Source organism: Carassius gibelio, chromosome B20 (assembly GCF_023724105.1).
Source record: "Carassius gibelio isolate Cgi1373 ecotype wild population from Czech Republic chromosome B20, carGib1.2-hapl.c, whole genome shotgun sequence".
In the NCBI taxonomy this organism is placed as follows: Eukaryota; Metazoa; Chordata; class Actinopteri; order Cypriniformes; family Cyprinidae; genus Carassius; species Carassius gibelio.
Window position 1 is genome coordinate 8,664,372 of NC_068415.1, and position 259,170 is coordinate 8,923,541.

At 36.5% G+C, this 259,170-nt stretch overlaps 11 protein-coding genes across 31 annotated transcripts; 5 read left to right on the forward strand and 6 right to left on the reverse strand.

Annotated features, from left to right (window-relative positions):
• Positions 1-21,354: 21,354 nt before the first annotated feature.
• LOC127984121 (CYFIP-related Rac1 interactor A) lies at positions 21,355-43,589 on the reverse strand. 6 transcript variants are annotated; one of them, XM_052586622.1, is made up of 13 exons: positions 43,411-43,589; positions 29,140-29,193; positions 25,844-25,924; positions 25,313-25,392; positions 24,017-24,138; positions 23,790-23,895; positions 23,544-23,680; positions 23,347-23,424; positions 23,126-23,242; positions 22,837-22,916; positions 22,263-22,389; positions 22,091-22,161; positions 21,355-21,995 (listed from the first exon to the last, which is right to left on the reverse strand). In XM_052586622.1, exons 4-13 carry the CDS (start codon positions 25,383-25,385, stop codon positions 21,932-21,934), a joined length of 975 nt encoding a protein of 324 aa, XP_052442582.1. In that variant the 5' UTR covers positions 25,386-25,392; positions 25,844-25,924; positions 29,140-29,193; positions 43,411-43,589; the 3' UTR covers positions 21,355-21,931. The 6 variants fall into 6 exon arrangements, with proteins under 6 accessions (XP_052442582.1, XP_052442581.1, XP_052442584.1 ...); XM_052586621.1 differs by lacking the exon at positions 25,844-25,924; XM_052586624.1 differs by lacking the exon at positions 25,313-25,392 and having other exon boundaries at positions 43,411-43,587.
• A 4,007-nt stretch (positions 43,590-47,596) lies between these two features.
• On the forward strand, positions 47,597-65,030 carry LOC127983366 (frizzled-3). Of its 2 annotated transcripts, none has more exons than XM_052585546.1 (7): positions 47,597-47,967; positions 48,972-49,389; positions 57,439-57,635; positions 57,719-58,736; positions 59,442-59,590; positions 61,035-61,283; positions 62,458-65,030. In XM_052585546.1, the coding sequence occupies exons 2-7, from the start codon at positions 49,195-49,197 to the stop codon at positions 62,708-62,710; spliced, it is 2,061 nt and encodes a 686-aa protein (XP_052441506.1). In that variant the 5' UTR covers positions 47,597-47,967; positions 48,972-49,194; the 3' UTR covers positions 62,711-65,030. The 2 variants fall into 2 exon arrangements, with proteins under 2 accessions (XP_052441506.1, XP_052441507.1); XM_052585547.1 differs by having other exon boundaries at positions 61,038-61,283.
• Positions 65,031-65,151: 121 nt separating this feature from the next.
• On the reverse strand, positions 65,152-119,048 carry LOC127984200 (serine/threonine-protein kinase MRCK alpha). 8 transcript variants are annotated; one of them, XM_052586725.1, is made up of 41 exons: positions 117,860-119,048; positions 97,234-97,325; positions 94,645-94,728; positions 94,144-94,239; positions 93,591-93,739; positions 87,310-87,403; positions 87,023-87,223; positions 86,200-86,448; positions 86,037-86,116; positions 85,378-85,538; positions 85,183-85,305; positions 83,770-83,903; positions 82,527-82,769; positions 82,260-82,370; positions 81,440-81,687; positions 80,949-81,054; positions 79,638-79,762; positions 79,350-79,455; positions 79,111-79,259; positions 78,763-78,854; positions 78,320-78,396; positions 78,051-78,098; positions 77,411-77,449; positions 76,301-76,417; positions 75,907-75,987; positions 75,717-75,822; positions 74,880-75,016; positions 74,667-74,806; positions 74,495-74,576; positions 73,538-73,757; positions 73,389-73,451; positions 72,136-72,428; positions 71,707-72,001; positions 71,502-71,599; positions 71,218-71,302; positions 70,939-71,062; positions 70,649-70,766; positions 69,926-70,043; positions 69,685-69,842; positions 69,026-69,100; positions 65,152-67,213 (listed from the first exon to the last, which is right to left on the reverse strand). In XM_052586725.1, the coding sequence occupies exons 1-41, from the start codon at positions 118,035-118,037 to the stop codon at positions 67,082-67,084; spliced, it is 5,427 nt and encodes a 1,808-aa protein (XP_052442685.1). In that variant the 5' UTR covers positions 118,038-119,048; the 3' UTR covers positions 65,152-67,081. The 8 variants fall into 8 exon arrangements, with proteins under 8 accessions (XP_052442685.1, XP_052442684.1, XP_052442687.1 ...); XM_052586724.1 differs by having other exon boundaries at positions 81,440-81,690; XM_052586727.1 differs by lacking the exon at positions 78,051-78,098.
• A 3,928-nt stretch (positions 119,049-122,976) lies between these two features.
• Positions 122,977-125,603, forward strand: LOC127984202 (left-right determination factor 2-like). The gene is made up of 4 exons (XM_052586732.1): positions 122,977-123,322; positions 123,603-123,846; positions 123,959-124,198; positions 124,889-125,603. The coding sequence occupies exons 1-4, from the start codon at positions 123,055-123,057 to the stop codon at positions 125,211-125,213; spliced, it is 1,077 nt and encodes a 358-aa protein (XP_052442692.1). The 5' UTR covers positions 122,977-123,054; the 3' UTR covers positions 125,214-125,603.
• A 1,683-nt stretch (positions 125,604-127,286) lies between these two features.
• On the reverse strand, positions 127,287-135,014 carry LOC127983900 (heterogeneous nuclear ribonucleoprotein U). 2 transcript variants are annotated; one of them, XM_052586288.1, is made up of 13 exons: positions 134,381-135,014; positions 133,233-133,347; positions 131,677-131,750; positions 131,424-131,563; positions 131,245-131,344; positions 131,028-131,140; positions 130,672-130,935; positions 129,917-130,036; positions 129,537-129,834; positions 129,142-129,411; positions 128,822-129,069; positions 128,131-128,229; positions 127,287-127,941 (listed from the first exon to the last, which is right to left on the reverse strand). In XM_052586288.1, exons 1-13 carry the CDS (start codon positions 134,826-134,828, stop codon positions 127,891-127,893), a joined length of 2,340 nt encoding a protein of 779 aa, XP_052442248.1. In that variant the 5' UTR covers positions 134,829-135,014; the 3' UTR covers positions 127,287-127,890. The 2 variants fall into 2 exon arrangements, with proteins under 2 accessions (XP_052442248.1, XP_052442249.1); XM_052586289.1 differs by having other exon boundaries at positions 134,408-135,013.
• A 600-nt stretch (positions 135,015-135,614) lies between these two features.
• LOC127983488 (kinesin-like protein KIF26B) lies at positions 135,615-154,098 on the forward strand. Its single transcript, XM_052585696.1, has 15 exons — positions 135,615-136,141; positions 136,275-136,625; positions 137,559-137,933; positions 140,525-140,682; positions 140,766-140,937; positions 142,912-143,109; positions 143,442-143,535; positions 144,758-145,020; positions 145,793-145,973; positions 146,241-146,385; positions 148,183-148,342; positions 148,534-151,225; positions 151,303-151,472; positions 152,561-152,711; positions 152,844-154,098. The coding sequence occupies exons 1-15, from the start codon at positions 136,091-136,093 to the stop codon at positions 153,038-153,040; spliced, it is 5,358 nt and encodes a 1,785-aa protein (XP_052441656.1). The 5' UTR covers positions 135,615-136,090; the 3' UTR covers positions 153,041-154,098.
• A 980-nt stretch (positions 154,099-155,078) lies between these two features.
• On the forward strand, positions 155,079-164,059 carry LOC127984451 (consortin-like). Of its 4 annotated transcripts, none has more exons than XM_052587095.1 (10): positions 155,079-155,253; positions 157,145-157,378; positions 157,824-157,933; positions 159,283-159,313; positions 159,961-160,047; positions 160,526-160,649; positions 160,796-160,817; positions 160,899-161,186; positions 162,367-162,490; positions 162,593-164,059. In XM_052587095.1, exons 2-10 carry the CDS (start codon positions 157,147-157,149, stop codon positions 162,802-162,804), a joined length of 1,230 nt encoding a protein of 409 aa, XP_052443055.1. In that variant the 5' UTR covers positions 155,079-155,253; positions 157,145-157,146; the 3' UTR covers positions 162,805-164,059. The 4 variants fall into 4 exon arrangements, with proteins under 4 accessions (XP_052443055.1, XP_052443052.1, XP_052443054.1 ...); XM_052587092.1 differs by having other exon boundaries at positions 155,082-155,253; positions 160,899-161,195; XM_052587094.1 differs by lacking the exon at positions 155,079-155,253 and adding an exon at positions 155,260-156,847 and having other exon boundaries at positions 160,899-161,195.
• Positions 164,060-164,192: 133 nt separating this feature from the next.
• sccpdhb (saccharopine dehydrogenase b) lies at positions 164,193-173,703 on the forward strand. Its single transcript, XM_052587091.1, has 12 exons — positions 164,193-165,028; positions 166,199-166,308; positions 166,513-166,593; positions 167,060-167,189; positions 167,642-167,691; positions 167,932-168,062; positions 168,233-168,350; positions 169,814-169,933; positions 170,073-170,129; positions 170,246-170,357; positions 170,441-170,522; positions 171,165-173,703. Exons 1-12 carry the CDS (start codon positions 164,830-164,832, stop codon positions 171,262-171,264), a joined length of 1,290 nt encoding a protein of 429 aa, XP_052443051.1. The 5' UTR covers positions 164,193-164,829; the 3' UTR covers positions 171,265-173,703.
• Positions 173,704-179,947: 6,244 nt separating this feature from the next.
• On the reverse strand, positions 179,948-204,292 carry LOC127984457 (synaptosomal-associated protein 25-A). The gene is made up of 8 exons (XM_052587101.1): positions 204,129-204,292; positions 194,054-194,197; positions 192,422-192,463; positions 189,968-190,016; positions 187,444-187,561; positions 182,674-182,793; positions 182,314-182,458; positions 179,948-181,433 (listed from the first exon to the last, which is right to left on the reverse strand). The coding sequence occupies exons 2-8, from the start codon at positions 194,123-194,125 to the stop codon at positions 181,365-181,367; spliced, it is 615 nt and encodes a 204-aa protein (XP_052443061.1). The 5' UTR covers positions 194,126-194,197; positions 204,129-204,292; the 3' UTR covers positions 179,948-181,364.
• A 4,092-nt stretch (positions 204,293-208,384) lies between these two features.
• LOC127983621 (ankyrin repeat and EF-hand domain-containing protein 1-like) lies at positions 208,385-226,718 on the reverse strand. Of its 4 annotated transcripts, none has more exons than XM_052585820.1 (11): positions 226,214-226,673; positions 225,368-225,734; positions 224,755-224,954; positions 224,424-224,573; positions 224,162-224,285; positions 222,705-223,533; positions 222,052-222,278; positions 221,607-221,776; positions 220,614-220,754; positions 218,556-218,711; positions 208,385-209,629 (listed from the first exon to the last, which is right to left on the reverse strand). In XM_052585820.1, the coding sequence occupies exons 2-10, from the start codon at positions 225,720-225,722 to the stop codon at positions 218,559-218,561; spliced, it is 2,349 nt and encodes a 782-aa protein (XP_052441780.1). In that variant the 5' UTR covers positions 225,723-225,734; positions 226,214-226,673; the 3' UTR covers positions 208,385-209,629; positions 218,556-218,558. The 4 variants fall into 4 exon arrangements, with proteins under 4 accessions (XP_052441780.1, XP_052441782.1, XP_052441779.1 ...); XM_052585822.1 differs by lacking the exon at positions 208,385-209,629 and adding an exon at positions 215,864-217,079 and having other exon boundaries at positions 226,214-226,718; XM_052585819.1 differs by lacking the exon at positions 208,385-209,629 and adding an exon at positions 215,864-217,079 and having other exon boundaries at positions 225,368-225,726.
• A 190-nt stretch (positions 226,719-226,908) lies between these two features.
• LOC127984499 (EMILIN-1) lies at positions 226,909-239,251 on the reverse strand. Its single transcript, XM_052587157.1, has 8 exons — positions 238,773-239,251; positions 233,471-233,590; positions 232,494-232,624; positions 230,177-232,213; positions 229,923-230,039; positions 229,241-229,258; positions 228,978-229,112; positions 226,909-228,893 (listed from the first exon to the last, which is right to left on the reverse strand). The coding sequence occupies exons 1-8, from the start codon at positions 238,931-238,933 to the stop codon at positions 228,565-228,567; spliced, it is 3,048 nt and encodes a 1,015-aa protein (XP_052443117.1). The 5' UTR covers positions 238,934-239,251; the 3' UTR covers positions 226,909-228,564.
• Between the last annotated feature and the right edge of the window lie 19,919 nt (positions 239,252-259,170).

A 259,170-nucleotide genomic window follows, 5' to 3' on the forward strand; every position in this document is an offset into this window, starting at 1 on the left:
CTTGGGGGCACGACTTTCAGGAGAGCCTCTAAATACAAAAATCCTATTGTGTACTCTTGGAATCATTTTAATGTTTTAATTAGTCTCTTATACTCACCAAGACAGCATTTATTTGAACAAAACTGCAGTAAAAACACTAATACTTATTACAATTTAAAAATACCCTTACAATGTATTCCTGTGATGGCAAAGCTGAATATTCTGCATCCATTACTCCAGTCTTTAGTCTCACATGATCCTTCAGAAATCATAATTTGCTGGTTTGGAGCTTAAGAAACTTTCTTATTATCATTGTTAAAACAGTTGTGCTGCTGAGTTGATCAATATAAAGTTCAAAAGAAAATCATTTATTCGCAACAAAAATTCAGCTTTGCCATTACAGGAATAAATTAATTTGTGAAATACATTCAAATAGAAAACAGTTATTTTAATTGTAATAATATAAAAAAAAATATTTTTAAACAACTGAATTCAGTCTTCATGAGCAGAAGAGACTTAAAAAGCATTACCAGATCATACAGATTCCTTAATTTAATAATAAAAGTAAAATAAGACTTTCTTTTGAGACTACTGGGGGAAATTGTGACAGCTTTTAGTGCTTTTGCAGTAACTTATGGGCTCCATTTTATAAGCTCTTCAGAGAGCTGACCTTTTCGACAGGGTGTCTAAATTTTTCCCAGAGTATATCAACCTCAAATGGTGCCTCAAGTCTCTTTTCATTTTTACAGTGTAGGACCAAATGTACCCTGTCAGTGTTGAGCCAGTGTGCCATTTTTATCGCATTGCAAGTTTTTTGTGGACCTTCAAATCAAAATAAGAGCTCTTCATTTCAACCTATTTCAAAGACCTAGCTACAAAGCGAACAAACTATTATTAATCAGTCCAGAATTCATGAGAAATTCATAACACAAAAGATCTGAGACGACAAGTGCAATAAAAATCTCAAAAAAACTCATTTAAAAGTGGCTGATTCAGTCATACACGCAGCGTAAAGGCTTTCGATCTGCTCCATCTCCATCTCTTATGGTTTGTCAAAACCCTTGTTTCATTATTAAACATGCAGATCCCTTCTCTACAGTCAGAGTCAGCGAAATCAAGAGTGTTCCACACTTTCTTCAGAGCCCTTTAAAGAACATCACATATATCTGCCCACTCTTAAAGGAGCTGAATAGCACTCTGGTCTGGGGAAATTTTTCAGATGTAAACTACATTACAAAACATTCATGGTTTCCATTCTCTGCTGAAAACATTAATAATTCGCATTTCTCTCGCCCCTATTAATGCTACCAGCAGATGGCTGTTCTGATGGCATGAAAATCTGTCCACTCTTTGCCCATTCTGTGGCATTTCATCAAGCAATCCCAATTGCAGTGAACCAACAGCCTTGCTCTAAACATGACGTATGTGGAGTCTTCCACAAGGACAAACCAGGGGCAATCCCTTATATGCTCCACTGTAGCCGTGGCAACAAAACACTTGCAGATATGTATGGTAATTTCAAATATCAGGAGAGGCTGTCAAATGGCATTCACACCAGCGACTATGCGGGATGATTAGAAATATGTTTGGATGGCACCCACAACACAACGCTATACTCTCTGAGGATATTCTGTGAGGCTGGTGTCAATAGGAAGGTTAATGCATTCATTAAACAACAATATGAAGTTCACAGACTGAAGTTCACACATTATACCTCAATAAGGTCATATCACATAAATGCATCCTTAAAATATACCTACTACTTCATTTTAGGGTAGGGTTCAGGGTAGGGGTAGGTATTTGGACACATGAATAAGATGCTGGTAGCACAATCTGATAGATAGCATTTTCCACTATTGATTTGTGCTATCTATCTTTTAAATGAGTGGTAGCACAATCTGAGCAGGTAGCACAAATCGTCAGAACACCGGTCTGTGTTCTGACATGAGAGCTCAACTGTATGGTTTGAGATTGTGGTTGCTTGTTCTTTTAATAGAGAAATAGACTATTGCAATTTGGAACTAGTGGGATTAGAAATGTTAGTTTTTGTTTTCATAATGTAGACTTATAGATTGCATACAATATGTATTTTGTATTAATTTATATAATAAAAAGCCTATAATAAATCAGTACACTTGATGAGGTAAAATACACCATATGAGTCCACATTCTGGTGATTTGTGTTTACTGGAGAAAGTGCAATATCTGAAATGTTCTCAAATGACAACAATCATTAGGATTGTAATTTCGAGCAAAAACTATTTTTGTCAGTTTAACCATTATACAGCATGACGGAAATGATGCTACGATTTCATTGACTAAAACCTGACCAAAATGCTCATACATTTCATTGACTTAAACTTCACTAGGCAAAAACAGGGCTTGGTTGACTAAATATGATGATTAAAATGAGTAAGACTATATTAAAAATGGCTGACAAAATGAATACTGCTGTATGGTTAATAAATAATAATCTTATTGCTAAAATGTCAAGTTTTCTTCGACTAAAAGAAGACTAAAATACTTAAGATTTTCTTTGACTAAAACTGTTGGGACTTTTAGTCGACTAAACCTTGAATAAAACTAATGAGGTTGACTAAATATGATAAAAAACTAACAAGGATATTTATCATGGGGCTAAGACAAAGACTAAAACTGAAAATAGCTGACGAAATGAACTCTAATTTCAACTTCAAATGCAGAGGGTTCCTAAAAACTAAACCGATAAACACAGAGTCTAGTCTCCAACTCATTGGATTCTTAAACAGAGTGATGTTTTGATATTGTAACAATGCTTCCCGTATATTAATTGTAATACATTGTTGGAATGCAGCATTTCATTGTAATTATGTTATTTACATGAAGTCTCAGCAATTACAGGAATAACTCTGGAAGCTGCAGGCATACTCAATATTTCACTAAGGATCTGAGCTTTAAAGTGTATGTTTTGCACTTTAATAAAGTAATGCACTCTGTTACCCTGTTGAAAGTACTTAACCAGCACAAATCAATCACTTGGAACAACAGAAATATGACCTTCTCTTCGGAATAAAGTACTGCAACTTGATTCTGGCTCAAGTGGAATAAAGTACTCCTCAACATTTATCTCCAACAAAATCACAACACAAATAGACACAGAAATGCACTTCATGTTCCATCCTTGGATCTAAGAACATCACAGAACATAACATTTACAGCTAAAAAGCATTGATTAAAACTAATTCATAAATTAGTATTTAAATTAAACTAAATACATTAAAAATAAATTATCAAAGACTATAACCATTTGTGTCTCTTTATTAAAAAACAGCATAAAATATATTTATTGTGTGAAAGTCGACTGGGTTCAATTCACTTGGCATGCTATTTCTGAGTCACAGCCAAATGGTATTGGGGAAGAGCTCTATTAATATCTATGCAAAGCGCACTCTATTGAATTCCACAGCTGTGCGGCCATGGGCCTGGTCATTATTATGGGATGACAATACCCTCTGAGCGTCATTGCAGGTCCTACAATAAGTCAGATTTTACATTTGGCTAGCTGCAATTTGTCTTTTTCTTGCTCTTTGTCCTAATGTTCTCTCTTTGTCTAACAGCTTTCACTGAAGAGGATGTGCAAATGAAAGTGCGCGCATTCTCTTTGAATCTTGAGCAGTCACATATCTGCGAATAATCTTCGGTATGGGAAAGCCCACTGAAATGAAACAGCTATGTGTTAGATTGAATGTCAATTAAAGAAATAGTTCACCTTAAAATTTATACTGTATTCATCATTAGGCCATCCAACTGCACATTGATATATATTTCCATGATATACAATTTTTTTTGAGATGCACCTGTACAGAGGAAAATGTGCAAAAATTGTAATACAAACCATTATGGTTCTAATATGCACTTTGGGGAAAGAGTGTCCAAAGGTGCATCTCACAGAGCACTGCCCCAGTGACAAGATAGAGGTACAAATTTTGCTATTTGTTTCTAACAGTGAGCCATTAAACAACTTGTATAAAAATTAATAAATATAAATGAACAGATATATAGAGCACAAAGTGTTACAATTTCTCTTGTTCATATCTCTACAAGTGGGCCGTCTGATCCTATTTATAATGCCTCTGATATCAACTTCAGTCCTACAGTTACTGCCTTTTGAGAACTCTACATACCAACAAAACTAACTGAAGTTTCTTTCATAATCTTTAGATTTAAATGTTTTCCCTTCTGAAAGATTGGGGTCAACAAGAGCAAAAAGCTGATCAAAGAAAGATATGCAGGAACTTTTAATGAGACTGGATTTTATATAATTTAACAAGATAGAGTACAAATAATGAGCTCCAAAAGATCAATTCTCTACTCACACACACAAACATCCAATGCATTTTGTAAAGAAATGGCCTCACATTTTTTGTAGCTCTAACATATTTTATGCTATCAACATGTAGTAGTTCCTGTGGTGGCTCAGTGGTAGAGCATTGTGTTAGCAGTAAAAAAGGTTGTGGGTTTGATTCAGTGGGAACACACATACTGTATAGCCTGAATGCACTGTAAAATGCTTCAGATAAAAGTGTCTACTAAATGTAAAGGGGACATTGGATACCCATTTTCCACAGGCTGGTATGATTCTTTAGGGTCTAGGTCCCCAAGGGGTAAGTACTTGATAATGGAGGGCCGCATACAACTGACTAAGAGCGGAAATATTCTAATATGTGGCAGTCGGTCAGCAGTCATGGGCGGGGCCTGAGCAGTATGAGGTCACACTGCTCAGAAAATCACAATAGCTTGATAATTCAGTCTGTTTAGGTTTTTTGGAGATTTAAAAAAAAAAAGGAGTGAATGGATTTTTATGATTGTAGGTGGTTGTGTCCACACACTGCTAAGACACATTTATATGCAAAAGTGAATTTTGCATCCAATGTCCCCTTTAAGGAAATCAAGCTTCTCATTGGTCTAGGTCCATAAAGTAGTCTACATTGAACTGGAACAGTGGGGGGTGGAGCGGGGCTTTCATTGGATGAGTCTGCCATTGAATATATATCAATGTGCAGTTCAGCTGCCCACAGATCAGTTACCAGGCAAAGCTAAACCAGTGAGCATGTAACATCTTCTGATAATCTTTATGTGGGTTTAACTGGTGAATTGATAACTGAACTCTGTCAACTTATAGGACTGAAATAGTAATGGCTATTCTCATCATTCTGAAATATGTATTGAATTTTATAACAAGATCAGGGTTATTCTTATTTGTCTGCAGTGAATTTTGCTACCCATAATTAAATGTGTGAGGGTGTTGTTGTGTGGCTGTGTATTACCATAAAGGAAAACTTTCCGGTCATAGCATATAGTTTATTGTATGGTGATCTGTCGGCAAGCAAGGCTGTTTTCAACAACCACACCCTATATTGACTATAAATAGTTTTATTGGAAAAGTATGCCTTGAATACAAGGCGTGTGGGTTTCATCCTGTTTAAATGACAGGAATTGTTACTAAAATAAACATGGAATTCACAAAAAAGCTGGCCACTTTTGTGTCATACTGACCACCCACATCTTCAGGAGCAAGATCAGAAACTGTGCCATCCAAAATGTGTTCAGTAAAACATTTTCTGACCATATTTATACCTTTAACTTAAAAAAAAAAAAAAAAAAAAATTAGTGTGAACAATTAAGCTGCACTATCAGCAAAAACAATTCATGCATTCTTTCTATGGTTCACGCAAAGAGTCTAAGCAAAATATTTGTTCTTTCATTTTTGATAATTTATTTTTTGGCTCAGAAAACATCTCAGGCTAATCTTTTGCTCTACTGGTTGGGTACATCATGGTCTTGGCTTCACAAGGTGTTTGTAATTGCAGTTTAATTTCATCATCAAAATTCCTGATAGAGATTGTTAAGCTCCACCATGACAAAGAAAGTCTACAAAATAGTTTAAAATAAACATAAAATAAACCCAATGGCTTTTTCAAAGTATTTTCACTTCCAATTCACAATAGGATTAAATTCATTAAAATTAGTAAATGCTTTACCATTAACTACCAATTAATAATGCATAATAATAATGTATGACTGTTTTGACATATACTAGTATATTTTATTGACCTACCAATGACAAAGTTTTTTATTCCTTTTATATAAAAAATGCTATAAAAAGAAAAACTGTTGTTCATTGTTAGTTTGCATAATGCATACTGAAAAAAGTCACCCTTATTATAAAGTTTCAATGCATTTTCAAAAACAGTGCATCTGTAAACACTATAGCAACAGAGCAATATTAATTTTTTTTCCCCTTAGGTACTACTGTTTTGTTTCAAATAAACATAAGTATAACAAGGAACAATATAGGCTATTGCAATAAAGCACACGGGAGTAGTCCTGTTTCTAGGTAGCTTTAAATTCCAACAGCAAAAGTCAATACACACAGGACAGCTCTGCATCGTCCCCACAAACAATAATTTGATAATCTCAGTGTACTTCACTATACATAGCGTTTGCGGGAAACCCATCGAGATAGTATTATTTTCAGGCTGTTCACTAGAAGCCACTAAAAGCACAGACTATACGGCTCATTAATTAAGATTATATTTGGCCGCTGAATGACTGAAATAGTAACGGCCACAATGGCAGGGCAGTTTTTCCAGATCCTGCACTTGGAGATATTTTGGGATCATGATGAGATATTGATTACTGGCAGGGTGAAAGCAGATTGGTTGACGGGATGGACACTCATTGATCTATCTTGTTTGGGTGCTTGAGTTATAATCTTCGGAAGGTCCTGATGCTCTGGGGTTTTTTTCACAGATGGAGAACTCCTCTGACTACATGCTCCATAAATTTTTTAATCATTCTTTTTTTTTTTATATAGAGTAATTGAATAAAGATAATGAAAATGGAAAAATGGTTGATTGAACAAAATTACATTTAGATAAAATGTGGGGACAAATTCAAAGTACATAAAGTACAGCATTGCATTTCTACGTAAAACAGCAACAAAGCAAAAGCAAATGAAAGAACAAAGCAGTTTCCTGGTATTTTAAGCAATGGATGAGTCCTCTAAAAATCTTTAGCATTAACAGTGCAGACTCACTCCAAGTCTGAATGTTGGATAAAAAGGCCTAGATGGCCAAGCACTTGCTCTGTGGAGGCCAGGGGCCAATCATCCAGCATTTGTCAGGGTCAAAGAAACAGACTGTGCCCATGACAGCAGCCAGGGTCAGCATCTCCCCCTCTCCTCCCTTATTGCTCTCTGACATTCTCTGAATTATTTGGGTAGGACATTGGGTAGGTTTGGGTCTGCAGACACAAACAATCAGCAAACAGTCATTTGAGGGTCATCTCAGGATACTTTTCTATTCATAGAACTTGCTCCATTTCCTAGAGCCATATTCCTGATTTTTATATGTCCATCATGTTGATATGATTCCAATACCATGTTTAGACTTGTAAACCAGATGTTTTTTCTTCTTTAAATTATGTAACCTGTTTGTCTATAACATCTTAGAACCTTACTGATGAATACTTTGCTCAGATATGATTTTTTTTAGGACAAAATCATTGAGAAATTAATTTGCAATGTATTTATGTTCTAGAAGCATCATTTATGGACAGCAGAGACAATCTAATAGCATTGCAAACCATTTGAATTTACTTGTATATGAAGTTAAATATAAAAATAATATGTAGTTCTCTTGGAAAAAAATAAATGAATAAACCTGGAAACTTTACCTATAAATAATGGAGCTATAAAATCAACAATGTCAGAGCTTACATAGATCACACTGCAAGATTTAAAATGTGAGATCGTGCCATTTTATTGATTACAGCGAGGAAATGCATCTTTTATTCTACTTGAGTAAAAATTATAATCCTAGGAAAAGATAGCATAAGTAAGTAAGCATAAATAATCCTGTTTCTGGCATCAATATAACAAGCCTAATTTAGGATTGATTTTAAAATCCTTTTTTTTTGTTTAGTGCCTTAGGACATGTCAGGGTGTCACAGTAATTGCATTCCTACAGTAGATGCACCTTTAGATTTTAAAATGAAAGACTAGAAAATGTACAAAATGAAAGCTTTCATGTTTTATAGAAACATTTCTGGAAAAAATCTGTCCGTTGTGTTTGGAGTTCATTTGGCTTTTAATATTATTTATTAAGGGATCTTTGTTATTGTTTTGTTATTACTGATAATTGATGTGAAGTTCATAACTGCTGCTTTATTCAAATTCATTTCAATTAAACATTTGGGGTTGCTTGCAATGTATTAAATGTGCTTTTAAAATCAAGTTTATTGCCCTAATCAATCTTCTCAGAGCTTTTCTTGCTCTGTAAGATACGTGAGAAGTGCTCATTACATAAAACCAAGCTTTTCAATTAAACATACTAGGGGAAAAACACTACTTTCTTTTGGAGATGATTATAACAACAAACCAGTAGTATTAACTGGTATTTTGCTTCTCCTGTGTATTTATCCATAATGATTTATTCAAGTTCTTCTTTTTCTACTAAAACCTCTAAATACACTTTGAGAAATAAAAATTGACTTTTTAAAACTAATACTGCACCGGGACACCGACCATAAACTCCATCTGCCCACAAGGTAAGATCCGAACGCAGACAGTATCTCAAAAAAAGTAAAGGGTTACAGTATAATTATGACCTTCGACCGCTATTACAGAAACCAAACACACACGTAAAATGTGGTTTGAAAGCTCAAGTGTTTTCCTCACAGATTCCTCACAGGTGGGAAAACTACACAAGAAGAAAAACTTCACGTCTGACCTTGCCCTTGTTCAATAATGCACGGAAACACAACATCAGTAGAGCAGTAATCCGTTCACTGAGACCTCAAGGTCCTGCTCCTTTCTGAGAGGATTTGTAAGTTGGAGCCTCCACTCTGCTCAGAGAGTTGCTCAGGGAGACGATTAGAATTCCCAAAGAGAAAGAGAAGCACAATGATAATTACAGCACAAAGAGAAACAGCTTTAAAAATATTGAGCACAATCTATCCGGTATAATTTAACTGTCCTGTTTGACTGTTTGAATGGTTTAAAGCAGATGCCTTACAGTTTAACTGTAAAACTATCCAAGATTTTTTTTTACAGTTAGGTAGAATATTATATTCTGTGATATTACAGTAGAATATTGTATTTGAATATTGTCAAAGCATGGTAGGTCATGTTCTGCAAAAACAACCATGCCACAAAAGATTACAGCGTAAATCGTTTTTCAGTTGAAGTCACCGTTCCTGTGATTAGTGTTCACTTTGTCTGGGAACTTGGACCTTATTTACTTTTAATTCAATTACTTTGCTCCCAGCCACTGTAATGCTGTTACAGAACACAACTGATTGCACTGTGTTACATGGAAAAAATAATCTAATCGTAGTGATTGATTCTAGTCTGATTATAACCTGCATTCTAAACACTATTTCTGTTACAGAAGGAAAATAATGTTATCTTGTTGTCAACCATAGATATCAATACTCTGCAATGGCGATTCAAATGTTAACCATTTCAAAGCAGAACTGAAAGTGACAAAAACAACAACAGTATAAAAATTTAACTACAGCACAATGCTGCTACATCAGTTTCTCCTTTCTATGTAAAATATAGTACAGGAACAACTGAAACTACTAGCCTATATAAATTACTGTAAAAGTAAAGCAACTAGCTGGAAATTGTATCCAACAGGATCCTTTATAAATTGGTTATTGGTTCAGACAAATGAGTATCCAGACTTCTAAAATATAGTGCACTTGTATTGAATAACTTAAAAAATTCAGATAATATTTATGAATTAAAAGGCCACTCAAGTGTACTTAAGAGTACACATTCATGACAATGTTCTTAGCATGTATCTGAACAAATTTAAGCAAATGTTTTAAAATGCCTATAATAAAATCAAATTAAAAGTATTACTTTTTCAAGTCCATTTAAAAAAATCATTTGCCATGCTTTAAAGAAGTACACATGTTGATGTGTTTTTGAGTAATAAATGAAAGCACTATAAAAGTAGTTCATTCACTTTTAAAGTTTATATATTTTTAAATAATATTAAGTAATATATTTCATTGTGTAATAAATCAAAATTACATTGCAGTATGTTTTAGCTTACCACACAATTACATAAAAAAGATGAAATTCTTAACATCTTATTTCTTTTTTGTTGGTTTGCTCATTTGTAAGTCACTTTGGATAAAAGCATCTGCTAAATGACTAAATGCAAATGTAAACTTAAGTCTACTTAAGTGGATCAAAAAAAAAAATATTAAAAAAACACTCCATAACTGCATTTAATACATATTTAAGCTACGATAAAATTTTTATTTAATTGCAATTAACACGTAACTTTTCCACAAGGGTTTCTGACTTTCTATCTGTGAGCATTTTTGTGGATAGCTCAACAGTTCAACCTAATTTAAATAAAGTTTAGCTGACAAAACTAACAAATAAAGGACAAAATATGATCAACAGTCGCTGGAGGACAGAGCAGTGGAATTGATGCTTGTCCATGACTATGGAACATTAGTCAGAATTAAGCTCTTTCAAATGCTCTGTGGGAAAGCTCAGCTGGGCCTGGTTCATGCTTGTCCATTAATGAGATAGCCTACTACTTCAAACAGAATTAATGTAGAATTCTCTGGCAAGGGAAACGCATGGACTACTCAGATGATATTTATGTGACATCCTTTATGTGCACAGCCTTACCAAATCAAATCAAATTGGCAAGCCAAGGTGCTTTCACTTAATGTTAGTCAGGAATCTGGATTGGAATATGGTTGCATGCCAGTATTAAAAGGTGCAGTAATTCCAGAGAAGTCTAATTTCTCTTAATATAATGGTTTGAATAATTCCATAAAAATTTCAGAAAATTAGTCATTTAGACCAAAACTGGATGAAAAAAACTTCTATCTACATACATACATGTACTGAATAACGTCTTTCTTTCTCCTGAGAAAACACACACACATAAAGATATTGGATAATGTCTTACAGTACTTTGTTTATATACTGAAGGCCAATATGGTCACTCCATATATGGTGTTATTTAGACCCCAAAAGTTTTCAAAAAAGTAAAACTATTACTTTACCTCTCATAAAAAAAAATGACTTGAAACATGACTGGAACTTTACATCAAAGCATCATAAACAGCTCATTTCATTCCATTTTACATTCTGCCATTTAATTTTGTGATTAATCAGCAGTATGAGCCCTCATGGGTCTGTTACAAACAACAATCTTAATTTCCATATGTCAGGTTCGAAGATACAACATGTTGTCATTAAAAATCACCTGCTTTTGAACATTTAGCGCTCAGTCTGTCTGACTCAACAGGATCCGTGCGATAACATCTATTATCAGTGTTGCTGAGAAAGCAGCGAAAATGCTCCGGGCTGGGCCTGCCCTTGTCCGTTCTGCTGCTCAGTTCATTAATACCCTGACAACCTGGCAGTTCCCACTCTCCCAACAGGTATCAGCGAACCAAGCCAGGCCCATGCTGAGAACAGCAAAACACAACACCAACGCATGCCCGCTTGTACACACACAACCGTACGAGGTAGCACCCATGCCATCTGTTTAGAAAAGAATTAGAGCCTCCATAGCTCATAACCACACTCAAGAGCTTTTAATACATATTCATGATGCCGGCTACATGGAATAAAATTGCGGTGGCAGAAAGGTGTAGAAGTTCATGTAACACGCTGTTCAGTTTTAGGACCATTAAAAGTCCCAAAGCAGTAAATAAATAAACATACACCTACATGCACACATAACACTAAGACTATGTTCACATTAAAATGGAAAAAAATTATATTTTTCTCTATGTTTCAGCATTTGGTCCACACTGAGAATGCATTTCGCTTTTGAAAATAATGACGCTGGTTGTACCCACATATATCTGGTTTGCCGGCATTGATGTGCCTGCTATTCACTTTAATAAGCTTTTGATATCATTTAAATGATAGTGATCGAAAGAGCTTTTTGAAGCAAAAATTTAATTTTCACAAATATACAGATTCATGTTATATAACATATCAATACAGAAAAGCACCACAGTATTTTTTCAAGAACATTGGATGGTAAATGCCATGGTACATGAACATGTAATCTGATATTATCATTATACCACTTTGGTAATTTTGTAATGGAAAAATAAAATCACAGAGCAAAAACAAAGTAACCATAACTATCTCCAAAATAAATCATAGTGGTTTCCTTGCTTGGACATTAGAGGTCAATGTCAAGAAGCTTTCTATCGATGCCAGCAGACATTGCTCCAGTCAGCTTAAAGTAGACTGATGCCAGAAGAAGCTATTCCTGTATTAGTGTCAACAATATAAAGAGACTTCAGGCATAGTAGGCTACTCCACTTTTTATTTCCAAGTGCACATGGGAACCTGAATTCCCACTGTTGCACAATTCATCTAACAGCTTGCTTGCTGTGTCGTGCCCACAGGTTTGATATTAATGTTTAAAAAAATATAAAAAAAAATGTTTGCAAAGGGTTATGTAAGGTACTGTTGATCTCAGTTAATTAATAAGAGGTAAATATTATAATGGCATTGCATGATGATCGTACTAGTGAATCAAAGTTGATATTAATTCTAATAATACCTATGTATCAAACACTACTCATCACTGCCCCAAATAAAGATCACCTGTAAAGACATTTTCTCAGATGACCACCAGGAGAAAAGCACAGGAACCAGTTGAGTCCTCTGCACAATGTGACTTTGCTGCAGCCTGGAATTGAACTGCTGGTTTCGTCTGGTCAGAGGAGAACTGGCCCACCTGAGTCTGGTTTCTCCCAAGGTTTTATTCTCCATTCTGTCACCGATGGAGTTTCGGTTCCTTGCCGCTGACGCCTCTGGCTTGCTTAGTTGGGATCACTTCATCTACAGCAATATCATTGACTTGATTGAAAATGATTGCAAAGATACTATTTAAACTGAACTGAGCTGAATGATGACATCACTGAATTCAATAATGAACTGCCTTTAACTGTAATTTTGCATCATTGACACTGTTTTCCTAATTACTGTTGTTCAGTTGCTTTGACACAATCTGTTTTGTTTAAAGCGGTTTATAAATAAAGGTGACTTGACTGTCTCGGCATATATCAATTATCCACTGTTGGTGTGTAAGGGAAAAGGCATATATTGGACATTATATCTATATAACTTGAAAGGTTTCTATATTCTCATTTAAAAAAGTTTCTCTCTGTTGGGTTTTATGGTTCTGCTGAGGTCGACCTGGCGAAAGGATCATGGTTAATGCCGCTTGATGTTCCTGGGTTCCTTATGCCCACGGGTGCAGGAGCTACACAGTCAAGTAAAATGAGAAGAGACAGCATAGAGGGAGGGAAAGAGGAGCGGGGAGGGAGAGAGCTACTGTCAGGAGAGTAAAGAGGGGAGTTGTGAGGGAGAAGCTAAAGATAGTGAGAGGTTGAAGGGAGGGAGGGGAGAGCGAATGAAGAAAAGATAGCAGGATGCTGCGAGAGAGAGGATGTAAAGCTATGAAAGGGGAGGAGGAATAGCTATCAACAGGAGAGAGTAAATGGGGGAAGGCACAATAGAAAGACACTCAGAATGCACAGAACACTCACCAGAGTGAACAAATAACCAAAAAACAAAAAACAAAAAAACAGAGCAGAGAGGGGGGGATGCCCTGTAGGTCTGCTGGGGAAATTGCAGTGGTGAGGATTTATTGCCTCAAGATTAATTGCGTTCAACCCGAGCTCAGAGAAAATCCATCAAAGTCAGCAGTGTGAGGCTACTGAAGCCATTCAGTGTGCATTGTGCAGGCATGAGGGACAAATACCAGCTCTTAGACAACAAGAAAGTCAATTCATGCTAATTTTTAAAATGACTGAAACAATGGCTCATTTTTAATAGTTTGATACTATTAAGAATAGCATTTTCCTATTCTTAATAGTATCACACTGTTAAGAATGAGCCATTGTTAAAAATAAGTCCTAAAATAAGATTGGCCAAGCAACATTCTAAGAATGCTAATATGTAGACCAACAGTTATGGCTCTTTTAACAGTTTATACTGTATAGATCCTTTTTTTTTTACTGTGTTCACAACATTTCAGACCTGAGCTGCTGGCAGACCATTTCCACCACATAAGAAAAATCATGCGTTTGGTAAATTATGTCATAAAAAAGCATAGAAAGTCATTAAAAATGTCAAAACTATGAGAAAAATAAATAAATAATAATAATAATAAATTAATATTTTTCTTTATATCAGTTTTTTTTACACTTTTGTTGACACTTTGTCATAACTAGCTTTTTTATGTCATAATTATGATTATGACATAGTATGTCAATTTTGACTTATAATTTACTTTTTTGTCATAATAATGGCTCTTTCATGTTTTTACTATGTCAAACGTATTAATTTATGTCAAAATTATTATTTAGCATAATTTTTCTAAATATATGAATTAACCTAACAAATTGTGTCTCTAACACATTTGATTCTATATTGACTTTATTTGTTGCAACCTTTTCAAAATTTTGGATGTAAAAATGTAAATTCATATAAAGGTATTAGTTGAAAAGACAGCGGTATGACATAATTTATTTGTGTTTTTATATAGATAACGATTTTGGCATATACTTCAGGAGACAAACAAGACCAGCCCTCATTCAAATATACACTGGCCTTTCAATGCATCTCTCTGAGCAAAATGATTTTCAAAGTGTACTCTCATGGTAAGACTGACAGATGACTTTTATCATTTCAGACAGGGATTCCTGGCACAGAGCTTTGTGTGTGTGCGCGCATTTTTCATGGTATTCCCCGCACCCGCTACACACACACACACGCACGCACACACACACACACACACACACACACACACACACACACTTCTCCTTCCGCCCTATTGCAGTGCTTCTCCCTGACACGCACCAGCATTCAGAAACTCACACTGCAGAACACAAACATCTGGTGCTGCATACCAATCACAGAGAACTCTGGGATACGGCTGGGAGGCCAATCCCTTCCCACTGCAGTCAGCTGCAAGGTGCAGGCCTGACCAGGATCACGCTGCAGGAACTTACACACCCAGCAGAGACCACAGTTTACTGACAAATTCATTGCGTCTGATTGTACTGCTAAGATATGGATAACAACAAATAATTGATCACACCCTGTTATGGTATAATGGTCGTAATAGAGCTATTATGCTGCAAAATGAATCAATTCAACATGACAAATATGACAAATTCCCTATGCATTTGAAAAATGATGCGTCATTCCCCGCCGGAAACAGACATGATGGGACTGAAGCCGTTGCGAGAGAAAAAATGAATCTGGTTTGTGTCTTAGAAGTGGCTGACAATTGCAGCTAGAAACGGACCTTGAATCAGATGGCGATCATGGAGGCGGTTGACGTTATACATCAATAAATTGCTCCCACACATTTTCACAGGTCCCTACTGTTATAATCCATCCTTTTGCACAGTTCACTGACAGAGCTGACATGTAAATGCGTATGTCTTGATTACTCATTCATGATTAATACATACAGCGTTGCATGTGGAATATAAATGCTTTCTTGCAGTGCTTTTCACACCTTTCCAAATGAGAAAGGTTTAAGTGGATTATGTATTTAAAAGCGAAACTGAACAGATGGACATGAAATGTAAATTTGAGTTTAAATTATTTTATAATCACATAAACCTGCGTTTGTATGAAAAACCATTGCAATTGCTGTGTGATACAAGAGAAGTAAAAATTAATCCAGTTTAGGGAGTGTTTACATGACACGATTTTTTAATTAAAATAAAAAAAATTTTTTTGCTGTTCATTCACAGCTATTCAGCCATGAAAAAAGTCAATTTGAGCAAATGGTGATGTAACTTTCATACATATTACATGTTCATTCTAAGAAATGCATGCAGGCCTGTAGTGTAGTATGCATGCTATCGCCAACTACTGGCCTGGCATGCATAATTCATGATTTTTAGCCTTTTTTTGCAGATCCGTGTGAATATTTTGACATTTTTGTATGTAAATTAAACTGTAAAAATATTCAAAGGATAAACTTTTCTGTTTGTAGTACTGTGTCGTGTAAACCTACTCTCAGATATAAGTGAAAAAAAAGATGCAGAACAAAAATTTTACTTAGAAATTGCTAGTAAATATCACAATTATTCTAATAATAAAAAAAACATCAAGTAACAAATTTAATTAAAAGTGAAATTTTGAAGTAGAAAGACAAACTGATGGCTGAAGGTACGTTCACATGGAAAAAAGGTAAAACAAAAAAGTATTTCCCTTAACATTTAAAAAAAGTTTCGTATAAAGATTGCAACATTGTCAAAACGATCCCTGTCCATAAAAATGAACAAAAATGCTGTATTATACATGTCAGGCCAGTAATTCCTGAAATATTACATGCATGTGCACATACCTATAGACTGAACATATAATACATATGCGCTAGACATCACCGTTTTCAAAAATTAAGTTTTTTTTTTTTTAGTTAAATAATATTATTTTCAAGACTTTTTAAAATTTCGCATTTTCAGCCTTCGAAAATGCAGTTGTTGTGTAAATGAATGGCTAAAATGTATACAGTTTTTATTCTCTGTTGTAGTAAATGCTGTCGTGTAAACGCCCCCTAAAAATCAAAGAGTGTGTTCCAAATCGCATACTTGTGCATTATTCCATTGTTTTGTAGCATGAATAGTGTGAGTAGTGGGTCACACTGAAAATTCCAAAAAAGACACTTGACTTTAAATACCCGGATGATGCATTAAATAACCAAGAAAAAAAAAACCTGAAAATGTTGGACACTTCATGCACTCAACTATAACAGCTTTAATTACATAGTGATAGGGGAGGGGCCATCAGACTCTGATTATGAATAACAGAATAAACCTTACATAACTCACTACATCATTGAGTACATAGTGCATAAGTGCATAAGTGTGTCATTTGGGACGCAGCTATGATCTGTGGTCAGCATTACCTGATAAGCCACGTTGCCACAACAGTGATTATTAGGAAATACCAGACTGCTGAATGCTTTAATTGACCAATCAGAATCTATCATTCCAGAACGCAGTGTAATGAGTGTCACATCATCAAGCTTGATGAATTTGCCACACAAATGTTATTCTCTTTTGAGCTGTTGAACTGTAATTGGCTACAGACACACACCAAGCATTCACATGACCTGTTTAAGCACATTTGACTAATTCCAGAAAACATTATTAAACCTGATACAATTTATACACACCTAAAGCAAAACACAATTTCTATGCAATTAAAAAAAGCCATTCTGCTCTGTGTTGCATCTGCTAATTTAGACAGATGCAACACGGTCCTTTCTCTCAAATAGCATTTTCACACAAACACCATGCACCATCTAATTGAGTGATTACATGGCTGTTATTTCTTTAGAAAACAAAGACAAATCAGCACGGCCTTACTTTGCCAACCACGCAGGGAGCAAGAACACCAATTATCCGGCATTATGTGACAGTTGGCAGCTGTGGTATGAAAAAAAAAAAAAAACGTTGGAATGTGTGGTAGCAGAATAAAAAAAGCTGTTTGTTTTAATCAAAGGAAAAGGAGGAGGCCCCAAGGTCTCCATATGCATCTTGCCAGTTATGCAACATAATTCAAGATGGAATTGGGTATGTATCATTCATCAAGCCACGGCTTACGTAATACACCACACTTCAAATAGAGCGCACAATGAACGCTTTCATGTATATTTCAGAAAAAGGAATCTATTATTCAGGAGAAGGAGAGAGTTTGTGAGCAAGTCCTCCCAAGTTTGACTGAACCTGATGGATCTTGAGGTTTCACGGCACAAAGAGCTTTAACTTTAGCTTTAAGCTCGTCTATAAACTCTTCAAAAACAAACAAACCGCTAGTGAAGGAATAAAACAGAATGAGACACTGACTACAACTCCAAGAGAAGCCTTCTGAAATACAGCATGCAGTTCTGATCTTACTGCATAATATATATAGAATTCAACTATAAAAGCACAGATTTAAATGATAGACTACATAAAGAACACAATAGGAGCTACTTTGCATGAACTGGATTATAGGAGTTTATTTGTGGGCAGGAATGGATGGATTGAAACTGCGGCTTATGCCCAAAGACCAAAGCTCTCATCAATGTGCTCTTCCATCCATGGAGAAAACATTTGATCAGCTATTCAAGTTGTTCAAGTAATCCATATCCCCAGTGGCCGAACATGCGCTATGAATACTTAAATATTGTATTAAAAACACTCAAATACCATTTCTTTTCCAATTTCTGCACTGTCACGCCCAACTGCTCTCGCATCGGTTAACTCCCTACAGGCAAAACACTGCATTTGATTTCCTCTCAAACACACACAGAGAAGCGCTGTCTTGTTTCATGTGAATAACAGTCCGGCATTATATACTTGTAGAAGAGGTTCCAAAAAGGAGTTTCTGCAATGATGCCATAAAATAATCATTTTAAAATAATCAAAAGAATCATTTCTGTGAACAGTTCAATCTTTTTTTTCTTAGTGTGAAGGACATTTTAATTAACTAAAGAACATTGTCCATTGTAAAGATGCTTTGTGCAATGGAAATGTTCATGAATCAGATTATTTCTGTCTTTGTTCTAATTGCTCAACTGGAAAGCATTATAAAAAAGCAAAGGATATTTTATGGTCTTGACATTAAAAATCTGACATTTAAATGTTCATAATGAGTTAAGAATGATTCACTTTGAGTGCACTGAAAGCTACTTCCATTAGGATATAATTAATAGATCATTCCATTACAGAGCCACAAAATATCAGATGATTTTATAATAAATTGGACACTTTGATCTAAAGCATTCTTCTTTAATAAGCAATGATTAAACAGAGGAAAGCAGAACTCAGATTTCTTCAGTGGTGCAGCATTGCTTGCACACAGAGTCTCACGGGTTTAGATCCTGTCGGTGACGCCAAGTTTCTGTTCAGAGGCCGCATGACTTCACAGCGCCGCCATCAGGCTCTGGCACCCGAAAGGATTTTCCTCCTCCATACTGAGACACCTCTCCTGATTGCATAACAATATGGAGCCAGTGGCCACTCCATCAAGAGTGCTGGGCCATAAACAATAACAGCATGGTGCATAAACTCCTGCCAATCTCAGCTAATGCCACACAGTTAACCGTGTGCTTGCCTGTACAATTCATTTGGTGACAAAAATGAGCGGAACATGTATTTCAGCAAACCTAACGATTGCCATTTATCAAGTTACATACTTAAAATTTCTAGAAATTGAATATTTTCATGCAATGTGGTTATTGTATTTTTGTATGCAGTTTTGGGGATTTTGGAGCACCCTACAGTTTGGTGAGTGGAAATCACTACCGTAAATATATCATGTCACTTTGTGCATGCCCATTTTCTACAGAATTTCATACGTTCACCATTACATATTTCCAGAATGTTTGAAGGGGATTGTGGGAAAGAAACAGAAACCACTCGCCTTATTATTAGCCAATGTGCGATCACATGATTTTGAAACAAACTTAAAATATAGTTGCTTTAATTTCTGCAAACAAAGGAAATGGTGTACACTTTTATTATTCAGCAACTTAAAAGGATAGTATCCCCAAAATGAAAATTCTGTTATATTTTACTACCCTCATGTCATTCAAAACCTGTATGAATTTATTTTGTAGAACACAAAAGATATTTTAAAGAGGTAATCACACTCTTCTTTCGTGCTTCACATAATAAAATCTAAGTTTTGGAGCAACATTACTGAATCCGTTTCTGCCACAGAAAAAAAAAAGAAAAGAAAAAAAAAAGAATAGGTCATTTCAGTAACTTTTTTCCTCCCGATTGCAAAATGTAAAGACAAAAAAAAAAAAAAGGGTATAACTTGCAATTTTGTATCTCACAATTCTAAAAAAAAAAGTCATAATTATGAGATATAAACCACAAAGAAAAAAAGCCATATGAGTGCAAGTAAATTACAACATTTACTCATTTTTTGGGGGTGTACTATCCCTTTAAGAAACAATGTGGTCTCAAGGTCTGCATTACAGTCATCTCTGCTAGAGCACAGTGCCAATAATTACATTCTGCCCTCATGATTGGAACACAAAGGGAAATCATATTGCCATCAGTTACTCTGAAATACTATAAGCTTGTGCCGTAAGCTTTGCTTGCTTTTCTCCAAGGCACTGATATGTACCACTGACATTTGGCAAGGCACATTTCATTTGAATTTTATTCATATCTCAAGGCTCGTAATCAGGGAAAGATTGTACAACTCATAATAAATATTTAATAAACACATACCACTGGACACACATTACACACCCTCATGACAGGATTGTTAACACCTCCACCACAGACTGATCTGAGAGTATCCGAACGACTATTATAAACGGATTACTTTAACAGCAGATGGAAGGAAGGTTTTCAGATGGGATCTAAAGACCAGAGTGGGAGCCCACTGAGAAAAATGGGATTTTCTAATCCCGTTTGCTGTAGATCTGCATAGAGGAGGGCCTGTTTTCATGGCTCTCAGTTCACCCTCTAGTGGCTCTGAGCTGTTAGAAAAACACACTAGCACTTTAACTGGATGGTCATCCAAATCATGAACATGCATTCAGAGCCTGCATTTATGAGTTTCATAACAAGAATGAATCATGCAGATATCATGTAGGCTGAATCGTGTGTACTGGGATACGTCACGACTTAATAAAGAAAAATCGAATAAAACACTACATTTCTGCTAGGAGAGTCTGGCCTTCTGTAATTAATATTATTTTTGCTATTATAAAAGTGAATATGATTTTTTTTATGCTTTCTTAATTATGCTTAAAAGTGAGAGCAGTGAAACACTGCCATCCGGTGTTGTAATTTTATGAATGTGAATTGCACAATTAAATCAGGAACTCCTATTTTAAATCGAGCCCTCATAGACTTTTGGTTCTCTACCATTCAGAAAGCTGCAAGATTGGGAAGATTTTGAAATGTTTCTTAGAAGACAACTCTTTTGCTCACCAAACCTGCATTTGTCTGAAGGAAAATAGTTAAAACAGCAATACTGCAAAATATAACAATTTGAAAGAACTGTTCTCTATTTGAATATATTTGAAATGAGCTGAATTTTCAGCAGCCATTACTTCTGCAATGTCACACGATCCTTCAGGAAACATTCTAACATGCTGATTTGCTGCTCAAATATATAGATAAATTTAGTGCATCAAAAGTTCTAATTCCTTAAAAAAGAAAGAAAAGAAAAACAAACTCTTTAATGGATATTAAAAGTGTAAAACCCCACACATTTCTAACCTTACCTGAAATATTACTGCAATATTAGTGACAAAAACCTTGGAGAAGATCAATCACAAATATAAATCAAATTTATAATCAAAAGGTCAATTTTATTTCAGATGAGGATTGAATGTGTTAGAAACAAAGAGGCGCAAAGACACAAAGAACACGTCACATAAAATAAAATAAAATAAAAGCTGATATCGCCACCATCAGCCAAACCACAGATTTGGGGAAAAAAATGGTTACATTATGGTAATTTCATAAACGGTCTTTTCTCATCATTACAAAATACAAAAGCACAACCATCCCATTCTTTACTCATTCTATATTGACTACACTTTAGCCAATAGGATTTCATTGTAACTCACAACCAATGCATAAGCCCCTTTGGTTACCATGATCATGGTTATTCATGTGAAAGCAAAACTGCTTTTTTTTTTTCATGAATTTTCATAAGGCTGCTTGGTTTTTATTAATTTGTGCTTCTGTCAACAGTATAGGCAATTTGTTTAGAATAAAGGTTTGCTTTGTTTCCTTTGCAGTAACTTGGAGGGAATGATTATGTAAATGCACCCAAGTATTAACATCAAGTCCTTAAATAAATGTAAACATATACATCTTCTGAGGTCAGAACATTGACCCGTTTCACTTAAAACCATTACTGTAGCATTGTTCTGATATTTTTTGGAGTGGACTCATCATTCAGGTGTTTTGTGGTGAACCTTTGGAGAAAAAAAAAAAAAAAGATTCTATGATTTATGACACTCATCAACTAGCGGTTGCATCTTTTTTTTTAAGAACAGAAAAGAAATCTTACTTGAGGGCATTAAGGAGACCTTCAACATTATCTGCAGGCTGATCTTTTAAGACTTTAATGCATCCTTTCATCTAGAGAAAGTGTGTATATTACATTATGGAAATAAAAGCGATTTTAAACTTGTTCAAAAAAGATTTGGTTGATTGAGAAAATATGAGAAATGTAGCCTTACATCGATTTTTGAGGATTTGTTGAAGGCACCGTTTGGATGCACATGATCGTAGAGGATAATAACCCCCACCATCACCCTCATACAAAACAGAAGTGTGTCTTCACTGTTGAATCGACTTGTGTACTCCCTGTAAGCAGAGGTAGAAGATTGAGCATAATGACACAACGATACACTTCAATACAAACACTTCACAGTCATGAATAAATAGTCAATAAAAAAAAGCATACTTGACTATTAAACAATTAGTGTACAAACGTTGCCAGAAAGTCAAAACCATTCTGAAATTTCGGTTAGTTTAGCTCTCATGAGGAAGTCCCATAGGAAACCATTATTATGCAAAGACTCACACCATTGGTTTCCTTCAGCGGACAGACTGATGTTATCAACAAGTTATTTTTGTACACAAGAATGCCCAAATTGCAATGTCAAGCCATTAAAATATTTGAGCATTTGAAAAATCAAACTACAACATTTCAGAATAGATTTACCATGATTCTTTAAAAGGCATATGTTAAGACATATATGAAGTGATATATTGATTAAAGCAGTGATAGGAAACGGCGCGAGTACTTACGGTGTCTCTAGCATGACCTTGCATACACTTGCCATAGTGCTCAGGCAGTCTGTGGTGTTCTCAAGAGGTAATGTCTTATTCTACAGAGAAAGAATTAAAGGAATAAATCACTCGAAAATGACAATGCATGTAGCCTATTGATTATCATACACTAGCATTCAAAAGTTTGGGACTTCTGATCATTAACGAAAAAAAATAAATAAATAAAAAATATTGGCAAATTTTTGGCCAGTAGTACTTCTGAGGGGAATTAAAGTGCTAAAATTACGACTGTAGAAACAAGCAGTACCTCGGTCACAAAGTTTGTCGTTGCTGTACTCAGGGTCTTCAGCATAGGGGTGGCTTCAGCATAGAACAGAGACATTCTATTTGCCATTTCATTATTGACCTCATTTTCAATATCAAGCTTGAGAGAGAAACACACACACACACACACACACATGTATATAAATGTTGAAAAGAACACCGCAGTGTGTACAATATTCTTTTATCTCAGGTTCCTGCACTTACATTCATGTTGTTTAATCGGTTTCGACTGATTGTTCTTCTGTAGTAGCTGAAGTCATTCTGGATAGCTGGAATCCTCATCTAAATAAATGTTTAAAAAATATTTAAAACACAGTGATAATCAATACATTCCTCATATTTTTTTTAATTCCCCTAAAATGAAAATTGGTGCGTGACAAAAGTAATGAAGCAGCTGGCACCTTCAGCTCATCAAAGCGGAGCGTGAAATGCAGGATTTCAGCAAACTGTTTAGCGAGGGCCTGCTCTCTCTCCAGGTGCTGAGTGGGAGTGTATGGAGGACACGTCAGAGACTCCAAAAGACTCTGCAGTGCTTCCTCTACAAGGAAGAGAGGAAGAAAGCAGATCAGATGCAGAGCTTACATTACATTTCTTTCTGATTAAAAATAAAATATGTGGATATAGGTAATTCTATATGAATAGTGTACCAAGTTTCAATGAAAAAGCATAGAACTTCTTTAGGCGGATGACAAGGGGACACACAGAGTTCCACGCCCTCTCCTGAAGGAGCATGTCATTAGGATTCTGTATTGCCTAAAATGTCAAACAAGTCACATGATTTATTAATCTAGCATGAGAAATATACTCCACAAATTGTCATTATATACAACTGATTGACCCACAAAGCCAAAGCAGAACTATTAATCAGACGTACATCTCGTATTTCCTGGCCCGCCCCCTTGTAGGCTTGCAGGCCGGACAGGATGCTCTCGGACTCCTGGAGAACAGCATTCACCTGGTTCCACACCTCTCTCTCACAGTCTGTCGGTTGTGCATCTGACACAAATAAACTACATTAAACACAGCCAAGCACTAGTTATTACATGCAATGCATTTCACAGCATTAGACATAATATCAAACCAAGTCTCAACTGTAAACCAGAGAACAGAGCTCAGACCTTCACTTCCATTTTTCCAAATTACAGCCTTTTTTCCGACAACACAATTTTTCGTAGTGAAGTAAAGTCCATGAATGAAGTCATTATTCATTTAGTGATTCTCATTCACCACCCAATCAGAAAGTGGCCAAACACGTCAACTTTGATCAGCACATCAACAGCTTTTGAGTTTAAAACCACATTTACTTCTTCTGTAATTTTTCTTCAAAATAAATGCCACTTGATTTGATATTTTGTTATCTAATGTAATGTAATATGATGACATTCATACATTAAATTGATGCTTAAGCACCCAAATATTTTTTAGAGAAATGTATAAATCAAAACAAATAAAGTAGGTGATATTTTCATATAAAAAAAATATTTTTTTTTTTCTTTAAAAGGAGGTTCCCCAATATTTCAACATTTCATAGAGATGCTAATTTCAAAAGTAAAGTTGAATGCAATCAAAAAAGAAACAAATACTCAGGAAATGTTGAACATTTTGGGTAAAGCTCTCTTTAAAGTTTCTACACCAAAAACAAAATCCAATATTTAGTGTAATATAACAGGTTTTGAGTATAAGGTCACACGGGATTTCAAAGTTTACAGAATAAGCATACAGAGGTATACAGAGGATTGAAAGAGCTGAGATTTCAGAATGAGACAAACAGAGTTAGAAAAATATCACAGAACAAGCAGAAGCAGCAAAGAGTAAGGAGATCATTTTCAGAGAAAGTATCATGCTACAGTACATAGACATACATAGCCATATTGGATGTATGGTTAGTCACAAATCCTGATCGGCAAGTCATGCACATTTGCCAACAACAAATCAGATTTTTTAATTTTTTTAAGAAAATATTTTAAATAACTTTGTATTTGCAATCCACTACTTGTGGATCAAACTGATTTGCACAAATCATTTGCATATGCAAAAGCATTGTGAAACTCTGTTTTGCTGTTGCGTTGTGACGGGTAGATTTGCAAGGACAATTCTGACAATGGTACTTGCAAAATGTTAGTAAGCGGAAAAAGTGACAGACACCAGGCCAGGCAAAAGCTCTGCTCACTTTCAAAGTCAAGGAAAAAGTTTGGCCCCTGATCAAGCTCTGTGCAAGTGAGCACTTTTAACAGATTCCCCATGTGGTTTCTGAAACAGAAAAGCAGGAAGAGAAAGAGAGGAAAAGGGTAGAAAGACAAAGAGAAAAGAGAAAGGTGTTGAACGTCAAAGACAATAAAATCACAGGATGTCACACGGAGCGTTAAAAAGTGATTCTGCAAAGTCTCATGCTCCTACAAAACAGAATTCCCTCAGCTTTTCATGGTGAACACGGAAATCATTCCAAACTGGATATGAACGGTTTTTGATTTTCCCTTTTACTTTAAATCAGAACTTTTTTTCTAGTTAACTCCCAGGACACACTTAAGTCAAGGCGTCAGCTCTGGACAGCAGAAACTTTCACCACGAGGAAGCAACGAGGGAAAACTGTCATATAAGAGCTTTGAGACGGTCAGTCCAGCTCCTCCTGCCACTGCTGGGGAATAAACAGCTGCTTACAGAGTCTCGCCAACCCCAGACTCCACCTCTTCTCAAAACTTACTTTCAAAGTCCAGGAAAAAATGTGGATAGTTCTCTATTTCCCTTGTAAGGACTTTTAGAAGATTACCCATTCCAGCGAAACCTAATCAAGATATAATGATAAAAAAAAAAACAATTGCATGAAATAAAACTAAGAAAACCAAAAGCAGCAATAAACAGTGACTTCATCATGATTAACAAAAATGATGAGAGCTGCAATTAGAAATGTAATGTACTACTTGTTAAACACTGATGTTCTAGACAATCTAAGCAATCTAAATAAGCACATAACAAGTAGATGAAAAGAAAATGCCGGTAGTGAACTACTCTGATAACAGGTAAACACGTAGCCAATAAGAGATAATAAGAGCCAATAAGCCCTTCTCATATGTATTCACAGCGAGAGAATACATTTAAAATAGCTGAAATGTTCTGATACGTTGATACGATACTTCAAATATGCTTATAACAGCTGTTTTAAAACACTTTAATGATTAGAGTTACTGATATGTTTATTTTTACCAACCGGCTATGCCAAATAATCATTAAAGTTATGACTGCCCACTATCATAGTAATGTATCAGAAACAGATTGAATTGTTGGATTAGAGTGCATTTAAATGCACATTCTTAAATTGATTAAACCTATTATTATTTTTAATATGCCGACAATGCCTTTTCTGGTGTAAATTCATAAACAGCTTAAGCATAAACTGATCAACAGCTAGATTTTTGTCCATTACCCCCCGATTTTGTCTAGCATGTAAACGTGTGTAATATATGAGAAGAAGTCTAATCACAGCAAATGTTTTGGGGAGGAGGAAATATATTGCAAGCTCCCACTCATTCTTGACCCAAGAAATTGAATTAAAAAAAATATATATATGTTCTCATCTCATGCAACTGGGCTACTGATTTGCATGTAAACTGGTAAAACAGGTTGTTAATAAACACATTTTTGGTAGTTAGTGTATATAAATGTGTGCATGTAAATATGCCCACTGCTGTTGGTTAATTGATGCAACCTTGTGTGGCAGATAGGCTAAAGAGGAGTGATTATTTTATTTTGTTAAAAAATAATCATGTGCATCCATATATAATTAATAATAAACTGCATATTCTACACAAAAATTTTCACATTTTGATTTCATAGTGACTTTAAAGCTGCAGCCGTAACTTTTGATGCTCTAGTGGTTAATAAACAGAACTGCTTGTCTCCTGCGGAAGAAAATCGTAGCCGGAACTACTTCTCTCTGTTTATGTCTATGAAGAATCACAAAGATACTGGGTTACTCCGCCGCGGTACCCCCGAAGCAATCTAAAATAGTCCGAATATAAACACTTATTATAGGTGCACCCTAGTGATTCAGGACAAGCTAAAAACACGGTTTGGAAAATGGATTCATGGTGTACTCGCTTATTATATACATTTTTCTACATTTTGAACACAAACAAAGTTACGGACCGCAGCTCTGCGATGTATTTTCTGCAAATGGCAATAGGACCACTGGGAGGAGCCAGAGGAGCTTGATTTTTTCAGATTATCTGTCTCATATTCTACTGTCAGGACATAATGACAGGTTTAAAAAATATGTAAAAAAATATATTTTTACAAAAGGTACCTACTGCAGCTTTAAAATGCAAGCAGTGCATGTGACTCTTCACTGCTCCAGCAGAGGGAGCAAGTGCACACTATAATAATAGCATTATCATCATCGGGCATTAGCCTTTAACAGCAGAAGTGGATTCAGGCACATTCATGACATTCAGCTAAAATATATTCGCTTAACTGGTGGTTGAGTGTGTAGCACATTTAATAAGTCATCTATAAAAAAAAAAGAAATTCAAATAGAATAAAAACAGCGACCTCAAGGTAACATCCACAAGTCAGTTTTATTCCTCCAGATGCTCTTATGTGCAAGAGGATGTGAAGACAATACCGTTTCTGCTGTATGTGGTAAACCGCCACAAATGAGTGCAGGCGATTCAAACGAGTTTCCTGTCAAACATAAAGTGTTCCAACCCTCGGAACAACTGCACTTGCAAAAGCATGAGAAACTGTCACTCTGGTGGCTGTGAAACAAAGCGGGCACAGAACATTCGACAGCCCATTTCTAAGCTGTGTCTGTGTGAGCTGTGTGTCTGTGTCTCTATTCATTATACAGAGTGAATCATCACAGCACGACAAGCACAAATCCAGCACACTGCCCACATACTACATATAAAAACCCCATTACAAATGCATCTCAAAACACGTGCGCACACAGGCCTTGACCTGTATTGGTAATGGGGTGACTTTATGGTTAAAAATGCTGGAGAGGCCTTGGCAGTGTGTTGAAAACCTTGCTTCTTGACAAACCCTTCACAAGTGCTCTTACATGCTTTATAGAGCTAGTATTAAAAAAAAGGTGTAGTGTGATAAGGGGCGCGAGTGGATGTTTTAAACCTGAGTAACCAAGAGAGTTAGTGAGGGAGTGTCACACAAAACAACTTCCTGTTTAAAGAAACCAGAGTAGGACCAGACAGACTCATTTTAATAATTATATTAGTACTAGCTGCATGTTTTATGGTGGAGCCCATTGATATCCATTGTATGGACATCATTTTTCAAAAAGTTATATTCGGCAAAACAAAGGAATGTATATAAGTCTGGAATAAATATTGACCAAATTTTTATTTTTGGTTGAACTATCCCTTTAAGTTCAGCCCTGAACTGGACGAACTGTACATACATTACCATTAAGACCCCCATGGCTACTGGAATTGGATAAAATCAAAAGCTTCTGTGCTCCGCAATTAAACCATGTACGCTGCAATTAGAGGCCATGCGAGCCAAACAATAATCCACTTTATCCCTGGCTGAAAAGAGCTCTGTTAGCCTCTGCCTGCTGAGCAGCTCATAAACAGAGCAGTAAATGAACTTTTGCATCTCGGCTGGGCTAAAACCGAGATTGTTCTTGCTCAGGTCTTGCATACAGCCGCAATATTTACAACTTCACACAAATTACTGGTTTATTCACTTCCTAATGGGGTCCCCACAGTGACCGTGTTTGTGTTTATCGAATCCTCATGTTACGGGAGGCACCGGCCTACACTACAACACTTCCTGCTTTGTGGAGGCTGAACACCACAGCTCTCATTCAGAGTTTACAGCAGCTGTGTTTATTGTAATAGCGTCTGGCTGTTTCTAAGCTCATTTGCTTACACAAGAAGGAAATGCTACATACTGTGGCGAGAGGAGCAGAGTAATTGAACCTATGCTGACACTGCAAACAAGCCTAATTGAAATGAGTGACGTATCTTTAAATCGACAGGTTACCTTTTCTGGAGGAGAACGTATGCTTCCTTTTAGATCATCCACTTGTCCTTGATTCTGAAAAATAGAAAACAGAGCAGCAAATCAGTCAAGAAAAATCAAACCAATCAATTGGCATAAAATGCAAACAGTAATTAAAAATGCTAACGGTTTGTTTCACTGCAAATGAGCTGCGCCAAAGATTATTCTCATTATAAAGGTGTTTATACTGGTATTGCTGCACCACTTCTTTTGCAACGTTATGTAGCACATCAGAAATAAATACTACAGTTATGCTCTCAAAACTACTCTATAAACATACTCTAAATACATACAGGGCATAACACATGCATATATTATCTCCATATTGTGATTGGTTAATGTTTTTTTTTTATAATTCTGATAACATTAAACACTGAAATATATATATATAAAATTTCATACGGTTTAATATGTGAACAGAATAACACAAAACAAAAATGTTTGCATTGCATGTTTGCATTAAATAAATATATATTTTTTTATATTATTTTTGTTTTCTTAATGTGCACTTTACAAGTATAATTATAAAAGTAGATCATAAAATAAGAAAAAAATATTTAAATGTTTACCTTTTATACATAAGATTATATTTATATATATTATATCTTGCTTACATTATTTATCCCAGTCATTTTTTAATACAAATACATATGACGACAACAACTGGCTATACTTAACTACCTTTTTAAGTAACCAATTTTGTGAATAATTGGTTAAAAAAAAAAATAAAATAAAAAAAACGAATAACAATGTAACGAGTAAGACTGTATCAGTTTTTGTTGTGGAAACATGTCAGTCACTTCAACAAAAACTGCAATGTGAGCTATTTAGGTTTTGAATAATATTTTGTTTGTCTTTATGTTACTATTTTACCCCATATATACACAGTAATTACTAATGATTATACACATATAAACAATGACATAGTAATCATTCTATTTACTGCATTTCATCATGGATGCCTCACTATCAGATTTAAAATGCACTTCACAGCTGTTTCATGTTAACTGGGGTATTAAATATCTAGAGACATTCCAGCTAAATGCAACTAATGGCAACCCAAAAACACTCTAGAGGGCAGAAAGCAGCAGAGACACTTTCTCTAAAGAAGCTCACATGCACATGACAGCAACACATAGCTATGGTTTCTACAGCACTTTCCTACATAGTATAGCCTTCGTCAGTTAATTAAAATAAGTCTTTTAACACATCATAGAACAGTGCTTACGTCTTCAACCATACGGAAAAGGAAAAACATTCAAACAACAAACATTAGGCATACATGCAAAGAATGATCATGACGAAAGCAAAAAACTTGTCACACAAGTTGTGAAACACCCTTAAACTGACAAATTAACAATCCATTTGTCAAGGAAAAAGGAAGCTGTCTTCATGATAAAAGTCTTCCACAAAGCAGCTCTCTATTGAGCTGCGCTGACAAAAGATGAGCTGATATCAACATGTGTTGACCTTTTTTTTTTTTTTTTCCTAGAGAGCTTTACCCCTTTTTCAGCACACAGTGATACTCACGCTCACCCTTTCTCCAGACGCTGTTTCCTTCTAGATTTCCTTCTGAAGATTAAGATCAGCGATCCCAATTAATACATCGGCCTCTTCTGCCCTCACGCAGCGCAACAGTGTTAATAAAGACAGACCTTCTCACAGAGAGAGAGAGAGAAAAAAAAACTGCCTCCCTCTGGCTCGAATCCCATCTGTCAGTGTGCATAGTGCTCAAACCCCCCTTCCCCCCCTCAAACCTGAGGAAAGGGCATGAACAGACCCCACAGGGACTCTGCCATGGAGTCACAAGCCCTTATATGGGCATACGGCTGCTCGACGCATGAGCCGGATGAGTGGTCTTCCCTTCCCTCTTCCGTCTCGGCACCTTTCCCTCACTAAAGAAGTCATCACTGTATGGCGGTCTTCTCCACGCTGTGCAAAACCAGTGGAATTTCTGAATGAAAAACAGCATGCTAGATCAATTCTTCAGCGCTTTCGAATCAGCTGAAGTATCTTGCTAGGATCTTCTTTAGCGTGTGATGACCTGGGCCAAAATAGCATGAGGATATTTTATCTGCGGTATTTCCCTCTCAGCAGGTCCAGGTATTGGAATCAGGAAAAGAGAATTCCCAGAGAATAAACATGTTTTTCAGAAATCGCAGTGGAATTTTCCAGTGACCCCAATAACACAAGCTGCTCTATGCTGAATAGCAGTTATCATTCGAGATTAAACTGAAAGGATGAAGCAGGCAGAGTGTCAGATTATCTGTGTTTAAATGGAATATTTCCGCTCCGTTATTGAAATATAAGAATCTCTGCAACATGCAAAAATCCAAAGATTGTGGTAACTGAAGTAAGAAACCGAGATAATCATTTTTCAAAAAGCTGGGCTGTATAATACCTCCATGCATGCATGCATCTGCCAGGATGACAACAATCTGCATGACGACTCGAGGGTTATTGCACAGTGAAGCACATTTGAGTAACAGCTTTCCTCTGAGGCAACGGCAGAATGGATGATGAACACTATGTCCTGACCTAGAATCAAGGAGGGAGCGAAGTCTGCAGAGAAGTCACGTCATTTTTGGCTGAACCTAGCATGAAAGGTTTTAAGATGATCAAAACTAGATCACATTTTTGGATAGGTACATCATAAAATTACATCACATGCTTGGCATCAGTTTTTAAAAGGCAAAAGTTTCCTCATGTACACAGGCAAAGGAGTTTAAAGACCAGGCTTTACGAAATCAAAGCTACAGTTTTGGTTTTTCATTTACGTCTATTATCTTTAAGGATTTCTATGTAGTACAATAATCTCATTCAGCAGATATAGGCTGTGCAGATATCTAAAATCTTCAGGAAAGTAGGTCAAAATTAGTGATGACTCACTCAACACCAGACAATAATATCAAGCATCAAACTATGTTTACCCCAGTGTTACGGTTTCAAAGCTTCAAAATATGAACAAATGCTTATAAATGATGCTAAGTAACACTGGTTCATCTTTTCAAATGCAGTACAGACACTAGAGATGTATAAGGAAAGCACACAGTTTCAAAATACCTTTAAAAAATATGACAGTTCAGTTTTAATCATATTTTGTCTTAAACAAACTCCTAATGACTCAAAATCAAGTAGTCTGAGGAGGAGCTGAGCCCATTTAGTAAAAGCATTAGACTCTGACCAGCTGCTAACCTCCAGGACAAAACTGTCTGACTGCGAGAGGCAGATGGGCTCTTCAAACGACCCAGGCCAAATGACCGACAGCATGAAATATTCAAGCGAACAACTCCCGGTTCCCATTCTCACTTGGGTGGCACACATAGCAGTCAAACTACAAGTATACAAGTGTGATTAGTTTAATGGTGTCACAGCAATCATACCAGTGCAAGAACATAACAGGAGGACTATTGACAAATTGTGGCTGCTTCCACTTCAGTTTAGCAGCACAGTCAGAAGCAATTGTGGTGAAACAGATGGTGATCCTTCCCAAAAACAATGTCAACATCATGAAATTGTAGCACCTCCAGGCAGTGACATGCCTTTTAGATGATGACATCACCATCGGCCTTAAAAGATCTGCTTGTAATCATGAGGCAAGTTTAATTTACTTCTATATATTTGGGGATATGGTTCACTTGATTTTAGATAAATGGAAAAATGCAAAGCTGCTCAGAATTATCATCATGCACGACTATATTAAAAGCAGGAAAATGTGTCTTTTGGGTATCAATTTCAGATATCTATTCTGCACATCATTAGAGCCATGGCAAAGTGTGTTTTAACCCAGACATAAAGGCAACACATCAGCCATTCAAGAAGCTCTTAAAAGCCACTCCCCACAGTTCATCCAGAGGTTAAGATGCATGAAGAGTCAACGAAGTGGAAAACTTCAACACCACCATGGAAGACAAATGGAGATGGGAAAATACAATGTCTTCAGTTAGGGGGCTGCATGATTAATCAAATGTGATTGTCATGCACATCTTTTCAGTAAAGCCTGTTCTGTAATCAGTAAATACAAACTTTTAGATGGAGCAGAATTTACTACACAGAGACATAAAAATATATATAATAATTTGCAGACGATATAATCATACAACTATGAAATCGAAGAAATCATTCAAGATAATGACAGCTGTTTGTGTAGCTTCTGTGTAGGAAATGCTGCTCCATTTGAAAATATGTGAAAATACCACATTTCATATGTTTTTACTCCAAACTCACTTCATAACATCCAGCGAGTGTTTGAAATAAATCCTTCTGTGAGATGATGTAGCTTCTTGCACAGAATAAGGCATGCAATATTTCATAGTACTCTAAGCAGTGATAAAGGCTAGTTAATTAGCATTGCATTATAGATAAATTAACGTTTAAAATTTTTTAGTTAAAACAGACACTTTTATACAAAATGATTTGTGCTGTGATATTTTTGTCATGCTCACCCCTAATTAACATTATAATGCTAATCTTTTCAACAAACCAAAATGCTGATGCAAGGTTTAGTGGTTTGGTGTTACATGTATACACGCCAACATTCGTTAGATAGACCATAAATCACATTTTACATTTGTACCATTTTTTGTGGAAATTAAAACAAGTTGCTCTTCTTTGTTTTATTTTATTAGTAGAAACAGATACCAAACAGCAACACGATGCTGATTTATGATAGAGTTGGTGCATTAAGACATAAAACTGATCCTGAGTCGAAATAATGTGTTACTTACTGTAAGCAATGTGTCAGTTTCACACACACACACACACACACACACACCTGTGTAGTGAGAAAAAGAGTGAGAAAGAGTTTGCTCTGTGATAATATCCACAGAGAGAAGAAGAAATGTGACCTCACTGTACATTGTGTGGGAGTTCATGAGCTTTGATGCTGAATGCAGTCTTTGACAAACACCGAAGCAGTGCAGAAAACACAGTGACAGAACACCACACAGAAAGTCTAGCCCAACCAATAACAGCCTAGTAAAAACAGCCATTTCCTGCCTGTCTCCACAACAAGTCCATTTGCTGTAAGTAACTCATTACTAGTGGTTTCAATCCATTCTGCTGTTGCTGAGATAGCATTGATAATGGAGAAAAAAAAAAATCACAGTGCTTACAATAGGGCATCTAAACATAGCCAAAGAAAAATATCAGATACTGTAACAGTTACACAGTGAATCAGCAAAATACTCCCCATCTCAATGTATTACTTGCTTGCACAATTTCTGGATTAAAACGCATTATGCTTACAAGTAAATAATTCTTTAAATTAAAAGTAGGGCTGTACACTTAACATTGAAAAATAACTCCTTGTTAAAAGTTATTAAAACTTTACTCAAGGAATATTTCACAATTTTTCTTCCATATTTTAACAAATGTACAACATTTGTGTGACAAAAAAATAAAAGGAATCATTACATTTTCATTTGATTAGATTTTAAAGGGTGCATTAAAATTGTTAATATTTTATGCCTTCATTTGGTTACCAATTCCGCCATTTTGATAATAAATTAGTTGTAAACTTACAGTGCCCCAATGTAATGTAGAAATTCTAAAAGAATTACTAAATTGTTCAAGTTTTGACTTGCTTTTTGATTATTACAATTTAATTAAACCATTAACCCCCCAAAAAATAAAATGTAAAAGAATTTTGGGGGGAAAAATGAATAGATTTTATAGGGCTTTATGTTACTCGCTCTCATGGATGCTGTGTCTTCAACTTTGCCAGCCATGTCTATTTTAGATAATTACACTACACCCTCATATTTTTTTGTCAGGACACCTACACGTCCTCGTCTCCTAAATTAAACAGTATATAATTACACATAATGTAACTTAAACTGTATCACATTTTTAAATGCTGCTTTTCAACAAATCCTCTCCATAACTGTTGTAGAATTTGTGTTTGTAGACACAACTTGATTCTAAAGCCAACTACACCGGGGTGGTCTAAAGCACAATAAAATATTTAGTACCAGCCTAGTGCAGAAAGGTCAGCGAGCAGCACTCAAACCTGCTTCTTTAATGAACACACAGCATCAGATGTGATATTCGGCATCAACAGACTAAAGGGCCGGTCATAATAAAAGGCTTTGATTTCTTCAACCAAGAGACTTGTAAAGAGCATAAAAGGTTAAAAGGCACAAGGGCTGCTCCACCCTATATAACATAACAGAGACACCACAGGGCGAGACCTCATGGCTTCATCCATTTTAAAGACCTCTCTGTTTTGATTGTGGAGGACAGCAAACCTAAAATTGGGTTAAAAGAACTTTGCCTCCCTCGGGCTGCAGGAAATGTGACTGAGGCTTGAAGGAGGCTGGTTGATTTTTGCCCCTACATTTGTGGGCGGGCAATGTGGCAAGAGGCAGGACGACATAAACACTGCCACAATAGCTGCCTTGCTTCCTCTGCCGTAACACTGTGCTCAATAGGGTCATGAGGGGTGGAGCAACACTTCCAAAACAACGCATCCCATTCAAACACCACAGATGAACCTCTGGTCCTACTCCTAACAGTATGAATGTTTATAGTGTCTGAAGAAATTTAGATCATACAGATAATGACTTCTCTTCACTTAAGTAGGAAAAACTTCATCTAGCCAACGTTCTTGGCATTTTGGATTTTTCGGCAAAGGAAAGAGAGTGTGAAAAACACAAAAAAAGTCTCAGTGAGTAAACCGATGGGGGTTTGGTATTCAGAGACCGTCTCCGTAGCTCCGTAGTCATAAAGTGTGTAGGCCTCAGAGGCGTACAATTCTTCTTACAGCCGGCTTATGGTCTGAATAGCACTTCTGTTCAATGATCTCAGCATCTCAAAGGATCTAAAATACAAAGATCCATGTCGCAGAGTACATGGGGAGAGAGGGTCTTCACTGCCCTTCGAGCGTAAATTACAAATTGTAGTCTTACAAACAGGAATGCATGATAAAAAAAAAATTAAAAAAATTTGCAAAGTACGATTATCAAATTGCGAGGATATGATTTAATTAAAGAAATATAAGAATATCGTATTTCAGATTTAAGTGTGGCACTATGTTCTTTTACACTCAAGCAGCTCATGATGCTGTGTTTTTGGTCTTAGAGCTTCTTAGTTCACAGTAAAATGCCACACAAAATCAACACTGTTTGGATTTTGATAATTTGGGTATAATTAATGAAAAGCACTCAAACACCAGCTGTTGTCAACCAAAATAAAATGGTTTAACGTTTCAAAATGAACATTAAGACTTATTTATTTATAAAAATTTTCTTAAACATTTGATTTTTTTTTACTTTACAGTAAAATATAACAATAGTAATACTTTTACTTAGTAATAAGAACAAACATTTTTAAAATCAGTTGTTATTTTTTAGTTATATTGTTGTAATCAAAAACTTCACAAAACAAAGCCCTAAAATCCCATTTAAATCAACATTTTAATAAGGAAAAAAGCAGTTTGACTTTAATCCCAAATCGTGCAGCCCATATTGCAAAGAAAGGCTGTAGGTTTGTGACACACTCACAAAGCTTTTGAGCACATTATGGGCTCATATGTGATTGTCATGATTCTATGGTATGTACAATAAGAAAACACTAAATTATTCACTCTAGTTCACTAGCATTTGTTGCAAAAAATAAAAAGGGTTAAACCTGCTATTAGTTTTGTATCTATTTTGGATTCCTGTGACTATCAGAAAAAAATAATATCTGGGTCATAGAGTCTTCTTGAACAAATTCATTGTTTCTTGGTGTCACAGAAAAAAAGCATTTGGTATTTGGCTAAACTTCCTGTCCAGATAAATGGATAGCAACAAACTAACTGAATCAAGGACCAGCTTACATACATTTCAACAAGTGATTAGGGCTGCACGGTAAATCGAAATTAAATTGAAATCGATTAGACAGAAGAAAATGATTGGGGTGATTTTGTAAGTCAGTAAATCAGAATAGAAAATAAACTAATAGCAAGCATAGATAAATATAATAGACCAAAGATACAAATGAAAAGAACAGTGCTTTACATTTTTATCGGTCAATATATCGGGGTATTGGGGGGGGGGGGGGGGGGTCACAATGGCATTGTCTACTGGCCCAACCCTAAGGTGGCATGTCTTATTCTGTGTAAGAAGCCACATCATCTCACAGAAGGATTGATTCAAACACTCGGTTGACATTATGAAGAGAGTCTGGAGTAATAAGTGCTATTAAATGTGATATTGTCATGTGCTTTCAGTATTTAAAACACTGAGCCATAGTTCACTGAGAACCTACGCAAAAAGCTGTCATTATTATGAACATTTCTTTCAATTTCATAATCGTACGATTATAACACCTGTGATTTTTTTTTTTTTTTTTTGCGTAGCTTGTCAGAGAATTGCTGCTCTGTGTAGTAAATGCTGCTCCATCTGAAAGCAGGTGATGGAGAACACAGAACTGGCTTTACAAGATGAGCATGACAATCGCATTCGATTAATCATGCAGCCCTACAAGCGAGTCCAAATTAAAGACAGAAAAAGCTAGGGAGAGAAAGAATTTCACTCACAGTACTTTCACAGACTGTTACCATAGACAAAAACACCATAAATCTAAATTCCAGAAGCTTCTCAATTGAATGAAAAAGTAGCATCACTGAGAAAAGCCAGACAACTCAGACGGCCAAGGTTACAGTCAAGTTCAAATGCCAGCTAAGGAGTCAGGTCTGGCAACACTCCAACTCACAGTATGCAGCTCGACAATGAGTTATCACTACGTGATCGCCTGCCGCTAGCAAAACCACACTTGTGTTCTCAGGCACAACAGTACAGCTACAAGCTTTTAAAAAACATCCTACTCAGTATATTAAGTAAAAATATTACTAGTGGTTTCTGCAATCATTGCATTTCAAATAAGCTACTTCCCCTGTGATTAACCTCAGCACAGACAACTCTCAGACACAGGGAGGAAATAAAAGTGTAAAACTAGCAGAACGCTTGTCGAAAGTGAACAACAGAAAACATCACACCGGTGTTGCACAATATAGTACATTTAAAGACGTCAAAGTTCAGACCAAGGCTACCAATTTACTTCTACTTCTTGTCAATATCAATGCCTCATGCATACCGAATAATAAACATTAGGGGTGTTACAATTAGTGGTCACACGAGATATCGGCCGATATTTGACATTTTTTAAATATTGGCATTGGCTGATAAGTTTTTCTCTTTGGCCGATGCATTCAACGCAGACTTTTATTTTGATGGCGCAGAGAACATCCACGCCTGCACACATAGTGTAAAAATTCTCCCTGTTCACTGTCGTCGATAACAGTTCTGTCTAATGCGGACAGAAATCGGTCTAATAATTAGATAGAACTGTTAAACAAAAGAATTACATTTTTTAAACAAAAAATTATTATAACGACTGCTTTTATATTATTAGTAATAGAAAAGCAAACATTATAATACTTTCTCGTTTTCCGTTAGCATTTAGCAAATTAAATTTAAATTAAATTTATGCATTTAGCAGGCGCTTTTATCCAAAGCGACTTACAGTGCATTCTGGCTATCAATTTTTACCAATCATGTGTTCCCGGGGAATCGAATCCCCAACCTTGCGCTTGATGCTCTACCAACTGAGCTACATAAACAAATCTTTGAATGACTAATGAACATTTAATTTCAAATATCATGCAAACTTAGTCAAATCCAGCTGTGAGATCTTGTGAAGTGTTCATTTGTATCCTGCATGATTGCGTGCTCTCTGCATGACGGTCGATCTGTGTGAATTAAATGTGGATAGGAGGAGAGTTCAGCTTCATTGGAGAGCCGCGATCAACTTACTTTAAAGGGCACCTATCATGGAATTTTGAAATTTACCTTTCATGTAGTGTGTAACATAGATCTAAGTGAACAAAAACATCCTGCAAAGTTTGAAATATGACAGTTCACCGTATATAAAGTTATTGTCTTTCAAAAGGAAGAGTCGAATCTGAGTAATTTTTATGAATCGTTAGAAGACCGAAGCTTTTTCTCTGACTAAATGACGTCAACTTGACAAGTTATTTGAATACAATACGCCCATTTATTGTGCTCCAAGATGCCAGTGAAAACTAGAAAACATCATGGCGACGAGACGCTGTGTTCTGAAGTGCGACTCAAAAGCAAACTTTTTTCATCTGCCCAAGGATGAGCATTTGAAGACTAAGTGGCTACAATTCATATATACAACTGTACCACAGAAGTATAGTCCGAGCCTTGTGCTTTGTTCACGCCATTTTGAAGACAATTGCTTAACCAACTTAAATGCAATCAAACTTGGATTCGCGAGCCGGCTGATATTGAAGGAAGGTTCAGTTCCAAGTGTATTTGCATCAGCTTCCTCCTCCGTATCACAACCTGTAAGTGTAATTGTTTGGTTTGTTGTGTAAGCACCATTTAGCTTCTATGTCTTCAATGACAATTGTATTGAGATATGTGAATTGTTTGTCGTTGTTTTCGGAGTTTTCTTTAAGAATAGAGTCATACCTCGTAGTAACGTTACTGCATTTTTTGGGGGGGTAAAAACGTTATGTTTATGAATCGAGTTAATGCAAACAAAGACTGATTGTGCTTTTGCAATATGAACTCTGGGCTACACTCGCTAACGTCACGTAAAGGCGAGGTTTTGAAAAGTGAATCACTAAACGAATCATTTGAGAATCGCTGTCAAAACAGGTAAAAAAATAAATGCATATTATAAGAAAACTAAAGTCTTTTTTGTCATTGCATACATGCAAAACTGTTGTTGGGGACTTCTAAAACAATATTTGGAACATTTTAAATGCCATAATAGGTGTTCTTTAAACTTATGATTTCAAATTATGCTGCGCTTCATGCTTTTGCCCAATATCATATAGATGTCATTTTCACTATGTGCTGTATATAAAATAAGTGTTACCTTGGCTTTATTTGAAAAAAAAAATATATGATTCCCAAAACTCAAAGTACACAAACTTCCCAGATTACAGAGCGTCCTGTTGGTTACAGTGTTTACTTTTTAATATTTTATAAAAAATATTTATTAATTTGAGGGGAAAATACTTTGTCATTTAAAGTATAAGTACGTTTATTTTACACATTTATTTTTTAATCAATTTTCAAATTATAAAAATTTTCTTAAATATTAATTAAAATAATTATATAAAAATAATCTTGCTTTCAAGATATCGGCTGTCAAAAAACCAACACTATTAACGATACACAGATTCGTAATGAAGCGTTTGGTAAGAGGCTTTCGGTTTGGTACGCATTAGAAACCGAAAGGTTCGTTGGACTAATCCGATTACATTTGGAAAATAAAAGAGCTTACAGTTTGTGAAATATAATGTTCTCATTGTCACGGTGCTCAACAAGGCAGCCCAAAAGATGTAACAGGCAACGTGATGTTTTGCCTCTTCCATTCCCCCCCAAAAAAACCACACTACTCCAGTAGGATTGTGTCAGTGAGGCAGTTCATCAGAGCTTTCTCTATTTTCCTAGCTTTTGTTAGCTTTTAAATAGCTTAATGCCTGTGTTGCATTTTACTTTCATTTTATTTTACTTTGAATTTGATGCAATTCAGCGTCAACAGGCTGAATTGACAAAACAGTACCATCACTGTATCGTATTGAACCGAACCGTGACACCCCTAATAACCATGCAAATACATTTTCTTTTTTCTTTTTTTTTTATTAGATAAATCTCTCAGCTGCAATTTGCTGATGAACACACATAAATATGTGAGGGGTTATTAAAGCTCAGTTAGTAAGCATATTATGAGTCTTAGACGTCATCTGTTTCAAACCAACAAATCCACACTTGAACAAACAGATACACTTGAACAAAAACAATAAGTCAGATTATACAAAAGTATATATCAGGTGGTCTCATGCAAAAATGCAACAAGACTATATCTCTTATAACTCGACCACACAGTCATTCAGCCAACTTTTAAATACAAACTAAATAAATCCAGTGGAGAACTGGAAATAACATTAATTCAAATAAATGATCACTATATAAAATATAGATTTTTAAAATGATTATATTTAAATGTTATTTAATTATTAGTGATTTTAAAGATTTAAGTGAAGTTTTTCAGTGAGCAGTAAATGTAATCTAACTGTAAAAATAGACAAAATGAGCTATTAGGAAATTATCAACCAATACATTAAATTACAAAATCTCTTCCTATAACCAATACGATGCAGTGCATCCTGAATTTTTTCATGTTGTAATCATAAGAGTATACTGCTGAATAATGTAATCAGCTTTGAAAGCTTGACAAATCATGAGTAGACAAATCCAATTAAATGTAGAAAACCTTGGACAGCAAAAACAACTAAAAGTGCATCCTGTTTTGCTGCTACACATGCACTATATTGAACAGACAAATGAACTCTGTGGATTAACAAGTGATTTTACACATGCCGTGGTGCCAGCTGGATGAAGCAGCGGAGGTCTTTTGGACGACACACAATGTATTTACACACTGCCAAAATGCTGCACATTCACTACAACCATTTGCGCTCCCTTTCGCGATCTTTCGCATGCTCTGCCACCATACTTGGCATGACATTAGATGCCTATCAAAGCCTTAAAAAGCAAATGACTCAGACCAATCAATTAGCTACTCAGCACGGATGAGCTTGAGAACGAATGCAGCACATGTGCAATGAAATGCAGATTAAATTAGGCCTTAAATATTGTTCTGTTCAGATGCAGAGCACACTGATCAATCCAAGGACAAAAAGGCTTAGGCCAAAAGTTTATAATCAGAGAAAAACTTAAAGGAATTTCATGCAGTCTTGCAAGCGTAATATTCCTGTAAAAGGAAGTACTTGCCCACAAAAACTATGCCATTAGCAATCTCCAGGTGCCTCTGTGCTTTTCTAACCACAATGAAAATGGTCAGGATAGAAGACTCGGCAAACTACCCTGAAATAAGATCCTTGTCATTTCAAAAGATATCATGCAAATAATACCCAGAGGCTCAACCAGCATGCAGAGCACCGCAGCTGTCGCCATCCGTCTGGCAGCAGGCAGCATTTCACAACTGATCTGGGAAAACAATCATAAATCTAGAAACCCTCCGGCTGTCCAGAGAAGCACAAAAACTGAAGCACTGAGGAAACTGGAAGAGAAGTATCTCGACAATTTAGAGAAACGCTTTAAACCATGGGGGTGTCCTCCTAACCGGCACTCCATCCGTCCCTGTACAGCATCTAATGAGTGGGATTTAAGTTTCCCAGTCTCCTGAGCATCAGTAAAGGCACAGCTGTTGTGGCCTGAGGTTGACAATAACAACCTGGAGTTTCTCTTTGCCAGTTTAGCACTTTGAAAGTACATTTATCCTGAGAAATGCAATTGTATAGACCTAACCTTACATCTAGTGGATGACTGGAATGCTAGCATTTTAGACATTTAAATGTAGAAAATGGAAACTATGCAAAAACATCCGTTCAAAACAGTCACCTTAAGTGAAATAATCATCCATTTAGCAGACTCACATAGTTCAAAGTGACCCAAAGCAACGTTAATTACTTTCTTGTAGGATGATATTATTAGTTACTGATCATTTAAATCAACTGCACTTGGATTAAACTGTGTTAGAAGTCTATATCCTTGACAAGAACACACATGAATTAGAGATCATAATTTCCACTTGAAAGCCTTTGAGATGTAAAATCAGATGCAAACGTGCTTGTGAATAAACAGAGCAGATAAACCGTTGGCAGTTAACTTTAAAGCCCGCTGCTCTCACGAGACTGCCAACGACCCACCAGCGGGTGGGCTTCACTGTAAAATACCAGCAAGCTCATAAACCAAGCAGATTGAAAAGTACACAAACTTAGTATAGATACACAATAAACCTATGACGTTTATAACGTTCTTTAAATCATTTTCATACTATCCGTTTTGGCAGAAACAGACACCCAATAAATCACTGAGGACTAACGTTAATGTATTTTTCTTCGATAATTTTTTCCTATGGTTTAAATTATACATATTCTTGTTTTAGTAAAATCGAAACAAAACAAAGTTTTACTGAAACAAGGCTTAAGACTCACTTTCTCTACAGTGAACTGAAGTGAAGTCACACTTCCTGCGGCTCTGGGAACATCGAGACGTTTGACAGAGAGCCTGAACGCGAGCGAAACGCACTCTTTTGGCTTGTGCTCTTATTTTGAACAGAGACTACAAGCTCGTGAACGAATTAAAGCTTTCCCCAGTATTTTAGATAATCTAGACACTGTTTATATAGTCAGGTTATGCTTACCAATGATTTCGGCAAATAGCTTTTTCCAGGGATTTCACTTCTCTGTCAACCCTACCGACTCTACCCCCGGAGAGCTCCACCTTCACTTTCCTACTTCAGCTGAAGTAAGTCAACGGAGTGTACTGGATATTACAGCCACAGAGAGCCGCGTGACAACAGCAACAGGCGCTCCGATTCAAAATGGCCAACTCGGAGGCTCGTCTTCATAATAAAAGTCATGTTTCAATAGCGATCATGCACATGCAGGATTTTTATACTTTAAAAAAAAGATATTTTTACCACAACAGAGAATGGTTAATCAGACAAAACATTTTTTACACAATAGTAGAAAATAAATAAATAATGGTCCTTTTTGTCTGGCCAGTTAATGAACGAGAGTTTAATTATGTATGCACACATTTCTGTGGAAGGCTTTATCTAAAAGTGTTGGCCGATACGAGTTTAAAAGAAAGTTTATACACAAATAACCATGAAGCAATTTTATGCAAATTAAGCCATATGAGTAGAGTTTTATCAGTTTCATATATTTTAATATGAGTTAATTATTCTATAATTATTTAACATTTTTGTTCTGCTTTATTTTCCTTGGTAGAGGCATCAATCAGTTTAAAACTCATACACAGGTTATATATGAGAATACAGAGAAAGCAAGAAGGTAATAATAATAATAAAAAAAATAAAAAAAATAAAAACATTTCAACCATTTGATCACTCACACATTCTGAGCAGACAGGGACATCTAGTGGACAATAACACTGACCCTTCTCCATTTGAAGTACTCGAACAAGAAAAAAAGAATCATATAAAAACATGTATGTATTGTGCTTTGTCTTTCAAAATAAAGTTTTGACAATTTTAATTTAAAGACATGATAATAAATTAACTCTGTATGAATTACTTCATGTCGTCCATGTAGCTATCACAACATTATCCAGTAGATGGCCTTATGTGCCAAGTTTCTTTAGGTTCTTCCATAGGGTTCTTCATATGTTCTCCTTCGAAAAGAGACGCGGCTAAAACAGAAAATGTTTATTACACCAATTTGTGTTACACTGTAATAATAATGTGTTAATAATATTGAATTATGATAAAATGTTTTATGGCACATATTAACAGAGAGCATTTTACATTCTTGGTCAGGTTAGTTTAATATAAAAGCACAAAATCCTATTTAATATTGATATTGAATGTACATGGGTTTACTTGGTGTGCTTGTATGGGATGCAAGGAGCCCCTCCTTACTCAGTCTGGGCACTGGATGCCTTACAGGACCAGGACGTATCCCTGCATTCCATTGGGAGGTCTGGGAATGTCTCTTTATGGAGTCCTTGTTAGCCGGAAGTGCTTCAAAGCTCTGTGCTGCCCATTGTGGCCTGTTTTGGTTTTGCTTTCCAGCTGCACTAAGGGAAAATTTCTCTTATATTACTAACAATTGTTTTTTAAATAAATATGTCTGTTTTCTTCCCCCAGCAACACAGTGCCCTCTTTTTCCTCTGTGCTGCACATTTCCATGATATCCCACATGTAGTCTGATCAGTATGCATGATGTCTCTTGGTTTTGTCGTCTCTGGAGAATTCTTTGCATGCTGCTGTTGCTGATTTGTATAAGAATCAACAGCACAGTCACATGACAATTATATTAGCTTACCAAAGATTTGGCCTTGCGCAGCTTGAATGTTGAGCATGATGGTGCGTTCATAGTGTTTTCTTGTCTTATTGTAGCACTTTTTCTCTTTATCAGTCTGCATAGATAAAGACAGCTTAACATTTTCTGCTGTAGTTTTGCTACTAACACTTTCAATATGCACATAAAAAGCACTAAAATAGTGCAGCAAATTAGTGGGCCACATAAGATTTTGTGATATTTTCTAATAACTCAGAACTCAAATATAATACTGTGGACATAAGTTTAAATATTTGATTATATTTAGTTTGTTTTTGAACATTATGTCATGTCTTTTATGCTCACCAGGGCTGTTATTTCAAAACAGTATACAATGTTATTTTAATTTAAAATAACTATTTTCTATTTGAATATATATTTAAATGTAATTTATTCCTGCAATGCAAGGCTGAATTTTTAAGTAGCCATTACTCCAGTTGTCACATGATCCTTCAGAATCACTTTATTATGCTGATTAGGTGCTTAAGGAGAATTGCTTAGTGTTATTATTGTAGAAACTATTGTAGTTCACTTATGCTTATCTTGCATGCTCAACTGGGTCAAGGTTATCCAAGTAGTTAAAGTGTATTGTGTCAGTGGGATGCCTGTCTGAATCTCTCCACAGTGGAAGACCTTTGGCTGATTTCACCCAGCAATTCCCATCTTTTCTCTTCCCATGGAGACCGGAGAGGACAGACTTCAACTCCCTGTGACCAGTCACAGGAAGTGACCCCACTATCCCAACTGACAATTACTTTAATCTCAGGGATAATAAACTATTCTTTCACAGGCACCTGGAAAATATGCACCACAAAAAGATTATATTTATTCCAATACCTTGGGCCTGCTAATGTTCAGCTCCTGCACAGTCTCTATGTAATGCCTCTTCTATACACCTTTTATTCAGCACAGATGCACTAAACTGATCAAAAGTGACAGTAAAGACATATATAATGTTGTCAGTGTTCGTGTATGTGCACACAGAATACATTTAAGTGTGCATGTAAAAATGTTTTTTTATTCATGGCATCAAAATATTCATACAGTACAATGTCAAAAATGTTTATTAATTTATTTGGAAAATTTTACAAATGGCACATATCTGAGCACATCGATAGAGGCTTCAGGGGTCAATGATTGAAAATATATAGAGTGATGTGACCCTGGGAAGGACCCTAGTGAAGTCGAGGGACTCAGCTGCTCAGAGTCTGTCTGAGATGTTTTAGCTGGTTAGCAGAGCATCTGGAGAACTAGTTTTCTAGCACCTGTTTCCGCTGGCTATCTGTCCACTTTTCAAACTGGGGCAGAGAGGAAGAAGGGATAACATTTTTTTTAAGTAAGTGCATTTCTTACCCACTTTTCAAGCAAATTTCTTCTCTATTCAAAAAAAAAAAAAAGTGTTCACATTTGACATGAAATATTCGACACTTATAGCAATGTTACAGTAGCTTCTCATGTTGAACAAAGCAGAAGATCATATACTAAATTAGACTGTTGGTGCCTGTACATGAGCATTGGATAGCTGATGATTTAGAGGTGTCCAGGTACACAGTTTGCTCTGCATTTTTGTGCCATCTTTCACTGAAATTCAGATGTTTCAGATTCAGGCACCACAATATTAAGAGCACTTATCAAAAATACATACCCATGTTAAGGCAAACAAATGTGCTGTGATTTTCATACTAGCAACAACAAAACGGCCTAGTTGCAGAGTGCAATACAGTACAAAAGAGAACAAATCAAATCTACCATGTGTAGTAATGTTAGCTATCATAACGAAACTATTAAATGTTTACTGATACTATATTGATGGTTTTGCTACTCCTGCTCAGTACAGTTTACCAGTCTCCATAGCAATCTCTCACTCTGTCCCGCCTCTTTCCAAACGCTGGGTATGTTGGGTATGTTCGATTCGCAAATGGTTCGTTCTTTTGAATCGGATCTTTTAAATGAATCGGTTGGAAATGAAATGGTTCACAAAACCGATGCTCTAGGATTTGACTGATGGGACTAAAGTTAATTAATTTATTAACCGAATAGCGGAAATGTTATAAACAATTATTTTGTCATTTGTATTTTTACTTTCACTTGGTTGTTTTAAAGCTTTATCGGCATGAATTTATTAAACAGATTTGTATTAATACATTTACATTTAGTCGTTTAGCAGATGCTTTTATTCAAAGCGACTTACAAATGAGGACAATGGAAACAATCAAAAACAACAAAAAGAGCAATGATATATAAGTGCTATAACAAGTCTCAGTTAGCTTAAACACAGTACATGTAGCAAGGGCTTTTAAATAATATATATATTTGAGAGATGTTAATTAATTTTAGTATTGTTCCGTGTAAACAAACTAGTTTGGGAACGTAATATAAACATCCTTAAAGAAGATTTTTTTTTTATCAAACGACCACATGATTACATAATTAAGTCGTCATCTAAAAGAATCAATGACTCGTTTCGAACCGATTCTTCTAAATAAAATGCCCAAAAGAACCGAATCGCAAAAATCAGTAGGACTTACCACGACTAAACACACCGCCCCTCATTCGAGGCAACCACAAATCAACTTCATCTCATTTTAGTGCCGAGATGCTCCTTTGCCCCCAGTTGTCCCTGTCCATTGCAGCGATAATATCCGTGGATTAACCGAAGCCGTTATTATATTTGCATACTAATGTGTTTTTTTTTATCACGGTCAATCCAGTGACATCAGTTCTACTATGCTTTTATACTGAGAGAGAGAGCAATGTTCGTCGGCGCGTCGTCGTCAAATGCGCGCGCCCGTACAAATCCTCCTAACCTGCAGAGAGACCATAGACTGGACTCGTATTGTTAGAGAAACGGAGTGGAGTAACGTTACCCCAAGCGAAATATCCCTGCTGGAGAGGTAAGAAGGACTTTTTATCATTACTAAAATTAATTTAGTATATAAACATGTTTTATTAAAAACAAAAACAATACTCCTAAAAGAAAAGCAGACACTTATTTTGAAGGTAACTTAGTTTCTTTACAGCGAAGCTGCTAACGTTACGCGCCTCGATAGACAGCGGCTCATGTGGTAATAAAGGAAAGGGTTTTCTGTTGTTCGCCTTTACTTTGATAAAAAGGCGACAGTTTTTACATTTAACATAATTTTTTAATTGCGTTTTGCTAAAATCAATAAAAAGGATAAAATAAAAATCATATTTTAGCGCAGGGCATTTGTGATGGGAAAATCCTCGTTCTGCATGGTTGGAAGGGGGAAAGTGTTTTTAACTGGTTTTGCAAGTTAAATGTAAAAATGTCAAGCATATAAACCAAAACAATAACACAATTGAAATAATTTTGCCATTTTTCATTTTTGTGTGTACTGCGTCTCTCCCTGTGAACATCACTTTTAATGTTTTATGTTGACAATCTTGAAATAATGGGCACGGGCACTACAAAATATATCTTTTAAAACTAAAACTACATCAATAATGGATTAACTGTTTAAAAGTTATTAAATTCTAGTTATTAAACTATCAATATTACATTTTTTTCATAAATTATATTTTTTATATTGTTGTTTATTGTTGAATTTAGACTGAAAGCATGGAACATAATTAAGTTCTGAACAAGTTAATAATGTGTTGCAGAAATTATAATATTCTGTATTCTTTTGTAATGAATACATAGTTACATTGAAGCTCCCCCAGGGTAATACTCTTATAAAGCATCTTTTATTTACTACCAGTATAAAGTGGCAGTGCTTCACCCAGTGATTTCCATTGTTCAATTTGAAAACATTTCCCACGCCAAGAGATCTCCAGGAAGATATTTCACGTTTGAATAAACTGTCACCCCATTCATAAATAATTCATGTTAGCCTGTTCATATCAAATGTGACATTTGGTGCTTTTTCTTCCACAGATGTACATCTTATAAATGCATGGCAACCACAGTCATACCTATACTGGATAGTGGACATGCACTGAAAAGACCTGGATGTAGGACAGCAAAATGGAGAGGCACACCCTATCTTAGCAAATTTAAGTCTGGTGTCAATCAACAGATAATTAATGACGGAATGACGGAGCTCAGATTCTCTTGATACAACCCATTATCTCCAAGTCACAGCACAGACGGACGCGCCATGGATCTCCTTTGGGTTCTGTACTCCATGCTGACTGTATGTGTGGCCATCAATATGGACTCTACCGGTAGCCATAGCATGTTTACCTGTGAGCCAATCACATTAAGGATGTGCCAGGGCCTCGCCTACAATACCACCTTCATGCCCAACCTTCTGAATCACTATGATCAACAGACCGCTGCTCTCGCCATGGAGGTAAACCACATTACACAGGCTGACTGCTCAAATGATGTGATCAAATTGCAATACATTATCCTAGGACTAGTTTAATTATCATACTCTATTAACTGCATGACCTCAGCATCAGTCATATGTATATATATATATATATATATATATATATATATATATATATATATATGTGTGTGTGTGTGTGTGTGTGTGTGTGAGTGTGTGAGAGAGAGAGAGAGAGAGAGAGAGAGAGTGTGTGTGTGTTCTTTCCCATTTTCATTATTTATAATTTTTCAATACAACACAAAAATCAAAACTATGGAGTCCCGCACATGACATGCAGGAAAAAATAGTAGGCTAAATCGTGTGCACGATTTACTAATTCTTTCCCTCACTGTACTAAAACGTGCGCACGATTACTATTGCGTTCCCTCGATTTAATATTTCGTTCAATCAATTTGCTAAATCGTGCGCACAATTTAGTAAATCGACGGAACGCAATAGTAATCATGTGCATAATTTATTTTGTCTTGCATGTCATGTCCGGCGGGGCTTCGTACAAAACAAACATAAACTAATATTAAACGGTAATTGAACAGCAAGAGGAAAAAACACTTTAAACCAAAGAATAAAAACAACAACAACAATCACAACAGTAATAGTAATAATAATATATATAAAAAATAATAATATATTAATTATACAGATCTCCAGAGGAAGAATTTATAAATATTTTTTTAAATATACGCATTAACAGATCTGGTTTATGTGATTTCATTACATTTTAATTTCAGTAAAATAATAGCATATATATGATCAGTGTAATAACAGTGGATAATAATTTATATAGACTTGTCAAAGATTGTGTTTTTCCAGGTCTCTAAGAAGACTTTGATTTTATTTTAGAGGCTTTGTGTTAATTATTCCATGTGAATTGAGAAATCTATAAAACATATGAAATCAGATCAGTCTGTATAATTCTTTCCTAAATAGAGAGAGCAGAGAAATTTTATATAGAATAAAAAAAAAAAATAATTACCATGGAGCTCTTTAATATGCAGTCTTTCTGTATTTTCCCTGCAAGTAGTTATAAATGCAAACCATAAATGTTTAAATGCATTAGTTTAAAACCTATGTACTAACAGCATCATTTTCGATTTGACCCAGTTCTTTCTTGTGCCCTGCAGATAATTCAGATCACATTACAGAAATGTTTAAAGGGAAATTAATCTTTAATCTGTCCTACGGGGATGTTGGCTTTATTTTTATTTCTGAAGTATCTTGCCGTTTTAACCCATTTTTTGGTCCTCTTTTGCATGTGGCCTTGATGAAATAAGCATCTTATAACTATTTATGTAATAAGGTTACATAAATAACCATTAAATATCTGATTGATGAATATCTTTTAATATTTTTCACAAACAACTGACATCAAGAGGTGGACTAGAAGGTGACAGTTTAAGCAGCAATTTAATCTACTCAGGAACACCAGACTAAATCTTTCATGTCATCAGTTCTAAACCATTTCTTTCTTTCTGGCAGTCATGAGGGACACATGAAACGTCCTTGCTTTCAGATTCAAAATCACTGTCGGACAGTGGCAGCATCTTGCTCTGAACTCTGGGTAACCTCATTTGTGAAGAGGGACAGTTGCCTACAGGGATGGTTTCTGGGATTGTTGTGGTTGGGTGCAGTAATGGGAAGGTTCAGGGAGCATTTGAACTGAGCTTGCAAAGAGAATGCTGGGTAAATCGAACAATATAAAGCATTTCAGGTGCACTGATTGATACAGCTTGACATCTAGTTAATTTCAACTTCCTCCTCTATTTGTCAAACATGCGAAGATACATGACCTTGTCCTCATGTTATTTCTACCATGGCGTGGTGATCATTAAGGCCACCCTGCAGTTGTAATGCAGTATGACAACTCAAATTATATCAGCTATGCTTTGTTCGGGAATCATCATTTTTTCTTAGATATCTATGAGAGGTGCAATGACTTTTGTAAGTGACCTGACCTAAATAAAATAAAAAATAGGTGAACAAAATTCATAGATATTGTTTTGCATATACAAAAGGGTTAAACAGGATTATCAATACTATCATTGATGATATATATGTTAGCATAGATCATTTATGCACATTTATTAATGGATTAACCTTTAGGACGGTGTTTTTTGGAATGGCAGGGTTGCCCATTATTTCCCATCCATATCTTCTTCTTTGTCCCTTCCTCTTCTGTCTGTTTCTCTTCTCCGCTCCCTCCTCTCTCTTCATCCCTCCCCCCACACAAGGTACTGCGGTTGCTGGGGAAATGGAAACAAAAGAGCAGGCTTTCTCTCTCAGGAGGTGGTCGTCACTCGCACTCTGACCTCTCTCCCTCAGACCGGCCCGTTTATGCATCGCTGGTCTCCATGGCAGTGCAGCTGAATTCTGTTAAGTGAATACTGCCTTAAGTTAAATAGTGACCAGTGGGAAAGGGAAAACTAACCAGAAAGGCATATTAAAAGAAAGGCGTAAAATTAAAATTAATAGTTGTCAGTATGCTTTGAGGACTTGATCTAAACTTCGTTATTAATGAGCAAGTGGGGGTTCACTGAGAAAGGCAGATGTACTTTGGATTTATTGGAGGAGGGGGGAACCTTTGAATGGACACATTTAAAGCTCAGGCTAGGTGACTTAGAATTTCTTCTGTTTGCCTTGTTGTTCTTCCCTTTTTGTTTTGCAACTCGGAGAGATCTAAGAATAAATCAGTGAAATGCTCACAACATTGTACAGTATTTTTATTTTTTTTATTATTTTTTTGGATAGTGGTCATTGGATATTTAACTGTATGTGCTCATTTATACTTATTTTTACATTTAGATTTTCTTTACAGTCATCGCTGATGCTTTATTTATAGTTATTGCAGTGCCTTAATTACCATTTAGGATAGTTGATTTATTGTTAAGCTTGTTTTATTTATTCAGTTCTATTTATTTGTTTATGTTTTACAAAATAGTACAGCATTTGGATATTTGCCATTTATCAGCCATAAGATAAAAATGATAAAGTTAATAATTGTAGCACTGTTGAAAGTGTATTAGATCATCTCATTGGATTGATATTTGGTACAGAATTGATTGTTTAGAAAGATAATGAATGTTATCGCTGCATGTGATTTGTAACAAATTGCATTTCTAATAGCCAAACATATTTATATATAATAGTTATGTAAGTTATGTAGCATTTTAACAACCAAACACTAGACGTTATATTTTTTAGATTATAATTATCTACATTATTATAGCATTTTTAATTGCCAAACACTAGGAGCAGTGTTATTATATTTGTTTATAATAATTACATAAATTATTAGTTTTTATTAACAACTTAATTATTTTTAACATCCAAGTAACAAGATTTATTTAAATATTATAATTAAAAATATTAAATAAACATTTAGCATCCCTAGTTGCTACACAAGAATTTAGGGCTTAAAAGGTCTCTTTCAGAAATAGAGAAAGCTATTTGAATTGAATTGACTTTATAAATGAAGTTAATTTAAATTTAATTGAGGGTATAAATGAGTCCTTGGCCTCAACAGTGACAAACTGACACACAGCAGCTCCAAACATTGAAAAGTGAATTTGTTGATCTGTGTTTTCAATTATATTTACAACATTCCATATATATATATATATATTTCTTTTTTTTTTCGGGTTGTATGAAGTGCTTCCACATCTCCCCATAGGTATATGTATAGCATGCCAGCTTCATGAAGCATTGACTCATAAATAATGCTTTGAAGCACATGCTCTCTGCCCAAACAAGAAGCAACAGTCAGTGCCTCTTCTGCCTTCAGCATATTCTGTATCTCTGTATGTTTTGAATATCCCTAAATAACTTTCTCCAATGCCCTTAAGAAACACAAAGGCACTGGAACGGACATTGATGAGTTGGAAGTGTATGTTTGCCCTTAGGACAGCAATGGACGAGATGCACACATTTAAGTTCATCAGATCACACCATTGCATGTAATGTGGACTGACAGCATTGACGAGATAATGTTTTTCACCAGATCAGCAAATAATGGCACTAGTTTTATTTTTATCTTGCCTGAAAGCCAGAGTGTGTCCACTCAATTGAGCTCAGAATGGTATAAGACATGTCATAAGACCTTCTGTACCAACTACAGCCGCAAATGCCAGTAATGATGCATCAACAACTGTGAAGTTGCAACAATAAAAGTCAGTCACAATCAAGTTTTATGTCATTGTCTATAGCTTTACTTATAGTCCACAAAATATTTTAAAGAACAAACGTTCATTTGGACAGCATTAGAAGCAATGTGACGAAAACAAGCATTTTTTCCACATGATTTTATGGTCTGATGGTTAATGCCGGTGCTCTTTGGGGTGTCATGTTAGCGGCACATCTCAATGGTATATGCTGCGTTAAATATGGATTAGGTACTTGGAAACGATTGCTGGATTTAGATGCTTTGTGTCAAAATGGGCAAGCATAATATCCATCCTAATCCCTTTTTACAGACATTTTGGGTGGTAACCTAGTGTGCTGGCAGTAGATGAACGCTCTCATTATGGATATGCATAATACATCCCGTATATATAATATAAATGTGTTGGACTCTTGCAGTTAGTTAAATGCTGGATGGTTTTATTTTGCAATAATAAATAACACTGTTTTAAGCGTATTAGATAATCTCATTGGATTTAGCCTAAACGCTCAGGTAATTTTCTACATATTAAGTGAAGAATTGGTTGTTTAGTAACGTTTTGAAAGTCATCATTGTATGTCATTTGTAACATATGCCAAACATATTTGTATATAATAATTATATGTAATTTTAGCATTTTTAACAACCAAACACTAGGAGGGATTGTAAAATCCTTTAATTGCGTAAATGATTCTAGCATTTTAATAGCCAACCAACCACTAGGAGCAATGGTATTATTTATATAGTAATTTAGCATTTTAAAACCACGGAAAATGTATATTTCTTTCTACTTTAATTACATAAATTATTATATCATTTTTATTAGGAACCCCTAGGAGGGAAATTATTTATGTATTTATTTACTTATTTACAGATATTGACATTTTCTGACACTTTTCTTCTCACCATTTGTAACTGCATAAAAAGCTTAAAAATAAAATCCTTTTTTTTTTCACACACATATCCTTTTACTTTTTTCCAGTGTGTTCATGTAGGCTCTGAATGATTGTAAGTTTTGGTCCTTTTTTTTTTTTTCAACACAAGCGGTGTCAGAACCCTCCCCCGACCATCACAAAGGCCCTTACTCTGCAGGGGTGGAGGCGTTATTGTCTATCTGTTTGGTCCTGGGTGGAGTCTTTTTCATTTTCCCCCATGGGATTTGCATATTTATGTCCGGCCCCAAAGCTGGTACTACTCCCAGAATGCCTCATGGTGTAAGTGGGCCTCAGCAATAAACAGCATGTCTCCCGTCCCAAACAAAGGCCTCCTCTAAGAGGTTGAATTACACATCCAATTTTTTTTCTCATTGTACATAAGGGTGATCGAGTGACTGATAAAAAATAAGGAAGAGTCAGAGACGTGGCCTGGTGGGTTTTGTTCTTGCTTCATTGAGCACTAAAGATGCTCCTTCTAATGTTCTCAAGATGTCTGGAAATGGTTTTTGATTTCCAGAAAGTCATCAGTGATTAGTTTTTATACGTTGCTAGATTTGAATTTCTTTGTCAGGTGGTAGGCAAAAAACAGCAGCATGTTTTTCTTCAGTGTTTATTTTTAGCTTTAAAACTCCAGTTAAGGCCATCGTTAAAAATATTCTTGTTTGACGTAACCCGACCGACCCTGTCAATTTAGGACCGACTATATATATATATATATATATCTCAAGTCGAGTCAAGTCACCTTTAATTTATATAGTGCTTTAAACAAAATACATTGCGTCAAAGCAACTTAACAACATTCATAAGGAGTACAGTGTGTCAATAATGCAAAATGATAATTACAGGAAGTTCATCATTAAATTCAGTGATGTCATCTCTGTTCAGTTTAAATAATGTTTGTGCATTTATTTGCAATCAAGTCAACGATATCGCTGTAGATGAAGTGACCCCTATTGCACGAATTGATTGGACCAACCAACACAAGTTTCGAAAACAAAAATAGGAAATTGATTTTTTTTTAACACGCATCACACAGCAACTGCAGCTTCGGACACGCCCATAACATTAAATAATACTTCTGCACAATGTTTCTCTTTTTACAACAGAAATGTGAATTCTGCCGGTATTCAGACAGTCTCATGCATACAGATACGGGCTAGAATCGCCTACGTATGCGATTTTTTGTTGTTGTTGACATTTCTAATCGTAAACACGGCCATGCTGAAGCCAGCAGTAAATGTTTTGCATTATGGCAGTCCACTCTGCTTATTGTTTTTCAAGAATGTTTGTCATTGTGCACGTAACTTCACACCAATAAATCATCAGAAATATTGGTCTTTAACAATATATTGAATCTTTACATTCGTCCTGCCTGCTGTCCGTGGATTTACCTATATTTGGTGTTATTTACCTATATCGATTTTATTCAATCGATTTAATGAACACTTGTCACTCAAATCAAACATGATTTTTTTTTCACAAAAGTGACAACCCAAGAAAGCAAAGTAAACGGTCTCTCATTTGTAGGTTGCATTGACACCTAGCGGTGTATGCAAGTAAAATAGTATTACCTCATTTTTTTCTTCTCACCTGAAATTCATGCAATAAACATGTTTTTTAAAAAGATTCCAATTTGTTTGTGGTCTACATAGCCTGCATCAAAATGAGGTTTGCAATGATACGCCTGAAGGCATGGGTTGAACACCCAGTCAGTGATGTCACAATATGCTACTTTTTTTAATTCATACCTACATAATCACCATTACCAAAATGTTACTTTTTTTTTTTACATTGAAACTTGAAAAAAAAAAAAAACTATAGACCTACCTACCGACCCTTAATTTTTTTTTTTTTTTTTTTTTTACTGTTACTGCAAACCAAAATATTTTTAAGGATGGCCTAATTATAAGGACAAGCGGTATTGTCAGGACATGGCTTTTATTTGGGATTTTACTGGGACATCTGGTCATCATATATAACACACTGGAAAAAGGTCACACTGGATAGAAAACAGTATTAATAATTATACCCTTGAGACAAAAATGTGAGTTTTGTACTGCATCTATGTGCCTAGTGTACTATACTCCTAAAAAAAAATGAAAAGCATTCACTCTTAAAATGTTCTGTCTTTCTTTGTAGAGAAAATAGGAAAATATTGATAACTCATGTTACACTGAATAGTTTCCACTTGATGGCCACAATGTTGAAATCACATTTGCAGTTCAACCAAGTTATTAAACACAAATAAAATTAACTTATTTTAAACTTCAGCCATTTTGAGAAACATCACCATACTGTGTTTCAGCTGTCAATCTGCAGTAATGCCACATTTATAGGTTCTTACATCTGGAGTGGGCAGATAACACAAATGAAGGCAGCAAAACATAAAATATGAAAATGTGAATTTAATGTATGCAAACAAAGTACATATACATTTAGTCATCTAGCGGACACTTTTATCCAATGTGACATAAAATTTGTGTTTTTTGTTGTTGTTGTAAAATAATAAACATTCATACTGTTAGGAAGAAACATTATTTATTTGGATTTTTTTTAACATTTAAAAAAAAAAAAAAATGTAAATAAAAATAGATTTTTTTTTTCATGAAAGTTGATTCTTATTATTAAAAACAACACTCTTTTCTATATTTTTCTGGTCAGCCCTTTCATCCTAATCTTAGAGTGCTGATTTACTTATTGCACATTTACAGTATGTGGACAAAGTAAAATATCAAACAAAGCTAAACTGTTGTTAAAATATATCTACAGTTTTGTATATCTGTATTTCTTTAAACATAAAAAATATCAAATGTAAACATAAAATATATGAAGTATTTATAAAAAAAATAAAAAATATTATTATTATTAATATATTATTGTATTATTTATTATAAGCACAGTTTTTTTCTTGTCTGACAGCCCTTTCATCCCATGGTGAACTTGGAGTGCTCTACTGAAATTCGCCCATTCCTGTGTGCCCTTTACGCACCCGTGTGCACCGAGTACGGCCACGTGACCCTGCCATGTCGGCGCCTGTGCCAGCGTGCCAAGAGTGATTGCTACAAGCTGATGGACATGTTTGGGGTCAGTTGGCCCGATGAGATGGAGTGTAGCAGGTACAGGATCACTTTCATTAAGTTCTGCTGCACTTTATCATATCGTATCGTATCATATTCTGAAATAATACTCTGTCTCCTAGGTTTCCAGATTGTGATGAGTCTTACCCCCGAGCGATAGACCTGCTCCCGAGCAGTGACGGGACAGAGGAATCTCCCTCATCGGTTCAGCGGGACTATGGCTTCTGGTGCCCACGAGAGCTGAAGATCGAGCCTGACTTGGGTTACTCGTTCATGGGTGTGCGCGACTGCTCGCCTCCCTGCCCAAACATGTACTTCCGTAAAGACGAGCTCATCTTCGCCCGCTATTTCATTGGTGTTGTCTCCATAGTCTGCCTGTCGGCGACGCTCTTCACCTTCCTGACCTTCCTCATCGATGTTGGCCGTTTTCGCTATCCGGAGCGGCCCATCATCTTCTACGCGGTCTGCTACATGATGGTGTCCCTGGTCTTCTTCCTGGGTTTCCTGCTGGAGGATCGCGTGTCATGCAACGCGGCTAGCCCGGGGCGTTTCCGTGCCTCCACCGTCACCCAGGGCTCCCACAACAAGGCCTGCACGCTGCTCTTCATGACGCTCTACTTCTTCACCATGGCAGGAAGCGTTTGGTGGGTCATCCTCACCATCACCTGGTTCCTGGCGGCCGTTCCCAAATGGGGAAGTGAAGCTATCGAGAAGAAGGCTTTGCTGTTCCATGCGGTGGCTTGGGGCGTCCCAGGAGCCCTTACCATCACCCTCATGGCTATGAACAAAATCGAGGGTGACAGCATGAGTGGCGTTTGTTTCGTGGGGCTCTATGATCTCATGGCTTTGCGCTGGTTCCTCTTGGTGCCTCTCGCATTGGATGTGGTCGTAGGTGTGGTGCTTCTGTTAGCGGGTATTGCGGCGCTAAATAGGGTCCGGATGGAGATTCCCCTCGAGAAGGAGAACCAGGACAAACTGGTGAAGTTCATGATCCGGATCGGCGTGTTCTCCGTCCTGTATCTGGTGCCTCTGTTGACTGTTATTGGATGCTGTCTGTATGAACAGAGCCACAGAGCAGTTTGGGAGACCACCTGGGTGCAGGAACGCTGTAGAGAGTATCACATCCCCTGCCCGTTCAAGGTAAGAAGATATGGAATACTTACACTACTGTTTGGGGGGGTTCGATTATAGAAAAGTGATTTGCTATAGGCGCTCTGTGAATATATCTCACGTCTAACATGATGCAGACAAACTGAAGCATAACTAAAAACTAAAGACTGCCATGGAAGGTTCCAGCTTCAGCTCAGTAGAAATCTCAGTAATGATGTTTATATGTGTGTGTACATGCCTGAGGCAGCTTGGGATTGGTTTTAATGAGGCCTTGTTTACTGCCGCAGCTTCTGTTCTTTGTGATGGAGCATGTCATACAGATTTGGGCACCCTAAATAACTATTGTAAAATATTGCATTATATATACAAATATTAGCAGGACAGGCTGACCGCATTCAGAGCGGAAGGAATGCTCCATCTAAAGCACTAAAAGAGAGAGTTTGTATTAGATAAAGAAGAGGACAGACACTTGTGTTGACTGCAGCTATGTTTATGCCGTTGGCAATTGTGCAGTGAGCTGAGATAAAGCACTTCCCATCCACACAATCGCACGCACACACAACCCAAGGCTAAACTGACATACACAAATACGCTCTCGCACACACTGCATGAGGTCAGGAGCAAACGGCGAGATCCGCAAGGGAAGAATGTTCCTGCATGTTCTGATTACAAATCCGGTTTCACCTGTTCTTATGTTGCATACTAAGCAAAAGTGTACTGCTGTTGTCTTCACAGGTCGAACAAACGAGCAGGCCAGATATCGCCTTGTTCCTCATCAAGTACCTGATGATGCTGGTGGTGGGAGTCCCCTCAGTGTTTTGGGTCGGCAGTAAAAAGACCTGCTTCGAGTGGGCCAGTTTCTTTAATGGACAGCGCAGGAAAGAGTGAGTTTCGTTTAATGCTTGGAGAATTTATCCCATTATTGTTTAGGGATACAGTGCAATGTTGTGTTATCCAAAAAGCTTTTTCAAGAAACACAATCTGATAAAGGCCTTGAAAGTCATTTCAAGTAGAGATGTAACAAAATTAAAATTCAAACTGATTTTATTTATTTATACACTTCCGTTCAAAGGTTTGGGGCCAGTATGTTTTTTTCATTAGAAATTAATACTTTTATTCAGCACGCATTTTTACCTTGATTATAAATGTTTCTTGAGCACTAAATTAACATATTAGAATGATAAAGGATCATGTGACATAAAACTGGAGTAATGACTGCAGAAAATTCAGCTTTGCCATCACGGGAATAAATTGTATTTTAAAATAAACGCTTAAATGATTCATTGTGATTAATCACATCCAAAGTAAATGTTTTTGTTTACATAATATATATGTGTGTGTGCTTTGTTTATGCATGATGTATATATAAATACAAATAAATATGAATATTAATGAATATATACATGTAAATATTTTCAAGATATATGCTGAATGTGTGTGTCTTTATTTATACAGAATAAATATACACAGTACATACAGTATGTATATTATGTAAACAAAACATTTATTGGATGAGATTAATCACGATTAATGGTTTGACGGTACTAATTAAATTACATTGAAATAGAACACATTTCTTTTAAATTGTAATAGTATTTAAATTGTACTGCTTTTACTGTACTATTTTAAGAAATAAATGCAGCTTTGGTGAGCATGATGAATTCTATATAAAACTTTGTAAAAATCTTACTAACCCTACATTTTTGAATGGTAGTGTAGTTAGTCAATTAATTATTTAAATATATGAACTCACATTTAAAATCATTTAAATACTACATGTAAATGTAGGCATCAGAGCATCATAAATTACAGTATGAATAATTTATATTCATTTTGTGATATTTTTTTTTTTGTTTTTAAAGATTAATTTTCACATTATAATTTAAAAAAGTAATTTAAATTAAATAAATCGAGAAAATTAGCATAAACAATTAAATATCAACATTTTTGTCTAGTATAATCCATTAACAAAAATGGTTCAGATATATATAGTGTATCTCCCACATGCATTTTGATAAAATTCCTACTATTTGGTGCATAGACCTGCAGTGCAATGAAGACACTTAAAGCAGGACATAAAGTAGCCACAGGAAATAGTTAAATAAGTGTGTGCTGTCTCATAGAGGTTAGTGTAAAGGCTTCCTCTCCACAAACCCCAGTCCCTTATATCAGGGCATTAACCTCCTCTCCCTCCCCTTCTCCCACCCCCTCCTCTTTTCTTCATTTCGACTACTTTATGCCCTCTGCCTTCCCCCTCTCTCTTCCTTTGCTCCTCTGTCACTCCCTTCCCACTTTGCCACGTTTCTCCCCCATCTCTTCCACACTCAGCAGCATGGTGCACGAGAGCAGGCAGGTGTTGCAGGAGCCCGACTTCACCCAGCTCCTCCTCAGGGACCCCAACATCCCAGTGGTGAGGAAGTCTCGAGGCACCTCAACACAGGGCACCTCCACCCATGCCTCTTCCACACACCTTGCCATGTTGGACGAGCCCCCCAGCGCCAGCACCAGCCGCGCGGGGAGCATGCGCAGCAAATCAAGCAGCTTCCACGGCAGTCTGCATCGCTCCAGAGACGAGAGGTGAGGCATCGCAGTTATAATTCAATCTCACGAGTAGTAATTCGGAGGACGTTTTTAGCGTATTTGGAACAGATTTTTGGGGATCTTTCATTTTCAAAAGTTAGTTAGTGTATTTATTAAGACATGCAAGAAACGGGAAATACATAGAACTATGTAAATTAATAAAGTGCGCTGTTGACATGGATTATGTGCTTTGAACCTAAAACCTCCAAATACTAGACTAGAAACTCAATATTAGAGTTATCATGAAATGCAAGTAACAACAGATTTTGTTTTAATGCAACGCACATTTGAATTAAATCAATAATCAGAAAAGAAAAAAAAAATGAGGGCAGGGACTTTTGCATGTTGCAGTGATTTTTGGGGATCTGTAAAATGCCAGTCAGACTGTTTAATAAACATGCAAAAACAAGTGATGCATAATTTGTGAATGAAACTTGTTTTAAGAAAACCTATACAAATAATGTGCAAAGTGGTCATGCATTGTGGGCTTTGAACCTACAACCTTTCAATTAATAGCCTGAATATCCAATATTAAACTTAATGAAACTGAAGCAGCGAAAACTTTTTTTTCATTATTGCTAATTACATCTAAAGGAAACCGGTCATAGAAAAAGACATAAAATATGAGGGTGGGGATGTGGTTCTATCCATATGTTGTTGATTGGATTTAAAGATCTGTCCTTTACACTCAAAATTATTATTATTATTATTTTTTTTTGCATAATTTTGTTACGATTTCTGGAGATCTGCAAAATCCCAGTTAGACTGTTTAATAAACAGTAAATTCATGCAAAAACATATATTGCATAATAATAAAGTTATAAGAAATCCTATACAAATCTTGTGCATAATGGTCATGCATTGTGGGCTTTGAACCTACAATCTTTCAATTACTAGCCTATATATCCAAAATTAATTAATAACTTGGTTCTAAATATATTTAATTTTGGTCAGAGTTTGAGATACAAATATCAATGTTGATAGCGCAATGGCAGTTTAATAATTGTAAAAGTCTGGCCAACATACATCACCAGATCAAGTGACATTTTGATTAAACATTACAGGGTTGAAAAAAAATGTATAAATAAAAACCCACATGTGAAACCCACATCTGCCTCTCTGATCAAAGATCTGAACATCACTGAATCTCTTTCATTATGTTTCCCATCAGGTACACAGCTTGTAGTTATCGTGGCGTTGAGGAACGTCTCCCTCACGGGAGCACCCTGCGCCTTAATGATCCGCTCCAAAACTGTGGCATCAACCGTCTCGACAGCCATTCACGGCACGGCAGCCTGCAGCGCCTGGAGAGCCAATCACGACACAGCAGCATGCGAGACCTCACCATCACAGCACAGGCCGTCCAGAGCAGCCCTGGCAACGGCATTCACCGCGTCATAGAGGAGGATGCCACCAAGGCGTGAACTTTCACATGGCAGGAAATAGAGACCAAATGAGTAAAGAGAACATGGACTCTTCTGGCACAAACTCCTCATGATGGATGGCACAAACTACACAGTGTGCCATGTACGTTTCCTGGGAATTGAACCCATGACCTTGCAGGTGTTAGCATTTTGACTATACCAACCAAACACTTGAAATCTTTAGATGTACACTACTATTTGAAAGTGTGGGGTCAGTACTTTCTACAGATTTCTATTTCAAATTAATGCTGCTGATCAAATAAATGCAGCCTTGCTGAGAATAATAAACTTTTTTTCAAATCTTACCGGCCCTTAAACATTTGAACATGTATGTACTGTTATCTTTTCTCAAGTAAAATCTGTGTGGAACCTCTCTTATTAAAGGCTTCCTATAATAACAGGGTCAAACGTAAGGGCTTTTAATACGTTATCATTCTGTGATGTATAGAGGCGCTTGCTGTTTTATTTACTCCCATGTTTTAGGAGTTGTTTCACTACTGATGTGGTTTTGAATGTTTCTTTCCATTGTTTGTTGCACTTTTGACTTCACTTTTGTTTTGTAGAACAGAACTAGTGATGTATATGGACATCTCCGCACATATTTAAATAGACAGTTCGCCCAAAAATGAACATTTCGTCATCATTTACTCACCATTGTTACATTTCAAACTTGTATGATTTTCTTTTTTTTTCTGTGGAAGACAAAAGAAGATGTTTAGCAGAATGTACGAGATTCACATTTCCATACAATGATAGTGAATAGTGATGAAGGGCTGTAAAGATACAAAAATGACAAAAAGCAAAATAAAACATAAACGACTCACTTGTATGTATTCAGTCAATAATACTTTCCAATGCCAAGTGTTAATTGTTTCCAGTGCCAATGTCCTAAAGTTTAGGGTGCAAAAATGAAAAAGAAAAAAACCTAAAAAAATATATGTATCATCAGCCATTTTAGAATAGAAATAGTAGGCATTTTTCAAACTGAAATTGGCAAACTGAAGCTCTTCTCTGTTGAGTTCTAGCACTGATGATAATTAGTCAGGTAATTTTTGTGACATTTACCGAAAACTGTGAAAAGCTATATATATATATATATATTAGGGGTGTAACGATACGCGTATTCGTATTGAACCGTTCGGTACGACGCTTTCGGTTCGGTACGCGGTACGCATTATGTATACCGAACGGTTCGTTGGAGTAATTAATTATATTTGGAAAAAAAAAAAAAAGAGAGAGAAAGAAATATAATGATATGCGTTCAACAAGGTAGCCCAATAACCCAAACAACGTAACAGGCAACGCCCCTGACACTCCCGAAGAAGAAAAAAACACCATCTTATATGTTTATGTTAGGCTACTCAGCAGGCGCTCGCTCACTCAGTACACGCTGAAGGCTCGTTGCAAAATAGCCAATGCGTTTAACAGACTAGAAATGAGAAGATCCTCCAATAACCAACAGGTCTGGTGTTTGGGTGCACTTTGGATTCCCTTTAAGCTATAATGGTGATGGCAAGAGAGTGGTGGATAAATAAACAACGGTATGTCGCATCTGCAACATGACAGGGTACACCAGCGGGATTACAAAAAAAAAAAAAAAAAAAAAAAACTGCGGGAATATCTGGGATATATGCGTCAGTACTATCTGGGAAAAGACGAAAAAAAGGAGAAACATGCACGCAGCAAACTATCCCTGCAGCATTTAGACACTATAGCTTACAGGGAATCCAACCCAAACACCAGACCTGTTGGTTATTTTAGGATCTTATATTTCTGGTCTGTTAAATGCATTAGACATTTTGCAACGAGCCTTCAGCGCGTGCTGAGTGAGCGAGCGCCTTAGGGGCCGTTCACATATCGTGCCTAAAAACGCATGGAAAACGCTAAGCGCGTCTTTCTCCTGAGGCGTCTGTCTTTGCTAAGCAACAATGACGTGCTCTCTCCATGAGACGCGGAAATTTCAGCGAAGGATAAATGGATTTGCAGCTCTAAAAATCGCTTGCAGTAGCTCTGCTACTGAATTTATTTCAAAATTGCAATCCATATACAACTATGATCAGCTGTTCCTTCATCTTGGCTGAGCTCTCAATGTTGTTATGGGAAAGGATGAAGCTGATTGGTTGGTTCTTGTCACATGACCCGCGGTGCGCTTGCGGCATTCTGAAAAGTTGAGATGTTTTTACATTTTGCTGTATCTAAAACGTATCGAACCGAACCGAACCGTGACATCAGTGTATCGTATCGAACCGAACCGTGAATTTTGTGAACCGTTACACCCCTAATATATATATATATATATATATATATATATATATATATATGTATGTATATATATATATATATATATATATATATATATACATATATATATATGTAAAACATGTTCAGAGATCCAGAGTGCTTTATTTACAAAATAAAATATCACTCTCAAAACATTCATATCCGTGTGTGTCATTTCCCTCCGTTTATTGAATTACATCAGCATCAGGTTAATATAGTAATGTCTCCATATATGCATAGTGGCCAGTTTATCCAGTCTTTGATTGACCTTACATCTGTGCAAAACGATTCCTCCTCGTTTGAAGTGATATCCACCTTTGTCAAGTGAGTGAGAAACAAAATACAACCATGAAACATAAGGAATTATCAATTATGACATGCAAAACTGTACAAATGATTACAAAGCATTATCCTGAAAAAAGAATGACGTGAGATGAGAATGAGCACAGATAAATATAATGTCTAAGAGGTTGCTGAAATGCAAAGACATTTAAAGACATAGGTTTCCACCAAAATGTTCTGATGGAATGATTTAATTTTCTTGCAAACCTTTGAACAAATGAATCAAATTAACTGAGTTTCCCACTTCATGGACGGAACTGAATCTGGTGCAGAAATCAAGTGGTGAAGCCTGCATGAGGCTGGAGACTCACTCTCTTGTGCAACTCATGATTCAATCAACTGCAAACTGAATAAGGAACAAAGTGAAGCCTGTGTCGCTTATTAGACGTGTGACTTCTGAGAAGTTTCTTTTTCCTCCAATGGAAAAAATGCCCTGGAACCACAAGAAACGCAATCTGACAACTACTTAATGACAAATACATCCTGGCATCGTGGAAGCAGATTCTTGTAATAGATTTTAATGGTAAAGTTTAACCTTACATTTAATAGCAGTGGTGAATATTTTAACACTTAACGGGATAAAATGACTGAATTATCCATGAAAAAGTTTTCTGAAAATACATTTTTCCAAGGTAGAAAGAGCTAAACTATGTGGGTGAAGCAAAGAGCGTTGAGTGTTAGATGAAATCATCCAGGAACAAAACTAAATGTCTTTTGTCCGTCTGCAAATCTCAGATTACATGCCGGACCAGTTCCACAATTTGGACTTGCAGAAATATGATATCTGTATGCAGCCTTGCTTATATTTGTACAGTTTCGGTCAATGCACGTAATCTCTGGAAACTTGAGACCAAACATGATGCAGATTTTATAGTTAAAGCACAGCTTGGTCTGTGTCCCACAAAAATCCTCAAATTCCTGTTACTTAAAAACAAAAAAAGATGATGACAAAGAATTAAAATACACAAGGCAGTATCATCTCATAAACCAAAAATCAAAGTCCAAAAGAAATGGCGGAACTAAAGCTTTTTAAGATGGTCTTGGCGCAAGTATATTAAAATAATTTTGAAAAAATAAAAGCAATGAGATATTTTTCCTACTCTTCAATATTTCCTTATTATATATTATACTATACTTTTAACCTATGTACATTACTGTGAAGGGTTTTCACAGGTCATGTTGGCTCACGGGAAGGTTGGGATTATGTGGAGACTGGCGATAATGACGACGGTAACAGATTCCGAGATGTCGTCGTGTCAGAAAGCTTCTAGAAATTCCTACAAACCTAGGACAGGAAGCGATAGATGAGGTCGCCTGAGATCTGCGGTCTCTCATCCATTTAGCTGAAGTAACAAACGAATCACTGCACACGTCACTTTTAAAGCAAAATCAAAAATCTACATCATTGCGTTTTTTTAGTGGGATTCTAGAATGTAATCATCATTCCCGTACGGACAGAGCGAGGGACGTGACAGTTTTCCACCTTGAAATGGCTGAATGAGAAATAAATAAAAGTTCACCCCTAACCCGGTCTATGTACAAACACCAGTCACCTTAACATCCAGAATTAACGTCCACTTATTCCTCCTGTCTTGGTCGCTCAAAACATACAAACTCTGGTGTTGGTGTGGGTTCTCCTTTGGATGTTCCCCAGTGGTGATCCTTTATGCAAATTAAGTGGGAGGGGCCTGTAGTGCCCGGGAGGGTCTGACTCAAGAGTTTGTTGTGATTGGTTCACTGTTGAGTCCATCATGTGTCCCACGCCGTGCGGTCTGTGCTCTCCAGTGAGAGGGACTTTGTCTTGTGCGGGGAGGCGGGGCTTGGCGGGCTGCTGAAGGTGGAGCTGTTGGAGGCAGTGGAGTGACGGGGCGAATCAGAGTCCTGAAAAACAAAACCCAAGAAATATTGTAAGAACAGAGATGCTATGTACAGAAAGTAGCTACTATAATCATCTAGCCCTAAAGTTTTCTGTCAAAGACAGTGACGATGGACATATGAAGCCTTTAATACACTATCATTCACATGTTTGGGGTGCAAAGGTGAAAATACAGCTAAATTTGTAATATTCTAAAATATGATAACAATTACAATTTTTTTCTGTTTGAATGTAGTTTAAACATAATTTAGTCCTGAATTTTCAGCAGAATTACCCGCATGATCCTTCAGATATCATTCTAATATTCTGATTTTGTGCTCAGTAAACATTTCTTATTTTTTAGCAATTTGGAAAACAGTTGTGCTGCTTAATAATTTTCGTAGAAATCAGAATTCTTTGATGTGTAGAAAGTTCAGAGAAACAGGATTTTTTGTAACAATGTAAAAGTCCTTTCTGTTTTTATTTTTTTTAAATCAAATGAATTCATCCTTGCTGTCAAAAAAACAAAAAGACTGACCCCAAACTTTTCAACGATAGTGTACACATGCAATGAGTCCAAATACTGTGCAAAAAAAGGATGCAACTAAAACCCAATTAACTGGGATCTAAATTTTAGCAGCTTCCTAACAGCTGGCTTGTAAACATGGCTTACTTGGTTCAGAGAAGTCGCTTTTTCACATGTCAATCTCAAGAGAATATTAATCAGGATAGTTCACCCAAGTATTACAATTCTGTCACCTTTCACTCACCTTCATGTCATTCCAAACCTGTAAGACTAACTGTATTTCTAAAGAAGGTATTTTGAGAAATTATTATTATTTATTTTTTTCAGTCAAAATGTAATGCATGGACAAACACAGCTGAAACACTCTTCAAAACCTTTTTTCTGATCTGCAAAAAAATAGTCCTACAAGTCTGGAATGACACAAGGGTGAGAAATGATGACAGAATATTCCCTTTTGGGTGGCTATCCATTTAACTCACAGGAAATATAGAAACTTCAAAACTGCACGTATGCTATATGCTAAACTACTCCAATTTAGCTTTTTTGAATGTTTACATTTGTTAATATCGGACTTGTCTCCCTGATTAGGCTCTGCCATGTCTACAATCCAAAACAATGGTTGAGGTCCTTTAATGGAGCTGCTTTTTTAAAAAAAAACAAAGCTCTACAAAGTAAATAAAATAAGTTACATGAAAGTACAACACATAAAGACAAGTGCTCATCTTCAAAAACATACTGGTAGCCAGTGGTTCGCAGCTATCGACGCTTCAAAGCAAAGCTGATTCTACACTCGAAGGCTTCAATCGCACTCTTTGCAAGTAAATGAACGCAAACGCTTCAAGCTAAACAAGCTCGTAGGAGAACGAATATACATGTGCATAGCACTTCAGTGTAGGCTTCTTTTACAAGTTGATATGTCTATCAATATTCACCTGAAAAACCCCCACACATTTGACACATTACTTGTTACAGTAACTCTAGCACCCCCTTCAGATCAAACCAAGCATTTGTGTACTTGCACAGAGTATTTTTCTTCACACGAAGACCCTTGTTTTCTCTAGTGGACACAGGGGGTGGCCAGCAGGGGCAGCATGAAGGCGAAACATGCGAATGGAAGCTTGCCATTCCCAAATGAAGCTCTCTGCTTCATCACAATCGCTCGTGGGCAGTGAAGGAGAAGTTTGTGAGCTTCAAAAATGGGCCTTGAGTGGATACTTGAGAAGCACTCTGCAGGGCTGCCTGAGTGTGCGGATGACATCAGGTGTGTGTGTGGATGCGTGTGTATGTTTCACTGCAAACGTGTGACGTTTACCTTCATTTTACTAAGCAGGGTCCTTAAAGCCCTTTTCAGATCAGGGGTCTTCTCCGAGGGCGATACCGCCTGCCACTGAGAAGGAAAGGGCAGACTGAGTGCCAGAATGGCTTTTCCAAACTTGATAGAGGAGAATGGGGCGGCCGGGAGGCACAAAGCGCAGTGGTATGGGGAGATGACGGGTGACACAAGGGCGCAGGGTGGGTGGACTGCTAAGGATTCTGTTGGATGTAGTGGAATGGGGCGGCAGGCATAAAGTGGCGTAAGCAGGTGGGGGAACAAAGCACTAAGGATCACTTGCATTCAAGTACTTTGGGGTAAATTATTACATTATAAGTTTTCCACCATTCCAGATCTGATGGGAAGGGATGGGGCAAGCTGTTTTTTCTAAATTAGGAGGTGTGCAGAAATATCATACACAAGGGTGAATAAAATCTATATATTTTTTTGAGTAACATTGATAAGAATATTTTTTTTCCTATCCAATTTCCAACAATAATTCAGATTCACAGGACAACATTAGGCTCAAATTCCATCTTCATGGATACCATGGCTTGCTGGTCATGTGCCGTGACGTCCCTGTATAGTGCAAATTTGGCTTGGATGTGATGAGGTAATGAAGATCCCACTGTCCCGATTCCTCCTACATCACGACTCACCTCTCTATCAAACTGAGAGAGCGGCGCTTCGCCCACATCCATCCCGCCACCCGACGACAGCGAGCTCTCGGAGGGTGACGTCATGGTCTGGCGTTTAGAGCTGTAGCTGCTGCTTGATAGCTCTCTCCTCAGAGCGCTGCCATTCTGAGATGAGTTCCCTAAAGGAGAGAAGAGGAAAGAAATCGGTTGGGAATGAAACGCTTGGAATATGATACGTTTAAGAGCAGACATGTGTACTTACGCATTCCTAGGCCACTGCTTGCGCTCATGGATCGCCCAGGTTCGGCTCGGTTTTTGGTGATTGAGGGGATGCTGACGGAACCGCTGAACCCAGCTCGATTGTCCTGAGCACGCACATTCTACAGGTTATACAGAGAAACACCACACAAACACACACACAAGCTCAGGCATGCAATGAGTGGGACAAACATGACAAACTATGGGATTCAATACTGAGCTCTTTAAGATGACATGTTGCTATCAACATATATATATCAATACAGGATGCATAAACCTTTGACACACCCATGAATGTAGAGACCAGAGGGCTGTTTGATGACATATGCTTCCATTCAGAAGTTTGGGGTCAATAAGATTTGCTTATGTTTCTGAAATAAGTCACTTAAGCTTGACAAGACTGCATTTATTTGACCAAAAATACAGCGGAACAGAAATAGAGTTCTAAGCTTCTTAAAAAAAAAAAAAAAAGATAAAAACACACATTACAGTAACAGTAGGGTACATACAATATAAGTGAAGGGGGAACATTTTTAAAGGAATTTTTAGCAGAAATCTGTTTTTTTTTTTTTTTTTGCATACTAAAATCGTGTTAAACACATGTTTGTCTATCTGTGGCTATACTATTAAAATAAATGTTTGTGATAATCCACATTTTGTCACGATTGCTGTCGATTGAGCTTAAAATACTGAACCTAGAATATTCCTTTAAAGATGAGGCTCTCACCATTGGTAGATCTCTGAGGATCTGCATCCCATCTCCAGGACCCATATGAGCCACATGGTTAAAATTCATAGGATTTGAGATCAACTTGTTCCTTTTCTCTGGATCTTTCAACATGTCTCTGCAATCACACACATACACAAGTGAGTAAACATAGTAGCCCTATAATGACTATAATGATATTTTGAAATAACCAAAAAATTAACATAACTGAAGCCAGAATTAAATAAAAAAGCATACTACAAATCTATTAAGAAATAATATGCGTGTGTGTGTGTTTGTGTGACATTCACCTCCTCTGCTGCAGTCTCTCCTCCTCAGGAATACGGAATGAGAAGCGTCTCTTGTTGCTCATGCTGCGTACCATCTGCTTCCTGCTGTTATCACACACCTCAGGCACCACCAGTTCGTCCCCCTCTAAACACACACACACGATGCACTATCAGACATATTATTCAAATCTGAATTATTCATTACATCAAACAGCACTACTAAACAAAAAGGTTCAAACATCTACACCCAACATGAGCTATACTTGTTGCATTTCTCTGAATTAGAGACAGTGCCGTTACCTGCAGTCTTGTTTCTGAAGTAGATGAGTCTGACCGTCTCTAGGCCCAGGAGATTCAAAGAGCCATCCATGTTTAACGGCCGGACCTGCACAGAGCCAGTCAAAGTTGATTTATCCATTTATAAGATGACTCATTTATTTGTTGCAGTAAATAAAAAGCTTTCAGTCATTCCGTTGTTAATTTAGTGCTCAAGAAACCGTTCTTATTTTTATTAAACAGGTGTGCAAGAGTTAATTATTTATTATAATGACATTGTTTAAAGACTGAAATTAAACTAAGCGAACCTTCTTGAGAGGAATGGTCTGAATCCATTCCGTAGTGTTCACATCAAACACATCCACTGCATTCTCACTGTAGACTGACAGGTAGGGGGCGTTGTAGCCTGCCAGATGTAAATCATCCACAAGGTCAATCTAACAAAAACTTTTCACAGCCACACCCCGACCCTTGTCTTTAACCCTTAAGTGTAAATAGGTTGTCTCTACTCACAGCAGGCGGTGGGTGTCGCGGGCCACATCAGCTCCTGCTGGCGCGAGCGTCTGCCGTGTGTGTCCACATACACTGCAATTTTGCTGAAGCAGAGCAACAGTTCTTTATTGGAGATTTCCACTGCGCAAAGGGCATCCAAGTTGTCTGCCCTAATAAACGCCAACGTGGGGTCGTCTGGGTGAAGTAAGCTGACCGGAATGGCATCTCCATGCAAACTGTAGCGCATGAAGCCTGCTTGGTAGCCTACACATAATTGCTGGCCGAAGAGCGCCATCCATTGGACAACTCCCGGAGCCTGAAATATAGAAATTGTTGTTTTATTCCTGTGTATGCTAGCACACAAGATTATTTTTGTGATCTATGAACAGGATTTACAATCAGGCTGCATATTCTTGATTTGAAAAATGAGAATGGTTTTGAATACTGTACTTGTATGTCCACAAGATGGCAGTAGCGAGACTTGCTCTTGTTTACTTCATAGCAGGAGATCTGTCGTTTAATGGCGAGGCAGAAGCAGGTGCTATTGCGCACCACACCAGACACCAGTGCCTGACAGTTTTTAGTATCCGCCACCTTATTCTTGTCAATCTCCCTCCCATCTAGCCCCGCCATGGGGACCAGACACACTTGTCGGTTCCTGCCCGAGATGACGGCCATTATGTGCTCTGTGGGCATCAGTTCTACGTGATGCACTTTCTTAATGTCACCCACGCGAACAATTTCTAGCAGAAAGAACAAAAATGTTCAATGAATGTTGGTCTTGCATCAGTTATTTCAGTTTTAAAGGTTGTCTATAAAGCAATGTTAGGTAAACTTCCATCTTATCTCTGTACCCTTATTTGTCTTAGCTCTGGCAGTTACCAGCTAGGCTCATCCGAGTGTTTGCTTTTTAACGTACCTTGAATTTGTACAGAGCTGGGGAAAACAGCATTTTCTTATTGCAAAAAGATTTAAAACTTGATAAATTTGTGTCTATTGATGAATTTAAAGGCATCATTAAGAGCTTGGTAATTGAGGCTTGTGATTGTTTTTAATGAGAGGATATTATGTTTAAATATTGTTTTAATGTGTATTTTTTGTATTTTAAAATGTTGTCTTATTGTATGACTGCTACCTTGGCCAGGTCTCTTGTAAAATAGATTTTAATCTCAATGAGACTTCCTGATTAAATAAAGGTAAATAAATAAATAAATAAAGGGACTTGTGGTTCAGCAATGGTAGTGCACGGTTTAAAATTGTGAGAGTTTACAACCTTTAATAGATTTGTAATCAGATGTCTGCTCTGATAAACAGGAAAACTATTTTTTTAAATCTGATTTCATGCAAAGAAAGGTAATTTACACTTAAACATTATCTGTCACTCTGACAGACTCGGTTCTACATTTTCCATCATGCTCTATTTTTATCTGTCGTTGTTTTCATTCGCCCTAAAATTAAGTAAGCGCCTGGCATTCCAATGCAGTAGACTCATTTCTTCTGTCAAGATGATGGAGAGCATGTCAATGTTTTTAACATTTAGGAATTACAGAAATTTAACTACCCTGAAGAGACCTGTCATCAAACTTTCCGAGGTTTAAACCAACAAACTTTAAGTGACCAGTCTAAATTTTAGACCATTAAGCTGCAAACCCTCAGTTTACTGGGCAATGAAGAAATAGGAGGATTAATGAAGGAAGTTTTACCGTCTTTGGTGACGTGGATTACAAACAGGCCTTCCTCATTCCCCAAAGCAACCCGTTCGTGGTCTAAACAGAAATTGTGACAATCAAACATTAAACACCTGTCTGGCATAGTGTGGATATGACAAGATGAGTTTTGCGTGTCTCTGTACCGATAATAGCAGCAGTCTGGGTGGTTTTGATGAGAGGAAGGGTGCTGTCATACGCTTCTTTAGGCACATACACGAAGCGCTCTTTCAGCTTGTTTTTCCTCAGGATGCGGTGCAGTTCATTCAGAGCGCACACCCACTTGGTCCTCTCTTGCTCATTGTCGGCAAGGATCAGGATGCATGTCTTCTGACTGGAGGAGGCGGACAGCTGAGATGCTGTTACCTATGGGAAATGAATGGAGAACAATGTATGAGAAGCAATTCAAAACTGTCTTGAAATGAAAACACTAATGACTGCCTAAGGCTATAGTTAGTTCAGTCATGATTATTACATAATCGCCTGATCGCTATTATTTGATCTGTGATATTTTGAAGAAACCATTGTGAGAAAATATGCTTAATGAAAGAGGAAAGTGAAGAATTTAGGACAAAAAATGAATTCCCATTCCTATTCTACAAAGGCACAATGCAATTATTACATCAACACTAGAACTAAGACAAATGGCCAATAATAGTAATAGTTTGTAACAGAACAGATCAAAGTTTTAGAGATCCGATTTTGGTTAATAACTAAATTTAGACAAAATGTGTTGTTATTGCATTTTGCATTTCTATGGCCATAACAACAATATATATCATAATTTTACTGCAAAATAATCTAAATAAATACTTTCATAAGCACTTTTTACAATATTGTTATTCATATCAGTCTCCCCCGTTTACAGTATTTGCGAAACAAATTCCAAGTTCAACAAAAAATACCTTTCAAAATTTGGGGTCAGATTTAAAAACCATAATAATAATGATAATAATAATTAAGTATTATTATAATGATTTCCACAAAAATACTTAGAAAAACAACTTCGATATGATAAAAAATTTAATTATCATAGAAAACTGACAGATGTCAGAAAAAGAGATTCTACAGTGAGAAATTACAAACTGCCTGTTTGCGCTTACCCTAAAAATACAGGGGATATCCTTCTTGTTAGCATGGATGACATCAGACTCCAGAACAGAGCTGGCAGAAAACTCTTCATCCCTGCTCAGGATAAAAGTGTGTAAAAGTACAATACGTTAAATATTTGACTTAAATATTTGAGCATCATATTTGAATGAAGATCTCCCTCACCTCATGTCAATGACCTGGTTAACTATAACACCAGGCTGGGCGCCTTTCCCTTCTCCAAGCTCATACAGGAAAAGTTTGAAGTCACATACCACTGCCCAGACCCTCTGCCAACCCTTTTTCACTCCTGTGGGCTTCGGTATCTGGAAAAGACAGTCAAAGCTCCATTACTCCATTAGTCAGCCAAAAAAACATCATGTGGTCTATAGATCCTACCCTAAGATGGCCCTCATATGCAGTCCCAATGCCCCTCTGAGTGTCAATTCCCAGCTTGCCCTTGGTTTGGTCTGGTGTGACGGGACACACAGAGGGAGCTTTATCAGCACAGGTGACGTGACAGGAGAAGTTGCAGACTGTAAGGAGACATGGAGGACAATGGCAGTGAGCATTACCAAAGACTATAGAATACCCAAGACATGACACTCAAATAGTTTTGGATGGGGACCAATGCAACGCTCAATCACAGGAAGCCCCGCCTTCTGAATGAAAGAGCCAATCACTAATCGGTAAAGTCAGCGCATCACTGCAGCTGCAGTTAAAAGTCCCGGCTGCTACAGAAACATTCAGAGCTCTGAGACGTGCTCTTAAGACTGCACGTGCGCACAGGCTGATCTAGCCTGAGAAATAAGAAATTTAATCCTAAACTTAGTGAACAGTTTTGGAGAATTTGATGTTTCCCCATTCAAAGAGATAGAAGCTGCACTTGGATGCCGAGAGGAGATTCAAAGATGGCCGTCGAGTGACATGACTTGTCTTAAAAAGTCAAGTGAGCATTCTGCCAATAATGCATCCTTAGATTGGAGAACACTCAATAAACCTAAAAGGTTCACCCTTATTTTTGTTTCCAAACCCGCATGACTTTATTTCATCCGTGGAACACAGTACGGGAAATATTAAAGATTTATTTTTGGTTCTCCTTTGTGTGTTCCTCAGAAGAAATAAAGTCATAGGGGTTTTAACATCTCGAAAACAAAAAAAAAAAAAGATAATTTTTACTGTTGTTTCTAATCCTTTAATTAAACACCCAGACTCCTTTCTTTTCTGTTGTCTCACCTTCACAGGTGCAGCCCTGACGGATAAGGCCCACCATAAGAGAGGTACACTGGGCACATTTGGTGGGAACGGTGAAGGTCTTCACAATAAACTGGTGCGCCTTGGGCTGTGGAGCAGAGAACATCAGCAATGTAATTAACCACGACCATATCCATTGACACATTTCTCCTGTTATAATGTAAACAGTTACCTTGGGTGATGAGTGTCCCAAGCTCCCATAGCCTGATCTTCCTGTTGGAGTCTGAAGACTGCGTGACGTGTGGTCGATCAACTAGGAGGAGGACACCAATACATGAGTACATTTAATTATATAAACAGAAGTGATGGTAAGAGTTAAAAGAATAATTGTCTCAAAATGAAAATTCTTTTCTTTTTTCTGTGAAACACAAAAACATTCATCTTAAATGCTGGATCCAGACTGGATCCCTTTAATTGTATGGAAAAGAGTGGCACTTGCATCTGCTTTTGTGCTTCACAGAAGAAGTGAAACACAGCATATGAGTCTGGAATAACATGAGGTCAATTGAATAGTGGCAGTATTTTCATTTTTAGGTGGACTATTCCTTTAAGAGTCTAAATGATACCTCAATAGGCTCCATGTCACTGGCGGTGGATGGGGAGCGTGAGCGTGATATACGGCGAGATCTTGAGTCTTCATCTCGTGACGGAGTGTTGGAGGGAGTGAAATCTGCAGAGTCCAGCTAAAATACAAAAAGATGTTAATTATGCAAAATGTGTCATGCGGCACAAGTGATACCAGAAGAATATGCCACCATGCAGAGTGAAACACATTTGCAGCGGTAAATAAAGCTTATCGTGACAATAATATTTTTACTGGAATTACACACTATAAGCAGAACAAAGCATGTGCACCCAGGCACCAAGCCAATGAGTGAAGACACATTACACCCACTGCACAGAGACCACACACCAACTACACATGCAAGACAGAATGAAAGACAGAAACAGCATGGGGAGACAAAACACCGCAAACCCAAGGAACTACATGGAGAACAATAAAGGGAAGCATATCCACAATTTATGAGGGTCTTACATTAAAGTGATCTGTAAAGGTTTACAGAAACGTGAACATTCATTCATCATTTGCTCACTGCAAATGTTTTCTGTTTAACTTTTCAACAACATTTTTTAAAGAAAAAGAAGACTATTCTGTGCACCATGGAGAAAAACACTACAAGGCTTGGATCAACAAAACGGTCAGTAAATGATGTGTAACATTTTAAGCAATCAACTTTTATACAACTTATTTTTCTTTTTAATCGCTATACATGTGCAAAAGTTAAAATTAGATCCAAATATTAAGCCAAGTAAATGAATTCTATATGTTTCCATTTAAATTGGCTTTTAAAATGTACCATAAAAGCACATGTAATGGAAAATAAACCACCAGGTTTAATGAACTAACCCACTCAATAACCCAGATTCTCTGAAGTATCTTAATATATAACACTTCAATCACATATATGGTTCATATTATGTTTTTTAACAGATGAAAGAAAGGTTCCCAAACACATTTCAGATGCATTTAAGCATTAAAGATCTCATGCAATACAGATATCACCACAATCAGAGCTGCCACCCATGCAGTTGGCAAAACAGGCCATCCCAACCTCAGGAAATAATATGACAGAGGAGGGATTTTGCTGTGACACAGGACAAAAAACGGGTCTTACACGTCTGGTTTTGCTTCCAGGACCAAAAGAGGGTGATCGCTTTATATGGAGAGAGAAACAAAGATGAGAGGAGAGTCAAACTTCATGAACAAGTGGATATGATCATGGCCTGGGAAGGCAGGTTGGAGAACGGAGGAGAAGGGAATGAGGGCATGTAAAAACACGTCTAATCTGTGGTTGGATTTCTGGGGATAGTTTACACGCACAAAGCAATCACTTCACATCAAAGAACTCCAAGGAGTCACTACCACAAGACACTGGAGTGGATGTAGGATCAGATAAGTACAGCATAAACACGAACTATATCGTCGGTAGAACATAAAATCAATTCAATTCTGAATTCAGTACAGAAAGTATGAATAAAAAGTATTAGTTGAGTGAAAAATGTCCTTTGTTACCCTTTATTTGTCTGTGCTGTGTACTTTTATACTTATTTGAATGTTGTACTATTAGCTTAACAACATGCTAATGCTAAACTGTATTAGAATAAATTGCGAGTTGAGTTTCCTTTGGTATTCTGGTATTATTACTGTGGGAGTTTTCGTAACTGGAGTAGGGCCTTTACTTGTCTGCTTTTAAATGTGTAAAATGAATGATGCAAAAAGACATTCCACTATAACATGGCTGTAGAAGAACTTACATCTTCCCAAAATTCAACTAAAGACGACGAAGAGGAGGAAAATGAGTCCTGATGGACAACAGAATGAAAAAAAGAAAACAAACACCATACACATTATGACAGGAGAAAAAACTGAAAATAATAAAACAGATCAGGATGTGACAGAAGAATACAGAAAGCATGTAAAATAAAAAGTTTTAAATAAGAATGATGAGAAAAATTTATTTGGAAACCAAAGTGAAGCTCTATGCAGATATTCTCATGAACAACACCTGGGATCTCAAACTTACATCAAACTGATCCAGAGCAGAAGTGGGCGCATTGAGAAATGCCAAGAAAGAATTCTGGGAATCCTGATGCTTCACTCCTAAATATGATATGAATCTTATCAGAACACATTTTATTTTAAATCTCATCAAATAAGACTGTAACAAAGCCAGAAATTCTCTTTTTATGTCACATCACGAAAAGCAATGCTGAGCAGGTTAAATATTTGATTGCCACCAGTGATGTTATTGTTTTTGTTAATAAAATGTTGCCTTGGCAATTTACTTAAATCAGTTTAAGTACTAAAATTACTCAAATTAAATGGAAATAAAAAAGCTATATAGGAATAAATAAAAAATAAAAATGTAAAATTATTAAAACTAGATAAAAAACCTATTTAATATTTAATATATGAAATAAATATCACAAAATATAGAAATAACAATAAAATAATGCTGATCGCCACCTCTTCTCAGTCTCAGCTCCTCTGTCTCCTTCCTCAGCCTCTCAATTTCTGCAAGCAGCTCCTGGTTTCTACTTTCGGAATCTTGCAATTTGCTGTAAGATAAAAATAACAGACAAAAAACTATGTCACTCTATTTAAATTCACCTCGTTCGAAAAGAGAGTGAACAAAATAAGCTAAATTTAGCTAAAGCTCTACTAAAGTTAATTTCAGAACTATGCACATAAAGAGTAAAATGAATGTTGATTGAGCTGAAAAAAAAAAGTGATCAGACTTTAAATGAAATCTGCAAACCAGATCTCTAGTTTCAGCAGAGTTGAGCAGAACTATGCTGATATGTGTGGTCCTACCATTCTGTGGCAATGCTGGATGCTTTGACTTTGTTAAGCTCGTCCTGGATGGACTGTTTGGCTCTGATCTCGGCATCCAGCGCAGACTGCAGCTCCAGACGTGCAGACATGTCCAGCTTTGCAAAGCGCCTCATCTTCCACGGCATGTCCTAACGAAGCGAGAAAGAAGCCCACCACATCAGATATGCAGGAAAATGAGAATATGGGTTTCATCTTTATCTGCTGTGTGCATGCCTCACCGTTCCTCTGGCTCCCAAGCTGGTGCTCCTGAGCCCTTCAAGCTCCTCTGTCATTTTTGTGGCTAGAGCTTGGAGGTAGCCACGTGCATCTTTCTCATCGCTCACCCTGTATAGATTAGATTTGTTCAGCTTTACCTTGACATTACATAAACAACAAAATGTGTACATGCTACTGTATTCAAGTGATGAATGGTCAAATGATCTGGATCCGCAAAACCATGCAAACATGGGTAAAGGTCATCATTATCATGTGATATCACGTGGCTGCAGGTAGGGGGCTCCACTCACCACTGGATGATCTCAGTGATCTGGGCTTCCCAATGGGCAACACTCTCTTTCTTATCAGCCAACTCTCTCATCTCCTCCTCCAGCTGCCTGTGACTACTGCTGAGCTGCTCATACATAGAGCTCAGCTAAAAAGAGAAAGAGACCACAAAGAGTTAACAACTGAAAGATGTGAGGAAGCAGATGGATAGTCATTGGGTGGATATGACAGGCATTGCAGTTGTTAAGGTGGTTGCAAATCTAAAACAACAAACACTCTGATAACATAAAAATGTTATATTATAAATAATAATATTATATATTTATCATATTACTGCATAATTGTATTTTATTAAAAATATACTTTTTAAAAACATTCATGACTGCTAACCTTGACAAGCAATAAAATGAATAAATATAACAAAAACATAAAAATCAAGCTAAAAATAAATATTCAATATATAAATAATAATAATAATAAAGTATAGAATAATTTTTAAAAAGCACATAAACTTACTAGAACTTAATTACTAGAACTTAAACTAAAATCTAAAATTTAATTTGAAATGTTACAATTAAGAAATTTAAATAAACACTCATATTTAGTTGGTAACCAAGCAAGCACTGACTTTGTATGTCAGTAGCATGGAATACTGTCAATGGCTAGTATCAACTGTCTGGTTACCAACATTCTTCAAAAATTTTTGTTTTGCGTTCAATCTAATAGGAATTGGTTCTTTGTTCAGTAGGAAAGTGAACATTATACGAAATACAGGAAGCAAACATAATATGTTATGGCGAGTCCATGCAAAACCTCTGCAGTGCTCTTTGATAGGAATGTGAATTTATTCAGGCATTTCACATCCTGGTTTAATTCCTTCCAAATGCCATCATTCTTGCTTATATTTCTAAACCTCATCCAATCTGGCATTTGACATGACAGCTCTGGCCCGCTGCGCTATTGTTTTAAACTGCCTTTGTGTTTTGGGTTTCCAGGTATTTTTACGAAATGAATAATGTTTAATATCCATGCCACCAAAAACAAGGAGCCCTTTAATATCTGATATGTCCAAACCTGCAGAATTATTTGACTGGCTGATTCCCATTTTAACCCGCAGTCCAAAGTAAACAGTGGCTGAGCCAAGACGCAATTTTGTGTAAGTGTGTGTGGTTACGATCTCTCTCTAGGAATGTTAGCAGATTTGGGGAAAGAGTGCCAGAGGAGAAGGGGGAATTTCAGGGGTTTGATGTATACGTTTTGTGATGAAAAAGACACAGACTAATGAATATCATGAGCGTAGGTACATGTGTTTGTGAGAGCGATAGAGATCTCACTTTCTCCACTTCACTTGCAAGCTTCTTGTTTTCGTTGCTCAGATGGGCTCTCTCCCTCTCGCACTTCTGCTTGTGCTCCATTTTAAACTCCTCTGGCTCAGTTACGCTGTTACAAACACAACAATGAACATGATGACGTTAACAGTACAGCTACAATCAGCTACTATGGAAATTCAATGTAAAGAAACAGATCTACAGGTGATGGTCCAGCAAGCTGGTGGTCTCATTATGACCATGGGCCATTCACAAACCATGGTTCTTATATTCAATATATTCAGTTTCAGATTTATGCCTCAAAATGTCATATAAAAACAATCTGGTGCATCTGATTGGCTCTTTTTTGTCTAAGTGGGCGGCAGACAAAAAAAGCTGTAAGTATCTGCCTATGTGCAAAGGCTGAATGTGCCAGCAGCTGTAAGATTACATGATGCTTTTACTGACAATGTAAAGAAACTGCATATAAACCTGGTCACATATAGTCGCACATGTACCTTTCTCTGCGGGTTTTCGCCAGTTTGTCTTTGAGCATGAGAATCTCTTTCTGGAGTGTTAGGTGTTGACCCTCAGCATCGTGTAGCTCCTTCTTCAGGCCCTTCAGCTCGCTGCTGTGGAGTGTTTCTCTGCGACACAACTCCTCCTCATACTGCACGTTCTTCTTCTCCAGCTCTGCCCGTATGCGCATCAGCTCCTGCTGTTGGTCTGAGCCTGCCGCTGCGTGAGGCGGCCCAGCTTGTTTCAACTGCTGTGGGAGGATCGAGACACAAGTAAGCATGGAGAAAAAGAAAGCAGAATGAGACAAAGGGAGGAAAATGGGAGCAAAGATCTAAAAAAAGTTTTATATATACAGTACACCAGCAGAGATTTTGGATCATCTCTATCACAGTTACATGCTCACGTGACATTGCTGTGCTACATGCATGGTCATGAAAACTCATCGTTTGCATGTGTTTTTTAAACACTGTGGTTTCATTTTGATTTTGTTGAATAATAATTTGATTTCAAACAGTTTAAACACAATCAACAGGTGCATGCACATGAAGACGGTGCTCAGAGAGTACGGGAGTACTGAATTTATGAGAGTTATTTTTGCCGTTTTATGATTATTGAACAGTTAAATATGGCCATTTTTGCAAGTATCCTCACAAACAGTCTTTTTGGTCTTAGGTGAAACCAAACAGCTAAGAAGGAAAACATGTAACAGTATATCAGATATGGGCAGCTCTTAAAGGGACAGTAGTCTAATATTCCTGCTGTCGGTCATTCATGTTAATCAGGCAATTAATTTATATTAATGTACTCCTGCATTTTCACCTTCATCCCATCCAGTTCCTCCTCCAACTGTCTGCTGTACTGTTCGGTTCTCTCTCGTAGCTTCCTCTCTTTCTGAGCTTCTGCTGCTTGCTCCTCGGCCTGGGCCTCCGACTGAGAGGAAAACACCACAAACATCAAATACGCAGCCAACAAATCCACAAATATGATACCGCTGATGACTGCTGGGGCACGGCATCAAAATGACAAACATGTTAACTTGGCTTATATAAAGAGGTCAAACAGCAGTAAGTTTCAGTAAGTATATACCTCTTTGCGCATTCTCTCAGCCGTGCGAATCTCTAGCCGCAGAGCCTCTAGTTTCTGTGAAATTCCTTCCATCTCCTCCTCTTTGTCTCTGAACTGTCGGCTCAACCGCTGCTTTTGTGAGCGCAGATCGCTCAGCTGCTCGTTCAGCTCAGAGAACTCCTCTATGGCCATCTTCTTTTGACTGTGAGCCTCCTTTAACTCCTTCCTCTGAGCCTTCACTTTCTCTGCATACTCCAGCAGCTCCTTCACATATTCATTACAGAGTCAAAGTTAACATAACTTAAGGCTGGAATGAACTACACAACTATTACCCAGATATTTCCCCTTATCTTTAGACTGGACCCGAAAGTCAGAGTCAATCTGCAGATTTTGAGTTTACAGATTTCATAGAAAATCTTTCTCGATTTTTTCACTTTTTTTATTATTCCATCCAGTCTGAAGACACGTTTGATATTTTGTTTTCCTTCATCATGTGTCTTCCTGCTAATGTGATACAATTCTGCATTCATTTGTTATGTTCAGTCTGGTAGTGTGTGCTCTTCAGTCGTTTAATGCATGAGGCCAAATATATCTCAGTAAAGATTTACAAAGTCGATCCCTAGCGTTTTAAATTTTGTTCACATTTTAAAAGTCATATAGTGTATTCCAGCCTTACTGTCCAGCCATACTGTCTATGATCAACTATTTACTAGTCATTAATTTAAAGAGTAATCTGTTAAACTGTATGGTTAAAGATTAGTCCATTATACTATGCCTTCAGCAGATTCAAACAGCGGAACTAGTTGGTCTTTTATGGCAATTACACTGAAGAAAGAAAGACAAAGAACACATCTAACAGACCACCTTTAAGAGGTTAACTGGTCTCCCAGGCTAGCCAAGCTGTCTTCTAATGGCCATTTTTTAGCAGATTAACAAGCTGAACATCATCTTGGCCAGGCTGGAGGACCAGCTAGACTGGTTTAAACCATCTAAAACCAGTCAATCCTAGACTAACTACCGGTAGTTTAAAATGTAATTTAGAATTCTAATTTTTGGATTAAAGGACAACATGATTAGAGTTGGTAAACCACTGTGAATCATCTAATGGGGGCGTGGTTGAGCTAGTTATTAATATTCCAAACATCTTGACCCAGCTGAAAAGCTTCAGCACCCTTAGACTAGTGTAGAAATAATAAAAATAGTGTAGAAACAAGCGTACAGTATGATTTTATGCCTATTTTTTAAATTACAACGGAATAGGTACCTTGTGCAGATCATCCTTCTCTTGCGTGACACTCTTCAGCTGTTTCTCTAAGCTCCTGATGACTTTAGAAGAGTCTTCCAGGTCTCTTCGAACCGTGCTGGCCTCCTCCAACTGCTGTTCCAGTTGACCAGAGTCTGATGTGATGAAACATTAAGCCGGGCTCAGTGTTGGGTGCAACTAGTTATTAAGTAATTAGCTACTGCAATTTAATTACTTTTTCCTTTAAAAAGTAAAGGATAACTCTAATGTTTTCTGTAATTTAATCAGTTACTTCTTATGTAATTGAACTTAATACTGTATATAGACTGTGGAACATTTATATACAATATAATACACTAGTGGATTTAATATCAAAATGTAAAGTCTAATCTTAAAATGCATGCTTTTTATCTACCCTTCTCACTTCAAATACTTTGAGTTGATAAGAATATTTTTAACATTTTATTGTCCAGTTCTCACTATTAACTAGTTGGTTATTAAAATGAATATTACTGGGATATTGGCTGTTTATTATTACTTAAAAAGCTTTTTTAAAGATCATTATTTTGTGTATTTGTTGTAACAGAATATGTTGACATGCTTTAATGTTCAAAACACATTAATTTTAAATACTGTACATTATTGTAAGTCCTCCATGCCCCGCCTCTCACAAACGCAATACTATTCCCCAATTGCATCTACATTTGAAAGAATAAGGTGCTTTTGCTTTCACCTAGATAAACACAGCATCTCCCTGACATGGCTGCTTCAAGACTAACTGCTGTTACTGAAACCACGCTTTCTTTCTTTGCGTGAACATTTGTGCGGCATTAAGCAAATATTTCCATATAGTGACGTAAACATGTGGGGGCGTGTTTGAATGAGCCGTTTTAGGGGGTGTGACAAAGTCTTAAATTTGATCAAGAATATCTCTTTGGTTTTAAGACTTTAGTCTTTGCAACTTTACAGATCTTCTTCATGCACCAAGAGCTTGTAACACTCCAAAGAGAAAGAAAAAATGTAATCGCATCATATGACCCCTTTAATCCTACACAATTCTTAAACTTAACTGTCAACAACTACTTTACTATGTATTAATAAGCAGCAATTAAGAGTATATTAGGCAAAACTATAGTTAGTTAATAGTTAATAGTGAGAATTTGACCCTAACCTAAAGTGTGACCAGACAAATTTATGTAGAAATTAAATTAAAACGTAATTAAATACTCTTTGGAGAGAGTAATTTGTGCAGTAATCTAATTATACCATTGAAGATGTAATTATTAACTAGTAAGTAACTACTCTTTTAGAGTAACCAAATGCTTATAAAATCTTTGTCTAGAGATGTCACTACACTCAAAGGGTAACCAATAGAGTATAATAAAGACCCAAGACCAGGACTGAGCGTGTTCTAACCCAATACCGAGCTCTCACCTGCTATCTGTTTCTTCAGGGTGTCGATCTCACTCTTTAAACTCCGGATCTCTACCTCTTTATTGGCATTCACTGGGGCGTCCGAATCAGCGTACTGCAGTGCTTGCACTGTTTGCGTGGACTCTAAGGGTAAAAGGATGTTTCAGAGAGACAGAAAGATCAAATATGATTTAGTGTGGATGTGGTAGTGCTCACCCTGTAGTTTACGCGTAAGTTCGGTCTTCTCCTGCTCTAGTCGTTGGATCCTCCTCTCATAGGCCTCTGAGGCCAGGCTCTCCTCCAGGCTTCGCTGAAGCTCAGCATCTACCAGTGGCGGTCCAATGGACTCCCGAAGACACCCTCGATCTGATAGTGTGCTATAGAACCACAGCACACAACAAACTGCAGTTACAATTTTGTGATGTGCAGAATAAATCAAACTGTTAAAATGCACTACAACCTACACTAAGATTCTTAGCATTTTTTAAATGTTTCTTATGCTCAACAAAGCTACAGGTATTTGATTAAAAATACAATAAAAAAAACAGTAATATTGTGAAATATTATTACAACTGAAAATAATTGTTCTGTTTTAATATATAAAGTATATATATATTAAGTTGTTCTCTATTTTAATATATTAAGTATCATTTATTCCTGTGATGAGTCAAGTAATTCTTCAGAAATAATTCTAACATACTGTTAAAAAAAGGTTGTGCTGCTCAGTATCTTTCGAGAAACTGTGATGCATTTTTAAGGACTCTTTGGCGAATGAAAAGTTCCAAAGAAGTGCATTTATGTAACAATGTAACTGTCAAATGTATATCTATTTTTACATATTTTAAAAAGGCAGGATCAATAAATGTATGACTCACCATTTGCTTGTGTAGGTGAAGCCTACGAAAGGGAGGTGGTGTCCAGAAAATGCTGTGTGTGTAGGTGGGGGCAACGTCTCCTAATATATTTTAGAAAAACAATGCCTCAATGCATCAAAATAATCCAGTTCAGGATAAAATTTGAAAGAAATTAGACACATACACAGTTTTTGAGGCAATCATCATCCACGTCAAAGTTGGAAGTGTCAGTGGGGCTGCTGACTTCAGGGATGTAGGGGGCTTCACATGTGCGGATGTTGTCCCAGTCGATGCCTGTGAAAAAGGGGTGCTGTTTGAAGTCATCGATCCCATTCTGGCCTAACCGGTGTTCTCTGCTGCAGATCAGCCGCCGGATGAGGTCTTTAGCCTCCTCAGACACATCTGTCACCTGAAGTGGGAACTGGAAGCGCTCCTGAAAATGAATAAGTTAAAACATACTTAATGCTCAGTGCTACTCATTGAGATGCTCTCAAATATCTCTGACTATCTGCATTGTTCTACATTAGTTAATTACCACAAATAACTAAATGAACCTTGATGAATAAGTGAATTTTTACCTCATTGTTAGGTTGAGATGACTAATCCAGTATAATATAGTGTAGAAAAGACAAAAATAATTTTACAATTAAAAAACTTCTATGATCCACTAATGACTTTTTTGTTTTATACCAAGAAAGAGACGCAAACAAAATACCCTGGTGAACTAAAAAAGGATCGGGTTACCTAGAAATTAAACTACTCTACTGCAAACAGATTTCAGAAGAGGACCTCTACAATTAAAGGTGAAATGTGTAATTTCTGCATCACTAGCATCATAGTTTTTACAGGGGAAATACCCAATGGATGGCTTGATTGTCTCTAAATTAAGAATGTACAGTATTTTAACACCTACAAATTACACATATCACCTTAAATACACACCGGAAAATAACAACACTGTCAAGTTACTGCACAGAATCACATGTTGGTCTACAGTGCAGACTAACCTTATGATTCATGATCTTTCCGTAGGTCTCCACCAGGGATTCAGCATAAAAGGGCGTCTCTCCATACAGCATCTCATACATGCACACACCCAGAGACCACCAGTCACACTCCGGCCCATACTTCCCCTTCCCGTCCTCCATAGCCTGCAAGATCTCTGGAGAGATGTAGTCCGGGGTCCCAACTGCCACAGAGGACTGGACCTGAGAGAAAACAGGAAATTATAACACAAGATTTACTGAGCTAGAAATGATGTGCTTGACAATTCAGGATTTAAGATCAAACTCACTGTCCCATCTTCCATGAGCTTGAGGCATGAGCCAAAGTCAGCCAGCCGGATGTGACCGTTCATGTCCATCAGGATATTGTCTGGCTTAATATCCCTGATTATGCATAAAACACAATCATAAACATTCATTCTCTAAACCAAAAAGAAGCATAACAAAAAAGTAAAAGTACTATAGTGTCATGCTAAATGAATATGATAATCATTCTTTGCCATGGTGTGTGCATATCTATTAAAGGGGTGCTATTATGCTTTTCAACTTTTTCAACTTTAGTTATTCTGTAATGTTGCTGCTTGAGCATAAAAAAGATCTGCATAGTTACAAAGCTCAAAGTCCAATTCAAAACGAGATATTTTATTTAAAAGAAATCTATTTTCAAAAACTACATCAAACGACTTGTTTGGACTACAACACATATTTTCCGGGATTTGTGATATCACAAAGATCGACGAATGGGATGAGACCTGTTTGAGCTGCACTACAGAAGGCAGCGAGTGCTATCTCTATGTCAGAGACACGCTAGCTCTCCCAAGGCAGAAGAACTTAGAGTGGTTACAAACTTTCGCGCTCAAATTGATTTGATTTTGATGCAATATTTAAACTGAAGCTCGCAGCAGGCAGCTTTGGTAAGAGGAAGGTCATTTCCCAACCAGGCGCCGACGGCTGTCAATCAAAACAAACTCTGGCCCAGCTAACCAATCACAGCACAGACTGGCCCAGCTAACCAATCACAGCACATGTCGTATTCCAGAGGCGTGCCTTCATTTCATACAGGAACTATTCGAGCTGTTTATGCCAGACTGGGGAGAGAGGTATTGTAATAATGTAAAATATGTGAAAAATAATGTGTTTTTCCAAACAATCTAATAATAGAGCCTGATCTAGTACACACCCAAAACAAAATCATGACTTTGTAAAAGAGCATAAAAGGACCCCTTTTTTGTGTTATTATTTATGTTATGTGTATAAATAGTTAAATAAAATGTGTGTATATCAGACCACACTGGTACAGTGGTCTTTGGTGTCCTAATGAGGGTCAAAGTTCATGTACACGTGTAATCAGACTGAGCCGAACAGCTAACACTCTTGCCGTATTACACTTACTCAAATAACAGCACAATTTGTGCAAGATTTCTAATGATGTTTCATACAATATCTGTTTAAGACGGCCAAGTTTATCTATATCAACAAATCACACAACTGTCCTGTGGCTGGTACAAGTTAAGTGATGTCTGTCGTAAAAGAGATAAGCAAAACTTTGAAGGACACGCGCACGCTATCTCACTCAAACAGCCGAGGGATTTACCAGTGTCAGCACATCATTAATCATAACAGCTCATAAACCCTAAAACTCAGCACTACTGACGTTTTTGTTGCACTATACAGCCATTGCAGACATTACAAGCTCATACAGTTTGTGTGCGTGTGTGTGTGTAAGCTGTGATCTTCCAGCTTTGGCTGAGTTTTATTACACTGAGGGAGAACAGTGGAAAGCACAGAGATGTTTTCCCTAAGTGTTGATTATTAATGTAAGATATGAAGATATATATGTGTGCGTGTGTGAGGTGAGAGGCAGGCGAGCAGTTGAATAGAGGGCCAAAATGAACCATCTTTGAGGGCTTTAACACAGAGAGGTCTGTCTGAGATTGTGGTAGGAACTCAGTGGGTGGTGGAACTCTTTTCATAACGGCTTGACCTCATCCACACAGAATAATGAAGAAATATCATAGTCAACAATACAATTATTATAATATACTGCACACCTGTTGGGTGTCATGTTTCGCCAGTAATTTAACCATTAAGAAATCACCCAGAATTTTGTAATCACTGAAAACAAGCCTTAACTATTTATAAAATACAACAAGATTTAATTTTAAAACTTATTGTATACATATAATTTTTATTATTTTTAATGTTTTAACACACACACACACACACACACACACACACACACACACACACACACACACACACACACACACACACATATATATATATATATATATCAAATATGAAATAAGTAAATATAAAATGTGTCTATTTACTATGTTCAACTATACACCACGATTCAAAAATCTCTAAAAGATGCAAGTTTTCTGAAATTAGTCTCTTATGCTCACTAAGGCTGCATTTATTTCATAAAAACTCATTACAAACATTAACATTGTAAAATATTATTTCAATTTGAAACAACAGTTTTATGATTTAATATCTTTTAAAATAATTTATATATTTTAATATTAATATTTATAATTTGTTAATTTAAAAATTTGGCAATTTATTTCTGTGATGGCAAACATCAATTTTTGGTCTTCAGTGTCACATGATCCTGCGGAAATCTTTCTTATATGCTAAATGTAATGCTCAAGAAATCTTATTCAATTCTTATTATTGTGAATGTTGAAAACAGAATATTTTTGTGGAAAATGTGATACTTTTTTCAGGATCCCTAAAAATAAATCTAAAGCTATGATGTTTAAAATAACAGCATTTATCTGAATGACACATTTTTGAATAGTAGTGTACCAGTATAAATAGATATAGCACCCAAATGAATTGAATAATTCAGAGACATTATTATTTCATTATTGTGGCAGATGAAAGCATTGTTTGACTTTCAATAAAAAGTTAGTGTAATGAGACGCAATGACAACTCACAATTGATGCATTAATTTTTCAGATGGAAAATCATTACAGAATTTACGTACAGATCCGTGGACACGATCAATTAGGTTGAGTTTATGTTTTAATTGAAACACAAAATATTTATAAATACATTTATATTTTTGCAATAGCAAAATCAAACCCAATGCACAGCAGATCTCTCAACAGCTGTAATTCAGCAGATCATTCATTCCCCTCATTTACTGAATCTGTCACTGAGGTCTTAAACAGCTTTTTCTTTCCAAGAGGGTTTTGTCTTGATTGGGCCATTCTCTCCGTCACGGTCCAGTGCCACAGAGCAAACATCAGAAAGCTGAGGAGGACATGCTAAACCAATTACAGAAGTAGAGAAACTCTGAGCCAAACAGATAGGCTCTACAGAGTCCATAGATTAACACTATGAGCTAACAAGGTTTACCACGGATAATGTGGAAATATTCATGACACAGCCTTTGGCGATGACTCCATAGCTACTCAGAGTCTTTCATTATTACTCCATCGTTGTGTGTGTAACACACTGCTAAGCTTATATTTATACTGCTAAACTTAGCTTGTCTTATATCTATATTAGATTTGGTTAACCTGGCCGCATGCCTCTTGCTAGGCTAAATGCAATGCACTTTGTAATGGGGTCCGGTCTGGTCAGCAGGGGTTGTAGTGTAGGTGATAATTGGGTGGCTCAATCCCGGGCTGCTGTCTTAAGGAGCAGCGGACTGCGAGCAGAGGGAGGTAATCCCACTTTAAGACCACAATAACCATCTGTGAGCACCATCTGGCCCGGCCTCATGCCTACCACAGGGAGAGCTGGTCAGCTACAGACAGGAAGAAAGAGAAGGGGGTGGGACTCATTGTATAGGGACGCTGGATACATTTCAGCAATTCATTCCATCCTTTATTACTCAAAAACTGAGCTCAATCCATTACTTCTACAAAAAAAAAAAAAAAAATGGAATAGTGAAATATGGGGAAACTTCAACTTGTAGGTCAAGGCCCTGTTGTTGAAAAAAGCTGTTCTACAAGCACTAAGATGTCGCCAAACAAAGCTCTTTATGAGGTCATCCAATCACCTGTGCCGATTCAGATGAATGTGGCTTTATCCTCAGGCAACGACTGTGCATCTTTCTCTTTGATAAAGGATCTTTACGGGTAATAAGAGATGCCCTCTTGACTTTTGAGGTGCGACGAGGCATGTCCTGGTGGTGAATGAAATTCCAGATTCCTTAGAAATCAGCTGAGGCATCACACACATGGCTTTGATCAATAGCAGGACACACATATGGCCCTGATCAATAACAGAGTATAATGCAATGGTCACGCACAACAAAAACATGCAGATGCTAGTGCGTCCGGTTGGCTCTTCGGCTGTGACATGGGCCAGTCCTTTTCAGTGGAAGGATCAGAGCGCACCCTATGCAAATATCTGGCCGAGAGGAACCGGGGACATAAAACCACTCACGAGCACAACCTCTAAAAATCCTCCACTTTAACACAACAGCTTGCCCACTTAGTCTAATAAGGGCTGGGTGAAAGCAAGAGCTCCAAGTTTTTCCTGGAAAGAGCTTTCGGAGCAGGAGCTGACTAATGTAATCTGGAGACTGGAAACAAAGTGTGAAAGCTGCATTTAAAATGTAAATGTGAATTAATTATGTGACAGTTGAGATATATTAAATCCATTTAAAGGCTCTGTTAGCCCAAAAAGGAACCTTTATTCCTATTCCTAGTCATTCTAAACAGTTTTTCTATGGAAGATGCATCATGTCAGATTTGATGTAAATGCTGACTGATAAAGTCATTGTCATACAACTTATGTAATAAAGTAATAAAAGTAAACTTATAATAAAAGTATAATAAAAGTGAAGTCGCAATGTGTTTCAGTGTGATTATTAAATTGCAAAAGCTGTGATTTAAGTAAATAAGATGTACTTAAGACATTCAATTATACACAAATTGTAAAGTACAAATTATTTTAACTATAATAATAATAATTATTATTCTAGTCATATTTAAATCGGAAACATTTTTGAGCGAATTGTGCAGTCTTACAATCTAGCACAAAACCTGGAGCTCCTCTTTTTAAATCACAAATTGATTTTATAAAATAATTTAGTTTAAAATATTTTTTATTGACTATTTTCATTATTTAAGTGAAATATCACTCTAAATCACATTTTTAGATGGTATAGTACTAATTGTGTATCCATCACTGTGCATTTGTGCAAACTGTGGTGTCTTTTCACACAGTACATCCACCCTCAAACATACAGATGCGCTTATTCCCAAATGCACACCCTTTAACACGGCTTGCTCATAGAAAAACACACCCACGCCAACCCCATCCCTGGAGACCAATCCACTCAGTCCCCACCCTCCACAAACCAGGCGTGCCAAACTCTCACGAGAGGAGAACTGACCACACCTCTAACCTCATGATTACTGCCTTTAACTTTCCCCTGCCTGTCCCTCTGGGTGCCCCAAAAGCAGCGACTAAAAGAGCTGCATATATGTTTGTGAGGAAGACAACACAAGTACATATAAAGTGTGTGTTTGTACCCAAATGATGTGTTTGGTGGGACTGTTGAAGCACACCCAAAGTCCCAGTACAAACACATTCATCACACTGAGGGCTCCATGCAACTGGTGCCTGTCAGTATGCAAATGTTGACACTTCCTGTGTGATAACTGAAGATGGGTTCCAATCCAGCCTGCCCTCAGACTAAACATAGCCTTTTTCTGACTCATTGCACTCTGATTTCATGCATGCTTAGCTGATTCGAAAACCTCATGAAATCAAAATGTGTGTTTTGTGGCTTTTATTCCATGTGCACTCATTTTGAGGTCATCTATAAATGCTGATATACACTATCATTCAAACGTCTGGGGTAAGATTTGTAATGGAAAAACAGTAATATCATTAAATATTATTAAGATTTAAATATTTAAACTGATTTTTCAGCAGCCATTATACCAGTATTAAGACTGAGTCACATGATAATTGTTTTATCAATTTAGTGCATATTTGCAGAAAAAAATAAAAATGGATTTCCTTGCCCTCAAACTTTTGTATAGTAGTGTACTATTAAAACTGACAAAATCAAAAATCAAAAGCACTGATCACTCATGTTGCACTACACAGATTTTTGTCCAATCAAATTCTTCCTTAAATGAGAATGCCCTCCCTCTAAAACTACTTGTATCTAACTAGAAAAAAGGGTCATGGCAATATAAGGATGAGCCATTTCATGCACCTCACCCAAACATCTGGTTTCTATCAACAAGTCACATTTTGGCTGATTAACAAGGCATCTGCTTGCATGTATTTCAATAAATAAAAGAGTTCTACAGGCATGCAAGACTACAAAATAAATTGCTGTGTACAGTAGGTCAGTGATAGGACTACACATGTATTGATATGGAAACAAAACAACAACATATTGACTTCTAAAGCCACTTTTAATGTCTATTCAATGATTTAATTTGCCCCAATGATATCTTTAAATGATCATCATTCAGGGGTTCAATGAAAACTGACATATGCCATTCATTTAATTAATTATTGAGCATTTAATTCAGTCAAATTATTAACTGATAAACAACCTTAGTGTAAAGATTCAAGACCCACCTGTGAACATAATGTAGCTGATGCACAGAGTCAATAGCCAAGACCATTTCAGCCAGATAGAACTTGGCCATGTCTTCAGGCAAACGATCTTCAAATTTACTGAGCAGAGTCAACAGATCTCCCCCTACATAGTAGTCCATCACCAGGTACTGGGAAGAGAGAAAAACAAGAAGTAAATAACAACAAAAGAAACAAAAAATAATGGCTCTTTACATCTTTTAAATTCCCTTTACCCTTGGATAAACCCATCCCATCTCAATTATCCATGACATTCTTTCCTCTAAAATCTCTTTATCGTTCTTTTCCCCCGATTTCATTCCCTCCCACTCCCACTCATGAAGCTGTACTCAAATTATGATTCATATTAGAGCCCCTCTTCTTCAGTCACGCTATATACAACATGGCCAAACAAATATATAGTCTGCTATAAAACCGTGTCCCTTGAAACTCTGTAAGCAGTGATTAATGATCATTATTTACATGATCTCCTCCTTTGGACCTTATCAAGTGAATATGAATCAGACCCAATGTGAGCTTGAGAGTTCTCACGAACCAAATTGTTCTCGTCCTGGAAAGCATAGTGTAACGTCGTGATCCACTGACTGTCCCCGTTCACCAGCACGTCCCGTTCCTCCCGAAAACATGCCGTCTGAGAAAAAAAAAAAAAAAGTAAAATGTCAGAGAAAACCACTTTTTTGGAGTCAGCCATCAAATATGTGCCCTACATATTTAGAATGACTCCAATCAAGGGGTCTGTTTCCACAGTGAGGAATGGTTTCTGAATCATATAGAGCAAAGACTGTTTGTTTTAAGTGGTTTCTCATGTAATGGTCAGAGCGAGTAACACTCTCCTAGGAAGCTAAAGAATGACACGCCAGGGATATAGGAGAAACGGCTGCATCAGCTGAATGGTAAAGTCTGACGCTAACTGGATCAAGATTTGCACATTATATAAAAATCAGTCTTGAGAAAACTGCTATTTGCAACTAAAGCAGTTCGGTTCGGACCAAATCTGCTGAATGAAAGGAAGGGATGTGTAAAAACATCAGCTCACCTCAGCCCTTTTGAGCATTTCCCATTTGTTGAGGATCTTCATGGCAAATACTTTGTCTGTATTTTTCACCTTTACTACTGCAACCTGTAAAAAAGATAAGTTCAAGAAGTGATCTTAAACATAATATGGCCTGGAAACTGTTTTTATTGGCATTCACACAGAAGTGTTACTCAGCTTGCTTGTTAAAAGTGCTGCCATTAGCATTCAGTAAAGAAAAGTACAGCAGATTATGAGCAGAATTATGTAATAGCCAATCTCTTCTGGCGTTTTAGGGTTTACAGAAACAAGTAAAACATGATTTTTGTGTTTACAAAGCATTTTAAATCCTATTAAAGAACAGTTTTTTTTCAACTTCAAAGAAATGTATTCATGTGGTACCCCTCAATAACTTGGCGTCTGTAAACAAACATACAACCTCTGTGGTTGGTCTCTTTACAAACCATTCAAAAGTTTGTGGTTGGGAAGATTTTTTAAATGAAAGATGTCTCATACTCTCACCAAGGCTGCATTTATTTAATCAATAACACAGAAGAAAAAATCAGTACCTTTGTGAAATATGACAACAATTTAAAATAACATTTTATTTTAATAAATGTTAAAATGTAAACGCAAAAAAAAACTGGATGCAAAGTTGAGTTTTCAGCAGCCGTTGCTCTAGTTTTCAGTATCCCATTATACTTCAGAAATCCTTCTAATATGCAGATTTGGTCCTCAAATAATATTATAACAAATGTTGAAAACAGCTGCTAAATAATTTGTGGGAGCTTTGTTCTTGATAAATAGAAAGTTGCATATATATATATATATATATATATATATATATATATATATATATATATATATATATATATATATATATAAAAAAATGAAAGTCTATTCCTCTCTAAAAATTAGCATTTGTTTCGTAACAAAGCATCAAATCAAAATGCTAGGAAAGTAACCTTCTTATGATCCTATCTAGCTTCTGCCTTAAAGAGGAAATATTAAACATTAAGCCCATTTAGAAATGTCTTCACTCTATTAAACGATAATCAGAGAATGTAACAATGTTCTGGCAATGTTCAGTGACTTGATCGTGAAAGAGCACACTGTTCTTGGCTCTGACTTGGATGACAGAAGAGTCTCCTTCAAAGTTCTTAGCTGTATGTGACGACATCTTCAGAAACTAACAGTCTGTATGTTTATAGTATGTACTTAGTTTATACTTTACAAATATTTACAGTATATACACTTTTTAATTAAAAAAACGCATTACAGTAAGTAGCATTTAAATGTGTTAAAGACAATTATTTTAGAACATACTGACATTTATTGATTTTTTTTTTATTATTATTATTCACTAGCAGCTACTGGCTCAGAAGTCTCCATAGGAAATGATGTCATCTGCCCTTCTTTTGCTCGCCCAAGTCTATCCTGAACCATCAGGAGATGAAAGTGTGTGAGCGATCCTCAATCTTTTCCTTTGCACGTTTTCTCACAGCTGCAAGGCTTCCTTTCTGGGGGTATTTTGGAAGCAGGCTTTCTGCTAGCTTTCCATGAGCTTTTGATTCCAGCTGGACTGAAGTGAGCAGACACTAGGCCGGAAACCCTGTCGAGTGGTGTGTCAGACGAAAACGCTCCTACTGAGGAGGTTGCAGATGAATCATAGCTCACCAGACGTTGACAAGTGGAGAAAAACCGAAGGGCTGACACATATAGCCCTTTAAAATCTACTTTAATCTCAAGGATCTTTGATGTATTTCCATCCACCCAATCTAATAAATGTGTTGCCATTTTTATAACTCGAACCTATCCGTCATTAAAAAAAACTTTAAACTGCCTTTTTGCAGACACAGCTGTTAATGTATTTCAACTTTTGGAAAAATTAAGGTTTGTTTATGAATTTGTTTATAGCAGATCTGTATGTTAAAGGATTCAATTTGGTGGTCATTTACTCTGTTGTTCCCTAAATGAATCTATATAAATTTATTTTTAACAAAATGAGAAACTTTGAGGTATATGCTGGTCACTATCAGAATATGGATTAAAGCTTTCAAGTTGATTTTTTTTTTTTTTTTTTTTTTACATTAAATGATCATACAAATTGTTTGTACAAACTGTACGCAATATTTCAAGTCAGAGCTGCCAAGATATTCCTCAGATATGAACTTTTTGTATTCTACGGAAGAAAGGGAGTTGCACTGGTTACAAAAGGGTGTGTAAATCATGACAGAATTTTCATTTTTGGGTGAACTATAACTTCAACTCAACTTGGAAAAGTGCCACAGAGCTGTTTTCTCAGTTCACTGTGAAATAAAACCTGAATAAAAATTCCATAAACCATTTGCTTGGGTTTTAAAACATGGCTGCTATCCAATGTTCCCACTTCATGGGCCATTCTGAACAGCCAGGCCTCGCTAAGTAACCTAATAGTGCTGGTTTCCTGGCCTACCTGAGCACCACACATTCCCCAGTGACTACATCACACATCTGTCATTACAATAGAACATCAACTGCCTCGGGCTCAAAAGTACTGCATGAAGAATTTCCTTACTGTGCAACATACCTGTGCCTATGGTAAATAGTATATCAAGTGAGATCAATAAATACCTCTCCAAATGCTCCCCGTCCAATCACCTTCAGGATCTCAAAATCTTCCTTGTGCAAGCGCATCTGTTTCACCTTGGATGTGAAAGGTTTGGCTGTAAAGAAAAAAAAAGGGGACAAAATCAGTATAATGGAGTTTAATGAATTATTTAAAAAATAATACAAAAATATGCTAACATTCAAAGGTTTGGGGTCAGAAAGATAAAAATAAATAAATAAAAACACTTATATTCAGCAAAGATGCATTTTGATAAAAAAAAATAATAATCTAATACATTTTAAAATATCAAGTTTTGAACTTTTTTTTTTCATCAAAGTCTCCTGACATAATGTATCAAAGTATTGGACTGATTCCAACATTAAAAAAGTCGGGAAATGTTTCTTGATTGCCAAATGAGCATTCATGACAGTGGCTGCTGAAAATTTAGCTTTGCCCCCATTTAATAAAAATAGAAACATTTATTTTAAATTATAATAATATTCCACAGTTATACTTTTAAAATAATAATAATAAACGGCACTTTGATGAAAATACTTTTTTTTAAAAAAATTCTGACCCCAACATTTTAAACAGTTTCATAAATTAACATTTTGTTTATTTATTAAAAACGAATGTTTTCTGTCAAATTAACTAATACTTTAAACAATTTGTTATAAATACTACACAAAATAATGAATTCTTCTACTGCAGCAATGTTGTGCTTGTTATTCCCAGGGTGGGAAACATGGGAACAGAGGAGGAGATGATCTCAACCGCAGTGTGATAAGGATAAAAGTCTGCTGTGTTTATCCTCAACAAAAGTACAAACACGCCACCCACACCTGCCATCAGTCTATGAAGCTTTGCACTGGCATGACCTTCCTAGACCATCTTTTTCCACAGCTCAGCCTCATCTAATGGCTCCTGTACACATTACTGAGGTGTTCTGATGCACAATCTTTCCCACTGCCACTGCTGCACACACAGTTTCGACTATAAACTCTCATCCAATCAGCATCAAGCAAACAGGGTGGGGCGGCTCTGTTGCTATAGCAATATTGGATTGTGCAGAAGAGAGAAATTCTAAAAAGTGACATAGGTGTCAGAATATAAAACTATTGTTTATATATGTTTTACCAACTAAAATGCATTTTAGCTGTAACTTTAATTAAAGTCAGTTAGATTTTTTTATATGAAGCACTGACATGTGTGCATTTTTATGTGGTTTAAGTGTCTAAATTTCTTCTATAATTACGTCTATAAAACTTCCTTATTTTTTCTATCTAATAATATAAACTAAGAATAAATAATATGTTTCCCACACAATATTCTGATTCTATTTAAGGGGTCATTATCTGTCGACGTTCCAGCATCTGTCTTTCAGAGCAAATAAGTGGGTAGATCAGCAAGGTACAATTGGTGTCTCCAAGGCATTTTAGTCCCAGCAGACATTCATTACCAGCCAGGTCATTACGTCTCATCAGCACTGCTCCACATTACACTTAAGCACTGACCCACTGCTAATCTAACAGTGGCCACAGTCACATATCACAGACACGCTACTCTACCACAGACCCTGCTGACAGCTAAAAACAGGCTTATAATACCAGCAATGTGTAAACACTATTGAACAAGGGATAGGTAGTATGACCAAAGCATTATATCATGCTAGGAGCAATTTTTTATAAAGATGGTTTATATCACAACTGCGTGTATATATCATTTAATAAGAAAAAATTCTGAATTTCCAGCTAACTTAAACATAAATAAATAAATAACATTTATTAATTATTTAAACAGTATATTTTAATTATTACTTATACTATTATACATAATATGTTTATACTTACATATTTTTGCTGGAAATATGAAACGTATGTATGTATGTATACACATATATATATATATATATATATATATATATATATATATATATATATATATATATATATATATATATATATATATATATATATTATGAATTAATTAAATTAAACATGACACTTAAAATTTGTAAGTAAAAATTGCAATAAGATTTGATTATTTTGATATTTTAATCTTATTTAAATAAACATTAAATAAACATTTGCCAAAGCCTATTTAAATAAATAAAAAATGTATGCATTTAGCAGATGCTTTTATCTAAAGCGACTTACAGTGCATTCAGGCTAACATTTTTTACCTAACGTGTGTTCCCTGGGAATCGAACCCTGAACCTTGCGCTGCTAACGCAATGCTCTACCACTTATTTTTTTGGAACTTGATAGATGCAACCTTCAGCGGACACCTTGGCAATTGAATCGCCAATGTGTGCGTGTGTGTGTGTGTGTGTGTGTGTGTATGTGTGTGTATGTATATTATATATATATTGTATAAACATATATATTGTATATACATATATATATGTGTGTAGATTGTACTTTCAGTTATTTAAAAATTTTGCCATAAAAATGTGTAACTTTAAAAAATAAATTACACTCTTAACAGTCAGTCAAGCATTATAATATGATAATCAAATATTATTTAATTATAGGACTTAGAATTAAAACTTGATAACCATGTATTAATGCATTAGTCGTTTTAACTGAAATGACTGCTGGTGGTGCTTTTTGGTCATTCAGTGTTATTGGGAAAACAATTGGGGAAAAAATAACAAAAATAATTATAAGATAATAATGATATGAATTATACTAATAAGAGCACTATAATAAGCACTAAGAATTAATAAACTGCTGGATTCATGAATATTAATCAGGTTGTGGGCCTTCGCTCTACCTGATTTGCTGAAATCAAAACAGGGTGTGCGCCTCCACACTAGAGTTTACGGTAAGTCAAATAGGTGCGCTTTTGCATCCATTCAGATGAACTGAAAAATATCACAGATCAGTTGAAGGAGAGTGAAACTCCATAGCGCTCAGTCAGAGAGCGTTCGGCGAGTGAAAATATTTGTGTGCTAAATTTATACTTAGACTCCAACTCACACACTGGCGAGTAAAATCGGAGAAATTATAAGCCATTGGCTAATATTAGACAATTTACTCGCCAGAGTGAAGATTTAGTCGCATATGTGAGTGATTTACTCGCAATGTAGAGGGTTGAGATACAAACCTGAAGATAATGGTAAGTCTGGCATCAGTTCAAAAACAGCCTCACATTATGGAGAGAGAAAAAAAACATAATTTAGATGTTAAATTCTAACTGGATGTATCAAATTCGTTCCGCCCAGCCTTGCCACTGAGACAGAGTAAAAATAACCTCAGACATCCCTGGATAGAATCAGCCACACTTGACCTCTAAGAAACTTTCAACAGCTTAGACACAAGTAAGCATGTTAGAATAAGTGTGCCACTGCAGTGGGAGTCATGCGTTACGTCATACACACCACTGACTGCATACAATCAGGCATAATACTCATAACCATCAACCACCAGAGTCCTAAAAGACTCCTCTGTTCCACAGACAGCAAAACAACCACTGAATAAAACACTCCACAAGAATGAATCGCCAGTAACCACATCATAATGGGACCTGCAAGGCTCTTTAGAGGGTAAAAACAAATAAACAGACTGAGCGGGAGGCCCATCCATGTGACTATCATGAAGCCAGCTCCGCCCTAAGCATCCAAGGATCAGTGGGTTAACAATATTAGCTTTAGTGACGCTTCTCTTGTTTAAGTTTGGCAGCAGAACAATAGCTATACAGTATCACTCACCTGAAAACCTAATAAAACAACACGGGCATGCCAAACATAGCAACGGTTGCCATGACAAATGAGAGTCAGGTAATCTGCAGTGTTGTAAATGTAAACTTCTCCGCCACATTGTTCACTGTATGGCTGTTTATGATCCTTTCAAAGAATAGCTAGTATTAGAAAGGTTATACAAACCACCTTTTGTACATTTCAGAATCATTTTGTGCTTGTTTTTATTAATAAGATTTTACTTTTAATTCCATTTTTATTATTATTCTTTTATGTCTATATAGTTTTTATAAATTTAAGACATTTTTTTTTAAATAACATATACATACACACACACACTAATATTTTTTCCAGTTAATGTTTATTATATTTAAGTATTGAAAATTGTAGTTTAAATTTTAGTTGATATGATATTAACCCTGGTACAAAGGGACAACATTTATGCAAAGTACAAATACAGAGGTTTAAGACTAAACTCATTGGCATTGTGGGACTGGAAAAACACGTCCCGTCTTTGTGTCTCCTACCAGACTGGTTAAGGGTGTGCGTGACACGGTGCTTGTGAGAATCTGTGTGTGCTTGTGTAAATTTGCCCTTCCTGCTGAATTTGGGGACAGGCGTGTGTGCAAAGGAGGATGCAGAGAGGAATACTAGGCCTTGAGTATGTGTTCCCATATCCACTCCTCTGGCAAGGGGACATCTGGAAGCCATAAGAGAGATTATTTACGGCCACAGTGAGGTAACGATGCAAAAATGCCGCTTCCAGAAGAACACGTCCCAGCTCCTGGAGCTAAAAGACCTGAGGATGGCCTTCCACTACTGTCATGTGAATAATGTTTCAATATTTAAATCCAATATGAACACAGAGGACACTTTTGTAACCCTCTAAAACACACACACACACACACACACACACACACACATATATATATATATATTTATTTTAACAAATAATTAGGTTTTGTGCAGCCCAATCTTTACATTTGATGGTGATATTTCTATATACAGTGGGTACGGAAAGTATTCAGACCCCCTTAAATTTTTCACTCTTTGTTATATTGCAGCCATTTGCTAAAATCATTTAAAGGGGGGATGAAATGCTATTTAATGCATACTGGAGTTTTTTACACTGTTAAAGAGTTGGATTCCCATGCTAAACATGGACAAAGTTTCAAAAATTAGGTTGTACGTTTGAAGGAGTATTTCTGTTCCAAAAATACTCCTTCCGGTCTGTCACAAGTTTCGGAAAGTTTTTTTCGAGTATGGCTCTGTGTGACGTTAGATGGAACGGAATTTCCTTATATGGGTCCTAAGGGCACTTCTCCCGGAAGAGCGCGCGCTCCCGTATAGCAGAGCACTGAGAGCACAGACATTCACTGATCAGAGCGAGAGCGAAATGTCACAATTTTAAGTGTGTTTTTGGTTGCCAGGGCAAAACAACCCTGCACAGATTACCAAAAAAAAAACAGCATTAAGGGACCAGTGGATGGAGTTTATTTTTACAGAGCATCAACGGAGTTGTGCAAGTGTTTTTGTTTGTTCCCTGCATTTCGAAGATGCTTGTTTTACAAACAAGGCCCAGTTTGACGCCGGATTTGCATATCGTTTATTTCTTAAGGATAATGCAGTTCCAATGAAAAAGGGTCACGATCGTGTGTTGGAACCGCAGGCGGTGAGTAAAACTGCTTCAAATATCTCTGTGTTGTTAACTTAGCTATCGGCGCGTAAGCACATCAAGTAAACAACATGTGATGTTGTCATCAAACTGCACTTTCCACATGTACAGCTTAAAAAAAAAAAAAAAAAGACGACAAAGTGGAACTTAGTCAGTTTCCAAAACCGCTAAGCAAATATATATACAGTTTCAGTATATACCACATAGAGACGTTGTTGTTGCTGCTGCTCTTGTTAAATTTCAGCCTCTGGATCTGATTCTGGATCATAAATATACACTGAATCTGACTGTTAGCCATTGTTTTGTTTTGGATGTTTTTTCCCTCACGGTAATGTCACAGCTTCCAAACGCTCTCAATGCAAAAGCCTACTCGCGCTCGTGATTCTTTAGCTCCGCCCACATGTCACGCCTCCAGCCACTCGTGTTTTTCCGGGAAAAATCGGTACAGACTATCTTTCTCTTATGAATATAATAAAACTAAAGACTTTTTGGAGTTATGAAGGATGCAGTACTACTCTATGGGTACTCAAGATTAACAGGATATTGAGTGAAAACGAGCATTTCACCCCCCCTTTAAAGAAGCGCATTCAGCGGTCTCCTTGACGGGAAACAGTCAACAATCATACGATCATAATCACATCTATTCATTTTACAATCCTGCTACTAGCATTTTATTCAGACTAAAACCCCTTTAATTCGGATGAGAAAGTTTTTTTTCCAAGTGGCTTTTGCACATAATAATTATACTGCTGCAGACACATTTTGCAGCATATTAATTGATCGTTAATTTCATTATTTCATTAATTGATCATGGAAATTATTGAATATTGACATCCCTAAATACAAATGAGTTGGATGGAAAAATGGTTATTATCTGCATCAAACCATGCTTCCGAACAAATGTCATTCACCGTTCTGGGCAGCTCCAGGACAGCTGTCTCTCCAAGCACACTGCTGTCTGTGAGCGGGACGGAGTAACGGGGCCCTCAATCACGCTGCAGTGTTTGTAAGAGCTGCCAACTTCTCCACCCCATTTACAGAGTGAAATTCTCTGACTATAACACGGGGCTGCCCGCCAACGTGCCTGACTTTAAATCGGCGCTACAAAACACGGATATCGGCCGATGCCGATATATTAAAAAATGATAAATATCGGCCCGATATATCGGCCCGATATATCGGCCGAGCGATATATCGGTCGACCTCTAATATATATATATATATATATATATATATATATATATATATATATATATATATATATACACACACACACACACACACACACACACACACATATATATATACATTCACACACAAACACACACACACATATACATTTTAGATTACAATATAAAAAATGTATGTGCTACAATAATATCAGATTTTCACTACAGTTCATCATGACCAAAATAATTCACAATAACTACATTATCGTGAAATGTATCGAAATAAAAAAGAAAACAGAATTTTCAAAAAATATATATAATAAAAAGTTAATTTCTTTGTCTAATAAAAAATATTTATTAATAATAAAACTATATTGTATGTTTTTTTTTGTTATTTACCTGCAATTCCTTAATATCTGTCTTAATCTGAAAGTCCCAGGGCCTCAGAACTGCTACTGCTAATAACGGCCATAAATAAGACGAGTCCCAACAGACTGAATAAATTACATTCACAAAATGAAGGGGTCCTGAACAGGGGTTCCCTTAATAGATGTGATGGCAGCCACTGTTATTAAACAAGCTGGCAGGAAATCAATTGAATTAGAAAATATCATGGGTGCTTTCAATCCCTAAGGCAAAGTCATGGCTCATAGTAGCATGTAGTTAGTGGGGGGTGATATATGAAACCCTCCATGAGGACAGGACAGGAGAAAGCATTAAATCATTAATAAATACCAAACGTACATAAACATGCCCAGGAATCACTTTCATACTGCATAAACATGCAATGGGGCGATAAATTGTGTTTAATGCTAGAGTGAGCACCTATGCACCCAAATTCCCAAAGCAATATAGACCACCCCCTAAAGCATCCCATATTGCTATTGAAGCTTGTTGGCATGGCTTGTGTCAGACAAGACAAAAACTATGTTTGTCTACACCTCTGCAAAACACAAACAGGATATTCTCAAAAAATACAATGAAGCCAGAGGAAGAACAAACAAAGCCATAAGATCTTGGATGTTTCCTGGATCCTGTGCAAATGTTCAACAAGAGAAAAATGCAAACAGATAGGATAGGAGAAGAATCCACCATCAGACATGCCCAAAAATGAAGCTCCATGCTATAAATGCATTAATGTGGCAAGAGTGCAAAACACATGGCCCGTTTAGCACATGCAGCTATTTCAAAAATTCACTGAATGCAGGAAGGCTATGTGACAAATGACATAAACGAAACTCTGCACGCAAAAGACAGAGATGAAATGTGATGCTAAACACGTCAAAAACATGTTTGATGCTTTACTGTGCTCCTTGTTATTGCAGCTCTGTGATCTGGCATTCGAATCAGCCATTATGTAAAATGATCCAGCACAGCAATCCCCTACTTTTTCCAACTACTGCATCAAGGTTAGATAAGATGCAATTCAAATACAGGAAGTAACCAATCACCTTTAAAAGAACACCATGAGGCCCAATGGGGAGTGAAAGGACAGACAGACACCAGAGAGGGTGTCAATCATTAAAAAAAAAAGAGAGAAAAGAAACCGAAAGAAACAGATGTGCTAACCTGCTGATTTTGTCATTAACATCAATGCTAAAGTCTCAAGTGAGAAAATAAAGAGCAGGTTAGTTCAGGCTAAAATTAAACTATTTTCTTCATGTAATTCCAAACCTGCAGGACTTTTTTCTTCTGTGGAACACAAAAGGTTATCTTTAGAATAATTTCTATAATCTGTCAATCTCTAAAAACGTAATAAAAAAATGTAATTCCAAAACCAGACTTCAGTCGCTGAAGTGTATTTTTAGCAATAGCCAAAAATGCATTGTATGGGCTAAAATTATCGATTTTTCTTCTATGCTTAAGTCATATATTTTATTTAACAAAACCATGCATAAAACACATTGAGATTTCAGTTGTATTAAAAAAAAAAATCAACAACAACATCATAAAGCATCTCTGTCCAACTCTTCTGAAACCAAAAAACTTTTTTTGTTGCCATTCACTTTCACTGAATGGAAAAAGTATCAGGGACATTTAGTTATAAATATCTGCGCTCTACAGAAGAAAGAAAGTCATCATGAGTAAATAATGACAGAATTTTCATTCACGGTTAAACTATTACTTTAACCCGAGACTTATACAACAGTAGAGCTACAAAGATGTTGGATGTGTCAAAGAAATAAGGGTAGTGTATTATATTGTTTCACGTGAGGCTCAAGGTATGATAAAAAGTAGCTTTGCCATTTCTCAGAGCAGAAAAGCAGAGTGGTCATATCCCCCAGAGAAGATTACACCGTCGTCCAACAACATGACATTGACACAAGAGCTGTGAAAGCTTTCTACAGACTGCCTGCTCTTACGCTCAATCGGCAGGGATGTAAAAATACCAGCATTAGATTTTCAGTCAACATAATACCACCGAGTCACCTCCCTGTGGCAAAATATGTCATGGTAGATGTAACTCTATCCTACTGCATTCTCTCAGAACAGAGGAGTGAATGAAATCTTGCTGGACGTTTCCTACCACGACTGACTGAAAGCCCCTGAGGCAGTCGGAACTGTGGAAACTTCACCACCCATGTAATATGTTCAAATTATCATCACTGTCATCGTAATCATTATTATTTTAATCACTTATCAACTTCGCTGGAACATGCCACTGTGAAATTTTTATTTGGGCTAGACACAGTCTGTCAAACGTACTTTCCCATTTAAAGCAAACATCCAATCCTATAAGTAACCGGCAATTTGTAATGTGATCCATACACAAGTGCTACTCATTGTATTTTTCACATGAGGTTAAAGGGATAGTTCACTTAAAAATGAAATTTGTAATAAATTTACTCACCCTCATTTTGTTCTAAATCAGCATGACTTCCAAAAGAACATTTTCTAGGGATGCTCTGAATGTTTGGCAAACCGATTAACCGAAAAGGCCGAATAATATGTACCGAACTATGACTGACGCGATCAAATAGAAGCACGTACTAATGCAGCAAACATGTCGGCAGTGTGAAAGTATTTAAAACTTTCACATGTAATATTTTTGTTTTATGTAATATTTTTGTCTGCAAGACTGAGCAAGATCAGACAATATTGGCTTTGAAATATAACACAATATTTACTACTTATTTACTGAACTTTTGTATAAAATCACATTTGCACTTGTTATATTCGGAACAATGCACTCATGTGATATTGCTCCTGCTGCTCATGTGATATCGATTATCATATTTTATAAATGAGACAAAAACTCATACAGGAGCATTTTTGCCTCAATATCTTGAATTTTAGGGCATAACTGAATTTATGTTGTTGCCCTTCATCATATTTGTCACCAGTCAACTGTATGAAACGTTAGATGACATACAAGTATGGGGGCGTGGCTAGTGGATTAACGGTGTTAAAATATTTTAATTGTGTTTTTTTTTTTTTTTTTTTTAGGAAAATGCTAAATAATAGCTATCAATTATACTATATGTAAGTATAGTCAACATTACATATAGTCAATTGTTAAATATTAGGGAAAATTTGAAGAATCTCCTTGAGACACCAGTAGTATTGGTGACAGCAATACTTGGCTTTAGTCATACAAAAAGAACCCAATAAACAGATAGGTCTAACTATCTTTATGTGCTTTCGACATTAATTTGAAGATTGAATGTTAAGTTATTGTAACATAAAAGTAGGCATATATTTAAAAACTTTAATGTTAGGTGGGAATGATTGCGATTAATTTCAGGAAGAAAATTTATTTGATTGACAGCACTATATATATATATATATATATATATATATTAGGGGTGTAACAGTACGCATATTCGTATTGAACCGTTCGGTACGAGGCTTTCGGTTCGGTACGCGGTATGCATTATGTATACCGAACGGTTCGTTGGACTAATTAATTATATTTGAAAAAAAAAAAAGAGAGAAATATAATGATATGCGTTCAACAAGGTAGCCCAATAACCCAAACGACTAACAGGCAATGCCCCTGACACTCCCGAAGAAGAAAAAAACACCAACTTATAGTTATATGTTTATGTTAGGCTACTCAGTCAGGTGCTTGCTCACTCAGTACACGCTTAAGGCTCGTTGCAAAATGGCCAATGCGTTTAACAGACCAGAAATAGAAGACCCTCCAATAACCAACAGGTCTGGTGTTTAGGTGCACTTTGGATTCCCTGTAAGCTATAATGGTGATGGCAAGAGAGTGGTGGATAAAAAAACAACGGTATGTCGCATCTGCTACATGACAATAGGGTACACCAGCGGGAATACAAAAAAAAAAAAAAAACACCAGCGGGAATACTTGAAACATGTCAACTCATTTACGCCGACATCACCTTATTGTGTCAGTATCTGGGAAAAGATGAAAAAAAGGAGAAACATACACGCATCAAACTATCCCCGCAGCATTTAGACACCGGTACACCATTATAGTTTACAGGGAATCCAAAGTGCACCCAAACACCAGACCTGTTGGTTATTGGAGGATCTTCTATTTCTGGTCTGTTAAATGCATTAGACATTTTGCAACGAGCCTTCAGCGCGTGCTGAGTGAGCGAGTGCCTTAGGGGCCGTTTACATATCGTACCTAAAAACGCGTGGAAAACGCTAGTCGCGCCGCTTTCTCCTCCTTTCCAAAGCGCTCGGGCAGGAGCGCTCATGAGGCGTCTCTCTTTGCTAAGCAACAATGACGTGCTCTCTCCATGAGACACAGAAATTTCAGCAAGGGATAAATGGATTTGCAGCTCTAAAAATCGCTTGCAGTAGCTCTGCTACTAAATTTATTTCAAAATTGCAATCCATATACAACTATGATCAGCTGTTCCTTCATCTTGGCTGAGCTTTCAATGTTGTTATGGGAAAGGATGAAGCTGATTGGTTAGTTCTTGTCACATGACCCGCGGTGCGCTTGCGGCATTCTGAAAAGTTGAGATGTTTTTACATTTTGCTGTATCTAAAACGTACCGAACCGAACCAAACCGAACCGTGACATCAGTGTATCGTATCGAACCGAACCGTGAATTTTGTGAACCATTACACCCCTAATATATATATATATATATATATATATATATATATATATATATATATATATATATATATATATATATATATATATATATATATATATATTATTGTAGTATACCATAACCTATTTCTGGTAAAAAGAAAAACTAAATCTGTGAATGGTCTTTTTTACAATACAGTCATATGGTCTTTTCTTATTTAAGTGGGTGGTTCAATGCCAGAATAAGCTGAAATGTGGACTAGTGTTTTGCCATTTAGTCAAAATTCTGGCTACACAGGACTCAAGTCATAGACAAAAGTGCAGTTAAACCAAAATGCATGTTGAGAATCAAAAAACTGGTACTCTGACTCAAAGTCCAAATCGAGTGATTTGAAGACTTTATACAATGAAAGAAAGCAGTCACGGTATAAAGCTGCCACAAAACCCCATTTTCAGCAGCAAGAATAAATGAAAGGGACGAAAAAAGGCTAAATATACACATCTCTGCAGTCCTCCAGTGCAGACACTTTCTGGGCCATAGCCAATCCCTTAGGCTGGAAACAATTACTAATTATAACCTACAGAGGAAAGGTGTCAGCGCTAGGACTTCAAACCGTAAGTATCCCGAAAATATGCATTTATCCAAACAAGTTCCGACAAGACTAGAACAAATGCACACAAGAGTTCAAAAAGTGGATCGACTCTCAAAGAAAGATGTTGCAAAACACGTCGACTGATGACAGACAGGTGGGGGGAGGCAAACCATGTTCTTTCAGCTCTACTGAACAGCCGACACGCAAATACCGACTCGACCGCAAAGCCCTCCGAGAACGCACTTTGTTTGGATTCTTTGTGTATTACGGAACAGAATTATTTAACAACCAAACCAGAAGCATAACTGGAATTCAATTCAAACTGGTACCACTTCCTACAACAACATGAATTATATATGGAGTCATGATTGTGAAAACCCCCATCTCTCTTTTTTAAAAAGAACCATCCCCCCCATCCATGAAGCATATCCTCGCACCCATGTCCTTCCTCCTAACCCCCCACAGCAGGCCAGATACATGTTGACAGCATTCATAATGAGAGGACTCATCTCTGACCTTGATATATTTGACATATGACAGCCATCAACATTGCCTTTAATCTAGTCTACTGCCTGAGTGCCAAACACACCCACAAAAGCCCCTTTGGTTTGGGCCCGGAATGTAGAATGGGGCATTTGGTAAGAGTGAAAGCAGTAAAAACACCATTAGATAATGCTAAAAGACTGGGCTTGATCTCTCTGCCACTTGCAATGCCTGGGAGCATAGATAAACCTAGGATGATGGAGAACCACTAACTTCTGTTTCAATAACTAGTGAGCTACCTCGTAAGGCAGCATACAATAAAAAAAAAATTATCCTACAACAGATTAAAACAGCACTTGATGAAGTAGCATGTTGCAAAACTAACATGATTACAAAATATAGTTATTTATTTATAACATTACTTTTGTTATTATTATGTTTATTGTATATTGTTATTATTATTATAGTCATACACTATCAGTCAAAGTTTGGAATAATTACAAATTGAAAGAAGTTTCTTATGCTCAGAAAAACGGCATTCATTTGAATAAAATACAGTAAACAAACATTGACACCCAATCAGAATCCATCCTGCTATAACGAGCTTGAGAATTTAAAGCAGCAGACAGGTGTGTGCTTAGAGTAACAGATGATATCATCCGTTGGTGTACTAATGCGCTAATATTGTTATCTTTATAGATATTGTCCTTGGTGCGAACGGGGCTTAAAGAATATTAGAAAGATTTCTGAAGGATCATGTAATACTGAAGACAAGAGTAATGTTTGTACAAATTGTGCAAACCAAATGCAATTAAAATCCCAATAACCAGTTTTATCACAAAAAAAACATATTGGGTAAAACATACTAGTTTCTAATTAGACTGAATATGTCCTTAATATTTTTTTGTAACAACAATTTTGGACTGTCAAAAGTACTGAATGATACAACTGAACGATAATTAGTTTCAAACTAAATGCATGCAGGGATTGGGAGGATAATAAAAAGACTAATTCACTTTGACAGGAGACAGAAAGTTTGGTAACAGGACCAATGTACATCTTGTATCAGATAACCACCCATTATGCTTATCACCTGTCTGAGACTGATTTCAATTTATTAAAATGTCTGTTCAATTGTCTGTATTTTCCATCTTGCAACCCTAACTAAACTGTGTACACCGTTTTACAGCCAAGCAGCTATTACAGCGATTCAGCCTAACTATTCATCTCAGGGGTGCAGCATTTTTTGCATGCAAGAGTAATTATCTAAAATACTTGCCATTTACAATTCGGAAAGCTTGTGATATCTTGATCAAGTTTAGGTCATGCGTGATAGTTACTGAAGTGTGAGGGTATTTTTGTCATTTGGAAATCTCATGAGGTAGACCGGACTGAAACGTGGCCTGACATGCACTTAATGTGTGAGGCTAACAAGTACAGTGGTACACAAAAAGGTTAAGGATGCCGTGTTAATGGGGTCAGCCAAGATAACCAACAGACAAAAATCACTACAACCACAGAATTTCCTCATTTTGTGTCACTCAAAGCTGCCTCATCGTGCTGCATGGCCAGCAAAAGCTTCCCGTGACCCTAGAGAACTGGAGACTAGGATGCAAAATGCAAATGCATGCCTACTGAAAGAGAAACCAAACCAAAACCACTAAACCAACAAATCCCTTTGCTACACTACACTACACTACAAAAAAAAGAAAAAAAGGAGAAAAAAACAAATCCATGCACGCCTCTTTAACTGAAACTAAAATATCATGCGATTAGTAGTACATAGTAGATGCTACTACTGCTAGTGTTTATAGTCATTTTACAAGGGCTTTGAATGTCACTTTTTTGAATGTCATATTATTTGCTTTTTATCAAATGTTGGGGTCGAATCTCTGGGTCACTTTGTGTCACAGCTTAGCAGTGCATGTGCTAGCATTCTGATAGGATGGTCTACTGCTCCAATGCATCAAGGCTCAAGGGCATACACCAAAAATACACACACAAAGTATTCAGGCACATAAATCAGGAAGCAGCACAGGCTAAGGCCAAGTGATAATCTGTGCATGCAGCATTACAGCCGGTCAGCAATGTCAAAGGACACTAGCTGATCTGTCAACTGTTTTGTATAGCACAGATCTATAGGATAGTTTTTTTTTCTGTAAAACACACAAAAAAAATGTCTTAATATGTTCTTGTCCATACAATGAAAGTCAGTGAGTTCTAGTGTGGTCTCATACCCCCATTGACATTCATTGTATGAGCAAAAGCAGTTGAAGTATTTTTTTTATTCTTTTGTGTTCTGCTGAATAAATAAATTCATATTTGTAAAATATCTCTGTGAATATTTTTGTCCATACAATTAAAGTTTATATTGGACACCATTATATATATAATTGAAACATCCTTTTTAAAGTAACCAAATTGGGTTCCAAATTAAATCCATCCATTTTATAAAAATAACCCTGCATTTAAAGTGACAATTCACAAAAGCAATGAAATATGAATTGAATAAAACCAGTATGACTTACTCTCTTAAGTTAAACAAAAAAACATGTATATGTCTCTTCTTTGTCCATACAGTGAAAGAATGGATTCCAAAGTTTTTCAACGTTGAAGATGAGTAAATGATGACAGAATTTTCATTTCTGGATGAACTCACTTTAAATGAAACAGAATTTAATTCAGTATTAGTCCACTTTATACGCATAAACAGCTGCAGACATGCTGTATCCTTTTGCTTTTGTTTACAATGGTTACAATGGTTTACTTAAAACTCAAATGAGAGTCCATTACTTTCCTCTGCCAAAGCTAGCACACAGAAGTGTCAGACCGATTAAGAGACTGGCCAGTCAAGGACTATGATGCATTGAGAGGAAGACAGAGAACGACAACATAGCGTAGGCATCAAACAGCTGCCTTACGAGCCTCTTCACACTGCACATCAGAGCGGCAAAGAGCTAGAGCTCTGAGTCAGCACTTCCATGCAAATCTGGCCTGTCTGGAGTGCAGCAATTCCTCATCTACAGTGTGCAAGGAGGGTCTCAGAGCAGCAACGCATGGCTATTGGTGCATGTTATCTCGAATAACACATCTCTATTAGTGAAAACACCCTAAACATGTGTCTAGAATGCATTACAATACATATACAATGACAAAAACATTATTTTTTCCCACACACAATATATGTGTGTATATAACAGCTTCAGGCATGGGCAGGTGTTTAAGTATACAATGTTAGCACTAAATAAGACGTTCATGTTTGACTGCTGGAGGGAGTGCTGGAATGAGGGACCGGAGTGGGAATGGAGGGGATGAGGGAGAAGAGGTAAATTCTTTGGCTTTAAACCATACTATTACAGCCGAGTGATTCAAGCCAAGCCCTCCGCAGGAGAAACATCATGTGACAGGGAGGAACAAAGCATCCAGATCTCTGCATTGCCGAAGCGTTATTTTGGGATTTTGGCATTGCTTTTGCACCTCAGTGTGGAGCAGCTCAATGTCTGGCATGCCTTGGATTTTAGCAGGACATTTACATATGCAGTGGACTGTGAAATGTTGTCATATTTATTTATGTCTGGTGACCTCACTTTTAAATTTAGTGAATAAGTTATTTACTGGTAATAATAATAAAAACTAAAATAAATAAATAAATAAACAAATAGTAAAAATCCACAAAAATGAGTCCCAAACATGGCACAGTGATGGTATCAGATGGTAATACCATGGTATTTTGATATTCAGTGTTATTGTTCATATACTATTATAGTAGTTAATATTAATATGTCTACTTCAAATTCATTTTATGTTTTAGTCATTTTCTTATGAGCGTTGGCCATTTTTTATAAAGTTGATTTTCTTTCCAGGGACCCACTTTATATTAAGTGGCCTTAACTACTATGTACTTACATTTTAATTAATAATTTAGTACAATGTACTTATTGTGTGCATACATGTTTTTACATTGTACTTATATTAAAAAAAAAAACTACATGCAATTACATCTGTATTTAATTTCTGTAATTACATTTATAATTACATTGTTGACCCATACTTTACACCTTAACCCACCCTTAAACTTACCCATACCTCCAACCCTCTCCCTAACCTTACCCCATCCCACCTCAATAGCAGCAAAAGTGTTTTACAATACAATATGAACACAATAAGTACATTGTACTTATTTTTTATGTAAGTACATAGTAGTTAAGGCCACCCAATATAAAGTGGGACCCTCTCCAGTTTTAGAAAATGTAACTTATTTCAATTATTTGCCAAAGCCATATTTATAAAAAATGTCAAATGTTTTTCATCTAATATTTATATTTTACTTCATTACAGCTTTAAACTACCAAAAATAAATGTTTTTGTTAATAATAGCATCACTATATATTATCCTACAAAATTATTACCATATTCACATTCCCGGTAATAATAATAATAATAATAATTCAAAGCTGTAAATAAAACAAATATTGCAGTACGTTTTACAAGAAAATACTATTTCAGTTATCCTACTTAAGAATTTCATGTTTAAATGAATGTGTTACTTGCCATTCTTTTATAATTATTTGTTACATTTTCTAGCAATTTATGAGTAAAAACTGCTTTAAAAGGGTCATATGATGTTGCAAAAAAATATATATCATTTTGTGCATTTGGTGTAATGAAATGTATTTATGTGGTTTAAGGTTCAAAAAACACATTATTTTCAATATACAATACATTATTGTTTCTCATCTATGCACAGCCTTTTTGAAACACATCATTTTCACTAGTCAAAGGACTGGACAATATTTTCTCTGTTTAAAGGATTCAATATGACCTTTGTTTCAAATTTGGTTCTGTACTGACAGTGCAAAATATTCTGTATTCCGGTAGATTTCGGGAATACCTGTTTAAGGAAAGTATCATGTGGGAAACCCCAGAAGCTAAACCCCAAGCTACCTCCAATCGTCTACAGGTTCAGTCAAGGGAAAACCAATGAAAAGCTGAAGCATATACACACCTTTGCCAATTGGCCCTAGATCAATTTCAGTGAAAAGCCCAGAGACTCTGCATGAATCCACTCTTTCACAATAAAAATATAATCAGAACAATACAATATGGCTCCGGGTCACTGGTCTAGACTTGGTTGGCAATGCTAGGGAAAGAAATATGAATGAATCATTCATTATGTGTCTTGCATGGTTATGCATACATTTCTCTAGAGGACTGGGACATTCCAAGGGGTTTCGCATATAATTGCAACTTAGTGGCCTTGTCCCAACATACATGTGATTCTCATTATGTTGTGATACACTGTGACAGCCTCAAGGCTCCAATTATGATCAGTCAACGCTGAAAGTGGAATCCTCATCACTGTTCTTACCTATATCATCAGCAGCTGATGCGTCCTCAGAAACTGTTTATGACTGTCCACAGACGCTGAGGAAAACCAGAGCAACTAGCCAAATTTATCCCCTCAATGCCTTTTGGTTATAAAGTTAAGCCAGACTTCCAGCCTACTTTTTGAAATATAAACGCCATAAAAATGTGTCAGTGTGTCATAAAGAAGCGAGACGCAGTTCCTTGTGAAGCTAAATTTGACCTCGGTGACAATAAACTGTAACTTTGGTCTCCGTGCCGACAACGGTCACAGCGGCGTACTTTGAAATGTGAATGAATGAGTGAGTGTGTGCTAATGAGCTCATGAGTGAGTGACCTATCCAGTCAGTCTTTAAATAGTCAAGTTCACAAAGGGGACAAACACAACGTGCAGCCGTTTCCCCATATGACATCATGCGTCCAGCAGCTCAGCAGAGTTTCCTGACGCTGCCCTACTGAGACTCCCCACAGGAAAATGGCACTTACATTTTTTTCGCATAAGCACACATGCACAATGACGCACAATAGCTATCACAAAAACGTCCTGACCTGTGTGTGACAACAATGACCAGCACCGCCATCTCTATGGCCTAAGTCACTTGAAGGCTTGTTTTATTAGCATTTTCATTAAAATCACAGGACCAGAGGATTGTAAACAAAACAACAAACTAAGCAGGGACTGCACTGTGAGCTGACGTTACATTCAGAGAGCCAATCTAAACACATGCTGTTTTTTGCATTCTATTAATTTTGTAGAAAGTTACATAACATGACAGCTGATTATGCCAAACTTTTTTGAAGAGATAGGCCATTCATTCGGCCATCAATTCATTCAGAAATCATGTTCATGGATGAGCTAATGTAGAAAAGATTTATTACATCATAGTATGAAGTAGAGTGAGGTGGAAAGCCGTAGAAGCGAAACTAGGCTGCTGAAGCAATGGCTAATGAGAGACAAGAGTGACACACAGCTCGAAAGCAGGGGAGCTTTTATGCCACACTTTATCGCTTCCTGCTCCTTCCAGTGATGCATATGTATTAGTGATGTGCAATTAATCACATGCGATTGTCATGCGCATCTAGTCAGTAAAGCCTGTCCCGTGATTAGTAGAAAATCTCCCATCACCTGCTTACAGATTGAGCGGCTTTCAATACACAGAGCCATAGTTCACTGACAATTAGGCATTATCACCTTCATAATCACAGATGAATTGCATTCTATTTTGAACGAAATATTGCCCAGTTTGTCAGTGAAATTACGGTTTTGTGTAGTGAATGCCGCTCATTCTGAAAGCAGGTGATGGTGAATTACTACTATTCACAGAACTGGCTTTACTGACGAGATGCATATGACATTCGAATGCGATTAATTTCACAGCCCTAGTATGTATGTGGAGTGAACCATAGCTGTCATTGGTTTGTTTTTCTGGCAGTGGCAGCAGATATGAAATCAAATTTAAAATTTTAGGCTGTATTTCGTCGATTCTGGCACCCAATATCATAACAAGATGATAATTTAAGCTCCTTACGTAGCCGAATCTGTGCTGGTTTGAGTGGGCCGCCTCCAGTTTGCCCTTTGTTTTGCTGCCTCCAGCTAGCTCTGCGATGTCTGTTGACCCTTGTAACCTTTGGTTGGCCTGGCTGTGCATCACTCAGAAAACAACAGGCCAATCAGAAGAGAGGCTCATGAATATTAATTAATTAGGCTAAATTCGACCTGTTCTGAGCAGACCTCCTGAGAAAGGAGCTGTAAAAATATAATCAGATGGTTTTTGGTAATTATACCACAAATGTATTTTTTTAAGGACATAAAACAATAAAACTCCAGAAGAGTGTACAATATGGGACCTTTAAAAGAAATATTAGGAACATGTTGTGTCTGTGAGTATTATATATATATTTTTTTATCTTAGATTAACAATTATGCTTTGTAAAGTGCCTTTCCCACCAGTTGAAAACGGTATATAAAGTAAGCATATTATTATTAATAGTAACGCGGTCAATTGCGTGACACAGTTGGTCATGTGATTTCAAAATGCCGGTGCCCATGAGGGGCAGACCCGCATCATGTAGAATAAAACAGCTTTTTCTTTAAGACTTGAGTTTTCGTCATTTGTAAATGTTTTAATTTACCAAAACGTTACTGAGTGTACCTTAAACTATTGTCCGAGAAATAATGTACAGCCATTAAAAACAAAATAAACATGAACAGTATGTAAAGAACTGTCAAGCCATCAAAAAAGAAAAGAAAAAGAAAAAAAACAACATGCTATTCTGCTACCGAATAAGCACACAGGCCATAAATAAATTAGTTTGTTTAGCTCTGGCCAATGTCAAAATGAAAGCCCACTGCACTGTATCCACCTTGTTGGAGCAGTAAGCAGAAAGACTCATTAAAGGTGAGCTTCACATTCCACAATCATGCACAAACCAGTCCAGCGATGATGTCATCTTCATTTCTGTTCCCCCTCAAAAACAACTCAATGCGTTTTCCGTACAGCAACTTTAGTCTGTAAAGCAGCTGGCTAACGTCAAACGATAAAACAATAGTTTGTTTGCCTCTCGCATGTCACAGTGAATCGCTACACAACTGACGTGTGGGACGCGTGAAAGACAAGGCGTGCAGTGCATGAAATATGCCTTACCCCAGTCTAGGAACTCCAATATGTTTTTCTCTCTTCTGATGGGAGAACTGTTGCACTCATCATACAGGCAAACAAGAATATCCAACAAGGTCTCCACGCTGAAGCACTGGCCCGTGGACTGAGACGGGCCATCTAGAACCAGCTTCTCCAGCTTCTTCAAACGCACCTCTCCAGACATGTTTTCAGTTGCTCCTGATGTCTCACGGTATGGTCAGTATTTGCTCCCACGGTAGCAAACGGGACCGGCCAGTGGCACACTTGCGTGAACGCTCCGGAAAAAACTTAATGGCTCAAAAAATATTGTCGAGCCTATTCATGGTCCCTCTCGTACGGATGCATCCATATCAATCCACAACATCATGAATTCAGTCCTTAGAGAACTTCCAGCCATCAACCCTACCCTGGCCGGTGGATTTGACGTATATAACCTTAGGCTTATGTATTCCCGAATTCAGCTTCTCCTGTGAAGGACACTTTTCACAAAACAAGTCAGCAAAGAAGTTTAAAGCAATCCCCTGAGATACGGTGATATCTGTGGTTATCCATTATGCAGTAACAAAAGCGCATCAGCAGCACGGGATCTGCATTGCTACAAAGCCCCATATGCCCCTCCTCTAGCAGGACTGCGAAAGCCTTAGCAAGCTGTTTTATCTTTAAATTCCTCTCTTCGTGTATACGAAACGCTGGCGGAGGGAGCAAGCCTTGCTTTCGAAAACTGTTATGCACTTGTCAAAAGCAGCTTTGCGGCGAGGGGCTGGAAATACGCGTCCTCATTCCTGTCGGTTGGAGGACTCGGCGGCTCCGCTCCCGGTCGCCGTGTGTGTGGGTCTCTCAAAGCTCGCTGCTGCCGCAGACAAAACCCGACATCATCATGGCGACCGTCACGGCATCGGCTGCAGAGAACGGAGGGATATGCTGGAGGGAAACAGCAGAGTAGTGTATACTAGAGAAGAGTGCGAATTATCCCCCAATTATTCGTTGACCTTCAGGGGGCCGACCTTTTTAGAGGATTTCTGTTAGCATGAATGTGCTGTTGACGTCCGTTTCGCGCAAGCCAAATTGTCTTTTAGCGCAGTGCGCTAACTGTCAACTGTTTTAAAAATGACAAAACGCTTTGTTTTTCTTATTATTGCTTGTGGTAAATGAATAAACTATGTGAAAACGCCAGGACTTCTTTTGTTGACGTACGTCAGACGGTGACGGAAAGAGAACAACGTACTGTTGCTATGGTTACCAATGCAGGCAAACTTTGGCGTGCACTTTGGATGGGTTAAATGCAGAGCACGAATTCTGAGTATGGGTCACCATTGGCTGTATGTCTCTTCACTTCTGTTTTTGAGCGTCTATTTGTCGCACTATTTGTACGCAACACTTTTTTTTCTTTTGGTTATTCATAAAATGCATTTTAAGTGTGTAACATATAAGAATACATACTTTTACAAACATTTTTTGGAGTTCATTGGATTGTGGTTATATCCCAGACTGAAAGTAGGCTATATGAAATTTGTATGTGTGTGTGTGTGTGTATAATAGTTATAATAAACAGTATGTAATATATATATAATATATATATATATATATATATATATATATATATATATATATATATATATATATATATATATATATATATATATATACATATATATATGTATATATATATATATATATATATATATATATATATATATATATATATGCGCATTGTTAATAGTGGTGATGGATGTCTAATTTATGTCTGTTGAAAATACATTTAATATGCATATAATATAAGTATAATATAATATAACATATACATATAAGTTTTTGCCTTCCATTTTCTTAACTTAGGCCTATGCGTCTTTAAAAAAACTGGGAAAAAACGAGCACGTTCGCCCTCTTGTGTCCAATATTCTGCATTGCAATTGTAGAGTGGAATTTAATCAAGTGCGTCTGGACTTATTTGTCCGTGGATTTATGTAACGTGTTCAGAGAAGCAACCAGATAAGCTTGTAAATGTTACATTAAAGTTTGTATTTTAAATATCTTAAAGCCTAGCATACTGATTTTACAACTAACTTAAAACTATGTGACTAGACGTATAGGTTATGCTATTAGCCTAATACAATTGAGATATAAGTATACAATTACATTTTCATATATTTATGCTTCATTTTATATGTCCTAAACACGCAAGCTGTTTAAGTAGCAAAACATAGGCTATTTGTAACATCAAACGAAAATGTCATAGCATTGCCATTTACTTTTCTCATAACCATTCTTCTGTAAATCTGAATCTGACAATTTCTACACCAGGCCTAATAAGGTGCTAAACGTGTCTTTCATGTCAAAACATTTGATGTTAGAACCAAACTGCGGCAGGATGTAGGGAATGTTGAACAGGAAGTTCACATTCAATTATTAATTTCTGCTGACCGTGAGAATTTGTTTAAACAATAAACATCCTTATGCGTTAAATTAAAATGAGCAATTTTCAGAAATTACCTGCATCATGATCTTTATCGCTGACAGAAAGAACACTGAGTTTTCAAAGCAGCCATATTTACACTCGTTACCTTTATGACGTCGAATTGTTTGTTGTTTTATCGAACCGAGGCGGGATCCGTTTGAATAGAGCTGTCTTTCGTGTGTAGTAGAGAGGTGTTAATTAGCGCATGTTTTGTTGATTGGGGTGTACCTCCATCCTTTGATTAAGGGATATACTATCCGTGAGAATTAGATGGTACTTATATTGACAAAGGGCCTCAAAATAATCGACAAGGGAAGGACAGAAGACTGACAGAAATCACACAAAGATCCAGAACTTCAGTTTACTCATGCATGGGTCATGTGTATTGTACAAAATGAGTCAAGCAGGGCCCTAGACTGAGGATTGTTGCCAATTCATTTCACAGCTAACTAACATTACTTTTAAGAATATGGTAAAAAAAAAAACATAGCATGTATATTATTTATTATTTTCATGTGGGTTTAATTGTACACCTTTTAAAGTCCGGATTTCCAGGATGGTCCAACAATATATATATATATATATATATATATATATATATATATATATATATATATATATATATATATATATATATATATATATATATATATATATATATATATATATATATATATATATATATATATATATATATACACACACATACAGTGCCCTCCATAAGCATTGGAACAGTAAAGACAAAATTGCTCTGTTTGCTGTGGAGTCAAGAAATCTGTAAATAGGATTAAAGGATGAATATGAGACAAAATTACAGAATGTCACATTTTATTATTGTGTGTTTCAACACATAAATGTTTTAACCGGCCAATAACTAATAAGACACATTCCCTGCTTTTAATGTCAGAACAACTAATGCAACAGGATACAGCTGATCACTTAGAAAGACCTGTGAGGCAAGTTAGGCAATACTTATGCTTACATCAGATAGTGGGATGAACTCTAAAAGTGCTGTCCTTTTTATTTGGTAACATGTATGTGTTAAACCTGGTTAAAAAAATTAAATGTGACATTCTGTTGTTTTGTCTCAAATTCATCTTTTAATCATATTTGCTAATGTCTTGACCACAGCAAACAAAGCAATTTTGTCTTTCCTGTTCAAAGATTTATGGAGGGCACTATATATATATATATATATATATATATATATATATATATATATATATATATATATATATATATATATATATATATATATATATATATATATATATATATTATCCTTGCAAATATAACCTACTTAATCATCTCTTGTGGCAGATATGGTAATACTCATCTGGGCTCAAACTGTGAGCTCTTTTGTCTGATTCTGCATTTGTATTGCATTAATTTGCCTCCATCTCCAGCCAGTCATTTGTCATCTGTTCTTCCTGTGAGCTCCTTTAGTCTGTCTGACATCTTAGAGCAAATAGAGGGGCCAATACACATACTCAGGACACTGGGTCCTCAGTGCCACTAGCCCCTCTTCTAATGTTAGTGTGACCAAACAAGGCACGGCAAATCTGGCAATGGAATCAGATAATCACCAACCTGTGAAGAGCCTCCCAATCCACATCCCTGGATTAAACAGTCTGTTTGCCTAATAATTTTAATCTGTGCATAAAGCAGAAGGATGGTGGTCTTCGAATAAACATCTAATCCCTCAGCCCACCCAATGATGACGGGCCTACAGTGAAGGTGATCAACAGAAAGGTGCTTAGACAGAGGGACTGAAAACTCTGTACTGACAGACTCTTGCCAGACTAGGAATGTTTTACAATGTCCAGGGGAATGTACACAAGAGGAACAAGGGTGCTTCATCAACGTGCACATGCAAACTGGAAAGGAGGGTGCGTTCTAAGTTCACTATGTCTGGAAGGTCATCGGTAAATCCACACAACAAGAACTTCTTGTGTCAGAAATAAAGATAATATTAAATGCAAGTACAGCACATAATCTACATTCATAAAAAATATATTTACTATATTATCACATATACTCCAAAGAAGAGACTATCTATCTATCTATCTATCTATACATGTCTATCTGTCTCTACACGTTTATCAATATATCATCTATATATGTCTATCTATCTATCTATCTATCTATCTATCTATCTATCTATCTATCTATCTATCTATCTATCTATCTATCTATCTATCTATCTATCTATCTATCTATCTTGTACATGTCTATCTATATACGTGTTTATCAATTTATCATCATCCCTTTACTAAAATGGTTATATCTATATGGTTATCAATATATCATCCTTGTATATAGGCTATGTCATTCAATAAATCTTTCTATCTATACGTTTATAAATGTATCATCTCTATTAAAATACATATCTATCTATCTATCTATCTATCTATCTATCTATCTATCTATCTATCTATCTATCTATCTATCTATCTATCTATCTATCTATCTATCTATCTATCTATCTATCTATCTAATTTTATTTTAAGGTTAGTTGAATTTGAATTTCTAGTTTAAGTTGGACATTTTGCGTTAACTTCTCCGATGAATCGTGGCTTTCATGTATCACCTTCTCTCTGATGTCAGTCACCACCCCTTTGTCAAAGTGCGATCAACTGAGGGTCTAGGGGACGCATATAAAGACGGGCCGCTGTCAAAGCAGAGCCATCTCAGCCCGAGAACAGCAGCACAGAGTCAGAATCTCTCCAGCACCTTCACGTGGAAGATGTCTTCAATCCGTGCCGCGTGCCTCCTTTGCGCAGCACTTTTCGCAATGGTGAAGGGTTTCACCCACGAAGACATGAAAGACGCTCTGCTGAAGAAACTTGGACTTAGTGAAGTTCCGAGAATTCACAAGCGGGACCTGGAGAACCTTGTGATTCCAACGCACATCAAGAACAAATATGTTTCCATGCTGAAACTGCATCACGCAAGAAAACGCCGCTCGCTTCCGAGTTTAGCCGGCATACTGAGGGGAATCCCTGGCAATGCAGGTAAGAAATTTCGAAAATTAAATTAAATGTATGCATTTAGCAGACGCTTTTATCCGAAGCGACTTACAGTGCATTCAGGCTATCAATTTTTACCTATCATAAAATTATACCTATCATACATTTTACCTTATCATAGGTAAGATTAGCCTAATATGCAAAATGAAAATACTATATTTTAATTCCGTGAAAATTAACAATTAATGCTAATACTTTCAAAAATGAATTTTAAATAAGCAAAATGTAAATCTAGTTGTAAATAAATCGCTCTCGTCTATTCCAGACATCTCTGGTGAATTTGTATATTCTGACACGACACGTCAACGCGTGATGTTCGAGATGACATCAAGGATTCCGGAGAACAGTGAAGTGACCATGGCAGAACTAAAACTGTTCAAGAAAGCCCCACACAAGCGCTCCATACCAGAGAGAAAGGGCCACAGACCCGTCAACAACGCCCGGGTGAGCATCTACTGGGTGGAACCTCTGAAAGACGGGTCTAACCGAACTTCACTAGTGGATTCCAGGTAAGCAGAGACGGCCACAGACAGTCGTTATTCTTTCTTCATTATGCTAATTCCACTGCTGACTGGCGTTAAGGAACATGCATGCTAATTGTCACAACCATTATCTCCTCAGGTTGATTCCCATTCACGAAACCGGCTGGAAGAGCTTTGATGTGACCCAGGCGGTGCACTATTGGTCGAAGAGCCGAATGGAGATGCCCATGCACCTGGAGGTGTGGATCGAGGGCGAGAGACCCGGCAGTTACGCGGCAGAAATGGCCAAGTGTGTCCGTTTCACAACTCAAGATCCTAACGATAACACTCTCGGAAAACCTGAGCTTGTTCTTTACACCCTCAACCTCGAGGAGTTTGGGTAAGCGTGGCTTCATTTCAAAGCAGCATTATGCTTTTAAACTACATATATTTATTTACTTATTTGTATTGTATTATATATCTATATATCTATCCATCTATCTTTATATATATATATATATATATATATATATATATATATATATATATATATATATATATATATATATATATATATATATATATAAAATATTATTATTTTGTATTTTTTTTTTACTGGAGTAGGCTACCATTTATTATAGGGTACACATAAAAGTCCTATATTCAGTTAAATATATTCAAATGTTTTTGTTTCCTGGAATTAGACTACTTTTATCTAATTTTAATGAAAGTAAGGCAAAATCTATAAATAGGTTATAAATCATAATTGTGTTTGTTATTTATTTATGTGTTTATTTAAACTGTGTGTATATATAGCCTATACACACACACACACACACATTTTTCTTTAATGATTATGGGTATAACAATATGTATAAATTCAAAGTTAGTGACATTTTTCAAAATGTGAAGTATGTAGCCTACGCAGAAGATTTACTCTATTGTTATTCTAATTAAGTTAAATATATATTCAAATGTGACTTATGTGCAATATGGGCCGAAGGAATTTCTTAAAAATAAAAATGTGTTTCGTTTAAAAGTTTTAATACAATATGTTAATAGCCTATTTTTTATATTATTTACGTTGCAGGTCTAGTGGAGACTGTGAAACCAACAAAGACAGTGAAATGTGCTGCAGGGAAAAATACTTCATCAACTTCCGAGCCTTGACGTGGACCCAGTACTGGATCATCGAACCATCCGGGTATCAGGCGTTCCGGTGTAACGGAGGCTGCCGGCAGCCCAAGCGCAACTACGGTTACGGAGAGAGGAAGTGCGCGGTTGTGGAAAGCGCGCCGTTACCGATGATGTACTTAGTTAAAAAGGGAGATTATACTGAAATTGAGGTCGCTGAGTTCCCAAATATGATTGTAGAAACGTGTGGATGCGCAATGGATAATGTTTCAGTTGTATAAATGTGCTATTTTCCATCGACCACGTGACACAATGTACTTAAAAGCTAACGTTATAAGGCTAAGAAAGGGTGTTGGCAACTTAACCCTTATTAAGATACCTCAAGCACTTTTATGAAATTGTAAATATCGCTAAATTGATATGCATTTATTTTTGCATTTGTATATGATGCCATATGAAGTGAAAGACTGGTTTGTAGATGTTATATTTTGAACAGTAAATAGAATGGTTTGTTGTATATGTCAACATGTTGACTGAATATAAATTCAACTATTTTTCATTGAGGTGCTTTTTCTTGGGTCTTAGTTTGCATATTCCAGTGTGTGCAAATGGTCACATGGACTACAGACATGAATACACAAGGCAGTTATGTTTTGTTTACTCTACAGACACAAATATTCACTTATTAAACAGAACAATTTGTAGAGTTTAAAAAGGGCATGAAGTGTAAAGATCCTTCTTTAAACATGTCTTACATAACAGTGTAAATGGTTCTGTTATAAAGTAAACTGAGAATTTACAAAAAAAAAGTTGTGGCAACCATTCAAGTACCAGTTCTTCATTCAAGTTTTCAGAATCTCAGTGATTATAAACTAGTTCTAATAACTGTATTTAAATGGATAGTTCACCTAAAAATGAAGTCAACGTTTACTCAACCTGAAGTTGTTCCAAACTTCTATGAGTTTCTCTGTTCTGTTGAGCACAAAAGAAGATTTATTTTTGAATGTTTCTATTTTTTTTATTTAGAGAAGAATTCTAATAGAAAACAATGATTTATCTCAGAGGTTTATTACATTATTTAATGACAAATTTCCTTACATCATGAAACACTCAACATTCATCGTTGAAAAAGCAAAGCCAAAATACAAACATCATAAACCGTACCATCTGCCATCATTCAAGAACACATAATGCCACATTTTAAGTTCATCCTCAAAATAGCATACCTTACACAAGCAAAGTTTGTGTAGTAAAACCTCTCATGCCATGCTTTCCAGTTAAAAATCTGTTAAAAATCACTTATTCTATTAAAAGACCAGTTCATTATCTCATCCCACAGGAAATAATTTACAGGAAAAAAGAAAACACTTCCTGAAATAAGTTACTTTTACATCAATTTAAATGGTATACAGTTCAACAAAATATTCCACTTAAACTACTACATCAGGATAAAATACACCAATTTTAAGTCAAAAATAGCTGCCCTTTTTCTTTGGCCATTTGGCACTTTATAAGAAATATATTTATTCAAACAAATCATGGGCCTGGCTTGATGAAATCAGGATGTCTCGCCGATGGGATCATGGGGTGTATGCGATATTATTGTGGTCTGAATGATGAGGTTATGTAAACTGAGAAAATCCAGTCTGAAATTCTGATACGACCTTCAGCTATTTTCCCCACCGCTCACTCCATGTAATATTAATAATGCATATGATAATTTAACAAAAGAACTTGCTTATTTGCTGGCTGTTAGATCTAAAATGGTTGTCAAGTCCACCATTTGACAAATTAATCCCAAAAGGGAACTTTTTGGGACATTTCCTGTAGTAAAATGGTCTAAATTTTGTTTTATAACAATTTCACCAGAAACGGGTTAATTGAATTATTACACAGATAAATATAGCTCAGTAAAAATAATACTCTTAGCATTAAATATTTTGCAAAGCCACTAAAAAAAAAAAAAAAAAAAAGCACTGCCACAAAATCTTACTCGGGATGAACACTAGTAATCTTAGTGCACATTCATTATGATGGAGTTCTTGACAAAGCGGTGATGATTTTACAAAGCTGTGTAAAGCAATAAACACAATCAAGTGCTTAACTTCATGAATGTTTCATTGTGGCTCCTCTTGGTTTCTTAGATGACACAAATGAGTAAATGTATGCAGTGCAAAAAAACATTATAAAGTAACTGACTAAATTGATTTAGAAAAATCTTTCCACTGTATGCCCTACAAGACAAAGGCAATAAAGTATAGTCTGATGGTGCTGAATTAAGAGACAAATCTGATTGACATTCAAAGGCTCTTTAAAATTGATTTTTCAAGATATCAGTCAAAAGCCATAAAAGGTCATAGAAAAGCAAGCACATCATTTATTGCAAACCTATAATGTAACTGTTACAGTCTGGGCTAACAAAGAAAAACTTGAACCTGTTAGTAGTAAATATTGTTTTTCACCGTCCACTGAACGTGAAAGGCAGAATTGCTGTGTAAATGTGAATGATAATTGATAAAAGATTCTAAATGATTTAGGCTCACCGGGATTTTTAAACTAACTTCTACACCATTTTTTTTTTTTTTTGAAAAATAATAATTTACTTAGGGTAAAAATGACATTTTACAGAATAAAATTCACAACCCTGAAATTCAAAGCATCCCTCACAAGACAAATGCTGGGATTCGTGATATAACAATATATCAAAGCTGTGATAAAAAATAAAAGGGGGAGGAAATACATTTGACAAAAATCTGAGAGTGAAGCACACATCTATGTAGAACGTAGACTGTTCACTTCAGAAGGGCGGAATGTTTGTTTGCCACTTGCTTCTCTTACATAAAAATGGAATTCCTTTAAAAAAATTATAATAAACAAGGACCGTAAAAGTGGATGGTTATTCAGTGGCTGTGCATTTCAGCGCACAAGAGGCCATGAGTCTTTAATACATATGTGCACTTAGTAATATCCTGGGTGGTACTGTTGATTCCATGGCTTCTGGTTCCAGAACTAAAGGGCCAAAGAAAGTTTCATGAGTTAAATGGACTACAATTTTATTTTGTTCAATAATAATTAATATAATAGCCAATCTTATGATTTTGAATAAGTCAGACTTCTCAATGGACGTTTACACAATGTATGGCTTATCTGTGACCCTTTAAAAAAAGTCTCAATGAGACACATAATAGCTGTACAAACCCCTTGTTGCCAGCTCTGGTTGAAGGCTTGGGCAAAAGATCCGTTTTTATTGCCAAAACCACCACGATTCTGCTGATGGCCTCCTCTGCCACGGAACTTCTATGAAGGCGAAAACTCAACATTACTCTCTTAGTCAAAGTCAAATTGAGGTTTCAGTAGCATTTAAAAGTTGTGTCAATAAGAGTTTATTTTATTTAAAGAAATAATTATGATGAAAAAAAGAAGAAGGTGTTATTAACTATGTAAGCTTGATTCCTTCAGGGGAGATACATAGATATATATATATACACAGATACATATATACAGATACATACATATACATATAAAATCTAATTTAAAAATACTGAAGCAATGCTACTTTATAATTTTGAAAATGTGCTAAAAAATCTGAATTATTAAATGACAACTCAAGACTTTCCTTGCAATTTGGATAGTGTCACAATTCTTTTTTTTTTTTTTTTTTTGTTTCGGCCATGGAATAAAAAATAAAGAAATGTCTCTTAAGCAAAAAATATCAGCATATTGATTTCTGAAGGGTCATGTGACACTGAAAACTGGCAAATCATATGGCAAAGCCAGTTTTCAGTGTCACATGACCCTTCAGAAATCAATATGCTGATATATAGATATATATAGCCGACCCCAAACTATTGAACAGTAGTGTTCTTTATTACAAAATATACAAACTAACCTGCTGGAAGTGTCCTCTGTTTTGGGGTCCACCGCGGTGCATGTTACCTCTGTGTGCAGCCCCCCCACGGCCCATTGCTCCACCTCTGCCGCCTCTAATGTGCCCACCACCCCTGGGGCCCATTCCCCGGCTGGGCATCCCACCGGCTCCACCTCGGCTATGGAACCCTCCTCTGAAGACAGGGGGTGGTGGCGGTGGTGGCATGTAGCCACGTGGGTGACGATTAAACCCTCGATGTGGTGCTGGTACTAGAAGGAGAAAATACGAGGTATAATTCTCAGTGTATATTTACCATGACAGCTCACTAAAAACTTGCTTACATCCTCTGAAGTTTCCACGGGGCTGAAATCCACCTCTGCCTCCACGTGGGCCTGGACCACCACCCCTACTGAACTGGTTCTTAGGCCCTTTGCCTCGTCCACCTCCCTTTTTGGGGGTTATTGTGCCCTGGTTTGGTTTCTTTTCGGGTGGCAAAGCACTTTTACTCTCTTCCTTGTACTGCTCCAAAAGCTTGACGGCTTCCTCCTTCTGCAGTTCCACATAGGTGACCTCTGAGAAGCAGTCTCCTACCTCTGGAAATGTGTAGATACCTGTAGAGAGGAACAACAATCTTTGGTATTCCTGGCTTTTCTACTTTGTGTGTAGTTTAAACTATATAGTTTTGGACTACAAAGAAAACCAGAAAGTGCAATGGGGAAATGACATCACATCTTGCCTTTCATTTTCAGAACGGCATGCTCAGGTACATCTTTGCCATCGGTTTCTGCTTTCTTCTGTGTTCTCTCCTTGAAGGCCTCATCTGCTGGGAAGACCACTACAGCTTTGCGTTGGAAGCCAGCAAACAGACACATCTTCCTTCTCTGGGCCAGTGCAGACACGTTTGTCTGATCCAAGATGTAGTTTCTCTTTTTGCGGGCGGCAATTTCAATAAACTTGCCCAGGAACAGAGGTGCACGCTGAGAGATGGCTGAGAGCTTCGCCGTGTCTTTGTTTTGCCTCTTCATGCTGTCAATCTGCAAGTCCAAAAAGTGAGATTAGACCAGAAAATAAGATTCAGACATATAAGAAAAAGTTTTCAAGAAGAATGTTTCTCACCATCATCTTCTCCAAGATGGCGTTGGTGCCGAGGACATTGAACTTGCCAGGGTTCTCTTCAACATGTTTATTTACCCAAGCAGTTTTTCCAGATCCAGGAAGGCCGACCATAACGATCACCTTGAAACCAAAATATTAGTGATTACAATCATGTCTTCAATCATTGACATGTTTTAAATGAAGCCTCTTATGCTGACCAAGGCTGCATTATTTGATTATACAATTCTATTTGAAACTCTAAATAGATTTTTGTGATGGCAAAGCAGAATTGTCAGCAGCCTTTACTCCAGTCTTCAGTGGCACACAATGCTTCAGAAATCATTCTAATATGCTGATTTGAGACTCAGGAAATATTTTATATTACTGTTAACCAGAGTTGCCAGGTTTTCACAAAACCTGCCCAGATGCTACTCAAAACTAGCCCAATCATGTTCGAGGGGGTAATACACACATTCTTTGGCAGGGTTCCCTGGCAAAATTTGCATTCCAGGGGCTAAATATCACGTTATTGAAATCAAAAACAAGAAAACGTGAAAAACAACCCACGGCAACACCTGTTGGGGTCTGCTTAATATCTTAGTGGAAACATTTTAGCATATTCTAATGAATAGAAAGTTCAAAAGAACAGCATGTATTTAAAATATAATTTTTTTATAAGATTATACACTTCAAAAAAATAAAGAAAAACTTTCGAACAAATTCGTATTTCAATGTTTATAAAATGAGAAGAATAAAAAAAAAAGGTCAAAAAGTACCTCGCAATCTTTCTTGGTCTCAGGTCCCTTAGGTCCTCTAATACGCACATCCACAGGAATTTGCTGCAGGAAGGTGAAGCCCTCCACCTGAGGGAAGAATGGGGTCTCCCTCTGACCGAAATTGAACTCAACCGCACAGTTGTGGCAAAGAACATGGGGGAACAGAGTCTGCCCGGCAAATGATTCCTTATTGACCTTGAAAGCCACACCAAGGTCCTTTCCATTTTTGGAGTAGGAAATCTCCAGCTCATCTGCTTCAAAATTCTATGCAAGACAAAGAAACAAACCAAAGTACATAAGAATATGTAAACTAAAAGGGAAAAACAATTCTTGTGAGAGTGATGTGAACGACTTACAATGAAGCAGCCGATGACATCATTTTCATCAAAATTCTCCCCATAGTCTTCAGTCACAAAATTTGAAGTCTTCTTCCCTTTGCTTGAATACGAGTAGGAATGCTCCCCCTCACCTAAAACAGCAACAAGACATGTGTTTTTAGTAGATGAAATAGGGCTGTGCAATCATACACTGTGGTCACAAAAGCACATGCTAATGTTATCCAACTGTGCTTACCCAGCAAAAGACTTCCATTTGCCAGGGACCAGCCAACATGGACATCATGGAAGTCCACGTTTTTGCTGTTTAAATGCTTGACCGGGATTTTCTCAGTGATCTGCAAAAGCAGGAGACATATAATGATTCAAAATTCATCACTTTCTCATTGGTTTACATAAATATGCTGTAGTACGCACCTTCATTTCAAAGCAGGCTTTGCCTTTGTTTACACCGTATGAGGCACGGCCACCTGCCCAAAGGTAAGCGAAACTCTCCATGGTAAGAGATGAGGCGCTATACCTGTCCCGGGAGACTTTGAAATTGAGATCACAATTGTCTATGGAAACAATGAGGAAAAAAATGCTGGTTAGTCCAAAAAGGCAAGTTCATATGTTTATTAAATGTTCACTACACTATTAGTCAATGTGCTTCTTAACACAAAGCACTCACATGGATCCAGGCAGGCCAAGGTGTCGTCAAACTCTTCATCTTCTTCATCAAGAGGTGGCAGAGGAGACTTAGACCTGAAATACAGTTAATAAGCCATTAATGCCATGGGTGAACCAAGAGTGTGATGGACTGGCATGCTTCCCATGTCCAGGTGAGATCCTTCCTCAAAGCCACAGCAGAATCAAAAGTAGATGTACAATACCTTACAATGGCTGCTCACAACATCTTATACTGTTCTGTGAATGCAAACCATCATTGCTTACCAGTTTACCCCACGATGAAGCCTGAAAGAAAACTTGTTGGTAAAATAGAGAGCAGCAATGTTGTGCTATATGGAAAGAGTGTTGCCCTTTCCAATTCATCAGGTAAAGGTTTGAAAAAGTCAGAGTATTTTTATATTTATATCTACATGCAGATCTGTTGTTTTTGCTACAGAAAAATTGTTTTCTGTAGCAACCAACATCATGTCACAGATGTCATGTCCTGTAAAGAGGGAGGTCATAAAGTCTTTACAATTCATAGTGTATAGGGGTTGCCATAATTATAATGTTCTGTCAGGCCCCATAAATTCAAGTAATGACCCTGCCTGGGACATCCCGACATCATTAGTAATTGGGTCAGATATTGCTACAATTTAGTTGGTACAAATAGTAGCTTGGTATTTTTCATGCTTGAGTTCTTCCATGAGGAATTCAGATACATTAAAATAATATATACATTTTTGATCCATATACTAAAAGTACATAAGTAGACAAACATTTTTAATCTAAACACTGGTTCACTATAGGTGAGCATCACAAAAGCCAGAAAATCAAACCTAGACAGAAAATTACATTTATTCAAACTGCAATTGAGCACCACACACTTAGAGAAAGAACATGCATTAGAAGTGTAAACATATTTCCTTTTCCTTATGCAATGTGAAGAACTGCCCACATTTGTACTTACCGGCTGACCACAAATGAAACAGAATTTAAAAGGAAAAGTTATTACAGTTTTTTTTTATATAAGACAAAGAAATAAACCGTAAAATTTTACATTTTACCTTTCACAATTATGCAAGGAAAAAAGAAACAAAAACCACTCAAAAAAAAAAAAGATGGAAACGGCGAAGGAACGTCTGAGAAATTAAACAATTTGCTTCATTACCATTTCTTAACCACCCCATTACGTCATGATACACTTTGCGATATAAACTCAACGCCGCTGGCCCTCCCCTGTCTTGACAGAAGCCGCAGCTCGTGCTATCGTCATTGCTTCGTTCGCTGTCTGATTCAACACACGCACATAAATCAGCCTGACAACAGTGTGAGAGTGTGTTTAACAAAAATATTGTTTTTCCATTAAAGCACTATTTGAAGTGTAGTTGCATAATATTACTGAAGGTAAGGTGTTTTGTATTAGCCAGGAATGACCCTCAACAATGTTTTCCATTAGTTAAGAGGTAGATGAGGGTTGTATTTTTCTAGGTAAGGCATTGGCACTTAAAGCCAATATATAATATATATTAAAAGTGGCACTTCGGGGATAAAGAAGGCCATTGCTTCCATCCTTACCGGCTGTATTTGCTTTCTTCAATAAATTCAAAGTAGCCCCTTCCATGTTCCTCCCGGCGTCTCTTAACACCCTTCTTATTCTTCTGATCAGCACTGATGTCTTTGTCCGCATCCCCTTTGAAAATAAAACAAACAGTAATGAAATGCCCGGACGTGTTGGACCCTGGGTTTTAAGGGTGGCCCACACGACAAGAGTGCTCGGACTCCACCAGTTACAAAATCAACTGACCACCTCTGATCAGACAGAATATTTTGCTTGGTTATGTCATTCAGGATAAAAACTGCAAGCACTGATCTGACTGCATAAACCAGATCAGACAAAAACGTGGGTGGTGCAATTCCTATTGATTGTGTGCTGTTCTGTAAAATGTAATTCATTCACAGTCAAAAAAACAAACAAAAAAACAATGAGAAGTGGTATATTTTTAAGTAATATAAAGATTTAGCCTAATGTAGCAGGGTCACCAGCCAATGCTCACATCTTTGACAACAAACAGCATCAACACGCACTATCCTGAACTGACCTTGAGCGGAAGTAACTCAGATGGCGCCTTCTAGTAGCCTGAACCGAAACTAATAAATGTCCCTGTCTTTCGACGCTTTTGTAATTTCCTCTATCTTATAATATTCCTAACACTATCACCCACTTATAATGCATTTCACTGTATCCCTAACCTTCTTGTACTGTCTGTCGTAAAGTTTTCTGCAGAGCAACGTATGAGTCCACGCGAGGGCGACCCGCCTCAAGCTTGCAGCGAAACTGTCTAGTTTCTAAAACTAGCTCAACCGACCATAAACAATGCAATAAAGAACATAACTCCTTTATTTGAAGATTCGAATGAGTAATGCAAGTTACCTTTAATCGTAAAAAAAATATCAATAGTAGCAAACTCCTGAAGACAATAGGTTCGCGCGGGTGATTAGATTAACTTTGCGAACACGGCTAAAAAAAGAAACCTTTAAAATCTTAAACTCCGAACCACCAACTAAACTCAAACCGACCGGATTAGCACGTTAGCTATCTACACAATAGCCACCGGTTAGCCGTTAGCCACATATGCTAAACGACGATCTAACCGGCTTCAAAGCGCACGTGAACAGACTAACGTAAACGTTACTCCCGGCGTTAAAACACCTAAAAAACTCACCCTCTAATGGATGAGATTCAGGCTCACCATCTTCGTCGTCGATTTTGTCTATGATCTCGTCGTCTTCGTCCTCCTCCTCCTCTTCTTCTTCTTCATCAAGGGCTTTGTCCATTTCCACGCCGGCGTCCCCATCCTCCTCCTCTTTGCCCATTTCGTCGTCCTGGCCATCACCCCCGTCTCCATTTTGCTCCTCGGCCTCCATGCTCTCTCCCTCCGGCTCTTCTTCACCCATGACTTTTTGTTCGACCGCAACACCGTTTCCCTCGGCCTCGTTTTCGTCTGTTGCTTCTTCCACGGCTTCTTCCTCCTCAGCCAGGGCCTCAGAATCGAGCGCGGCCTGCAGCCGCTCCATGAGCTCGGCCTTCAATCCCTTGTCGGAGAGATTTCGCTTCTTGAGCTCGTCCTTCAACTCGTTCACCTTAAGCTTTTTGACGTTGATTTCACTCATGTTGTCGTTTTAGTGTATATGAGCTATTAAAAAATATTAAAATATTCGATCGTTGAATATTGCAGTCCAGGGAGAGCCGACGGCTGCTTTGCTTCTCTCGATTGCGCACAGCCGCGGTGATTCTGCGTGATCCACCGGCGAACAATTCAATGGCGCCTTAGGTGCTAGACCCCTCCCAGTGCAACAGCATCGAGGGAACTGGGCGTGTTCAAACGTAATGACCCTCCTAGATGCTTACGACAACTGAGACTGGGCTATTTATTTTGGCTCTTGAATTCAAGATTATTTACAATGGCATTGTGAAATCCTTTAACGAGCATTGCAAATGTAAATGCATTTACATATAAACGATACAATAACTCCCCCCACCCCTGTTTTGCATAAGCCTTTTCATGTTTGCCTCATGCTTACACGTTTAACATGTTTCTTTTAACCGGGAATGACTAAGGAAATAATTGTTGGCTATGTAAAAAAAAAAAAAAGAAGGCAACAAAGGGGGACAAGGCTTTAATTGTTGAAAAACGATGGATTAATGCACCTTTAACAAAATAGAACAATTATTTTATCTCTGAATACACAACACATCATAATATACAAACAATTATATATATATATAATTCATTATACAAATACTTAAAACAAAATTTCCAAACTTTGCAGTGTCTTGTATAAATCCGCATGTGGGCAGCGTTTGCAGAAGTACATGTTAGTCGATAGGTGGCGCTATCTCATGATTAATCTCACTATATGGTAGCTAACCACAACAGTGTTTGTGATCTCAATTCCTTAGAGCAATGACAAGTGGGTGGTACTGTACCGGAGAACAAAAAAGATGAAGACATAATGCAACAACAACCCAAGGATGAATAAGCTATAAAAAAGCTCTTTTTTTCATCATATGTGCTTTGCTTGCACAGAATAAAGTTCAAAATGAGCATTAAAAACAACGGCAATTTACAGAACAGCTCGCGAGGGATGATTTAATTCAAGGACTTTTTGCATTTGCCTAAACAGAAATCAAATATTCACTTTTACTCACCGGAGTTCTCCAAGAACATAAAGCACGGTTCTCGAAATCAGCACGCGCTACGAGGACAACGCGTCTCTTTTCGAAGTGAAGTCAGCTTTTTTTGCGTGAAAACATAGCCTGATATTATTATAATTTTATTATTATTATTATTTTTTTTTTTAATGAATGGAAACTTGTTGTGGAGGACGCGTCGAGATAACGAATTTATTAAACGCGTCTATTCATTCAGAATATGAAGAATCAAACAGGATACTGTGAGACAACAGGCAGTGAGCGGTTCATGGTAAGTAGGTGACTTAGTACTTCTGTTTGACTCTAAGTGATATGCATCATGTGTTAGCTCAGTTATATTACATTATAACGAAATCTAGAGTTATATATTAAATACAATTAATATGGGCGGTTTACGTTCGCAGATGAGTAACGTCAAAATGGGTCCCGTGTTCAAGGGTCACGCAGCGGCAGCGCACAAGGAGCGTCTCCCGCCCGAAGGCGCTGGCTCTTCAGCATATGATTCTCATGCAGCACCTTGGACAGGGTTCGCAAGCTCTTTCCCGACACCTCTCACCGACTCTCTCCTACGGTCAAAATACTCCAAAGAATCGTTAAACGGTTACCCCACTGAATACAGCCCCATCAAGTCCACCGGGACGAAAAGAGAAACGTTATTCGACACAGGACATTTGTGCAAAAAGTGCATCTCTCATTTCAACGTCTTCAAAAGGGAAGCGTTAAAGCAAGTAACTGACGAACGTCTTTCTACCAGAGTAAGTATATTTCTTGTATCATCTATTTGCATAGATTTAGAAACGATTATCATGCATTTTTTTTGGGTGGTGTTTAGTGGACTGCTGCATGCATGTCCACCCCATCAGCCACAGTCTGTCTCATATTTCAATTACATATGAGGCGCATGCTTTTTTTTCCTTCCCCTTAAACGAGTTTAAATCGATTAGCTTTTGCAGTTGGTCTGTGATTCATGTGACACTCGTCTAGCCTTGATTACACTAGAATATGGGGTATAATGGGTGGGATATGAAAACTCAGTTCCTACTGAGAACAATAAAGTAAATGGCACTATAATGTGATCAGCTGAGACAGAGATGCATTTGTGGATGGCATGTGTTTGGTGGTGGGGAAAAATAGGTTAGTGGACCATAGTTGATTTTTTTTTTTTTTTAATCTTTGGCTTTTTTCCCCATAATATTTGAGATGGATTGAGAAATTACTTTAAGATAAAGTTAAAATGGGATTATCAGGGGTATTATAATCAACTAAAACTAAAGCTAATATTAAAACCATAAAAATAAAAACAAATTTACTTGGAGAGAAAAAAAGTTTAGTTGAAATCAAATGAAATATAAAATACATTTAATTTTATATTTGCCACACACACACACACACACACACACGCACATAGACTTATCGGCTATAAATTACGAAGACACAACAAAACTTTAACTTATATTCAAATGAAATGGAAAGTATAAAAATGAAAACTGAATCAAAATATCAATTATGTCAGTGATACTAAAACAAAACTGGGAATTATTTATCAAGTCACCAAAAAATGTTGTGGTTTAAAAATCATGTTAAAAGATTTTAAATATATGTAATTATAAAGACAGTTTGTCTGATATGTTCTGATGAGTTCTGATTAGTTAACAGTCACCAAAAACATTTTTCTTCCTTTGCCTCAGGATCCCAAAGTCTTCATTCATCTTTATGAGAGCATGAAACCACCTGCTAGTACTGTAGAAGCCTGGGGCAACGCGGACGGACGCTGTGGCGTCTGCTCCACTCACTTTAGCCAGCTAAAGCAGGAGGCTATCCGCACGATCCTCACCCAGGACCGGGCCATATGGACTCCACCTTCCACTGCCAACATCACATCCACAAGCCTAGACTCAGGCTCACAAACGCTCCCCAGAACCTCAAGCCACCGATCTGTTGTCTCAGACCCCCATCAGAGGAAAAGCAATGCAGCACCAGATTACTGGATTAAAGGACGTCAACATTTGGAGGCCCTGTGGCCCTTGTCCTCATGCAAAGGAAACAATTCAATGTCTCAAAAGGTAGGCCAATTTTTGTATGGATTTATTGCTGTATGTATTGCTGTTGTTTACACTAACACTTCAGATCTGAAGGGTTGGTTAAGCCAAAATTTAAATTTTTGTAATCATTTTCATGTCATTCTAACCTCATATTACTTTCTTATTGTGTGGAATACAAAAGAAGATTTAAAGTGTTTTCATCCATAAAATTAAAAAAATTGTTGGGTTCAGTTTTGATTTGGACCCCATTGACTTCTTTAAATTATATTCATTTGTGTTGCACATGAAGAATTTTCATTTTTGGGTGAACTATCACTTTAATATAATACTAAGCATACATTACCATTTAAAAGATAGTAATACACTTATTCAGCAAGGACATTAATTAGATAAAACTGACTGTAAAGGCTTTTGGATTGTTACAAAAGATTTCTATTTCAAATTAATGTTGTTCTTTTGAAATCACTGTTCATCAAAGACTCTTTAAATAATGTTTCATGGTCTTCACAAAAAAGAATAAGCAGCACAAACTTTCAGAATTGATATTAATAAGAAATCTTTCTTTATCATTAATTTGGCATATTAAATCGATTTCTGAATGATCATGTGACGCTGAAGACTGGAGTAATGGAAACTGAAAATTTCAGCTTTACCATCACAGTAACAAATTACATTTGAAAGAAAAGTAAAAAAATAAAAATAAAAATGCAATAATATTTCAAAATATTCATACTGTATTTATAATATAAAATAAAGGCAGCCTTGTTGAGCAGAAGACACTTATTTTAAAAACACGATGAAGTCTTATGGTATTTCCAAATAAATCTTGCAAAGAAAGAAGCACTATGCTGTTCATATTTTATGTCCAGTACATCATCCATGTGCATAATGTAAGAGTATAGAAATGAAATATGCATAGCTATGTCTGCTCACCGGGACACATGCATGTTTTCTTGTGATACACAAACCTCTAGTCGGCCTTGATTAGATCCAGAAGCAGATGATACAGGACTTTTTCTGGTTAATGGTTAAACCCACATTTTATCAATGCCACAGAGAAGCCTGTCAGAAAAAAAGAAGCTTGATCAATATCGCTGTAATATTTAATGACCAGTGAAATATTCATACACAGCGCTCGTAAATACAGATGAAATGAGGACACATTATGGAAGTGAGGCAGAGAGTGAATGTCTCGGGCAGCTCCATCAGCACTCAGTACCAGATCTTTATATGACGCTGACCGAGAGCATGATGGCAGACTGAGTCCATTAGCCCAGCTCCATTTCATTACACAAACATCCAAGGTGGACTCACTCAGTCCTTGAAGTGGAATAAAATAAAAAAAGATTAATGCATGGAGTAAAAGCAGAAGAGATGCATTTTGTAGGTTTGTATTTGAATCAGCAAACACAGATAAACATTGAAAGCGTAACGGCAACAAAAAAAAAAGAAAGATGTGCACATAATTAAATCTTAGATTCTCTCTGGAGGACAGAGAAGTGAGAGAAAGAAAGCAGAGATGGAGAAGAAAATAACAGTAGAGCCAATATTGCCATCTCTGCCCAAGGGTTGCTCCCAGCGCTAATTGGCGATATATTCTGCCAATGAAGGGGAGCAAAGAGGGGGCTCCTATTTCGCATGGCTGGATTGAAGCATTGATGAGACATAAAGGCAGGGAGTGACTCTACATATACAGATAACTGCAGGCAAACAATGGTTTTCTTGAACAGAGGCAAAGAAATACAGTCTGAATATTCTTATTCTGCCGAGAAGAGGTTCGATTTTGGGCAGAAGGATGACTCGTCCTGTCACATAATGACACACATAATGAGACAGATATAAACAGGTTCATGACTTCATCTGCACATATGACTCAGCTTGTAGTGGCTTTCACTGATAATAGTGTCTGACTGCAGTGCATTAAACGCACTCATGTTCAGGGTGTAGTTCACACTGGCATATTTTATAATCAATGTCAGAAAGACATTCAGTTAAAATACATAGAAATAAATAAACATATTGCCTGTCCAATTTAGTGTATCAAAGGAATAGTTCATCCAAAAAAATACACATTTTCTGAAACCCGAGGCCATGAAAAGATGTTAATAAATTTAGTTTCTTCAATGGAACAGAATTGGATAAATTTAGCATTATGTGACTTGCTCAACAGTTGGTCCTCTGCAGTGAATGGGTGCCGTCAGAATGAGAATCCAAACAGCTCTTAAAGCATCACAGTAATCCACATGACTTCATCTTGTGAAAATCTGTGTTTGTAATGAATCCATCAAAAAGATGTTTTTAACTTCAAACTACTGCTTCTAGTTTAAATGTGTGTTCTCTATCCATAATATTGCTTTCTCCACTGAAAAAGCTGGAGAGCATGCAGAGCAAGCACATTTACAATCAAAAACAGTTTATATCGCTGGATTTTGATGTTAGAGGATCCATTGGTAAGCAATTTATGTAATGCTACAATTCTCCAAATCTCTTCTGATGAAGAAACAAACTCTACATGTTGGATGGCCTGAGGGTCATTTTTTATTTGCGGGTCAACTATTCCTTTAATTACTGATAATTACTTGATAATATCAGTGAAGATCAATCTTTCTCAGTCCTCCCAGAGTCCTTTGCATGCAGGGAAGGTGAATGAAAAGGAGAATGTAACTACTACAGCACTATGCAACTATGGCGCCACACAGCCGACGCGTTCTTCCAGTATGTCCTCTCTGCTCCCTGCAGGAACATCTGCTGCCTTGTCTTTCTTTGTCAGGTAAGAGGTGCTGACCAGAAAAGAAAAAAGGAAAAGAAAGGGATGATTTTGTAAGCTAAACTCAAATCACGGATCTTCCACAGGGCAGCGCAGAAGTTGAACGTCATGGTTAGAAGAGGAAGACACTTCTCAGAGAGCAGTGCTTCCCAACGCATGACAAACTTCAGTAGCCTTCTGCTGAAATCTCCTCCTCTAGCACCAGCACACATTTTTCAAGCTTCTAGTAAGAGCAAGGAAACATCTGGGATGGGAAAGGTATGTTTATCTATAAAATGATATATATAATATATATATATAAATGCTTACTTCAAATGTTAATTGATTAATGTTTGCTACCTAACACAACCTAAATATTTGGATGCTTTTATTATTATGTGATATAGTACTGTTAAATAATAGTAGTTGTTAATTCGCTTTTAAATTTGTAATAGACAGAGTTTAGATTTTTGCCCTCAGTAAATTGGTTTATGTTTTGCTATTATGCAATAGTTGGTTTTATTACGTTTTCAGTTACTGACTGTAGAGATATGCATGACTGAGAAAGAGACTTAGAAATATGGGAGAGTAAGTTTAAACTACAAGTTAAAACACACTGCAGGAAATAAAGAAATTGTAAGATATAAAGTCACATTATTAAATATTTGTCTGATTATGAGAGATAAGTTACTAATTGTGAGAAATAATGAGTAAGATGTCAGAATTACACTACCATGCAAATGTTTTGGGGTTGGTAAGATCTTTTTGATGGCTGCATTTCTTTTATCAAAAAAATGTAAGGCAGTAATATTGTGAAGTATTTTTACAATTTAAAGTATCTGTTTTTCTATTTTAATATATTATAAAAAAAATTCTTTTTAAAGCTGCATTTTCCACAGCCATTACTCATGTCTTCAGTTTCACATGATGCTGTAAATGCAATATTTATTATCAAACATTGTGCCACTTAGGCCATATATTTTTGATAAAAACCATGATACATTTTTAGGATAATTCAATGCATAGAAACGTCAAAAGAAGATCATTTATTTGAAATATAAATATTTTGAAACATTTTTACTGTCACCTTTTGATCACTTCTTAGTTTCATGCATCTTTGCTTAATAAAAGTATTGATCTCTATAAAAAATCTTACTGACCCCAAACTTTTTTTTTTTACAGTAGTCTCTGTTTTATTTCCTCAGTGGTGAATCACATTTTCCATAGTAAATAAATCTCTGTTCACATACTCCCTTATTTATTATTTAGTTAGTGGGATGAAGTGAGTATTTGACTGGTCATGTGATGTTAACATGCCCTCCATGTAAAATTAAACAGCTTTAATAAGCTACTGTTATGACTGGAGTCTCCCATCATTTAAAATTTTTCTTTTTTGAGTACCATTTTCTGAATAAGGAAACATGTTCCTTGCTTACATACCACGCCTCTGATCAGCTGATTTAGATGTCATTCAGTCTGTCCTTGAGATGTGGCTGCTTTCTAGCTGCCTCACAGTTTCTAGAAGCAGCTCATATACTGTAACCTCTGAATGGGATGTTAATGGCCTTCCCATTCCATCGCACCACCTCCTTGAGGAAGGGAAGTCAATTTAGTTTAATTGTAGCTCGCCCTTCCTTCACTCTCCACTGTTCACACTGATGGGGCTCTTCTTGAGTTTCAAATTATATCGCTCTCAGGGTAGCACCTGGTAGCTAGATCGCACTCAGCACTGCACATCCAGCAACTGTAGCAGAGATAATGGATCCTTAAATAATTCATTTGGTGTAAATATGATTTGACAGACTCAGGACAGAGAAGATAATATCACTGGACAAATGCATTAGATATCAGACAAAGCATTAACGCTAAACCCGGTTTAGATGTGTGTTCAGTGACATCATGCTTATAGAAAGTGGGATATTTTAAGTTTTCAATATTACCGTTAAGGTTATAGTTACAGGAACATGTTTTGTTGCAGGAAAAGCCTGGTACTCTGCAATATATACCAAAACATTCCCCATCCTTATTATCACCACTGCATTAGCAGAGATTCCAATGTTGACTACAACATTTCCCATCCTCTAATTTAAGACTTAACTAACCCCTAAGCTAAAATACATAATGATAATGTAAATAAATAAACATGAGGTTTCAATATAGTTTAACCTTATATTTGGAGCAAGCAATACATTTAAAAATGTATATGTAATATCCAATAAGTATATTGTTTTGGGATTGTTCCCCCCATTCTAGGTCAAAGTGATGCTGCGGGTATGTTCAGTTCCAGTGTCTGACCCATCTCAGTCCTACTCTTTCAAACTGGACATGCAAAAGAAACAGATCACAGTGCTGAATGTACCCACCTTCAACCCTCAGAGACAGACTGCTGGAACTACAGTCTCCTCAAAGACCTTCACCTTTGATGCTGCCTTTGGCCCTGAATCAACCCAGGTCAGGGTCACTGCTTTGTTATTTCTGTCTGATGATTTGAAACTGATATGTCTACTGTCTGGAGCCCATCTGAGTCATAATATCCAAACATCTGCAGCACTCTCAGATTTTGTCGCTTGAGTGCAGATATCCAATATCTGGATATTCTTATCCAGTACAATCAACTGTGATGTGTTAGATGCACATTTGGATAAATAATTGCACACCCTAAGAGACATAATCCATGTGAAAGGAAATTGTTCGTGTAATTTATGTACAGATGACAAATTATGAAATAGTGTTGTCATATAAAAAAAGAGAGAAAAAAAACAAGCTGAAGTATTATTTTTCAGGCAGAAGTTTGTGAGAACAGCTTGTGTGAAGTGCTGCAGTGTGTGCTTGCAGGAGCTGATGGTTGTATCCTAAGCTTTGGACAAACCAATGTGGGTAAGTGAGTGATATTAAAATCTTTTTTTAAACCTTAAAAGCATGACATATGAAATAAAGGTCAGGTATGTCAATTTTTTTAATGGAATGTTTTACCGAACAAAATTTAAGTGAAAATCTTGAATTTGTGTTTTATGTTTTGTATCACATTTGATAAGTCAGACATTTTATGGCTCATATATTATGATGCAGTGAGAATATGGTGCTCACACTTAAAAAAGAAAAATGGAATAACACCTCAATTTTATTTAGGACATTAACATGCAATTAGGTGCTTTTATTTATATGGCCAAAAAACTAGATGAAATTCTGATAGCTTGTAGCGTAAATCCATTAGATTTGTATAATAGACTACTTCCATAAAATCCAATATCAGCTCTATCTTCTTCAATAATATCTCGTTGAATGATATATGATGGGATGCCTAGTTTTCTGCCTAGTTTTAATTGTAGAATTGTTTTATTTAGCAAAAAAGCTAAATGCAACTATTTTTGTAGTTGAAAACTAATATCTTTCAAGTACAACTCTATATATCACACAGTATATGTTAATATCTAGCAATATTATATTAAATCTAACAATTGTAAACCTTATTTCTCATATTTGCATCTTCATGAAGCACAGTATGACCTGCTGCAGCATGACTTAACTAATTTTAAACTTCATCTCACAATTATCTTTTCATTTTTTACTCTGAGGCAAACAGGCTTCCATAGCTCTGCGTCCAGTGGTGCTGACACAATAAGGTTCAGATTCACATATTTTTTCTAGCACTGTGTGTGACTTGTGGAGCCTCTCAATGAATGTGGATTAAACGCAGAGGCTGCACATCACAGGTCATTTACCTTTAAGGTTATTAATTGTTATCCACCCTAAATCATGACAACAGTCTCTACATAGCATTTGGAGTATGACATCATTCTCTATTAGCTAGATTGAATTACCCGCTCTCCGTGTTGGCCCTTGGCTCCCAGCCAGACATCATAAATCTTTTAAACCGGCCCATGCTTGACTGCCAGTAAAGTGCTTTACATTTAATCGGTCGTGACATTGCCACAATGCATTTTACACCCCAGTTTGTAAAGTCATTCACCACGTATTTAAGCATATTTCAGTCTGTGGATTTTTGTCATTCTGCAAAACCCTTATGAGGGGATTTTCCACCTAATGATGATCTGTTATAAAAAGTGGCTTTTCTCCCTTTCTTTCTTTTTTCTAACAGGAATGTCTTACACAATGATTGGGCATGATGGTTGCACTCAAAGCCTTGGAGTCATTCCATGTGCTATATCTTGGCTTTTCAAGCTTATTACCAGGAAGAAAGACAAGACATGGGCGAACATCTCAGTTTCTGTGTCAGCTGTAGAGGTCTGTGGGGAAAACAATGGCATCAGGGATTTACTGGCTGATGTTGACATGGGCAACTGCAAGGAGACCTATCCACCAGATGCTTACCTCAAAGAGGACCCCGTCTGTGGAGTACAAGCAAGTGTTGAACACACTTCCTTTGTTTCAATTTCTAGACATTAATTTATTTTTTATTTCCATTTATCTGTCAGCACTTTGTGCTTATTGGCCTCAAATGCATTGAAAATTTTCCTATAATATAGTTAGATGATGGAAAACATGAATTTTAATTCAAGCATATGCAGCATTCATGTAGCATTTAAGGAAATATTCCAGGTACAGTACAAGTTAAGCACAATCCCCAGCAATTGTATAATTTTGGCATAATTAATCATTAAAAAATAATAATAATGGCATAATGTTGATGACCTTATCCATTTTCATAATTTTTATAATTATTGTAAGGTTTATTGTGGTCAGTTGTCATGTCATTTGAAAAGTGATATGTAATTCAGAATAGGTAAAAAAAAATTACACATATTGTCTGAATTTATGGCTATACTAAACAAAGATTATTTTAATGTTTGTGGATTGCTTTATTCACTGAAGTCCCTCAATGTAACCCTAATTTTTGCTTTTTATAAAGAAAAGGATAGTTAAATGCAAATTATTTTTGTAGTAATTTAATCAACATGATGCCACAAATGTTGTTGATTGAGCTGAACATAAACGGAACACGGGATATTCCTTAAAACAACATTTCGCATTACATTTATAACCCTTTTCATGGCGTATTATCAATATTCATGAGTAATCAATAGTAATTAAATATATACTCATTGATATGTTAATTGAGACATTCCCATTTACTTGAGAGTTTCATTATTGGATTTTGTTATCTTGATCACAGCTCTGCAACCACAGTGTACTAAATGCTCCAACTCCAGAAAGAGCAGCTTTCCTACTAGATGCAGCTCTTGCATCTCGCAGTGGGATGGTGGACAGTGGAGGGAGACCACCACATTGCTGTCACATGTTCTACACCCTGCATGTTCGCCAACAGCACATAGGAACCAGCGCCAAATCTGGGAGTGAGTTCAGTTGCCTTTTAATGACTCTTATATAGAGATGTATATGAGCAAATTCTCAGTACAGATTTTCAAATAAACAAAGGCCTATTAGATGACATTTCTCACACACTATGATCCAGGAAAGTGACATTTCATTCTTGTATCTGTTTTTAGCATATTAAAAAAGACTCTTTTGCATATATGACATGACCGTTTTCTTAAAATTGTTTGTTTCTTTATTATTATTCTTGAAATTGCTGGTGTTATTAAAATATATACTTTCCTCAGTGAATGTGGATCAAAGCAAGCTGAGCCTGATCGATTTAGGGAGCTGTGTGGGGGAGAGGGAAGGAAGCAACTGTGGAGTCTGCCTCGCTGAGCTTGGAAACTTTATCGCAGCCAATCTCAACAGACATAATCAGGTCCCTATTAGGTATGACTTTGTATGTCTTGATTATGAAAATAGAAAAATGACTTATAGTTAATGAACTGTTTCCCTCAAGAATAAAAATTACTCCATGATTCACTCACACTCAGGCAATCTTAGGTTTGTGTGACTTTCTTCTTTCAGGCTTTATAATGGCAGTGAATAGTGGTCAAGTTTATTTTAGAAAAATAAAGAGCTTAAAGTTGCAGTCTGTAACTTCTGGCGCTCCAGCAGTTAATTAACAGAACTGTGTGCATCTTGCAGAAGAACATTGTAGCCGGATCTACTTCTTTCTGTTTATGTCTATGAGGAAATACGCAGGTACTAGGCTACTTTGCAGTGGTCCATCAGAACCAATCTAAAATATTCTGAACATAAACGCGTATTAGTGATTCAGGACCACTGTTGGGAACGTTACTTTAAAAAAGTAATTAGTTATATTTACTCACTTCTTGTTCCAAAAAGTAACTGAGTTAGTAACTGAATTACTTTATAATAAAAGTAACTCGTTACCAGGGAAAGTAACTATTTGTGTTACTGTAAAAAAAAAAAAAAAAAAAAAAAAAAAAGTTGCTATATGTCAAAGTTTTTTTTTTTTTTTGCAGTTTTCACAAGTCAGTTGAAATGAGTAGAACAGCTGGTGTTCGTACGTTTGGCCACTAGCTTTGTATATATGCGTGTGTCACACACATTACGTGCACGTTCTTGCCTTTGACCACAATGATTTAGAAGTAATGCTTATATCTCCACCTTGAAAATGCAAACTTTTCATCGGATTGCTCCTGACTCACCATCTCTGCTGCTGCTGCAAATCTCTGTTTAGCTGTTGTGTGCGTTTGGCGCCGCTGGTGCGTGTGCCGGCATAAGTATAAAAACACTGGCTCTGATTGGCTACCATGAAATACATGAATCTGCCGTAGCCAATCATAATCGCTTATCTCGTTATCAATTAACCCACCTCCTCACTCGCTGTGTGAGCCAGGGGTGCGTTCGGATTGCATAACTTAGTTTATTAAATCAATTCATAGTAACGCACCACATTTAACGTCCAGTAATTTTAACGGCGTTGTAACGACGGGAAAAGTAATTAGTTAGATTATCCCGTTACTGAAAAAATAACGTCGGTACCTAACGCCGTTCTTTTAAACGGCGTTATTCCAAACACTGTTCAGGACAAGCCAAAAACATGGTTTGGAAAATGAATTCATGGTGTACTCACTTATTAAATACATTTAGTACATTTTGAACACAAAAAAGTTACCGAATGCAGCTTTAAAAAACCAGTCTTCTCTGGGCTTTTTAATTTCCAACATCAAATCCTTGTCTTGTACTTCTAATTCGTGACCAGTATTTAGTTTTGCGCTATGCCTACATCCTGCATTCACACAGTCACATGTACAACAGTTAGAGTTATGCTAGAGTTTACGGTTTATAAAGTTTTAAATATGGATTTTTGTAATGCATCGATTCTGCTCAGAAGGCCTTTTTTTTTACCCTGCCAGAGCCATGTGGATTACTTTAATGATGGATGAATGCACTTATTTAATTTTTTCCACTATTCACCGCCATTATAAAGCTTTCAAGAGCCAGGTCATTTATATATATATATATATATATATATATATATATATATATATATATATATATATCTCAGATTGTATTTGTTTGAAAGAAGAAAGTCATATACACCTAGGATAGATTGTGGGAGAGTAATCATTGGGTACATTTCATTTTCGGGTGAATTATCCCTTTAAGTTAAGTAATTAAGTCAATAATCGATAAGTGATCATTTCTTCATTACAGGGGAAGTAAATTAGCCATGCTTTTGCAAGACTCTCTGAGCAATGTCAACTGCTCCACCACAATTATTGCCCATATATCCACCTTGTCTGAGGACCTTACAGAAAGTCTTTGTACGATGCAGACTGTGACTCGAATGCGAAGACAGAAAAAGAAGATAAGGGTATGCTTATAGACATGTTCTCCAGTTTTCAGGTTCTGTTAATTCAGGCCATGATTTACTTTTTATTTAAATTGTTTTATATATCTCATATGAGTTGTAAAATGTACTTTTTTTAAATGATGGACATGTTAACCAGTTTTCAAGTGCTGTGGATTTAGACTAAGTTTTTTATTTTTGCATTTGTTTTTCAGAAATCTTCCTCAAGCTCGCCTGGAGGAAGAAGCTTAGGCAGTGAAAGGAAATTTAATACTTCCACCAAGCTGAGATTTCAATCTACGGGAACACTGGATCAAGATCTCTCCTCTCCTGGTTTCTCTAGTGATCCAGTATTTTACCCTGGGAGTGATAAGTCTTGTGATACCATTATCTCTATGGATCCTTCTGGCCTCCTAGATAAAGAGGTTACAAATAGAAGCAGAGAGGTTTTGCCTATAATTCCATCCTTACTCAAGAGCAAACTGGAGTCCAAGAAGCTCTCGCTGATGAAGTTTTGTGAAATCTCTCCACCAATTGCCAATCGCATGAAGCAGATATCAAAAGAAAAGACTAAGGAAGAGGCCACACCAACAACTTTGCAAGATAAATCAGATTTTGAGTGCCTGAAGTGCAACACATTTGCAGAACTCCAGAATCGACTGGGAAACATAGACGGAACAGAGTTGGATCCATGCAAAGATCAGCAAGTGAACACTATGAGCAAATCACCTCACTTGAGCCAAACCAAAAAGAAATCCAGTTCATTGGACATTCAAGCATTAAACAACAGAGAACTCAATAGTACCAGACAAGGAAACTCCACCAAAACATTTGCGATAATTCACAACGGTGAAGAAACCACCAATTCACCCAATATTCAGCCACAGCTAGATGTTGTCAAACCGAGTGATTCCATGCTGTCTAGCAAATCTAAGCTTCATTCTAAAATAATGAATATGATGCCCACTGCACTATCTTTGAAATTGGAAGACCAAGGTAAAATGAGAGTATCGGAGAATTCCACAATGCAATCGGAGACAAGAATATCTCCCATCGGCAAGAGTTCTCCGAGGTCCACCTCGTCCTCTTCTTTTTCATCATCCCTGTCTTCCAGTTTGAGCTCCCCACCAGCTGTTTCTGCCCCTTTGAATGGAGACATTCCACATTGTACAGGAAAAAAACAACGAGAGATGAGGGCCACCATCACTGTGACCGTTCAGAAGCCACTGGATCTTAATGGACACGATGAGCTTGTGTACACCGTGGTTGAGGAGGTAACAATAAATGGGGCCACCGAGCAAGGAAAGGCACAAATATTAAGTATTCATGAATCGCAATCTCTCCAGGCTTTAACACCAGGAAGTCAGTCTGTGAGGATTATCGGCAGCGTAGGTGAAGAGCAAACAGAAAGTTTTTATAGTTCCAACTCTGATGCACAAACTTCAGAGCATGAAGCCTCCACGGACCCATCAGATGCAGCTATTAAACACCCAAAAATCAATGCACATATTGACAAGGCAGGCGGCTTCATTGATTCAAAAAACCTTCAGCAGCATGATACTTGGTCTGAAGTGCCTCTGACTGAAGATGTGAAAGAGATACCTAAAGGAGCCATGGTTAAACTTAACCCTCCCTGTGAGGTCTCTGCGTCCAGAAAATATGCTTGTGAAATTAAACCTGAGGAGAGCTGGTTGTGCCAAAACAACAAGAAAGACGGCAAGGATGTCCCTCACATGAAAATAGAACAAAAGAACCCACAGAGTCCAAGAGAAACTCCAGAGAAGAAACAATATACAAAGAAAGATGGCCCTGTAGAATGGACCAAAGACAACATGCCACCAACATCAACAAACAGTCCCAATCTCAAAAGAAAAGAGACGAAAGAAGAATTTGGAAAAGCCAGAAGTGCAACGATAAACATGGCTACTGAAACTACGACCAATACTAAATCTCATTTCGAGGAGAGCAGCAAGTTGTTTAATGCCAAACTGAAAGCATTATCTGGTAGGAGCCAAACATGGGATCACAGTATGAGTGGACGCACAACAGGAAGCTTTGAAGGTAATTCTAGCTCAAGACTTAAAAGCAAGTTCCTTGAAGAGACTGCTTTCATCGATATGGCTCCGAAAGGCCTTTTAGATAAAGATTATATTTCAGCACAACCCAGCCCGCTAGGTTTTAAAGAAGACTTCGAGGACTTTGTAAGGTGTCGAGCTAGTCAGAGTCTCGGGAGGGTTCCACAGTTCTTCCCCATGCAGGATGCCAACGATCCAACCCGGCCATCGAAAAATGGTCACTCTAAGACAAGCACCATTAATAAATTCATGCCCAGTTCAAAGGTCCACAAGATGCCAAACTTGTCTCCTAAACCCACTAGAAACTCGATCAACCGGAGCTCAAGCTTTTCTCCTAACGGAACACATGTCAGACAGAGCTCCTGGTCAACACACTCCCTATCCCGAAGTCAAGACAACGGCAGTTTGATGTCCCCCGGTGCAGTCCGGAAAGGAAGAGTTGAGCTTTTAAGAAGCAGTAGAGATTCTCTTTCTGCTTTTAGTCAAGGTGGGTCTGATTTAGATGAATGTGAGGAACTGGGGACGATGAAACCTTTTGTTCACACATTGCCATCGCCGTATAGCCGGATCACAGCTCCCCGGACCCCACACCACTGCAGCGGCCATGCCAGCGATACCACTAGTATTCTGAGTGGAGAGATGCCTCCTGCCATGTGTAAAACAGCTTTACTCTATAACAGGAGCAGTATGGTCAGTAGCGGCTATGAAAGCATGCTGAGAGACAGTGAAGCTACAATCAGCAGCAGTTCAACGCACAACTCCATCAGCGATCAGAGCTGCTCGCTCGGTGCTGCTAAAGGCATGAGAAGTAACAAGAAAAGAACCAACATAGGTACGGAATTTATTTTTACATCAATGCATTCCGGCATAAAATCAAACAATACGGTCTTCACCTGTCTTTGTCCACAGGGTCCAGTCTAAGACATCCATCTCAAGAAAACCTCCTGTCTCTGAAGAGATCCGTCAGTGGGCCCAAAACGCACCGGGTGGATCGGAGTGGTTCTGACTCTTATGAAATTAAAGTCTATGAGATTGATAATGTAAATGGCGTACAGAAGAGAGGTGGGGCAGGGAACAAGGTGAGGTTCAAAATGTGTCAATGAAAAAAAAAGTGTGTGTCTGCTTTGTATTTCATTCACAAACTGCTGTCGTTGTATGGTCCAGTAAATTGGTAGTGCTTCATTCAACTCGTACTTTTCTGAATTGCTTACAGACACAAAAATCTTGACTCGCAACACTGTTTTCTAGAAGTAAAGGCTGGGATATCCTACCTGACTTTTGCCTAGAGTTGTACCCAATTTGCAGTCCGTAGGAGAGCATTAGTTGGCAAAAGTCAAAGCAGTCAGAATTTTAGGCGCAAGTTTGTATTTATAATGACCTGTAAATGCTGAAATCTGCTGTGATTAAATGTTGTGTAATGTATTCCAGCCTTAAGAAAGCTTCAAACGCTCATTTCTTTTTTACTCTGACTAGAAACAATACACTGATTCAGAACAAATGTGATTTTACATTTTTTATACATTCTATTTTTTTTCCATTACTGAAAAATATGCAATTCTTTGTTGAATATTTAGGAAATATTTGTCATTATTTTGTTTTTCAAATGTGTAATTCACTGTTTTTGTTTTCATTCAAAAATTACTTTACGTATTCCTTCAATAATGTATTGTAAACATTGAGGAGATTTTGACAATGTAGTAAAAACACTTTTCCTCAAATGGTGCTTAAATTCATTCAAAGGATATTGTTATCACAAAACCAAAACTGAATGTTCAGGAATGTATTTTTTGTTGTTGTTGTTGGTTTGTTTGTTTTTCTGTTCTGTTCTGTTCTGTTCTTATTTTTCACTTTAATTTATGTAGTAGGCTAGTCTTATTTTATAAAGTTTACAATGTATAGTTGCACATTCATTGTAGTAAGCGGCCGTGGTCATATATTTTAAATAAATTTCACAGTGTGTAATTCAGTGTATCTGTGTATTTGATGGCTTTTATGGGTCAAGATAGCTGAAAACTGTTTCTGATATTAAATTGGTAAAAAGTGTTAAAAAAAACGTAATATTACTTTAATATAAAACCCTGTGGTTAAATAGTAGGCCAAATGCTTATCTCAGCTCACTCACATTTTATATGGAGGCAAACTTACTTTTTGTCATCCACGTTTTCAGGGTATAGTCCTCTTTAGTGCAAAGCTGAAATTCTTGGAGCATCGACAGCAGCGGATAGCAGAGGTGAGACTCAGGTATAATGCGCTCAGGCGAGAGTTGGAACAGGCCAAGCATCATCTGATGTTGGACCCTGGAAAATGGACCCGTAAATGTAAGGGTTAACATGTTTGCTTATGTATATTAAGTAAATTTAAGCACTGCAGTAAACTGTAGGGTTGTTTATGGTTCTGCTTACTGTGTTTTATCATTCATTATGATACTATTTGTGTGATGTGTTTTGCAGTTGACTTATGGCAAACATTTGAGGTAGACTCCCTGGAGCACTTAGAGGCTTTGGAGCAAGTCACTCAACGGCTAGAGCGTCATGTTAACCTCTGCAAAGCACATGTCTTGATGGTCACCAGCTTTGACGTTAAACCCAAGTGCAGAAAAATACGGCATCGGCCCACGATAGATCATACAGCGTTCGCAGGAATGTAGCATGCCACGATTTTACATGACCACTTTTACCTGTTATGCCAAATATTAAATGATTTGCGTGCAAATATACGGAGCAACTACGGGGACATAGTGATGGAAAAAATGAGAACTAAAAATAAAAACTTGCCGTTCGCTAGATGGAATATAGTTTTTAATTCCACATCATATTATTTCCATTGCAAAGGTTTTGTGAGCGAACTCGGGAGAACGCAAAAACATTGAAATATATGTTTTTTCTTTCTTCTCGTTTTATTTGTCTTCATGTCCCTTGAGGAGCTCCGTAGAAATCCTCTAACCATCTCAAAATTATCACATTATAAGAAAGCTTCTAGTGATGCTGTGCAGTCTCTACTTGAAATCTAATTTGCTGTCAGTGTTTGTGCTGTTAGCTTTAGCACAGAGAAAGTCAGAACAACACATTAGGCTGCAGACTGCTGTCTGAAATTATAAACCTATGGGTTTTTTTTTACTGTTCATATGTTAATTCTTGGTAGTCAGGGTTTAGGATTTCCAATTGTACATTTGCAAATCCTGTGTTAACTTTCATACTGGCATATTTACTAGGTTAACAACATTTTAACAGTGTATCTTACAGCATGCAATGAGCATGTGACCTGTAAAGTAACAGCTTGTCCATCTGTAAAAATGTACAACATTTTAATCTGTTTCATTCTCAATTATTTTTTTTGTTTACAATGTGCTATTGCTCTAGTACCTTATTGTTTCACACAGTAGGCTATATTAGGCCTACTTTTGGGATTCATTTTACAAGCTTAAACATAGTAACCCATTCCTTTTCAAAATGACTAGTGTGAAATAAAAAAAAAAAATGCTTACGCCAAGTTTAAAAGTGGCCTTCATTTGGATATAAAATTACCTTAATGAAAGCAACTTTTATTTAGAGTTATAGTCACTTTCAAGGTTGTAAAACGCTGTAAAGAAGTCATTTTTGACACCCAGTGTATATTTTTTTTTTGCATGAAACGGAAATAATTTGCAAGCCACGTTTATTGTAAATGCCTTTTATCCTTATGTGCTAATAAAAGGTTGTTATTCGCTTTATTGGTTTTTATTTAAATTAAGCCACGTTTTTATTGAAATTGTATTAATTTATTTACATAATACCCACTGTAATCATCGAATAAGAAACATGGCATGATTTTCTTAAAAAATAATTAACAGACACTTAAAACTGTGGTTTGTGTTTTTCACGGAGGATTGCTTAAACATTCAGACATATTGCAATGAGACAACTGATTGGCTCACTGCGCTGTCAAAACATATTACCTGGCTGTGATGAATGGCAGAGTTCACTCAGATGGTACAATATAATAAAAACTTCCCTATTATGAAGTCAGACACAGCACAGACATGCAGCAGCTCACCATAACGACTCCATGTTTCAAGGGCTGCGTTTACTTTCTGCTCCAGTTACTGCTCACAGCTGTAATGTCAGCCCATAGTTTATTTATATTTTGGAAAAAGAGTTCTGAAAATATTTTGAATAGCTTTGTATATGACGCTGATGGATTACTGAAACTGAGCACAATACTTTTTCTTTATACCGGCTTTTTCCTATTGTTGATGATGAGTAATTTAATTTATAATTGAAGGAAACATTCAGAGAGTTCATTTCTTCTAACATTATTGTATATGGTTTGGTTTAGCAAAGTTGGCGAAGACTATTTAGTGATCAATTTAAAATGCAAGTAGTATAAGGTAGGTTATAAAAACACAGGCCTAGCCTTATAGGCTACAAGACTAAATATTGCAGTATCATAGGCTATATAATATATAGGCCTAGTGTATTTACTATAATATTTTTATGCAGTTATATTAATCATACATTCCTTGGGTAAATAAAAACTGACATTTGAAAGGAATTCGTGTATTATAAAACGAACATGCTACAATTTATGTCGAATTTGATGTTTCTCCAAACACATTTCCAATGTCAGTGCCCCACTTGAACCGATGGGTGGCACTAAACGCCCAGCGAGCCCGAAACCTTTGAAAGAAACGCCCGTTTGGATCGTAAACAACTGCACAGATGCAGAGACAGGCAGGGCATCGAAACTGATTTCAGATCAGTGTGTGTTCGACAGAGAGGTGTCTGGGGTCTCTGCTTGAGCAGCACTGGGAACAGATATGAACGCTGCGCGTGCACGCGTTTACAGATGCGGAACATTGTAACATCAATACAGAAACTAAACGTAAGTACAACAGGGATATTTCAATGAGCCGCGTGTCTGTGTTTCGTCTTGAAATGGTTCTGATGAAAATAAAACAGTGAAAAGGGGCAAGAGGCTGTGAAATGGATACGGGGCACTAAAGCACGCGCCCTTTTCACCATTTTCAATGATGTGTAGGCTTTTTGGGTGCAAGCCAGGTAGACTATAGTCTATATGTATGCTAAACTAGATTTTTAGGAGAAGTAAGGTATATATAAATGTACCAAAATGACCAATTCACCTAATGATGTTGAGCTTCTAAGCCGTTTGTATTTACATTTAGTCATTTAGCAGACTCATGAATCCATAATTGTGTATCATTAAGCTACGAGTTTCAAAGTTGGCCAAAAAGTGGCAGAGAACACATAACTTTTCTTTTCTTTTCTTTTCTTTTCTTTTCTTTTCTTCAAAAAATGGGTTAAGATTTAGTATATTATTTAATTAAACTGTCCCTATGGCATGTGAAAACCTGACTGCTGTTAAACAAACATGTCCTGACATCTAACTTAACTGCTCTAATCACTAATCACTTCTAATCACTTTGCCTGTCAAATTAATGTAAAAAATGTTAATTCATGGTATAGTGCACTCTAATAGTGGTTATTAGATGTGACTGTGATATTCCAGATTTTTATACCCTAGGCCTGTTAGATAAAAGCATCACAACCAAAAATAAAAATAAAAATAAAATTGTTATGGCACCTCAAGGTCCTTGGAATAATATAAACATTTCTGAAATATGTGTACACACACAGACACACACACACACACACACACACACATATATATTATAATAATAATAAACAGCATAAAGTTTTAGATTTGAAGTTCGTTAATTTACATAATTGCTGCCAACTACATTAAATTAATCTAAAATGACTTAATCTTAAACATTGTTAAAAAAAACTTTTTTCAAGAAAATGCTTTTTTGAACTTTACATTCATCATAACATCCTTTAAAAAAATATACATCACATTTTCCACAAAAAATAAATAAAAATAAACTAAGAAATAAATGAGCTTTTTAAGTATTACAATAGTTCACAGAACTGTATTTTTTATCAAATAAATGCTACCTTAATGAGCATCACAGACTTAAAAATAAAATAAAAAATCGGTATATGCCGAGTATATTAAATAAATAATTTGTGCAAACCTAACTGTTGCCATCTAGCTGCATTAGGTACAGTGTCAGTCACAGCATGTCTTGTTATTTGCTAACCCTGTTGTATATATGTTCACACAGTTCAGTTTTCATAAGGGTTCATCTTGACACTGATCAGGCCAGCTGTGGTCATGATGTGTCAAGAAACATCTTGACTTTTCTTTCAGCCTCTCCACCTCATCATACACCCTGTTCTGTTAACACACTGCCATTGCCACTTTATTTATAATGAGGACACTCATCCACACTCCTCCCTTTTTCCATCTCTCTGTCTCTGGTTTCACTGCTCATCCTTCGAAATGCCTGGACAGAGTGAAAGACAAGAGCCCCATCCCATGAATTATGCATCGCTGCTATAACTGGTTCGTGTTTTTGTACACATCTGTCAGTTTGCGATCTGGAGTAACCGAAGTGAGTGTTTGTTCACTGTTAGGACACTGTGTTTGCAAGTAAGGCCCAAAATCTGCTTGAAAAAATATCCAGTAACACCAAACCTGTCCTACTTGTGTTTCCCCTCTGAATTCTTTTGAGGAAAAAGATTCATTTTATGATAAATGCAGTGCATTGTCACTGATGGCAGATAGCAACAGCAGGGTAAAGAATTTGAAAAACAGACATCAAGACGTCTTTAAAATGTTTCCTCTTGAACTCTGATGGAGATATAGATTCGTTTCATGACTGTCTATCTTCTTTGTGATCACCTTGCAGTTATGGAGGAGTCCGAGATGAGGAAGTCAGTAAGATGGAAAGAGCCGAGCAGAGTTCCTCAGACCGCAGAGGACATCATTACGTCTTACCTAACAGCCTCCGATGAGAATCAGAACAAACTGCAGGAGGCAGAGATCATGGACTTGCAAGCGGTTAAACTCGACTCAGAGAACAGGAACAGAGAGGAGAGCTTTCCAACAAACATCAAGAGCCATAACTGCTCTTTAGATCATGGTAAGCAGTTTATATTGCGATATTTTGGTACTTTGATTAGCCATATTATTTTTTATGAATAAAATAATACTTAAGCTGAATTTCCTCCTAATGAAAGTAATGAATTTTGTTTATTGGAACACACAAAAGGTGTGTGTGTGTATATATATATATATATATATATATATATATATATATATAGACCTTTACAGTCGGCGCTTAAGGGGAACCAATTTACCCTGTGCACGCATCTGAAGAATGAGTAATTATTGTCAGAATTGTCAGTTTTGCGGGATATTCCTTTATGGTTACATTTAAACGTACTAGCTAGTCACATGAGGTACAGTAGTTTCATAGAATGATTGATCTTAAACTTGTTCAAATGTGCCCAAAAAGCACTGGATTGACTGATTTACTAAATTCAGAAGTGTTCCTAAGTTTTCATCCTGGTGTGTTCTCTGTACAGGTCGTCTCTCTGGGATTGTGCCACCTGGGCTTAGTCCTTCTCTTCTGGCTTCACTGCAGTCCCTTGTTGAACACAATGATCACATGCTCCTCCCTCATTCCTTACACCAGGTGTGTGCACTGAGAGTTTGAAAAGGTTACTCTCAAATAAAGCCCATAGCCAAAACAAAAACTGGCATGAAAAGACGCGATTGTCTTTTAATAAAAGTGAGCAAATGCATTTTTCACTCTGCATCCGTCATCAGAAACACCCAGAACTGTTCATAAAATAGAAGGATGACGCAGTCTATACTGTTACCTGATAAATGTTCATGTGTATTCTGTGGACTAGTAAATTACATACATTTTCCAGGGTTTACTTTTGTTTGGGATATTTTAAGAAAAGAAAAGCTCTTTCTGTGGGAGCGGAATAAAATAATTAAAAATGATATTTGGAATTTGTAAAGGAAAAATATGCAATTTTGAGTTTATATTTTCCAATTTGGCCTTTTTTTCTGGTAATATTGTGAGATATAGAGACAGAATATGAATAAATCATCATAAAGAGATGTTGTATTTTTATAAAAACTCAGAATTGTTACAATCTCTCACTTGCAAGAAAAGGAAATGTCAGTTAAAAGTTGCAAATTACCTTCTTTTTTTTCATAGCAGTAAAAAATAGAATTTCAGGATGTAAATTTGGAATTCAGAAATTTTTTTTAGAATTTCAAAATATAAACTCTGAATTCTGAGAGGGGGAAAAAATCAGAACTGTGAGATATAAACTGAAAATTAAGAGATGTGAAGTCATATCCTGTTTTTATCTTGAGATTACGATTAAAAAATGCAAGATAAACAGTAATGATTTTTTTTTTTATCCTGTGTCAGAAACAAGTTTCAGTAACTTTCTGTTTAAACTGCCTCACAAAATTCAGCCAAAACATGTACAAAAATTAACTCTTCCGATTTTTGTTGTATTTTTCAGCATCCAAATAAGCTTCAACATTTATAAACTAAACACCATGCACATTTATAATCAGATCTGTCAACAAGACAAACTACCGAAATGTTCTCACTGGAGTTGTTTTTTCAGTCTCCCTGTAGAGTTATAATAGGGGGAGCAAATTGCTCCTCAATGAGATTATTTTAGTTTGATAACATCAAGAGTACAGTAGAAAACAATTAATTTTCCTGTCTTACACTAAATATAGACGATTCATGTAAGAGAATTCATTAGATGCGAAAGATAGAGCAGTTCTTTCTTGCACGTGACTCCTCGTTCACACTCAGTCTCACCCGTTCACATGTTCAGCAGTTCCATCCTTTTAAAGATGCTCTTCACTGCAACTAATGAAATCAAGACTCTGGATCCAGGTCTAACAGGAAATAGACTTTGATCGACCAGCTGAGAGTGTTTGGAAGATAAATGTGGTAAGGAGATGTAATATTTTACTCGCTGATGTTTTTTTCTTCCATTACAGATAGCGGAGGGCTACTTCCTTGAAAAGGACTGTATCCTTTTTTGAATGTAAATCGTCGTCCTGTTTTGTCTCTGACTTTCCTTTACTGTCAATAATGATCCCTGTTGATGCTGCTGCTGTCATAGCGACCAGTTCAAGCGTAATCAAGAGTCTCATTAGGGTGTGTCTGAACATGTTGACTTGCAAAAGGAAGGATGTTGATAGATTTTTAAGTAATTTGATGAAAAAAAACCCTGGAAAAACAGTAATGTAATTGTAAAATATTACATTTTTATATAACTGCTTTCAATTTTTTTTATAGTTTAAAATGTCCTGTATTCCTTTTAAGACAAAGCTGAATTTTCAGCAGCCTTTACTCTAGTCTTTAGTGTCACATAATCCTTCAGAAATCATTCTGATTTGGTTCTCAATAAATATTTCTTGTTTCAAATTGTGCTACTTAATATTTTTGTGGAAAACATGATACATTTTTTTTTGTTTTGTTTTTAATTATTTGATGGATAGAAAGTTCAAAAGAGCAGCATTTATTTGAAATGGAAATATTTAGCAACTGGTCAATTTAATGCATATATGTATATATATATATATATATATATATATATATATATATGGGGGGGGGGGGTGATGTATATACACACACTTTTAAGTGATGGTTTCTTTAAGCATAGAGCATTTCAGATCAGTGGGCAGTGGAGTTTCTTCATCTGGAGAAGCTGTATCATGAAAGACTGCTGTCTAATCTGGCCTCCATACAAGAGAAATGGGGTAAGGAGGCCATATGATTATGGATAATAATAATATATATATATAACCAGAGAAAGTTACACTATTTACATGTGAGGGATTTTCCTGAAGCATTGTTTTATCTTGTAAGGATGAGACTCCTTTTGTACTGTAAATAGGACAATTGCTAGTTTCATCCTTCATTAGTTAAAAGAAGTAGAATGGTTTGAGCTCAGGAAACTGCTCATTTCGCAACTGCACTTCATTGCCCAGACCACATGTGACTCTGTTACTTAACCAGCATCACTGACTCTCCCTTCTTATCTGATTAACTGGCAAACCTGAAGAATGTCACATATCTGTAGCTTTTTTTAGTACAAGGATTAGGAACTAAGAGACTAGCATGTATGTTTTTAGATTGCTTTCACATATTCTACGAGAAGGTAAATGCATGGGAGAATATGAGACACAGTCAAAATGATTCAAAGACTAGCATCCTTACAGGTATGTTTGGTTTCAGAGTCCCAGAGGAAAATCAGCATCTTAACTGAAAATAACTCTCCTTTAAACTCTAATGGAACTGACAGAGAGAGAGAGAGAGAGCATATGGAACTGTTGAGTCATATCTGCAAAACACACCAGAGGTGAGACAGTGTGCAAGCAAGTAGTATATAATAATAATAGCATACATTCATTCATATATACATACTAACATAAATTAAATATTTAGATGGGCATATTATATTACACAGAAAATTGAATTTGACCAAATCTACTTCTCCTTTTTCAGACCTAACCTCTCTTTGGAAAAGGTAAAATATTATACTTGTTTTGTCAGCCACCTATGCGGTTGAAGTTTTAATGAGTCTGATTAAAGCAGTCTGTTGCTGCAGAACATGGAAGACATAAAACTACACAACAGCCCAGCCCTCGTGTCAAAACACAGAAGATCAAAACAAGAACACGCTTCAGTGAACTCATCCCAGAGAGAGAACCGGGCGGAGGACTGCTCATGGCCAGAAGCTGAACAGGAGCCAGAAGAGGACTGTGAAGTGAATGAGGAGGAGGAGGATGAGGACGAGGAAGGTCTTGAGGAGGATGAGTTCTGGAATGAGGAGCTGCAGGATGACACAGTCGTCGACGGCCAGGTTCCTGTGGATGAGCTGGCCAGCCTTATTCAGGTAGAAGAGGTAAGACGCTGTAGGAGCGATGTTAATCTCTTACATATTACCATCTGCCCTTAGAAAAACTAAGCATGCTGAGACACCATCCGTCTGATGCAGTCTTTCCAAACCATCCGCTTACTGAACGATTTGTATTCCTCAGGGCCTAAGTATGCGATGTATTAATCTGGGTTCTCAAATTGAATTTTTATGACTTTGTAAAAGGTCAAGTGGGACTTTCTTCCAATTCTCAGGCCACATTTCTTAGCCACAGGGTTTCTCGGCTTTGTGAAAGCAAAATAACGTGATGTCATCCGCAGCGTTATGGCAGCCATCTGCAGGAATTTTATAAAGAAGCGTTCAGGGAGTGTATGGTTTCCCAAAGCTATTGGGTGTGGTCGTCTTAAATAACAGTCCAGCTGCATAAACCTTTTCCAGAGCTGCGTCCGACACACACTGCGAGTGTGTGAAGAGTTCTGGACTTTTTTTTTTTTATCAACACACACGACATGTGCATTACATTATTTTTTTGTTTGTTGTACATTATTATTTTATAGTGATTTGAAGACTTGGCAATTTTCTTTTGGCCTCTGATTTGACTTGGAAAAGCAACAACAACAACAAAAATAATAGCCACATTAAAAAACAAACATGTAAAAATGCAGGGTTTTCATTATTAGGTCAACTGTCCTTTGTGAAAAAAGTGTGCTGAAATGAATTGAATTTGCACTTATAGTGCTTTAAATCTAAAAAAGTATATTTAAAAAATATAAGAAATAAAAAGTCCACATAAAAAGCGAGTACACGTTCATGACTTTCTTACACTAAAGTACTCTTTTAAAAAGTGCACTTTGTAATGATGTTAAATTATTATTATTTTTAGATCACTGTTTTGTTAATATTTTGTCATGCTTTACATAAGTACACTTGTTTTGATTTTATAAAATATATGAAATTACATAAAGATGTGCTTAAAAAAAGCAGTTAAAATCAAATATCATGTCTATGAAAAAGTGTACTTTTTTCCCCCCAAGGCATCCTTACTGTACGTCTGCTTCATTATGATGTTGCACATACTGACCCCTTGTGGTTACTGGTTGTTATTACATTTTTTGCTATGAATGTATTCTTAAAAATAATTCTGCATCATATTGTACAGTCTATTTTCTTAAAGCATCTTCATACTTTACTTCTGTAGAGGATTCCCTCAGATGGCTTAGTGTCTATTTTAAAGAAGAGAGAAACAAAGAAAGCTGCACTGCTAAAAGACTCAACTAAACGCAGGGTCCGCTTTAGAGAGCAGGGCAATGCTTTCGATCAAGGTACGATTGTAAGCATATATTCAGACAGTGCCTTTATGTATTCAGATTTCTGTTTTGCATTAATGTGAGACTGATCAAAGCTCATCTTTCTCATGCATACAGATGAGTCGCCCAGAAACTCTTGCCTGATCCTTCTCGTCCTGTGTCTGGTTACTGTGGTGATCAGCACGGGTGGGACTGCGCTTTATTGCCTCGTTGGAGAGGCGTACTCAAACGTGTGCGCTGACTTCTCGCAAAACGTGGACTTTTACTTTGGACCTGTACGACGAGGAGTGGACGCTCTCGCACAGTGGCTCTCTTCTGATGCATCATAGCAGCTGTTTCATGCAGTGGAACTGTTTCTTTAGATTATAATTTCCAATGATTAACAGTATTCCTCTTGAGATAATATGCACTTAATGCACATTACCAGACTGGCCTTAATAAATGTTGCTTTAGTGATTCACACAGTGCTTCCTATTAATGAATAAATACATTTGTATAATGTATTTAATATTGGTTCAAAAACAGGTCATTACAGATAATCCTTATATACCACTTATTACAGATAATCTTAATATACTGTACCACTGCCATTCTTTGAATCAGTAACTATACATGCATTGAAATAACTGCCTATAGAGCCAGTGATATTGTTTTTTTTTTACATTTTAGTACTCCAAGACACTATATTCCAAATACGCTATCTTTCATTGGTGCTATAATCATTGAAATGCATACAGTATCAACAAAAATAAGCATAAATTGGTGTATGTTGAAGGAATAGTTCACTCAAAAATGAGAACTGGCTCATAATTTACTTATCTTAAGGCCATCCGAGATGTAGATGAGTTTGTTTCTTCATCAGAACATATTTGGAGAAATGTAGCATTGCATCAAATGTAGCATTGCACCAATGCATCTTGATGTATAAAAAGCTACATTTATAAGAAACAAACAAATATTAACCAAGAAAGCAATATTATTGATAAACAACTTAAATCTTAACCGGAAGCAACTGTTTGAAGTTAAAAACATCTTGATGATGAATTATATAGATAAACTCATCTACTTTTTGAATGGCCTGAGAGTGAGTACATATTTATTTCTGGGTGCATTATTGCTTTAACTGTGGGATATTAACTTAATATATAATAATAATATAATTTTAACTAACTAACCAAAATGGCTTTATTATTAACAGAGAACATAAACTGGCTGAATAATAACGATGATTGATTGTTCTGACTTGATGTCAGTAATATTTATAATTGTTTATAATTGTACAGTATAAAAGAAGGCAGTTAATCAGTTTTAATTACAATTATTATTTGTGTTCAGCAGTCAAAGTGAGTTTTTGTGGAATATTTGTGGAATATTCAGAACCAGAAACCTGTTTCATTGTACAGTATGTACTTTTTTCTTTCCCAAGTAGTATACATAATCTCTTTATGACTGACTAGAAATGCGTTTTTTATATTTAGAAAGTGGTTTATGCTGTATCTCTGTCCTTAATAATATTGGACTAGTCCTCTGAATGATGCAGCAGTAAATGGAATTGGCACACATAATAAAACCTATGGTGAAGTAGGAGCATTTCTCTTTGGAAACCCACAGACTTACTCATAGCTAATTTCATTTCAGAATCCAATAACAACTTCTCTGACAGTAAAAGCTTTAAGATGCACAGAGCAAAAAAATAGTATAGTGACACAAGCCTTTATCAAGAGTCAATTTCATTATCACGATTGCCTTGCCAACTGAACAATATTATTGAATCTGAACATGAAGTTGTAATGTAAAGTATGTATGGAAATAATTTAAATTGCTTAATTACATCATTTTTAATATATGAATCGTCACATACAGTGGGGCCCAAAGGTCTGAAACATTAACAATAAATTCATTCATTAATAATTTGTAATAAAAAAATTATTCATAAATATAAAATTGTGTTAAACTGTAAAATGTGTCAAAACAATGTTAATTCAGTCACTAACAAGCTGTGATCTTACAATTTATCAACTCACATTTAAATGTAATTTATTGCTAGGTATATACATATGTTTGCTCTCATATTATATGTTAATGTTCAGAAAAACACCCTCCTCTGTGTTACTGTTGTAGTAATATCTCCTTTCCAGCACGAGATGTCTCTCTTCTTCAATGTGTGACAGTTTCTGGAATCTTCACCCACAAACAGTTGGATTATTTATGGTTGAGCTACATTTATCAGAAACACAATCTGATGCACTAAACGTGTGTATTTTGCACGCACACTGTACACTGACAGCAGTGGAGCCGCAGCAGTCGCTCTTACCTCGTCTGTGTTTGCCTCGCACGCGGATCAACACACAACAATGGCGACGCTCACAACGTCAAGCAAAAGACCGTACCATATCATAGTGTTCGGAGCGAGCGGTTTTACCGGCCAGTTTGTTGTGGAGGAGGTTTCACGGATGTGTAACGAGGGTCCAGGAGGGACGTTACAATGGGCTGTAGCCGGACGAAACCGCGACCGACTGGAGAAAACACTCGTTCAGGCAGCTGACGCTCTGCGTACGTGTTTGACTGTGTATACATTTGGACTTGGAAGTTTTTGTTATTGTACTTTACATTAAAGTGTCCATGCCACATATAATATAAATGTACTGAATTATTGAACATATAGAACAGAAATAGAATTTAAAAAAATAATAGAACCGAAAATAATAGAACCTATTTACAAGCAGCGCCACAATATGTGTACATGTGTTTTAAATGATCAATTACAATGTAATTATTTTAAACATAGCCTACGTGTGACTTTGTAGCATAATAATGAAATGTCATGGTACCCTAAAATACCACATATGTTCTATAGTGTCAAGTGCGATATATATATATATATATATATATATATTGCAAAAAATTACAAACTTTTTATATCTTTAAAAATGTTTATATTATTAAAATAAAATGAATTATTATTATTTTTCTATGATATTATTATATAAATTTGTTTTATTTATTATATTAAACATGCTTTATTTTACAGTTAATTTGTTATTAATATTCATTACAGATATGAACATGCTAATAACGTGGTACCATTGTGCGTGTGTGTGTGTGTGCGCGTGCGTATATATATATATATATATATATATATATATATATATATATATATATATATATATATATATATATATAAAAGACTATGTTTTTATTCTCTAGGACCATCGTGTTAGTGCCCCTGTTTTTTCTTTGAGACAAAGCAACAAAGAATTACAATGCACATATGTTATTTATGAGAGGTCATAGTTTGTATTGGGTATAGAATGAATTGCCATACAGTTAAGGCTAGACATGCAGTCAGCTCATAGTATTATATGAGCTTCAGCAGATTTTGTCTGTTGAGATTATGGGATGGGATTACAGGGTTTGAGAATATTGTTGATTAAAGCCATAAGGTTTGGACAATCCCATCATCATCTGGAATAGGCTGTACTGATAATCGAGGATTTTAAAGCTATGCAATAGTTTAAAGAGTAAAGTGATACAGTGATCTATCTATCTATCTATCTATCTATCTATCTATCTATCTATCTATCTATCTATCTATCTATCTATCTATCTATCTATCTATCTATCTATCTATCTATCTATCTATGCATTACATAAAATTGTATAATTTATTTGCAGCATTTTGAGCTGTTAGAGAACAAAGATCCATTTGTCATTTTTCTGCAGGTAAACCAGAGCTGAAGTGTGTGGAGGTTATTGTAGCAGATGTAGCCGAGCCAGAGTCGTTGGCCATCATGTGCAAACAAGGAATCATTGTGCTCAACTGCGTGGGACCAGTAAGTCCACAAAGACTATTGTAAAAAAGCACAGGAAGGGGTCAATTTACACATCTGTGCAGTCACACCTGTCCCAGTGCACCCATAGGCCAACGATAGCTCTATGAAAGAAAAAAAAAAGATAAATGGATTATGGAGTTGTGTTATTCTGAGAGAACTGTTGACTGTGAAATGGCGTGGTGCTGAGGTGTCTTCTCTCAACAGTACAGATTCTACGGAGAGCCGGTGGTGAAGGCCTGCATTGAGAATGGGGCACACTGCATTGATATCTGTGGAGAACCGCAGGTAGCTAATGTTTCCATCTAACAATTTTTTTAATAATCTACTTTTGAAAAACATACCATTGAAAAGTTTGGAGTCTGTAAGGTTGAAAGTATATAATTTAGACAAACTGTTTTCTATTTTAATGTTAATAGAAAATGTTTACATTGTATTTATTCATGTGATGGCAAAGCATAATTTTCAGCAGTTGTTACTCCAGTCTTTCACATGATCTTTCAAAAATCATTCTAATATGCTGATTTGGTGCTTGAGAAATATTTCTTATTATTTTCAATGATGTGCTACTTAATATTTTTTGGAAACCTTGATGCATCTTTTCAGGATCCTTTAATGAATAGAAGGTTCAAAAGAAAAGCATTTATTCGAAATGAAAATCTTTTATGTTAATTGAACGCATCCTTGCTGAATATAATGACTATAAAACCTGACACCTGAAAAATCTTTTGGATCCTTGATTTGTTTTTTTTAGTTTTTAGAGGGGATACAGCTGAAGTACCACAGTAACGCTCAGGAGAAGGGTGTGTATATCATTGGAAGCTGTGGGTTTGATTCAATTCCAGCAGATATGGGCATCCTTTATACACAGGATCAATTCAGAGGTGGGTTGCATGTCTGTGATTTTTTTTATACATTTTTTGTTAATGTATTATTATTATTAAAATTATTGATTATATATATATATATAGAGAGAGAGAGAGAGAGAGAGAGAGAGAGAGAGCAGGGAAACTTCAGTGTATTAGAGAAAAAATCTGATCCTGACTTAATAGGTTTAGAGGTGTGTTGTGCATCAGTGTCCTAATGGTAAAACATGCATACAGTACATTACTGTGATATTTACCCTGTGTGTGCCCTTTGACCTTTGCATCAATGGCTCTTGTGCAGTCAGATCTTTAATCTCATCCCAATTAGTTGGGCATATTACTGAAAAAGGCAAAGGCGCTCAGTGCTTACAGGATGCGAGTGTCTGTTGTTGGCCTTTGAAGCGCTGCTGTGGGCAAACGTGCCTGCAGAGCAGCAGATGCCTGACCACTCCTCTGCCTGGCTTTCACAGGAACGCTCACTGCTGTGGAGAGCTTCTTAACCATCAACACAGGACCTGAGGTGAGCAACAACTCCTCATGTTTGCAGATCTGTTTTAAGGGTCCACAGGAATTTGATTGACTTGTTGAGTATGAGCTCTCAAAGGTTGGTTTGATCTAAGTTTAAGTTATCATATTTCCTGCTGTTTTAATCGAGTATGAAGAGAGCTATAGCAGACTGTTTGTATCAAGCCCATTGGGTGTCCACAATAAAGTAGTTGATGTCTTGGCTTTTGTTCAGCTGTCTTGTCTTCTTCATCAGGGAGGATGTGGCCATGATGCAACGTGGCAGTCTGCCATATTTGGCTTTGCTGACAGTGCCAGTCTCAGAAGAATAAGGAGGAAGTTTGGGCATAAACCTCTGCCTGCTGTTGGCGCTAGAATTAAAAAGAGGTATTAAAGTATTTATAAAATCATTCTCAGCATTACATCTCATTAATACTATCTTAATCATGAGTTGTCTGCTTTATATAGCAGCTGACTCCCAGAGGAGTGAAGGAGAATAGTTCTCAGGATGGAAATCTTTACTCGTGTTCATTTGCTTGCTATTTCGGTGTACCCAGGGGAGCTTTGTTCTTCAGTAAGGAGATTGAGCAGTATGCCATTCCCTTCATGGGCTCAGATCCATCTGTGGTGCGACGGACTCAGCGCTATATGCACGAGGAACATAAACACAGCCCTGTGAGTCTATAGACTGGCAAAAAAATCACACAATCACACACACTTCTGGCACAACAATAATCATTTTTAAATAAATTATTACTCAAAGTAATATATGTTTTATATTTATTTTATTTTATACATGTGTATGTGTGTGTGTGTGTGTGTGTGTGTGTGTGTGTATATATATATATATATATATATATATATATATATATATATATATATATATATATATATATATATATATAGATTCATATTTTTTTATGTTACATTTTATTTAGTTTTTTTACAGTTTATGTATATTAATTTATATATATTTTTTATTATTAATAAATGTAAACATTTTGGTTTACATTTTTACTTTTGGTTTATTGTGAAAATCTCAAATTGTATATATCAGTTATCTAAATATTGTCAATTTCCCATAGCTGAATATTTAAATATTTATAAATATGTATAAAAACTTAAAACATAATTATATATAATATCTATTTTGGTATATTAAATTTTTTTCTTTTCTCTTTATTAATGTTATCCTTTTCCCTAATTTGCCATTTATAGCAATGCGACTAATACAAGTCAAAATTTCTGTTATGTGGACCATGCCAGTCAGTTTTTATTAGCAGAATAATTTTATCCCAGCACTGCAGTGAAAGCCACTAATCAGTGGAATGCCCTACCAGAGGACATAAAAGGGTGTAAAACTCATGGTCTTTTTAAATTTAAGTTAAAATCTTTTTTAAAATCAAATCAACTATGTAACCACTAAGAATGTTGTAGATAAATTGACTGACTGATTTAGTTGTTTTACAGCCATTTATGGCCTTGACAGTATGTGTGTATGTATCTATTGTTTTCTAACATATAGGTATTTTTTGTGTTTTGTAAGCGTTGACTTGCCTGGGGACTACGGATGAAAATTAGCCTTTGGCTAAATCCGGTGCAATGCATCAAATGTGAATTTTATGTTAAAAATTGTGCATGGTCCCGTTATAAATAAATAAATGAATGAATGAATGAGAAACCCTGTATTCATTTTTCTTAAACTGCTCTTTCAAAGAAGATCTAATGGGTTCTTGACTACCCTTCTGTTTCCTCTTAAAAAGGCAGTCTTTGACAGCTTCTTCCCTTGCTTTCCAAACACCATTATGCCTCTTAGCAGTTTTAATTACATTTCTTTTCGCTCTGTCTTGTGCGAGCATGATTACTGTGATAGTGCACTGAAAGCCCACATGGAAAGAGCAGGGGATGATTCACAGTCTTTGTGATTAATCGTACTGCTCTTTCATCTCCATAGCAATGACCACAGTGTACTGGATGATGTCAATATGGTCATTTTTGATTGATGTTTTACTGTGGACCAAAAAGTATGTGTTATTAATTTAACACAAGTGTCACAAATGTGTGCATTTCAATGTCTTACTCACTTTGTTGTTGTTGCCAGCAGTTTTGAATTGGTTCCTCTTTGCTCTTGTCCTCAGGTTCAGTATGTGGCATATGTAGGTATTGGTGGTCTCTTCTCCGTGCTGAAGACCCTCTTTGCAGGTGTCGTCTTCTGGTTCATGGTCAAGTTTAGTCTTGGCAGGGGATTGCTTACTGAGGTCCAGTACCATTTTAAAAGTCATTGCATTACTGTTGAAAATTTGATGGACAAAACTCTCATTCATACCGCAGAACATCAAGAAGCTTACATAAACTCATGAATTTCAACTCAAATGTGTGTGTGTGTGTTTCAATTAGTTTCCAGAATTTTTCTCATTTGGTTTGTTCTCCAAGACGGGACCAACAAGAAAGCAGGTACAAATGATGCACTGAAATGTCTAAAACACAATATGAAATGCTAACATCTGTCATACACAGCCCTCGGTTGTGTTGCCGAAGTTAAAGTTAAGTTAATTCTTGTCTTATTCCAGATGGATGGAACCTCTTTCAGCTTGAGGTTCATGGGGGAGGGCTACACGTCTGGTCATGACCCCTCTCAGGGCAAACCAAATGCCAAAATCAGCACTGAAGTAACAGGACCAGGTATTGTCCTGCTCTCTATTTGATCCGACTCAAAATATTCACCCCAAATACTTAGATATGGTCACTACTGCTATATTTTGCAGAGCCAGGATACATCGCAACACCGATTACCATGGTGCAGGCAGCTATTACACTGCTTAATGAACATCACTGTCTCCCGAATAAGTGAGTAAAATGACCGCAACATAATATATAGATGATTCTTAATACTGGTCCTGTGGAATTAAAAAAACAGATATGGGCAATTCTTAAAAAATAAAAAATAAATAATATTCTCTTTTAGTTAAACAAAGTAAATAAACTACAATTCCAAATTGCATATACACTATTGTTCAAGTTTGTGGTCGTCAGTAAGATTTTTCTTAATGATTTTATTCAACAAGGATGCATTAAATTGTTTAAGTGACAGTAAAGACATTTATAGGGTTACCAAGGAATTCTATTTCAAGTAAATGCCGTTCTTTTGAGCTTTCATATATTTCCTACATTCATATAGACTGACATGTAAAGAAATGTGAACTGTCCACAATTATAAGGTATAGCTAAGAGTGGTCCAGACCAACATTATGAAAGTATGACTTACTGAAAGTATACTTAACTAAGAAAGTTTCGGGACACACATGTTAGCGTTAAGGTACAGCTTAGGGTAAAAGGTTTTGGGAATCGCAGCCCTGATCTTCATTTTTTTTAAGACACTGCAAATGTTAGAGTGAAATTTTAAAGATTGATGCCGTGAATACTCAGTGTTATTTGTGTAGCATGTATGACATGCTGTCTCATGCAACATCCTTTTATTGGTCCTCACAGGGGTGGTGTGTACACTCCAGGGTCAGCGTTTGCAAGAACCACCCTAATCGACCGTCTGAACAAACACGGAGTCCAATTCTCACTGAAGAACGGACAATAGACAGGAGTCCTCTTACTCTCTCAGATTCAATCAGCCTAGCTGATCTCTTTTATTATATAAATATAGTCAAATGTGTTGTATGTCTTTACTTTTTTGTGATTCATCAACCCTCAAGCATCCTCTGGGAAAAATTTGGGCAAAATCTTTTATTTTTATAGTTTCCTTTAATCTGAGCGGTACAAGACTTAACTGCTTCTACTAATTATGCCAGCTAAACTCACACACACAAAAAAAAATTACTCGGTACAGCAAAGTTAAGTGTAAAAAAAAAATTATTATATATATATATATATATATTAGGGGTGTAACGGTTCACAAAATTCACGGTTCGGTTCGATACGATACACTGATGTCACGGTTCGGTTCGGTTCGGTTCGATACGTTTTAGATACAGCAAAATGTAAAAACATCTCAACTTTTCAGAATGCCGCAAGCGCACCGCGGGTCATGTGACAAGAACCAACCAATCAGCTTCATCCTTTCCCGTAACAAGGTTGAGAGCTCAGCCAAGATGAAGGAACAGCTGATCATAGTTGTATATGGATTGCAATTTTGAAATAAATTTAGTAGCAGAGCTACTGCAAGCGATTTTTAGAGCTGCAAATCCATTTATCCTTCGCTGAAATTTCCGCGTCTCATGGAGAGAGCACGTCATTGTTGCTTAGCAAAGACAGACGCCTCATGAGCGCTTCTGCCCGAGCGCTTTGGAAAGGAGGAGAAAGACGTGCTTAGCGTTTTCCACGCGTTTTTAGGAGCGATATGTGAACGGCCCCTAAGGCGCTCGCTCACTCAGCACGCGCTGAAGGCTCGTTGCAAAATGTCTAATGCATTTAACAGACCAGAAATATAAGATCTAAAATAACCAACAGGTCTGGTGTTTGGGTTGGATTCCCTGTAAGCTATAGTGTCTAAATGCTGCAGGGATAGTTTGCTGCGTGCATGTTTCTCCTTTTTTTCGTCTTTTCCCAGATAGTACTGACGCATATATCCCAGATATTCCCGCTGGTTTTTTTTTTTTTTTTTTTTTGTAATCCCGCTGGTGTACCCTGTCATGTTGCAGATGCGACATACCGTTGTTTTTTTATCCACCACTCTCTTGCCATCACCATTATAGCTTAAAGGGAATCCAAAGTGCACCCAAACACCAGACCTGTTGGTTATTGGGGGATCTTCTCATTTCTAGTCTGTTAAACGCATTGGCTATTTTGCAACGAGCCTTCAGCGTGTACTGAGTGAGCGAGCGCCTGCTGAGTAGCCTAACATAAACATATAAGATGGTGTTTTTTTCTTCTTCGGGAGTGTCAGGGGCGTTGCCTGTTACGTTGTTTGGGTTATTGGGCTACCTTGTTGAACGCATATCATTATATTTCTATCTCTCTCTTTTTTTTTTTTTTTTTTCAAATATAATTAATTACTACAACGAACCGTTCGGTATACATAATGCGTACCGCGTACCGAACCGAAAGCGTCGTACCGAACGGTTCAATACGAATACGCGTATCGTTACACCCCTTATATATATATATATATATATATATATATATATACACACACACACACACACACATACATATTTTTTCCTTAGAGGGGACCCGTCGGAAATTAATGGGAGATACTATAATTCAGAGAATTTTTTATTTACCTAATAAAAATCTATATATCCAACACGATGCACATCATAAATACACATAAATGAAGGGATGAGCCTATACAACATTCTCAATATTACAAACACACACACACCTATATACAATTTTCTAACATCTTTGTTAGAAATAAATGACTCAATTGTCTTTCCCTTATCATGGTCAGATTTGTCTTTAAGCATATTTTAGCATTTTTGTATTGCCTCACCCAACAATTTTCTGCAATTTTAACTTGTGATAAAATCTAAAACGTTAGCGGTTAAGTTCGTTAAAACAGTGACTTATAGATTTTAGCATATATTCAGCCATTAAGTACAACTGATATTTTTTTTATATTTTTATGGCATCATATCTCACCAGATGTCACCAAAGTCACCAAATCATTAGATTTTGGATGTCTGAATTTACTAGAATAATTGTTTACATAAGTAAAATAAATATTAAATATAACATACACATAAGCATATTTTACATAACAATTTGGAGGTAAATAAAAAACAAAAACAAAAAAATTGCATATATTGATCGTTTTTATTTTATTGAAGATAGTGATATGACATTTATTTAAAAAACACTGGGATCACACCTAAGACCAATTAAAGGCTTCTATGTGAAGAATGCTTGAGGGTTAAATGTCTCAGATCTTGAAGTATGTACTGTGAGCCCAAAACACTTTTGGACACTTAAGTCACATTTAATGACACTAGTATCCCTTTCCTGATACAGTTTGTCTGTTACAAATCTATATTTATTAAATTTTTGCAGAATAAAGAGAGATCTTAACATTTGTGAATTTGGCTTTTAATCTCTGTCCCTACATGCTTTTGACAGGACTCCGCCACTAGGGGTCTCCTTTTTCTATTTCCACATCTGCCGATTATTTATGTGGAGATGACAGGAAAGGTCATTTGGTTTGAGAGGGGTAGACGTTGTTTGGGGAGATTAGAAAAGGCAATGAATAGATCTTTTTAAGGGAAAGAAGAGAGGTGGCTGGGGGTCGCAGTGGATGAAGAACGGGGACTTAAAGATGCAGGCCAGGGTTGAAGCGGGTTGAGTTAGTATGACGCAGTCTCACAGGAAATAAAGAGATGCTGTGATGGCGCTTGTTTTAATGTGTATTGTCACACTTGACTAAAGAGGAAGCAACAGTAGAGTGTGTTGTAATCACAGATTTTGCTTACATGCATTGAGGGTGAATTATAAAAGAAATGATATATGCAAGTACCATGTTTTATATATATATATATATATACATATATGTATAAATTTATGTGTTCTAATCAGGAAGTATTTTTTAAAATAAAAGTTTACTACTAAAAAGTCTTAAAGGGATAGTTCACCTTATAACACTTTCATTTCCTCTCCCTCAAATTGTTATAACCCTGTACGAGTTTATTTCTTCTGGTGAACATAAAAGAAGATATTTTAAAGACTGATGGTAACCAAACAGTTGCTGGTAGCCATTGACTTCCATAGTATTTTTTTATGTATTTTTTTATATAATATATATTTATGTGCGTGTGTGTGTGTGTGTGTCCAACAGAAAAAAAGAAACTCGTACAGGTTTGGAACAACTTGAGGATGAGTAAACGATGACACAATTTTTATTTTAGGTGAACTGTGTCTTTAAATAAGCGCAGGTGGTTAGGCTTCATCAATTTACAAGAACTTCTAATACTTTGTCATGTTTGTGTCACTTCCCAAGGGAAAGATGTGTCACTTACTGAAGGAAGATGTCAGCACTGGCTATTGTTAGCCAAAAAGTCATTACAAACCTTGTGGAAAAGAGTATACCTTAAAGGGATAGTTCACACAAAAATGTGAGATTTTTGCACATTGTACATAAAACCCTTATCAGTCTTCTTCAGTACTCTGTCTTTCTCTTTCTGTCTCCTTCCTCCTCTCCTTCCTCATTCCAGTTCTCTAGAGGAACATTGTTTCTCTTGCCATGTTTTAAAGTGCCTGGTACTCAGAATCTACAACAAAGCATTATGTAAGACGCCCTCCCTTGTGCGTTCATTTTGCCCAAACATCACCCTCCATCTCAGTCCTCCCTCCTCCACCCCTCCTGAGAAGCACAGGCGGTAGTCTGGAGGATCGCATTAAACGGCCGCACGTGTAATCTCAGAGGGTTAGGGCTGTGTGTGATCTTTCTCGGCTTGCCACAGGAACGTGTCAAAGATCTGGACAGATCCAGCGAAGCCGTGCTAATGTGTTGCTGTGAGCGCTGGGGCGGAAGTGCAGGATTTGCTGTATGATTTGGACTCTGCTGACTACTTAATAGTGGGCTTGTTTTGCGGTTGCAGGACATCGGGCGGGGGAAGAGCGCTAGAGCACTATGCAGCATCACTTACAGCTACGGGAGGAGGAGAGAGAGGGGGAGGGGTGATGAAGGTGTGGAGAAAGTGAGACATGGAGGGTGGAGATGTGAAAGCAAAGGAGTTGAGGTGGTATATGAGGAGAGGATGTGAAATTCAGAGAGAGTGACTTCGAAGGCGTGACGTTTTGACTTAATGTGACAGCAAGAGAACGTGCTGGTTCAGTGGGACATAAACAGCGGGAGGACAGACTGAGCAGTTTAAACTACTTTGAAGGAAAAGTTTATGGGTACACTGTGAGGAAAATATTTTTCAAACTTAAATAAAACATTATTTTACGGAATGTTTTAAAAGTAAATAGTGTTTGTAAACCTTAAAATGTAAAGTTAGATTTAATATGTGGCTTACCATCTCTTTGTAATTTTTTACAGGCAATTTATGAGTGAAAATTGTACAGTAATTATTATTGTAAATAAATCAAATGTCAGCAGATTTAGATATTTATTCTGATAAATTCTGTCAGTAAATATTAAGATTCTGTAAATGCACATTCAAAAGTTTGTGGCTGATAATATTTTTCAAATGGATTTTTTTTTTTTGTGGTAGTTTTACCATTTTATAATAACCATTTTCTGTACTTTAGTCTTGTAATGAAAACTGATTTTTCAACAGCATCCGCACTCCAGTCTTAAGTGTCACATTATCTTTCACAAATTTTAATATCCTGATTTGGTGATCAATAATTTGTATTTTAATAAATATAATATACATACATACAGTATTGTTCAAAATAATAGCAGTACAATGTGACTAACCAGAATAATCAAGGTTTTTCGTATATTTTTTTATTACTACGTGGCAAACAAGTTACCAGTAGGTTCAGTAGATTCTCAGAAAACAAATGAGACCCAGCATTCATGATATGCACGCTCTTAAGGCTGTGCAATTGGGCAATTAGTTGAATTAGTTGAAAGGGGTGTGTTCAAAAAAATAGCAGTGTGGCATTCAATCACTGAGGTCATCAATTTTGTGAAGAAACAGGTGTGAATCAGGTGGCCCCTATTTAAGGATGAAGCCAACACTTGTTGAACATGCATTTGAAAGCTGAGGAAAATGGGTCGTTCAAGACATTGTTCAGAAGAACAGCGTACTTTGATTAAAAAGTTGATTAGAGAGGGGAAAACCTATAAAGAGGTGCAAAAAATGATAGGCTGTTCAGCTAAAATGATCTCCAATGCCTTAAAATGGAGAGCAAAACCAGAGAGACGTGGAAGAAAACGGAAGACAACCATCAAAATGGATAGAAGAATAACCAGAATGGCAAAGGCTCAGCCAATGATCACCTCCAGGATGATCAAAGACAGTCTGGAGTTACCTGTAAGTACTGTGACAGTTAGAAGACGTCTGTGTGAAGCTAATCTATTTTCAAGAATCCCCCGCAAAGTCCCTCTGTTAAAAAAAAGGCATGTGCAGAAGAGGTTACAATTTGCCAAAGAACACATCAACTGGCCTAAAGAGAAATGGAGGAACATTTTGTGGACTGATGAGAGTAAAATTGTTCTTTTTGGGTCCAAGGGCCACAGGCAGTTTGTGAGACGACCCCCAAACTCTGAATTCAAGCCACAGTACACAGTGAAGCATGGAGGTGCAAGCATCATGATATGGGCATGTTTCTCCTACTATGGTGTTGGGCCTATTTATCGCATACCAGGGATCATGGATCAGTTTGCATATGTTAAAATACTTGAAGAGGTCATGTTGCCCTATGCTGAAGAGGACATGCCCTTGAAATGGTTGTTTCAACAAGACAATGACCCAAAACACACTAGTAAACGGGCAAAGTCTTGGTTCCAAACCAACAAAATTAATGTTATGGAGTGGCCAGGCCAATCTCCAGACCTTAATCCAATTGAGAACTTGTGGGGTGATATCAAAAATGCTGTTTCTGAAGCAAAACCAAGAAATGTGAATGAATTGTGGAATGTTGTTAAAGAATCATGGAGTGGAATAACAGCTGAGAGGTGCCACAAGTTGGTTGACTCCATGCCACACAGATGTCAAGCAGTTTTAAAAAACTGTGGTCATACAACTAAATATTAGTTTAGTGATTCACAGGATTGCTAAATCCCAGAAAAAAAAAATGTTTGTACAAAATAGTTTTGAGTTTGTACAGTCAAAGGTAGACACTGCTATTTTTTTGAACACACCCCTTTCAACTAATTGCCCAATTGCACAGCCTTAAGAGCGTGCATATCATGAATGCTGGGTCTTGTTTGTTTTCTGACAATCTACTGAACCTACTGGTAACTTGTTTGCCACGTAGCAATAAAAAATATACTAAAAACCTTGATTATTCTGGTTAGTCACATTGTACTGCTATTATTTTGAACAATACTGTACACATGGATAGATAGATAGATAGATAGATAGATAGATAGATAGATAGATAGATAGACACAACAAATAGCCACTCTTTAAAGATATTTTGCTGTGTCTCAGGTTAGTCTTTTGTCTGAGAGAGGTTGCATCTTCATCGTAAATCTCCAGAATCTTTAATTACCTCTGGGTCAGCAGAAAAGCACACTACAGCACCTCGTTCATCAGCCAGCCCCACACACAAGGCCAGAATGAGAGAATATCACATTTGTTTTTCCTCAGGAGGGAATGCAGCTCAGCACTCCATTTTATCAACCTGAAGGGCTGGATTTCACTGAGGAAAACACACCATTCCCTGTCTCACACGTCTGTCGGTTCACATTCAAAATAAAGCGTATCACACACTGCACTTATCGCTGCCAACATAACTGGCATTATCACACACACACACACACACACACACACACACACACACACACACACACACACCCTGTATATACTGTATATAGGATCATTCAACAGATGCAGGTTTGCTTAAAAACACACACTAGCCTATAGAAAACCATTATTTAGACAAACAACATGTACAACATCTAATCTTCATATTCCATTACTGTAATCCCTTTTTTTCTTTTCTGTGAGATGACTTCACTTTAAAAATGGTGGGTAAACAGAGTCTGCCCAGCTTTTCCATGCCTGCAGTGTGGATATTTTTATGGCAATGAATATTTAATGTAGCTCAGTGTTGCCTGATATTGCAACACCTTTTCCAAACGTTTAATACAGAAAGTGTGTGACAATACAAGAGACATGAGCTTGCATGCTGTTAGCTAAAATGTTTAGATGTATAATGTTAAACCTTTTCAAAAATCTCATATATAGTGTACCCTTTTTTATCTTTTGAATGAGATGATTTCTAATTAGCTCTAAATTTCTGCCACATTCCTTCTTTCTTTTTTATGTGCACTTCATAAGCTTGCGATGTACCTCAGTGTTTATCAAGCATGTATTAGTGTTTTTAGAATACAGTGTGACAGCATCAGTGATTTATTAAGCTCTTTAAGGCTTCTGAAGAAGTTTTGGGGTAAACTTTAGACCTCTTGCTGGTTGCGCTAAGCATTAGCTTGTTTTGTTGTTCTTGGCTAATGGAACTAAATTAGGCTGATGTGTCTTGATTATTCAATCTCAGCAGCAAATTCTTCCTTATTAACCTTTTCTTACCAGAACAGGGACATTCAAGGTGGTGAGCTGAAACAGAGACTATAGAAAAGGAATGGGAGAAACCATATTAACTACAGGTATGGAAATCTATTATGCAAGACTATTATAACAGCAGCCTTGGGGCTGTTACCAAGATATTCGCTGAGCTGTCTTGAAAGAAAATTTCTCCCAAAAATGAACATTTACTTACCCTCCATTCAAGATGCAGATGGATTTGTTTCTTCATGGAACAGATTCAGACAAAATAGTGTTACATTACTTGCTCACTAATGTGTCGTCTGAAGTGAATGGGTGCCATCAGAATAGGAATCCAAACAGCTTATAAAAACATCAAAATAATCCACAAGTAATACATTTGACTCCAGTCCATCGAATATTTTCATGAGCTGTATGTTTGTAAGAAACTATCTATCATTAAGGCATATTAACTTATGCCTTATGCCTAACAAAATACCATTATCCATAAAAACACATCCTCCAGTGAAAAAGTCCATCTCTGTTGTCTTCTCACATTGTTTCTCCTTGCAAACAGTGCTTGATCTGTGCATATCTCTCTCCTGATTCAGATGAGATGGATAGAGGATTCATAATTTAGCTGGAAACAGTTTGAATCAGTTTGAAGTTAAAAAGGTCTTATTGATCAATTAGTTTCTTACAAACATGCAACTTTTCATTTCACAAGCCATTAATTGACGGACCGAAGGCATGTGGATTACTTGTGAATCATTGTGATGTTTTTATTTGCTGTTTTGAAGAAACTCATCTACATCTTGTATGGCCTGGTAGAGAGTGGATTTCTTTAAAGGGACCTTGTCTGAAATTACTCTGTGATGTTTCATATCATTCAGTGTCGTTTTGACAAATCAGATGCATAACCTTTATAAAATGACTATTATGTGAAATGGTACTTCAATAGCTCAGTTGGTAAAGCATGAGACTAACAAAACCAAGGAACCAGGGTTTGATTCCCAGAGAACACATGCTGACTTCTAACTGTATTATTCAGATAAAACAGTAAGATTCAGGCTCGGCTCATTCAGCACTGCTGTTCTTGTCCCACAATGCAGCTCTTTCAAACGACAGTGAGGTTTAGCTTGAGACAATAATGAAAACCCACAGCGATGAGGGGTTTATTACTTTTAATCAATTCAGCTAGCTACAAAATGTCAACCACTTCACAGACTGACAGGATACAGAGGGAGTTTTAATATTACATGCGTTGAGGACATCAATCTCACAGTTTAACCTATGTGTCATTCAGGTAAGGTATTTATTCGACTTATAATAATTATTCAACATCTTAGTGATTTGGTGTGCATAGCTCTAAGGACAGAAGCAACAAAAAAAACTTTTTTTTTTTCTTTTTGTTATGGATTATTATAATTTTTTACCAATAACAAACCACACAGGGAAAGTAAACTAACAGGATACAGTCTTCTTATAAAAGTAAGGTCTCTCAGAAATATGCGCCTTTGCTTTACATTGCAAATGATTTATTTCTTTTTTCAGAGCGTCCAAAACCTATGATACAGTGAACAACCAGTCCCCAGCTTTCAGAACATCATTTTCTACACCAAACTGCAAATTCAGTTCAGTTGTCATTTTTGCAGGACCACCACACCAGCCTTATTTCATTCCCATCACTTTTGCATTATTTTACAACAAAGGTCACAGTCTGTAAATATATATCGACTGAAATGGTGGCACTATTGCAAACTTGCAGTAATATGGAACGTTCCACTGTGTCCTAATACTGAGCATGCTTTTGTCAATTTTGCTACTGCCATGATTTTTTTTCCCCCCGTTTTTTTTGTCATCTTTTTAAAACAAGTTTTATTTATAAGACGCTAAGATCTACCATTTGTCATGCATAACGAACAATTCACAACACTTGGAATGCAATGTTTTTACTACTACAGCTACAGAATCTAGTTGCACATTGTCTAAACAGTAACTGATTATGGTCGTGATGAGAGATATGAACCAAGGACATTGATTGTGAGTGCTTGATGTATTAATATCATTTGCAAAATCTTTTTTCCCATTCTTCATTGTCATGACAACATCAAAATAAGGAGCATGACAGTAGCTGAGTGGTGTGACACAGTTTAACCAAGACGATACTGAGATATATTGAAAAGGAAAGACAGCTTGTATAGCATTCCTATATAATTCCTCCAGCAAAAATTTGTTTTATATATATATATACACATAGGCTATATGTATACACATAAAAGTGGATATATGTATACATACATGCATATATGTATACAGGCAATAAGGAGAATAAAAACTTCACAAGTGAGCAAGAGCCATCGAGTCAGCACTATATACAACCTTTGGAAAGAATGATACAGAGTATAAGAAATCATTTTACGAGGACAATCATTGAAAAAGCTGACAGACGATACATAGAACGACATTTACAATGAGGGCCGGGTGATATGTGCATGTGTGCAAACCTAGAAGGTAAATACCATGATAAGCGCATTGCCTTTTGACAAACTGCACGGCTGGTAAAAGCAGGCAGACCAGAGGCTTAGCCACTGCCGAGCATCTTTGTGGCCCTCTGGTTGGCTTCATCAATCCTGGTCTTGTTGGAATCAGCCTGAAATAGTTCAAACAGTGCTTTATTAGCGACACTGTTTTCATTACAATCAAGCTATTATATGGAGTTGCAATATATATATAGTTAAAAATGTATATCAGGGTTATTATAGTAAACTACAAAAATATTATATTAAACTACAAATAACAATTTGTTACTTATTGTCACTTTCATATTTTATTTCAGCTAGTTAACAAGGCAACATTTCTCATTTTCATTTAGTTTAACTTGATGTACTAAACAAAAAAAAACTAACAAGAACTACAATAGTATCTCGATAATATGAAAATAACATGCATGCATACAGTATGTAGTTTTATTTTTAAAGTCGACATGAAATCAAAACTGACTTTTAATTTATTAATGAACACTCTTATTATCGATGCATGTTTCAAAGAATTCAAATCTTTGTCTTTTTATTCCTTTAATCAAAATAATAGATTGTATAATTGATCAATTTAGTAATTACCATTTATTCATGTTTTGGAAGTGACTTCATTTTTGAAGTGACAATAAAATCAAATCAGCCCCCTGTTTAATTCATTAATGAACATTTTTATTATTGGTTCATGTTGTCTTCTTAATTAAAGTAATATATGTTTATATAAAAATGAATATTTGTATGATTTATAATATTTAGTAATATTAATAAATATCTATTCATTCCCAATGACTTATGTTATGAATTCAAATGGGTTGCAAACAGATATTCATTTCAACTCTTAATTTGTTGTTAATTGTTGTTAACAAGAGTTGTAAAACCGCACTTTTCTTTCTTTCTTTCTTTTTTTTCTTTTTTTTTTTTTACAGGATTTAGGATTGTGTGATTGATCATTGGGAAATCCACCAGGGGAATCTGGCCTTGAGATTCAGTCCATACCTTCTCCATGATCCTGTCGATCTGGCGGTTCTGGGTGTCAATCTCGTTGCCCATATCGAGGGCCATGTGGCGCAGGTTACCAATGATGCCTCCCACCTGCTCTAAGTTCTCATCCATCTCATTTTCCCTGGCGTCATCTGTTACCCTGCATGCCACAAGCACAGCACATCGTCAATTTCAATCCACAAACGCCAATAATTTCTCAAATCTGACTACTTACACATAGCCTATCTATACATTTGACCTCTTAAGCTTTTTATTTGAACGTACGTTTATTTAATCTTTTGGCTACACGATCAAACCTCTCTCTTATCCAGCTAACCCTCTGGACAGAGCGTCCTGGAATCCGGGGCCTCTCACCTGCGGATGAAGCCTCCGCTGATAGCCATCTGTTCGCGCTCATCCACCACACGGGCGGGCTGGCTTGCAACCACTCCGTCCTGGTTATTTCCCCAGGCCTTGCTGCCACCGCTCTTCATTCTGCACAGAGTCGGGGGAAGCGTGAGTGCTAGGGTAACCGCACACTTCCATATCAGCAGCAGTGTGTTCACAGATCAGCGACAAACATGGATTACCAGGCAAGCATAACAGGGATGGGCTCATTCTCAAGGGGGTTTTGTAATTTGTAATGCTATATGACATATAACATACATGTACTTGATGCTGAGACACATAGCTTTCTAAAAATGGGGGATGTAAATACAGCCATTTCCAAGCCAAGAAAAATGGGACTCCGAGGTCACCTCTGGCCGCCCCATGGAACATGAGCTGTCACCCCTCTCAAATGATGACAAATAACAAAGAGCACAGGCCTTGGCAACAGACAACACAGAGTAACAGGACTGCCACATCAGTGGAGACAAGTGTAAATAACTTCAACAGAAAAGAAACTAGAGGAAGAGAACCACATCCTATCTTGCCCTTTCATTGGCCACCTCTCACCTTGTTTATGACTCTCAAATATGAATATTATCATGTAGGAAAGACAATGACAGACCTGTAATGCTCTGAGATTATTAACCCAGAACCACAAATGAATTAAACTATCAATTATTTGGTAATTATAGCCTCTTTTACACTGTAATTATCCAAAACATATGCAATCTTATCAAACATGGAAACAACCTATTATAGATTATTACTATTTATTGTTGTAGACATATCAGTGGGGTACTGTGATCATTTAGAGGCCAGGAGTGAGGTACAGAATAACACTAATGAAATGTAAGATTGAAAGCAACATTGTAATTGCCACTGCAAACAATTTTATTTAATAGTCTGTCAATATGCCAGCCTTGAATTCATTCTAATTGTGTCAGGAAAATCTTAAACCTAATTTATAAATGATAAAGACTGAATATTTAGCATGAGCAAGGCAGTTATTCATCAGCTGTTGTTCTGGCTGTGGGTTGCTGATATAGATTTTAGTTCTAATATTTCTTGATTTATCTAAAGAGAGATGGCCAAGCTTCCCACTGCAGTATTATTTATAGATGCGGACTAAAGCTACAATTCCCCCGGCTGCCTTGCCTCCATTCTCTCTCTAAACAGCATGTTGAGCTTTATCTAATGTGAAGGAGCAGTTAATACTCAAACTGGCAAACAATTCCTAAAATATTGAAAATTAGAACCTAGAATAGTTAAATTACTTTCCCTTTTCTTTCAGATAGTCAATAATCTACTGAAAATTACATTGATTTTAAAATAATAACTTTATATAAAAAAGTGACTGTAATTTTGTTAAAACTATTAACTAAGTTTAATGTGAAAACCTGACTGACCCAAAATTCAACCTCCCTAAGTGCATAGGTTCATTTGCGCCTCTGCATCAGTCTTGGATTTTATAACAGGCTGTAACACAAAAAACTGAATATCTGCACTCTATCTTTCTCTGTCTGACCTAGATCTCGTCTGCTCCCCTTGGGGAACCAGCAAAAGCATTGGCTCTCTCTACTGTACTGCGGCTATAGACTTGACTGTGTGTCCTGTTCTTTGCCAAACTATACCTGTCAACATGAATGAGACATGCTTGAAAATGTTAGATCATCTGAAGGACTTTCAGTAGGAGTCGGTCATCAGTATTGTTACTGCGCATTATTCATCTTTAACAAATAACAGCAATTAGCAAAAGATGCATGAGCATGCATTTGGCATTCAGGGACATGCTATTGCAGTCATACAGGCAGCATTGATGGATGTGCTTTCAAAGTTGTAAAAAATTTAAAAAAGCTAGTATACAGTATTGTTCAAAATAATAGCAGTACAATGTGACTAACCAGAATAATCAAGGTTTTTCGTATATTTTTTTATTGCTACGTGGCAAACAAGTTACCAGTAGGTTCAGTAGATTCTCAGAAAACAAATGAGACCCAGCATTCATGATATGCACGCTCTTAAGGCTGTGCAATTGGGCAATTAGTTGAATTAGTTGAAAGGGGTGTGTTCAAAAAAATAGCAGTGTGGCATTCAATCACTGAGGTCATCAATTTTGTGAAGAAACAGGTGTGAATCAGGTGGCCCCTATTTAAGGATGAAGCCAACACTTGTTGAACATGCATTTGAAAGCTGAGGAAAATGGGTCGTTCAAGACATTGTTCAGAAGAACAGCGTACTTTGATTAAAAAGTTGATTAGAGAGGGGAAAACCTATAAAGAGGTGCAAAAAATGATAGGCTGTTCAGCTAAAATGATCTCCAATGCCTTAAAATGGAGAGCAAAACCAGAGAGACGTGGAAGAAAACGGAAGACAACCATCAAAATGGATAGAAGAATAACCAGAATGGCAAAGGCTCAGCCAATGATCACCTCCAGGATGATCAAAGACAGTCTGGAGTTACCTGTAAGTACTGTGACAGTTAGAAGACGTCTGTGTGAAGCTAATCTATTTTCAAGAATCCCCCGCAAAGTCCCTCAGTTAAAAAAAAGGCATGTGCAGAAGAGGTTACAATTTGCCAAAGAATACATCAACTGGCCTAAAGAGAAATGGAGGAACATTTTGTGGACTGATGAGAGTAAAATTGTTCTTTTTGGGTCCAAGGGCCACAGGCAGTTTGTGAGACGACCCCCAAACTCTGAATTCAAGCCACAGTACACAGTGAAGACAGTGAAGCATGGAGGTGCAAGCATCATGATATGGGCATGTTTCTCCTACTATGGTGTTGGGCCTATTTATTGCATACCAGGGATCATGGATCAGTTTGCATATGTTAAAATACTTGAAGAGGTCATGTTGCCCTATGCTGAAGAGGACATGCCCTTGAAATGGTTGTTTCAACAAGACAATGACCCAAAACACACTAGTAAACGGGCAAAGTCTTGGTTCCAAACCAACAAAATTAATGTTATGGAGTGGCCAGCCCAATCTCCAGACCTTAATCCAATTGAGAACTTGTGGGGTGATATCAAAAATGCTGTTTCTGAAGCAAAACCAAGAAATGTGAATTAATTGTGGAATGTTGTTAAAGAATCATGGAGTGGAATAACAGCTGAGAGGTGCCACAAGTTGGTTGACTCCATGCCACACAGATGTCAAGCAGTTTTAAAAAACTGTGGTCATACAACTAAATATTAGTTTAGTGATTCACAGGATTGCTAAATCCCAGAAAAAAAAAATGTTTGTACAAAATAGTTTTGAGTTTGTACAGTCAAAGGTAGACACTGCTATTTTTTTGAACACACCCCTTTCAACGAATTGCCCAATTGCACAGCCTTAAGAGCGTGCATATCATGAATGCTGGGTCTTGTTTGTTTTCTGACAATCTACTGAACCTACTGGTAACTTGTTTGCCACGTAGCAATAAAAAATATACTAAAAACCTTAATTATTCTGGTTAGTCACATTGTACTGCTATTATTTTGAACAAAACTGTAGGCCTATGCATGTACATTTTCAAGCAGATACATTTAAATATATATATATATATATATATATATATATATATATATATATATATATATATATATATATATATATATATATATATTATCTTGTGTGTGTGAGTTGCTCTGTCATTTTGAGTCGTTTTGAACAAGAAACATTTTTTTGTTTTATGCGCTGAATTAAGCGTTTGATATAAATTGTTGACGATTTGTAATCATTCAAATGGTGGCTGTCATTACAAAAATTTCCTCTAGCTATTACAAAAAAAATAAAAATGTTTTATTTAATTTAATTTTAATTATAAGATTTATACATCAAACACAAATTAAATAACAGTTTAGATCAAATATAGAGCACTTTAAAAATTGATTGCAGATTTTAGAGACAACACTTTTCGTTATTTTTTCTAGATATTAATCTAAAATCGTCTGAATTGTTTTTCTAAGGTAATGTCACGTGACATGTTTTTTGTTTTATTTATGTCTCTTCGTAGTTAAAACACAGATAGCATGACAGGTGGTGCATTTCAGTAAGCTTTACTATATCTTTTTATTGTATCCTATGATGTTCATTCATGTTTTCATCTTATAATTAGTATAATTCGTCTTATAATTAATGTTAGAATAAGAAGCTAACCGTTTGCTCGTGCTGAGCCAGTTGCGATCTCACACGTTAATTAGCACCAAAACACCATTTATTATGTAAATTCGTTATAAAATTGGCATAATTTAAAGTCTTAATTTTAAAATTATGAGTGCGTCACGTATGAGTTATGTTCACTAATCTATTAAGTTATGGCTGGATAGTAACAATAATTTATCAAATAAAATACTTAAGTTGGTCAAAAATACATGTAGGCTATAACTGACTTTTCTTTAAGTTTTTTTTAATGAACATGTATTGGACTACATTTAGTGACTTATCTCAACTTTGGCACATCCATGCAGTTTAAGTTGGTTTAACATTTATTAATACCTTGATTTTAAAAGAAGGGTGACGTTGGGTTGTGCAGCATGCCTTATATTCACATATTCCATAGATAAACTGTCTATCAAAAGCAATTTGGCTGCTGTACTTCTGTGAGCATGTGTGACCATGCCTTATGCTCACTTTCTGTGTTAAGGATCATGGGTAACGTTAGTGAACATGGCAAGCCACCCTGTGCATGCCTGACTATAGGGATACAGGCCCCTCAGTAAGATTTATTTTTAGACAGGCAGGCAGGAAGGCAGGCAGGCAAGCAGCACCTACTTGTTACATGGACAGGAACAAAGACCACAGAATTTTCCTAGATCGTTCAAATTCTTTTCTGCATCCTTCATGTCCTTATTGATTTGGTCCATTCCCTCCTCGATGCGTTCCAGTTGCTCTGATTAAACAACAAGTAATTTATCCCCCACAGAACGAGAGCAGGTGTCAGGAAAATAAAGGAGGGAGGAAAGAAAGAGGAAAGAGAGGACAAAGAAGAGAAGACAAAACTTCAGACAGTCACTGTGACAAAAGGAAACTTAAAAATAAGGGGGGAAAAAAAAAACGGACGCCACCACATACGTAAGAACCTTCTGCCACATGGTCAGTACCTACTTGTTACACGGACATATGAAAAGGCCACAGCATTTCCCTAAATCTTTTAAATTTTTCTCGGCCTCCTTCATGTCTTGGTTGATATGGTTCATGCCATCTTCAACACGATCGAGTTGTTCTGGTCAGGACAAAGGGATGACAGCAGTGGAATGAATTCACTGGCTCTTGTTTTACAGGAAAATATGAAAAATGAGCACTGATGAACTGGATGCGATATTGCTCAATGCATCTAGAGGGGACGCATGCATTAGAGTGAACCTACATACTGTATGCAAAAAAGAAAAAAGAGTTCAAATGGCAAGACTTCCTCCTTTATTTATTTAGAGATGCATCAAAGTCAACATGAAATCAAATTGGAACCGATTCACGTAATACTTGTTTCTGGTCTCACTGTGAACGATTCACCTGTCCATGAATTAAAAAAAAAAAAAAAAAAAAAGTGTATTTTTAATAACTGTTTAATAAGGCCGCACAGGCTATTGAATAATGTTAACCAGTAATTTTGAAGTTTTTAAATTGACATTTTTCAAATTCATTTCTGGTATGTAGCGCCAATAAATAAATCAAGCCCCGTGCAAATTTTTTTCTCATTAATATCCTTTGTCACTGAAAATCAATCACATCTTGCAAGTAAAATGAATTGCAAATAGCAATTCACATTGACTTTCACATTTAACACTTGGAAAACTTCATCAGGTGGATGAAGTCACAGTGGACACAGGCAGTTCTAGCTTGATTTTGGTCCTGGCGGCCAACAGCAGACAGATTCTCCCATAAGGGCCACTGCAGGAGTGCAACAGTGTCTCTTTAATTAGACCTTGGGGCAAAATAAAACACTGCCCTGATCTCTCTCAAGGCTTTGTGGCTGTAGTTCACCGACTCATTTGCTGGAAGCTGACAGCCTCTTTTTCCCCTCGGTACAATGGGAGAGGGTGCGGCTTATGGTTTGTTTGTCTCTGTGTGGTTCGAGGATGATATGACTGAGGTGCTGGGTGACCCGTTGTGATGCAGTCTGGCGTGTTTATTGTGCAGACAGGGTGTGTTCCATATTGTTAAGAGGTTTAGTGAAGGTATCAGTCAAGGGAAAGAGAGGCAAACAGGGAATGGTTCGAGAGGGAAACAAGCCTACCACATCAGTTACTTTTGTTTAATCCCTGGCTTTTCAAGGTCCTTCCATTTAGGCAAAGCAAATTAACCTAAAGACGTTTAATGAAAATTCTATAAATTTTCATTTAAAACAAGGAATTGAACTTTTGATATACCTCATTCCTTGATAACAGCCTAGCTTAGTGTCACCTCTGGGCTGAGAGATTCGTTTAAATAAGCTTTAGTCCTCAGTTTGAGGGGATGAGGGAGTGAGATCTCATTCCTCTTATGAAAAGACTAATTACTGGCTGCAGACAGGGGGGCCCTCACACACAAGAGCCAATCAGAGGGCTTATAAGAAGTTAATACTTAAAGCAAGGCCAATTATGTCATTTTTTTAATTACACTAAGCCAAACAAGCTAACGTGTGCTTTTAAAGTGGGAGCAAGCTGTTTAGAGCCTCGTCGATTTATATTTGATGGCCCACTTTAACTTTTTTACGTATTGAAATATATATTTTTTAATGATATTAGCATTGTGCCAGGGATTATACAAAAGAGTATTAGTGCAGTTTATGGGAAACAGTATCATTTGTCATTACCAGCTAAATCGATCGTTGCTTTATTTGTTTTCTTGAAAGTTTATTGTTACAAGCTGCTTACCTAAAAAACGAATGTGATGGCAACTACTTTTTAAACTGAACAGTAAACTTGTTTTAAAAGCAAGCATTTAATGGACAGTTACAGTGGCCAGTCCTGTTTTTAGTAATACAGTATATCGAGAGAGAGAAAAATTATAAAAGAGGAAACGTGTTAGTAAAAGGTGAAAGATTTAGAGTTACTTCAGAAACAGCAGAGGAAATCATAATGACATAACATGACTTTAATTGCTTTATGCATTAATCAGTGGAATTAACTGAAGAAGAAAAAAATCAGAGATGAAGCTAAAAATCAATTTATGATATGTACTATAGTTGCTTATTAATACAAAATTATTTTAAAACATTTTAATTTTACATGTAAAGCTAACAGACATATACAATATTATATTTTTTTATGTGCCAAGAATGCATGAAAATTCTCATCTAAAATACATCCACACTTACCTCCCTGCTCATCCAGCATAACCAAAGTCCTGATACCAGCATCTTTACTCTATGCATCGAGAGCCATGGAGAAGAAGCGTGGAAAATAGGATGAAACACATGGAAAACAAAGTGGAGAATAAAGGACATAAAAAAAGAGGTGAGGTTCAGCACACAAAATACAAGGCTCATTCCAGAAGCAGTCTACAGGGAAACCTTCAGGCTGTACTGGTGACATTTTAAATTGCATAATGTTCTCCTCCTTTATCTTAGACTAAATAAGCAGACTCTGATTACTGTGGAGCATACAGCTCTGATCAATATCGTTTGTAAATGCACTCTCTATGCTAATGTGAGACAGAATCTATCGAGAGCCTTTTCTGAACTTTCGTGGGTTGAGAATTCACATTTAGACAATAATAAAATCAATCAATGAAATTCTGCTGAAAAATGGCAACAATGAATTGAACCCACTTTTTTTGTTTAGAAGAATAAATGGGTGTTGGAGTACAGCCAAATATTTAGGCAATGCAACAAATATAGTGGGATCTCATTGAAGGTGCTATACAGAACAAGCGATGCGTTTTCATTTCTCAGATATTGAGAAATGATTTGGTTTGCCCATTAACATCACAACAAATCATCTCTCACCTCATTAAAGCTTGTGAAATGAATTACACTCATACAGAGGACATTTACTCCTCCCAAACCTCTATAAAAAATTATTAGGGGACATTAGCACAAGGACGTAAAGGCCAGTAACGATGTGCTCCGAGATTCCAATTCATATTCTACTATAGATGTCATCCATGACGTGTTTATTATTTAATAGCGCCCTGAAAAGGTCTGCATTATAAATCAGCTCTCACTGTTCTAGTCTATAATATCTTTGAGCAATGATATTATTTGGTCACTGGCATCATAGATCTCATCCACTTCTTACAAAACATGACTTTTCATAAACCTAATGATGAGCGAAGTAAATTTGCTGTGCTGTTTTCCTAGAGTTTGAAACATAACAGGCAGCAGTGACATATTTCAGGAAGTGCAGCTTCAGCACTTTGAGGGGAACGGGATATTGATATTTGGGATAATCGTAAGGCTCGGTGGTGCATAAATCAGCAGGACATGAAGCAGCACCCCGCTCATTCCGGATGGGATCACAATGTGCCCTAAATGGATCCGTGGGGATTAATTTGTTTGTGCCATAAACTGCTGAATTTTCACGCAGCAATAAAAGCCTGGAACAAACTCAATGCTTCTGTTATAAATAATGAATGTGATATACCTCCCTTTTGGCCTAACGCAGGAATACTGCTGATCGTCTATAAGTGCCGAGAACATTGGATTAGTCTAGCTACAACATGAAAAGGCTGGTATGGGCTGACATAAGTAGTATCTTAGATCGATTGTGTCAGCAGTGACAAATTACTCTTGATCTATGTTTACCCTCCCTTTCTAGTTTTCTTCTGTCCATCAGTCTGTCAGCCTTAGCCTCAGGCGCCTTGTCTATTTTTTCAACTCAGAGGAGACTATCACTTCCCTGATCTGCCAGTAATGGTCATGGGGAGGTGCTCTTTGCAGAGATATGGGCTGCGATTATCGATATGACCTTGAGATATTTTGAGACTTCATCACAGTTCTTCCACGCAGATATACACACCTCTCTTCTCTTTTTCTCTTTAACACCCGCAACCCGTCTAGCCTAGATTAGCCAGAAGTCCAGTTTGTGCTGTGCTCTGTCTGCAGACCAAAGCTCTCGAGATAGAATAAAATACAAGTATTGATATGTTGATTTATTGATCTATTTTTCTAGGGCTGTCAATTCAACATTAATTTAGTGAATTAAATTTTTTGCTTTATATATATATATATATATATATATATATATTATTCTCATCGAGGATACATTTATTTGATCAACTGTAATATTGTGAAATATTATTAGTATTTAAACTGTTTTCTATTTTATTATATTTTAAATGTAATTTATTCCCTGTAATTGCAAAGCTGAATTTTCAGCAGCCATTTCTTCAGTCTTCAGTGTCACATAATGCTTCAGAAATCGGCAGAATTCAAATATGCTGATTCTGCACTCAAGAAACATTTCTTATATTATCATTATTGAAAAATAAACAATTGCTGCTTAATATTTATTCACTAATCTGATTAAATATATAATTAGCTTAATATTGAATACAATTTAAACCATGGTACTTTTTTTTAGGATTCTTTGATGAAAATAAAGTTCAAAAGAACAACATTTATTTGAAATAGAAATATTTTATAATAATGTAAAAGTCTTTAATGTCAGGTTTTATCAATGTATTGCTTCCTCGCTGAATAAGCATGTTTATTTCTTTCAAAAAATATCTTATGACAGGCCATATATTAAACATTTGTGATCAGAAAGAAAGAACATATGCATACACTGAGAAATAATTTTAACACAAATATAATAAAGTGTCTCTTTACCTCTTCCACAAGCTGCAGCATGCGGCGGGTGCTCTCCAGTGACTGTTGGTGGGGGGGAGGAAAAAGATGTTAAAACCAGAATTCATTAGGAACTGACAGAGAGAAAAACCTCCACAAGCTGTGTAGTGTGTGGGAGGATTTTTAACACACTTTAATAGATAAATAATCAATGGATGTTCTTTACAGCACGAACATACCAAAATATTTAAGCCTCTACAGAAAAATGTACAAGAACAAACTGCATTAGGCATCAGAAAATCATTCATCTCTCCTTTCAAACTTTAGATCTCAGGCCAGTATGACCACTTCATTTGTCTCTCACTGATGTGAAATGCCAAAAACGTTGGAGCTGAATAATGTCCTTCTTTCTTAACATTATGAATACCGAACACATTTCAACAGTATGCCATTTATATAAGTAGATCTACAGCTTTTTTTCACACAAATATCATAGAGTCATGAGAGTCTAGTTATTATAAATTCATATCTCTGTGGATCAGAAGGCTGGAGGCCATTTTTGCTATGTGGTGTGCTGTTTATGTTTTAATATTCTGCTCAGCTGTGAGAGTCATGAGGAGCTCCATCAGGCCGCAAACTCACAGACGCTCTCACACACACACAGCAAATGCTGCACCGTTATGTAAGGCAGATTGCAGGTAAACCCTACTGCCACATCACACACACACACACATTCACATATGGACAGAATTTACAGCAATTTATCCAAGCCTCAATCAACAGAGCATGAAAATGTGAAATAATTAACTTATATCAGTGACCTGGATGAGAGCAAAATTAATTTCATTACTGATTCAACTAAACAGATAACTTAGCAAATAAAATAATTAATTGTTAATATTACATTGTTTATGTTGTGCTAATAAACAGTGGCAATAGTGGCACTGATGCAGCTGTAACCCCTCTCTCCTGGGTCCTCACCGCCACACCTTGTACTTGCTCTGAGTGGGCCTTGAACCCGGGTCTCAGGCATAGGACGCGGACCCACTAACAAGGAGGCTAAATGACTGTAGCCACTAGCGCGTCTCTTGAGATCAAAGCAGTGAGGTTTACCTGCACAGCACCTACTCGCTGGCCTCCATTACACTCACCCCCCTAAACCTCACTCCCATCCGGGTCACGGCACCAATGTAACCCATCTCTCCCAGGTTCTCACCGCCACACCTCGTACTTGCTCTGAGTGGGCCTCGAACCCAGGTCTCTGGCCACTAACAAGGAGGCTAAATGACTGCAGCCACCAGAGTCGCCTCCATTACACAGCATTATGTAAAAAGGTTTTCAGTTGTAGAAGTGCGCTATTTAGAGTCAGCCATGATTCATTCGTTAATCTTAAATGATAACAATTTCAAATAATTCATCAAATATGTTAAAATTATCGTCAGTAGCAATATTATAATAACAATTGATACAAGTATTAATAAGTTATAAAAATAGAAATGCACTATTCATAGTAAGTAGCCATGGTTAATTAATCTAAAATACATCCATGCTTCACAAAGCTCCATTTTGGTTCCATAGTTGGTACTACATTTGTCTTTTGATTGCAACCAGTTCAAGTTTGAAGGTTGTTGTTCTTGTAAGTGTAGCATAATGAGAGGAAGCGAATGACCTTACCTCATCGGCCAGCTGGTCTGCACGTTGCTGCATGTCAGAGAGCTCATTGCGCATATCTGCATCTTCTGCCATGGCTGTTGGGTGTGCTAGGTGGAGCTGATCTCCAACTGGGAAGAGTGGGTCTTATATGAAGTCTGGGGGAAGCTAAAAGAATAAGACAGAGAAAAGGAAAACATTAAATGATGGCGCTCACTTGAATAGTGAATTGTGTCATCCAAATTTAAAAATGAACAAAGACAATATATCCATGCTAAACCAGTACTGTTTTCCTTAGAGAAACAGCCAGATACGTTAAATTCATAGAGTCATACAGCTAATAAAATCATTTCATTTACACATGCTAATTAAATGTCATGAAATGGACAGTAGGCGCTGTCTGCTCTTAAGGAGCCCATCGCCTCTTCTCTTGGTGCCGAGGTGCTGGCTGCTGTGTTAAGCTGATTAAATTCTTCCCTGAGGTTCTGGGTGTACCAAGAGACATTTGTCCCTGCTCTGTCATGGAAACTGAGCTTGACAGATATATTCCTGAAAAGACTGGCTTGACAGTTAGCAAGATATCCCAAGGGGTCTAGAAAGAACAGCTTGCTGAATACTTGTGAGTGTGTGTTAAACTGCACAAGCATGTGAGCAATGATGCCATCCTGATTCAAAGTTAAAAGGAAAACATGTTTTTACAAACCCTCATGCTCATATACAAGAGCAGACATTTTTTGCAATAAATAAATATATATTTTTTAACATTTTTGTTTTTAAGCTTGCTTTAAGCAGAAAAATAACTAAATTCTGTTTAAGAACAATGAATATAAAAATACATGGATTTATATATCTTAACTTATTCTTCAACTCAACCATACACAAGTATGTGAAATAGCCAATGAATTTCAAGCAGGTATTAAAGAGCGATACTGCCTCCATTAATTGTTTAATTGTACTCAAGCGATTAAATTTAACATGCTTGCCTGACCTTTTACTGTGAAATACTCTAGAGACTCTAAAGGCTGCAATATTACACTCCCATCTCAACCAGTAAAATTAATGTCAGCTTTTGCTTTCAGGGAGCACCAATCTAAAATTGATTAACCCATCATCCAGGCTGTGTACTCATGCAGGCTCACACAGGGTAATAGAAACATATTTGTGATGAATTTGAGTGTGGTGCCATATGCCATGGTGCCCTATCTGGTGCCAGTGAAACACACCAATACAGAAATGTCTCTCATGTCCTCGCTTAACCTCTAAAGAATGAACTCGTACAGATTCTGATGAGTGCATAAAAATGTCAGGTCAGTGAACATCATAATGAATTCTTTGTGGCAGTATTTCTAAAATAAGCTAAAAGTTGAGAACAATTTGAGAGATCAGAGAAATAATGATGGGCTAAAGCAAAGAGGTGTCTTGTTGTCTTCATTTTCTCATGCAAAACAATGTTGGAAAATTGTCTTAACTAGGCCAGTGAAACCTCAGGACTCTTGTTTTACTTCCTACGCTGTTCTTTACTACTAAAAAACAGTCTTTAAATTTGCTTCTCCCTCCACATTTTTTTAACCGAGCAAACATAATGTTATTTGCTGCATTATGAATATGAATGACACCATTAGCAGGCCTTTGCATGGTCGGTTAGCTAAACCTGCAGCAATGCAAAAAGCTAACATCAGTGCAAGCCTGAGAACTGAGCAAATGGGATCCTCAATTAGTGAACTGTTAACAGATGTTCTGTAAACAAAAGGTCAAAAGGTTAGGCTTTTATTTTATTTGTATTTTCAGTTTATTAATTTTGCAGTTCACTTCTGCTTTCAGGTTAAAATGAATGTAGCTCTTGCCTATATCCCAGGATTATTAATAATGCATTAGGGAGTGGTAACTTTTCATATTATTTTTTCCAGTGCACTACCAGTCATTAAATATAGAAGAAAAATGATGCAAATATGAAAATGCTCTCCTTTCTGCTTAATTGATGACTCTTATTATTTCCTGCTTGTTGAATGATGGCAGATGAAGTGAGCTAGTTCTAAGGCACTCAAATTCAGACAATGGGACCTGTGAACATCTCTATAGAACATTAATACATAAAATATATATTTGAAAAAAAACATCTAGACAGGGATTACAAAAAAATGAATACTGCTAAACAGGAAAAAACGTGTGAATAAAGTTTAAATTTAAATTTAAGATAGAACAATAATTGAACTCAATTACTGTCCTGGAATAAAAGTGTTACGATAATGGCTCTAAAAGCAGTAAACATAATGAGGCAAGTTTCTTTCTGAACTAGGCTCCACAGTATTACTTATTGACCATTAGGTCACTGTGTGATACTGGAAATTGTATGCAGCTGTATGTTTGTTTACAGAGACAATGAGAAGCTCGATGGTTCAAACACATGCTCTTTTAGAATTGCACGTGTGTGTGTGTGTGTGTGTGCGTGCTCACTCATCCTTCGACTCTGAGCCGGCTGCCATTTTGTTTTCTCTCTTGAAACATGCAGCCTCTTCCTTCACTGCAGCACTTCAGTTACTGCACAAAAACTGGCCTCCTCAAAAACTTAAAGCTTAAATATTGCACCAGTAACCATTCTGTTGCTGCTCTCACATGGTTTGCTAAACGCTAACTTCACTTGAAATGGAATGAACTTATCATGCCTGACCTCTAAATCTCTGAGTCAGGCAAAACAGACGTGTTTTACGAGATTACCTTTGAAATCGGGTTATGGTATTTCCCCTCTACAGTGTTATGTACGTTGCAACAGATTGACTCTCGTAGAGCGAGTTATCGAGCTTGACATGTTTCAAAATCAGTTTTTCTATGAGAATCCTATTGCACCAATGCAAAGACAGAAAAAATACATTTTTGCAATATGTTATTCATGCCTGGCAAATTGGTGCACATCTGAGAATGCCATCAACACATATACCACAATAAATCAACAGCATAGTTAGCATGGTTTTCTCATACCACCGGAAAGATGTAAAAATTAAAAAAAAATAAACAAAAATATTTCAGTATTTCTACTTCAAAATTTCACATTTAAATCAATCTGTTACTTTTTTTTTTCATTATTATTTGTAACATTTACCAGCAGTTTCTGAGTAAACATTTTCCAGTGTAATAAATACACGTCAACAGTTGCAGTTACATTTACTTGAACAATTATAAACAATATAAACTGCAGCAGGTTATGCATTTTTTAGAGAGGTCCCTGAGTTCATTAATGTTCCCATTTGTCTCCACCTTGTCCTTGATTGAAAACCATAGAGTAACAGAGGAAGCTGGCCTCCTGTAAACTAATTGCAATGGCTTATTATTCACAAGGCAATACAACCAGATGAGGACAGGTCTAAGCGTGTGGATTGAGTGGAGAGATTCCAGAGCTCTGCTAACACATGCCACTGTTCACACTCCTTGTACAAATCATGCATATAATATATAGAAATAGAAAAGTTTGTAGCAAAATTACTGAAATTCTGCTACCCAATAGGCCCAATGTTGTAATATTACAAGATTTCACTAAAAAAGTACTAAAATATAAAAAAATATATGTTATATGTTAAAATTCATTCATTTCTGTATTAGAGGCCTTCCACAACAGCATATAAATGGTGAAATGTTATTTTTAAATTTAGGTCTTACGTGGATAATCATGTAGACCATGTGGAAAATTCATTATAAGATAAAAAAAGTGCCCAGAATAGTATAGTTCAAATTTGATTATACTGCAGTGAATTAGAAATACTCCACCAGATATCTAAGGATTTGGGATTCATGGCTTCCATCTCATCTACAATGCAAAAATAAAATATTTAAAGAGTTCAGATGCAAAAATGTTCTTCTAAAATTAGCATTTTTATCAGGCTCCTATATTTATGTTGAGTTATTTCACATTAATTGCAAGAGTAAAATTACTGCACTTAAACATAGGATCCTGATAAAAATGCTCCAAAATGCATTTGATGGCACTTAGAGTCTTTTGCATCTGAACTCTTCATTTATTTTCTAATCCTTGGAATTAAATAAATGTAAGATAATTTAACATCTAAAAAATGATATTAAGATAAGAACACGTCTTGAATTTTTCTTACATCTATAGAACATTATTCTTCTTGTTTAGGTATACATTTTATTAAATTATGTTATATTTATGCTCAAATAAGGTATTGATTGTTTTAATGATGCTTTGAAACAGTAAATATAGAGAAAAGTGCTATTTCAAAAAATACTAAGATTATATTACAGATATATTAGATTAGATATTTACAGCAGGACCAACTTAAGGTCCTTTTTTAATATGTACATAGTGAATGCTGCAAAATAATCAACAGACCATAAACTCTCTAACAGAAAATCATTAGGCCTGTGATCTGTGACGGTCATTAGTACTGATCTAAATGATACATTCCAGTGTGCATGCGGCTGCATACAGAATATTCTTCCTTGCAGTTTCTGCACTACGCACTCATATTGCTGTTCCATAAACTAGAACGACTGCAGCGGTCTTAGAACCTAATCTATCTCCCCCGTTTACACTGGGTTGTAGGGTCTTTGATTTAGCGGGATCCAACAACCAATGCAATTGATTTGACAGAGTCCATTTCACAAGCCCATTTATGTTCAGCTCTTCAGCAACGGCATCAGGTCCTACTGCAGAGAGCCCTCCCTCCTCCCCGTCTGTAAACCTCAGAGTCAGACTCCCTCTCATGGGAAGCCCCAGGATGGATTTATAAACAACACGGCCATTAAAGCAGACACTGTGTTCCCCACCCGACACCCTGTTCCCTTTCGCCTCCCCATCTGTCTCCAAGGTTCTTGGCGAAATGATGAGTGATGAAGTGATGAGTTTGACAGGGCAAGGATTGGAGGGCTGGCTATGCAGTCTGTTTGAGTGTGACCTTTCTTTTTTATTGCAACTTGAAATGGTGATCAGAAAGCAGCAGAGGAAGCTATAGCGATCCTTTTTTTTCTATAGAAACAGACCCACTAAAAACAACAACATTCAGACTTTCTCACACCTGCAGAAGATCTGTTTTTAACTGCATTCCTTTGACATTCTTTTTTGATTGGCATCCTTACGTTCTCATATTGCATTTCCACAACATGTCCCTTTAACAACAGACACTGCAGAAAAGGCAAAATGCATCAAAGGCGAATTGGGTTCCAGCAAAAGTAATTTATATGAAAATCTCATAAACTGCACTGATGGTATCATGTGGTTGTGACATTTGTTTTGTTGATCAGACAGGAGGGGTGGGAGGTAGAAAGAAAGCACAGAAAAATGACACCTGAATGGTAGCATCAGCAGGTGTTAAATATTTGAGGAGTCATAAACAACAGACATTAAAAAGCAATTAGGAAGCCCAAAATCCAGGAAGCAGACAAAAGCTTTTGCTCAATAGAAACATGATAAATGGACTTATATTATAGAGGTGCATTTAGCTAAAATAAATAAAGCTGTATTAAATAAACAATTAAATTAAATTATTAATTAAAAAAAATATTCTTGAAAGCACCAGTAGCTGATTGAACAGAATAGCTCATGAGTATTCTATTCATACATTTAAGCTATCTAATCTGTTTTTCTTACTTCATTAGCACAATTTTTCTTGTATAAGCATAAATATTGTTAAACGTGCTCAAAATAAATAAATAAAATGGATATTAAAGGACCATCTAAATGGTCCATTTTCCATTTGTAGAATATGTATAATCAAAAACAGTGAATGCCACAAAATCATTTCTTGAATATAGTGCTTCATAACATATAGCTCAGCTACATTCACATAAAGTGTAGACAATAGAAAGGATTTTTTTTTTCTGAATGAGAAACATCACTGATTGACAATCAAAGAGAGAAAATACATGCGTTACTACTTCAACTATAGCAAATTTGTCTTTCTCCATCCTATTGAATGACTTAAATGAGCCAGTGTGTATTGTTATCAAATGACTGTTTGACATCTCAAACATGGGTCAGCAGTCAAATAATCCTGAAAAGAAATATGCAAACATGAAGCAAAGGCTAATATTGCATTTCCAAGTAGTGTTTACTATAGCATGCTACTTAATACTGAAATACGATTCCACTTTAATGGAATCAGACTGCTTAATCTTTACATGTAAACTGAGAAAGAATGAATCATCTACATGATCTCATCTGTCTGTGCCATGCTGTAGAAAACTTCATTACATGAACTCTCAGTACTCTGAGAGAGCTACAATTCTAAAATGGCTTCAGACTGCAGCTATGAGCAAATGAACAGATGCCATAACATTCGTCCAAATTGCTCACACTAACAGCTTGCAAAAGTAGCCAAATGCATAAAATGTCCATCTGATAAGGCACAAACATTAAGATGCATAGCAAAGACAAATGGCGCAGGTTAGAAAAGTCATTTTCATCATGCATTAAACCAGACATATTTTAAACAACTGCATTACTCGGGATAGCATATTATTTCCATATTGTAACAACCACAAAAATAAGGTCTTACAGTATATTAACATTTTCATGAACTAGATGTCAAATGCAGTACATACCACATTGCTTCAGTTCTTTCAGTATTATGTGACAAGTACAAACTACAGTAAATTACATCAGCTAGCTCTAAATCCTTTGCTTAATCTCATTTTTATTCATTAAGTTTAAGACTGCACTTATTAACCACTGTGACTTCTCAAAAATTGTGTTCTCAGAGAGAGGACAGCGTCAGTCCTTATGCTGATTTATGATGCTTCTCTTTCCGCCCTCAGAAACCTCCAGCACTATTGATATTTGCAGATTGTGGAGGGGAAACCCACCTGTGTGGGCAGAGCTTACAGGCTGAGATGTTTGCCATGAGGGGGCTTCTTTCTGCAGTCATTATGCATCATACAAGCTAATTCTTGGAGGTATCTTGTCTTTTCTCCTCTCATTCTCAGCCGCCCTCTTCTGACGTCTGTTATCTGCCTATTTTTCTTCTCTACCAACATTGCTCATCTTTTCATCCATTGCTGTCTTTGCCTTTTATGCTCTTGTGACGCATTTGACCATATTTTCAATCTGTGAGTGTTCAACCAAGTGCACTTGTGCAGGACTGTCGCAGAGATATCCGGAAGCCATTTTGTACTTCGGCCCATGTTATTGGAAGCTAGATTCAAGACTGGCCTCTCTTTTTAATTTTGCAAATCAGCTCTCATATTTGACCCAGCTGGTTCTTTAATCTAAAACAATTTTGTGTTAAAAGGCTACATGTAATTGGGAATATGAAATCAAGCACTTTACGGTGATAGTTGTATGTGTTACTGACAACAACATTGCAGTTTCCCGTAACAGGTTATTGGTAAAGCTTTGGGTTTTCTTTTTTCATTATATCTATCACAACATTTCATTGATAGAGTGATTAATTAAGACATTGAAGCAACCATAATAAAGCACTTCGCTGTCTCTGTGTCCAGATTTGATGAAACAATTTCCAGATGACACATTAATTGGTTTGCAGGATTTGTTTAAGTGAATGATCCCGACTGAGTTCAGCCATTTGTTAAAACTGGAATCTGTGAACATTTGCTGCTCAAAAATACATATAATAAACCTGAACCTATAATTTAGACTTTGGGTACAATTGTTCATCCTTGCATGAACAAGCCATGTAACAATCTACAAGTAGGCTATATTGATAAATCACTACATCTTTTATGATAAATGTATGGACTACTAAATTGTATTTACATTACATGTTATAAATTATATAATTTATTAAGATCAGGTATGTTTATAATATTAAGTAGCAATGGGAATCAATAAATCAGGATGAATCGTGTCGTCTTGTATCGCGTGAGTCACCACTTATTCAGGGAACATCCTTGCCGCCCTGCGCTCTGCAGTCAAGCCATAATAATCCGCATTAAACCATCAGATTCAACAACAGAAGCGTGCCAACCTGTCTCTCACAACCGCCGCGAGACAAATACAGACCGGAACAGCGAAACCCAATGCTCCGCTCATTGTAGTAAAGTATCATTTTCGTTGCTCGTATATGCTCAGGAACAGCATGCGCATTTACTAACCTTACAACAACAGAAGGATGGCCAAAAACAGTCGTGATGAGAAACAATGCCGTGGCTTTAGAGCAGGTGCAAGATGAAGGCACGTGACAGAAAAAAAGGAGCTCTTCTGCAGTATCTTAACATGCCCAAGTCACAGTGCACTAACTGGATGATTAGATGATATTTCGGGTTGTAACGGACATCCGGCTAATGTAGGGATTTTACGCGATAATACTATTGTGTAATCGGAACATTCTGCCAGCCAGAATGTGTTTTACACGTGAGGATGTGTCATAAGGCAAAAATGGTTTTGGGTTTGGGAGCGAAGTTGATTCTGAATCGCACAGGGTTTGGAACGAAAAGCCGTTCGATTTTTATTTTCGACACATGCTGTTCCGTTAACGGCTTTTAGACGCCAGTGTGGTTATAAAACTAAAATGCTATGTTATTCAACCCTGCTGTTGAATGTAGAGCGATTACGAATGACTTTTGTGAGCCGGTTCTTTTTAGCGAATCAAAAACGTACAAGTGTAGATCGATTCCCAAACCAATACGAGTCGATTCTTTTTAGTGATTCAATTATATACAGCGCGACGAGTGTAGATCGATTCCAGATCTAACGATTCATGTGAGTCGGTTCTTTTTAGTGGCTCAACAATATACAGCGCGACATGTCTGACTCTCATGAGTCAGTTCTTTATGACTCAAATTACAAATCAGTTGAAGCAGTTTCTGAACAGGAAGTTATTACTTTCGTCATGTTACTGTGTTATGTTGTTATGTTTAGTCTCGTGAGACTTAAATCAGTATAGGCCTGTTACTGACTTGTTGTTCATACGACAACGTGTAACTCAGTTTAGTTGTAGTCTGTGGTATTTTATAGCCTATGTAAAACAAATAATAATAATACAAAAATAGATGAATGAATGAAATATGTTAAGAGAAATTGTATAATTAAGGACAATTATTGTATTACCCTGCCTGTCTTTAAAAATCTAAAATGATCTAATTATTTGGCCAAAAAAGTCTTCCTCAGTACTTAAAAAACCTTTTATGGAACCGTGCAATTTCTCATTGTCAGTGAGGGTATCTCCAGCATTCGCCCCCGCTCTCTGCTCAAGCCCCCGCCCATCGTCCACCACCAGGAAGACACGCATTGATCATTACCGCTACCTCATCACCTACATACGCCAAGGTTGAGATGATTTGGTCCTAAAAAACATCTGCAGACAACGAATATAGCGGTTCAGTTAAATAAGTTTCAACCCATCTGACTTTCCCCACACTGATTTCTCTGCAACACACACATTAATTATTGACCACTCTGTCGCAGTTTACCATATTGACCTCCCCCACTATCAATCGCTGATCGCTTTAGGTAAATCCTCACCCGATGCCATCGAACCATTATTATTTAGCCTATATTCAGAGACATTTTTTTAATATATAATAATCGGACAGGCAAAGCAACAAGAGCCGATCTGGTTATAAAATCCTGCTGCAAAATAAAACAACTAGGCGTTAGTTTCGCTGTCATTTCAGTGATTAATGGCCTGATGCTGTAACGTCAACAGGGTCTTTTGTAAAAACCTGTCCGCGTCTCCTAAACATCTGGTAAAATCAACCATTATTTAGACGGCGCCTCTGCGTAAAACTTTGCCAGACATATAATGGTAATTCAGCTGCAGGGGCTGGATGTGAATTCAGGACAGAAACGCAGTGGAGCAAATGCAGTCTCTGTCCATGGTGCTGAAACGCGGAAACCGCCCACATCGTACCGCATCCAACACACGAGAACCACACAAGATTGTCCTTAAACCTGACATCCTCCAAAAAGCGAATCAAGGTTATATTCAAACGGACATTCAAAATGAAAGGTTAAGGATTTCTTTTAATTATCCAGTTTTCGCACTTCATTTTGACAAAAAAAATCCACTGTATCTCTTGCCCGCGCTGCGACTTCAAGGCAACCACTTTTTTGTCAAAACAAATTTAAAAGAAAGACAACAAACAATCGCATCAAATCCTTTCCTCATCTCCTTCTTGAAATAAAGCTTACCTGATCCCGTAGTCGGTGGACGACCGTCAGTAATGATGTGTCTCTCTGCGAATTTCAACAGCGAAGCACCATCAACCCCCTTCTGTAGGGACTGAACTGCTGCAACGGCAATGCGCGTGTGTTCTTCCTCAATGGAGAGCTGCTCTGCCCTCGACAAAGATGGCGTCCGCTTTGACGTCAGCGACGTTTAATAGAAATCTGTTGGGGAGGAGAGGCTCAAATCAAATTTAGCACCTGCCATGAAACATTGTTTGGCTGCAGCTTGCGAATGTTGAGATGACAAGAATAACAAAACCCGTCCAATCTAATTTGGTCTGAGTATTCCAGAACTTTTTTGTCTGTTGGGAAAAGCAAACATGAAAGTGAAACAATTGTTTGATGATGTACAGAGGGAACATACTATATCTTTTCAGTTTGTGGCATTTTCTCTCACATAGAGTAGAGAAGGTGCATTTTTATTTTAAATTAAATTTAGCTTTGTTTATTTAAGATTTATTCGTTAACTCAATCAGAATGTAAATATTATTAAAAATCCTAAATATGTTTTTTTAAGATTAAAATATTGCACATTACACTGCATGTCACCACTGCAAGCACCAGAGAATGAGGATACTCTCAGCCATTAGCCAAATGGCAGAACTTGCAAGCCAATCAGAAAAGGAATTTTCACACTTATACTCTTAAAAATAAAAGTGCTTCACGATGCCATAAATAACTTTTTCGTCTTAATGGTTCCATAAAGAAACTTTATTAACATCTGAAGAATCTGGTTCTTCAGATTATAAAAAGGTAAGAAAGAGATGGTTCTCTAAAGAACCTTTGACTGAATGGCTCTTTGTGGGACCAAAAATGGTTCTTCTATGGCATTCGCTGAGAAGAACCTTTTGAAGCACCTTTTTTGTCTAGAGTGTATCCTTATTTTACTCAGTTCAGAGAGTAACGTGCAATTTGGTAAAAACTATTTTACTTAACCTCACAATGAGGTTAACCTTACTTGTTATGTCAGGAAGCCATGTGACAATGACTAAACACGCTTATCAGAAAAACCCCTCTGGAGATCAAAATAAAATAAAAATAAAAAACCTGCAAAACCATCAGGACACACTGCTACAGCAAGGACACCTAAAAACTGGATGAATGACTTGCAAAAGCTAAACTAGTTGCTCCTGCAATAAAAGGCCGGTCACACTACACTTGTCTTTCCATTGACTGCCATTCATATGTATACTGTGGAGAGTGTAACATTATATTATGGCATTTCAATGTGCATAGAAATTTTGTTTGCAGCTTAAAAGTCAGTTTGCATATTTTTAGTGTTCATGATTCATTAAAATTACATTTTATGTGTATGCCACCATGCATGTTTCATGCACATTCCATGAGGCCTAAAGATATAAGATATATTTAGCATGTTTAATGAATAAACTCAGCTATATAACTTTAGTTTTATTTGATACACCACTTTTTTAGCCATAGATTCCATAAATATGCTATTAGTGATGGAGTGGGAAAGTATTAGTACCATAAATAATGTTTTGTGATGATTTAGTGATAAATTTGAGAAGAAAAAAATATTAGTATTATTATTCATAATTGAATCTGTGATTTTCTGTGATCTGTGAAGTAGCTCGCAACAAATCTTGAGTTATTTTCTCTTAAAATATATTTATAGTGAACATCACAGTTGCTTGTCATGAAATTTCACTTAACTTGAAACGTAGCAGTTCATGCAGATTTCTTTCCCTCTCAGTTGCCTCTTTTTTGTAATGTTGAGATTAAAGTGAAGCTTTAAAAAAACTCAGTGAATCTTTGAAGCCTTTTTCTTTTCATCTGTAGCATTTGACTTTGCTGCTGCTGTTTTTGCACCTTTGGAACAGAGGCAGCGGGAGAGAATTAGTAGTTGCATTATCAACTCTCTTTGTGACTAGACTATGCTCTCTGACACGTCACTCACAGACTCATTTCCCCCTTAATTAAACCAGAGAGAGGAGAGTGAAAGAGAGCAAGAGAGAGCACAGAGGAAACTGGGCAGGGGGTGCTGACAGAGATAAAGAGACAGAAAAAGTTGGGGCGGGAGTGTGTGGGTGTAGATGGGAATGGAAAAGAGGGGGATGGAGGGAGTGAACACATTCCAGAGAGAAGAAGAAAGTGAGAGAGTGAGGAGGAGGGCTATTGAAGGGAGGGGATGCACGATTCTGCAATGGATTCGAACGGTGACTCAGCAGTCTCCTAAAACATGTTTATGCTCTGCTGCTACAAAGGAATCCTTATAACATGCTCTAAAATATAACTATAAGAGACTCAGCATTGATACAGCATCTGCAGTTATATGACTTATTTAAGATTATCCAACTTTTTTATCTCTTATTTGGATCTGATGTTCAGTCAGTCAGCTCTGTCTTACAATATGCAACGTAATACACTGATCTTTGATAAAAAATAAATTAACTAAAAATTAATTTAATCCATTGTTAACAAGCAATATGAGCAAGACATTTTCTTAGAGTGAGTGAAACATATTTACCTAAATAAATAAATAAATAGACATGAAATATGAATTAGATTTTTGAACTGAGAAGAGACTGCAAAGTGATACAAAAAGTGAATCACTAGCACTATTTATGAACTAGATGTGATACTAGTGGACATTATACAAAAATATTGGATTGCAGGATGCTGGCATCGACCAACCAGAATCAATTATTCTAGAGAGCAGCATTATTTATAAAAAGGATGAAAATCCATGAAGTAGTAACAGGCTTAACTTGTTCACCGTATCAGTTTTATATTGCCTTGCATTTTCTTGTATAAGTCTCATTTCAACTATTATGTAATACTGATCCTTTATAGGTGCACCCACAAATAAAAATTCACTCAAAATGTACTCACCCTCAGGCCAAGATATTGATGAGTTTGTTTCTTCATTAGAATAGATCTGGAGAAAGCAATATTATGGATAATGGTTTGAAATTGAAAAATATCTTAATGATTGATTTGTTTCCTATAAACATGTAGCTTTTCACTTCACAAGGCATTGACTGATGGACTGGAGTTGTGTGAACTACTTGTGTATTATTGTGATGTTTTTATCAGTTGTTTGAACTCTCATTCTGATGGTACCCATTCACTAGAGAATATCCAATGTTGAGCAACAGTTGTAGTGCTAAATTTCTCAAAATCTGTTCAATCAAGAAACAGACTCATTTACATCTCAGATTGCCTGAAGGCGTGTACATTTCCATTTTTGGGTGAACTATTCCTTTATATAATGTAGTAATATTAATTAAGTATAATTCTTACTCTTATTGTCAGTTGCTACTGAGAAAATCTATCTTTTTATACTGCACAGTTTGAAAACCCCTGCATAATATAAGCACAAGACTGAATTGTTTTAGATCTTCTGTTTTACAATTACTCATCACTACTTTTATTTGTTTCTCATGCATATTCTATTCTGGTGACTTTAATCCTGCTGTTTTCATTTAGCATTTACACAAATGTTTGCTTTGGCTGCCTTGTCACTCCAGCAGACGATATTGTTCTAGCTGCTCATTACATCCTGTCTCCTTTGTCCTAGACGTGCATGACCTATTTTTCACAGAGGTTCATTCAGATTTCTCTGTAGTAGCTCCACTGAGCCTATTGAGTGAAAATGCCAGACTGCAAGCTTGATAATTTGGGAAAGTGATATTCAGTCTGATAATTGATGAGCAGCTAGATTTGAGGTGGGTGGAAATGTTGATAAGTGTGTGACCAAGGCTCTTAAATGCTCTAGTGCAGATATATGGCAGAAGAAATATTGATCCATATTGATCTGAGTCTCTTTATACAGGGCTGTAAATTCATCTCACACCCTTTCATTCAATTCAAACAAAATATAATGATTAATAAAAATAATAATAAAAAAATGCAAGTTTAATATAGAAAATATGTATGAATATGTTTGGAAAATTACCAAAATGCACAGGACTAGCATCACCAGTATCAAAGCACTTAAATGAATGCCTGCTGTGAAGTGTTATGGGGACTGGAAAGGGTTAAACTGATCATGCCTGTGTGCATTAGGCTGGAATGTGATATTCCTTCTAGATAATTAACAAGACGTCTAATACTTTTGAATGTGTACTTTACTTTCACTCTCTACATGCATGTGCACGTATAGTAGTGATAATTGTGTGCATTATATAATCTTGACATTATATTTTAAACATAAACATTCCTAATTATTTTTTTAAAAATGAAACTTTTTTTTTTTTGAAAACATCGTAACAAGTTTAATAAATTGTCATTTGAATTAATATTAGTGGAAGAAGACTTAAACCATGGTCTACGAAATCAATTTGACAGACAGACCGAATTCATTTGTCCAGAAATAAAAGTTCTAAAAATGTCTTCAAATTTCTTTTTTTTTCATTCAAATTGCAATTCCACTTTTTGTTTCAAGTTCAGATTTTGTCTTGAAATAAAACTTAGTTATATACATTTATTTGATTTGAATTCTTTGTCATTTGAATTGCAATTCTGTCCAGTATTTTCTACCTCAATTCAACTTCAGAAATGTAATTTGAAAAAATATGTATCTAAATGGTGCACAACCCTGCTTCTCATGTAAATTAATCTTTTTCCAAAGATGTTTACATTTTTACTGGAAAATGGCAAAGATACCAATTAAGACAATGATTTTTGCAGTGATGCATCATCTGCTCATTTGCATCATGGGAAGAACCGTGGAACAGATGAGTTGTTCTTACTGCATGACTACATCTGATGTGTCCAGTGAGCAGACGTAATGGCCGCACTTTCAAAATAAGGACATCAGGCCTTATAAAACAAAACAAAAACAAAAACAAGTGTTAGAATGTGCAGATTTGCATCTTTCTACAGCATGAAAGTTTTCAGCTGATTGCATTTTGTTTTAACATCTGTGTGTTCATGTTTGGAATGGGGTAGATTGCAGCATGTCGCAAAAGCTATCAGTCTTTCAGGGCTCATACACAGGGCAATAAATGCTGTGTCTCTCGCTCAGTCTTTTCTTCTCCCCCTCTGCTGTGAGTAGTGAAGCGTTCTGGTTGGTGAGTCAAACGTGACTGCTTGTGATCATTATCATTTTGGGATTAGGTGGAGACATCAGTAGAAAACAAGTTATTGAGTGTGTGTGATGGATTTAAGCGAAGACTACTGTAACAATGCTTAAGCTTCATAGATCGAACACCAGATTAGTCCTCGATGCCTTCACCTGCACGTTGCCATGGAAACATGGGGGTTCTCTCTCTTCATGCGTCACCTGCAGCTTCGTTTTTTTTCACTGGGATGCTCACGTTCAAGTAGAAAACGTATGAAGAGGTAAAAACGGATTTCCTCAAGCCACATTGTGTCATAATGCACACACATTTGATGAATGATACTCTGATTCTTTCGCTTTGATATGTTTTTGTAGGGCAGTGTTTCCCAACCAAGGGTGCTTAAGCAGGTTCCTGGTGGTACTTTTTTCTTAGTTAAACCTGTAAAATAGAAAGTTAAGAAAAAATATTAAGTATTTGAAATGCATGTAATTATTTTTGTAGTGAATATCTTAACACATTTCAGTTCCTTTATAATGAAACCTAATATACAATCCAATAAAGAATTCATTACTTTTTTTTTCAGAAGAGTAGGGTACTATTATAATATATGGTATGAACAACAATATGGACTAGTCAGTGTCTGTGAATATTACAATGCAAAAATACTTTATTTAAATATGAAGCCCATGTACGGTGTGTCTCAGTGTGAATGTGTGGCGCAGAATATAAAACAAAAAAACTAAGATAATTTTTAACTTTTAATAATTAGTTGTAAATGTTTCATTATTTCAGTTAATTGCACATACTTTCTGATAAACTAAAGTTGAATTTAAAGCTTTCTGACGCTCCATAGACAGCAACGCAACTGCAATGTTACCAGGTCCAGAAACATAGTGAAGATATCGTTTAAATTAGTCCATGGGACATCGCAATGCTTTAACCCTAATTTTATAAAGCTACAAGAATTTTTATGTGCAAAGAAAACAAAAATAAAGATGAACGAAGTTCTTTCATGTGGAATAACATGAGGGTGAGTAATTAATGACAGAATTTTCTTTTTTGGGGGAACTATCCCTTTAACATTTACATTTAAATTTAGTCATTTAGCAGACGCTTTTATCCACAGCGAATTACAAATGAGGACAATGGAAGTAAATCAAAAACAACAAAAGAGCAATGATATATAAGTGCTATAACAAGTCTCAGTTAGCTTTAATGCTATACACATAGCAAGAAAATAGATAAAATAAGAAAGATTAGAAAAGTAGTTAGACTTTTTTTAAAAGAATTAAATCAGAATAGAGAATGGTAAAGTTAACATTTAAAATGGATTAAAAATATTGGGAAGATATGGGAGGGAAATAAAGCATTCCATATAAGGCCTTAAAAGAGGTTTTGTTCCTAGTTCATTATGGCTTTGTAGTGATTGTATTTATGCCATATAAATTTCACTCTATTTTCTGTAAGAATATTTTGACCTGTTCGTTAAAACACAGTGAAATATTGATATGGTTCAAATATGCACCTACTTTACAGTTTTACCACCAAATTTCAGTCTCAAGAACCTAAAGTGTGTATCACAGGACACACAGTACACAGATTCACTGTTTATTTAAATCTTATATAACAAAAAAAATTTGCTGTAAGCTATGAATTCACTCTGAGAGTCAATTCAGAGTAACAGTTCTGAATGATTCAGTGACCATTAACTCAAACCATTAACAAGTTATTTCAAGATGGTTCTGCTTCAGTAAAAAGAGCTGCTTCATAAGAGTCACAATGGCTTGTACTATAAATTGAATAACATTCAACACACTGAATATTGTGATTGTATATTGCATTTCCTGTCATGTGACATTGAACAGATGCAATGGCGCCTCGATTTCCAATTATTGGCAAGAATGCTTGTTTTACATATTTGTGTGCTTGAGTAGTATATATGGAATGATGAGGAAACTCTGCTCTAGAGCACCAACCTGGACCCAGACAGTCTTGTCTGATGCCTGCCATACATACAGTATCTCCTGCAGAGCTGATGCAGCATTTTTATGTTTCCAGGGTGTTACTGCCAGATCTTACCCTTAAGGGCTGCTCAGAGGGAACTAGTACCTCTGTGCCTTCTGCAGCTTAATGAACTGCAGCTTCCAACTATGCAAGACTGTGTGCTTGTGTGTTTAGAACAGCAGGCGCCTCCACTGCAGTGAAAATGAAGCTGCCTTGTGCTGAAACCATGACCCACTCCAGCTCGACCAGATCGATGGAGTGCAGAGCAGATCTCTGCCAGCTTCACCCTGCTGGCTCCGCATTGCTCAGCTCCATGCTCTCAGCTCAACGCTCTCAGCCTCTGAACCCTGTCACTGATATATGGGCACTTACTTCAACACTGCATGCCGCTCAACCCCAGTGCATTAGACCAGACTACAGCACAGTCATACATTAGTGATATTATAAAAAATAGCTTTTTCACAGACTGCTGGGAAAGGCAACAAAACAATATAATTTATTTCCTCTCAGCATCTGGTTGTGAGATTAAACATTAAAGTCTGCCATCCTCAACAGCGCTCTTGCATATGCCTGATTCAAATGCTAAATGACCATTGTGGTGATTACATTACTCACTGTGTTACTGAATCTTCAGTGGAATTAGTTTTGAGACTATTTCTTGTCAATTTTAAAACTAATGGAAGAATCCTGGAAACGTTTTTTTGTGTCTGCATTTGTTGTTTTATCAAGTTTCCCTGGGTGGGTATGAAAATAAACTAAGGGCAGCAAGAAAAAAAAGTGTTCAGTGGGCAAAAACACCATGCTACAAAGAATAGATGCCAAATGCAAAGTCTAATTGCAGAAAAATGCTCAACAGCAAGGTACTTGAATTTCTGCCATCGTATTATATCGACTGAAATTGTACACTTCTCCTTGGGAGGAGAACTTGAGTAAGGCAATCAAACCAAAACAATCCCTTACTCTACTTAAAGCTGCTGTTAGGAAAATCTCTCTGTGAAAACCAGAACTGTTTTTGGTACTTGAAAGATTATTATTTTTAGATACACCACTGTGCCTAATCTTTGATCTAAATTGAAATTCAATTGATGTCGCAGGAATATATATATGGTGGGCTGTTATCGGCATTAACGTGCTGCGTTAACGTGAGAGTCTTATCGGGCGAAAAATAATTTATCGCCATTAATCTATTCTCAAAGTTGGGTTGGAAGCTGGGTCTATACCACGCGAGCTATGATGACTTTCACCTTGATATTTTAGCGCGGATGTATACCTAGCCGAATCTGTAGGGGGCGAGAATGTCATTATGTCATATTGAGTTAGATCTATCGGACTGTGCCATCTAGAGTTTCATGACAGAACTTTGTGTGTGTGTGTGTATATATATATATATATATATATATATATATATATATATATATATATATATATATATATATATATATATATATAATGCTGTAAATAACTAAAGTATATTTAAAAAGATAAAAAGTTAATTTAAATGGTATTTATATTTCACAATGTTTTTACTATATTTTTATCAAATAAATGCAGCCTGTGTGTCCAGTTTTAATTAATGCTTTAATTAATGTTAATGTTTTTTTCCATATTAGCAGTATTTTAAGTGCTGCTTCACAGGTTGTAAACATCTCCACGTTCCTTCACCTTACAAGAATGAACCTAATAAACCAGTAATCACCTGTATTATTGCGAATGACAGACTGTACCCTTCACCAGTTATGTGTAAGAAAGTTGCAGTATACAAGCATCCGGGGACTTATTACGATAAAACAGTCAGAGCGTATTCGGCAGACCTAATAAAACTTTAATTCACAGTCCCTGTGATATTGTAACAGCACTAATAACTATGTTTATATCACTTTTCTGTGCCTAGTTAAGTGCATGCAGTTTCTCAGTCCCTGAACTGAGAATTAGTGGTCTGCAAGAGAATCTTAACTCTGAGTCAGGACAGACCCAGTCGGCTATGTTCAGAACAGTGGCCTCTGGCAGTGGGGCAGAGCTGTGACAGGCACTAAATAAACCACAAACACAGTGCAGGCCAAGCCTGGCCAGAGCTCTGTGTCTCCCCTTGGTCCCAGGAGGAAGTAGAATGCTGAGTAAGCTCGGTGTGGGGGTGTGTATGAGTAGAAACACTGCAGTGCTGCAAGGAAGACTTTCAACCCAGAAAACAAGTGGACGGGGCAGGCATATCATTTCAGGTGAAGCAAAACAAAGTCTTAGCACAGCTATATATATATATATATATATATATATATATATATATATATATATATATATATATACGGTACATGGGTTTTCAGTACATGCGCAATACAAACTTAACGATTCGATTCGTTGGACTAATCCTATTACATTTGGAAAATCAAACAGCTTAAAGTGTGTGAAATATGATGTCCTCAGAGTGACTGCGCTCAACAAGGCAGACCAAATGACGTAACAGGCAATGTACTGTCTGCCCTGCGATAACCTCCCCTTTCTGGGTGCGTCACAAGATGATCTTTTACCGACAATAGCCAGAGATATTGTCAAAAACATCAATTGTTGGCAATATTAAGATATTTGGCATTTCCAATTAATTTATGCCTGTTAAATACTTTTTATCAGGCCTATTATTATTATTATTATTATTATTATGAAGTTACTTTTATTAGGCCTATTAAATGAAAATTACAATTAATTTCCCCCGCAATAATGACCAAATAACTGATGTGCTGCCAGGATAACAAAAGATTAAGTTATATATATTCTCATCAATTAAGAAGGTTTTTTTTTTGTCATTTTAATACAGGACTATTATACAATGATTTACATGCAGTCAGCAATAAAAATGTATGAAATAAAAAGTTTTTTTTTCTAGCACCAACTTTCAAAAACAACCTGTTTAACATAAAATATGTTTCTTATAATTTTTTTTTTTTTTACTATGCAATATTAGAAATATTATGGGAATAAATTAAGAGTTAGCTATATACCATTATCAGCATATGTTGAAGAAGATTCATCTCGTCGTCTCCGAGAGAATATGCGGCGTCAGATGCTGAAAGCTCTGACACTACTCGGTCATTTTGTTTTTAATTTTTGTGTAGTATATTGACTTATATTAAGACGTTTACAGGCATAACTCTTGCTTAAAGTTTGCAAGTTGCTTGTGTGAGATATCCATTGGCTCGCCTTCATGGTTTAAAACAGAAACATTGTGATGTAAGCAATTCCCCCTGTAATGAACCGAACCATGAACTACTGTGCCATATCGAACCGAACCGTGAATTTTGTGTGTGTGTGTGTGTGTGTGTGTGTATATATATTTAAATTATTCCTGAATCTTTCAGAATCATTCCAATATGCTGAGAAGATCAGCACTTGTAGAGTTTCATCCCTCTATTTGATGTGAGCATAAGTATTGGAACAGTTGCCTCACAAGTCTTTCTAAGTGATCAGCTGTGTTATGTTGCATTCAGATATTAAAAGCAGGGAATGTGTTGTATCAGTTATATCCATTGCTTCTGCATTCAAGTCTTGCATTTGATGACGACCCACACAAACCAGGATGAAGACAAGGGAGCTGACTTTAAGAGAAAAGCAAGCAATTTGGATGCTAAAAGAAAAGAGCAAATCAATTAGAGCTATTGAAAAAAAAAAAGGACATGTAGAAATCAATAGTTTGGAAACCATCGGCGCCATCAGCAACCAACAATGGCCTGATCAGCTGAGAAAAACAACAGCAGTTGATGACAAACAAATCATAAAAGAAAGCTGGGGTGATGCTCTGTCAATCTACAGTACGCAGGAGAATTTGACACAGAATTACAGAAGCTACACAGTAAGATGCAAACATCTGATCAGCACCAAAAATAGAAAGGCAAGATTAGAGTGTGCAAAAGCCAGTAGAGTTTTGGAACAGAGATTTATGGACAGATGAGACAAAGATGAACCTTTATCTAAGTGAATGGAAAGCAAAAGTGTGGAGAAAAAAGGGAACGGCAAATGATCCTAATCATACAGGTGCATCTGTAAAGCTTGGTGGAGGTGGTGTCATTGCATGGGCATGCATGGCTGTCTTTGGAACAGGCCCTCTCAATTTTAATGATGACTTAATGTATGATGACAGTAGCAGGATGAATTTGGAAGGGCCGTCTAATGGCAGAAACTCCCCAAAACATGCAACAGTTGGAAATGGATGCATTAAGTGCTGGAAAAAAGCATTTCAAAGCATAAGACCAAGAGTCTGATGATGTCCATCAGTCACAGACTCACTGCTCTGATTGCACGCAAGGGATCTGCAACAAAATAATAGCTTTTAATCTTTAACATCTGCCATAAATTCAACTGTCCCAGTACTTACTGTATGCTCACATCAAATAATGGGCTGAACTCTGAAAGTGCTGTCCTTTTTATTTGGTAAAACATATGTATTAAAACAGCTAATAATAAAATGTGACATTCTGTAGTTTTGTCTTATATTCATCTTTTAATCATATTTGCAAATGTCTTGACTACACAGTGAACAAAGCAATTTGGTCACTGCTATACCAATACTTATGGAAGGCAATGTATCTAACTTTTTTCTATTTTGACCAACAGTGTATATTAATTGTAGTCATTACAAAGCCTATTAAATTCAACAATGTACACTAGTATTATGATGAAAAATAACATCAATGGAGTTTAATTGACATTCATGCATAATTGCAGACACTTCTGCACATGAAAACACAATTAGCATGTGCATGCTCATCACTCTTGAAAGATCTTGTTTACACTGAAGCTGAGAGCATTGATTTTATTAAAAATTCACTCCTCCATTTCCATCCCTGTCTCACCCCACACTGCTCTGTGTCGTTACCCACATCTACAGGGATGAATGTCATCGACGGATTCACACTCACGCTATTGCTTTCATTCGCCCTGTCCTTCTTGCTCTCTGACGTACTAACTCTCCAAGGCGCCCCCCATCTATCTCTCTCTACCACTCTCATGTTTGCTCTTTTGTTGTCTCTTTCTCAGCCTCTGTAAACAAACAGTCAACAATTTTGATTTAGATAAACATGCATTTACAAAAATCCATATATATATCTCACAGTTGCTAGTAACAGTCTCTGATAAGCGACATAAATTCTCTATAATCTGATTGGATACCAAATGGATATGTGTAAACCCCGTAGTTTCAGTAGCCTTGATTTATAGCTGTTGGTTTTGACCATTTATTTTGTTATGTAACCATCCCCAACAGACCTTGAAGGCAAAGCAATCTAATGATCTAATTCAGTGGTAAAAGCTGGTATCAGCAGACATGGGCGCATTTAATCAGATCCACGTTGTACAAATACAAAACACCTTATCTCTGTTTTTCAGACGCCACTGTTGACATTTTAAACAGAGCTTACTGATTCTGCGGTTACAGTAAATGCGTTGTTACGTTGGTTTATTGTGCATATTTATTTCTATACCACAAGAACATTTCTATTGATTTTTTAACAGAATACATGAGGGAATAAATCAGAGAGACTGTTTATGGAAAAAGACTTTCAATGGCAGCTACGATTCATAACACATACAATCTGTACCTGCAAATTTTGAATGAAACTTATGATATTTTAAGAGAGTTCAAAATTCGACTCTACACAATCACAGATGTTTGGGCTGCCATTTTGCAGTACTGTGTTGAGATGTAACACCAGAGTCCCTGAGGATCTTAGAACAGCCATCCGAAACAGACACTGTTCGTATGTAAACACTGTTGCGCCATCTGATGGCCAAACAGAGAACCATGCAATAAAAAGGTACAAAAAGTGGTGCATTTCCTTGTAGCAGTAAGAATCTAGAATCTGCTCCGAGGCCATCAATAACTGGTGCACTTCACTTCAGTCTGTGAAGCATAGAAAATAAAAACAGATTTAACTGCAAGTCTTTCTACTAGTCGGTTTCAATCACACATATCTACTATAACTATTCCAGACATTGTTAATCAGCAGTTAATGTATCCGATTCTTGTTAAAGCATGTGGATAGAATCGCTGGGTTTTCTGAGATAAACAACATGAGGGGTTTTGCACAGCATTGCCTGTGGTGAAAGGCCTGTACTCAGCATGCCTGACAGATGCTGAGACATGGAGGAGACAAACTGCATGCCAGCACGTAGGCAGCAGCTCTCATCTCTGCCTCGTATAATCAGTCTTACTTAACGTACCTCCCTCTCTTAGATGAAAGAGAAACAGCCATGAGACATGTGGTACTACTCCCAGAGTAACTACAGCATAAAACACACTGTATGTTAGATTGTTACCTAAACTAAAGTGCTGATGCCGATGGAAATTTTTGAAGCTATGATTCTAAGGCATTTTGGAAGGTTGCCAGAGTGTTGCTATCAGGTTGCCAAGATGTTCTGAGTGATTGCTAGCTGACCTCAAATCTGTATTAGAATTTGGGGCAGGATTCACAAAACATTAAATTAAATAAAATCTTTTGCAACTCTTATTTTCTTCTTATTTTTTTTTACTTAAGAATACGTTAAGAATATTTTGCATCCCCATAAACCTTTTGTTTGAAAAATATTCTTGATTGTTCTAAAGGCAAATTTGAGAAGAATTAGAATTACTGAAAAGAATATACTTAAAAAATGTAAATAACCTCATTAAGTAAGATTGAACTTAAACTTAAATGTCTTAAATCCCCAAAGGTGTTTATTGGGTTGTTTAAATTAAGCATAACATTAGCTACTTGTAATGCATATTACTTTTACAAAGGATGTGCACAAGTACTCTGAAGTGACAAAAATAATTGATAATGTAAACACTGATTAGGTATTATCATGTGTGTATTGACTTTTTGCTAAATTTTAAAACAGTAACAACTGCAAAGTTGACTTAAATAGGGACCTAGTTTTTAATTTTATGATTACAACATTATTGTCATTAGCATTCAGCGCAAAATAACTACTGTATATAAAATGCCATGTGCTCATCTGAGAAGATCTTAAGAAGATATTTAAGAACTTCTTACCAATTTTTCAAGAATTTCACTTACATCCTTACAAACTTTTTACAATTGGTCTAAATACATTTCTTGACTTCATAAGAAAATTGTTGAGAATCTGACCCATGGTGTCTAGATGGCTCAGGTCCCTGTTTTTATGGGATTTCCTGTCCATTTTATTATCTGCCAGGTGGAAATTGTTTGTGTGATCTCTTAATAAAAAGTAATGGGACATGCCAAAGTTCATTTCTTCTGTTCTGTGGTGTCTGTGCAAATCCGTAATCCAAAAATGTGCAATAATAATAACAGTGTTTGCCATAGCAAGCAATGATTTTTCTACATTTTGATTTCAAACAAGACAAGGTCTTTACCTTTCAGTCAGTGAGCTCAAACTCCGCTGACTTTTTCTGAATGTTTTTATTGAATGGCATCTTGAAGTCATCAAAGTCCACATCAAAACTGAAACGCTGCCTTCTCCTTGCTTTCCTATCCATCAGCTCAGTGGTGGTCAGCTGATTTTGCCACGTCTACAACAAATATCAAGAACAACGGATATCATAGCCCAATGAAAATAAATTTGCTCATCTGCACAGATAGACAGACAGACAGATAGAAAAGTTGTGACACTGTACATATTGAGTAAAAAAGGAATGGAATAGTTTACAAATCTCATAAACATATATTTTATTCACAATAGAATATACAGTAGATAGCATATCAAATGTTGAAAGTGAGACATTTTGAAATGCCCTGCCAAATATTGGCTCATTTTGGATTTCATGAGAGCTACACATTCCAAAAAAAGTTGGGACAGGTAGCAATAAGAGTGCGGAAAAGTTAAATGTACATATAAGGAACAGCTGAAGGACCAATATGCAATTTATTGGGTCAATTGGCAACATGATTGGGTATAAAAAGAGCCTCTCAGAGTGGCAGTGTCTCTCAGAAGTCAAGATGGGCAGAGGATCGCCAATTCCCCCAATGCTGCGGCAAAAAGTAGTGGAGCAATATCAGAAAGGAGTATCTCTGAGAAAAATTGCAAAGAGTTTGAAGTTATCATCATCTACAGTGCGTAATATCATCTGAAGATTCAGAGAATCAGGAACAACCTCTGTGCGTAAGGGTCAGGGCCGGAAAACCATACTGGATGCCCGTGATCATCAGGCCCTTAGACGGCACTGCATCACATACAGGAATGCTACTGTAATGGAAATCACAACATGGGCTCAGGAATACTTCCAGAAAACATTGTCGGTGAACACAATTAGACGTTGCTGGCTTTTAAAAGAAAAAAGAAGCCATATCTAAACATGATCCAGAAACGCAGACGTTTTCTCTGGGCCAGGGCTCATTTAAAATGGACTGTGGAAAACTGTTCTGTGGTCAGACGAATCAAAATTTGAAGTTCTTTTTGGAAAACTGGGATGCTATGTCATCCAGACTAAAGAGGACTAGGACAACCCAAGTTGTTATCAGCGCTCAGTTCAGAAGCCTGCATCTCTGATGGTATGGGGTTGCATGAGTGCATGTGGCATGGGCAGCTTAAACATCTGGGAAGGCACCATCAATGCTGAAAGGTATATCCAAGTTCTAGAACAACATATGCTTCCATCCAGACATCGTCTCTTTCAGGGAAGACCTTGCATTTCCAACATGACAATGCCAGACACATACTGCATCAATTACAACATCATGGCTGCATAGAAGAAGGATCCGGGTACTGAAATGGCCAGCCTGCAGTCCAGATCTTTCACCCATAGAAAACATTTGGTGCATCATAAAGAGGGAGATCAGACACAGAAAACCCAAGACAGTTGATCAACTAGAAGCCTGTATTAGACAAGAATGGGACAACATTCCTATTCCTAAACTTGAGCAACTTGTCTCCTCAGTCCCCAGACGTTTGCAGACTGTTATAAAAAGAAGAGGGGATGCCACACAGTGGCAAACTTGGCCTTTTCCCAACTTTTTTTTAGATGTGTTGATGCCATGAAATTTAAAATCAACTTATTTTCCCCTTAAAATTATACATTTTCTCAGTTTAAACATTTGATATGTCATCTATGTTGTATTCTGAATAAGATATTAAAATTTTAAACTTCCACATCATTGCATTCTGTTTTTAATCACAATTTGTACAGTGTCCCAAATCTTTTGGAATCGGGTTTGTAGATAGATAAATAGGTAGATAGATAGGTTCTGCATAAAATGCATCTGAAAATGTGTAATATGTAATTTGCTTGTAATGTGTTGTTTGTGTACAGCCCTAATACGGAGACATAACTACTGTATGTTGATTCATTGAATGATCAGTAAAATAAGAACATGACATCTATGTGCACACTGTTTTGTCCTTAAAAACATCTTTTATTATTAGTTCATGAGGCAAATTTCTCTGTGTTTATACTTATGAATGGTGTCCGGCTTACCGTTCTTGGCACAAAACTGATGTCCAATTTGTTGAGCTTGCCGGTAGTGATCTGAGTGCTGTGCACGATAACACTGTCCTTCTTCATTGCTTTCTTGACTGCTGAGTTCGAGGAGGCTGTAGGAGTGGGAACGGTGCCCTGCTGAGAAGATAAAGCACCAACACCGTAATCAAGATACAGTGGACGTGATGACACATTGACAATGGTGTGACTTTCAACAAATGTTCAGCGGGGTTTCCCTGTCCACACTAACGAGTCACAAAGTCGCCAAGGCCTTGTTGGGGGGGTAATGTGACACGTCTGGATTCATTTACTTACTCTTTGCTTGGGTTTTCATTTGCTGTGTCATCCCATTTCCCATACCAGATGGTTTTGATCACAGCTCACAGTATGCTGTTCCAATTTTATATTTGAAATGACACAGCAATTTTAAAATGAGAATTACTGTGAATAGTACTTGACAAATATGTAGTGAAAAATATTAATAATATATTTTTTTTTCATAGGCACCATTCTAAAACCCAAGGTCACATTACAGACAGATGTGGGGAACAATGAAAAAACACCAATGTAAAAAACATATTTCTACATAAGGAAGAATTTTGATATTGCATCAATAATCCCACTCTGAAATACTTCTGTTGGCAGGATAAATTTATCATGGATAAATTTACATAATAGCACATTTACATTATAGCATCATTTTTGCTGTTTATCCATGTCATTGGTGTCAGTATAAAATCCCGGACTACTGTAGTACTGAATCAAACCAAAAAAAACGTATGAAAAAAATCTTATGAAAGGGGAAATAATATTTATCTATGGTCTCATGTTATTTTTTAAGTTTTAACTCAATACTTAATACATAGCTGAGTAAAATAGCTTCTTGATGAAGAAAAAATAAAGGACTTGGGCTTGATTTTGTCAGGAAGTGATTGGATCGTGGATATGCCAAATAAATATGTTGAGTCACATACAGTACACTTGTACTACCTTTTCTTTTAAAGATCCAGGGGTTGAGGCAGGTGTTAGTTTGCGGAGGACTCTGACAGGCTGGGGCTTCTTATTCTCCTTAGGTCTGGGTAGCGTATTAATCTTAGCCTGGATCAAATCCACCACCCTGAAGTCTGCATAAGCGTGGGCAACATCCAAGCAGTTTTGCTCTGCAATTAAAAGATTAAAAGTTCCTGACTCAAATGACAGCAGAGCCAAAGTTGATCAGTCTCAGAGGTTTAATGCACTGCAAATCAGGGTGTTCATAAAGAGTCCTCCAGCAAAACTGATGTGGCATTGTGGGAATTATGAAAAAACTGTGTCTGCACTAAGATGGTTGTGGAATAGAAAAAGGTGTTCACAGGTTGCACACTTAAATAGATGTGTGATCTATCAGATGTTGAAGTTGTATTATAAGAGTTCTTTTCTAGAAAGGGAACTGTACCTGTCTTATTTGCTGCATTGACCTTGGCTCCAGCTTTGATGAGGTACTCTACACAGGACGGTCTACAGCTCTCAATGGCTCTCATTAGGGGAGTGGCTCCATTGAGGGCGGGCAGGTCCACAGAAGCTCCCGCCTCCAGCAGCAACTGTATGATGTCCAGCTGTCCTGCATGACAGGCGTGATGGAGAGGTGTCCAACTGAACTGATCACATGCATTCACATCAGCCCTGCGGTGAGATTATCATTTGGATATCATTTTTTACGTGTATACATATGCCAATGTAAATGTGCTTTAATTTATTAATTTAGAAGGATAGTCATAACTTCATAATTTACTCCCTCTCATGTCATTCCAAACCTGTATGACCTTCTGTCCTCTGTAGAACATGAAAGAAGATCATTTAAAGAATGTTGGTAACCAAACAGTTTCGATTCCCATTGACTTCTATTGTATTTCCCATTGATTTCTAAGTCAATGGGAACCACAACTGTTTGGTTACCAACATTCTTCAAAATATCTTTAACGTTCTGCAGAAGAAGAAAAAAATCATACAGATTTGGAATGACAATAGGTGAGTAAATCACCATTTTGGGTGAACTTGATATTCTTTTAAGTCAATTATTTTAAGTACATTAAACTTAATTAAACTTACCCATTATCAAGAAGGAACTTTGCCACTTCGTAGTTCCCACTTGCGCATGCAGCCATAAGTGGTGTCTTGTAGAAGCGATCTTTCACATCTACAGGAATCTTTTGGCTGAGTGCCAACCTGAGAGACTCAATATCTCCTGTTTTAACACAGTAGTTCATATTTATGTATATCTTTTCGGGCTCATCGATGTACCATGCTGTATCATCTTCGATAGGGTGCCCTGGTCGATGGTCCCGGTCATATCTGTGGGTATCTGTGGCATGCTGGTAGCTTTCAATCATAAAATGTGGTGGTCCACCATCTTCACGCCGATGAATGAAATCAGGCGGGACGGTGCAGATGGGCATAGGTGCATTGAATTTAGCCTTTTTGGTCTTTCCTGCCTTGGTTGCCTTCTTCTTCTTAGGCCCATAAGAAGCCATAACATATGTCTTTGGAAGATATTTGAGACCTTTTAGAAAATCACTTATATTTATAAAGCCTTCTCTTCTCTTATCGAGAGCAAGCAGAAGAGCATGAATTTGTTTATCATCTAGATGAGTGTGAAGGTCCTGAAGGACAGACACAAATGTCATTCTGGACACCATTTCTATTCCCATGTAGCCATCTGATGCTGACTCAAAAGCACTTCTCAGTGCACTCTCATTTTCATGAGACCAGTCGTGAAGCGTCAGAGCCCATGGTTCATTTGTGCCACCTGCTCCTTTTGAGAACTTTCCATGCAGTCGTTCAGCCTTCTTTAGCTCTTTGACAGTGGCTTTGTGACCACAGTCCTTAGCAATCTGACGGGGAAGCAGACCTTCTTGATTCTTCAGTTTGGGATTGCATCCTAAAGTAGGAATTTGAATCTTTAAGGCATCAAATATAATATTTCAAATCAAGTTCAGCTTGCTCCATATCAAAAAGCATGACTGCATTTATGGTAGGGCTGCAGGATTTGGGAAAAATCGAATTGTGATTTTTTTAATAAATATTGCCCTCTTAATTTTTGGGAGGGTTGCACATTTTTAATTATTATAATTATTACTAAATATTTTTTAAACAAAACAAGAAATACTATAATAATATAAAATCAATTAATTTAAGAAAAATAATATAATAACAATGTAAAATTACTTAATTTCTTAATTTTCAGAAGAAACCCCAAGTGGGACCTTAAAGCTTCTCTTTTGTTGACAATAGCCAGGTTTATGTGAATAAATATGGTGCATGTAATAAAAGGAAAATAATCTTTCCTAATGAAATGACTAACTAAAGTAAATGTACAAAAATAAAAATAAAAAAATATAAAAAACAGAGAATTATACCTTATTGTGTTGTTTTCAGGTATGGTCAGTTGATTTACTATTGATATCATTTTTTCATTGAGAATTTACAGCAATCTGCTCAGAAAAATAGTAAGCAGCCATTCTCCCCCGTTTAAATGATTCTGTTTGACTTAAAATAAATTGATTTACCTCTTTGAGCTAAAAACCTGCAGCAATCTGTGTAGCCCCCAGAGGCAGCGAAATGCAGGGGTGTATACCCCTCTGATGTTACCGCTCCAAAGTCTGCCGCATATCCAGACAACACCGTAATGATCTGGAAAACAGCAGTAATGAGAGATTATTAGAGAAATAAGTAGGCGTACAGCTAAATGCTAGGAAAGTTTCATTCAATAACAACAAATCTCATCACTCTTTTATATAATTGTTAAACAACAAAAGAAGTGATGCTTACTTCAAAGAAGCCTCTTTCAGCGGCAAAGTGAGCTGCATGGAATTGCTTCTTATCCAAGGCATTAACATTTCCTCCTTTCTTGAGAATGGCTCTCACAAGATCTATTGCTCCTGCTCTGGTGGCCTCCATCAGAGCTGTCCGACCAGTATCCTGGGATATCATACACACAGACTCAATAATGCAAACACCGACCTATCAGCAATTTTGAGCTTGTGTTTGTGTGTACGAATATATACACATACACTTCAAATATACAAGATCTGAAGTACTCTGCAAGTACACATTCAATTAATTTTGGAGTCCATTTCTCAATTATACAATGTTTTCAAACCTGATTTTTAGCATTGGGGTCTGCTCCTCTTTCTAGGATACTGAGACACATTCCTTCACAGTCCTGAGCTTGTTCGCAGGCCAGCAGGAACACTGGCATCCCAGTGTCTGAAACATTGTTGACATCTGCATTGCCGTTAAGGGCCACCTGGAGGCAGCGCATGTGCCTTTTGGTAGGGTGGATGCAGTAGAAAAGCAAGCCTGGGAGGGAAGCCAAAGTACGGATTACTCAGATCGGTTTACACACTAGTTTGACTGGATGTGCCCTGATCTGTAATTAGATCTGCATACAGTAAATCTCCAAAATGGCAGGATACTGCCAGCCATTGATGATCCCTGTTGACTATGTGGTTGCTGTCAAATTGTCTTATGAAGAATAACTGTTGGTAAGGTATAAAATACAGAAAGCCTTAATATCTAAACCTAGAGAGAAAGAGAAATATTGTATATTGATAAATAAAATTAAGTATTTACAGATAAAGTCTATACAGTATATTGATATTGGACCTGGCACTGACAGATAATTATAGCAGTTGCATGCATGTTTATATAGACAGCAACTGATAAAAAGTGGCAGTTAAACTATATAATAAATTAAAATAATAAAAAATTACCTTTCCCCTCTTTGTCTACAAGTTTCATGTCTGCGTTGTTTTTGGCCAGTAGAGACACGATCCCATCATATCCGAGCTCTGCGGCCAGCATCAGGGGTGTCCTCCCCCTCCTGTCCTGGATGTCTGGACGGGCACCTTGAGCTATGAGGAACTCCAGCATGTTGGGTTTGTTGCCCACCGATGCCAGGTGCAGGACACCGTTCCCCTCATGTGGCTCAGTGAGATTTATGAGATCCCGAACACCCATGCTGATTAATTTCTCTATGTACAGTTTATCTCCATCCTGGACGCACTGCAGTAGTCGATAGATCTGCAAAACTTCAAGCCTGCCCTTGGCCAGGGTGCATGACATCATGAACCTGAAAAACTAAAATTAACAATGGTAGCATTTGTAGACCCCCACCCCCTATTTTTCTTTGAATGCATTTCACTTGAGATTTAATCAATGTTAAGGTGTAATAGTAGGGCACAACATGGCTGAAATTAGGTTCCTTTAGAAAGGAAAATTTAAAATAAATAAAAGAACATTATATGAAACAGTAAACTGTGAATAATTTAGTTCCATTGTGTATGTAATAATGTAATGCATAAAAAGCAACTGTAATCAGATTTTAATATTTACATGATTTTTCATTACAAACACATTTCTTTTTATGCAAATAATGTTCCTCCAAGAATATTCGATAAAAACAACTTTGTGTGATAATTTGGGGACCCGATTTAACTAAGGGGTATTTTTTGCACCTTCATTTGGAGATTTTTAAGTTGGTAACAATATAGCTTTTATCTAGTAAACACGTTTTACAAGACTACATTCGATGTCAAAAAACAATCGGACTTCCTTACCTGTTTCTGCGTTCTGAAATCCACAGTTATGTTCAGTACGTTACATTGTTTCCAAGCGTTCGTCTCTCTGTTCTCGTTGTGTGTCTCTATGGCAACAGCACGCCGTAAACTCTTAAAAAGCTTCTTCAAGAAGTAAATTCCTCCTCATTGTCCCCGCCTCTTTTTTATTAGAAGCGGCCTAAGATAGAATTACCGCAGTTTTACGTGATCACTTGACCTGGGTTTGAGTAGCTGACGAGAAACGGCGTATCAGTTTTCATGGCAATGTCTTCAAGCGTGTGAGTAACTTTTTGTATGAGTGACAGTAAGTGACATCCATCACAAAGAGAGGCTTCCTCGCGCCCTGCTCACATTGGATATGGTTCTCTCGCCATTAAGTCGAAGTCATGCATAATTTAATGTTATCACTTCAGCTCGCGCTCAATCATTCTCAGGAATGGGGGCCGGTTCAATAAGAAAATGTGGCAAAGATTTCAAATCCTCCACTAGAGGGCTCGAATTCACTATAAGTACAATGGCCTCGCGCTTGTTTTTAGCCAATGAGAGATCACAATCTGCATTTTATGTTTTGGGATTGGCTAGAGTGTATTTTGAGGGCGGGGCATTAGAGTGTAGAGAGCGTGGTTAAAGAGAAGGTTAGCAATTGCATAAAAACACGCTTAAAGTCATGAAAAAAAACTTAACACAACAAGAAATTTGTGAAAAATGTTTTAATTAACAGCTAGCATTGCAAATATTATCTAGATTCAATATATAGCATTCAGCTTTGAAGAAGTTATGATTATGAAAACATTTTGTGCTGAAAATAATATGAGGATTGTTTGGATTGCAAGGCAGTCAGACTTTATTTGCATAATTATAATACTGTTGCGTAATGCCTGAAGTGAGATTAAACATAAAAATATAAGATTTGAATATCTGGTTCAGGTTATGCCTGGACAGCTGATATAATCTATAAATTGACCAAATCAGCTGTTTTACCGCAAAATGAAGCATTCTGAAGTAACATATATGAAGACCTTTTAAGGAATTCCCCTCTTCTGAGGGTTAAACTGGACTGAATGGTCAATATTTGATCTCGCAGTAGGCTACTCAGTGCAAAGTCCTTTGAAATCCCTTTGTATTAAAGAAAATATTAGGCATAGATCACCAAGACAGCTAAGGTTGCACAAATACATGTCTGGTAAAGGTAACAGCTGATAGATTTGGAGAACATCTGCAGTCCAAAGAGAGAAAAAAAATCCATTGACAAAAAGATCAGATTAAAACCTTTTTGCATCTAGCACAAACAGCTTTGATAGTTTTCTTTGGAAGAGTCACTAGAGCATGGGTTACAGAAATGTACTGATCTGTAGCCTCTGGCATGTCTAAAAATGTTCCTCTCTGCACAGCCTGCTTTATTTGAATTCATCCTTTCACAGTTACTTTTCCAAATTTGGAGATTAAGTGAAAAAATGTGCCGCCCAAAAATATTAAAGAATAACACAGTGAGGAAATGGGAAATAATAGAACATATAATGTGTAATATTTATTGTATCCATCTTTAAAAAAACCTGAATGGAACCTTTAAGGGAAAAACATCTTACCTTGTTTTAAACTGAAACCTCACCAACAGTACACACAATTCCATATTTTCTCATTTGCAAGGTTTGTTTTTATACTATTGTAGGTAAAGACCCACCTCATCAAGTGCTCTTTTGTGTTGTACTTTTCATTTGAGAAATGCTGTATATGATTCAGTGTATGAGTGAACTGTCTGAATGAATCAAAAACAAATTCAGACCTTTTTGCAAAACCATTTGGCCGGTTAGCTCAAGAGTGCTTAATTTCTGAATATGATTGTAAATAGCTGATAGAATGATGATGATTGTGATGTTGATGATTGCTGAACTATTCCGGCAAAATGATTTTCATGTCAGTAAATGGTAATCAATATTCTCAGTATTTACTGGGGCATATGGGCATTTCAAGGGTCTAGGTTAATTATGTAAAATATTCTACTTGAGTCCGATCCCAGTTTGACAGTCACTCATTCTCACATGATCTTTGCTGTTCTCAGTTACATTTTAATATAAGCAAACATGGCTGCTCACATAAAGTATATGAAAATATATGATTTGCCATTCAAGAATAAATGTAAAAAAAACTTAACCATATAAAAAAAAATCTCAGTCCATTTTTCTGATAATGGAGAAAAAATATATCCATCTTGTGTTTCCTTATGGACTGTTATAAATGAAACCTGCATTTGTATTATAAACCTTATTCAACACTGAATATGTAGAACTGTTCTTCAAAAAAGTTATGTCCAGATACAAATTTGTACATCTGACATTGTCCACAGATGGGTCTTACAATCTGTCATCTTCCTCATAGAGCAATGTCCCACTGAAGATCGTAAGGGGCTCCACGGAGTGGGCAAGTTTACCTGTGACCAGGTCAATGCATACAGTATCTCCCTTCTCCAGAGGAAGTATGATGTTGAAGATGACCAGGGATCCAGGAGTGAGCCGTGCCTCTGCCATGGGTTTCTCAAGACCCTCAGGCTGATACCCTGCTGAATCTCCGCGGACAATTCCATAATTGGATTTAGACAAGACTGCCTCGATCTTGACATTCTTGTGACCTGTCAGGACTGCACTGAAGAAGTATCGCCCCTTCACAGGTGCAGTGAACATACCTGTCAAAATACATTTAGTGAGAGAATTTATGATTATGACAGACCTTAATTCACACACTATATGCTTGTCTCTAGCATACATACCTGTCTTTGGATCGTAGGCCTTTCTTTCATTGACAAAGATCTTGTTGAAGATGATAGTGCCTGCATTGGGTTGCGGTCGTGTGAGTGCTGCTGAGAATGACAGTCTTGGGACATTTGCATCCTCTCCAGGAGGTCCTGGTAAGCAAGAAAATAATTATTTTAAAAATTATTTAGAAAAAGTATTTATTTTTAGTAATTTCAAATTTATTAGTAGACCATTTTATTAGTAGTTGTAACAGTAGTAATAGTAAGAACACACTGACCATGTTCACCTCTGAGACCTAAATAAGAGAAAAATTTGAAAATATATAGAAAAATATAAGTAATTTGACCATATAAAATCCTGTTCTGGTGATTTTGTGAAATATATATTTTTATAGAATATTAGGGGTGGCACGGTTCGCTGAAAAATAAAACCAAACCATTCGGTTCACCACACACTGTTTGGACAAATTCAGACAAAAATTATGTCAAAAGGCTGAACGTAGGCCACTGTATCAGTACATTCTCTTTAAGTGACAGTCTTTATATTAATCGAACAGCAACAACAAAGAAATCACTCACTGCTCTTGATTAAAAAGCTTTTGTAACTTTAATAAATAATAATCTTTAATTTACAAAGTCCAATATGCAATGCTGTTTTAAATTTGATTACTTTATTCAATTTCTGTACCTTAAAACTTGCTAGACCTACCTAAAAAAAAAAAAATCACTGTTTATTGTATTATTTGTGCTGTTGCTTGTAATTGGATATAATATTCTTCTTTTTTTTATTAGAAAGTATAGTTTTTCCATAAACAGCACAGACCGTACTGTACCGAAACCGTGACTCTAAAACTGTGAAACAAACTGAACCGTGAAAAAGTTGAACCGTGCCACCCCTAATATATATACATACACACATACTGTATTTATTTAGTTATTTTTTTCATCTCGTTTATTTACCTGGGGGTCCTTTTGGTCCTGCCTTCCCTTGTGGTCCTTCTCTGCCTGGAGGTCCTTGAGGCCCAGCTGGTCCTTTGGATCCTTTCTCTCCCTGAGGACCAGGTGGTCCAGGAGGTCCTGAGGATTGGCCCAAAAGAAATTGCTTGGTTTTTCACATTCAAAAACAAACAAAAAAACTGATAGATGAGATGTATGCTGTGCCCAATTGCTCTAAATTCTTAACACAAATTATAAAATTGAGATATGTAACATACCAATGAAGTCCTCTTCAGTGAAGCTCTGGAACTCCTTGAAAACATGCAGTATGGAAGAGTTGAGGTTGTTCATTTTGCCATGAATGTTCTCTAAGTGAACATTCTGAATGCTGTTGATGGCCTCACCGTGAGAGATAACTGTGGAGTTTAGGTCATTAACACATGTCCAAAGCCCAGAAACGTGTTTGTTCAGGCCATCTTTGATTATCTGAAGGTTTATTGAAAAGGAATCCAGTCTACCGCAGACATCCTCCATCTTCGAGAGCCTCTTATCCAGCCCTTCTCGAGAAAGTTTGCATTCTCCCATTTCAATCATCAAATTGCTGTTAAAGCTACTGATGCCATTAAAACGCAATTTACTGTCTGCTTTGTGCTTGTTCAAATCATCCTGAATCTGATCTAATTCAGAGTTAATTCTTTCCTTAGACGAGTCCAGATCGAAAATATAGTTTTCATGCCCCTGTATGGTGTTCCTGAGGCCTTTCAGAGTGTCATTGATGGAGCTGAACGTTTGGATTACCCCTGTGATCTCACCCTGAATGGACTTGAGGTCTTTGCCAAGCTTGCGAGTTATGGTATTTTGATTATCCATGTTCCTCTGATGGTTAGCCATGCTGATAACGCATTGGCCTGTGCATTTCTCAACCTCCTCTTTCAGTGTGCCCACTTCCTCCTGGAGGTTTGAGCATACCAGCGAGCAAGCATACTCATCTGTATCTACTTTTCTGCGTAAATCTGTAAGTTCTCTCTGGAATGTGTTAAAGGTATGGTTGGTTATGTTTTTTATTGTACTAAGTTCTTCCTTTATCGTATTGCATATGTCACAATCACGTAACATATTCTCCACATCGGTGACAACTTGGTTAAAGTGCTCTCCGTTATGTCCTGTCAGATCCTTCATTTTTTGAACATCTTGGCTGATATCTATAATACGGTCCAATAAGGAGTCACCAGACACACTTAAATCTTTTAGTTTGGTGTCAAACTTCTTAATGTCCTCCTCATTGGCAACAACCTTCCATTCCAGGCTTTTCACAGTATCTGCTGTCTCACTCCCTTTTGAAACGCACGTCTCTGTGCACAAATTAATCGCTGACTTGAGCCCACTGTCGAGATCATTTGTTTTGTTCCCTAACCTTTCCAGATCATTTTTGTGGTTGTTAATGAAACGCTTCAAATCTTCGACATCAATCTCCACAGTAGATATTCTATTACCATGATCATCGTTTCGACTGAGGACAGAGTTTTTTATCTGGCCGATCTCTCGGTGGACAAACTCCTTCATACTTGTCTCAGTATGGGAGCATTTTTGCTCGGTTTTTCGAACCGTCCCATTCAGTCTTCTCTCCAGTTCTCTAAGACGGCTGTTGAGTTTTTCATCAAGTGCTTTTAACCGTCCACCATTGCCATTGCCTGATCCTTTCAACTCTTTCTCAAGACGTCCTCTAAGAACATCATATGTTTCTGCAGTCGAACTGACCTTCCTCTCAATGGCACCAAGCCTCCTGTCCAGATCACTCAGGGAATCACAGCAACTCTGATAGTGGGATAGTTCCTTCTTGAGCAAATCTGCAGTTTGTTGGTGGTGCTGCTCCATCACACTGATGTGCTTCTCCAGAGCTCGGATCCTCTCTCTGTCTTCCTGCTGTTGCCTTTGAATGCTCTCCACTCCAGTTTGGCATGACGAGCAAGACAGTGTCACCCGCCTTTCCAGCTCCCTGAGAATCTCCTCTTTAAGTGTGCCATAGCGACTGTCCAACTCATTTCTGATTCCATTGCCGCCCACAAGGTGGTTGTTGATGCTGGTGAGGGTTCTATCATGGACCTGTGTCATATTGTCCAGTATGTCCAGCTTGGTCTGGATGCTGTGAATAGTGTCCCTCATCCCTGGTTGGGCTGCATCGGCCAGATTGTTGCCACCACTGATGCCTTCCCTTCGAGATTCCTCCTGTAATTTCTTATTCATGTTGTATAAGGTAGACTGGAGATTTTGAATTTGGTCCTCAAGTTGTTTAATCTTTTCGCTGTCACTTCTCCCTATTGAGGGACATTGATTGCACAAGTAATTATCCCTGAAGTTATTTGACATTTACTAATTCAAACTGAGATCACCACCAGAGTTTGGTCACATCTATTTTAATCATTCAGATATGTCCAAAGCATTTCTATAAAGAGACCTATGAAGCTATTTTTTTAAAGAAGACAAAATATTATAATAAAAAAACAGAATACTGCTTATTGAAAATATTGAATGAAAATATCAGATCAACTTGACTCACTTAATGAGTTCTAGGGTTAAAGTTCGGTAACACCATACCTTCTTCACCAGTAGTTCTGTCCCTGCCTTCACTGCAGTCCTCTCCTGAGTACCCATAACAGCACTTCCATTCCATCTCTGTGACCATTTTATAGGCAACCTTGTACCGTGGTTTTCTATAGGTCCGATACCTGTGGTGTGAGATATTTCATCATATACAGTTCTAGCAGGAACTGTGAATATGATCTCTTTGTGTAGTATTTTTGCTGTAATAAAATAAGCTTTTACATATGTGTACTTCTGTGACATTTCTGAAACTCGCCACTTAAAGTTGTCAAGTTTAATTTAATCATCTTTCAAGACTTTAACCTCAGCCTCTAATGGAACTTCTCAAGTAGGCAAATAGAAAATATTTCTTTTCCGTTAATATCCTTGGCTACGTATCACTTTTCGAAAGGCCACATCAGTACAATAAAGGCCTGTTCTTCTTTTTCTTTGAGCTGTTGTTTCTGGGCATCCTTTTGTTATTTTATTCAGTCAAAGCTTTCAATACATCATTAAAATCTTTGAAAGTGTTTGCTTTGCTCTGGCAAGCCTCTTGTGTGTCTACTGAACTTTCAAGTGCAATTGTTCTATTATTAGAACAATGTTTATACTCTATTCATACTTGTGATGTGACTTCTGTATTTTATAGGGGACTAGTATTGCTTTCTTTGAAGATTTTGGATAAAACCGACGTTTAATGAGACCTAAGAAAAAGGTCTACTTGACCTTGTACTTATGACTGAATGTGTTCTCTAAAAGAAATGAGTAAAATAACAACATTACAAGTAACTTTCTGGTACATTAGCAGTTTCATCTGAGACAGATTTATGTCTCAACTCTCCCATCTCCATTCCATGCATAGTTCTGGTGGACATTACAATTGAGTGAGGGACACGGTCCAAACCTTTCCCGCTTGACACTGTCATAACAGTAAGTGGTAACCAAGATTAAATGAAATGCAATTTGGCTGTTTTTTTCTCATGAATACTTACAAAACCACATGGGAACACTGGCCCCAAGCACAACGCTGGTATTCAGGTTTCACATACGTCTCCACTCCATCTTCCATTACACAGCTTACAGTCTTTGTTACTACGTAGGCACACCAGTTCCTGTTTGTGTACAAAGCATATGCAAATTATAATTATTAAGGCTTCAGTTCAAATGGTTGAGGACTGCCATCTTCATTTTAGACAGAGCTAAATTAAAAATGTACCCTGTAATTAAAGTACAAATAATTGCCCTTCAAAACCAAAACTTTCTTCTTGTGACACCCACAAAACCAAAACTTTCCTCCAATGACGCCCACAAAGCATCACAAAAGTTAGCAAGTTCATGGAAGGCTTCTGTTCAGTCAGAGCATGTGCATTCTCCCTTCAATTTGGATGGAATACCCTACAAAAATAATCGGAGAGAGTTTCTTTTTATTCAATCAACAATATACAGCGCTGCCAATGTAGTCCAGGTCCCGAACTAATGATTCTAATGATCAGGTCTTTGTAGTGAATGAAACATACACATCATTATGTTAGGCTTTATGTCAATTCAATAGTCAAAATTAATAATTTTAATGATTCTGTGATTTCAATGTCTTGGGACAGCTTTGCAGTAAATGCTGCTCCAACTCTGCAATTGCTGTTGGGCCACTTGTGACATGCATTTGAAATTGCAACATTCAATTTTTATTCAATTGTAATACAATAATGTGATGTGGAAGAGAAGAATTGTTGAAAAAAGTCATAATTTTAGTTTTCTTTGTGCACCAAATGTATTCTTGTAGCTTCATAAAATTATGGTTGAACCGCTGATGTCACATGGACTATATTAATGATGCCCTTATGTTTCTGGGAATATTTCAGTTGTATTGCTGTCTATGCAGGGTCAGAAAGCTCTCGTATTTCATTAAAAATATCTTAATTTGTGTTCCGAAGAGGAACAAAGGTCTTACGGGTTTGGAACGACATGAGGGTGAGTAATTAATGACTTTTATGATCCCTTTAAAGATTTTTCATGACTACAATAAAGATTGACATAAAATAAGAGTTTGTGTGTGTGTTTTTTTTAAGACTATTGTTTGTCACTTGGGTTTATTTGATGTTTATTTCTTAAATGTCCACCCATCCTGTAAGTGAATGAGGGAAGGGATATCCCCATCCTGCTCAGCGATTTACATCTACTCTGGGCACACAATAGACTTAAGTACATTCATATAAAACCTAAGTTTACGATAGGTGTGGGAAGAGGGAAGTTGAAGGAATTGCTGGAGTATACACAAATAACGGGTCATAATAAAAATAAGTGGAATTCTAGTGTGTCTCCATATTATAAAGATTAGTGAGTTTATTATTAGTATAATTTCTCTTTCTCTCTCTCTCTCGCTTTCTATCTGTCCATTTTTGTTGTTGTTTATTTTGTTACCTTCTATTATGTCTGCTGTCATATTCTTCCTTTTATTGTCTTCTATCATATTTTTTCAAAAAAAAAAAAAAGAAGAAAATGAAAGTTTAGAGAGACCTTGGAGTGCTTTATGATTTAAAAACTTATTTTCTGATTAAAGTGATAAATTGTGCTGTTTTCTCAGGGAGGTTGTTTAGATGGGATTGAAACCAGGCTAAAATCCAGTGCTTCTGGTTCATCACAATAACTCACTGAGCTTGGTTAATCATTCATTATCATGAGACAGGAATGTCTCGATGCATCAGCTGCAAGTGCTCTCACACATACAAACAAATGAGGCCCAGACACTGAGAGTACACAAGTTCAACACGGACATCTTCACCACAGACAACCATGCTTTTCAAATTCTACACCCACTCAATCTTTGATTAGTCACGGTGCATCTATTTGTATATGTCTAAATGCTGAATTAAGTCTTACTTTTGATCATCATTATGAATACAGAATGTTGTGTTGGTTTGTAAAATAATGTGGAAGATTTATGAGTGCAAATTGAGATTAAGGATGTGATGAGAGAGAATTAAACTTTAATTGTGCAAAGTTCTGGATGGATTCATGAAAAATAGAATGTGCATAGAAGCATTAAATAGGACATATAGATTGTGGTTGGGAGTATGCAACTAAAAGTGTGATGGTGAATAGAACACTGTGCCATTGTTTCAGCTTTATTCTGTGGGGGAGGTAAAAAAAAACTAAGGACAAAGGACTGGGTCCATGTATACCAATGGGAAAAGAGGAAACAGTGGTTCTCGGCTTTATCAAATTTGAGAGTGGAAAAGTAAACAAAAACTTTTGACTCACAATGGGCTCTTTGTTTCATATGTACACAAATCCATTTTGATTTTGTACAAGATCACTCTTAAGAATGGGTTCCAATGTCCAGCATTCTTGTACCATTTTGCTCTTGGTTTAATTACCACACAATGTTTTTTTTTTTCAGGATTGGATCAGTATTCTTTTTTTAACTCTTACTGTAAACACTTTCAATCACCTAATTATTTTTTACAACACACACTGCAACTGTCAGCACTTCACTGCTTAATCATATAAACAAGAAGACTAGACGCCAGTGTCAAGCCTGTGCCACTCCAACTCAAGAACATGCAGCTTAAGGCGGCTGAATATAAACACGTTCCCTTGACAGGATAAAATCCACAGAACCCATTTTGGCAAGGAATGAAGTATCACTTCAGCATCTCAAGCAGAAACAGAATTTGGACAGAAATAATAGTGCACACAGAGTACACAGCAACAGTAGGCCAATGTATTGCTACGCTCAAAAGAGAAACAGCGGTTAGGTCATCAGGGTAATTGAGTTATCCATACAAACAAAGATCAAATATATAAGTAAGCTTTCTAAAGATTAGTAGAAGGTTTTCTTGGTGTTTTAGGCCAACAGAGAAAATACGTCCAATCTGAAGTCTACAGGCCATATCTGAAGATCTGCTCTCATGGTCTTCTTCCACTAGCCTTATTTGCACACTTTTTCACATTGAGTGAGGCAAAACATCATTAACTCTTTAAAGCCTATATATAACAAAAGCCATATATGATGTCTCGTAAAGCCATATATGTGACCCTGGACCACAAAACCAGTCATAAGTTCCACGGTTATATTTGTAGTAATAGCCAACAATACATGGTATGGGTCAAAATGATCAATTTTTCTTTTAATCCAAAACTCATTAGGATATTATTTAAAGATAATGTTTCATGAAGATATTTTGTAAATTTCCTGCCATAAATATATCAAAACTTCATTTTGATTAGTAATATACATTGCTAGGGACTTCATTTGGACAAAAGGCAAATTTCTTTTACCCTCAGATTCCAGATTTTTTAATAGTTGTATCTCAGCCAATTATTGTACTATCCTATCAAACCATCCATCAATGGAAAGCTAATTTATTATAGTTGATGTATAAATACATTTACCTTTATGATTGGTTTTGTGGTCCAGGGTCACATGTGTGTATTATAATGCCATATATAATGCCACTAAATTATCGACATGGTCAAAACTGTGTACAGAATCTATATATAATCTAATATTTGCCTTCTGTCATCTGACTGATATTTTATACCTTAATCTTTACAGAGTTTTATATTGTTATATTGTTTATAGGGTTACTTCATTATCCATACATAATTTTTAGAAAATAAATAATATATATATGATACATCAGGCATTTGAGAAATGGCATTTAAGTAACTGTTCCATTTAAAAAACAATATTGATCTCTGACTATTATTTGATATAGAAGGCTGTACAGGGTTAGTGTCAGAACCACAGGAATATATATACAAAATACACTTTTACACAGTTTAAACACTATCCAAAACATCTCCACACAAGGATATTAACATTGGCTTGGTCAGTGTCCCTACATTGCTTCTGTATCATATTTACTTGTTATATCCAGTATCACAAATGTTTGCAGTTATGGTTTAGATGTAAGAAAGTGTGTATTTCCTATTTGAAATCTAAATGATTTAGATAAAAGCTGAGCTCAGCAAGCTCTTTGCGAAATGCTTACACATACTCCGAAGCAAACATAGTGTGCACGTTTGCTGAGAACACTTACAAACATGTATACACTTTACACTTTACATCAAAGATGAAACTAACAAAGTTTCTGGAACATCATAAGTTTTGTCATAGCAGGAACTACTTGTTTATGATTCCAGGCAATGCATCACAGTGAAAGATAAGCATTTGGAACAACAAATTTGTTAAAAGGTAAGTAATGACGTTGCTATATATATTGAACAATTTATGATATTTAAATGCATGTCATATTTCGGACTTTGTTTTGTACAGAAAAGTCTGTAAGTAAAATTCATGTTGAGGAGGGAGTACAGTTAATGTCTCTTTCAGTTTTCTCGCATCTGTTTTGGAGAAATAGTTTCGCAAAATATACATCAGCAAAAAAAGATACATTTACTGGCAAGTAAAGAATCTGTGCAAACCAGCTGTTTATAAGGCATAATCTGGACTGCAAGTCACAGTACAACTCAATCAAAAAGTAGAAGAACAGCTGATATCATTCAAGATGTTGAACAGACAGGAAACAGGGGGCACACTGTGAAGGAGGATTCAGCTACCACAAGTTGTCTTATATTTCATACATCTGTAAAAACAAAGCAGAGTTCAAACAGTGGTGCCAGCAGGGACCAACACATTCTTTCCCAAACTAGTGCAGAGCAGAACCTCTTTACTCCACTGGGCTGTGCTAGTGCCAGGATAAGTGCACTTAAGGTCTTCACTGTTTGGCCTCCGTCCCATTTCACATGCACTGATGTCTCTCAGTAAAGCCAAAAAAGGGCAGACCTGTCCAACAGTAGCTCACTCACCCAGAGCCTGCAGTTTCATACTAGATTTATTGACTAGAACCTAATAAACTCAGTACAGTTTGACCTTATATTTGCAATATCAGCCAGCTCAGACAGGTGTGACACATGCCACATGGCATGGTCCTAAAAACTCAGCTTGAATGTTTGTAAGCAAGGCTACATGACTTAATTAAGTGCTGTGACAGCTGACCAGATATGGTATATTAATATTTCACACTTTTTTACTTAGTTATGAATCTTTTAATAAAATAAATGCCACAAAGTTAGTAAGTCTCTACAGAATAACCCAAAACAGCCCTAGACATAACTGATCATTTAGATCACAAAACAAAATAATTCAATGGTATAAATATTTAAGAATAATAATGAAATCATTTTAAATACATTTTTTGTAGACATTCTACTTCACATGACAACATTTGTTCAGTGTTAAAAAATATGAATCGATCAACTCTGAGGCGTGTTGCTAAAATGAAAAGTTACCTGTGTCTGCTGGCAACCTTAGATCCACTCTGTGCAGCTGATTCAGACTGACTCTCATCCACATGTTGAGTGTTTCGTGACGCGTACGTTCCTGCTCCACAAATATCTCCAGGCAAAATCAGCGCCAGTAGAGTCAATAGGTAAACAAAATATAGTGCCATGGCTTCCAAGTAAAAACAGATTTGTAAAATAAAATAAAAAAACGATCGTTACATCCAACAGCTTCGGCTTAGAAAATGCGCTTTGTGCGCATCGAGTGCAGTCCGACAGCCCCAGCTAACTCTCCACTGATGTACTTCATAAAGTTCTGTGTAAGTGCTGTCTAAGTTTATGTACCTTTGTCATCATTTCGCAAAGTGTCCATTAATCTTAGAAGATGTCGTCAGTTCACCCTTGACACACGGTTCGCATTCAAACACTAATGAGAAGTGTCCGTTTTTTTTCTTCATCGCATGTGCAGTCATAATGTGAAACGTGCTTTGAAATGATGCGGATCCAAAACTCCTTCCAAGCCCCCCTCTCCACCTCCCCCCCCCTCTCCCTCTCCCTCTCCATGCTCTGCTTTTAAATTTTAGGTCCCTCCTGGATTTTTACTCGAGTATCAGTTCATAGATTTTTTTTTTTTTTTTAAAATAATGAAATACTTAAAATATGATTTTCTTTTTTCTTTTTTTTCTTTTTTTTGTAACCAGACTTATATTTGATTATTTTGCCCCCCAAACCTGCCCAATATGCTAATCTCTTAAAAAACTAAAATATACAAACAGCTTTGATTTTTTTGTATAAAAAAACAATATATATATATATATATATATATATATATATATATATATATATATATATATATATATATATATATATACACTGTAAAAAATTTCTTGTTGTTTTTACAAAAACTTTTTGGCAGCTGTGGTTGCCAGAATAATTTTGTAAAAATACAGAAAACTGTAAACACATTTACGTCAAAAACTGTTAATTTTACAATATAAAGCTGTAATTTACAAACAAGAAAATGTGAATATAAACCAGTAAATTCAACAACACACAAAATTAAATCTGTTTTGTACCTTGAAAATACTGACAACCACCATAATAATAAACATGGTACTGTATAAGAGAAAGCCACATGAAGTATCAAAGCTCATCACAAGTAGCTTCACCACAAGCAGAAGTATATATTAACATATAGAAGGTGCACATTTATGGAAACACAAAACACCATCATGGTAACACACGTGATACTTAAATAATGCAAAAAACTTTCATTAAGCAACAGAAGATGTAACATAAAGCTCAAATGTACATAACTGATAACAAGAACTATTTAAAACATGATTATTTAAACAAAATACTTCCAAACGTGGAGTGTCACCCAGGGAATTCTGGGAATATCAGTTTACAGTTTTAGACTGTAAATTATACATTGATTTGTTCTTTTTTTACTTCTAAAAGCTGTATAATTAACAGAATTTTACTGTAAATTTACATTAAATGCTTTGTTAGATCTTTTACAGTTTTTCCCTGTATATAGTACGGGAACTTACTGTTAACCTATTATCAGTTTTTTTCCGTAGCGTTTTCACAAAATTTTACAGATAAAATTACACTTATTTTTTACAGTGTATATATATATATATATATATATATATATATATATATATATATATATATATATATATATATATATAATTATAGTTATAAATACTTCATGATAAAGCGATGGCCCTATAACTATATATATCTATATATATATACACACACACACACACAATTATAAATGTTCTGCCCCTGGTTTGAAATCCCTCTGAAATACACAAAAGGGAAAGCTGTCTCTGATCTGGTCTGGACTTCACTGGACAGTTTTCTCAGATCTCAAGGTTGCTGAGATAGCATTGCATATAATTGCTGTGATCTCAAAGCAATGCTGAAGGGAGGATCCAGGCTGCTAAGAGACATGACCTAACCTAACCTACCCTAACAATCAAAGACTTTTTTCGGTCTACTGGACCAGAATAACAGCCTCAGCAAATTTTCATCTTTAGGATCAGTCCAAGTCAGGGTTTGTCTGGAGAGTCATGTTAGACGTCAGCATTGAGGAGGACTATGACCACTTGTAGATGTTTCAGTTATGATGGTGCTAATGTAAGAACCCATGCAGACAGCAGTTCAAGGTTTTGAGTGAGGTCTTTCTTCTTGGCCAGACATGAGGAAAAAGTGTGTCAATGTATGCGTGGTGTGTTTTTTGAACTCCCTTCAACAGTTTGATCTCTGTACTTTGTAAAAGTAAAAAAAAATCTGATAGATTTAAATCTCCCTTTATCCATGTCTGTCTATACCAAAAACTGAAATTTGATCTTTTTCTCTATAATGTAATTAGGCTATTCATTATTCATTTCAAGACATCTTTTTTCAATTTCTATTTGACTGTAGTCTGCATTTCAAGCTCTGATTTGCCTTTAAACTTGTTTTAGCCAAAACTGGATCTTCCCTACTTTCTTTTTGATACTAAAAGCACTGTTAAGTCCCTTGTCTTTGTACAACAGATTACAATTCCTGAGGGGACAGTTTATTTGCAATCAGTGAACAAAAGCTGTGGTACACAATATGTAACAAACTGGGGGTGTTGTGGTAGATTTTTCTCAGGGACTCTCAGATATTTCTGAGAGATCTTAAGACATGGGTTATTTAGAGACATTAACTCAATTTCAATTCAAATCAAGTTTATTTATAGCACTGATACAAATAAGATAGATACAATAGATACAAATCATTGCAAAGCAACTTTACAGATAACTAAGTTTCTACAATATTTAGTAGTAACTTATCAGTGGTGACCGTCAGTTTATGTGTATATGACAGAAATGTACTGAAAAAAATCAATTAAAGATGTAATCAAACAGACAATGAACACTATTAACAGCAATTATTATATGATGCAATCAAACTTATATAAAAAATTTGGTAGTTCTGTATGTTTTTTCAGGGTTGGCATCATCTGAGGGCCTCTGAGGGCCTCTGGCATCATCTCTTCTCGTGTGTTCTGAATCCAGACTGGAGCTTGTGTGGCAAAACAGAGAAACAAATAGAGACATAATTAGCATAGCTGCTGTTTAAACCAAGTAAAATTCATTAGTTTAACTCTAGTTTAATTAAGCTAAAGAATAATAATGCACATTTAATATGATATAACTGCAGTGCTAAATTATGAGATGTATTATTTGAATGCTTGGCCAAAGAAATGTGTCTTTAATCTAGATTTAAACAGAGAGTGTGTGTCTGAACCCCGAACATTATCAAGAAGGCTATTCCAGAGATTGGGAGCCAAATGTGAAAAAGCCCTACCACCTTTAGTGGACTTTGCTATCCTAGGAACTACCTAAGCATTTTGTGACCTTGGGGGGCATGATGGATTATAGCATGGTAGAAGACTAGTTAGGTATGGATGAGCTAAACCATTAAGGGCCTTTTGGGTAAGTAATGATATTTTGTAACTGAAGGTTGCCAGTGTAGAGGTTGTAAAATTGGGGTATTTGATCATATTTTCTTGACCTGGTAAGGACTCTAGCTGCTGCATTTTGAACTACCTGTAGCTTGTTTATTAAAGATGCAGGACAATGAGCTAGCAGTGCATTACAATAGTCCAGTCTAGAGGTCATGAATGCATGAACTAGCTTTTCTGCATCAGAAACAGGTTCGTAGCTTGGCAATGTTTCTAAGATGGAAGAAGGCTGTTTTTGTATTAGGCTGTTTTTGTAATATGGGAAATAAGGTTTTCAAAAGACAAGTTGCCGTCTAATATAACACTCAGATTTTAGACTTTAGAGAAAGTAACAGTACATCTGTCTAGTTGCAAATTTTAATACGATATTCTGTTTACTGTTTTTTGGTCCAATAAGTAATATCTCTGGCTTATCCGAATTTAATAGGAGAAAATTATTGGTCATCCAAACTTTTACATTTTTAACACACTCTGTGGGTTAGATATTTTAGAAATTTCATCTGGTCTCGGTTGGATATACAGTTGAGAACCATAAGCATAACATTGGAAACTAATCCTGTATTTTCTAATAATATTACCAAGGGGCAACAGGTACATTGAAAATAGCAAAGGACCCTAGACAGATCCTTGTGGCACTCCATATTTTACTGGTGATAAATTAGATGACCCCCCCCATTTAAATAAACAAAGTGGTAGCTATCGGACAGGTAGGATCTATATCATCTTAGAGTCTACTCTTGAATACCTGTATAATTTTGTAATCGATCTATGAGTATGCCATAATCTATGGTGTCGAATGCAGCACTAAGATCAAGTAAAACTAGCAATGAGATCCAGGCTTGATTTGACGCAAGAAAGCAAGTCATTTGTAATTTTAACACGTTTCAGCAACTTTAATGTTAAAGGGATAGTTAGTACAAAAATTACAAAAATATTCCCCCTCATATTAATCTAAACATCTATGGCTTTCTTCTGTGGAACACAAAAGAAGATATTTTGTCAAATGTTGAAAACCACCGATTTTAGGACCCACTTACTTACAAATTATAGACAAAAACACTACGAAAGTCAATGGGGTCCAAACGTGTTTGGTTACCAACATTCTTCAAAATGTATTTTTTTTCTGTTTCACAGAAGAAATATATATTTGGCCCTGGACCACAAAACCAGTCATAAGTACAATGTACAAGGTACATTTTTTTGAAATTGAGATTTATACATCATCTGAAAGATGAATAAATATGCTTTACATTGATTTATGGTTTGTTAGGATAGGACAATATTTGGTCGACAACTATTTGAATATCTGTAATATCTGAGGGTGCAAAAAATCTAAATATTGAGAAAATCACCTTTAAACGTTGTCCTAATGAAGTTCTTAGCAATGCATATTACTAACCAAAAAATTAAGTTTGATATATTTACGGTAGAACATTTACAGAATATCTTAATGGAACATAAACTTAATCTAATTGGGTGCAAATTCTACACAGCAGGCTCCTTTCCCTGCATCTGCTTTTCTGAAGTTCAAGTGTGTTTACATTCTTTCTGTCTTGACCTGCCATCCTAACACCAGTGGATCATGGTGTTTTGTTTGGTTTAGTTGTGTGTGTTCCCTGTATGTTGTTTTTTTACACTTACAAGCACCCCAAGAATGCCAGTGATTGCCACCCACCTTCAATGTATTTGACAAGATCACAGCAGTTTCACTATTTAACAAAACCTTAAGTTTAGGAGTCATCGAGAGGCATTTAACCCCAATGCACTGCTCTGTGTTCTGCTTGAGTCCCAACACACATACCAAAAGGCAACATAAATTCCATCGAGCTCAATGACAGCTGCACTCCCGCAAAAACACAGTCCCATTAAAACCAGTCTCTGGGATTTGATTCGTTGCTTCTAAGATTAGCATTATTTGACTGTGATTGTCTTTAATAGGATTATCAGTCATGACATTGCTGTTTGCCTCCTCAGACACAGGATAATCCTTAACTCATGATTTAATTGAAAAAAAGTAGCCTTAAGTGTTTCTTAAACACATGTAACGTATGATCCTTCTGTTTCCAATAATGACTTTCATGGCTGACCGTGAAACATCATTCTGCGTCAGCAGCACCACACGCATATGTCATGGTTCCCTTGTTAACGCGCAGCGAAAAGAAGAATGAAGTGGTTACTTTTGTTTTCTTTGTGCACAAAAAGTATTCTCATAGTTTAATAAGTTAACAACTGATATCACATGGACTATTTTATCTATGTCTTTACTACCTTTCTGGGTCTTCAACATGTCAGTTAAAGTGGTGGTGCTGTCTAGGCAAGGTCAAAAAGTTCTCGGATTTCATCAAAAATATCTTAATTTGTGTTCCAAAGATGAATGAAGGGATTACGGATTAATAACGACAAGAGGGTGAGTAATTAATGACAGAATTATGATTTTATTTGGGGGGTGAACTTTTCCTTTAAGATTTCTGGAACTCATCTCTGCGGCATTGCTACTATAGGAAAAAAAGGCCACCTGTAACATATGCGTGCTGTATCCAACCACACACATACACCATAATCATGTTAACCTGTTTAATCGCCAATTACATATACTGCATGGTTTACATGTGAAGGCTTAATAGAAAACCGCTGTGAGAAAAACAATTCCTTTCATTTATGAGAACGCTACATTGCTTTTAATGTTTACCATCTGCTCTCAGGAGCAGTCACGCAGTTAGTGGTCACAAATGTTGGTTGTTGCCATTGTTCTCATGTGGGAAAAGTAAGCCTTAACTATGTTTTTGCATACGGTTTGCTATTCATTTTGGAAATGCAAAGCGAATTATTTCCACAATATTTTGTGGCTTACACTTATGAACTTCTAATGATCCTGTGAGAATAAATACACATTACAACTGTTGATTCTGGAAGTAAATAAAATTGAAAAGCATGTTGTGAAGATCTTGATAGCCTATAAACACAAATGTGTTTTGTTTGGGGTCTTTCATTGTATTTTTTCACAATGTGTTTTAGCAGGGTCAAACTTACCTCCAATACGTAGTTACTAGAATTTCACATTTTAATTTTTACATTAACAATATAAGGATAAAGTTTAAACAGTATCTGCCTGATTAGGTCAGAGGAACACATTAGAAGAATCTGAAGGGAAGAAAAAATAAACAGTTTCAAAATTACCATGAATATTTTTACACATACATCATGTGGTCTTAATCTTAAAAGAACATGAGAGTTAAATATTTGAAAGTTATGATTAATTGTAAATGCCAGAAGGATGTAGTTTTGATCAGACCCTTTTCCTTTGACATGGCACAGAGGTGAAACACTCAAGGAGATCAAGCCTGGGAAAGAGTTTGGTGCTCCGCGGTGCTCCTGCTGTGTCTTTAAACCAACCAGAGCAGCGGTGCTCCACTGGTGTTCACTGTGTTCTCAATGAACCGTGGAGGGCTGGGGGTTTAATGGTGGTATGAGTTAAGAAAGCAAAGAGATGAGAAAAGAAAGCCCTCCTTTGTGCAAATGAATGAGGGGAGAGACCATCCACAACCTTCTACTTCCACCCCTGCCCCAACACCAGCACTTGCTTTATTATCGTTTTGGACTAGCACAACCAACCACAGGGTAAATGGAGGAACAAACGCTAAAACCCCACAAAAGCCAAACATGCATCATGTTTAGGTTCATTTTTAAAGTCATGCATTCAACAAAGCAATATATTTATTAAAAGGAAAATAGTTGATGAATAGCCAAGAACCCCAGACAAATTCAACATAAAGTATTGAAATTAGTTATGCCACAAGCATAAAGGATTTTCAAAGCAAAGGGCCTTATGCCTTATGTTAGAAAGACTTGAATGGCCTTCAACTGCAACAGGACACTGCAGTCACAACGACCATGTGATACTTTGTTTTCTTTTTTCCTCCACCTTAAATTAAAAGGTGGGAGTTGGCTGTACTCCACTGCAAGACTGGTATAAAGACCAGTATTCATAAGCTCACACACACAGAGATTGTCGAGGAGTGTCAACATCCCCACGAAATGCATAATACTGGGTGTGAAACTGAGAAGTGGTCCCCATCTCATTACAAGTAACTGAAGCCGTTGTGTTTCTGTGACTAGAATGTATTTTGCAATTTAAAAAAAGCTCCCATCTTTTAGAAAAGTGTGGAGCTATTTGACAGTGAGTAAGTTATTCATTCTTAGGTTAAATTTCCCTGTAAATGTAATGGATTTTTAATGAAATCTTATACAATTTGTGATATAATAAATACTACACACTCTTTTTGGGGAATTTGTATTTTATATTTAAGAGTTTCACATTAAATTAAAACCAATATTGCACTAGTAGTGTCTGTCACAAATATGTATTAATATTCAGTGAAGGAAGAGAGGAGTGTGTAGCATTCTAGCCTGGATTTATCTTGTCTTATCGGCCTATAGTTGGGCATTCTGCCAAGGAATGGCACATCCAGCCTTGCGAACTAGAGGAGTTGTGTGCACCTTCATTTTTGATATGTTCCTGACAGTATTCCTGGAACAAATCAATAAACTGGCTGTAGAATGAGAATGTGGCTAAAATCGCTGAAGCTTATGTGGCTTGAAGACAGATTTCAGAGTATATGCTGCACAGTTCATGATTTTACATTTAACATTCAGAAATTTTATGAACGTTATGAAAATTATAAAGCTGGTTTTGAAGTATATTTCCGTTTTTTCTAGGTCAAGTGACCAAACAAACAGTTTACAGAAGGTCACAGGGCTTTTCATGTATATGTTAAAGTCAAGATGAGGATCTTTCTGGAGAGCAATGACAGTGGGAAAAAGGTGAGAAAAATGGCTCTGCATATTAGGTTTGTAATAGGAAGTGTTTAACATTAACCTCTGTGTTTAATGCTTAAATTGGAGATTTGTTGTTAGTTAAACTGTTTACCTTTTTATCTCCAAATTCTGCTACTGTCACAATGCATGATATAACATTGCAAAGTGTACAGATAATCACAATTGAAGACAATTAAGACTGATGACTGATTTTACTTGCCTCCTCTATTCTGAATGCCAAAAATGTTCTTTGAAAAAAGAATAATAGAAGTTGGCCCCAATCTACTCATATGTTTTTAAGTGCCTGATTTTTCAGGGCAGAAAAACACTGCAGTCCACACACCAAAAAATTAATCTGTTGTGCAATTAGTTGAGAGGCTCATATGTTCTCACTCCCATCACACCAATCACTGTGAAGAATTTCAGATTAAGAACAAAGGCAGTGTCATATAACACCCTCCATCTTGTAGCATTTGAAGCACAAATGGTCTACTCAGCAAACATGTAAATCTGGATTTTCAGCTGGCAGGGGTTAGATTTGAACCTGAAACATTTAAAAACACAATATGTTTAATGTGACTGCTTTCCCAATAATTAGACAGATTTGGGTTATACATTTTTTGGTTATAAAACAAGCTGCTAAAATTCTGCACTTAAATAAGTGCTTTTACTTCTTCAAAAGTTGTTTTCAACCTTATTGTCTGTCACAATTTTTTTTAATGCAAATATTTATAAAATATATGTGCAATCATATGTTATGGTTTTAATGTTTATTTAGGAGCACATTTTCCAATCATTTTGAACCAAAAGTTTTAATTCCTCAATGCATTTTAAGCCAGGTTGCTCACCTTTGTTGGTTTTGGCACTCACTGGGCGCTTACGATCTTATTGCTTTGGCTTCTGTTTGAGAGCACCCACTCTGTTTTGCTTGCTTTTAAACCTTCAGTGTTGGAAGTAGCTAACTGAGAAGCTTTATAAATGTCTGTCAAGTGAATGCCTCTCCTCTTCTGATACTTTCTTTGTAAGCGTACTCCGGCTTCTTTTGTAGTGAGAGTTAACCCCATTAGATCACCCTGACATGTGTCCCTTTGGGTAGCATCAAGGCAATGGGGTTAATTCTATAAGGCACACTTCCAGATTCATTGCTCTTCCCCAAACCTCATTACTTTCCCTATAGAGTCTACCTAGCAGTAAGCTGCATTTCCCCAATCTTTTGCAAGTGTCATGCTTCAGATGATTTATAGGTTCCCTGCACTTCTTGTATGTCCCTGTGGGCTGATGTAAATTTATTACTTGTGCATGGCTGTCCTTCCTCTACTTTTATCATAAAATGGAGCTAATCTAGGCTTAAAACATTACTGGGGTGATGAACTGGCTGCGATTTATCGTAATGGAAAAGATCAAAGACATTATCTTGGCTGGAGTATGGAAGTTGGGGTAGTGAAATCTGGCACAGGAGTCAGGAACTGAATCAATATTCTTAGGAGTTAGGCCTCTTTTTTTATAAATGACCAGAACTAATTGACTATAATCAGTTGAGCTTGTTACCATCTGCCTTTTTTATTGCACAATATGAGGGCGAATGAAGGACAGAGGTTAAAGTATTATCAAAGCGTTGTGCCATGTTGAATGTAATGTGCTGTCAAGTGTGAGAGCCTTTTCCTTTGCTCCATGTAAACGTTTGCGTCTCATTACTTGGCACTTTTGGCTGTATGCATATGTTTTGCTTATAACCTTTGTGTATTTTATTTCAGATTAAAGACCAATTACTTCTGTCTAACAGCTCAGCAATTTATTTTTTCTAATTCTGCTGCCTTGTGGTCAGACATCCTACATTAATAATGTAAAGTATCACAGATCTTATTTGGAGAAAAATGTTATTGTTGGAATTGAGTTTTAAAGTTACTAGTTTCTCCCAAAAAATTAAATACAGAATCCATTACATCTGTTTTTACAAACTTTTGCATGCTGGTGTCTTCTTAGGTGATAAATATTTAAGATCTTATATTCAAAAAACTGTAATACAGATCTAAATACTCAAACAGTATGTCTGACCAATTTGAAAACATTGTATATCTACTATAGGTTTTTTTTGTTGTTGTAAATGTATACATTTTTGTCAGAAAAGGATGCACTTTTGAACTTTTCATTCATCTGACAATTCTGAAAAACAATGTTTACATCAAAAATATTAGAAAAACTGTTTTTTATGTTTCTTGAGCTACAAATTAACATATAAGAATAATTTCTAAAGGGACACGGAAGACTGAAGTAATGGCTGGTGAACATTAAGCTTTGACATGACAGCGATACATAACCTTTTAAACTATATTAAAGGTGCTGTACATTTTAGACTCTTCATCTTTGAAAACATGCGTTCCGGGCCGGAATATCAGTCTCTGTTTTGGTTTGTGAAACCTGCCCACTGCTCCCCGGTTGTCAGTTGGTGGGAAACACAGCGTATTTAATTTCAGTCATGGAAGCTGGCAAACGAAAGGGGTCAGAGCGGGAAATAGAATGTTCTGCCCATTCTAAAAAGCCTTGTCATCCATTCAAAAAACTTTATGATCAACAGCGGTATAATAAAAGCAGAATAAATATTGGAAATGCTTTCCAGCGTCAGGTGTGCTCATTCCTGTTGGTGTAGTCAATCTGGCAACTTGCCTGTGTCAAGTCTGAAAAGGAGGGACTGTGAATAAAAACCCTATCCAATATTTTGAATTTGGACTGCAATACTTAGTTCAATCACTCTGTGTCAATCACTTATTTAATAATATTTCACAATATTACAGTATTCATCAAAAAATGCAACCTTGATGAGCATAAGTGACTTCTAAAAACCTTTAAAAATCTTATAGACACATTCACACACAATCACATTTTCCCGTTTTCCATGCCATTTCATAATAAAATTAAATAAAAAAAAATGTTGTAACATGAGGAAATGTTTTAGCTCAATGCATGCATGTATGTGTTTAAGTTTCTTAATGTGATTCTTTTACTTTTAAGTAGACTTAATCTAGTGTTTGGACGTCTGGGTTTTTGTTCATTCTACTAGGGTCAACATGTGACTTAGAGTTCCTGCTTTTTTTTTCTAATCTTTAATCTCTTTGTTGCTCCCTTGTGAAATAGGAATATGGCCCTTGACCTTCCCTCTTCCAGTTGCCACAATTTATAAAGAAGCACTAAAGGTAACATGTGTCCATGACAGAATTCATTGCTGAGTGATTTTACATATTATACACATGAGAGCACAAATTTTATTGACCAGTTTATAAAACCAAGTCTCTTGTTGCCTCTGTTAGCAACATTTAACAAAATAAATTTTTTTCATCAATCAAATCAAAATTTTCATCAGTTTACAAAAATAATTCCCCTCACATTTAGAGAAAACATGCATCCGTGTTTCTCAGAAATCTGTTCATCCCACAACATCATAAGATAACACAGACATTCTTTGGAAAAAAGAGACACTTACAATTCATTTTGTCTAAATAACCAATTCATTTACAGAGGCAGGATAAGACCCCCTCTGTAAGAAATGCTCTTCGTTTTCCAAAGGACAACACAGACAGATGGAGATTCTCCCAGCTCCATTAGTTTTGTTCTATCTCAGAGTTTTAAACTTGGGGGAGCTGGTGAACACTGTTTTAGTGAGAAAAGACAGATGCAATCAGATGATTCACAACAGAAGCATAAAATTAATTTATCATATCCTAATCAGTGGGGTGTCCTGGGGGTTTATTGTTTTATTAGAGCACTTACTGTATTTTTACTTAAAATTAGGACACACATTTCCAGACTGTCACGATATGATGTCATATAACTGCTTGAAGAAGATGAATAAAAGTAAACAGTCTTTAATTAATCCACATAGAGGTAATCCACAAAAGAAGGCAGGAAAAACGCGCACAAAGCAACGTTAACACTGGGCAATGAAGAAGAGGACAACTTGAGAATTCTGTAATAAAGAACGTATGCAATATATGTATGAGGATACGTTGTTTACGTTTCAATTCAAAGCGTAAACCACGTAAACAGCGTATCCTTGTACGGTGCTGCAGACACAGAACAGCACATGTTGTTTACATGTGTGATACTCTCCAAAATGGTGCTACAAGTTGATGCGGAGGAAACGAATTGTTTAATAAAGTCATTATTTGTGTTTTCTTTGTACGAAAAAAGTATTCTCATAGCTTCGTAAAGTTAAGGTTGAACCACTGATGTCACATGGATTATTTTCACGATCTTGCTACGTTTCTGAGCCTTGAGCGTGTACGGATCCTTGCTGTCTATGGGAGGAACAGAGAGCTCTCGGAATGCATCAAAAATATCTTATTTTGTGTTTAGAAGATGAACAAAGGTGTTACAGGTTTGGAACAACATCAGGGTAAATAATTAATGAAATTATTTTCATTTTTGGTTGAACTATCCCTTTAAGTACTAACTGAGCAAAAAGCTAAAATCACACTTTGAGTATATATACTGTAGGACATGTTCAATTACTGGGCACATTAACCGAGTCAGAGTGAAAAAGAAGTGTTATTAATAGAGTTTATATAAAGTCCACAAGGCCAAAAGTTTCTATTTAGCTGAAGAAACGAGATCATCTTTCTTGATTTAAACCTTCATAAAGCTTTAAATCATCCTGATGGATTGGATATTCAGGCTCTTAACCTGTGAATGCCTGTGAAAGTCAGAAAAATGCAGCTTTAAATCCAGGAGAACACTGAACATGCACTTTAAAACTTGCCAGTAGGAATGTCAGTGTATTAAACAGTTTTATGGCTTCTTAGATGGAGATCTATTTCCCTCACAACATTCATATGACTGTCGCTGAAACTGCATTAGTTTATCGATATTTCATATCATGAAAAGTGACACAAAACACTGCATGGATTCCATTTCTGCCGTCCAATAACGGGAATACTGTAGTGCTGTACTTATAAGGCAAAGTCTGAATACTGTAATAATGAACTGCCAGTCACATTTGATATATGTCGCTTGTCCTCTTAATGTTATCCTTTACAAGTACATGTTTATCAGCTGCAGACGGTGCAGCGATCCTGCCTTGTAGTAAAAGAACACTTTGAATGCTTCCCATTGATGCAGTCCAGGCCTACTCCTGTCAAACTCTCTCAATTTGAGCTGTTAATTATACAGCGCTTCGTAGCTGTACATGGGCAAGCCGTTAGACTACGATAGGGCTAAATTATTTTACTATGGATGTGCTGATTCTGACACTGACCACAGTCACAACCATAACTTTAAGGTCACTGTTAAAGGAAAATACATCCAATAAGATTTTAACAATCATTCTCAGTGAGTGGGCACTTGTGGTTTTGATGCCAATGTTGGAGTTAGTCCTGGGTCTTTATTTCTCTTTTATAGGCATAGGGTTTCATTCACTAGCTGATTGTGTGTTAGGCACAGAATCTCTTCAAAATGTACTTTATATTCCCATTCACAGTCATCTGGAAGCGGAAAAGGAAGGAAACATAAACTTTGCATACAACATCTATGCCAATGCCCAAGAACGTTACTTGCAGGCCGCAAACTGCCTGGTGTCTAAAAAGGCGAATGCTTGGAAAGAAATATGAAATTTCTTGGGTGGAGCTGTGCATCAAGCACTTAGAGTCATTCAAATAAAGAGCTCTTTTTGTTAGCTCTTTTCAAAACCTGAGAAAGTGCATGTTTAATCCAGCATTCCTTTAAAACTGGGCTCATGTAATGGCATTTAGGGGCCGATATAAGCAGTTTAACTTTGATATCCAAATCTCTGCAGCTTAGCCATTGAAGACACTGTTCACAGTTTAAATCTCCAACAGCTAAAGTACAAAGTGAAATAAAACTCATAGAAAAAAAAAAGAATATTAAAAAAGAATACAAAAAATGAATAAAAAAATTAAAATCAATTAGCATTTTTAGGAAGCTATTTGAACATGGATCAAATTCATACGTGACTTATCTTTCCATCATCAACATAGTCCTACTTCTCATATCATTTCATATTGCTTATAACATTATTCGGTTAATAAAGTAAGATTTTAATCACTAGAAATTATTATTTCAAATTAACCTAACAACTGAAGGTATTATCAGCCAAATAGCGGTGGCTGGTTCTTTTTTATCAGTCAGTCAGAAAGATTCATAAATAGACTCAAATTCACTCCTGAGGTAGCAATTTGAGTCAGTGAATCATTTCTAAGTTCACAGGGGGGCAGTGTACCTTTTCTACAACAAGAAAAATAACAACAATAAAAAACCTGCAAGATTTTTTACCTACTTCTACAAAATGATGAAAACAAAATGTGCATTAGGTATTTTTATTTATAAATGCTGTTAACTGAAACGCTACATTGTATCATACTTGTACAATAATGTTGTACTTTGTACATGCAACTTTTATTGTATTTTTATTGTAAATATATACAAAACAAACAAACAATCATTTATTTTTACACTTTTAATTCAAAACAGATACTGGATGCACAATATTTTCTCAATGACACAGTCCTAATTTGAAAACTCTGGGATTAAAGAAGTTTCTAAATTTTCCGCTTTTATGAAATTATGATTTTGTTGTGGCCTTTATGTGCGTTTAACTGATCTTTCCAACATGACTATATAGTATATACCCAACACTGTATGACCGGTTATTAATGAGAGTTAGGTTGTTGCTGTATAAATGACTTCCAACAAAACATTCAGAATAATATTCATATGAAAGAAATTCAATCAGCATCAGTGACAGTATCAAACAGAAAGTTTGAGTTTATTCAAAATGCAACACCCTTGTTTATATTAAATAACTGTATAAATTACAGTTACTGTTGTTAAAAGCAAATGTAGTTAGCTATGCACGCAATTCACTCAAGTGCATTTTTATCAAGTGATTCTATAATTTGTCAACAAAAAAATGTTGGTGACTAAATGTCTCATTTTAGGAGCCAGTGGTTCCCTAGTCAGTATTGTCTGGAGCTCTGCTGTAATATTGAAACCACTTACAATCAAAACCATAATATTATTCAATTCTGTTTTTGTGGTTTGCAGGCAATCTGTAATTAATGAGTTTGGTTTTTAATGCATTTGTGGGAGAGGGGAAAGATAGAAATGATGAAAGGCAGCAGAACAGTATAGTCTTTGTTCAGTGTTATGATGCCCCGTACATTCCTTTTCTGTATGACACTAAAGACCCCGATCAGCATTTTTCCTCCATCACCCATCATCTTCTGTCTCCTTCCTTCTGTTTTTCCCTTCCAGGTTCCCCTTAATCCTGCACCATACATTCCATACAGGCATATCGGTCTGTTTAAAGACCTTTATGGAGCTCATAGTTTTGAGTTATGATCCATTCTGTTTTCAGTAGCTGCAGATTCCTAGGATGAGCAAGGAGTATAGGAAATATAAAACCTATAAATTTGTTTTCTTTAATGTGTAACGGTTACAGTTGTGCTCACATTTTTAACCCTTTATGAGAACGTGCATTAGGAATGTGCAGTGTGTTTTATTGTCGAAACCAGCCTGATCTTATCCAAATAGTCCACTAAGGTCTCTTTGGACCCATACATTTAAGCCCCTGTTGTGTTTATGTTTGTCCATCTACTATAAATCAAAACATCTCTTATGCACTTATTTGTTTAAAAAAAATACAGTAAACACATTAATATTATGAAACATTATTAGTGAAAAATAACTTGTCAGTATAGCCATTGCAGCCTTCATTGTCACAGAATCCTTCAGAAATCATTCTATTATGCTGATTTGATGGTCTAATAATATTCACACGGTTTTATTTTCAGGGTTAGGGGTTGGCGATATACCGACATACAGACATGATTTTTTACTATTGTCTCTATGTGTGTGGAACCCCACACATCACTTGTAAAAATAGTTTGGTTGCTGTGCTATGTGGTCGCGAGAACTTAGCATGAAGAAAGTGCTCATATAGAGAATAGGAGTTCTGAACAGGAGTATTGATCTATTTTCCCTGCTTTGTAGGCCTTGAAAGGTTAACACACTTGTATGTGTCAAAATGCCCATCTTTGCAAGTATCCATGTAAACAAAGTAATTTAGGTCTTAAGTAAAAGCAAACAGCTTAAGAAGAAAACACATAACAGTATATTGGATATGGTCAGCTCTTAAAGTGACAGCTGTCAAATATTCCTGCTGTCATTCACGTTAATAAAATAACAATATATATATATATATATATATATATATATATATATATATATATATATATATATATATATATATATATATATATATATATATATATATATATATATATATATATATATGAAGAATATGCAGTGTTTATACAGTTTATTACTTTAAATACAATTTATGTATCATTTCTTATGTATAACTATATTGTTATATTGTTATTGTGAAATGATATACCATGTTATAAGATTTTGGTCATATCACCCAGCCCTAGGGTAAATATACTTAATTAAAATGGTAAGGACTATGATGCAAATGTAGACTTGAAATGTATTCATATTCATCATATAGTGTAGTTTATCCATTAAGGAGCGTTGACAGATTATTGCATGCAACATCTGTATGTCACAGATTGTTGTCGATACGGGCTGCATGGTTCCTGTACTCCATGAGTTTCCTGTCCCTCCCTGTAATATCTCTAAACGGCTCGCTTTGCTCTCAGATCTAGTCAATGAGATCCGTCAACCGTCTGCACAGAATAAAGATGTGGTAATGAGTTGACCAATTTACTTCCACATCAATTAGGAACTTCCTGTTTTATCTATCCTCGAAATCCAGGAGAGCACTGTTACATCTAAAAATGTAGGATTTTCCCTGAAGAAAACAGTGTACGTGGGGAGTTTACAGATTAAACTGGGTTTGGGATTCCTGCTTCACTCAGCCAAAATGAGTTTGTACAGTGGGCCTGCAGGCAAAATGATATTCATCTGAGTAAATTATAGCAGGATATCTCTGCTGCCATGAGGCTGTATGAGATAAGGAGCCTGTGCCAGTCTTCTTAGTTTACAGTGAGCTCAGCATTTTTATATAGCCTAGTTTACAGTGAACTCAGCAGTTGCCTTGCTTAATCTATTATTTATACACAGCTTCAATTATCAAAGTTACTAAGCAAGTAGAGAGATCCTTAATGCTCTTTAATGATGCAAGCAGCGGAGAGGAGGAATAATTGTTAGGCTTTTAGCATTTGCTCATTTATTCCAATTACAGTATATTCCAAACATATTAGCAGCCATTACCCAAGTCAGTTAAATTTATAACAAAAGTCAGATACAGTTTAACTAGAAGTACACTAGACTGATGTTAGTTGAATAAATGTATCATTATGATATTGTGTTATGATAAATGTAACTGTGAATAAAAAAGCTATAATATGCACATACAATATAGAATTACATATAATACATTTTTATTTAATAAGTTAATACAATTTGTGTAGCATTTCATATAACTATCTATCTATATCTATATATAACTATTTTATTATAAGCTAAAACTAAACTGAAATTTACATTTTTGTTTTATTTTAGTAAATGCTTGCATGTTTTAGTGCTGTCACATGATTAATCGCATCCAAAATAAAAGTTTAAATATGTATATATTTTTTCAGTATATTTTTTCGAAATATATACATGTGTGTCTATTTATATATACACAGTACACACATACATTAGGTAATCAAACTTTTATTTTGAATGTGATTAATTGCGATGAATCTTTTTACAGCACTTGTGTTTACATTTCCATGAAGCATTGTTACAATAAACAAATAATGACAAATGAAGAACAAATTAGTATAAAATATAACAATGCCAAATAAGGTATAATTATAAGGTGCCAAGTAATTAATAAAATAAGGTATGCATTTTGACACAAAGTTTTAATTCAAGTTATTTGCAACTTCCAACAGACAATTAGTTTCCTTTCTGTTTTTGTTAAAACTGCTCTCCTCCTTTGACTTCCTGTAGAGAATTCTTGGGTAAGGATGATCAGTTTCCACAAACAGTAACAGGAATGGTTTTTTTTTTACAGAAAAGAAGGCTTTTTGGAGTTTGTATGTTTTTGGTTTTCCCTTCCTGTCCATTCCTGTCATCACTGGGCCGCTACCTGAACAATGGAAGAGGGTTACATTTTATTTGATTTAGTGTGTGGGAGTCTTGTTACACAAAATACACACATGCACACACTTTAGACCTCAGGCTGAAATGGTCAGATTTCACACAGAGGCTCTGGAATGAAGTATAAGACTTGGTTTCTATTAACCCTGATCAAGAGGCCAGTGTCACGAGTCTTGAGGGTGAACCGAGCTACCTGAACCCAAAAGAGATCCCCTGTGTCAATAGCAATATGATCTACTTCGATCTTATGATCTTACTGCTTACGGTGAAAAATGTTTCAAGAATTGGACCGTTATTTAAATTCACAACCTTTTTCAATATTGATGATAATACAAAATGTTTCTTTAGCATTAAATCAGCATATTAGAGTGATTTCTGAAGGATTGTGTGACAAGAGTAACCTGCTGAAAAGCTTTGCCAGCACAGGAATAAATTATATTGTAAAAAAAAAATTAAATAGAAAAAAGTAATTTTAAGTTATAAAAATATTTCACAATATTTACTGTATTATTTTATCAAAGAAATGCAGCCTCTGTGAGCATAAGAGACTTTTCCTAAAAGCATTTTTTATCAGCTTCTAAAATGTTTCATCCAATAACAGGATCAAACATATGATATTATTGTCTGGCCTAATAGGTGTGATAATATGCTTTATTTTTACAAAATAGGGAAAAGAAAAAATTACAGATACTTCTGTCTTAGTGGTAAAACTGAGACCTGCAACCCTTTTGATTAGAATCTCTTGAGACGCAGAGAGGGCAGCTGTCACAGGGTGGTCTATTGTTCAGGGTCACCCACTGCGGTGGCCTTTATGACATTTCAGTTAAGATTCTATAGAAATCTGTGGGTGGAGTTTCTCTGGTTGTATACAACAATGCTCTCTCTTTTTTTCTGGAACTCCATTGCTCTTTGTTAGAATGCTGTACTTTTGTTCTGTCATTGAAAAGCTGGCTGCAAATAAAAGATCAAAAAAGAAAAAAATATCACTGGAATGATGACCTGAAAGTGTTATTTAATGAGTGTATTACTCTCAACCTACCACACTAAGCTCATGAATGACTAGGACAACTCAGCAGTAGTCAAAGGTGTAGCATATTGTCTTTCTTCACTAGGGGGAGACAGATTTCAGGAGCGCGACTGAAGCTGTGCAGGAGGTGCTCAGATGACCAGTGAGGCACTAACAATTGCATACATTACACATATACTATTGTAGAAATAAGATTTATTTATTTATAATAAGTAGATAATTGTGTGTGTGTGTGTGTGTGTGTGTGTGTGTGTGTGTGTGTGTGTGTGTGTTTTATTGACAGAAGTCTCTCTTGGTAAATGCCCACCAAGACTACAATTATTTGGTCAATACAGTAACAGTAATAAAATATTTTAATATATTTAATATGCAATTTATTCCGGAAATGGAAATGCTGAATTTTCAACAGCCATTACTCCAGACTTCAGTTTCACATGATCCTTCAGAAATCAATATAAAATGAATATTTGGTGCTCAAGAAACTTTTAATATTATTTTTAATGTTGAAAATAGTGGTACTACTTTATATTTTTCACTGATTCTTTGATCAAAAGAAAGACATTAAAAAACAGCTTTAATTTGAAATAGAAATCTGCAACTTATAATGCCATGTTTGCATTTTTGAGATATAAAATGGTATGATATGACAATGTGCAAGAGGTGCATGTTTTTAGAGGGGGAGAAGGGGGAGCTGTGATCCACGTTGGTAGAATGGAAACATCAAGGCCTGTGCTGGACATGATGATGCTTGCAATCTGCAAATCTCCTGCACGTCTGGTATCTGACATGATGGGGACATGAGACACAAGCTGCTGAATTACCCATCATCATCTACCACCCGCATTTTTGTCAGTTCTGGTCATACTAAAATAGTCCCCTTGATCGATAAGGAATTATGAATTATGAAGGATGAAATTTGATTTAGAGAGATC

Bases quoted from the DNA above. Each gene is read 5' to 3' on its own strand.
- LOC127984200 (XM_052586724.1), bottom strand. From the start codon at position 118,037: ATGTCTGGAGAGGTGCGTTTGAAGAAGCTGGAGAAGCTGGTTCTAGAT. The intron at 85,539-86,036 runs GTGAGTCATACA...GTGGTTCTATAG, and splicing joins TTCACCTACACAAGCAAATG to CACACTATCAGATCGAGGGT. The intron at 82,371-82,526 runs GTATATACTTAC...TTTTCCTCTCAG, and splicing joins CTGAGAGAATGCGCAAAGAG to TCGGAGGCCCAGGCCGAGGA.
- LOC127984202 (XM_052586732.1), top strand. From the start codon at position 123,055: ATGTCTTCAATCCGTGCCGCGTGCCTCCTTTGCGCAGCACTTTTCGCA. The intron at 123,323-123,602 runs GTAAGAAATTTC...CGTCTATTCCAG, and splicing joins GGGAATCCCTGGCAATGCAG to ACATCTCTGGTGAATTTGTA. The intron at 123,847-123,958 runs GTAAGCAGAGAC...TTATCTCCTCAG, and splicing joins ACTTCACTAGTGGATTCCAG to GTTGATTCCCATTCACGAAA.
- LOC127984121 (XM_052586621.1), bottom strand. From the start codon at position 25,385: ATGGGGAATCTGTTAAAAGTGCTCACTTGCACAGAGCTTGATCAGGGG. The intron at 23,896-24,016 runs GTACGTCTGATT...TTGACATTTTAG, and splicing joins CGGGCCAGGAAATACGAGAT to GCAATACAGAATCCTAATGA. The intron at 21,996-22,090 runs GTAAGATTTCTT...TTTTCTCCAAAG, and splicing joins GGTCTCCTTAATGCCCTCAA to GTTCACCACAAAACACCTGA.
- LOC127983621 (XM_052585820.1), bottom strand. From the start codon at position 225,722: ATGATGTCATGCACCCTGGCCAAGGGCAGGCTTGAAGTTTTGCAGATC. The intron at 223,534-224,161 runs GTAAATCAATTT...TTCCTACTTTAG, and splicing joins CAGGTTTTTAGCTCAAAGAG to GATGCAATCCCAAACTGAAG. The intron at 222,279-222,704 runs GTAAGTTTAATT...ATCTCACCGCAG, and splicing joins AAGTTCCTTCTTGATAATGG to GGCTGATGTGAATGCATGTG.
- LOC127984499 (XM_052587157.1), bottom strand. From the start codon at position 238,933: ATGGCACTATATTTTGTTTACCTATTGACTCTACTGGCGCTGATTTTG. The intron at 233,591-238,772 runs GTAACTTTTCAT...GTACACAAACAG, and splicing joins AAGGTTGCCAGCAGACACAG to GAACTGGTGTGCCTACGTAG. The intron at 230,040-230,176 runs GTATGTTACATA...GCCAATCCTCAG, and splicing joins CACTGAAGAGGACTTCATTG to GACCTCCTGGACCACCTGGT.
- LOC127984457 (XM_052587101.1), bottom strand. From the start codon at position 194,125: ATGGCAGAAGATGCAGATATGCGCAATGAGCTCTCTGACATGCAGCAA. The intron at 192,464-194,053 runs GTAAGGTCATTC...CCCCACCAACAG, and splicing joins CAGACCAGCTGGCCGATGAG to TCACTGGAGAGCACCCGCCG. The intron at 187,562-189,967 runs GTAAGTGTGGAT...TTGTTTAATCAG, and splicing joins TATGCTGGATGAGCAGGGAG to AGCAACTGGAACGCATCGAG.
- LOC127983488 (XM_052585696.1), top strand. From the start codon at position 136,091: ATGAAGAATCAAACAGGATACTGTGAGACAACAGGCAGTGAGCGGTTC. The intron at 145,974-146,240 runs GTGAGTTCAGTT...TACTTTCCTCAG, and splicing joins AACCAGCGCCAAATCTGGGA to TGAATGTGGATCAAAGCAAG. The intron at 148,343-148,533 runs GTATGCTTATAG...TTTGTTTTTCAG, and splicing joins GACAGAAAAAGAAGATAAGG to AAATCTTCCTCAAGCTCGCC.
- LOC127983366 (XM_052585546.1), top strand. From the start codon at position 49,195: ATGGATCTCCTTTGGGTTCTGTACTCCATGCTGACTGTATGTGTGGCC. The intron at 59,591-61,034 runs GTGAGTTTCGTT...TTCCACACTCAG, and splicing joins AATGGACAGCGCAGGAAAGA to CAGCATGGTGCACGAGAGCA. The intron at 61,284-62,457 runs GTGAGGCATCGC...GTTTCCCATCAG, and splicing joins CATCGCTCCAGAGACGAGAG to GTACACAGCTTGTAGTTATC.
- LOC127983900 (XM_052586288.1), bottom strand. From the start codon at position 134,828: ATGAGTGAAATCAACGTCAAAAAGCTTAAGGTGAACGAGTTGAAGGAC. The intron at 133,348-134,380 runs GTGAGTTTTTTA...TTATTTTCAAAG, and splicing joins TGAATCTCATCCATTAGAGG to GGGATGCGGACAAAGACATC. The intron at 129,835-129,916 runs GTGAGAAACATT...TTGGACTTGCAG, and splicing joins CCATCTTGGAGAAGATGATG to ATTGACAGCATGAAGAGGCA.
- LOC127984451 (XM_052587092.1), top strand. From the start codon at position 157,147: ATGGAGGAGTCCGAGATGAGGAAGTCAGTAAGATGGAAAGAGCCGAGC. The intron at 157,379-157,823 runs GTAAGCAGTTTA...TTCTCTGTACAG, and splicing joins TAACTGCTCTTTAGATCATG to GTCGTCTCTCTGGGATTGTG. The intron at 159,314-159,960 runs GTATCCTTTTTT...AGAGCATTTCAG, and splicing joins CTACTTCCTTGAAAAGGACT to ATCAGTGGGCAGTGGAGTTT.
- sccpdhb (XM_052587091.1), top strand. From the start codon at position 164,830: ATGGCGACGCTCACAACGTCAAGCAAAAGACCGTACCATATCATAGTG. The intron at 166,594-167,059 runs GTAGCTAATGTT...TGTTTTTTTTAG, and splicing joins ATATCTGTGGAGAACCGCAG to TTTTTAGAGGGGATACAGCT. The intron at 169,934-170,072 runs GTCCAGTACCAT...TGTTTCAATTAG, and splicing joins GCAGGGGATTGCTTACTGAG to TTTCCAGAATTTTTCTCATT.